Source organism: Pristiophorus japonicus, chromosome 8 (assembly GCF_044704955.1).
Source record: "Pristiophorus japonicus isolate sPriJap1 chromosome 8, sPriJap1.hap1, whole genome shotgun sequence".
Lineage (NCBI taxonomy): Eukaryota > Metazoa > Chordata > Chondrichthyes > Pristiophoridae > Pristiophorus > Pristiophorus japonicus.
In genome coordinates, this window is record NC_091984.1 from 111,733,101 (window position 1) to 112,021,458 (window position 288,358).

The 288,358-nt window shown below is 44.7% G+C and overlaps 1 protein-coding gene across 1 annotated transcript; it reads right to left on the reverse strand.

Annotated features, from left to right (window-relative positions):
* Window positions 1-316: 316 nt before the first annotated feature.
* On the reverse strand, window positions 317-144,374 carry crb1 (crumbs cell polarity complex component 1). Its single transcript, XM_070888256.1, has 12 exons — window positions 144,284-144,374; window positions 140,401-140,985; window positions 131,494-131,689; window positions 127,177-127,316; window positions 124,443-124,625; window positions 92,169-93,125; window positions 84,679-85,229; window positions 77,638-77,803; window positions 44,768-45,674; window positions 33,218-33,343; window positions 27,007-27,133; window positions 317-867 (listed from the first exon to the last, which is right to left on the reverse strand). The coding sequence occupies exons 1-12, from the start codon at window positions 144,372-144,374 to the stop codon at window positions 646-648; spliced, it is 4,251 nt and encodes a 1,416-aa protein (XP_070744357.1). The 3' UTR covers window positions 317-645.
* Between the last annotated feature and the right edge of the window lie 143,984 nt (window positions 144,375-288,358).

Consider the following 288,358-nt stretch of genomic DNA (forward strand, 5'->3'; position numbering starts at 1 on the left):
TGAAAAGGGAGAATTAAAAGGGAGCAATTTTTTTTAATGGTACTTTTGGTGTGTCCAGGCAAGGACTTGGCAAATCAACAAGCATTTCCTTGTGGCACGTTGAATTGAATGGCATCCTCGGCCTGTGCATACAGCACTGATATATCACCATACCGTAGAAACAAGTTGCCAAGCTTCAGGGTTCATTCATATAAGTCTCTCCACCTGCGGTGGGTGCATCATGTTCCACATCTCCAACCGCGATCCCTCTTTCTCCTGCCGGCTTGGGCTGTACGCCCCGTGTGTTGCTCTTTTATTCAGGGTCACAACGGAGGCAGTGAGGACTAGAAAGAAAATGAGCAACAACGCCACGGTGACCAACCCAATATACAGCAGAATCTCTGAGGTCCAGGTTCCCACATCCTGCCGACAAGAGTCAAAACGGTTAAACAGTTTAAGGATAACCCACGTAAGGAGAGCTTTGAAGCTGCCATGGTTTAAAGAAAACACACACACACACACACACACTTTGAGTTGCATAGCTTCGTGTCGTTTCTCTTCCTCCTAACTTGTTGAGCAACACGGGGAATACCTGGGATCTGTTGACTTCTCCTACTCCTTCCACCATAACACACCAAGTCTTGTGCGTCCCACAGCCTGAACATATCAGATAAGGCGCTCTTCTGGCGGTAGTTTAAGGGTATTGTTCATTTCCAGCCGAGATCCAGTCTGCTCCTGATTGCTTGGGCTGTAGTTCCCTTCAGTCTGACGTTTCTCACGCAGTTTTAGAATTAGAAAAGTCAGAATGATAGCAAGAACTATCACCCCACCAATGACACAGGGAGCCACAATGGCTGCTATGTTTACTGTGTTAGGTGGCGGATTTGTCTGTGAAAATAATTCACATTTTTATTATTAGAAAGCCTCACACAAATGGGACATACTTTAATCTAGCCAAGTGCCTAGGAATCAAAACCCAACTTGATTCATTTTTTCCAGTATGTTTATTTTTACGCAGCAAGTTATGATGATCTGGAATACACTGCCTGAAAGGGTGGTGGAATAGTACCTTTCAGAAGGGAATGGGATATATACTTGAAAAGGAAAACTTGCAGGGCTGTGGGGAAAGAGCAGGGGAGTGGGATTAATTGGATAGTTCTTTCAAAGAGCCGGTGCAGGCACGACGTCCCGAATAGTCGCCTTCTATGCTGTCTGTTGCTATGACTACAATGGCACCAGGTCATGTGTTTCCATTGCCCTCAATTACATGTATACTTTTTTAAACTTACATCTTTTATAAATACGTACAACTTCCCTGGTGTTTAAAATAAAAATTCTCTTTTACATTCTCATTTCTACTGCCTTCCTGTTGTTTCCTTATATGAGAAAGTGGTGAGATGGTGGTCTAATATGGACTTGCCCATTGTCCACTTTCAGCGCAACATCTACTGCATACCATATGATCCATGCAGCAATATGGCCTTTCCCTTGAGATTGGGGCCACTCCACTAACCACATGGTGGTCTGATTGAGAACTACCAAAACTCTTTATTTGACGTGGGGGTTAGCTGAGATGAAAGACCAACGGAGGTTAGAATTTGAGCCCAAGTCACCAGCAATGGAGTCCACTATTATTTCACGAGAACTACTGGACGACTGCAACTTCAACTTTTATATTTACATTGCACTAGTTTCACTGCCTTATTTGTATGCGTCTGACCCAGGCTTCCAGGGTTATGTAAGATTGATCACACAATGGACTAGTTCTAGATTAAAGCCTAATGCAATATTTCATGCATAATGAATTATTACTTTCTGTATGTAATTCAATACTTGTTATGAAAACCATGCCCTTCTATATCAGAAACATTTCCACAACAAAAGCACGAAAGGTTTTGAAACTGCAGTTGGGTTCTCTCAAGTGGCACTTCTACATGGGTGCATTACCAGGATAATGCATATAATTGCACTAATTTGTCTTCATTTTAATTGAAAAGGATTCTTAATAGCTGCAGCGTTGATCATGGTATTAATCTAACAGTATCCTATTAGTGATAATTAGAAGATCAATTGAGATTTCAAATATAAACCTGTATGGTGTTACCGAAGCAGTTTTTACTAAATCCTTTGTGAATTGTACCTCAAAAGCTGAGTTGGACTGAAACCATAGTCTATATTAACATTAGGTCAAGTTAAATCTATCAACTTACAGATGATGTGCTATCAGCAAGTGTTGATTGTGTAGGATCTGTTACATTCACCTCTGTAAAGGAACCAACACTAACATGAAGACGTTGCTGAAATGTTGAAAATTTATAACTTGTTACAAATCTACCAAGTGCTAAACACAAATCACCAACTTTTCTCTGTCAAAATGACTGACTGCAGCCTGAGTACGTGGAATGTATTTTCATTGCAGTCTTTTTTTTATCAAGGTGAGGGATTACCCAGTAAATAATTTAAAGTGCTTCTGAGTCAGTGAAGGGTTGCTAACCCCTTCAGTGAACTTTGCCTGTGTTGCAGATACCTGTGTTTACAATGAAAGTGTGTGAATCAGAGTGGACAACACTGGGCTACTGTGACCATATTTTATAAACTGAATCCAGGGATACACAGGGTGGGAGGGAGCACAGCAAAGTAGCCAGGACGCATTTCAAGAAAACCGGCATGACGACTTTGTTGCTTCTGCTGGTGGAATACGCATAGAAACAATGGCATTTTCACTTCACACCAAATCCTGAATCTTGCATTTATTCTGGCAATAGTGCTGTACCATCCATACTCGTCCCCGACTATCCTAACTTTTAATTTCTCAATATTACATCTGTTGCAAACAGACTGAGATTCTCCATATAAGGTGTGAAACACCCTTTGTCTCAGAAGGTTTCAAAATCCTCTTCCTGGTGGGAGAATTTAGAGCTTGCCTTATTTAGTAAAATCGAACACGATGCATCATACTAATCTAAGGTAAAGTAAATCCACTCACCCACCAGCTTTGACCGCGCCCTCGGCTTTGCCAGTGTATTTTAAACATCGGTCACTATTGGCCGAAACACAAAGTCAGCTGACTCAATCCCCCAGAGTGCAGTGCGGCCTGAGCTATCGATGGGGCCTTTTCACCGCCGCGCTGCATTATGGGAAGACGAGGCCCTCATCATCGCCTCCGTTCAGCTGGCTCCCGGAATCCGTTCCTGAACTCAAACCGGGCACAAACAGGACGAGAAACTCCTGAAGTTTTTGTACATTCGTGTTTAATTCCAGTCTACCCAAAAATAAAGTTAAAATCCCACTCCTGCCGACCAGCAGACCAATGGCTGTTTTCGGGGACGAGTTTCCTGAACCGGGGTCGGTGGTTGCCTGGCGACACAATGCCTAATCCGGGGATTGTCCCTGGAAAACGGGGACGTATGGTCAGCCGAGTCTACTGCCCCCGCCCTCTAGTCAGGCAAGGCTGCCTTCTCTGCATTTGTTCCAAACCTGCACACAGAGCTCTCTTCATTGGTCCCCAGCTGCTGGTGAAATTCTAATATTAAAGAAAAGCCAACGCAGCCAGCAACTCTTTACTAATATTAAAAACTTGAAGGTGGTCTAGTGAACTAAGTGGTGTCTTTTCAAATTTCACTTATAATGCTGGCCTGACATCAGTTACAAATGCAGCCAATAGGAAAGGCAAATAGTTTCAAAATACCTCCAATTGGTGTTAAACCTGGTGCAAAATGCTGAACTGTTACAATTCATGTTATTTTGTAGAAGTACAAGTATAGCTGCCCTACAATAGGGACTCTGAAGACTGCAGAGGCTGAGATGCAGAGCAAAAGTGTTAGTTATCTGCAGCAAAGTAACTAATAATGATAGGCAAATCAAGGTTACGTCTAATGCAAAATTGCTTAGTGCAGACAGACATAGCTTAAACATGGGTGTTAAGATGACCAATCCAGGTTGAACCTCCCTTTATCAAACTCCCTTATCCTGAACCACCCCTCATCCAGAACCATTCCTGACCACCAGGTGGCACAGGCGCAGAATTCCTACATGAACAAATTGAAGTCCTTCCTCGCTGCCAACTCCCGCAATTGCTAGCCTGACCCCGCGATCCACTGTCCCCCCCACCCCCCATGATCTCTCTGCCGCACTCCCAGCCCCAAGCCAGCCAGCCCCGATATCCCTTTGCTCAGTACCTGCACCATCCAATGTAACGTGACCACCCTGCGTCCGGAAAAATCCCTTATCCAGATCAGGCCAAGTCCCGAGGGTTCCGGATAGGGGTGGTTTAACCTGTATCAAAATCTAATCCTAGAAAGCCAGTTCTACAGAACCCAGCCTTCGTAAGCTTGTCAAGGAATATCATCTTCATGGGAAAGTGTCTGGCAAGCCTGTTTTGTTTGTTTGATCGCGTTTGATTGAAAACACACGATGCAATAAGGTAAACCAAGACAAAATATGTCACTGCATTGGTTACATATCATAATGTTGTAGCAGAATGATGCATCACTCTTCTGGCTCTTGTCTTTTCCAAACATTTTTTTCTTAAAGACAGTATGCCTTAAAATTAATCGGCCCTCACTGCAGAACTGTTATTGAAAGATTGATCGTATTCTCGATTTCCTGAAAGAGCGCCCATGAGCGTCAGTTATTGATGCTCAAGAAGGAGTTTGTGTTGGCATTTGTCACTGAAGGATTAGCTGCTGGGTGATGCAACCTGAGGTTACCCTCAGTCACTCTGAGGTATTTGTGTATCTTTATTATATTTGAAGGTGCAGTATTCAGTCAGTCTGATTATCACATGATTAGTCAATAGCTTCATTCTTCTTGTATCTTGCAACTACTAGGATGGTAGAAGGCAGACTAGATGGACTCTGGTGTTTTTTTGTCTAGCAGTTCCTATGTTCCACTCAGCATGGGTCTGATTAAGTGTGTTTCAAAGATTATTTTTAGCAATTGCACCATTCCTTTTTGAAAGCTGAAACATGGTTTATTTTGGGACTTAACAGGGCAAAGAGCTGCCCTGCCAAGATACTTATTAATGGCAGAATGATTAATAAATGGATTCAGTGCAGTGCAACAGGTTTGGATTTTTTTTCCTCCAACAAAGTTTGTTTTAAGAGAGAAAAGTTGAATAACCCTGGCCTGCCTTTATGCCCAACCCTACACAGGTGCTGAGCAAGTGCAGACAGCTGCATCCGCATAGTCATTGGCTGCTCCAGATTTCTTCATAGTACATTGTACCAGGGATGATGCAAGCAACACATCACCATGTATTTTGCTGCAACTGAATTGACATCATTGTCGGAATGCCTGTTAGATAGTGTGCTACCCTAATACTCATTGAAAATTAAATCCTACCTTCAAGTATTCTAAGCCTGCAAAGTAAATGTTTCTTTTTTTAAATGTATCACTTATTTGGCCGTGGATTATACAGTGAAATAACTTTTTAAATCCTGGTTAAAGTGGATGACATTGGACAGGGAAATAGTTTTTCTTGATTTGCTTAATCATAAAGCAACTCTACTTTTTTTTATTTTGCCTGTTAAGAGTTGTCCACATATGACTTGGGTGGGTGTTACACAACATTATGAATGAATGATTAATTTCCTTTAAACTTTCAGAAAATCTTCCTATTGCCTCTCCTTTTTGTTTGGCTTTCTTTGATGTGCTGTTACTGTTTTAAATCTCAGTTACAGGTTAAACAAGGGCCTGTTTCATGCACTTTTAGTACATTTGTGACAAAACCATCTTGTGGTGACCAATCTCCCTCCTGTCAATGGGAGATCAGTAAGTGGCACAGATCCTTGGGCTCAATTTTCCCCAAAGCTGTTTTTTGGTGTATTTGAAGAGTTACGGCCGTTTTTTGGGGGCCCAACTACGCTAAAACAAAATCATCCAAGTTTCCCAGTTTGAATTGTTCATTTTGGCGCCACCTAGCCTGTCCTTTAGCCTAAGATCGGGGCCAAAAAGATCGGGTTGCCAGGGTAACCAAGGACACACAGCTGGACTGAGGCTGGAAAGTGAAACATACAACAGCCAGCTCACAGCAACCTGCGCGTTACACATTGCAGCAACTTACCACCATTAAATTATTAAAGTGTTTATGACAAAAGTCTATCTCCCCCTCCCCCCAGATGCTGGTCCCCGCTACTATCCCAGGCCGAAGGGCCTCCTCCCTCCTGGTACCTGTTACTATCCCAGGCCGAAGGGCCTCCTCCCTCCCGGTACCTGTTACTATCCCAGGCCAAAGGGCCTCCTCTCTCCCAATACCCACTACTATCCCAGGCCAAAGGGCCTCCCGATGCCAGTAGCCGCTCCTCACTCTGGCTGAAAGGCTTCTCTCCCCACCCCTCTCTCCCCTCTCTGCTGCAGCTGTCCGGGCCCTGGAAGTGCACCTGCTGCGCTGATTTCCTTACCTGCACCGATTTTCTTAACTGTCCAGAAGGTTTTTCCACAGCGGTCACATACGCCATCTTAAGAAAAATTGGAGTAAATCGGAGCTGGCCAAACTTGCTTAAATGGCCAGAATTGGTGCGGATGGCAGGTTTCGCTCCCAATGAGGTAAAAAAAAACCGAACTTAAAAAAATCATAATTAACTGAATTACACTGGCGCACAATCTTTGGGAAACTTGGATTTTTAAAAATTTAGGCCAAAAAAAGCAAATAACTGAGGTAAATTGAGCCCATAGTCGTTACATTTCCTGAAAGTTTCAGTGGGTGCATGGAGATGCCTAAAAACTGTGTTGATGTTTTATAGAGGATATATATTAGAGACTGATGGTTTGTAGAAAGTCCTCATGCCTTGTGAGTTATGTTGCTGCAAATGAGTGATTTACTTTCAATAAACCACCAGTTTCCAATGTGCATGATATTCTTCTAATAAGTTAGCATTATTTTATATATTTTAATTCTTGGGTTAATCAGTTTGCATGTTGATTGCACTCTTATTTTGATGAGGGTTGATATATTAAGTATACAAGGCAGTTTTAAAGATAATTATATTGGGCCTCAAATTGTGGTTGGAGGCTTCCCGCAAGCCGATGCCTCCAACCTGCAAAAAAATCTACGTATTTACCCGATTGTCCAGGAGGTTTGCACACTTGTGCTCCTGAGCCTCTACACATAGGCCTGTGTAGAGGCCCACGTATCCCAGGGACACATGCGGCTCGCAAGCACCACTGGGATCATTGGGCCGTCCCAACCAATGAAAGAAGGGGGAATCCCCATTCATACTCATGGGGATTCCATATGTAGAGACTCCTCATAAGTATGACTAGGAATACCCCCAAAAATACAAGTACACTTAAAATATATTTTATTAAAACATCACATATTTAAAATTAATCAAAATAGTATTTAATTAAATATTTACAACAAACATTTAATTTTTTGAAAAAGAAGTTTACATATTTTAAAGGATCTAAAAATAAATTTATCTTATTTCACAGGTTTTTAACTGTATAAATTATTGAAAAAAATGTATTTTTCTGTCCTTTAAAAGTTTTACGCTGGTAAAGGTAGGCCTTCTTTTACCAGGCATAAGAATTTCATGGGCATTCATTGGGCAAATAGCCCAACTCTCCGCCCGCGGAGTCAAAAAGATTCTTGACAGATCGCAAATTCCGGATTTTAGTGCATGTGCTTCGCTTGCCTAAACCCGGAACTTGCATGGCCCCTACAGGCGCGTACACACCTCGGACCCACCCGTAGGGGCAGCAAAATATGGCCCAAATTATACTAAAACAGGTAGGCTATTCAAAAAGTTGTGCTAAAGTAGTATATTAAGGTAAGGTAAGTTAAGATATGAAAAGCGTTTATACGTTGTATTTAACTAGTAAAGAGAAAAAGGCCATAGAGGACATAACATAAGTACAGTAACTCGGAGAAGGATTATAGCCCTGAACACAGGAATGGCATGGTCCGAAGCCACTCTTGTGAAGTGTGCAACATGCATGGTGGAGTCTACCTGGATTTGGAATAGTACGGGTGAAAGACATGTGTAGCTCTAGCTGAAAAATGCTGAGCTCAAAGGCTGGCTTTTTACAGTCTGCAGCACAGGACATACTATATGGAGTGAGGTGTTAACCATCTAGACAAGTGAGATTATTCATAAGATAGTTATGGGGTATTCCAATTCATGGGAGAAGCAGCCTATTTAGCAGAGGTGACTAGCAATTGTGAATTATGTAGTCCTTCCTGGATTCCATGGTAGGGAAAGTTCTGCAGCAACTGGAAAAAAGAACTGGAATAGGAAAGAAAACAACTGGAAGTCACATAGCAATCAGTGTCCGAGGAAAAAGTAGCATGGAGGTCTTAAGGGTGAGTTTGAGGAGTAAGGTACTACATTTAATAGAGACCTCACGGATAACAATCTCGGAAATACTGCTGAATCCATGGCCTGAGTGAAAAAGATTCGATGTGTGAACGTGTAGCTTAAATTGAACAAATACTTTGGATCTGTCTTCACTAAGGAAGACACGAATAACCCTCCGGAAATATTAGGAGACCGAGGGTCTAGCGAGAAGGAGGAACTGAGGGAACTGAGAGAAATCCTTATTAGTCAGGAAATGGTGTGAGGGAAATTGATGGGATTGAAGGCCGATAAATCCCCAGGGCCTGATAGTCTGCATCCCAGAGTATTAAGGAAGTGGCCCTAGAAGTAGTAGATGCATTGGTGATCATTTTCCAACATTCCATTGGCTCTGGAGCAGTTCCTATGGATTGGAAGGTAGGTAATGTAACCCCACCTTTTTAAAAAAGGAGGGAGAGAGAAAACGGAATTATAAACAGGTTAGCCTGACATTGGTAGTGGGGAAAATACTGCAATCAATTATTAAAGATGTAATAGCAGCGTATTTTGAAAGCAGTGACAAGATCGGTCCAAGTCAGCATGGATTTATGAAAGGGAAATCATGCTTGACAAATCTTCTAGAATTTTTTGAGGATGTAACTAGTAGAGTGGATAAGGGAGAACCAGTGGATGTGGTGTATTTGGACTTTCAAAAGGCTTTTGACGAGGTCCCACACAAAAGATTAATGTGCAAATTAAGGCACATGATATTGGGAGTAATGTATTGATGTGGATAGAGAACTGGTTGGCAGATTGGAAGCAAAGAGTGGGAATAAACGGACCCTTTTCAGAATGGCAGGCAGTGACTAGTGGGGTACCGCAAGGTTCAGTGCTGGGACCCCAGCTATTTACAATATATATTAATGATTTAGATGAAGGAATTGAATGTAATATCTCCAAGTTTGCGATGACACTAAGCTGGATGGCAGTGTGAGCTGTGAGCTAAGAGGTTGCAGGGTGACTTGGACAGGTTAGGTGAGTGGGCAAATGCATAACAGATGCAGTATAATGTGAATAAATGTGAGGTTATCCACTTTGGTGGCAAAAACAGGAAGGCGGATTATTATCTGAATGGTGACAGATTAGTAAAATGGGAGGTGCAACAAGACCTGGGTGTCATGGTACATCAGTCATTGAAAGTAGGCACGCAGGTACAGCAGGCAGTAAAGAAAGCAAATGGCATGTTGGCCTTTATAGCGAGAGGATTTGAGTATAGGAGCAGGGAGGTTTTACTGCAGTTCTACAGGGCCTTGGTGAGCCCACACCTTGAGTATTGTGTGCAGTTTTGTTCTCCTAATCTGAGGAAGGACATTCTTGCTATTGAGGGAGTGCAGCAAAGGTTCACCAGACTGATTTCCGGGATGGCAGGACTGACATATGAAGAAAGACTGGATCGACTAGCCTTATATTCACTGGAATTTAGAAGAATGAGAGGGGATCTCATAGAAGCATATAAAATTTTGACGGGATTGGACAGGTTAGATGCAGGATGAATGTTCCCAATGTTGGGGAAGTCCAGAACCGGGTGTCACAGTCTAAGGATAAGGGGTAAGCCACCTAGGACTGAGACGAGGAGAAACCTTTTCACCCAGAGAATTTTGAAACTTTGGAATTCTCTATCACAGAAAGTTGTTGATGCCAGTTCGTTGGATATATTCAAAAGGGAGTTAGATGTGGCCCTTTTGGCTAAAGGGATTAAGGGGTATGGAGAGAAGGCAGGAGTGGGGTACTGAAATTGCTTAATCAGCCATGATCATATTGAATGGTGGTGCAGGCTCAAAGGGCCGAATGGCCTGCCCCTGCACCTATTTTCTATGTTTCTATATTAAAATGTGGTGTAGAAGGGAGGGTTTCAGAAACCTAGGGCATTGGGACACATTCTGGGGTCAGAGACGCCTATTCAAAGGGGACTGCATTCACTTGAATCGGACTGCTTTAATGTCCTTGCAGGAAGGGTACATTGGGCAGTTGGGGTGGGGGAGGGGGAGGGAGTTCAATTAGTATAGGGGGAGGGATTAACTGAGCAAATAAAAATGACTCAAAGTGAATGCTAGAATTAGAAAAGAAACAGAAGCCAGATGTTGTGGTACAGGAGAGAGGAGGAGTACATAGTGATACAAGAAGATAATGAGAAAATAACCACAAGGGGAAGTAATGAATTGCTGGGCTACCTAGTGATGAATTTATAAAGATATAAACTGCTCAAAAGAGATAGAAAAGATGAATTGGCGGGAGCTATGGGTTTTTATGTGAAAGATTGAGAAATCTAGATTGGGTTCATAAAAATTGAAATTATTATGCATAAATGCAGGTGACATAAAAGGAAAATATTAACTAATAGGATCTGTTATAACCCACCATACCAAGAAGAGAGACTAGATTGGGACCTTAATACTCAGATACGAGAAGTGTTAACAATCAAATGTAATGGCTGGTGATTTGAATTCTTCAGAGATCTATAATGAGAGTACAAATAGATTTTGGGACATAATACTGATGTGCTACATGTCTCAAATGGTAGGGAGTCCACAAGGGCTGGAATGATACTGGATTTGATACTGGAGGTTACAGTGAGCATCTTCGAAACAGCAATCACAGCATTGTTGAATATAAAGTTAGGCTTGCAACAGAGAAAGGGAAGAGTACATCAGAGAGTCTCAAGTTTCGGGAGTGCGGTGTGAAGGTTGAGGAGAAAACTAGACTGGACACACAAATGGAGGAGCACAGAGGATACTTTCAAAAATACATTACTGAGACTACGAAGCAACCATATCCAAATGGGAACAAAGTGTAGCAGAGGAAGAAAAACTGAAGTGATGTACAGCAGGAAGTAAAATAAACCTTTCCTCATGTATAATTCTACAGGTAGATTTCAGGGCAGAGATCGGAAGGGATGTAGATAAACAAAAGCCATATAAATTGTTTGGCATAACCACAAATCCAATAATGGGAGATATGGACTTGAGCTCAAGATGGAAGGTGAATGGACAGGTTGATTTAACGACTTCACTCAGATGGTGGTGGGTGAGAGGCAGTCTAAGGGTGACAATGGAGGCACATTCAAAAAGGAGTTGTATAGATTTTTGTGAAAGATGCAACTGAGTGATACAAGTGGTCTGCAATTGTATTTTTTGAGCATTGATTCTGGCCAAATATCTCTTCTGATCCTGTACGTTCCCATATTTCTGTGTTTCTGGACACATTTGATGACTATATCTTTAACTGGAACGCAGCACAAAAGACAAGTTCTGATAGCTTATATATTGTATGAGCAACCAGAAAATGTAAATCATTGCCCCAGAGATGCCTGTATGGTAAAACTACCTTTAACATTTGAATTGGCATGGTTACACATTCGGATTGGGAATTGGCATAGTTATGCATTCGGTTGTTTCACAACTATGTGCAAACAATGCAGTGGCACCTAAGATTAAATCAATTCTGGATCATTTAGTCTGTGATGAAGTCATCTTTTTACAACCCTGGAAGAATTAATTTCAATTGCTTTATGAGAAAAAGGGTAAATGTACAGATCTGACATGTTTTCAAATGTATCCGAATCACCTTTTCCCATAGGAAATCCCACTTGCAATTATCATAGTACTTCATATTTTCTATCATTTATCCCAGGTTGATTATTATAATTTTTACATTTTCCTGAGTGGCATTGGTATTTTAAACATGAAGTCAGTATATCTTTTTTACCTCAGTTATTAACTGGTAAGTTTATGTTTTAGTAGAAACTCTTCAGAAATAATAGTAATTTGATTTTTCTGGAACACTGAAGACAACAGTGGATGTTTCCTGTTTATTCAAAAACTATGACCACTGATCGCTTCCTTTCTGTATTCTTTACGTTTAGTCTCCTTGACTCGTATATCATACACCAATAAAACTACATCCATTAACAGTAAAAGCATCACCTCCGTCCAAACTTTAGACGTACTATGCATTTCAGTCATAAAAACTGTCCTTGTTCCCAACCGTACCTCGATGATCCATTATATATTTAGATTTGACAGACTTCAGATATCATTATCCAATCTAAAAATAGCAACACATTAGGTCTGAGCTAGTTTTATCCAGCACGGTCTGAAAAGGTGCATTCCTACATCTGCACCTTCCTTTACTTTGAGCAAGCACAGGTTTACCTTGTGTGAGCACAGATCCTCCCTTTAGTAACAGTACTGTAAGCGATAACCAGCCAAAGCACAGGAGCAGTCGTTTTTCCATTCTAACACAGCATTGCTCTACAACTTGAAAAGCAATTCCAAAATTTCAGCCGATATTCCTGAAGGGATCGGTCTTGGGAATTTAAGAGTCTTTTTAATTCAAATTAAAAAGATGTTGAAACTGGTTGCAAAGAAGTCCCTTTTTTCCATGTAGTTAGACGGACTTCCTGCTTTGCTGGTAGTTTCTGCCTGTCCCTTTGAAAACTAACAATTTCTATTAGACGCCGTGCGATACCTGCCTCTAGTTTCAGGTTACAGCCACACCTGAACCCTGCAGCTAATACCTTAACCTATGGTGTCATCTATGGTTAGGCCCCCATTGCTGTCTTTGGCTGGCCTTAAAAAGCAATTTTAAATTTTTATCCAAAAAATCTACTTGAGTTTTTTTTCCAGAACAAATAGCAGTGTTGTTATATATTAAAAGTCCTCTCTGAATATATGTTATTCAGTTATTATATGTCAAGGTGACAATAAACTGATTCTGAACAAAAACTCATTGTTATCTCTCAGTGGATTTTTCAAGCCACAGGATAAGTACCCTAAGATGTCTCTGTAGCACTGTAATTCCATAAAGACGTCGCTAAATATACAATTGTTATGTGTAGACAAACACATCCGAACTCCCTGCCAGTAGTTCCCAAAAAGCGGTAGCAAAGTATAGTTGAAGAGAGATTAATCGAATAAGTTTAGGTCAAATATTCAAACTTTCCCCCCCCAATTTTGTCCAGCTAGGTTAGAGAAATTAGAAATGTTCATCATTTGTAATTGTGTGAATGCCATTATGATTGTACGTATGCTGAAAATCACAATTTTTTTTTGACAAACTTGTTGCCAATCATACACTTTTCCAGATCATTTGTAATTCTGCTTTTCCAAACATTAATTCAGATCTGCAGGGAGACAAATTTTTATTTCAATGATAAAACAGAGAATTGGTAAAACATTATAAATGTATTAACAATATAAGTAGAGATAATGTTTAAAAAGTTTGAAAATAATATATGTACACTTTGACAAAAGTTCTCTTGTACACTCATACTGTCTACACGCACATACAGGCTTTATGGATGGTCCCAAATTAATCCTAAAATAAACCACAGCTGTGGGTCTGCAGGTTTGGAGTTGGTATATCGGTTGATATTGCAACCAATTTTTCCTGATTGAAGATTTATTCGAGATGCAGTTTCACAGACACATATGCATATGAGATTGGATTCTGCATTCGCAGTAGCGTGTGATATATTTTTTTCTTATCTATTTTTTGAAGTTATTTTATTTTCTCTCTCAGAACTCATGCCACTTTCCCCGTTCCTGCAGCAACTTGTTCCCAGGTCCCCTGGTCATGCCTCTCTCAATCTGGCCACCGGGGGTGGGGTATAAAAGTAGATCAGGGCAACAACCCCAATTTTTCTCACATTTTAAAAGCAGTTATGATCAGTCATCATCATAAGCAGTCCCGCGGAGTCGAGGAAGACTTGCTTCCACCCTAAAAATGAGTCCTTAGGTGACTGAACAATACGAGAACCACAGTCCCTGTCACAGGTGGGACAGATAGTCGTTGAGGGAAAGGGTGGGTGGGATGATCAGTAACATAAAACCAAATGAATGTGGTCCGATCTTAACCAAATGCAAACCAGAATCCTACATTTCTATAGCGCTTCTCATGTCAGAGTGGCTCAGTGATAGCAACAGAGGAACGATCAGGATATTGGGACTGAGCCGATCAGGAGTGGGGATGGGGGCGACAAGAGATAGCCGGCAGCAGCCCTTGGTTTTAATGTGGAGCTAGGAGGAGCATTGCTGCTCCTCCCAGTTCCACATTTAGGTAAGTATGTCTTAAACACTTACGTATTTGGGCGGCGGCCTGCAACAGTCCCTTTAAGGGTGTCCGGTTTGGCCGCATGTAGACCAGGTTTTCCTGAACACAGCTGGCCCAGTGCATTCAGGAAAAACAGGTGGCCAAACTGGCAGCATTCAGGGCAACCCAATTTTGTACAGGGGGCCTCAAACACAAGTTAGGCCCCTTATTTGCATATGGAAAGAGCATAATTCCTGTTTCAGGTGCAGGCCCTGGACATCTATTTTTTGCCTCTACCAATATGGCAGGCAGCGCATTTCTGGCTCATAATGAGCACGTATTTCCTGACCCCAGTATTGGAAGTTTAGATGCCCATTTAACGCCTGAAAAACAGGCGCGGCTCCATCGAGTTTCTAGACCGTTGACCCTGGAGGTGATAAAGACACACGAATGAGGGAAGTGAGGGAAGTCTTCATTGGGGGCGGAGGTAGAGGTGAGAAGGCAATGTTGTGGAGGTGGAAATAGGTGGTTTTGGTGATGGATAGATATGGAATTTGAAGTCAAACAGAACACCAAGGTTGCACAGTGCCAGATCAGCCTGAGAAGGCAGCAAGGGAGGGGATGGAGTTGAGAACTATGGTGTAGAGTTTTAGGTGGGTGCAGAGCAGAATGGCCAATGCTAAGTTGGAGAAATTTCTGGCTGATCCAGTATTTGATGTTGGACACGCAGCCAGAGACAGCAGTGGCCATGGAGTTAAGGCTGGTGTTGGAAAGCTAGAGCTAAGAAACAAATATATTATCACACTGTACACCAGTCACCATTATAATTGTTCTCTAGCTAGTTAAGAATAGCACACTCTCTCAATATGAAGTAGTACATACAACAGAAAATATTTCACAGAGTCATACAGTACAGGAGGCCCTTCAGCCCACCATGGCTATGCCGGCTCTTCGAAAGAACTATCCAATTAGTCCTACTTTCCTGTTTATACAAAAGTATTTAAAATGTCCAGGAAAGGAAAGACCTTGAAAGAAATTTTCTTTCTATAAAAAGTCTACTCCAAAATGCTTCCAAATCAAAATTTTCTGGTCATGGGGAGCAGGCATGACCTAGAGCTGCTTAGAAAATAAAGCCATACATAATGAACAGTAACCTCACATCTACAATTGCCATTACATCATTGGTCAGATCCAAAACCTTTTGACTTTTTATACATTGCCAGTGAACATACCACAATCACTCACCTCGTTATCCTCCCTAGAAAAATAACACAGCTTCTTTTTTTAAAACCATTAAAACATCAAATAATTCACAGTGCACCCATATCAACCGCAATTTGCTTTTGATAATTCTCTAATTCTTCACAGAAAGACTGCCTGTAGAATACAGCACTTCAATGTCTGAACCTAGTCTACCCTGCTGATCCTTATCAGTAGCTACCTGTGCACCTCCTTACAATGGTGCTTTTCTTGTCTCTGCAGATTTGGAGCCTGCTTTTACATTTGATGAATCATACCAGTATCACTGTAATCTCTAGCGGACAAAACTCAAATACTTCAGCCACAGTGACTCTCTGTTTAACCCCCCAAAGTACATTCCTCTTCCGTTGTTAGCCAATGCCTTTCATCCTACGTACTTCTGGCAACTCCTTCCTTTCTTTCTCTCCCTTTCATCTCCGTTCTTATTACACGTTCTTTTCATTGCAATGTCCTGCTGTTCCCTGCCCGATCCCTTCGCTTGTGTTGATGCTGCTTTATCCTCGGTTGCACTTTGCTGCTGTTGATCTTTCAGCAGGCTATTTTACTCCTTTCAATGTGACTGTAACATTCGCTGCACGCGCCTGACAAATGCACAATTTTTATTTACTTCCTTTTTTTGTTAAAGTAAGAAGCTGGGAAATCTCCATGTTCCCAGGCCTATACAATGCCACGCATCAACCAACTGTTTGGAGGTACACAACTGCAGCACCAGTTGAGAGCTTTTCCCCCACATCTAGAATGAGGTCGAGGTAACTTTTTCTTTGACAGAATGGCTGAAATTAGGAACTCACCATGAGCAAGTGCAGGAATGAACCTGCATCCTACCATATCATGGTGCTGGAAATTCGTGTTCCAATATACTATTACTGGGGATAGACTATATCTCTATACCCATCTTTTGGAGAAGTCAAAATATGGTCTGGTGGTTCAAAAAGATCCCATGGCACTATTTCATAGAAACAAATTAAATAGGTGCAGGAGTAGGCTATTCAGCCCTTCAAGCCTGCACCACCATTCAATAAGATCATGTCTGATCATTCATCTCAGTACCCCTTTCCTGCTTTTTCTCCATACCCCTTGATCCCTTTAGCCGTAAGGGCCACATCTAACTCCCTCTTGAATATATCCAATGAACTGGCATCAACAACTCTCTGCGGTAGGGAATTCTACAGGTTAACAACTCTCTGAGTGAAGAAGTTTCTCCTCATCTCAGTCCGAAATGGCTTACCCCTTATCCTTAGACTGTGTCCCCTGGTTCTGGACTTCCCCAACATCGAAAACATTCTTCCCGCATCTAACCTGTCCAATCCCGTCAGAATTTTATATGTTTCTATGAGATCCTCTCTCATCCTTCTAAACTCCAGTGAATAAAGGTCCAGTCGATCCAGTCTCTCCTCATATGTCAGTCGTGCCATCCTGGGAATCTGGTGAACCTTCGCTACACTCCCTCAATAGCAAGAACGTCCTTCTTCAGATTAGGAGACCAAAACTGAACACAATATTCCAGGTGAGGCCTCACCAAGGCCCTGTACAACTGCAGTAAGAACTCCCTGCTCCTATACTGAAAACCTCTAGCTATGAAGACCAATATACCATTTGCCTTCTTCATCACCTGCTGTACCTGCATGCCAACTTTCAATGACTGATGAACCATGACACCCAGGTCTCGTTGCACCTCCCCTTTTCCTAGTCTGCCGCCATTCAAATAATATTCTGCCTTCGTGTTTTTGTCACCAAAGTGGATAACCTCACATTTATCCACATTATACTGCATCTGCCATGCATTTGCCCACTCACCTAACCTGCCCAAGTCACCCTGCAGCCTCTTACCGTCCTCCTCACAGCTCACACCGCCAGCCAGTTTAGTGCCATCTGCAAACTTGGAGATATTACACTCAATTTCTTCCTCTAAATCATTAATGTATATTGTAAATAGCTGGGGTCCCAGCACTGAGCCCTCCGACATCCCAATAGTCACTGCCTGCCATTCTGAAAAGGACCCGTTTATCCCGACTCTCTGCTTCCTGTCTGCCAACCAGTTCTCTATCCACGTCAGTACATTATCCCGAATACCATGTGCTTTAATTTTGCACACCAATCTCTTGTGTGGGACCTTGTCAAAATCCTTTTGAAAGTCCAAATACACCATATCCACTGATTCTCCCTTGTCCATTCTACGAGTTACATCTTCAAAAAAATTCCAGATGATTTGTCAAGCATGATTTCCCTTTTATAAATCCATGTTGACCGATCCTGTCACTGCTTTCCAAATGCGCTGCTATTTCATCTTTAATAATTGATTCCAACATTTTCCCCACCACTGATGTCAGGCTAACTGGTCTATAATTACCGTTTTCTCTCTCCCTCCTTTTTAAAAAAGTGGTGTTACATTAGCTACCCTCCAGTCCATAGGAACTGATCCCGAATCGATAGACTGTTGGAAAATGATCACCAATGCATCCACTATTTCTAGGGCCACTTCCTAAAGTACTCTGGGATGCAGACTATCAGGCCCCGGGGATTTATCGGCCTTCAATCCCATCAATTTCCTTAAAACAATTTCCCACCTAATAAGGATATCCTTCAGTTCCTCCTTCTCACTAGACCCACTGTCCCCTAGTATTTCCGGAAGGTTATTTGTGTCTTCCTTCATGAAGACAGAACCAACGTATTTGTTCAACTGGTCTGCCATTTCTTTGCTCCCCATTATAAATTCACTTGAATCTGACTGCAAGGGACCTACGTTTGTCTTCACTAATCTTTTTCTCTTCACATATCTATAGAAGCTTTTGCAGTCAGTTTTTATATTCCCAGGAAGCTTCCTCTCATACTCTATTTTCCCCCTCCTAATTAAACCCTTTGTCCTCCTCTGCTGAATTCTAAATTTCTTCCAGTTCTCAGGTTTGCTGCTTTTTCTGGCCAATTTATATGCCTCTTCCTTGGATTTAACACTATCCTTAATTTCCCTTGTTAGCCACAGTTGAGCCACCTTCCCCGTTTTATTTTTACTCCAGACAGGGATATACAATTGTTGGAGTTCATCCATGTGATCTTTACATTTTTGCCATTGCCTATCCACCGCCAACCCTCTAAGTATCATTTGCCAGTCTATTCTAGCCAATTCACGTCTCATACCATCGAAGTTACCTTTCCTTCAGTTCAGGGCCCTAGTCTTTGAAGTAACTGTATCACTCTCCATCTTAATAAGGAATTCTACCATATTATGGTCACTCTTCCCCAAGGGGCCTCGCACAACAAGGTTGCTAATAGTCCTTTCACATTACACATCACCCAGTCTAGGCTGGCCAGCCCTCTAGTTGGTTCCTCGACATATTGGTCCAGAAAACCATCCCTAATACACTCCAGGAAATCCTCCTCCATCGTATTGCTACCAGTAAGGGCCATATCTAACTCCCTTTTGAATATATCTAACGAACTGGCCTCAACAACTTTCTGTGGTAGAGAATTCCACAGGTTCACAATTCTCTGCGTGAAGCAGTTTCTCCTCATCTCGGTCCTAAATGGCTTACCCCTTATCCTTAGACTGTGACCCCCTAGTTCTGGACTTCCCCAACATCAGGAACATTCTTCCTGCATCTAACCTGTCCAATCCCATCAGAATTTTATAAGTTTCTACGAGATCCCCTCTCATTCTTCTAAATTCCATTAAGCCTAGTTGATCCAGTCTTTCTTCATATGTCAATCCTGCCATTACCGGGAATCAGTCTGGTGAACCTTCGCTGCACTCCCTCAATAGCAAGAATGTCCTTCTTTAGATTAGGAGACCAAAACCAAACACAATATTTAAGGTGTGGCCTCACCAAGGTCCTGTACAACTGCAGTAAGACCTCCCTGCTCCTATACTCAAATCCTCTCGCTATGAAGGCCAACATGCCATTTGCCTTCTTCACCGCCTGCTGTACCTGCATGCCAACTTTCAAGGACTGATGTGCCATGACACCCAGGTTTCGTTGCACCTCCCCTTTTCCTAATCTGTCACCATTCAGATAATATTCTGCCTTTGTGTTTTTGCCACCAAAGTGGATAATCTCACATTTATCTACATTATACTGCATCTGCCATGCATTTGCTTACTCACCTAACCTGTCCAAGTCACCCTGCAGCCTCTTAGCATCCTCCTCACGGTTCACACTGCCATCCAGCTTAGTGTCATCTGCAAACTTGGAGATATTACATTCAATTCCTTCATTTAAATCATTAATGTATATTGGAAATAGCTGGGGTCCCAACACTGAACCTTGCGATACCCCACTAGTCACTGCCTGCAATTCTGAAAAGGACCCATTTATTCCTACTCTTTGCTTCCTGTCTGCCAACCAGTTTTCTATCCACGTCAATACATTACCCCCAATACCATGTGCTTTAATTTTGCACACCAATGTCTTGTGTGGGACTTTGTCAAAAGCCTTTTGAAAGTCCAAATACACTACATCCACTGGTTCTCCCTTGTCCACTCTACTAGTTACATCCTTAAAAAATTCTAGAAGATTTGTCAAGCAAGATTTCCCTTTCATAAATCCATGCTGACTTGAACCGATTCTGTCACTGCTTTCTAAATGTGCTGCTATTACATCTTTAATTATTGATTCCAACATTTTCCCCACTACCGATGTCAGGCTAACCGGTCTATAATTCCCTGTTTTCTCTCTCCCTCCTTTTTAAAAAAGTGGTGTTACATTAGCTACCCTCCAATACATAGGAACTGATCCAGAGTCTATAGAATGTTAGAAAATGATCACCAATGCATCCACTATTTCTAGGGCCACTTCCTTAAGTACTCTGGGATGCAGACTATCAAGCCCTGGGGATTTCAAAGAAGAGCAGGGGAGTTCTTCCTGATATCCTGACCAATATTTATCCCTCAACCAACATCACTAAAACAGCTTATCTGGTCATTCTCTCATCACTGTTTCTCTCATGAAAGGTGCTATATATAACTGCATATTATTTTCTATAACTAAGATGTATTGTGTGTGAGGTTACAGCTGCAGAACCTCACAGAATTTTTAAAAAGCACACTTCAATGTTACTCTTAATTACTGGAGGAAAGGAATCATAGTGAACAGCGGCTACCATAGTTCACACACTTCAAACATGATGACTACCTCAGTAAAGGTTTAACAATTGTTATCTGATCACCGCCTTTGATTTTTTAGGGGTGATAATCTTCACTGAATACAGTCAACATATTGTGAGCTTACACTGTACTTTGGCAAACTAGATAACAAGATATTGTGACAGTCTCAACCAGGCATTCCATACTGAAAACACTGGCCTAACGATAATTTTATTGAGGTAAGAAAGAAGAATTCTATGGAACAACCAAATTTAAACAGCATTTAATTTTCATGTCAAAGCTGACAGCAATTCCTAGCCTGAAAACTGCCTAACATTTTTTTTCCGTCAAATAGTTCTTTTTATACAATATGAGCCTTACAGAAAATGGACTTGTCCTTTGCTAAACTTAACAAACTCATGCGTGTCAGGGATTACTGGACTAACACTGCAGCAGAGGCGAGTAAAACGCAATGGAACTAGTATAGGCCTCTGGTCTTGCTCTAATGTGAGAGTGTCGAATGGTCTCGGGGTTGAAAAGTGCACAATAAAGGTGAGTTAATTAGTTTTGCCTTGTTTTAAATACATTTGCAGGAATGCTCAACCAAACCATGTGCGCTTACTGGAAGCTTTTGTGTGTTAAGGTACTCTAAGGAAGAATGCACAACATATTCAGTGCCTGTCTGGTGATATTGCTACTTCTCAAATGTGCATCACTGCATGCTGTTTGCTCTAGGCTATTGGGATTGCTTAGCGGTATAATGTGTCACTTTTACACTGGTTAACCCATATCTCTGGAATGCTAACCATCCAGCTTGTTGCAACTCATGAGGCCCTAAAGAAATGGGTATTAATTTGTGGCCACTCTCCCTGTAAACTGTGCATTCACTTGCATCATGATTTGCTCGTGGTCACAGGTCATGTGGATGTTGGCAAGTGGAATCCCTTTGTGTTGAATACCATGTGATATTCCACACGCGTTCAACATGAGTTTACTCAATGTTATCTTGTAGCTTAGGAATGCCAAATCTTTTGAAAAAATTTATCGACCTCTCCTGCTGCTGCTGCTTTATACTGGTGCTAATTTTAATATATTCACCAGTGATATCATCACTTTCCCTGTTAATGATAGCAAGGTACCAATGTTGTTGTTTGATTGAAGCTTTGGTTCCAGGATATAGAACAATTAATCTACAACTTCCTTGATAAAGCAGAGCCTCTTCACATTTTGCTCCTCAGTGAGGTTGTGGTAGCTCTGTTGCCAGTGGTAGACATTCTGCCTGGGATAGCACTGTACCCTGGTGGCCCTCTAATAGCTATGGACTTTCCTGGTCATCATCACCTTCCTGCTCTTGAACACGTCCAGTAAAGTCAGGCTCACTGATGCACCCTTGCTATATCTGAACTGAAACACTTGAGTCTCTCTTTACAATGATCTCCTCCACTGCTCCATGCTGTTGACCACCCCACTGCTTTAACATCTCTTTATTGTGGTTGTTATTAATGTGTTAAAAGTTGAAAGGCAAGCATGAATAATTTTATTTCATCACCTTTAATTGATATTGGTATGGAATCACAGAAATTTAGAACAAAAATAGGCCTTTTGGTAGTGCCTGTACCAATGCTAGTTTCCTACAGGAGCCATCTGTTCTAATCCCATTTCACTGTCCTTTTCTTGTACCCTAAAGAATCAGAAATAATAACCTGAGTTAAAGTGGTTAGGTCCAGGAAGGAATTTTGGAAGTGTGGGCAAAAATGCACTGATGCCTCATTAATACGAACACATTAACACAAATGTAGCATGTGCACAGAGTAACTTCACTCCCTTTGTACGTTTTTTTTATATATACACATTTACCATTAAACAAAGCACAATGAACAGAGAGGCGGAGATACAGCAATGATGGTTATGTTTATTAAGTCTTCATATGACAGCAGTACAGAGAAAGGCAGAACAACATCATGAACAGTAGGAATCAAGGGAGCTGTTTGACTTCTGGAGTTATGTCAAATGATAATATGGTTTAGTCAAGAAAACACAGACAGAGAAACAAAGTGATGAGACATAGAATGTTAGAAATGGTTGGTGAAGTTAGTAGTAAACAATAAATGGTAAACCACAAGGAAATCAAGTAAATGTGCATTCCTACTTTCTAGATTTGATGACTATTAAGGAATTTTATAGTGTCAAGTTGCTGAAAATACACGAAGTAAATCTGTGTACAAACTGTGGGAAAGGACCAAACACAACTTGAATGAGCCAGGTATTCCCATGTATAATTTGTTTCAATAAACTAGTGATGATACTTTATTCTGTGTGCATTTCATACTTCTCCTTGGTCTATGTTTTCTGACCAAGGCAGCTCCATTACATACGGAAACATAAGAAAATAAGAGATAGGAGCAGGAGTAAGCCATACAGCCCCTCGAGTCTGCTTTACCATTCAAGAAGATCACATTTTATTTATATTGCCTTATTATTATTGTTCATCATTAGTCAAAAATATAACTTATAAAACAGGGAAAAAAATACTTGTAACACATGCATAGAAAAAATAAACAATGAACAGAACAGTTATAAACGTGAAATATAAATATTTGTAGAGGTAGTGATTAAAATAACCAGTGTGCTTAGACTTTTTATTAATGTTGGAATCTTTTTCAAAAACAAAGCAGCAATAAAGATGAGCACTTAATTTACAAGAGTTGTAAACCACTTATTGATCAGTCTTCACTCACTGCTGAAGTGGAAATCATTAATTTTTTGGGTCAATTAAACAGACATTTTAGATAGTTTGGTGCTTTTTTGCAACCAAAGGAATGCAAGTCCGTATTAGTACTCGATTGCTGTAAGGACTCCTATAGTTAATAGGAGTGAGATACTTATGGCGCACTTAGCCAACAACTGTAGCATCTTTGCTCTGACTGATGCTGCAATTATAGTGTAAATGCAGCCTGAATCTGGTATCCGCGCTCAACCTGGAGCCATAACAAAGTGGAGTAGGACTCCCTCGAGGCGATAGTTTCAATCCACTTCATCTCGGAGTCAGTTTAAAACTTCCGATTTACACATCACAAGTTGTGATAAACCGAAACTATATCGCATCGATGCTCAGTTTGTACTGTGAATGCACTCTGAAGCAAAATCTCGTCAGCCTGCTTTTAGAATCAAATGTAACCTCTTACAAACTTTCCTGAAAGCATTAAAATGTTCTGCAGCTCTTAATATTGTGGTGCAGTGGAACCTGGTTAAAATCAATTCTTACTTACCAAAGTACATCTTAAGGGAGAGATTTCACTCTAAAACAGTGGAAATCATTGTACAAATACTTAAGCAAGGGGGGCCTAATTTTCACATCATGCCACTGATGCAGGTGTCGTTTTTGGCATCGAGTATTTCTGTAATTCATGCAGTTGTAATTTGAAATTTTCTACCTGAGTCAGCAGAAATGTCAACACTTCTGCAAACAAATGTTTTTTTTAAAACATTTGAAGCTGGAACAGTCCGAGGTGCTCCAAGTCTGGTATTGCGGCAGATGCACCACCCAGTGAATTTGCTTGTACATTGCTCTGTACCTTGATGAGAATTACCCGTCACTAGTCGGAAGCAGCTCCACTATCGTGGACAGATTTGTGCTAGAGCCTCTGCAGGTGAGCACTGGGCCTTCATTTTCTAACACCCATTGTAGCCAGTTAGGGCATCTGATTTGCTCATATTTGCTATTGTGAAGAGGGGTGTTCATATTCACAGTCATATACACAGAGACCGAAATTAATGGCCTTGCCGCCCATTGCTGCCGACTACCGCCCTCTGCCACCGACATTCCTCTTGTCGAACTGCCCAGTGCCACTTCAGTCGTGGCCTGGAGCGGGCGGAAGAGGAGAGCCGCCGGGAAGCGCCCGCCGACGTCAGCGGACGGCCAATGCGCGTAAGTACAATCCCGCCCGCCGAGATGCCATATTCATGCGGGCGGGAGTGGGCTGGAGTCGGCAGCAGGACGGCAGTGGACTGCCAAGTGCAGGTAGCTCTGTCCTCAACGGTAAGTGTGAAGGTGCTGTAAAAAAAGTTAGTGACGTTTATTTAAATGATTTCTTTACAGGTACTTACCTGGATGGGGTCCCCTGAAGGTCATCAGATGTTTTTGTTTGTTTTTGATGCTTTTTATTTTTAGTTCTCCGACCCTCCGTGGGCCCAACTCCATCCTCGGTGGCACTTGGGCAACAAGTGCCTTTGCCGCCGAGATTGAGAGCTCCCACAGGCGTACGTTGCAGATTTGCCACCCGCCGACCTTCGATGGATCTTGGTGATGAAAACCCCACCCAAAGAACCGTCAGGGACCTCATCGGCCATCGGCGGTCCTTTGGGCGGCACTTGGGCAGGCGGGGGCCTTCATCAAATTCAGGCTCACAGTGATTGAATTAATAAGCAATGGGAAGCAGTTTGATTTTAAATGTGTATTTGATTTGATCTGAGGTGAGTGAGACTTCACTCTATATCACCTGAGCTTATGCCATGACTTTATTTCAAGTATTATTCCAATGTATAACAAGAAGTTTCTTTTCTTTTCCTTGGCAGTTTGTGAATGGACTGAAATGTTTGGTGTGATAATGCAGCAGTGCCTAATTTCATGTTATTTTCTTTTTTTTCCCCAATTAGTTTCTCTGTTGTCGGATACCACCCTTAACCAAAAGCACAGATCATAGAATGATACATCACAGAAGGAGACCATTTGTCTCTTCATGCCTGTGCCGGCTCTTTGAAAGAGCTCTCCAATTATTTCCACACCCCTGCCCTTTCCCCATAGCCCTGCACAGGTGGGTGACCTGCTTTGGGTAACCAGCAATGCTGTTCTAAAACCCAGGTCCTACACGTGTGACAGAACAGCCTGGTTTCCCCTCCCTCTGTAAAGAAGCAATTGCACTCCACTTTGTACTTTTCCATAGCCCTGTCACAAACGTTACAACAGGTCACAAACGTGGTGGCATTGGGAGATCATTCCATGACGTTTGAGCAGGTTATACAACCACACTGCCTTCTGTACACTTAAGATTCAATTGTTATTTTTTAAATTAAACATCAGGAAAGAATGAACAGGCTGGGGCTCTTTTTTCTATAAAAGAACAGACCGTGAGGTGATCTAATAGAAGTCTTTAAATTGTGACGATGTTAGATAGGGCAAACGTAGAAAAGATGTTTCCACTTGTGGGGGGGCCAACACTAGTGGTCATAAACATAAGATAGCCAGTAATAAATCCAATAAGAAATTCAGGATAAACGTCTTTACTCAGAAAGTGGTGAGAATGTGGAACGCACTACCACAGGAAGTAGTTGAGGTGAATAGCCTAGATGCATTTAAGGGGAAGATACATAAGCAACTGAGGGAGCAAGGAATCGAAGGATCTGCCGATAGGGTGTGATAAAGTATACCTTTATAGAAAAGCATTCAAATCTTTGAAAATAACACAAAAGCCACTTGCGTTGTACTCCACATTTCTTAGGCCTGCAAAATCCAATTAGTTTTGAGCGAAATTCTGCACCATCAGATTTTTAAAATCTGTTGCTTATAAATGGAACTTTATATATCTTCCCGCCAAAAATTATTCTTTGGACTCATGATCACAGAATACTAGTCCCAGGAATATACTGAGGTGTTTAACTGTGATATTGTAGAGTAAATTTACATTTTTAAAAGAGAGCTGTCATATATCATTGTAACAAGATCATTTATAATTTTTAGCTGAAAGAAAATTGCAGAACCCGGTAATTAAATCTGCTAAACACCAAAATGAGGTGAAAATAGTTGATCATCCCCAATGCTCTGTACTTCACTCTGGGGAAACCAAGGATTTTGAACTAGCTACACTATTTATTTTTATTTAATCTGCACTGGAAACCAAAATATAATGAAATAATCATGATATTTTTTTATTCCCAAAATACAGTAAAATAAGCAATCTTTTAGTTATGTGTGTTAAATTCTATTTTAAAATATCTCTTGCTAAATGTTTACAGAAAATAATTTCCCCAATAATCTGTGTTAAAAGTTATATATCTTGAAAGCCAAAAAGGGTTTTGAGTATTCGCAGGGTTAATAAAAACTCTGTCCATAAGCTGTTTCCAAGCAGTATGAAGTATCATAAACAATAGAGGCATACTGTAATTGTACCGTCCTTTTTAGACAACCTGATTTATTGATTTGGTTATGCAAGGGCTTCAACCCCACTCAATTGCTGGTTCATCATCCATTCGTAGTACGAAGTAGGAGAGAAGCTGAAAAAGATGCTGCCAGAGTAATAAAGAGATGAAAAAGGAGAGATCGCTTACATCAAACTCACAGCGGTCACCGGCAAAGCTCATGTCGCAGATGCAGTGGAACTTATTGGGCAGGTTTTGGCAGAAACCTCCGTTGAGACAAGGACCCGATTCACATTCATCAATGTCAACTTCGCATCTGCAGGATGGTCAGAAGGAGACTTCATATAAAAACATTTCAGGAGGATTTGTTTTATTCTGATGTTGAAGGAATATTGCCCATCAGGGTTTTATTCAGGCACCAACCTAAGCCAAAACAAATCCTAAAGAAGGTGATCGGCGACTGTGCTGCAATCGGCAGGAATCTGCAAGCCTGACCATCCTAAATTTCTGCTTGATTAAGTTTCTGTTTGCCAATTTGATTATTAAGAGCTATATAGATTAGCACTGAATGCATAAGAGTAGCCAATCAGATAAATATAGTTGCTTCTTTACGGAATTAACTCGTCGGATATTACTTAAAGATCTAGCACCTTTCTATTCATTGTTCACTCCTGCTATTCCAGTAAATCTCTCAAACCACTGTCCACTGCTGTATTATGGAGTGTTACAAATTTGCGTCTTTGATATTCTTTAGGGTGCAGCCGTGTTAGTCACTCCTATACATGATCTGAGTGTCTTATGTTTCGGGGTGTGCCCGTACTGTCCAATATCTAACTGTATAATTACATAGCAATATTATTCCCTTGGATATTCATGTCTTTCACTTTTGCTCCATGAACGCACTCTTTTCAAAGGTCGACTGAGCGAACATTTGGTAAGACAAGGCCAGGTAAGAATCATTAAGCTGCTTTATCCAGCAAGTGAATTTACAGAGCAAGTTATCATCAGACTCACTTCAATAAGTACAATTTGTCTTCTAGAAATAATATAAATAACAAACATATTATGCTTCCCCACATCATGGGTCATCTTGCTTGACTTAAACAAAATAATATCTAGCCACCCTCCTGCAGCTTAACCTTCAGAGTCCGATGAAAGTTTGTTCCTGCAGCCTTCTCATTAAAAACCCGACTGCCAGTGAGTGCTTCTGACTCTGCTTTTTTCTCTGTGTTCACAACCTGAGGGAAGGGTTCTATGGTAGACAATTCCTGCTGATGGACAGGATCCTCCAAATACAAGGAGTGTAAGCTGTTTATTGATTATTGAGAAGGGCCATCAAATTGCTTATTGTTTACAGTCTCTTGAGAAACAATATTAACAACTAGCCCATTAGCTTGTTGATATCTTTCATCTCAAATGTTTTTTTTATAAAAAGCTCATATGGATACAATTTGCTTTAAAACCCCAACATTTAAATGTAATTCATTTCCAAATCCTTTCTGTAGAAAATTGGTTGGAAGTCCAGAAATATGACATTGAGATTGTCTAGTATTGTATCCCTTCTGTGGTGGAACATAGCAACGATTGCAAAACATGACGTGAATCCAAACTTTCATCCTGACAATGTTTGCCATCGCCTCCTGCATAGCATATTGAAAAAGCTGCTTCCATCACTTGCTATTATTTAAAATGAGCATGTGCTAAATTCAAAATGACAAGTAAGGACAGAATAAAAACTTTGGATCAAATGTCTCATTCCATATTTAAAAAAAAAAATTAATCTGCGAGATCCGAAGATTCCAGAGTTTCTTCTGATAAAGGTTATTGGAGGATAGTTTGGAAAAAGGGATGGAGCAAGTGCATGAAACACAAAAGGATAGTATGCAGATACAGCAAGTAATCAGGAAGGCCAATGGAATGTTGGCCTTTATTGCAAAAGGGGATGGAGTATAAAAGCAGAGAAGTCCTGCTACAACTGTACAGGGTACTGGTGAGACCACACCTGGAGTACTGCGTACAGTTTTGGTCTCCGTATTTAAGGAGGGATATATTTGCATTGGAGGCTGTTCAGAGAAGGTTCACTAGATTGATTCCGGAGATGAGGGGGTTGTCTTATGAAGAAAGGTTGGGCAGGTTGGGCCTGTATTCATTGGAGTTTAGAAGAATGAGAGGTGATCTTATTGAAACATATGGGTTGGATTTTCGGCTTTGATGTTTTTGGGGCGGTAATGGCGGCAGGGCAGTAAAGTTTGCGCCCGGGAATAGTTTGTGCCTCAGTAAGTAATATTGGGCCCTGAGTCAGGGGCCACAGCTCTAAGCACCTCTCCTGGGCGCTAGTATGGGAAACTCACAAACTCACAAGCTAAAGAGTCCTCGAGAGGTGCCTGGCATTGGGGGGGGGAACTAAAAACTGCACACCGGCGCAGCTCTTCCGGGCGGTGCAGCTCCGCGCTGCTACAAAACCGGACATGAGGATCGCTGCGGGGCACTGGAGGCTGACCGCCCGGTCAGAACACCTCACCACCGCCACTGCGGGGCAAAAAACGGAGCGGAGAGGAGCTGAAAATGAGGAAGCTTGACAGGGAAGATGCTGAGAGGATGTTTCCCTTCCTGGAGGAATCTAAAACTAGGGGCCATAGTTTCAGAATAAGCGGTTGCCTATTTAAGACGGAGATGAGGAGGAATTTCTTCTCTGAGTGTCGTGAATCTTTGGAATTCTCTACCCCAGAGAACTGTGGAGGCTGGGTCATTGAATATATTCAAGGGTGAGATAGACAGATTCCTGAACTTTGGGAGAGTCAAGTGTTATGGGGAACAGGCAAGAAAGTGGAATTGTGGCCAAGATCAGATTAGCCATGATCTTATTGAATGGCTCGAGGGGCCGTATGGCCTACTCCTGCTCCTATTTCTTATGTTCTTATGATATGAGTATGTGCACATTATCATATTCCTTTTTATATCTATTTTAGCTTTGATTTCAAAGGAATATTGTTACCTGTAAAATTATTAGGAAATAGGCAAATGCTTTTCCATCTATTTATGAACACTCAACATGTGATACATACATTAATGAATTTATTGCTGAGATCCTCTCGGCTTTTTGTCTCCCCAGATGGCAGTGACCTCCCTGTAATTGTTTTGCTCAGATTTTATTTAGCTGCCTTTGTGTCTACCACTGTTCCTTGCTGAATGGCTGTGCTGGTGAGCTATATCCAGGTTCTTGCCTGCACTGATCCCGATCATAGAATCATAGAAGTTTACAGCACGGATGGAGGCTATTTTGACCCATTGTGTCCGCACCGGCCAACAAGAGGCTATCCAGCCTAATCCCACTTTTCAGCTATAGGTCCATAGTCCTGCAGGTTACGGCACTTCAAGTGCACATCCAAGTATTTTTTGAGGGCTAGAATTTCCCTAACCTGTTTTTCCGGTGCCCTCACCCGAGGTGCGTCATTTTTGTCCACCTCCAAGCGCGCCGAAAAAAGATGTCAGTATTCTGGCTGCTCCCCAGCCTCTCTTCGGTCGTGGCGCAGCGTAGCCCAATGGATTGGGGGCGGAGCCAGGTCCCGGCGCTGAAAACAGTGCCGGGACCTCTGCACATGCGCGCTAGAGTCTGCAGTAGCTCCTGGCAGGCTGTTTCTGCAAACGCGCACTGCAGGCTGTGTGGGAGGGACCCGAAGCACGCCGAATCTGTGAGTACGCACTGCAGGCTGTGTGGGAGGGACCCGAAGCACGCCGAATCTGTGAGTACGCACTGCAGGCTGTGTGGGAGGGACCCGAAGCACGCCGAATCTGTGAGTACGCACTGCAGGCTGTGTGGGAGGGGCCTGTAGCACGCCGTCCCTAGCCCTGGCCAAATGGGCTCCCTCATCGGCGGCCTGCTGCGTTCCCTAAGCTGGGACTTCTATTTTTTATTTGTTATTTACTGATTGATTTTGGTGCTTTAGATGCAAGGTTCCTTTTATTTTTTTTATTATTTTTTGATTGCTTATTACTTTGGTCTTGGTGCTTTAGGGGCAGGGTTCCTTCTATTTTATTTGTTAATTAATTGCTTATTACTTTTTGTGCTTTGTTTGGTGCTTGGTGGTGCTTTAAAGGTAGTTACTTGTGCCGATTCCTTAACTGTAAGTAAGGTCTTTCTGTGCGGACAAAAGTGGACACATACGCTGCCCTAAGTTAGTTTAGGACAACTTTTTTCTGGCCAAATTAGCATAAATGGTGTAAGTGGCTGGGAATGCCCCCTTTTGAAAAAAATACTGACCTAACAAAATACCTAACTCACTTACACCATTGCAAATTAAATGGCCATATTTGCAACTAAGATACACCAGAAAAATCAAGTTACACCAAAAAAAAACAGTGATTCTCATGGGGAAATTTCGGCCCTAAATGTGGTGAGGGTTTCTGACTCTACCACCCTTTCAGGCAGTGTGTTCCAAGCCCCCACAACCCTCTGCGTGAAGAAATTTCCACTCAAATCCCCTCTAAACCTTCTACCAATTACTTTAAATTTATGCCTCCTGGTTGTTCACCCCTCTGTTAAGGGAAAAAGGCTCTTTCGATCCACTATATCTAGGTCCCTCATAATTTTATACACCTCAGCCTCCCCTCAGCCTCCTCTGTTCCAAGGAAAACAAACCCAGCCTATCCAATCTGTCCTCATAGCTAAGATTCTCCACTCCCGGCAACATCCTTGTAAATCTCCTCTGCACTCTCTCCAACGCAATCACGTCCTTCCTGTAATGCAGTGACCAGAACTGCACGCAGTACTCCAGCTGTGACCTAACCAATGTTTTATACAGTTCAAGCATAACCCATCTGCTCTTATATTCTATGCTTCGGCTAATAAAGGCAAGCATTCCATATGCCTACTTAACCACCTTAGCCACCTGGCCTGCTACCTTCAGGGATCTGTGGCCATGCACTCCCAGGTCCCTTTGTTCCTCTACACTTCTCAATGTCCTACCATTTAATGTGTATTCCCTTTCCTTGTTGGCGCTTCTCAAATGCATTACCTCACATTTCTCTGGATTAAATTCCATTTGCCATGTTCTGCCCACCTGACCAGTTGACTGATATCTTCCTGCAGTCCGCAGCTTTCTTCTTCATTATCAACCATTTTAGTATCATCTGCAAACTTCTTAATCATATCCCTACATTCAAGTCTAGATCATTGATGTATATCACAAAAAGCAAGGGACCTAGTACTGAGCCCTGTGGAACCCCATTGGAAACATCATTCCAGTCGCAAAATCACCCATCAACCATTACCCTTTGCTTCCTGCCTCTGAGCCAATTTTGGATCCAACTTGTCACTTTGCCCTGGATCCCATGGGCTTTTACGTTTGTGACCAGTCTGCCATGTGGGATCTTATTGAAAGCTTTGTTAAAATCCATATATACTACATTATGCGCGCTGCCCTCATCGACCCTCCTGGTTACCTCCTCGAAAAATTCAATCAAGTTAGTCAGACACGACCTTCCCTTAACAAATCTGTGCTGACTGTCCCTGATTAACCCTTGTCATTCTAAATGTAGATTTATCCTGTCCTTCAGGATTTTTTCCAATAATTTCCCCACAACTGAGGTTAGGCTGACTGGCATGTAATTACTCAGTCTATCCCTTTCTCCCTTTTTAAACAAAGGTACCACATTAGCAGTCCTCCAGTCCTCTGGCACCACACCTGAAGCCAAGGAGGATTGGAAAATGATGGTCAAAGCCTCTGCTATTTACTCTTTTGCTTCGCTTAACAGCCTCGAATACATTTCATCTGGGCCTGGGGACTTATCCACTTTCAAAGCTGCTAAACTCTTAATACCTCCTCTCTCAGTATGCTTATTTCATCAAATATTTCACACTCCTCCTCCTCGATAACAGTGTCTGCATCACCCCTCTCTTTTGTGAAAACAGATGCAAAGTATTCATTAAGAACCATACCCACATCTTCCGCCTCCACACACAGATTACCCTCATGGTCTCTAAAGGGCCCTACTCTTTCTTTAGTTATCCTCTTGCTCTTAATATATTTATAAAACATCTTTGGGTTTTCCTTGATTTTAGTTGCCAAGAATTTTTCAGGCTCTCTCTTTGCTTTCCTCATATCCCTTTTGATCTCACCCCTAGACTTTCTATACTCCGAGAGATTTTGCAGTATTTAGCTCTTGGTATCAGTCATAAGCTTCCCTTTTTTTCTTTATCCTACCTTGTATGTCCCTAGATGATGTGGTTGCTAGGAGCTCGGTGCAATAAGAGCAGCCTGGGAGTCTTGATCTTTGAATGCTTTTTTTCTTCTTCACAAATTTGCCTCTCAGAAAGTGATTCATCTCTGAATGTCTCTTCCCCATTAGTGCTGATTGGCCCAGAATATGTGTGAGCATGTCCAATTTGTGTTTCACTTACCGGCTTCCAGTGAATCCTACAGGGCAGAGACACCTTGTATTCTGCCCATCGGTACAATTTCCCCCATTATAACAGGTCCAATTTTTCTTCTCACCAATGCAGAATCGAACAGATAATCTAGGATATCTATGACAAAAGAAAATTTGATTGCATTAATTCCATCTTAATTACCGATTATGATTATACCTGTACTATCGAAACATTTTGGTGCAGTCACATATTAAGTGTTTTATCTCTTTTATTCCATGTGTTTATCTTCACAGAGGCCAGGAATGTTGGTTTTGGAGAATTCAACATTCTTTTCTCTATCTTTGCAGCAGTAAGCAGCATTAAGCATCCTGAAGTTAGGTACAATACTCGCAGCAGAAAACGTCACATTGGTAACCATGCAGCACTTGCATATGACGGGGGAACATAGCACTCTCACATTTGATTCATGCCAGTTGTACAAGAGATGGATATTGGTTTATTGACTCTTGTATCTATTTGGATTATTTAATGCACGACAGCTCCTCCATTCCCTTTTATATTTTCAAATACCAGCTCCTCAAATCACCAACATAGCTCTGCCATAATAGGGATACATTTGTCCAACTTGCAAGTCATTAAACCTTCCCATCTTCCTGTGCATTGCTTCAAATTCATCCATCCGATTTTCGGATGAGACATTGAACCGAGGCCCCGTCTGCTCTCTCAGGTGGATGTAAAAGATCCCATGGCACTATTTCGAAGAAGAGCAGGGGAGTTATCCCCGGTGTCCTGGCCAATATTTATCCCTCACTCAACATAACAAAACAGATTATCTGGTCATTATCACATTGCTGTTTGTGGGTGCTTGCTGTGCGCAAATTGGCTGCCACGTTTCCCACCTTACAATAGTGACTATGCTCCAAAAGTACTTAATTGGCTGTAATGCACTTTGAGACGTCTGGTGGTCGTGAAAGATGCTTTAGAAATGCAAGACCTTCTATTGCAAGAGGACTGCTGCTCCAATCTCCATTTCTCGTGCTCTTTGGGAAATAAATAAAATCACTTTTCTGCTTTGTATATCTGTCCTCCGTTAACTTACAAACCATTTAAAGTCAAGGGACGTAAGGTAAAGGACTGGAACCTTATCTATATTTTTCACCCAGTTTTAATATTGACTGTTCTCCAATCAAATACAACATGGGCTATATGACATGCCGAATGGCCTCCTTCTATGCTGTATGATTCTATGATATGCAGGGTAAAACACTCTTTGCTATGTTCGATAATGTGCTTTAACCTCCAATAAAATTACAGAACCTCTGTACTGTACCCTTGCAAGATTTCTATTTTTCAAGACAGAGTAAAACTGCCAATTTATGTGAAGCTGGTTTAGAATGAGGCCACTTTTGCACAATGGACTTAAGCCCGTCAGAGGCTGGGTTGAGACTGCTGAAATTCATTTTACATAGGACCTTTAACAGCTATAAAACAAAAAGAGAAGGCCGTTGTTCCATCTGTTTGGGTTAGATTTGAATCCAATGCTTGAAAGTGAAAGGTGGTTTGGTAATTCACTGTGCCACCCAGTGCTAAGATATGCTTGTATGCATAGCTTAAAAAATAGCGTAAGATTTATTTTCTTAAAATGGATTCTGCATTTCAAAAGATTTGAAAGATTAAGTTGATTTCATGTAGAGCATTTTCTGAGAAGTACTTTGATGCAATGTACCTGACCAGACTTTATTAAAAAGAACTTTTCACCGGTCACAAGGTTTTACTGACTAAGCGTTACTGAAGCTACTTTATAAACCATCTCCATCGCATGAATTATTAAACTGTAGTACAGGAAATACATTACAAATTCAATTTTAAAAAGAACTCAGAACTTGTTAAACATTACAGGAGAGTTTATTATTGGTGGAAAAGTTTTGACAATCTCTCGAATAAACTAACAAATGTTTAGCTAAAGCCAAGTCAATGATGTTGGTGAACTTTCTGTGGTTTGGGATGAAAAGATAGTGAAGATGTAAACTCAATGCAATTGGCCAAATGTTATAGATATGTCATGTTGCTTTCAACACCAAGTTGTGAGAATGCTTGTGAGGGGGGAACAAAAGAGTCTTTTTCATTATAAAAGAGAGAGAATTGTCAAAAGTGATGAAATATCACATGGGTTTGGAAATGGAAACTGTAGACGCGCACAGCAGCTGGTTATGTAAGGACACTCCATTAACTCATAAAGAATGTTGATCTGGCGGGGGTGGCGTTCAGGGCACTGCCCAAGCATGGACCCTTAAGGTTGTCCGCACATCCACCAAGAGGCCTCTTCTCACTCGGTGCACTAGCCTCCAATGATGCCCCAACGTTGCTTCTGCTAGGTCATGGTCATGGGGATTCCCATGGAGTCCCCTGCCCCCGGCCATGCCCCAGCCCTGCTTCTGCTCCCTCCCTCTTTGATTCACTGGCCTTGTAAGAGGCGGCTGAAGGCAGATTGGGAATTCAATTGAAGGCTGACATTTGGCGTATCTTGGTTCCCGACATTGGTTTTCTGACTCTACCACAACACATTCCCGGCAGTGCTATGGTAGAGGTGCGTCAGAAAGCCACAGAATTTCAATCCCACTGTGTTAAAATGCTGTAATTATAGTCAGTCATTAGCAGTTGTTCAGGTAGGAATGTGTTGTACAACTACAGGTATTAGATGTGTGAATCTAATCTGTTAAAACATAGCCCATTATTTCCTGGGGTTGATGTAGGCATGTGACAACCGGTTTAGCAGCTACCTTGCTATTTGTGCATGATTTGCAATCTTGATAAAGTTGGCAGCTAAGAGATTTTACGTCAAAGGAATTAAAGGTGTAAAGCACAAGAATCTATCAATGATCAGCTGGCAGAAGTGATCAATATATGCTGGGATGCAGTGAACTCTTTTGAGTACAGGGGGGCTCTTGTATTCCATGCCTCTTCCTGAAAGAGGTTATAGGGTTCAAACTAGGCAGCTAGGCAGATAGAAATGAGCAGGTTACTTGCCCGCTCGGCATTTTCCCACTGATATTAAGCTGCAGGGTTTTGCACGCGAATGAGGCACCCACCTAAAGCAGGTGAGAGCCTCGTGAACTTGCAGATCAGGGTCCTATTCTGTCTGCAGGACCCCAATGGCATTTCAAGCGGGGCCTGAGTGGAGAAGCCACTGTGGTTTTCTCACCATAGTGAAGCAGAGGACAAAGGACAAAAATGCCCTCCAGGTAAGTCACAAATGTTCATTGTGGGGCCAAGAGGGGCAGAAGCACTCCTCCAGGCCCCACAAGGAAAGTCGCAGCTTCCCTTTTCCCAGATTCCTGCTTTTCCTCCCACGAGACTCTCCTGCAACCCCCTACTCTGCCTCTTACCTGGAAGCAAGCTGAGTGCGGTCCAATCTTCCCTTGCCAACAGCCGCTCTGTGCCCTCTTCACCCCTCTTTCGGGTGGGAAATTGACCGGCAAAATTTAAATGAGACCCCGTGGTAAAAATCACCGTGGCCTCCTGCTGAATCTGTTGGGCAAGAAATTAACTCACTGGGATTGTTTACCTGCTCTGAGTTAAAATCCACCCCATATTCTATTACTGAGGGATAATTAAAGGTTTACCTGCTCTATACCAAAAAAAAGCAGTAAGGAAAGCTGAAAGCAGTATTTGCTGTACTATTTTGCTTCATCTAAAGGACATCTGATGCTTGAAAAGGGTAAATCAACAATAAACATGACCTAATATTGGGAGGGGAGTGGGACTAGCTGGATTGCTCTTCAAGGGAGCCGGCGCTTACTTGATGGGCTGAATGGCCTCCTTCTGTGCTGTACTAGAGTATGGGCCTTACACTAAATATTCGTAAGATAAAGGTCCTCTACTAACCTGTCCCGCCACACAGTACTGCCCCCGATTATCAAGATCCATGACAAGGCCTTGGACAATGTGATCCATTTTCCATATCTCGGGAGCCTACTGTCAACAAGGGCAGACGTCGATGATGAAGTCCAACACCGCCTTCAGAGTGCCAGTGCAGCCTTTTGTCACCTGAGAAAAAGAACGTTTGAAGACCAGGACCTTAAACCCGGCACCAAGCTCATGGTCTACAGAGCAGTAGTGATTCCCGTCCTCCTATATGCTTCAGAGACATGGACTATAATACAGCAGGCACCTCAAAGCACTGGCGAAGTACCACCAACGCTGCCTCCGCAAAATCCTGCAAATCCATTGGCAGGATAGTTGCACCAATGTCCATGTTCTCGCTCAGGCCAACATCCCCAGCATCGAAGCATTGACCATGCTCAATCAGCTCCGATGGACAGGCCACATCATCCGCATGCCCGATACGAGACTCCCAAAACAAGTGCTCTACTCAGAGCTCCGACACGGTAAGCGAGCCCCAGGTTTGCAGAGGAAACGTTTCAAGGACACCCTCAAAGCCTCCTTGAAAAAGTGCAACATCCCCACCGACACCTGGGAATCCCTGGCCCAAGACTGCTCAAAGTGGAGGAGAAGCATCCGGAAAGGCACCGAACACCTCGAGTCTCTTTGCCCGGAGCAAGCGGAAACCAAGTGCAAACAGCACCCCAAGCACCCCACCCACCCCTTCAACCACCATCTGCCCCACCTGTGACAGAGACTGTAGGTCCCGCTTTGGACTCATCAGTCACCTGAGAACTCATATTGGTCTGGAAGCAAGTCATCCTCGACTCCGGGGGACTGCCTAAGAAGAAGGATTCTATGATTTTTGTAAATCGTCTAAATTTGTTTTTGAAAAAGTGAATCTAGCGTTTGATATTTTCCACTGTCCAGTTTGATGACCGATGCAATGGGAGACCAACATAAGTTCCACCGTTCGGTATTACTGCCCCTTAGGATCATTATTAGCTTTGGGCTTTGATAACTCAGTATGACACAACGTGAAAGACACAGGTTTCAAGTTGTGGTCTAGTTATGGAAACTATTGCCAGGCTGTTAACACAAGAAAACAGTTTTAGAAAAAAGGCCTGAATCGTAATACAGGTATTGATGAAATATCTGAGACCAAACTAATTGGAGACTAATCTACTGCAAAAGAATAGCAGAATTCTGAATAGCATCCTATAACAATGTTACAGTATAATTATTTTTTCTCTCCCCGGCCTTACTAATAATTCAAAATCAATTTTTTTTAAATGCGAGTTAAAAACAAGAGGTAATTTTCTAAAACAGATCACAAATATTTCCTGTACATATCAGTGAAAATTCTTTTGAGTTTTTTTTAAACGAGTCAAATCTGTAATATTTTTATAGCAACAATTAAGATTATTTAATGATTTCCTATCTAATCGATTATCAACAGCCAGTCAACTTATTACCAAATAAAGAATTAGAACCAAACAGTTAAAGAGCAGCGTTTTGAAATATGGTTGCAGCCCAAATGACCATTTCTTGATGCATGAAAGGAGTCGCTGTCCTGAAACAGGCAGAATTGCTGCCAAGGACACAGTGAGGTCGGACTGTGTGGATCCCAATTATTTTCACGTTCTCTTTTACTCTGAGTAAAAGAGAATTGACTGCAGATATCAGTGCGAGATCTTTCGGTATCTGTTCAACAGAAAGCCCATTATTTACTTGGCCCAGCTCCAAGAGCAATTTTCCTGCTCAGGAGAAGGCAAGTATGAGCATGACACCCTCCCACCAGTTAAACCATAAATATCTTGAGAGCACAGGGTGGGGCGGGGGCGGCTGTGTGGGTGTGGAGTGGGGGGGGAGGGGCGTGTTGGCGCTTCTGCTCTTTCTAAACAATTACATCAACTCTGGGCAGGTTCAAAAAGTTGTTAAGCCTGGTTTGATGCTCATCCAAAAGTCTGCTGCCCGTATACTGACGCATCGAGTTCAGTTCACCCATCACTCCTGTGCTCACTGACCTACATTGGCTCCTGGTCCACCAACAGCACGATTTTTTAATTCTTACCCATGTTATCAAATCCCTCCATTGCCTAGCCACTCCCTATCTCTGTAATCTCCTCCAGCCGTATGGCAGGTTGAGATCTCTGCGTTCATCCGGCTCTGGCATATTGTGCATTCCCTACCTCCTTCGTCCCACCATTGGTGGCCGTGCCATCAGCAGCCTAGGTCCTAAGCTTTGGAATTCCCTCCCTAAATTTCTCCGCCTCACCACCTCTATCTCTTCCTATAAGATAGAAACATAGAAAATAGGTGCAGGAGTAGGCCATTCGGCCCTTTGAGCCTGCACCACCATAAGATCATGGCTGATCATTCACCTCCTGCTTTCTCTCCTTACCCCTTGATCCCTTTGGCCGTAAGGGTCATATCTAACTCCCTCTTGAATATATCCAATGAACTGGCATCAAGAACTCTCTGCGGTAGGGAATTCCACAGGTTAACAACTCTCTGAATGAAGAAGTTTCTCCTCACCTGACTCCTAAATGGCCTACCCCTTATCCTTAGACTGTGTCCCCTGGTTCTTGACTTCCCCAACATCGGGAACATTCTTCCTGTATCTAACCTGTCCCGTCAGAATTTTATATGTTTTATGAGATCCCCTCTAAACTCCAGTGAATACAGACCCAGTCAATCCAGTCTCTCCTCATATGTCAGTCCTGCCATCCCGGGAATCAGTCTGGTGAACCTTTGCTGCACTCCCTCAATAGCAAGAATGTCCTTCCTCAGATTAGGAGACCAAAACTGAACACAATATTCCAGGTGAGGCCTCACCAAGGTCCTGTACAACTGCAGTTAGACCACCCTGCTCCTATACTCAAATCTCTTGCTATGAAGGCCAATATACCATTTGCCTACTTCACCACCTGCTGTACCTGCATGCCAACTTTCAATGACTGATGTACCATGACACCTAGGTCTCGTTGCACCTCCCATTTTCCTAATCTGCCGCCATTCAGATAATATTCTGCCTTCGTGTTTTTGCCCCCAAAGTGGATAACCTCACATTTATCCACAATATACTGCATCTGCCATGCAGTTGCCCACTCACCTAACCTGTCCAAGTCACCCTGCAGCCTCTCAGCATCCTCCTCACAGCTCACACCGCAACCCAGTTTAGTGTCATCTGCAAACTTGGAGATATTACACTCAATTCCTTCATCTAAAATCATTAATGTATATTGTAAATAGCTGGGGTCCCAGCACTGAGCCCTGCGGCATCCCACTAGTCACTGCCTGCAATTCTGAAAAGGACCCGTTTATCCCAACTCTCTGCTTCCTGTCTGCCAACCAGTTCTCTATCCACATCAGTACATTACCCCCAATACCATGTGCTTTAATTTTGCACACCAACCTCCTGTGTGGGACCTTGTCAAAAGCCTTTTGAAAGTCCAAATACACTGGTTCTCCCTTGTCCACTCTACTAGTTACATCCTCAAAAAATTCTAGACGATTTGTCAAGCATGATTTCCCTTTTATAAATCCATGCTGACTTGGACCGATCCTGTCATGCTTTCCAAATGCGCTGCTATTTCATCCTTAATAATTGATTCCAACATTTTCCCCACTACGGATATCAGGCTAACCGGTCTATAATTCCCTGTTTGCTCTCTCCCTCCTTTTTTAAAAAGTGGGGTTACATTAACTACCCACCAGCCCATAGGAACTGATCCAGAGTCGATAGACTGTTGGAAAATTATCACCAATGCATCCTTAAAAGATGCTCCTTAAGACCTTCCTCTTTAACTAAGCTTTTGATTACCTGTCCAAATAAGTCCTTCTTTGTCTGATTACACTGGTGTGAAGCACCTTGGGATGTTTTACTATGTTAAAGGCGCGATATAAATGCAAGTTGTTGATGCTGCACTGAAGTTATATTCCATGTAGTATCAAATCACAACAGTATGAAACTCTCTCTTCCCAGGAGTCTCACATCACTGGACTCCAGAATCTGGTTAGTGTCTCGGGCATTGCTAGATTTGCAGTATAATCTCCTTCAATTCTATTTCTGTGCTCTTATTTTCTAGCTCAAATGTCTTCAGTGCACATTGTCCTGCTGTTTGCCAAAAATAAGCCATCTACTTAACACAATTTCAGATTACCACATATTGCCAATATTATTTCAATATTATCTTGAGAGTACTTTGCTAATTAATAAGAAGATAAGAACATAAGAATTAGGAACAGGAGTAGGCCATCTAGCCCCTCGAGCCTGCTCCGCCATTCAATAAGATCATGGCTGATCTGGCCGTGGACTCAGCTCCACTTACCCGCCCTCTCCCCGTAACCCTTAATTCCCTTATTGGTTAAAAATCTATCTATCTGTGACTTGAATACATTCAATGAGCTAGCCTCAACTGCTTCCTTGGGCAGAGAATTCCACAGATTCACAACCCTCTGGGATAAGAAATTCCATCTTAACTCGGTTTTAAATTGTCTACCCCGTATTTTGAGACTGTGCCCCCTAGTTCGAGCCTCCCCTACCAGTGGAAACAACCTCTCTGCCTCTATCTTGTCTATCCCTTTCATTATTTTAAATGTTTATATAAGATCACCCCTCATCCTTCTGAACTCCAACGAGTAAAGACCCAGTCTACTCAATCTATCATCATAAGGTAACCCCCTCATCTCCGGAATCAGCCTAGTGAATCGTCTCTGTACCCCCTCCAAAGCCAGTATATCCTTCCTTAAGTAAGGTGACCAAAACTGCTCGCAGTACTCCAGGTGCGGCCTTACCAATACCCTATACAGTTGCAGCAGGACCTCCCTGCTTTTGTACTCCATCCCTCTCGCAATGAAGGCCAACATTCCATTCGCCTTCCTGATTACCTGCTGCACCTACAAACTAACTTTTTGGGATTCATGCACAAGGACCCCCAGGTCCCTCTGCATCTCAGCATGTTGTAATTTCTCCCCATTCAAATAATATTCCCTTTTACTGTTTTTTTTCCCAAGGTGGATGACCTCACACTTGTATTCCATCTGTCAAACCTTCGCCCTTTCGCTTAACCTATCTAAATCTCTTTGCAGCCTCTCTGTGTCCTATACGCAACCCGCTTTCCCAATAATCTTTGTGTCATCTGCAAATTTTGTTACACTACACTCTGTCCCCTCTTCCAGGTCATCTATGTACCGTATATACTCGCGTATCCTGCGATCTCGCGTATCATGCGACCCCTAAATTTTCGTCCCCAAAACATGATTTTACCATATATCTCATGTATCATGCGAGTCACTTTTTTGAGATCGAATACAGACCTTAACATGAAACATCGAGTGGATTCTGCTGTGAAAGCTGTTCGCGAATCGAACACCGATACAGCAATCGTTCCAGCTGGCTTGACTAGCGTCGTTCAGCCACAGCCTCTACTGTGTTTGGGAGTTGTGGGTGGCGGAGGTCGGGTCGCCGGGGGGGTGGGGGGGGGGGGTGAAGAGGAGGTCGGGTTGGGTCACCGGGGGGAAGCGGAGGTCGGGTTGCCGGGTGGGGGGGGAGTTGGGGGAGCGGAGATCGGGTCGCCGGGGGGGTGGGGGGGGGTGAAGAGGAGGTCGGGTTGGGTCACCGGGGGGAAGCGGAGGTCGGGTTGCCGGGTGGGGGGGGGAGTTGGGGGAGCGGAGGTCGGGTCGCCGGGGGGGTGGGGGGGGGGTGAAGAGGAGGTCGGGTTGGGTCACCGGGGGGAAGCGGAGGTCGGGTTGCCGGGTGGGGGGGGAGTTGGGGGAGCGGAGGTTGGGTCGCCGGGGTAGGGAGAGCGGGGGTCAGGTCGGATACAGTCCGGTCTCTTTCCTCCCCCCCCCCCGACCTTCGCGACTCTCTCTCCCCCCCCGACCTCCGCGACTCTCTCTCATCCCCCCCCGATACAGTACAAGCGACAATAGAGGCTGCAATCCAGCCCAGGAGATACCTGCCGAGATTCAGCGTGGATACGGTCTGCTTAACAGACTAACAGCCTAATCTTGGCCAGCACTTCACACCCGCAAATTTTGTATCTCGCGTATCATGCGACCCCCAAATTTAGGTTACAATTTAGGTCTTCAAAAGTCGCATGATACGCGAGTATATACGGTATATTGTAAACAGTTGTGGTCCCAGCACCGATCCCTGTGGCACACCACTAACCATCGATTTCCAACCCGAAAAGGACCCATTTATCCCGACTCTCTGCTTTCTGTTCGCCAGCCAATTCTCTATCCATGCTAATACATTTCCTCTGACTCCACGTACCTCTATCTTCTGCAGTAACATTTTGTGAGGCACCTTATCGAATGCCTTTTGGAAATCTAAATACACCAAATCCATCAGCACACCTCTATCCACCATGCTCATTATATCCTCAAAGAATTCTAGTAAATTAGTTAAACATGATTTCCCCTTCATGAATCCATGCTGCGTCTGCTTGACTGCACTATTCCTATCTAGATGTCCCGCAATTAAGATGTAACACTTATCTTTTGTATAAAGCATGCTAAAACAATGGTACAGTTATGGATAAAACTTGAAATATCATCATCACTATCAGTAGTCCTTGCCTGAAGCAAAGTGGGTGGAAGCACTGTGCGTGCTTAATGTCTTTTGTTTTACCCCACTAGTTTGCAGTGGATCATCCCTGCAATCAGCCAGTAGTACTGCACAGGTACAATTGTGCGCATAGACTCAAACATCTTGCAAGAAGGACAAGAGTCAGAGTGAGTACAGTGCCTTGGTGAATCCTGAAATTGATATCTGGGATTAATCATCAATTAGAGAACAAATATAGCAATTTGAGACGAAACTAGATAGTCATGAACACAACAAAAGTTTATGTATTGGTTACTTATAGTATTGCATTTGACTTGGTATATAACTGTGCTGCAAAGTAAGAACATAAGAACATAAGAATTAGGAACAGGAGTAGGCCATCTAGCCCCTCGAACCTGCTCCGCCATTCAACAAGATCATGGCTGATCTGGCCGTGGACTCAGCTCCACATACCCGGCGGCTCCCCATAACCCTTAATTCCCTTATTGGTTAAAAATCTATCTATCTGTGATTTGAATACATTCAATGAGCTAGCCTCAACTGTTTCCTTGGGCAGAGAATTCCACAGATTCACAACCCTCTATGAGAAGAAATTCCTTCTCAACTCGGTTTTAAGTTGGCTCCCCCGTATTTTGAGGCTTGCCTCCTAGTTCTAGTCTCCCCGACCAGTGGAAACAATCTCTCTGCCTCTATCTTGTCTATCCCTTTCATTATTTTAAATGTTTCTATAAGATCACCCCTCATCCTTCTGAACTCCAATGAGTAAAGACCCAGTCTACTCAATCTATCATCATAAGGTAACCCCCTCATCTCCGGAATCAGCCTCGTGAATCGTCTCTGTACCCCCTCCAAAGCCAGTATATCCTTCCTTAAGTAAGATGACCAAAACTGCACGCAGTACTCCAGGTGCGGCCTCACCAATACCCTGTACAGTTGCAGCAGGACCTCCCTGCTTTTGTACTCCATCCCTCTCGCAATGAAGGCCAACATTCCATTCACCTTCCTGATTACCTGCTGCACCTGCAAACTAACTTTTTGGGATTCACGCACTAGGACCCCCAGGTAAGAGCAGGTTAACTTCACCAGTTTTAATTCTATGTTTATAATTCATTTCTACTTACTCACAAAATCTTCCAGTGAAGTTATAAGGACAACGACATGAGTAACTGTCTATGGCATCAATGCATGTAGCTCCATTTGCACACTTGTGCTTTCGACAGTTGTCTATGTTCACTTCGCAATTAGTGCCCATGAAGCCAGGTTTACATATACATTTGTATGCTGAGACTTTGTCAGTGCAGTTGCCATGAATGCAAGGACTTGACTGACACTCATTGATGTTGACTTCACAATTCAGGCCTGTCCAGCCTGAAGGACAACTACATTGATAGTAACTAACCATGTCCTCACAGTTCGCATTGTTTTTACAGGGATTGGATGCACACATGTTCTTCATCGGGCAGCCCAGTAAAATGGAATTGGAGGATGTTTTGATAAATTGATCTCGTTGAGGCTTGATAATGTGCATGTTGTCATTTGCAAAGTATGGTAAAGAGATGCCACCAAGTTTCAATGTGTTCAGGCATCCTGCGAGGCTGGCTCCTTTTTCAGGACCTCCACTCCCTAGATAAATGTCTGTTCCTTCCAACAGAAAGTTCAGGTTCCCACTAGCAACGGCACTGGTCACAGTCTCTTCTTTCTTGTCTATCTCCATCTGCCACCTGGAATACTGAAGTAAGGGATCTATCATGTAAAAAGTGATGTCATGCCAGAGACCATCGCTTATTGCTGTTGAGCTGAGTACGCTCAGGTTGGCCAGGCTGTTTCCACTTTGTAGCATAAATATCAAATGGCACTTCTGGATACCAACTGTGATAAAGTCTTGCTCCTTTTCAGCATGGAGTATGACAGCATTCGAGTCCCTCGTTCGAAAGCTAAATGTAATGTTGGTGAGCTCTCGCTTGATCTTGCCATTTCCTCTGAAAGTCAGGTCACTTTTCGTTCCTTTAAAAGTTGCATTAATGAGGCCTGTATTTAAAACAAGAGGAAGCAATGTGAATGTCTCACCTTTGTTTCAAACTCTGCATGATCAAGACTTGAATCCACGTGTGTTGCAGGTCAGTGATAACATTGATAACAGCCAAGAATCAAATCAAATTGTTTCAAAAAGTGAAGACTTTCATTAATTTGGTTTAAATTTTATCAAGTATAATAATTAGTACTTCTGATTTTCACACTGCAATTCATTTTGTAAATCCCAGAATTGGAGGAGGCATTTTTGTCATTCTAATAAGCAACTGGTAAAGACTGAACCTAACTCGTGAGGAATATGCATATATCAAAATATGTGCGTGCAGGAGTATTCAATGCTCAGAAAAGTCATTTAGACTAATGGTAACATGAATAGATTAAACTATTTCACTAACCAATGATATAATGTGGAAACGATAGCCCCGATTTTAACTCGGACTGGGAGTATAACAGTCGGGGTCTGAGGTGGGCGACAAAGTGTCCCGATCTTGGCAGCATGAGGCTCGGGTGATTTTAATGCCCGGTTCTCAACTGCATGGAACCCGTCAATCTCCTTCTCGAAACCAATGGGAATCGGCGGGTGGGAACGGAATGTCGGGAAGCTGGAGGCTGCTACCAGGGAGAATGGTCCCCGGCACTCGGCTAAATCATCGGGAGGCGATTAGAACATAAGAATTAGGAGCAGAAATAGGCCATTCGGCCCCTCGAACCTGCTCCACCATTCAATGAGATCATGGCTGATCTACCTCAACTCCACTTTCTTGCACTATCCCCACATCTCTTGATTCCCTTAATATCCAAAAATCTATCGATCTCTGTCCTGAATATACTCAAAGACTCAGCCTGCACAGCCTTCTGGGATAGAGAATTCCAAAGATTCACCACCCTCTGAGTGAAGAAGTTTCTCCTCACCTCAGTCCCTTATTCTGAGACTGTGACCCCTGGTTCTAGATTCCTCAGCCAGAGGAAATATCCTCCCTGCATCTACCCTGTCTAGCCCTGTAAGAATTTTGTATGTTTCAATGGGTTAGAATTTCCTAACAGCCCGCCAGCGCCCGACTGCCACCCAAAAGACCGTTAAGATTTCCGAACCTCCGAACCTCAAAGAAGGCAGCGCGCTCCACAGTGCGGGAAGAGAAGGCCTCCCCACCGGAATCGCAGGCACTTCCAGGACCACCAGGTAAATTCATGAAAATTCTCCGATCGGAGGCATTTGTTCGAAAGAAGCCTCCGACCGGAATTTCAGGGAATTTTCCCCAAAAAAATCACAAAGAAAAATCACAAAAACATTCTCAAGACCCTTTTAACCTAAATCACCATAACAGAATTTTAAAATAATGAGTTAAAAAACCAATTACTAACCTTTTTCTTGTCGAGCTACTCACCTACCACCCAGCGTTCTCGTGGGCGTTTTTTTTATACTCAATTATGGGTCACCGCTGAGCCAAATATCGTGCCAGGGCGATCTGAGGACAGTGCACGCCGGCAGTCCATTCCCCAGCGATACCTTGAAACCGCCGGTGTAACTCAGGTAGGGAATTTCTCTGTCACCTGGTTATAGCCCACAATGGCCAATACCGCCCAGAAACTGGGCGGTAAGCCAATGGAAATTCTCGCCCAATGAGATCACCTCTCATTCTTCTAAACTCTAGAGAATATAGACCGAGTCTACTCAATCTCTCCTCGTAGGACAATCCCCCCATCCCAGCAATCAGTCTGGTGAACCTTCATTGCACTTGCTCAATGGCAAGTATATCCTTCCTTAGGTAAGGAGACCAAAACTGTACACAATACATAGAAACATAGAAACATAGAAAATAGGTGCAGGAGTAGGCCATTCAGCTCTTCGAGCCTGCACAGCCATTCAATGAGTTCATGGCTGAACATGCAACCTCAGTACCCCATTCCTGCTTTCTCGCCATACCCTCCAGGTGCCGTCTCAGCAGGGCTCTATATAATTGTAGTAAGGTGTTTTTACTCTTGTACTCAAATCCTGTTTTCTTAACTGTTTGCTGTACCTGCATGTTAACTTTCACTGATTCATGTACAAGAACACCCAGGTCCCTCTGAACACCTCAATTTCCCAATCTATCACTATTTAAAAAATATTCTGTTTTTCTATTGTCCCTACCAAATTGGATAACTTCACATTTCTCCACATTATATTCCATTTGCCATGTTTTTGCCCACTCACTTAGCCTGTCTATATCCCCCTGAAGTTTCTTTGCATCCTCCTCACAACTTACATTCCCACCTAACTTTGTATCATCAGCAAACTTGGATATATTACATTTGGTCCCCTCATCTAAATCATTGATATAGATTGTGAATAGCTGGGGCCCAAGCACCGATCCTTGCGGTACCCACTAGTTACAGCCTGCCAACCAGAAAATGATCCATTTATTTCTACCCTCTGTTTTCTGTCCATTAACCAATCCTCAATCCATGCTAGTATATTACCCCTAATCCCATGAGCCCTACTTTTGTTCCATAACCTTTTGTGTGGCACTTTATCGAATGCCTTCTGAAAATCCAAATACACCACATCCACTAGTCCCCCTTTATCTATTCTACTAGTTCCAACCTCAAACAACTCTAACAGATTTGTCAAACATGATTTCCCTTTCATAAATCCGTGTTGTCTCTGCCCAATGCTATTATTATTTTCTAAGTGCCCTGTTACCACGTCCTTAATAATAGATTCTAGCATTTTCCCTACTAGCGATGTCAGGCTAACTGGTCTGTAGTTCCCCATTTTCTCTCTATCTCCTTTCTAAATAATGGGGTTACATTAGCTACCTTCTAATCTGTGGGAACCATTCTAGAATCTATGAAATTTTGGAAGATGACAACCAATACATCCGCTATCTCTATAGCCACCTCTTCAAAACCTTAGGATGGAGGCCATCAGTTCCAATGGAATTTATCGGCTTTCATTCCTATTAATTTCTCCAGTATTTTTTTTTACTAATACTAACTTCTTTCCGTTCCTCATTCTCGCTAGATCCTTGGTACTCCACTATTTCCGGGAGATTTTTCGTGTCTTCTTCCGTGAAGACAGACACAAAGTAATTGCTTAATTTCTCTACCATTTCCTTATTCCCCATTATAATTTCTCCTGTCTCAGCCTGTAGGGGACCCACATTTACTTTTGCTAATAAGGGCTTGGGAAAACCCCGTGGGGGAGTGGGGGAACCGCGGGGGGCCAAACTTTCCTTGTGGACCCAGAGGAATGCGCTGGCCCCACTTTTTCTGACTTTCCTTGTGTGGCGGCACATTCCTCTGGGTCCCACAAGGAAAGTCAAAAGAAGTAAAACTACTTATTTCTTTGGGCTTCTTTTGGCCACAGCTCTTATCCCCACTAGGTTTCCCACACACAGGCCACTGGTTAAAATAACAGTTGGGCCCCGAACCCAACCTGCATATTTAAAGAAGTACCCAGCCAGCTTCTGACAGGTATCCATCTCGCCTGCTCAGGAGAGCAGGTGAAAATCGGCACCCGATGGGAAGAGAGCAAGACCTCAGCTGATGAGTCTCACAGGCAATTTTAACTGCCTGCCCGCCTTTCTGGTTTTCTTCTGCCAGGTGGGCAGAGATAAATTGCCCCTTAAGTTGCAGTTTAATCCAATACAGGTATCTGTATTTTGTATCATTAGAACAGTAAAAAAAAAAAATTCCTCCCTGACTAAACTAATTGGACTCGGGCCGAACTGTTCTTTTACCCAGTGGCCTGCGTGCAGGAAACCTAGCGGGAATTTTTTGAATATTAAACTAGACAGCCTCCTGTAGCATTGCATGGGGAACGAAGATCAAGTGTGGTCCTCCAGTGCAATGGGTTTAGAGGCCACGAGATGATTGAATCAGAGCATGCAAGTGTAATTCAGCCTCCATTATAAAGTCCTTGCATTTATATTTGACTTATGAACTCCTATGGTTACATTTATAATGGAAATTTGTCACGCTGTAATGATATCCTCCCAGCAGTGGAGTGCTGTAATGTGTGTACCTGCGACTTTGCTCACAGGTTTGTAGAGCTGTTGTATTTGAAGGGGCTGCTCCTCAAATTCTGGTTGCACTTCAGTCCCACATTCCTGATCTTTGGGCACCCTGTGTGGAGGGGAGTGGGCAGGTCGGAAGGCCTCCTCGTAGGACTGCTCCTGGGCATGTCCAAGGTGGCATCAACCAGTCCAGGCAGCGGGTGGTTGAGGGAGTCGTTCAGCCCGACTGCCTGCCTCTCTTCCATGGTTACATTCGGGCCAGGATGTCCCAGGAGATGGAGCATGCGGTGTCCACCGGTATGCTTGCGGCCTTCCGCGAGAGGTGGGCACCGGAGGGACTGGAGTGCATCATCACTCCCCGGCAACTAAATTTTAAATTGAGCATTTAAAGTTTAATTTCTTTAATTTTCTGGTTTTAGTGGCCCTTTAACAGGGGGAAACTTGATTTATAGGTTCACAAAAATTGTCGTGGAGCACTTGATTTTATGGAGCCAAGTTTCGGCCTGAGTTGCTCCTGTTTTTTTGGAACAACTGGTTTAGAATGGAGTATCTTAGAAATTGCAATTCTCGGCATTTAGTCTGCTCCAGTTCTAGTCAGTTAGAACAGTTTCAGTTTGAAACAGGATTTTTTGTTCCAAAAGGGGGCATGTCCGGCCACTTACGCCCGTTTTGAAAGTTTAGGCAGTGAAAACTTACTCCAAACTAACTTAGAATGGAGTAAGTGTAGATTTTGGTACGCTCAGAAAAACCTTGCCTACACTTAGAAGATCAGGTGTAGGTTATAAATCAGGCATAGTGGGTGGAGGGGTGGGGGGGGGGGGGGGAGGGAAGTTTACAAACATTAAACACTTCAGTTTTACAAATAAAGAGCCATCATCAATAATAAATGATAAATACATCAATAAATCAACCAATAAATCAATCAAAAAAAATTAATAAAAAATAAAAAAAATTAGAAAATCAATAAATAAAAAATGTTCTACTCACCGACTGCAGCACCAGGAGCCCTCCAACAGCGTGTTGGGATGGGGCCCCACCAGTGTGTCTCTCTCTGTCTCTGTCAGTGTCTCTCTCTCTCTCTGTCTGTCAGTGTCTATGTGTTTCTGACAGCGAGAGGGGGGAGGAGGAGGGGGGAGGAGGAGGAGGAGGAGGAGGAGGAGGGGGGAGAGGAGAGGGAAGGAGGGAGGAGAGGGGGAGAGGGAGGGAGGGAGGAAGGGGGAGAGGAGATGGAGGAGGCTGAACGGGCCCGGCCGACGTGAAGAAGCCGGGCCCAAGACTTCGGGCGGGACCCGCCCCCAGCAAGATGCCGTGTGGATGGGCCACGCCGTAGCGCCTGTGCAGAGGTCCCGGCACTGATTTCAGTGCAGGGACCTGACTCCGCCCCCCCACAGCTCGTGCTGCGCCCCGCCGAGCTCCAAAGGACCCGCAGGGAGCCGAAGAATCTGCAGCTATTTTTTAGGCGCACTTTCGGGCGCGAAAAACAGGTGTCCAGGTCGGGGCTGCGCCGTTCTAGGCGCGGCCCAAAACTTGGGCCCAAAGTTTCTACTCAAATAGTTGTAGAGCTGTTGAGTTGGGAGTGGCTTAGCTAGTCATGTGATGTTCACAAGACTCAATAAATCCCCAGCCAGTTGGGTTCAGGGGATTCACGATGAGACAGGTGGTTGTGAGCCTGGTGGATGAACTGGTAATGTGTTGTATGATTGTTAAATCTTTGCTAATAAACCAACTAGTTCTTAACAGCAATGTGCTGCTATGAATTCTTAAGCAAAGAACCCATGAAGCAAATATATTATAAGTCCCACTACTGGAAAGAAGCTATAACTACAGCCTGACAAGTTTACAGAGGCGTTTGCCATTATAAGTGTGGACATGGGAATATATTGGAAAAAGTTGATGGGAAGTCTATGCAGATGTAAGTTTTTCAATATATAGGCTGATATGAACATTTTGTGAATATTGAGTTGGTCAAGTCTGCAGGATTTCATGTAACGTTTCAAGAGACTCTGACCAACTTCCAGAATCCTTAATATTTACAACATCTCCTGCAGCAAGGGATTTTCGGCTCAAAGCAGTTTTTACAGGTCATGTGACAATTACTGCCATGTGACATGCTGTGGATTCATGTTTTGAAAGCACACCATACATGGTTATTTGTTCAATGAACCCGGTTCTTTACAAGCAACATGTATTTGGTACTAACTGTTCAGAAAAAAAAGCCAGGATTCTGTAATTTACAAGAACTTATAACTGATCCGTAAAATATTCCTTCAACATTTAGGGGCCAAAATTGCCTTCCCTCTTTAAGGCCCATTACCGCTCCTTAGAGGCGGTAATGGGGCGGTGAGGCCTTTCCGATCAAGGGCCAGGCGGATCTTCCGACCTATCCGAAATTGCCTCCGAACCGGGGGCGGCGGAAATGGTGCCCCGTGTTCCCGCCTCATTGGACACATACTGACCCTGTACCATCCCGCGGTGACCCCTCTCTGACCCGCGAGGGAAATTGTGCCCCAGACAGATTTTCCAAGCGGGAAGCTGTCAGTGGCTGGGCGGTGCGTCCGCTCTTAAAGGGGAGGGCACACCGCCGCAACCGCCATTTTATTTTAATTGTTGGCTAACTCTGCAGTTGGTCTGACAATGGTGGGCACTGGTTCAGCTGAAGCACTCGCTGGTGGCCCAGTGAGCACCACTAAAGTGGCTGCAGAGCTCACAGTGACATTCCCCTTTAACTGAAGGGGATGGACATTACTACGCGTCAGCACGACGTCCACATCGCTAATGTGCTTTGTGCGGCACTGATGACACTGCCCCAATAATTTTTTTTAAAAAAGAGTGCAATTTCAATCGATTCTCCGCCCCATCGATTCGAGCGGAGAATCATCACTTCATTCAAATTATCTGCCCAAAATGGGACGGAAGTCAATTTCGGTCCCTTAGTCTTCAGCACTAATTGGTGCAAAAATATTTAATATGGGGATAATCTTGTTATCATTTAAGATTAACATTGATGATCCATCCTTGTTTTTTGTTGTTTTTTAAATTCATTCATTTTGAATAAATGCAAGGCCAGCATTTATTGCCCATCTGTAATTGCCCTTTAGAAGTTGGTGGTGAGTCGCCTTCTTAAACCGCTACAGCCTGTATGTTGCAGGTACTCCCACAGTGCTGTTAGGAAGAGAGTTCCAGGACTTTGACCCAGCAATGGTGAAGGAACAGCGTTATATTTCCAAGTCAGGGTGGTGTGTGACTTGGAGGGGAATGTGGAGGTGTTGGTGTTCCCATGAGCCTGCTGCTCTGTCTTTCTAGGTGGTAGAGGTCGCGGGTATGGGAGGTGCTGCTGAAGAAGCCTTGATGAGTTGCCGCAGTGCATTTTGTAAATGGTACACACTGCAGCCACGGTACGCCAGTGATGGAGGGAGTGAATGTTTAAGGTGGTGGATGGGGTGCCAATCAAGCGGGCTGCTTTGTACTGGATGGTGTTGAGCTTCTTGAGTGTTGTTGGAGCTGCGCTCATCCAGGCAAGTGGAGAGTATTCCATCAAACTCCTGACTTGTGCCTTGTAGATGGGGCACCAATATGCAGTGAGCCGATTATTGACTTCTGGCATATGTTAGCGATTTGAAGTTAATGTTCGGCCCTAATGCATTTAATTTTGGAACAGTCTAAAGTTGCACTTTTATGGAACCAACAAGCAACTATTTTCATGATTGTATACAGGACTGCAAGTTTCCAACAACCCAACTGTAATTATTTTGAAAGAGGTTTCCAACAATTAAGCGACTGATAATACTTCACCTATTGCTGGCAAGGAAAGCCAACCCACAAAATCAATTAAGTATCTCGGTTTCAGAGCAGTGGAGTAATTTGGCATTCTTTATTGGAATGTTTGTGCCAGTGGCAAGGAGGGAATAAGTGTTGTAAAATTACATCCATGTACCCGATGCACAACATGCTGCATTTTGCAGTGAGGACATTTGCCGGGTCTTCCATGCCACACCAATGAACAAGGCAAGTCTCATTAACATCTCTGAATAATATGCAAATCGGTTCCACGCCGGATTTCTCTGGTTTTGCACTGCCTTCTCCCCATAGCATAGCTCCCCTATATAAGATAGGTGCATGACTGATTAAGCAGACATGGCCTTGAGAAGTAAGCTTCTTACAAAGTGTTAGAGTTTTCAATGTGGCTGTAAAGATTCATTATTTTTGTTTCGTTTGTATTTGCCTTTGTGGATTGATTCCCGTACTGTTAATTATCACTTACAGCTGTCTTAAAGCTACTATTTTACTTGCAGTGAGTAAAGTTCTAAAGGTGGGAATTTCTTTGTAGTTTCTAATAGTGTTCCAGGATTTGGAGGAGGAAGATGAATTTATGAGGGGACAAGAAAGATAGATGCAATTAAACCTCTGGTATTATGCACACATCTGTTCTTACCCTAGAACCTGAATGTGCAGATCCAGATAGACATACATGAGCATCTCAGAGAAAACCTGTTTTTGCTGCCTGTTCTTCACTATTGCCATGGCTTTGACGTTCACTTGCAGAGAGAATTGGCAACAAGGATGGCTCTTATCATTGTTCAATATTGTGTTAAACCTTTACGCAACTGGATCCTTCCAAATCACCATCAGGAACATATGTCTAATCAGCCAGGCTGCTGTCTATAGATTCATTAAGCAAATGACACATGTCATGTTTCCAAGTGGACCAATCTTTCTTTCCCTGGCAGCGGCCTCCAACCACCCAACATTCAGCTCGACGGGGCAACGAACTTTTACCAGGTGGCATCATTTAATCCTAGATAGCATCCAGGCACCATATTCCAACCCAATGACCTATACAAAGATTATGGGCTTCCATTCCATTCATGTCCAGGCAGTGTTGGGTCAAGCAAGTCAATGGATATCCTGGATGCACCAATGATGACTTTGTATTTGTGCCTATCATGCCTGGATTAATTGAAGGTGCAGGGAGACTGGAAAGGTGGGTGCTTGAAGACCAGAGCTCCCTTCTTCAACATTGATTAATGGCATCTCTTCCTCCACCCACCCCCGCCCCAACTCAAGAAATCCCAGAACAACAACTGAATGGAAATAAAAGGAGGCACATGCCTAAAGCTGACTTGGTGTTGAACACAGCACTGGTATGCTGAAGCAAAGTTTCAATTTCATGGATGGATCATCGGGTTCTGCTGTATACTCCAGCAAAGATGTCATAAATCATTACCACCTGCTAAATGTTGCACAGCTTCATTGTAGAAAAAGGAGTAAGCATCCAAGACAAACCACTGCCATAGAAGTACAATGAAGAGGAAGAAGTGGAGGAAAATGACTTGAAATCAGGAAACATGGTGCACCAATCAAAGGTGGGTTGGCTAATCTTTGCCCTCTTCCCGATGCCTCGAAACCTTTTCTGCATTTGCTACAAAGTGCTGCGTACCTGGGAGAATGCATTCAATCTGTCCACCACCTCCATCAAGACAACTTGCACTTCATAGAATCATAGAAATTTACAGCACTGGAAGGAGGTCATTTTGGCCCATCATGTCCATGCCGGCCAACAAAGAGCTCTCCAGCCTAATCCCACTTTCCAACTCTAGGTCCATAACCCTGCAGGTTATGGCACTTCAAGTGCACATCCAAGTACTTTTGAAATGTGGTGAGGGTTTCTGCCGCTACCACCCTTTCAGGTAGTGAGTTCCAAACCCCCACAACCCTTTGCGTGAAGAAATTACCGCTCAAATCCCCTCTAAACCTTCTACCAATTATTTTAAATTTATGCCCCCTGGTTGTTGATCCCTCTGTTAAAGGAAATAGGCCCTTTTGATCCACTATATCTAGGCCTCATAATTTTATACACCTCAATGAGGTCTCCCCTCAGCCTCCTCTGTTCCAAGGAAAACAAATCCAATCTGTCCTCATAGCTAAGATTCTCCACTCTCAGCAACATCCTCGTAACTCTCCTCTGTACCCTCTCCAGTGCAATCACGTCCTTCCTGTAATGCGGTGACCAGAACTGCACGCAGTACTCCAGCTGTGGCCTAACCAGTGTTTTATGCAGTTCAAGCATAACCCCCCCTGCTCTTGTATTCTATGCCTTGGCTAATAAAGGCAAGTGTTCCGTATGCCTTCTTAACCACCTTAGCCACCTGGCCTGCTACCTTCAGGGATCTGTGGACATGCACTCCCAGGTCCCTTTGTTCCTCTACACTTCTCAATGTCCGACCATTTAATGTGTATTCCCTTTCCTTGTTAGCGCTCCTCAAATTCATTACCTCACATTTCTCTGGATTAAATTCCATTTGCCATGTTCTGCCCACCTGACCAGTTGATTGATAGCTTCCTGCAGTCCGCAGCTTTCTTCTTCATTATCAACCACACACCCGATCTTAGTATCATCTGCAAACTTCTCAATCATACTCCCTATATTCAAGTCTAGATCATTGATGTATATCACAAAAAGCAAGGGACCTAGTACTGAGCCCTGTGGAACCTCACTGGAAACATTCTTCCAGTCACAAAAACACCCATGAACCATTATGCTTTGCTTCCTGCATCTGTGCCAATTTTTGATCTAACTTGCCACTTTGCCCTGGATCCCATGAGCTTTTGCATTCGTGACCAGTCTGTCATGTGGGACCTTATCAACAGCTTTGCTAAAATCCATATACACTACATCATATGCTTTGCCCTTATCGATCCTCCTGGTACCTCCTCGAAAAATTCAATCAAGTTAGTCAGACATGACCTTTCCTTAACAAATCTGTGCTGACTATCCTTGATTAATCCGTGTTTTTCTAAATGAAGATTTATCCTGTCCTTCAGGATTATTTCCAATAATTTTCCCACCACCGAGATTAGGCTGACTGGCCTGTAATTACTCAGTCTATCCCTTTCTCCCTTCTTAAACAAAGGTACCACATTAACATTCCTCCAGTCCTCTGGCACCACACCTGAAGCTAGAGAGGATTGGAAAATGATGGTCAAAGCCTCTGCTATTTCCTCTTTTGCTTCGCTTAACAGCCTGGGATACATTTCATCTGGGCCTGGGGATTTAGCCACTTTCAAAGCTGCTAAACCCCTCAATACTCACTCACTATATTTATTTCATCCAGAATTTCACACTCCTCCTCCTCGATAGTAGTGTCTGCATCGCCCCTCTCTTTTGTAAAAACAGATGCAAAGTATTCATTAAGAACCATACCCACATCTCCCGCCTCCACACAGAGATTACCCTCACGGTCTCTAATAGGCCCTACCCTTTCTTTAGTTATCCTCTTGATCTTAATTATATTGATAAAACATCTTTGGATTTTGCTTGATTTTACTTGCCAAAAATTTTTCGTGCTCTCTCTTTGCTTTCCTAATATCCTTTTTAATTTCACCTCTTTTTAATACTCCTCTAGAGATTCTGCAGTATTTAACCCTCGGTATCAGTCATAAGCCTCCCTTTTTTTCTTTATCCTACCCCGTATGTCCCTCAACATCCAGGGGGCTCCAGATTTGTTAGTCCCACCCTTTTTCTTTAAGGGACCATACTTGCTCTAAACCCTCCAGATCTCCTCCTTGAATGCTTCCCACTGCTCTGACACTGATTTACCTTCAAGTAATTGTTTCCAGTCCACTATGGCCAAATCACCTCTCAGTTTAGCAAAGTTGGCTTTTCCCCAATTTAGAACTTTTATTTCTGGTCTATCCTTGTCCTTTTCCATAACTACCTTAAATCTAACTGAATTATGGTCACTAGCACTGTCATGTATCTCACATTAATGTATATAACTGTATCTTACCAAGCTATACATGAATGTAACTGGATATGACCTGTAACAATAAACATACCTTACCACCAGGGGTGCACTTGCAGGAGACACTCCATACCTGTCCCACTGGGGTATATAAAGGGAGGTCTCAGGCAAGTGCAGCACTGGAGAGCTGGAATTAAAGGTGCAGGTCCTGAGTGACCTTGACTTCAGCATGTGTCTCGTGTAAGTCAGTACATTAGAGTCAGGACTTAACAAGCACCTAAATGCTCTCCCACTAATACTCCTTCCACCTGCCCAGCTTCATTCCCTTAAACCAAATCCAGAACTGCCCCCTCCTGTATTGGGCTTGCTACATACTGGCTAAAAAAGTTCTCTTGATTGCATTTTAGGAATTCTGTACCTTCTATACCCTTCACACTAATTTTGTCCCAATTAATATTAGGATAGTTGAAATCCCCTACTATTACTGACCTATAGTTTTTGCACTTCTCAGAAATTTGCCCACATATCTGCTCTTCTATCTCCCTCTCACTGTTTGGGGGGGTCTATAGTACACGCCCAGCAGTGTGATCGCCCCTTTTTTGTTTTTCAGTTTGACCCATATGGCCTCGTTTGATGATCCCTCTAACATATCATCCCTCCTCACAGCTGTAATAGTTTCTTTAATCAATCTGGTGACCCCCCCCCACCCCCGCTCCATTTTTATACCCCCTCTCTATCCCGTCTGAAGATCCTGTAAACAGCAATGTTGAGCTGCCATATCTGCCTCTCTTTTAGCCATGTTTCTGTAATAGCTATAATATCATACTGCCAAGTGTCTACCTGTGCTCTCAGCTCATCTGCCTTATTCGTTATACTCCTTGTATTGAAGTATATATCATTAATTACAGCCAGACCTCCTTGTTGACTACTTTCTAGCCCTTGTTTCCTCTGTTTTTCAAATTAACTTTCTACATTTTTACTTTCCAATTTCAGCTTTACTCCCCTCCCTACTGAATCTAGTCTCAGGTTCCCATCCCCCTGCCAAGCTAGTTTAAACCCTTCCCAATAGCACTAGCAAACCCCCCCTGCGAGGATATTGATCCCAGTTCTGTTGGGGTGCAACTCTCCGGCTTGTACAGGTCCCACCTTCCTCAGAAGCAGTTCCAATGCCTTAGGAATCTAAAGCCCTCCCTCCTGCACTTCTTCATTTGCAGAAGGGTGTCCTTCTCCACAATCTTTTCACATTTTCCATTGCTTTTCTTCTTCATTTACCCTCACTTTTCTCTGCTATTTTTTCTGCCTTTTTCATTCTCTCTTTCCTCCCATGGCTTTTTTCTGGTGTTTCACTCCATCTCTCTTCTATTGCTATCTGTTTCCTTTCTATTTATTTCATTCACTGCCATCGCTTTCTGTCTCTCTTCTGATTCTTCATCTCCACTGCTTTCCATTCTGAGGGTAACACTGCCATTTTCGCCCTCAATTGGGAGTAACCCAATTATGCTGCATATTATTCTGATGTTGTCCGACGTTACCAACTCAATCTTTCATAAATCTTCCTCAAATTCTCCAAGGAGACCACACGTTGAGGAAATGCTGGGGAAATTTTATATCTTCCAGTTTCCGCTTTTGCCCCAAAAATCCATGACTTTTCCGGTAGACTCCAACTGTAAGTTTGTCAAGAGTCCACCAGAACAGCTACTAGCTCAGCTGCAACTCGGAATCACCATGTCCTGACCTCAAGAAAGAGTTTCCTACCTGGCCTTGTGGGGAAGGAGCCTCAACTTCCCCTGACAAGGCCATCAATGATTCCTAAATCAGGAGATCCTACTCTAGGCCCAAGCCATGTGACCGACACACGTGCAGTTGGCCTCACCTTAATGGGGAGGAAGTGGGCCCACCTGGGGTTCCGGGCTGGGGTCAGGGCCTAATGCTCTGAATATCAGCGAACCAGAAATCTTTGGGGGAATTTGAGCTGGTGCCAGTGTAACAGAAACACATGGAGAATCCAGATTATTCTTCTGGGCATGGAAGCCAGCCATTCCTGGCATTTTTGCAGTCTTTGGTGGGGGAGGGCACAAGATATTCCCCCAAGCCATTAAAGACCTGTTTCTATAGGTTCCTTTCTAGAACTTTTGAACTTTGGTAGAGTCAGTGGTGGAGTTCCAAGGCGAGGGAAATCTCAGCGTAAACACTGTGACAACAAGAGCAGGTCAACGGCTGGGTATTCTGCAGCGAGTGTCTCACCTCCTGACTCTCCAAAGCCTTTCCACCATCTGCAAGGCACAAGTCAGGAGTGTGATGGAATGCTCTCCACTTGCCTGGATGAGTGCAGCTCCAATAGTACTCAGGAGGCTCAACACCATCCAGGACAAAGCAGCCCACTTGATTGACACTCCACCCATCACCTTCAACATTCACTCCCTCCACCACCGACACACCGTATCTGCAGCAACTCGTCAAGGCTTCTTCAACAGCACCTCCCAAACCCGTGATCTCTACCACCTGGAAGGACAAAGGCAGCAGCCATAAGGGAACACCATCACCTGTAAATTCCCCTCCAAGTTACACACCATCCTGACTTGGAAATATATATGGCCGTTCTTTCATCGTCGCTGGGTCAAAATCCTGGAACTCTGTCCCAACAGCACTGTGGGAGTACTTTCACCACAAAGATGGCAGTGGTTCAAGATGGTGGCTCACCACCACTTTCTCGAGGGCAATTAGGGATGGACAATAAATGGTGGCCCACATGCCAGGAAAGTTTTTTTTAAATATATGAATTTGGGCATTTAGGCAAGTGGGTGGGAAAACATACAGAAACATTGGGCCCAAGTTTCGGGCCGCGCCGCAACCTGGACGCCCGTTTTTCACGCTCGAAAGTGCGCCTAAAAAATACTTAACGATTCTCCGGCTCCCTGCAGGTCCTCTGGAGCTGGGCGAGGCGCAGCACGAGTTGTGGGGGGCGGAGCCAGGTCTCAACACTGAAAACAGTGCCGGGACCTCTGCACAGGCACGCTACAGTGGGCGCGCATGTGCAGTAGCTCCAGGTGCCCAAAATTGTGTGGGAGGGGCCCGAAGTACGCAGCCCCTAGCTCTGCTCGAATGGCCTCACTGGGGCGGCGTGGATCAGGCTGCACCTCCCACGTCCTCCCTTCAGCTGGCTCTCAACCCCACCCCCCCACCACAGCTCCCGACCCGACAACCACCCCAGGACCCGACCCCCGCTCCGCCCCCCGGACCCGACCCGTGCTCCCCCACCCCGGGACCCGACCCGTCTCGACTCCCGCTCCCCCGCCCCGGACTCGACCCGACTCCCGCTCTGCTCCCCCCCCCCCGGACTCGACCCGATCCCCCCCTCCCCAGGACCCGACCCACCCCACCCTCCTCGACCCGACCCACCCCACCCCCTTCCAGGACCCGACCAACGGCACCCACCCAGGACCCGACCCACACCCGGACCCGACCCCCGCTTCCCAACCCCCCACCAACCCGTCTAGACCCCCGCACACCCCCTCCCCCCGGACTCGACCCGACCCAATTCGACCCCCGCTCCCCCCCCAGGACTCGACCCGTGCTCCCCCGCCCCGGACTCGACCCAACCCCTCCTCCCCAGGACCCGACGCCACCCCCCTCAGGACCCGACCCGACCCGACCCCCGGCAACCTACCTTTAACTCCGGTGCTGGGGGCGGGCCCCGCCCGAAGTCTTGGGCATGGCCGGGCCCGTTCAGCCTCCCTCTCCTCTCCTCTCCCCCTCCCTCCCTTCTCCCCTCTCCTCTCCCCCTCCCTCTCTTCTCCCCTCTCCTCTCCCCCTCCCTTCTCCCCTCTCCTCTTCCTCTCTTCCTCCCTTCTCCCCTCTCCTCTCTCTCTCCCTCCCTTCTCCTCTCCCCCTCCCTTCTCCCCTCTCCTCTTTCCCTCCCTTCTCCCCTCTCCCCCTCCCTCTCCTCTCCTCTCCTCATCCCTTCTCCCCTCTCGTCCTCTCCTCTCCCCCTCCCACTCCTCTCCCCCTCCCTCTCCCCTCCCCCTCCCTCTCCCTCTCCCCTCCCCTTCCTCTCCCTCTCCCTTCTCCCCTCCCTCCATCCTCCTCCCACTCCCTTCTCCTCCCCTCTCTTCTCCCTCCCCTTCCCCCCTCCTCCCCTCTTCTCTCCCCCCTCCCCTCCCCTACTCCCCTCCCCCTCCTCCCCTCTTCTCCCCCACTCCCCTCCCCCACTCCCCTCCCCCCTCCTCCCCTCTTCTCCCCCACTCCCCTCCCCCCACTCTTCTCCCCCCCTTCCCCTCCCTTCTCCCCCTCCCCCTTCTCCCCCCCTCTTCCCCTCCCTTCTCCCCCCCCCCTCCGCTGTCAGAAACACAGGCACTAACAGACAGTGTGAGAGAGACACACACAGACAGACAGAGAGATAGAGACACTGACAGAGACACATGGCAGGGAGAGGGGGGGGGGGGGGGTGTGGGGGGGCTGTCCCAGCACGCTGTTGGAGGGCTCCCAGTGCTGCAGTTGGTAAGTAGAAAATGTTTTATTTATTTATTTTTAATTTTTATTAATTTTTTTTTGATTGATTTATTAGTTGATTTATTGATGTATTTATCATTTATTATTGATGATGGCTCTTTATTTGTAAAACTGAAGTGTTTAATGTTTGTGAACTTCCCTTTAAACCCCCCCCCCCCCCATTTCCCTACGCCTGATTTGTAACCTACGTCTGATTTTCTAAGTGTAGGCAATGTTTTTCTGAGCGTCCAAAAATCTACACTTATTCCATTCTAAGTTAGTTTGGAGTAAGTTTTCACTGCCTAAACTTTCAAAATGGGCGTAAGTGGCCGGACATGCCCCCTTTTGGAAAAAAAATCTGTTCCAAACTGAAACTGTTCTAACTGACTAGAACTGGAGCAAACTAAATGCCGAGAATTGCAATTTCTAAGATACTCCATTCTAAACCAGTTGCTCCAAAAAAACAGGAGCAACTCAGGCCGAAACTTGGCCCCATTGAATGTTGTAAAGCCTTCCCATAGCTATACTTACACTTGCCATCTTGTGAGAGTTCTCAAAACAATTGTTAAAAATCTACATTCTAACATTGTATCGATAATTTCAGTGGAAATCAGTTGGCCATTTTGGCCCAACAATCAAGCTCTGTACTTTGGTACAAAAATGCGATGAAATCTGATGCCTGGGAACAATGGATCATTTACTAAATCAGATAAAAGGTGCTTTCAGTTAGAGGCATCTGATGCTCAGGACAATCTTGATAAATATTATGGGGTTAAGGAGCATAGAAGGATAGACTAAATGATCGGAAGAGTGAGTGAACTGTATCATAGCAGTCTTTCAAGAGCATTGAGTGAATAGAAGAACCCAAGGGTTAATAAATATTAAATAAATTAATCGGTCAGCCACTGGGACTTTTATCTTTGTGAAAGGGAGGGAGATTCAATTTAAGTAGCTTATAGATTATTGGTGTTTCTGAGAAATTTGTTCTCTAGCTGTTTAAATTATTGACAGAAACCAATAGATTAGCTATTCAGAAAAGGAGAAAACCCTGTTCTCATGTTTCCTCCTTCATGCAACCTTGATGAAGCAAAACTCTTTCCCTGAAACATGTTTTCGACTTAACCCAGCAGGAGCTTTAGAATATCAAATACTCATTTACTTGGGCTAAAATGTAATATGCTAATCGCTAATAATTCACAAATACTATTCTGAAGTATTCAAGCACATTTTAATTCTAGTATGAACAGAAACTCACCTGGACTCACATGAAAAATGTTTCTTCATGGCAGTGTACATATATTTAAAATACATTGAGGCATGTCTGGATAACAGCGAAGAAACCCAACTTGCACTACTCTGATCAACAAACACTTTAAGGATCATGGTTTTGGCAAATTTACTATAGATCATCAGTATCTAATTATACGACTAATTAGCTAGTGGCAAAGTGGAAAAGGCCATTTTACATGATAGCACAACAGAAGGAACAAGGGTTTTGCCGCTAATCCAAGGCAGCATAATGCTGTATGTGTGCAGTGCATATGAAGGACAAAAGAAAGCTCTTATGTCAACACTTCAGGAGCCAAGCACTGAGTGTCCTTAAGTGTGAAAAATAGTGATTTCTAAATGTAAGCTCTGAATTTTTAAACCTTTGTTGTTTCGAATGAAAATGTTGTGCTGTATCATTATGAAAAACCATATTTGACCAATTAGACCAATATGGGAACAAGCTTTCCCATGCCCATAAAGCCCCTGCTTCAGCTTTCCATTTTGAACCTGAGTTCTTTATATTTTGGTGTGATCAAATACAACAGGATACCTGACTCTTTAACATAAGAAAAGGGCATAACATTAAAATGTAGAAAGCATTCTGAATAGGAGTGCATTAGGGCTTTATAAATGGACCCAGTTATTTGCACTGTGTTTCTGGCTGATTGTTCCCCTTGGAGGATAAGCCACACCGAGAAGTTTCTCTGGAGTGTGTAATTGGAACTGCTCAGCCCAGGTTCTAAGTGACTTTGCAAAGTGTAATTCGAGCTCTTCTGACTTCAGAACTCCCCAGCAAGCAGTCCCAGAGAGGACTGAGCTCCACAAAACCAGCAAAAGCATCGCAAATCTCTAACCATAGCCCAAGTGCATGCCTCCACCAGCCGAAGTACATGACCTTACCCCACCATCCCCCCACCCACCCCGCCATAGATGGGGTATTGTGTGTGGGTCACGGAATGTTAACAGGTTTATCGGGTATGAAGCGAATAGTGAGAGTGTCGTAACTTCTGGATTTCATCCACTCCAACGATGTCCCTAGTAACACACGCACCGAGCTTTCTGAAAAATCGGGTGTGTTATGTATGTAAATTTTATAATACTGTAAGACTTGCCACCAGGGGGCGCACCTGTTGGAGATCCAAGGGTCACCTGCACACCTCGTGTAAGCAAATATAAAAGGTTGTATGCCATGCTGCTTCGGCACTCTGGAGTTTGATTAAAGAGACTAAGGTCACACTAGTTCGAGCTGACAGCATACAGTCTTGTGGAGTTATTCTGAACATAACAATTGGTGACGAGTAACAGATCACAAACTTTCACGCGGTTATGGCTGCCGTTAGTATTCTTGAGAGATTTGTTGAAGGTGATGATTGGGAAGCCTTCATCGAGAGTATTGACCAGTACTTCGTGGCCAACGAGCTGGATACAGACAGTAACACGGTCAAGCGCAGGGCGATTCTCCTCACCGTTTGTGGGTCCACGATATATGGCCTCATCAAAAATCTGCAAGCACCGATGAAACCAATGGACAAGACATATGCAAAGCTGTGCACCTGGTTCGGGAACACCTCAAGCCGAAGGAGAGCATCTTAATGGCCAGGTATCACTTTTATACGTACCATCGCTCCGAGAGTCAGGACGTGGTGAGCTATGTCACCGACCTAAGATGCCTTGTGGGACAGTGTGAATTTGCTAGATTTTTGGGGGAAATGTTGTGGGACTTTTTGTGCTTGGAATCGGCCACGAGGTCATTCTTCACAAACTGCTGTCTGTCGAATCTCTAGATCTGAGCAAGGCCATCACTGTCATGTATCCTAAAATGGTTACTGTTTGTACTATTACAAGGTGTGCCACCAGTGAGACTTGTAGGTTACCTGTACAGGTGTGCCTGGCCTAGTATAAAAGGCAGGCCACTAGGTGTGACCCTCACTCTGGAGTTATCAATAAAGGACTAAGGTCACTAGAGTTCAAATAGAACACTTTGCCTCATGGAGTCATTATCAGAGCATCTAAAGACGTAATAATTGGCGACGAGATTACGGATTTTCACACAAAAATGGCTACCCTTGGTACATTGCAGCAGTTCGCCGATGGTGATGATTGGGACGCCTTCGTGGAGAGGCTCAACCATTTCTTCACAGCAAACGACCTGGCAGGCAATGATCTGGCCACACTGGCTGATAAGCGCAGAGCTATCCTGCTAACCAGTTGTGGGCCCATTGTCAGGGACTTGCTGGCACCAGCGAAGACAACGACCAAGACGTATGAGGAGCTTGTAACGCTGATCCAAGAACAACTCAAGCCCAAAGAAAGCATCCTCACAGCCCGACACCGGTTTTACACTCACCGATGGCCCGAAGGCCAGGAAATTGTGAAATATGCTGCAGGCCTCAGGAGGCTGGCAGCACCGTGATTCTGGAGACCACCTCACCGAAGTGCTGCGGGATACCTTTGTCATTGGAATTGGCCACGAGGGCCTTCTTCTGTCTGCGGATACCACAGTCACGCTGCAGAAGGCCATCTCCGTGAGCCAGGCATTCATGACCTCAACCTACGGTTCTAGGCAGATGACTCTTCCTCAGGACTCAAACCCGGCAAGTACTGTGCACAGAGTGGCGCCTTTTAGAGGCTGGACTGTAGAATGTGAACCTTCTCAGGGAAGTGAGAACAGGCCCTCAAGTCCCTCAACTCAGAGTCCGCCGAGGGGGGGGGGTTAACCGAGTAGCTCCATGCTAGCGTTGCGGAGGGAATCACAGGGCTCATCAGTGCCGCTTTAAAGACTATGTGTGGAAAGGCTGCAGCACAAAAGGCCACCTCCAGCGAATGTGTAAAAGAAATATGACTCACTGTGTTGATGAAGAGTCTGCAGGTGGCCACAAATCCAGCGGGGACTATGCAAAGATAGTCAGAGAGATAGCTCAGACCCATGATGAGGTATATGGCAGTTTACCTGCACGATCGAGTGTTCTCCGTTGAGGATAGAAGTCGAGATAAATGGCTTTCCAGTCTTCATGGAAGTGGACATGGGGGCGAGCCAGTCAGTAATGAATCAAGAAGCCTTTGAGAGGCTATGGGACAATCAAACTGAACAACCCGAGTTGATCCCGGTTCAGACAAAGCTGCATAACGACACCTATGAACTTATCCCAGTCGTTGGTAGTGCGGATGTAAAGATACTCTATGATGGCGCAGTGCACAAGTTACCTCTGTGGATTGTTGCAGGTGATGGACCAATGCTACTTGGAAGAAGGTGGATGGAGAAGATCCATTGGAGCTGGGAAGATTTCATCTCTCCAGCGATCGACGTCCTCTGTGTTCAGAGGCAAAGCAAGCCCTCACCTGAGGGTGGACCCGGCACCAGAGAGCAGACCAGCACGGCACCCGAAGCACAGACCGCTCAGCACGACTGCGTGGAGATTATCCAGCTGAGACGACCCGAACGCACCTTCCAGGCTCCAGTGGCAGGACTCCGGAGGAAGAAAATCGGATCCAGAGGTGACCTCCCAGCTTCGGTGGCAGAACCCAGGGAGAAGAGGATCACCGCAGTTGACATCGTGGAGGGAGGAAAAATGGCGCCCAAACCACGAGGTGATGTGCTAAAGAAAAAGATGGTGGCGGCCAGACCACGAGGTGCAGCGCTAATGGAGCAACACGTGTCACCAAACGGAGAAGAGGATTGGGGTAAAGATAGCAAGGCTCTCTTAAAGGAGGCCTGCAACCCACCACTTAAAGGGACAGTTCCACATTCTCAATCAATGTAAGAGCAACTGTGATTCAGATGTAAAATGTGTAATTAATGATCGGAATTGTGTACATGTAATAAGCAAAGAAAAGTCGTGCGATCGCGATCGGAACTACAGGTTACTTACCATGAATAGTGAAAAGTTGTGCGATGTAGGATTTCAACTGCATTCAGTCAATGCAGCGGGCAGACACCCATCGAGAGCACACAGGTCCAGCGAGCTACCCAATGTAGTAGCCTACATCTCCGGGACCAGAATCATGCACCATAAAGTGTGGCCACGAGCAGCCAATAAATACAAGCTGCAGAGCAAGCGATCTCAGGAGGGCAACGGCACCGGTATCGATACCCTGCCCATGATCGGCTCCACCTCTCAGGCACACGATGGCACCAACTGTCACTAGCCTGAAAGAGCAAACTGTGCCAAGGCACAGCCCCCAGACCCTATCGCCACCAAGGCCATACCCGGGAACAAAGGGTCACCCACAACAGTTCTCCCAAATGGGCCCGGGACCAGCCAGGATCCCAAACCAAATAACGCCCAGGCAAGCAAGTCAGCAGTTCCCGTGAGAGCAGGCAACTTGAGCCAACCGGGCCCCTACTGCCAGCACTGGGCACCGCACCATCACCAGACTACCATCCAGCAGTCCTGGCACTAGTTTGTCCTCACCAAGAATATTCCAAGCATGCACCACTACTGCAACACTGTGAATGCAAATAGTTTTTTTTTTTCTTTGGACATGAATGTAATGAGCCAACGGCACTATCTGTATGTGGGGGGAGGGGGGGGGGGGGGAGGAGAGAATGGAGTGGTCATGGACACACAAACAGAAACAACCAGCACAATACTGTCAAAGAAACACCACCCATTCACCCAAGTTGGAAACGACCCACCTAGGGTCAACCAGATAGAGCTAAGCCCAGAGCACAGTCAATGCAGAGGCGATTTGCACGAAAGGCTTGGGGGAGAGTGATGTCATGTATCCTACATGGCTACTGTTTGTACTACTACAAGGTGTGCCACCAGAGGGCACTGCAGTGGGAGACTTGTAGGTTACCTGTACAAGTGTGCCTGGCCTTGTATAAAAGGCAGGCCACCAGGTGTGATCCTCACTCTGGAGTTATCTATAAAGGACTAAGTTCACTACAGTTCAAGTACAACACATTGCTTCGTGGACTCATTATCAGAGCATCTAAAGACATAATAATCACGATAGCCCAGGCTTTCATATCCACGAACGATAACACTAAGCAGATATTTTCTCAGCATCGAAGCTCAGCAGCAAGTACTGTGCATAAAATAACACCTTCAGCAGGCAGAACTGTACATGGCAGGGCCTACACGCCTGCAGAGGCCAGACCTAGGATGACTCAGATTCTGCTGTGTGGCGTGAATGCGAATCTATTAACACCATGTTGGCATTGCGGGAGTAATCATAGAGCCCCTCAATGACAATTCAAGCACTACGTGTGCAAAGGATGTGGAACAATGGGGCACCTCCAGCGAATGTGCAGACATGCTGCGACTCACCACGTGGCATAGTCGGCAGAAGATGACTGATCCGGTGCGGATCACGCTGAACGATTAAGAGAGGCAACTCAACCTGAGGCTGAAGAGGAAGTGTATGGGGTACACACCTTCACCACCAAAAGCCCTGCAATAATGTTGAAAATCAAATTAAACGGCATTCCAGTTTCCATGGAATTGGACACGGGGGGTGAGTCAGTCAATTATGAGCCACAATGCTTTTGAGAAACTGTGGGGCAACAAGGCACAAAGGCCAAAATTAAGCCCGATTCATACAAAGCTGCGCACTTACACCAAAGAGCTCATACAAGTCATTGACAGTGCGACAGTGAAGGTATCGTACAATGGAGCTGTGCATGATTTATCACTATGAACCAGGCAATGGCCCAACGCTGTTTGGCAGAAGCTGGCTAGGAAAGATCCGATGGAACTGCAACGAAATCAAAACACTGTCTTCGGTGGATGACTCCTCGTGCGCTCAAGTGCTAAACAAATTTCCGTCGCTATTTGAGCCAGGCATCGGCAACTTCACAGGCGCCAAAGTGCAGATCCATCTAGTCCCTGATGCATGGCCCGTTCGTCACAAGACCCGAGCGGTTCCATATATGATGCGAGAGAAAGGCGAGATCCAACTGGACAGATTTCAACGAGAGGGAATTATATCGCCAGTCAAGTGCAACAAGTGGGCCAGTCCAATTGTTTCGGTGTTGAAAAGTGATGGCACGGTCAGACTCAGCGGAGACTACAAAGTAACGATCAACCGAGTCTCGTTACAGGACCAGTACCCACACCCAAAGCGGAGGACCTATTCGCAACGTTAACAGGGGGGTAGTCATTCACCAAGCTGGATCTAACCTCTGCTTACATGACGCAGGAGCTAGCTGAATCTTCGAAAAGATTGACGTACATCAACACGCACAAAGGACTGTTCATATACCACAGGTGCCCTTTTGGAGTTCGCTCGGCTGCTGACATCTTCCAGAAGAACATGGAGAGTCTGCTGAAATCGGTTCCGCGCACCGTGGTGTTTCAAGACGACATCCTAATCGCTGGTCGTGACACCACCGAACACTTGCACAACCTGGAAGAGGTTCTAAAGCGCCTGGACAGAGTGGGACTCAGGCTGAAACGCTCCATGTGTTTTCCTGGCGCCAGAGGTCGAATTTTTGGGGAGAAATATTGAGGCAGATGGCATCAGACCCACGGACTCTAAGACAGAGGCACCCAGGCCACAGAATGTGATGGAGCAGTTCGTTCCTGGGACTCCTCAACTATGTTGGTAACTTTCTACCCGGGTTGAGCACTTTGCTGGAACCTTTGCATTTATTGCTACGTAAGGGTGATGACTGGGTTTGGGGTAAATCTTAAGAGACAGCCTTCGATAAGGCCAGAAACCTGCTATGTTCTAACAAGTTACTTGTATTGTATGACCCGTGTAAACATTTAGTACTAAGCTTGTGATGCATCTTCATATGGGGTCGGTTGTGTGTTACAGCAAGCCAATGTGTCAGACAAACTGCAACTGGTTACATATGCGTCCAGAAGTTTATCTAAGGCTGAAAGAGCCTACAGTATGGTTGAGAAAGAAGCATTAGCATGCGTATACGGGGCTAAGAAAATGCACCAATAGCTATTTGGACTCCGGTTCGAGCTCGAAACCGACCACAAACCGCTCATTTAGCTGTTTTCAGAAAGCAAAGGTATTAACACCAATGCTTCGTCCCGCATCCAAAGATGGGCACTAACGGTTCTATGAGCACTATGTAATCCGCCACAGACCAGGCACTGAGAACTTTGCTGATGCCCTCAGTCGGCTACTATTGCCCACCACCGGGGTGGAAATAGCACAACCCGCAGACTTGCTTCTTGTAATGGCTGTTTTTGAGAGCGAGGGGTCATCTGTCACAGCTCACCAGTCAGGACCTGGACTAGCCAGGACTCTGTGCTATCACTAATAAAAAATTGCATCCTAAGTGGGAGCTGGTCGGCTGTTCCTGGGAAAATGCAAGGCGAAATTAAGCCATTTTACCAACGCAAGGATGAAATATCTATTCAATCGGATTGTCTCCTATGGGGGAATCGCGTGGTTTTGCAAAAAAAAGGCAGGGAAACGTTTATACGCGAACTACACAGTACCCACCCAGGCATAGTCATGATGAAGGCTATTGCCAGGTCGCACGTTTGGTGGCCTGGCATTGACTCGGAATTGGAGTCATGCGTACACCAATGTAACACTTGCTCACAGTTGAGCAATGCACCTAGGGAGGCCCCACTAAGTCTGTGGTCATGGCCCTCCAAACCGTGGTCCAGGGTCCATGTAGATTTTGCTGGCCCCTTTCTAGGAAAGATGTTCCTAGTAGCAGTGGACGCCTACTCTAAATGGATTGAATGTGTAATAATGTCATCATGTACATCCACTGCCACCATTGAAAGTCTCTGGGCCATGTTCGCCACCATGGTTTGCCCGACATCCTCGTTAGTGACAATGGACCATGTTTCACCAGCTTGGAATTCAATGAGTTCATGATCCACAATGGCATCAAACAAGTCAGGTCTGCCCCGTTTAAGCCTGCATCCAACGATCAAGCGGAACGGGCAGTCCAAATTATCAAGCAGAGCTTGAAATGTGTGAAGGACGGTTTCCTGCAGACCCAGTTATCCCGGGCTCTGCTCAGCCACCGGACGCGACCCCATACGCTTACCAGGGTTCCCCCGTCAGAATTGTTAATGAAGAGAGCACTCAAAACCAGGCTCTCCTTAGTCCACCCGGATCTCAGTGATCATGTAGAAACCCGGCGTCACCGGCATAACATGTGCCACGATCGTGCGGCTGTATCATGTGACAAAGAGGTTAATGACCCTGTATTTATTCCTAATTACGGTCATGGTCCCTAATGGGTTGCTGGTACCGTTTTCGCCAAGGAGGGGACTAGAGTGTTTGTTGTCAAACTTCTGAATGGACAAACGTGCAGAAAGCATTTGGATCAGACCAAACTGCGATTCACTGACAACCAAGAACAATTTGAAGAGGACATCACCATCATTGATCCACCAACACACACCCAACCAGCAATTAACCTCGCTGTCAATTACGAGGATGAACCCACCATGCCCGACAGTCCGATCAGACCAGCCATGCTGCAGTGCAACAATGATCTGACCAACTCACCCATGCCAGGACTTCAACTCAGGTGATCAACCCGGGAACGAAGAGCCTCTGATCGCCTCAACTTGTAAATAACTTGTATCTAAAACTTTGGGGGCGGGGAGTGATGTTATGTATGTAAACTTTATAATAGTGTAAGACTTGCCACCAGGGGACACAAGGTGTGCAGGGTCCTGCACTCCTCGTGCAAGCAAGTATAAAAATTTGTCTGCTATGCTGCTTCGGCACTCTGGAGTTTGATTAAACAGACTAAGGTCACACCAGTTTGAGCTTACAGCATACAGTCTTGTGGAGTTATTCTGAACATAACAGTGTGTGGGTATAAAGGGGGTTGGAAGAACCTGATACGTCTTCACTGAGTTCCCTCTCTCCCCTCCTATTCCCCCTTCCGCCTCCCCATCTCTCTCTCTCCATCTCTCTTCCACCCGTCTCTCTCTCTCCCCCCCATGTCTCTCTCTCTCTCCCCCCACGCCCCACGTCACTCTCGCTGCCCTCATCTCTCTCTCTATCCCCCGGTCTCTCTCTCTCTCTCATCTCTCTCTTTCTCCATCTCTCTCTCTCCATCTTCCTCCCACCCCATCTCTCCCTCTCTCTCTCTCACACCCCATCTCTCTCTCTCTCTCTCCCCCACCATCTCTCTCTCTCCCCCCACTATCTCTCTCTCTCTCTCTCTCCCCACCACCATCTCTCTCTCTCTCTCTCTCTCCTCCCCACCACCATCTCTCTCTCTCTCTCTCTCCCCCACCATCTCTCTCTCTACCCCCCACCATCTCTCTCTCTCTCTCTCTCCCCTCCACCATCTCTCTCTCTCTCTCTCTCTCCCCCCACCATCTCTCTCTCTCTCTCTCCCCCCCACCATCTCTCGCTCTCTCTCTCCCCCCCATCATCTCTCTCTCTCTCCCCCCCACCATCTCTCTCCCCCCCCACCATCTCTCTCTTTCTCTCCTCATCTCTGTCTCTTCTCACCTGCTGCCTCTCTCTCCCCCACCCCCGCCCGCCGCCTCTCTCTCTCTCTCCCCCAAACGCCTGCCGTCTCTCTCCTCCCCCCCCCCCCATCACCCACCTGGCGCCTCTCTCTCTCTCTCTCCCCCACTACCTCCGATGTTTTCTCTCCCACAGAAGGCCTCAATAATGCAAAGGCTGGAAGCAAATCCAGTGGCAGCAGACTCCATGCAGACTAGTCGGGGCCTCACTTTCGGTTCCAGTTCCGGGGCGTCTGTGCGTGCATGAGAGGCGTCGAGTGCGGAGTCCAGAGGACGCAAGCGCAGAAAAAACACAGTGCAAATAGTCACCGTGTTTATAAATCCGACAATATTTGATAAAAGAATGTCAGATGGCACCATTTATTCTCATGCAAATTTTGAGAGACTGGAAATAATAATAATATCATGCTCCCAAAATCTCTGGGCCTTGCAGCAGGAGTTGTGCCAGGTAAGTGGGGTGGGGGCTGAAATTTGGGGTGAGACCCGATTCTACCAAGTCTTTGGCCTTTTGTCCCATTAATAAAAATTCCAGATGATGGGGAATGGGTTGTTCTGGCAGGCATACCGAATGGAGAATTGCAGAGGGGAGGGAGTCCCATGCCAGTTTCCTAAGTGCAACAGAGAAATTGTTACCATTTGCCTTTTTCCTGTGTTCCATATCTGGGTCTGGCGTAGATCCCTTCTCGGGTTCAGTGCGATCAGCCGCTCACATAAGCGGTCGAACATCCCAGTTTTATCGGAGTTGATTCTACTGATTTGGTGACGAGGCATTGGGAAGTAACACTAGAACCCCCTTGCAAATCTAGATCGTCATGTCCATTGTCATTTGTACATGCATTTCCTCAATATCTCCAATGGTGGACTGAGCTATCCATGGATGAAGCAAAGTTTGGTTCAATTTATAAGCTGTTTTTATTCCACAGTAAGGTGAAAAGTATAGAGCAACAGCTACTATCAGAGCCGCTTAATTCAATTGGTGCGACTCGCACCTGCTTGATGATGCAAAACACAAAACAACCCACGAAGCTATCCCATTTCGGTATGTCATCTTACTTAAGTTGAACAGAATAACTTTTCTACTCTACAGTCCTCGAACAGAACCGTTTCCCAACACAGCCTCTTGCTACTCGATTCCCTGTGCAGCCTTGTTTACAAAAACAGACTGAAATTGTGATGTCTTTGTTGTTATTTTTAAAAACCTCCCTCATAGGGGTTTCCAATACCATGATGTGAGGTGTCTTTCTGAATACCCAGAGAAGTTCATGAATTGACTATTGTTCAGCCTCTTGGAGAACGCACATTCCTTTTGAAATCTCCAGCTTTAAACCATCTCAATTTCTAAATCCTTTCTTTGGAAAAAATGGTCCAAAAAAATCAGAAATATGCCAGGCTAGAGTGTCCCCTTTTCCCCACCCTACTGAGGAGCAAGGTGCCACTCCGATATTCCTGGCCTCTCACAAGGACAAGGACAGCTCCCAGGGAATGCTGTAAATGATGTGGGTAGACACCACCTTTATGCAAATGATCTCTCACCCTGAAATCTGGGATGAGGAATGAATTTCAGGCACAACACGTTTCAGCAGATGATCTGCTCGAACACAATCAGCACATTATTCTTAACAAAAAATTTTTAACCTAAAAGACAAGAGAGCAAGATGTACGATGAATACAATTGTTTGTTCTCATTGCCGTCGACCATTCTTGTATAAATATATAATTTCTAAACCATGACTTTAATCAGAACTCTAAGCAATTTTTGCTTTTGCCACACCAATGTCAAGGGGCTAGAATTTCCATTGCATCGCCACCCGGTTTCTCGGCAGTATTGGTTGTTTTGGGCGAGAACCGGGTCGGTGAAAATTTCCACAGCTGAGTTTTGCCGGTGGTTTCGAAGTACCGCTGGGGAGTGGACTGCCAGCGTGCACCGTCCATGGACCGCCTTTGCCCGATTTTTGGCTCAGCAGTGACCCGTAGGTAAGTTGGAAAAAAAAGCGCCCACAAGAAGCGGTGGGAGCTGGGCGGTAGGTAAGTAGCCCTGCAAAAAATGGTAAGTAAATGTGTTTTTACTAATTATTTTAAAATTCTGTTGCAGTGATTTAAGTGAAAAGGGTCCTGACAATGTTTTTCTGATTTTTATTTTAGAAACATAGAAACATAGAAAATAGGTGCAGGAGTCGGCCATTCAGCCCTTCTAGCCTGCACCGCCATTCAATGAGTTCATGGCTGAACATGAAACTTCAGTACCCCCTTCCTGCTTTCTCGCCATAACCCTTGATCCCCCGAGTAGTAAGGACTTCATCTAACTCCCTTTTGAATATATTTAGTGAATTGGCCTCAACTACTTTCTGTGGTAGAGAATTCCACAGGTTCACCACTCTCTGGGTGAAGAAGTTTCTCCTCATCTCGGTCCTAAATGGCTTACCCCTTATCCTCAGACTGTGACCCCTGGTTCTGGACTTCCCCAACATTGGGAACATTCTTTCTGCATCTAACCTGTCTAAACCCGTCAGAATTTTAAACGTTTCTATGAGGTCCCCTCTCATTCTTCTGAACTCCAGTGAATACAAGCCCAATTGATCCAATCTTTCTTGATAGGTCAGTCCCGCCATCCCGGGAATCAGTCTGGTGAACCTTCGCTGCACTCCCTCAATAGCAAGAATGTCCTTCCTCAAGTTAGGAGACCAAAACTGTACACAATACTCCAGGTGTGGCCTCACCAAGGCCCTGTACAACTGTAGCAACACCTCCCTGCCCCTGTATTCAAATCCCCTCGCTATGAAGGCCAACATGCCATTTGCTTTCTTAACCGCCTGCTGTACCTGCATGCCAACCTTCAATGACTGATGTACCATGACACCCAGGTCTCGTTGCACCTTCCCTTTTCCTAATCTGTCACCATTCAGATAATAGTCTGTCTCTCTGTTTTTACCACCAAAGTGGATAACCTCACATTTATCCACATTATACTTCATCTGCCATGCATTTGCCCACTCACCTAACCTATCCAAGTCACTCTGCAGCCTAATAGCATCCTCCTCGCAGCTCACACTGCCACCCAACTTAGTATCATCCGCAAATTTGGAGATACTGCATTTAATCCCCTCGTCTAAATCATTAATGTACAATGTAAACAGCTGGGGCCCCAGCACAGAACCTTGCGGCACTCCACTAGTCACTGCCTGCCATTCTGAAAAGTACCCGTTTACTCCTACTCTTTGCTTCCTGTCTGACAACCAGTTCTCAATCCACGTCAGCACACTACCCCCAATCCCATGTGCTTTAACTTTGCACATTAATCTCTTGTGTGGGACCTTGTCGAAAGCCTTCTGAAAGTCCAAATATACCACATCAACTGGTTCTCCTTTGTCCACTTTACTGGAAACATCCTCAAAAAATTCCAGAAGATTTGTCAAGCATGATTTCCCTTTCACAAATCCATGCTGACTTGGACCTATCATGTCACCATTTTCCAGATGCACTGCTATGACATCCTTAATAATTGATTCCATCATTTTACCCACTACTGAGGTCAGGCTGACCGGTCTATAATTCCCTGTTTTCTCTCTCCCTCCTTTTTTAAAAAGTGGGGTTACATTGGCTACCCTCCACTCCATAGGAACTGATCCAGAGTCAATGGAATGTTGGAAAATGACTGTCAATGCATCCGCTATTTCCAAGGCCACCTCCTTAAGTACTCTAGGATGCAGGCCATCAGGCCCTGGGGATTTATCTGCCTTCAATCCCATCAATTTCCCCAACACAATTTCCCGACTAATAAAGATTTCCCTCAGTTCCTCTTCCTTACTAGACCCTCTGACCCCTTTTATATCCGGAAGGTTGTTTGTATCCTCCTTAGTGAATACCGAACCAAAGTACTTGTTCAATTGATCCGCCATTTCTTTGTTCCCCGTTATGACTTCCCCTGATTCTGACTGCAGGGGACCTACGTTTGTCTTCACCAACCTTTTTCTCTTTACATACCTATAGAAACTTTTGCAATCCGCCTTAATGTTCCCTGCAAGCTTCTTCTCGTACTCCATTTTCCCTGTCCTAATCAAACCCTTTGTCCTCCTCTGCTGAGTTCTAAATTTCTCCCAGTCCCCAGGTTCGCTGCTATTTCTGGCCAATTTGTATGCCACTTCCTTGGCTTTAATACTATCCCTGATTTCCCTAGATAGCCACGGTTGAGCCACCTTCCCCTTTTTATTTTTACGCCAGACAGGAATGTACAATTGTTGTACTTCATCCATGCGGTCTCTAAATGTCTGCCATTGCCCATCCACAGTCAACCCCCTAAGTATCATTCGCCAATCTATCCTAGCCAATTCTCGCCTCATACCTTCAAAGTTACCCTTCTTTAAGTTCTGGACCATGGTCTCTGAATTTACTGTTTCATTCTCCATCCTAATGCAGAATTCCACCATATTATGGTCACTCTTCCCCAAGGGGCCTCGCACAATGAGATTGCTAATTAATCCTCTCTCATTACACAACACCCAGTCTAAGATGGCCTCCCCCCTAGTTGGTTCCTCAACATATTGGTCTAGAAAACCATCCCTTATGCACTCCAGGAAATCCTCCTCCACCGTATTGCTTCCAGTTTGGCTAGCCCAATCTATGTGCATATTAAAGTCACCCATTATAACTGCTACACCTTTATTGCATGCACCCCTAATTTCCTGTTTGATGCCCTCCCCAACATCCCTATTACTGTTTTGAAAAAATATTTTGTGTGTTTTTCTCCTCCTAGGCCCAACCTGCAGCCTTGGTGTAAATTTTAGTAATTATAACCCTTTTTTTTAAAAAAAAGAATCGCCCAATCGGCCCAAGATTTCATTTTCCGCCAGGAATCGGGGTATAAGATCCATTTTTTTTCGCTGGGCGGATTTAAATTTATTTATTTTTTTATATATAAAGGAATTTTTCGCCAGCGGAGAATCATAGCGGTATTTTGGGTGGCAATCCGGTGATGTCGGATTTTTGGAAATTCTAGCCCATTGTCTTTCCAAGGACATACAAAAGTGCTTAAAAACGGTCCACTTACAATCAAATCCGTCACTGAGTAGATGACATTCTGAGTCTAGTGGACATGGGTTGAGCTGGCACCACTTGACTTGGTTACAAGTTTTTCCTGAAGTATGTGGAGGACACGTGCATACAAAGTCATCCCAGATGGAGGAACAGGTTCCACCATTCAGACATGCGTTTAACTAGATAAATTTAAAGAAAGCAGAGGCTAAGTATTATAGAATGGAAAACTATGTTTGACAGATTACATTTTAGACACTGAATCTAACAGTTCAAAAAACATATGCTGTATTTTATACCACATGTAATGTCTAGCCTTCCGCAAAATTATTTTGGTGCTTATCATAGAATCATAGCAATTTACAGCAAGGAAGGAGGCCATTTCAGGCCATCGTGTCCACGCCGGCTGACCAAGAGCTATCCAGCCTAATCCCACTTTCCAGCTCTTGGTCCACGGCACTTTAAGTGCACATCGAAGTATTTTTTAAATGTGGTGAGGGTTTCTGCCTCTACCACCCTTTCAGGCAGTGAGTTCCAGACTCCAACCACCCTCTGGGTGAAGAAACTTCCTGTCATATCTCCTCTAAACCTCCCCCAATTACTTTAAATCTATGCCCCCTGGTTGTTGACCCCTCTGCCAAGAGAAAGAGGTTCCTCCTATCCACTCTATCCATGTCCTTCATAATTTTATACACCTCAATCAGGTCTCCCCTCAGCCTCCTCTGTTCCAAAGAAAACAGACCCAGCATCTCCAATCTTTCCTCATAGCCAAAATTCTCCAGTCCAGGCAATGTTCTTATAAGTCTCCTCTGCACCCTTTCCAGTTTAATCACATCTTTCCTGTAATGTGGTGACCAGAACTGCACACAGTACTCCAACTGCGGCTTAACCAGTGTTTTATATAGTTCAAGCATAACCTCCTTGATCTTGTATTCAAGGAATTGATGTCACCATAAGGAGCAGGTGGCCCTGTAGGAGTTTCATAGGGAAATCATTGAAAGCACTGAGCACAATAATTGGTATTTAATATTTACATTAACTTTTAGCATTTAATTAGCTAATGTGTGATGCAAACTAATATATGAGCCATTGATAATCCATATCCCACTGATAAAATTAACCCTAACTCCTGGTCAGCCCAGTTGTAAGATATGAATTGCATTCTACTGCTACACATCATATACCCTCTATTTGGATATCTAGGGATAACATAAGGTAAGCAAAGTAATAACTATAAGGAGCATGTGATCTGAGCAAAGGTCTACAACTAATTGCATACACAGCCTGAAAGCTAACAACACAGCAGTGACTGCTACTCATCCATAATTAATTGTCTCTCTTATTACCATTTCATCCCCATTGCATCAGCTGGAATACTGTTCCACGATTACCTTCTGTAACCGCTGAGGGAGCTTAATCATGTGTAGTTACAGGAATTCAACCAGCATCATCTTGTGGCAACAACAAAAGCAGCAACTCGCCTGGGAATGCTGCCATTCCTTGAGGACGTCACAGGGTATATTATGTTGAAACTTACAAAGATTCCCCTCATTTCAATGGAAATGGAGGGGTCAGCATGGCATCAGCAATTTCACTCCAGCAAGTCCACCATGCAACAAAAATGCAAACTACAAAGATGTTCAAATGCAACAATTCTCAATGATGTTTGAATTTTTTCATCGATGTTTCTCCCCTCCCTTCCTTTCCTGAAGTCTTGACCCCTTGCTGATATTGTGGAGAAGTGTAGGCTACCCTCCACTACTTCACCCATTTGGATAGTATTCATGTGTGATCCTAAAAAGTGACAGTTAGAAATAGATATTCCACCATTGAAGACGAAACAGACAAACTGATCCTGTCCTAACCTGAAGCCCACGCACATGCACTTCTAGGTGGTGGTGGGGAGAGGGGGTTACTGGATAGCGATCAGCTGGAATACTGTTCCACGATTAGAGATAGTAAGGGGAAAAAGTTACTGGTGGGCGTAGTTTATAGGCCCCCAAATAATAACTTCACGGTGGGGCGGACAATAATCAAGGGAATAATAGAGGCATGTGAAAAAGGAACTGCAGTAATCATGGGGGATTTTAACCTATATATCGATTGGTCAAATCAAATCGCACAGGGTAGCCTGGAGGAGGAATTCATAGAATGCATACGGGATTGTTTCTTAGAACAGTATGTTACAGAACCTACAAGGGAGCAAGCTATCTTAGATCTGGTCCTGTGTAATGAGACAGGAATAATAAACGATCTCCTAGTAAAAGATCCTCTCGGAATGAGTGATCACAGTACGGTTGAATTTGTAATACAGATTGAGGGTGAGGAAGTAGTGTCTCAAACGAGCGTACTATGCTTAAACAAAGGGGACTAGAGTGGGATGTGGGCAGAGTTAGCTAAAGTAGACTGGGAACACAGACTAAACGGTGGCATAATTGAGGAACAGTGGAGGACTTTTAAGGAGCTCTTTCATAGTGCTCAACAAAAATATATTCCAGTGAAAAAAAAAGGGCGGTAAGAGAAGGGATAACCAGCCGTAGATAACCAAGGAAATAAAGGAGAGTATCAAATTAAAAACCAATGTGTATAAGGTGGCCAAGGTTAGTGAGAAACTAGCAGATTGGGAAAATTTTAAACGACAGCAAAGAATGACTAAGAAAGCAATAAAGAAAGGAAAGATAGATTACGAAAGTAAACTTGCGCAAAACATAAAAACAGATAGTAAAAGCTTTTACCGATATATAAAACGGAAGAGAGTGACTAAAGTAAATGTTGGTCCCTTAGAAGATGAGAAGGGGGATTTAATAATGGGAAATGTGGAAATGGCTGAGACCTTAAACAATTATTTTGCTTCGGTCTTCACAGTGGAAGACACAAAAACCATGCCAAAAATTGCTGGTCACGGGAATTTGGGAAGGGAGGACCTTGAGACAATCACTATCACTAGGGAAGTAGTGCTGGACAGGCTAATGGGACTCAAGGTAGACAAGTCCCCTGGTCCTGATGAAATGCATCCCAGGGTATTAAAAGAGATGGCGGAAGTTATAGCAGATGCATTAGTTATAATCTACTAAAATTCTCTGGACTCTGGGGAGGTACCAGCAGATTGGAAAGCAGCTAATGTAACGCCTCTGTTTAAAAAAGGGGGCAGACAAAAGGCAGGTAACTATAGGCCGGTTAATTTAACATCTGTAGTGGGGAAAATGCTTGAAGCTATCATTAAGGAAGAAATAGCGGGACATGTAGATAGGAATAGTGCAATCAAGCAGACGCAACATGGATTCATGAAGGGGAAATCATGTTTAACTAATTTACGGGAATTCTTTAAGGATATAACAAGCATGGTGGATAGAGGTGTACCGATGGATGTGGTGTATTTAGATTTCCAAAAGGCATTCGATAAGGTGCCACACAAAAGGTTACTGCAGAAGATAAAGGTACGCGGAGTCAGAGGAAATGTATTAGCATGGACCGAGAATTGGCTGGCTAACAGAAAGCAGAGTCGGGATAAATGGGTCCTTTTCGGGTTGGAAATCGGTGGTTAGTGGTGTGCCACAGGGATCGGTGCTGGGACCACAACTGTTTACAATATACATAGATGACCTGGAAGAGGGGACAGAGTGTCGTGTAACAAAATTTGCAGATGACACAAAGATTAGTGGGAAAGTGGGTTGTGTAGAGGACACAGAGAGGCTGCAAAGAGTATTAGATAGGTTAAGCGAATGGGCTAAGGTTTGGCAGATGGAATACAATGTCAGATAGAGGCAGAGAGGTTGTTTCCACTGGTCGGGGAGACTAGAACTAGGGGGCACAGCCTCAAAATACGGGGAAGCCAATTTAAAACCGAGTTGAGAAGGAATTTCTTCTCCCAGAGAGTTGTGAATCTGTGGAATTCTCTGCCCAAGGAAGCAGTTGAGGCTAGCTCATTGAATGTATTCAAATCACAGATAGATAGATTTTTAACCAATAAGGGAATTAAGGGTTATGGGGAGCGGACGGGTAAGTGGAGCTGAGTCCACGGCCAGATCAGCCAAGATCTTTTTGAAAGACGGAGCAGGCTCGAGGGGCTAGATGTTCCTAATTCTTATGTTCTTATGTAGGAACAGCAACCCTGCATGATTTATTTCCTCCCTAATTTTGGGCTGTTGAAGGCAGCTCCACAACTGATGCCCTGGCTATGATCACCTCACTCAGGACAGACTGGGAATCTTCCTGGACTTAAGCTTTGCACTGGTTGAACTCGCCGAGTAATCAAGATGTATTTTTAACAAAAAAAATTATTCTTTTTGCACTCCCTTCTCGGTTGAGAGGGTGAGATTATCTTAATAGCATTACTTTATTGAACGGCCATTTGAGCAGTACAGCAAGGGATTCTCCTCCATCCAGTTTTCCTGCTCTTCCCCCACTGAGCCATTGCTGCAGCCAAGACTTGGAAATTGCCGGCTGACGTAGATCAGAGCGTGACTGTCAAGCAAGACTAGGATTTAAACTGAGATTGCTTAATTGAGAGTCGAACACTCTAAGACTCGGCTGTGTCAGTATTTAGCACTTAGTGTCACCACAAGACTTTGTTTTAAATTAAAAGTGAAAAATAATCATCTAGTTTCTGTAATTAGGAAGCGTTTTACAGCCACAATGTGGTAAGATGGAAGCAAATAGGATATTTCCTCAAAGTTTTGTTCTGAAGCTTTTTAAAATGCAACCTACTGATGCTGGATTTTATCATTCAAAAGAATATAAGAAATAGCAGCAGGAGTAGATCACACAGCCCCTCGAGCTTGCTCCACCATTCAATAAGATAATGGCTGATCTTTGATCTCAACTCTACCTTCCCTTGATTCCCATAAGAAACTGAAACTGTCTTCTGAAACAAGATGATGCAAGTACAAGTGGTACGATTATGGTGATGATTGTGTTTATTTTCTGTAAAACTTTTTAAGCATGAGGATAAAGCATGAAACATGTCGACTGATCTTACCATTTTGCTTGTGCTTGAGCAAGTTATCTGACCATTTTTTCAGATCACTCAAGCCAACTGCAGTTCTGAATCAAACTAAACTGTGGTACTGAAGCCAAAATGGTGGTTATGGTGCACAAATGCTTGAAGTAAACAGGGCCGAATGGCCTGTTTCTGTGCTGTAATTTCTATGTCATTGTATGTAAAACAATGTTTTTATCTCATTGGTACCTAAAACAATAATTCCAGTTTACATACGCGAGATAGAATTTCCGATCTGGGGTCATTTTGCTCAGGTGGGCCCCCAACCACAATGGAGGTGCCCCTTGACCCTAGCAGGATCTCTGATCACAGGGTCATTAGCATGCAGGAGGCGGGCTTCTCCACTTCCACGGGGGAGTCTTGTCAAAGGGGGAGTCATGGGGTGAGAAATGTGACTTGTGCCTAAAACATGCGCGGAGTCGGAGGAGCTGCCTGAGGCTTGAGTCAAATTTGGGTCTGATTTAAATGGTATCGGTGAACAGTGAGCGCCAAATGGGAACCCTGCTGTAGCTTCCCAGAAGGAAAAGGGTGGGAAATGAGCCAACTGGCAGGTCAGGTGCAGGGGTGGGGTGAGGGTGGGGGAAAGAGTGGTTGGTAGTAGGAGGTCCAAGGGTGGGCGGAGGGGTTGGTGTAGCCTTGAACAAGTGGCAGTGGCTGGAGCTGTTTTGTGGACAAGGTGGAGCATCTCCTGCTTCTTCTGCGGTCCACTATAAGGACTACTGATCAGGCCGCTCAAAATCTGGTACAACAAGGCGGAGCATGTGCAGCACAAGGTCCACCCTTTTATATCTGAATTCCACGTTTGGGATTCTGCAACCCCGATTTGCATTTTTAAGCATCGGAGTGCCTGTTTCAGGTATGAGTCCTGGACAAGTCTAAGTCACCTGAGCCAATATGGTGCCCAGCACATCTCCAGTCCAGATTGGGGGCTACAGATGTGAAATCCGGTAACCCTATTTTATGAGGGAAAAACGACCAACCGAAAGTTGAACTTCTTCCTCCGTGACGTGGCAGCCTTTGGGGTCTGCTGCTGTGTTGGGATCCCAGCAACCTCTGTGCCCTTGGAGATAGTGTAATATAGAGCTCCCCTAGGGAACTACTGCTCCACCTAGTGGACTACTGTGGTACAGCAACTACTACTGATGTATATAATAAAAGGATCATGTGACAAGTGTGGTCAGGAGTTGCATCACTTTGTAACTGGGGGCTGGGGGTCGGTGGAGTGCATACACGGGCAGGTTTTCTCCCAACACATGCCCAGATCCACCAACAATATTGGTGGAGAAAGGGGGATGGGTGGAAAATCTACTATTAGTGCAGTGGCACATCATAGTCAAACTGGAGCTAGATGTCCAGAAAATTTGCTGAACTGAGGATGATGTATGGAGCCTGGAGACTTCATCGTGACAGGGAAAAACAAGGAAAGTAACTTTTAGAAAAATATATATTTTTTTAAACAACAGTCACAATAAAATGTCAGGCTCTTCCGCAAAAGCAATTATTCCCTTTGTATTACTTGCAGTGAGAGAAGTTATGTTTGGAAGCCTATTGTTTAATAATGTTTTTAATGATATTACAGGCAGTTCAGAACATCTTAGTAGAGAATCTTTACAAGGTTTCTTAATGATAAGGTTAAAGACCTACACAATTCCATGGATGATAATTACATCAAGCATTAAAGGTCAAAAGACAGCCACATGCTATTCAATGGCTATTTCTGACTTTAGATTAAAATCGGATTCATGACATGTAGGTGACATGCTCAGAAAGTTATGGGAACAGAAATATGTTTTAATGGGGAACACATTTCTCCATTTATAATCACTCCACTTCCCCTCTTTATTTTAATATGTGTCTCTCTCGTACCTTTTGGAGAAGGGAGTGGTCTGAATGGTGGACTCCTTCAGTGTCACTTCATGACAACTACCTGTTTTGCATGTGAGATTATGGCAATCCGCTGATTTCTCGTTACAATCGGTTGTCCTCGTATTGTATAGGAACGTGAATAGATGAAGGATTCGGTAAATGAAGATGTGTGCTGAAAACAGTATACCGTACCTTACATACATTGTCACCAATGCAGCCACTTGTTACATTCACAAGTGTTCTGTTACTGTAGGAAGCCTCCGAGACACCAATGGGATAAAACTCCAGTCTTTTGTTGTTGATTTTTAAGTCCTGGATACATCCTTTAAAGTATCTTCCATCTTGAGCTGGTTCCAGCTGATCTGGTAGGCCTCCGATATATGCCATGTCACCAGCTTGAACTCTGATTGGATGAATATGAATGTGGCCTACCACCTGTCCCGACTGAACAAGTTCCATGTTGTTTTTTTTGATCTTCACAGTTATTAAATGAAAACCACTGTCAGTAGTGTAGTGACCACTTGTGAGAGTTTTGGATAAGTGAGATTGAACAACAATTCTACCAGTGTCCAACCCTATCTGAAGATACTGAGCACTGCTGTTCTTCAGGACGAATAACAAACCATTTGGTTTGCGTGAGCGAACAAACATTGATATGTTCACCTCTTCCCCTGGATCATCATCAATGGTAAACAAAGCGTAGCCTCTGGAATCTTCATGGCCAAATCTGCCTGGAATTACTTCTGTTAAAAGACAAGGAAAGTAGATTAACAATCTTGTAAAAAATATGTCTTATTTATAAAGCAATTAAAAATTATTGAAACATCCCAAAATATTGAAGAGATCTTTAGCTCATATAAAATCATTATTAATTTACCTGACTATTGTAACTGGCTTTGTAGAAATGGACCTCTAAACTGTTCTTGAAAAGCACTCAATGATTCTCACAAACTGGAAGTGAAGGTTTTGAAAGTCTATCAAATGATCCCACTTAACTATCTCCATACTACCTTGATAATTCAGTACTTGTATCAAGAAAGTTGGTCCCACCACCACCAACATGCTCCCTCCCCCTCCCTCACCCCCGAGACACGTTCTCACATTGGGGGCATTTTCTTACAGAATAGAAATAACCAGATTTTCAGAAATAAAAGCCCAGGAAGCATTTGGTTGGTCAAGGCTCAATGGCAAAAAAAACGTGGTGGGAATATCTCAGGCGAGAAATGAGGGCAGGCTTACTCAGCACTGGTCTACTTCAGAGCAAAAGAATTGGGGAAAGTAGTCTCTAACCAAGCTTGGGTTTGACACTACATGGGCTGGGAATTTCCTTAGAGCTGCTTGCGCTCTGCTGTCTTAACTTCGCTGGAAGCGCAGCGGAAAACCTGGTGGGGGTTTTAACTGGGAGTGGATATTGGGTGGGTGCAGGGGTCATCGAACCCACCCAATGTCATCAGTTTGAGGCCTGGACTATTTTAACTCCCGGCCCTCATTTGCAATCTGCCATCCAGCTGCCCATCCAAAATGGGCGCAAAGGAACAGTTGGCCGGCTTTGGGCGGATCACAATTGCGGGGGGAGGGGGGGAGGGAGGAGCCCAGGACATCAGAGATCCAGACTTCCTTTGTGGAGCCCTCTGTTCATCCTGGCACCACTAAGATACATTTCTGACTTACCTTAAAGGATCACCTTCGTCATCCCAGTGGAGTATCCACAACAGGTTTCCTACTCAGTAGGCCCTTAAAATGCCACCGGGGCCTGAATGACACTTCTGTTCACTGTGCATATCAATGATTTGGATGTAGGTCGTGAGGGAGTGGTGTCAACATTTGCAGGTTATACCAAAATAAGTGGTAAAGTTAATTTTTTTAGAAGACCAAAGGAAATTTAAAGGGATATTGATAAGATGGGCGAATGAGCTAAGAAATGGCAGATGGAATTTAATGTAAGTATGAGATGATGCAATTGGTTCATGCAGCAGTAATTATACACTGAATGGAAGTAGGTTTGTGCAGTGAAAGCACTGAGGGACTGGGGATATAGGTTCACAGAACATTATCAGGTTGATAATGATGTAAAGAAGCTAATAGAATTCTAGGTTTCATCTCAAGAGATTTAGAATATAAAAGCCAAGAGCTAATGATGAGCCTTTATAAAACCTTAATAAGACCTCAGTTCGAGTACTGTGTGCAGTATTGGGCTGTACTATTGGAAGGATATTGAAACTTTAATGAGGGTACAATGCAGATTCACTAGGACGCTGCCTGGAATGAGGAAATACAAATAAAAAGGCTTGAAAAATGTGATCTTTTTTGGTTAGAACACAGATTACGGGGCGATTATAATAGAAGTGTTTGAAGGATGGGACTGGGTGGATCGAAGCAGACTGTTTCCAGTAGTCGAGGGGGGTCAAGAACCAAGGACCATAGATACAAGATTAGCAGCGAGCAGGAGAAACTTTTTCACACAGAGAGTTGTGAGGCCTGGAATTCACTTCCAGGGTTAGTGGGTGAGGCAGACACTGACAACATTAAAGATTAGATTGGATAGGTGAACAAAGAAAAAGGGATTAAAAGGAAATGGGAACAGGGTGGGTAAACGTAATAAGAACTATTTGTTTGCGTAGAGGGTAACTATCGACATGAACTGGTTGGGTCGAATGGCCTGTGTCTATGTAGTAACTTCTATGTAGGGCGATGGTGGCTCTGGGGAGTGCAGCGAGAGCCAAGTCCATGGCTCAGCTGCACGGGGGGGGAGGAAAAAGAATGAAAGAGCTATAGTGGTAGGGCATTCAATAGTCAGGGGTGCAGGCAGGTGTTTCTGCGGCCGCAGACCTGGCTCCAGGATGGTATGTTGCCTCCCTGGTGCCAGGGTCAAGGATGTCACTGAGCGGCTGCAGGGCATTCTGGGGGGAGAGGGTGAACAGCCAGAGGTCGTGGTCCACATCAGTACAAATGACATAGATAGGAAGAGGGATGAAGTCCTGCAGGCAGAGTTTAGTTAGCTAGGAGAGAGATTAAAAAGCAGGACCTCAAAGGTAGTAATCTCCGGATTAGTTCCAGTAACACAAACTAGTGAGTACAGAAATAGGAGGATAGAGCAGATAAATGCGTGGCTGGAGAGATGGTGCAGGCGTGAGGGCTTTAGTTTCCTGAGGCATTGAGACCGCCGTTGGGGGAGGTGGGACCTGTACAAGCCGGACGGGTTGCACCTCAACAGAGCCGGGACCAATATCATCGCAGGGGGTTGGGGGTGGGGGGGGGGGGTTGCTCGTGCTGTTGGGGAGGGTTTAAACTAGCTTGGCAGGGGATGGGGACCTGAGAATAGATTCAGCATAGAGAGGGAAGAAAAGCTGGAATTAGAAAGCAAAAATAAAGAAAGTGAGTTTGAAGGAGAGGAAACAAGCAGGAAAAAAGGGTAAAAAAAACAAATTTAAAGCCACTTTGTCTAAATGCACGTAGCATTTGCAACAAAATAGATAAGTTGATGGCACATATTGAGTCAAGTGGGTATGATCTGATAGCCATTACAGAGACGTGGTTGCAAAGTGACCAGGACTTGGAATTAAATATTCAGGGGTATTTGACAATCCAGTAGATCAGACAGGAAGGAAAAGGAGGTGGGGTAGCTCTATTGATAAAGGATGGAATTACTGCAATAGTGAGAAACAATATTGGCTCAAATGATAAGGATGTTGAAACAGTTTGGGTGGCGATAAGGAAAGATAAGGGGAAAAAGTCACTGCTGGGTGTAGTCTATAGGTCCCCTAACAGTAGCAACTCTGTTGGTCAGAACATAAACCAGGAAATAGTGGGGGTGTGAGAAAGGGAACAGCAATAATCATGGGTGATTTTAACCTCGATATTGATTGGACAAATCAAATTGGTCAGGGTAGCCTTGAGGAGGAGTTCATAGGGTTCATAAGGGACGGGTTCCTTGAGCAGTATGTAACGGAACCAATCAGGGGGCAGGCTATCTTAGATCTGGTCCTGTGTAATGAGACAGGATTAATCAACAATCTCCTCGTAAAGGATCCCCTTGGAATGAGTGATCATAGCATGATTGAATTTCAAATTCAGATAGAGGGTGAGAAAGTTGGATCTCTAACCAGTGTACGAAGCTTAAATAAAGGAGACTATGAAGGTATGAGGGCAGAGTTGGCTAAATTGGACTGGGAAAATAGATTAAAGTGTAGGATGGTTAAGGAACAGTGGTGTACATTTAAGGAGACATTTCACAACTCTCAAGAAAAATATATTCCAGTGAGGAGGAAAGGGTGTAAGAGAATAGATAGCCATCCATGGCTAACTAAAGAAATAAAGTACGGTATTCAATTAAAAACAAGGGCATACAAAGTGGCCAAAACTAGCGGGAGGACAGAAGACTGGGAAGCCTTTAAAAGCCAGCAAAAAATGATTAAAACAATGATTAGGAAAGGGAAGATAGACTATGAAAGTAAACCAGCACAAAATATAAAAATAGATAGCAAGAGTTTCTATAGGTATATAAAAAGGAAAAGAGTGGCTAAAGTAAATGTTGGTCCCTTAGAGGACGAGACCGGGGAATTTGTAATGGGGAACATGGAGATGGCAGAAACTCTGAACAAATATTTTGTATCAGTCTTTACGGTAGAGGACACTAACAATTTTCCAACAGTGGATAGTCAAGGGGCTATGGAGGGGAGGAACTTAACACAATCACAATCACTAAGGAGGTGGTACTCAGTAAGATAATGGGACTAAAAGCAGATAAATCCCCTGGACCTGATGGCTTGCATCCTATGGTTTTAAGTGAAGTAGCGGCAGGGATTGTGGATGCATTGGTTGTAATTTACCAAAATTCCCTGGATTCTGGGGAGGTCCCAGCAGATTGGAAAACTGCAAATGTAATGCCCCTATTTAAAAAAGGAGGCAGTCAAAAAGCTGGAAACTATAGACCAGTTAGCCTAACATCTGTGGTTGGGAAAATGTTGGAGTCCATTATTAAAGAAGCAATAGCAGGACATTTGGAAAAGCAAAATTCAGTCAGGCAGAGTCAGCATGGATTTATGAAGTGGAAGTCATTTTTGACAAATGTGCTGGAATTATTTGAGGATGTAACAAACAGGGTGGATAAAGGGGAACCAGTGGATGTGGTGTATTTGGACTTCCAGAAGACATTTGATAAGGTGCCACATAAAAGGTTACTGCACAAGATAAAAATTCACAGGGTTGGGGGTAATATATTAGCATGGATAGAGGATTGGCGAACTAACTGAAAAATGACAGTCGAGATACCAGCGGATTGGAAAGCAGCTAATGTAATGCCTCTGTTTGAAAAAGGGGGCAGACAAAAGGCAGGTAACTCTAGGCTGGTTAGTTTAACATCTGTAGTGGGGAAAATGCTTGAAACTATCATTAAGGAAGAAATAGCGGGACATCTAGATATGAATAGTGCAATCAAGCAGACGCAGCATGGATTCATGAAGGGGAAATCATGTTTAACTAATTTACTGGAATTCTTTGAGGATATAACGAGCATGGTGGATAGAGGTGTACCGATGGATGTGGTGTATTTCGATTTTCAAAAGGCATTCGATAAGGTGCCACACAAAAGATTACTGCAGAAGATAAAGGTACACGGAGTCAGTGGAAATGTATTAGCATGGATAGAGAATTAGCTGGCTAACAGAAAGCAGAGAGTCGGGATAAATGGGTCCTTTTCGGGTTGGAAATCGGTGGTTAGTGGTGTGCCACAGGGATCAGTGCTGGGACCACAACTGTTTACAATATACATAGATGACCTGGAAGAGGGGACAGAGTGTAGTGTAACAAAATTTGCAGATGACACAAAGATTAGTGGGAAAGCGGGTTGTGTAGAGGACACAGAGAGGCTGCACAGAGATTTAAATAGGTTAAGCGAATGGGCTAAGATTTGGTAGATGGAATACAATGTCGGAAAGTGTGAGGTCATCCACCTTGGGAAAAAAAAAACAGTAAAAGGGAATATTATTTAAATGGGGAGAAATTACAACATGCTGCGGTGCAGAGGGACCTGGGGGTTCTTGTGCATGAATCCCAAAAAGTTAGTTTGCAGGTGCAGCAGGAAATCAGGAAGGCGAATGGAATGTTGGCCTTCATTGCGAGAGGGATGGAGTACAAAAGCAGGGAGGTCCTGCTGCAACTGTACAGGGTATTGGTGAGACCGCACCTGGAGTACTGCGTGCAGTTTTAGTTACCTTACTTAAGGAAGGATATACTAGCTTTGGAGTGGGTACAGAGACGATTCACTAGGCTGATTCCAGAGATGAGGGGGTTACCTTATGATGATAGATTGAGTAGACTGGGTCTTTACTCGTTGGAGTTCAGAAGGATGAGGGGTGATCTTATAGAAACATTTAAAATAATGAAAGGGATAGACAAGATAGAGGCAGAGAGGTTGTTTCCACTGGTTGGGGAGACTAGAACTAGGGGGCACAGCCTCAAAATATGGGGGAGCCAATTTAAAACCGAGCTGAGAAGGAATTTCTTCTCCCAGAGGGTTGTGAATCTGTGGAATTCTCTGCCCAAGGAAGCAGTTGAGGCTAGCTCATTGAATGTATTCAAGTCACAGATAGATAGATTTTTAACCAATAAGGGAGTTAAGGGTTATGGGCAGCGGGCGGGTAAGTGGAGCTGAGTCCACGACCAGATCAGCCATGATCTTGTTGAATGGCGGAGCAGGCTCGAGGGGCTAGATGGCCTACTCCTGTTCCTAATTCTTATGTTCTTATGTTCAATCAGCAGTCTGTTTTTCAGTCTGCCTGAATACCCTTTTCCATTGAAGTAAATTGGAATGAATATCAGGTGGGGTGGGAGACGGGCGGCTGATTCACTCTCGCTCGTTTTGCTCTACAGCCCAAGATCAATTTATATCCCAGAGTCCGGCTGCAAACTGCACACGTTTTATGTGACTCTCAGTAAAACCAGATGCCAAAATTAAAATACAGATGTGAAAAACTGCTGGAGAATGGATGAAATTTACAAAAGCAAATGTAATTACTGTAAAGATGGTAAAGGGAGGGTTTTATCACTCAAAATTAAAAATTTAGTTGGAATTCATTCAGATGCTTTTGCTAATTATAAATTTGAATAATTTCTGGTTATGACTTTGTGAGACAATTTATTGCTGGTATTACTTATTTTTATAATAGTTTTATCATTAATCTAAAATGATCAAAGAAATATTAAAATATTTTATGTTGAAATGAGTGTTTATGTAGCCTTATGATCTATTTTGGTAATTACTCAACATAAAACTATCCATGGATTTAAAGTAATTGATAGAAGGATTAGAGGGGAGTTTTGGAGAACTTTTTTCACCCGGAGGTGGTCGAGGTCTGGAACTCTCTGCCTGAAAGGATGGTTGAGGCAGAAACCCTCATCGCATTTAAAAAGTACTTGGATGTGCACTTGAAATGACGTAAACTACAAGGCTACGGACTTAGAGCTGGAAAGTGGGATTTGACTGGCTAGCTCTTTTTTGGACGGCACAGACACGATGGGCCGAATGGCCTCATTCTGTGCTGTAAATTTCTATGATTCTATGATATACAATTAAATCCCAGTACTTAAATAACAGTAAGTAACATATGCAGTGAAGATACTTCACATCAAAGCAAATAGAAAGGAGTAATTTCAAACCTTGAAATATTATTTGGGCTATTTACCTTCCGAACAGTTAAATCCAATGTATGGTCTGAAACATTCACATTTGTAATTTAGCCACAAATCAATGCATTGACCCTTGCTCTGGCATGGGTTCCTCTGGCACCATTCACTCTTGCTGCACCCTGGCTTGACATTCAGTGTTGAATTAACTGAAAGATTTTCAACGTCAATGATTTGCGAATCCACCTCCACATCCTGGAGGCAACCAATAAAATAAGGCTGAGGCTGGATGACCTTGGTGGCGTCTTGAAAATCTCTGTACTCATCTCCCGTGCCCGCAAAAAAGGTGTTTGCAAATGCAGAAGCGAGTTGACCGCTCTCCAGCCCAACAAACTTTTGGATCACACATTCTTCTGGACATGAATTGTCCAGGAGTTTGACAGAAAAGTCATTGCCTAATGTCACTTCCACAGTATGCCAGTCACCATCACTTACATTCTTAAAAATGCCAAGACCTGCAACCAGCTGATTATTCATTTGCAGAGATGCAGATAAATGCCCATTGAGCACTTCCAGTTTCATAAATGTATCTTTGTTCCCTCTATGAAATATAATTGCACTGGACAGTACAGTTCTGCACCTTAGGAATACACGGTAAAGAAGTTTATCCATTGACTCCTCATGTTTCCTGACACTTGCTGTTTTAATACGAAGATATCCACTGAGTGCAAAGGAAAAGGTTGTTGATATTTGACAGTTCAAACCCATGTAACCATTAGCACAGAGGCAATGGTACCTATGTTGTGCATCCTTTAGGTAAGGGATACATGCAGCTCTGTGCTGGCACTCATGATTCTCACAGCCAGTCAGAATGTCTGTACAGTTTTTGCCTCCATAAAAAACTTCATTTCTTGCTGGGCAGTGACAGATGTAACTCTCCGCTGTATTCTGACACGTTCCACCATTTTGACAAGGGTTTGTGTCACACTCGTTAACATCCATCTCACAGCGTGAACCTTGAAAAGAAAGCACATGCTTTATTTTTTTCTATTAATCTGTAATATATTGAAAATTTTGTACATCGTCTGCACTTCCTGCAAATATCACATTTACTTCTTGTCACACGTTAGTTGTCATGCTTCAACGCAATGCCACTCATAAGCATATCCTCTGGCTCACCAATACTATTGTCTCATCTATATTAAACACGCAGGGGCCGAACTTGCCCTCTGCCCCTTCCGTTTTTTTAAGTATCCTGTCCGCTCCAATGCATGGGGCGGACAATCCGGAGAAATTCAGCTCTCTGTTTTTTTTTGGGAGCGGGGTGGATGTGGGTTCATCAGCTGGGCGGAAGTGTGGACGGGTCGGAAGGGCCGTCGCTCCGAGTCATCAGCGCCGCGGACGTGCCGATGTGTCACAAGGTCCCTCCCCTTCAGTTAAAGGGAAGGGCTGCTGCGAACTCTGCAGCCACTTTAGTGGAAAACACTGGGCCACAAGGGAGGGTTTTGGCCGAGCCAGCGGCCTGGCACCCAAGAGGGGATGCCAGGCTACTTGTTGGTGGCTCTCATAGGGCCCAAGTTTAGGCATCTGGTGAAAATGGCGCACCTCCGAGACTTACGTGACCTGCCTGGGCTTGAAGGTGCGCCGGAATATTCTGCAGCAATTCTCCGGTCCTCCTGGACCATGGCATGGAGTGGCGTGGCACAGCGTAGTCTCCCTGGGGAGGAGACTGTCTGCAGGGGGCGGGACTAGGGATCATGCCTTCTTCTCAGAGCCGGCAGCGTTGCGCAGGCGAGCTGGAGCATGCACATCTGCGCAATGGCTCGGAAGAGCGTGGGTACCAGGGGTGGAGTGGGGTGGGGGAGCAGGGCGTGGATACCGGGGTGGGGGGGGCGAGGGGGGGGAAGAGCGTGGGTACCGGGGAGGGGGGATGGGGAGAGGGGAGATGGGGAGAGGGGAGGGAGGAGGGGGGATGGGGAGAGGGGAGGGGGGAGACGGGGAGAGGGGAGATGGGGATGGGGGATGGGGAGGGGGATGGGGATGGGGGGGAGGGGAGGGGGAAGGGGGATGGGGGATGGGGAGGGGGGATGGGGAGGGGAGGGGGGGAGTAGAGGGGGAGGGGATGGGGGAGGGGGGATGGGGGAGGGGGGGCGGATGGGAGAGGGGAGAGGGGATGGGGAGGGAGATGTGGGGGAGGAGGGATGGGAGGGAGATGTGGGGGAGGAGGGATGGGGGGAGGGGAGTGGAGGGGAGGGGACGGGAGGGGAGATGGGGGGGGAGGGGAGGGGGATGGCAGGGGAGGGGAGCGTGGATGGGGGAGGGGAGGGATGGGAGGGATGGGGGGGATGGGGTGGGGAGGGGAGGGGGATGGGAGGGGGATGGCAGGGGGGAGGGGAGGGGGATGAGGGGGGAGGTGAGAGGGTGATAAGGGGGAGGGGAGGGGGGATGGGAGGGGGTAGGGGGAGGGGAGGGGGGATGGGAGGGGGTAGGGGAGAGGGGAGGGGGGATGAGGGGGGTGGGGGGGAGGGGAGGGGGATTGGGGAGGCGAGAGGGGATGGGGATGGGGGAGGGGAGGGGGCAGAGTGAAGGAGGGGAGGGCAGAGTGGAGGGGGGATGGGGGTTAGGGAGGATGTGGGGAGAGGAGGGGGGGATGGGACGGGAGGCGAGGGGAGGGGAGGGGGGATGGGGAATGGGGGGGAGGGGAGTAGGGGAATGGGGGGGAAGGGAGGGGAGGGGGGGATGGGGGAGGGGGATGGGGATGGGGGGGAGTGGATGGGGGAGGGGAGGGGGGATGGGGGGCGAGGGGAGGGGAGGGGGATGGCAAGGGATGGCAAGGGATGGAGGAAGGAGCGTGGCAAGGGATAGAGGAGCGTGGGTTGGGGGGCACTCAATGATCGAAGGGCCGGAGGAGAGAGCAGGGTTGCCTCCTTCCAGCCTCTCCCCCACACCCCCCACAAACACCCACCCCCCCACACACACACCCATCCTCCCACACACACCCACCGCCCCCCCCACACACACACACACACCCCTCCCATCCCCCCACACACACACACACTCACCCCCCCCACACACATATAACCCCTCCCCCCCCCACACACACACCCTCCCCCCCCCACACACACACCCTTCCCCCCCCCCCACACACACACCCCCCACCCCTCCCACACCCTCCCCCACTCCCACACATACACACACACACAGACACACACCACACACACACACACCCCCGCACCCCTCACTGTCAGATACAGAGAGAGAGAGAGACACTACAGAGAGACACACTGACAGAGACATCTTCCCTTCACATAAAGGTAGGACTTCTATTTTTTATTGATTGATTACTTATTACTTTGGTCTTGGTGCTTTAGGTGCAGGGTTCCTTCTATTTTTTATTAATTAATTGCTTATTACTTTTTGTGCTTTGTTTAGTGCTTGGTGCTTTAAATGTACTGCTTTTTTTAGTGCTTAGTGCTTTAAATGTACTTTGCTTCTTTAATATTGTTGTGAAGGTGTTTATGGAAAATCCTCTAACTTCTCTTACCCCCCGCTGTTGTGATGTTGATGTGCCCTTTGTGTTTAATGCTTCCCACCCGCTGTCTCTGGCTGTGCCTGCACTAAACTTAACTCTAGGTAAGGTTTTTCAGAACTTACAAAAGTGGATACTTACTCCATCCTAAGTTAGTTTGTAGTAAGTTTTCACTGCCGAAACTTGCAAAACAGGCCTGAGTGGCTGGACACACCCCCTTTTGAAAAAAAAGTACCTTACCTAAAGCCAACCTAAACTAACTCACTAGAACGGGAGCAAACTAATATCCAAGAATTGCAATTTCTAACCTACTCCAAACTAAACTAATTGCTCCAAAAAACTAGGAGCAACTCCACCCGAAACTTGGGCCCATAGAAAGGGGCAATTTCGGCCCTGCACACTTAACAATTAGAAGGCTCAGTATATGCACTTTTCATGACAACTATACAGACTGTATCAATTTTTCCTTGCGAACAGTTCCTTTTTTAGAATTTTACAATCTTTCTATGTAGGCAGTATATAATATTGCAGTAAGAATGATTCCTCTGCAGTGAGAAAAATAGGCTGTTCACTTTATTTAAAGAATAAATTTAGTAGAAAAGGCAAGATATTCTACAAATACAAAACAATTGGAGTATTATTCATTCATTGTAGTCCAAATATCAACATTCTATCTTCAAATGAACTAAAGTGCTAATTAGTTTTAATTTTAAATATATTTTCTGCAATACATGCCTTCAGTTTTGTAAAATCCACTATGGTTTGTCCCATCAAATGACAACATGAAACTGACAAAATATGCATCTGAAGTGTCAGATGTTTCACCCTTCTGTAATTACAGGTCCTTGGCCTGTGTATTCCTCCTGATTGGCAGGAATGGGTTATATTGTGATAAATCTGTCCAGTTACTATAATGCCCCATTCCCCGCACCCCCCACCCCACCCATTTTGTCTTGCAGTTCAGGCTTTGTAAATACTGATTCTCTATCCCAGGGATTAAAAATGATCTTGTTTATCAGTAACACTGCACCCTGGGATTTGTGTTGTATTTTTGGTATTATGCCAGTAAATTCATAAGATGGTGAAATATCAAACACCAGACCCACTTTGGATTTAATCCAATTTATTTACAAAAGGATATTTTTTTCCTCTCGCCTTACTTCCAACAGATTTCAGAGCTCTCGGAGGGATGTAGGGCTGGAAGAGATTGCTGAGATAGGGTAAGGTGAAGCCATGGAGGGATTTGAAATTCAAAGTTTTGTCCTGTGTGTGTGCGCGTGCGTCCGAAAAAGATGGTCATTGTCCGGCACTTGTGTGGTGCAACTGTTACCTGCCACTTATCAGTTCAAGCCTGAATGTTGTCCAGGGCTTGTTATATGCAGGCAGGAACTGTTTTATTATCTGAGGGGTTGCGAATGGAACTAAACACTGTGCAGTCCTCACTTTTGACATAATGGAGTGATGGTCATTGATGAAGCAACTGAAGATGGTTGGGTCTAGGACACTACCCCGAGGAACTCCTGCAGCAATGTCCTGGCACTAAAATAACTGGCCCTTCCTCCACAGAACCACAAGCACCTGGAACACAACCACAACTATCATCCTTTGTGTTAGATATGACTCCAGCCAGTGGAGAGCTTTACCACTGATTCCCATAGACTTCAATTTTACTAGGGCTCCTTGATGCCACACTCGGTTAAATGCTATCTTGATATCAAGGGATGTCACTCTCACCTCACCTCTAGAATTCATATGTTTTGCCCATGTTTGGACCAAGGCTGTTATGAGGTTTGGAGCCGAGTGGTCCTGGCGGAACTCAAACTATGCAATGGTGAGCAGGCTATTGATGAGTACGTGCCGCTTAATAGCACTGTCGATGACACCTTGCTTTGCCGATGATTGAGAGTGTGCTGATGGGGTGATAATTGCATGATTGGATTTGTCCTTTTTGTGGACGGACATACCTGGGCAATTTTCCACTTTGTTGGGTAGATGCCACTGTTGTAGCTGTACTGGAACAGCTTGGCTAGAGGCGCAGCTAGTTCTGAAGCACAAGTCTTCAGCACAACAGCCGGGATGTTGACGAGGCCCTTAGCCTTCATTTTATCCAGTGCGCTCAGCCATTTCTTGATATCAGGTGGAGTGAATCGAATGGGCTGAAGACTGGCTTATTTGATGGTGGAGACCTGAGGAGGAGATTGAGATGAATCATCCACTCAACAGTTCTGGCTGAAGATTGTTGCAAACGCTTCAGCCTTGTCTTTTGCACTCACATGCTGGGCTCCGTTATCATTGAGGATGGGGATGTTCATGGAGCCTGCTTTTCCCATTAATTTTCTAATTGTCCACCAGCATTCCCGACTGGAGGTGGCCGGACTGCAGAGCTTTGATCTGATCCGTTGAGTTGTGGGATTGGTTAGCTATCTATGGCATGCTGCTTCTGCATAAATGTAGTCCTGTGTTGCAGCTTCCCCAGGTTGGCACCTCATTTTTAGGTACACCTGGTGCTGTACACCAGTACACCTCTTCTACATTCCTCATTGAACCAGGATTGGTCCCATGACTTGATGGTAATGATAGAGTGAGGGATATGCTGAGCCATGAGGTTACAGATTGTGTGGCATACAATTCTTCTGCTGATGATGACCTCAAGCAGGAAATAATTACACGGTCTTTTTCAAATAAAGTTGTCGGCTGCTTAGCCAGGAATCTGATTCTTGGTGATGTAGCACTGGCAGTTCAGCCTTACTTTGAAAATCAACATCAGAAAGTGAGAGCTGCGGCCTTTAATGTACTTGGGAAGCTGATCAGATTTGGGACTGTGGAAATGAACCGCTCACTTCTGGAGCACATCAAGTCCACCTTGATCAGCTTGCCGCTGCATCTCCACGATGAGATCAAAGAAGTCATCAAAGTCTGCAAATCCATGCTGAATTTCTATGGTCCAGTAATGGAGTCAGAAAACATATCCAAGATGTTTCATGAGCTTTGGTCCTGGCGAGTCAAATAACTAGGGCTGTAGAGAGGACTTTAAATGAATTAGTGGGGGGGAAGAGGGTTCAGGTGAGCAAAAATTTTAAACGCCAAAGAATAAGGAGAAGGCAAGATATGATAGCACTGGAGGAAATGAAAACTCGAGCGTGACAGGAAGGGACAGAATGTATAAACATAAAGGTCAATCAGAAAGTAGGGTCAAAGCATTAAAAAAAACAAATTTAAAGCTCTTTATCTGAATGCACGCAGCATTCGTAACAAAATAGATGAGTTGATGGTAGAAATAGATACAAATGGGTATGATCTGATAGCCATTACAGAAACATGGTCAAAAGGTGATCAAGGCTGGGAACTAAATATTATGGGGTATTTGACAATTCGGAAGGATAGACAGAAAGGAAAAGGAGGTGGGGTAGCACTGTTAATAACAGATGAGATCAGTGCGTTAGTGAGAAACGATATTGGCTCAGATGTTGAATAAGTTTGCGTGGAGATAAGGAATAATAAGGGGAAAAAGTTGCTGGTGAGCATAGTCTATAGGTCCGCTTAACAGTAGCTACACTGTTGGATGGAGTATAAATCAAGAAATAATGGAGGCTTGTAAAAAAGGAACGGCAATAATCATGGGCGATTTTAACCTTCATATTGATTGGACAAAGCAAATTGGCCAGGGTAGCCTTGAGGAAGAGTTCATAGAGTGTATTCGGGATAGTTTCCTTGAACAGTACATTGCGGAACCAACCAGGGAGCAGGCTATCTTACATCTGGTACTGTGTAATGAGAAAGGATTAATAAATGATCTCGTAGTATAGGATCCTCTAGGAGTGAGTGACCATAACATAGTTGAATTTCAAATTAAGTTGGAGGGTGAGAAAGTTGGATCACAAGCCAGTGTCCTAAGCTTAAATAAAGGAGACTACAAAGGTATGAAGGCAGAGTTGGCTAAAGTGGACTGGGAAAATAGATTAAAGTATGGGATGGTTGATGGGCAGTGGCAGACATTTAAGGAGATATTTCATAACTGGCAACAAAAATATATCCCAATGAGAAAGAAAGACTGTAATAGAAGGGATAACCATCTGTAGCTAACTAATGAAATAAGGGATGGTATCAATTTGAAAATAAGGGCATACAATATGGCCAAGACTGGTGGAAGGCCAGAGGATTGGGAAACTTTTAAAAGCCAGCAAAGAACGACTAAAAAAATGATAAGGAGAGGGAAGATAGATTATGAAAGTAAACTAGCACGAAATATAAAAACAGATAGTAAGAATTTCTATAGGTATATAAAAAGGAAAAGAGTGGCTAAAGTAAATGTTGATCCCCTAGAGGATGAGACTGGGGAATTAATAATGGGGAACAGGGAAATGGCAGAGACGTTGAACAAATATTTTGTCTCGATCTTCACGGTAGAAGACATTAAAAACATCCCACTAGTGGATAATCAAGGGGCTATAGGGAGGGAGGAACTTAATACAATCACTATCACTAAAGAAGTAGTACTCGGTAAAATAATGGGACTAAAGGCAGACAAGTCCCTGGACCTAATAGCTTGCATCCTAGGGTCTTAAAAGAAGTGGCTGCAGAGATAGTGGATGCACTGGTTGTAATCTACCAAAATTCCCTGGATTCTGGGGCAGTCCCAGCAGATTGGAAAACTGCAAATGTACCGCCCCTATTTAAAAAAGGAGGCAGACAGAAAGCAGGAAACTATAGGCCAGTTAGCCTAACATCGGTCGTTGGGAAAATGCTGGAGTCCATTATTAAGGAAGCAGCAGCAGGACATTTGGAAAAGCATAATTCAATCAAGCAGAGCCAACGTGGTTTTATGAAAGGGAAATCATGTTTGACAAATTTGCCGGAGTTCTTTGAGGATGTAACGAGCAGAGTGAATAGGGGGAACCAGTGGATGAGGTGTATTTGGATTTCTAGAGGGCATTTGATAAGGTGCCACATAAAAGGATACTGCACAAGATAAAAGTTCACAGGGTTGGGGTAATATATTAGTATGGATAGAGAATTGGCCATCTAACAGAAAACAGAAAGTTGGGATAAACGGGTCACTTTCCAGTTGGCAAACAGTAACTCGTGGGGTGCCGCAGGCATCGGTGCTGGGGCCTCAACTATTTACAATCTATATTAATGACTTGGATGAAGGGACCGAGTGTAATGTAGCGTTGTTTACTGACGATACAAAGGGTGGGAAAACAAATTGTGAGGAGACCACACAAAATCTGCAAAGGGATATAGACACGCTAAGTGAGTGGGCTAAAATTTAGCAAATGGAGTATAATGTGGGAAAATGTGAGGTTATCTACTTTGGCAGAAAAAAATAGTAAAGCAAATTATAATTTAAATGGAGAAAAATTGCAAAATGCTGCAGTACAGAGGGACCTGGGGGTCCTTGTGCATGAAACACAAGAAGTTAGCATGTAGGAACAGCAAGTAATCAGGAAGGCAAATGGAATGTTGGTCTTTATTGCAAGGAGGATGGAGTATAAAAGCAGAGAAGTCCTGCTACAACTGTACAGGGTATTGGTGAGGCCACACCTGGAGGACTGCGTACAGTTTTAGTCTCCGTATTTAAGGAAGGATATACTTGCATTGGAGACTGTTCAGAGAAGGCTCACTAGGTTGATTCCGGAGATGAGGGGGTTGACTTATGAAGATAGCTTGAGTAGGTTGGGCCTACATTCATTGGAGTTCAGAAGAATGAGAGGTGATCTTATCGAAACATATAAGATAATGAGGGGGCTCGACAAAGTAGATGCAGAGAGGATATTTCCACTCATAGGGGAAACTAAAACTAGGGGGCATAGTCTCAGGATAAGAGGCCGCCCATTTAAAACTGAGATGAGGAGGAATTTCTTCTCTCAGAGGGTTGTAAATCTGTGGAATTCTCTGTCCCTAGAGAGCTGTGGAGGCTGGATTATTGAATATATTTAAGGCGGAGATAAACAGATTTTTGAGCGATAAAGGAATAAAGGTTTATGGGGACTGGGTTAGGGAAGTGGAGCTGAGTTAATGATCAGATCAGCCATGATCTTATTAAATGGCGGAGCAGTCTCGAGGGGCCAAGTGGCCTACTCCTGTTCCTATTTCTTATGTTCCCATGGTGGATCTGTAGTGATTGCTTAAATTGTCATCAGTGGAATACTGAACCAGGAAGGTTTTTACAACCGTTGTGTCTCCAACCAACAACACCTTGAACAGATCGTTGTTTGCCATGATTTGGGTCTGACTCACTTCAGCTGTGTTGTCTGAGCTCAGCATGAAAACACCCCAATAGAAATATCATTTTCCTTGAGCAATACAAATAAAAACCTCACCCCAAACAGTACCTTTAGGTCAGAAATGTTATTTAGCAATTGCTATTTGTGAAGTTTTGCCTGGCTCGTGTGGCGTGGGTTGTCATGATGTAATCAGGATATTGTCGTTCCACCGGAAAGGGCGAATAATTGCAACTCCCATGCTGCATCTCTCTTGTACACTGAAATTGTCAACTGTAGCTCTAATTGACCATCCCAGTTCATCAACTGAAGGTCTGGGAACATACCCAAAACTCAAGCCCCAGGACCCAGAGAAAGGCAGGCCTACGGAACGGAAATTTCTGGGTGGTATTTCAACCAAACGATGGCTAACTTTCTGGGAACTTTTTCAGAATTATATCCTTTCTAATTACATAGAATGTACAGCACAGAAACAAACCACATGGCCTGACTGGCCCATGCTCATGCTTGTGCTTCACACAAGCCTCCTCCCACAACCTCTTCATCTAACCCCATCAGCATAACCTTCCATTCCTTTCACCCTCATGTGTTGGTCTACCTTCCTCTCAAATGCATCTGTGCAATTCACCTCAACTGCTCCTTGAGGTAGCGAGTTCCACAATTCTAACCACTCTCTGGGTAATGACATTTCTCCTGAATTCCCTATTGGATTTATTAGTGACTATCTTATATATTTATGGCCCCTACTTTTGGTCTCCCCCACAAAGTAATTATCGTGCAAATGTAGTTTAACTTTTACATTTGCGTATGGGGAGGTGCCAGAAAACAACATTGCCTCTGGCAGGACATGATAAAAAATTGTTTGAGCAATTTGTTATTTTTGTGGTACTTGCTACATTGCGAATGTTCGATTTTGAAAACAAATTGAGAGATTTGATTTTTTGGGGGGTTGGGGGAAATTGATGGATGTTGATTCATAACTTGATTGGTTCACATTCAGTCAACAAGCTATGAGAGTCAAACATCCTGATTAACTTAACAGTTTGTGGTTATTTGAGCCAGTCATGAGTTTTGGCCTGACAACATGTAACACACGCTAAATGCAAGAATTTTCATTATATGCATTGACATCTACACAATGATTTAGGATATCAACAGAGCTATGGTGTTGTTTCTTTAAATTCTAATACATCATAGATTTTAATACTCTCCTTGAAATGATTATCCTGTATGTATGTGGAAAACCAGTTATATACATAACATATTCACTGTACAAATGTGATATTCTTAAACAAATAGAAATATTGTTGAATAAACGTGATTAAATTACTGACATTTTCAGGGAAATCAGCATATAAGAAATTAATTGTTTTATACCCTCCACATTAAAGGGACAGCTGCTCAGTGGATTATGGAGATTAGTCTATTATTGGTTACAGTGTATGAAAGACAAATATCTAGGTAACTGCTGGTTATGAAAGTGCAACTTAACATAGCTGTTTTGAAAAAATAATTGAAGCTAATCTCAAGAAAAATAATTCCAATTCAATAAAACGGCAAAGTAATTCACTTGAGTGATTTGCTAAATTTATAAAGCTGGTAACCATTTTTGAAACTCAAGCTAAGCAGCCAGCTATGATTATGATGCCTTTGCATCCGAATAGTATCTACTAAAGCTAAAAGATGATTTTTCAGAAAATGTAAATGATATCCTATTTCTTTAGCACACTACATTGACATTTTAATAGCTACATGATTAACCTACAATAGGCATGTATAATGATCCATAAGAACATAAGAAATAGGAGCAGGAATAGGCCATTTAGCCCCTCGAGCCTGCTCCGCCATTCAATAAGATCATGGCTGATCTGATCATGGACTCAGCTCCACTTCCCTGCCCGCTCCCCATAACCCTTTACTCCCTTATCCCTCAAAAATATGTCTATCTCTGCCTTAAATATATTCAATGACCCAGTCTCCACAGCTCTCTGGGGCAGAGAATTCCATAGACTTACAACCCTCTGAGAAAAGAAATTTCTCCTCATCTCAGTTTTAAATGGGCACTAAAAAGGTCAGCTTTTTATATGTGGTGGTGTCAGCTTTGATTTTCCCCCTAACTTTTAAAGTATCACCACTGGTCTGCACCCTTATGCTTTTAGTTGAATAGAATATTTTTAGCAAAATTTACCTGTGACGATAATCATAAAAATGAAGGAAGCCGTAAGCAGCATTGCTCCCAGTGTGATTAAAGTACAAGCTCGGCATCAAAATTATTTGAAAACAACAGACAAAAAAATCTTCAGTCCTGTGTCGATTCAACACCCGTCGATCGTAGTTCATTTCTCATTGTTAACTTGTATCCTAACTGCACGCATTGTTCCTTTGTCTGCCATGCCTGCTGACTCAGCTCAGCGCAAAATGTTCTGAAAGCCAAATCAGCAAGCCTTAGCTTAAGAGTCAGTAAATTCCTTTCTTACACAATGGTTTGCGCCATCAGTCTCTGTGACCCACTTAGGCTGCTCCCCTCAACTATAACAGAACTAGCGGCATTAAAAAAATCTGAAATAAATACATTTGACACGGCCACATGATGGTTTGGTATTGTCTCACGTATATTTGTCGTAGAAATGCACTGCAAGAAACCGTCCACAAGATTCTCACTCCTTCAGCCCGATTTCTCTTAAGGCTTGAAGTGTTTATTACTGCAACCAGATTAGGAGATTTAATAAAAGAGTTTTACAAAGCATTTACAGCTCAGAAACAGGCCATGCATGTTCCACACGAGCCTCCTCCCACCCCTCTTCATCTAACCCAATCAACATAACCTTCTATTCCTTTCACCCTCGTGTATTTATCTAGCTTCCCCTTAAATGCATTTATGCAATTCACCTCAACAACTACTCCGTGTGGTAGCGAGCTCCACATTCTAACCACTCTCTGGGTAAAGAAGTTTCTCCTGAATGTCCTATTGGATTTATTAGTGACTATCTTATATTTATGACACCTAGTTCTGGTCTCCTCTGCAGGTGGAAACATCCTCCCTACATCGACCCTATCAAACCCTTTCATAATCTTGAAGACCTCGATCAGGTTACCCCTCAGTCTTTTCTTTTTTCTAGAGCTATGAGCCCCAGCCTGCTGAATCTTCGCTGATAGTTATAACCTCTCAGCTCTGGTATCATTCTAGTAAATCTCCAGTGACTCTAGTTTGACAAGAATATAATGGTTAGTTTTTTTTTTAGAAAATAAATAAATTGTGATAAGCTATCTTTAATCCACATGCTGTGTATGTAGTTGTAATTTTACAATTACACTAACCTGATATTTTTTACTGAGCAATATTACTGCAAACATTGTGAACCATTATTCACACATCTGAGCATTTAATTTCTTCTGGTAGTGCACTGCTTAATGTGTTTGCACATACAAGATTCCTTTGTCCGCTATTTTAGTCCGCTAATCCAGTCATTACCCTATTTTAAATAAATGGGTTAGCAATTGTGTTAAAATAGCACACAAACAAATGTATGCAAACATGTTAAGCAGTGCACTAGTAGCAGAAACCCCTGGGGGGAAAAATACTTTTTGGAGGAAATCACTTTAGAACAAAATGTATTTTTGTTAAAAAGATGATTGTGAGGATGCTGCTGAAACATTGGGAAATGCAGGTTTGAGCACGGCTCTATTGGATTCCTGGTCTTAACTGGGCTGCTGTTTTGGGAGGTGTAATGTATTTGCTTTATGGGTTCTTTGCTTAAGAATTGATAGCAACATAATGCTATTAAGAACTAGCTAGTTTATTGGCAAAAGGTTTAACAATCACACTGCATATTACCAGTTCATCTACCAGGCTCAAAACCACCTGCCTCATCATGGATCACCCGAATCCAACTGGCTGGGGTTTTATTGCGTCTTGTGAACATCATGTGACTGGCTAAGCCACTCCCAACTCAAGAGCTCGACAAACCTGTGACCATACTCACAGGTGCATGCATTATAGGAGGCAACAAGGAAAAAAGCATCTGGCCTCCAGGGAGAGGAAGCAAAGTGAGAGAGTGGTTTCCTGGCTGTTCTCGGGTGACTTTTCTATGCAAATATGAGCCTGGCATGAATTAAATAATTTACACTCTATCATTTCACTCAGTTCAAAATCCATCACAGTGTTATGCAAAATCTTTGTGTAACCAAGATACTGAATAACTTCAGTTTCTCACAATAGCCTGTTTTACATCTAACGGAACCACAAGATGATTATGAAGGAATAAGGCCATTCAGCCCCTCTTAGTTCATTCATCCAGAACAGAACCCTCCATTGCAACAGCTAATTATTTCTTTAATGATTCCAGAATTTTCACCTCTGCCCTTCATTATTCTATCAGAGGTCCATCCCATGTGTTCATCATTCTTTCTACATGATCGTCCTGACATCAGTCCTAAATGTGCCTTTCACTGATTTGAATCTATGCCCCCTTGTAATACGCTTTCATTGTAGGTCAACATACTTTTCTGGATTTCCCTTTTCCATACTCTTTACTATCTTGCATACCTCTATAAGGTTCAGAAGGTAGAGCACATCAGGTGGATCGGCAAACAAAAACCGTCTCTCCATTGGGCCGTGTGGCTCAAGCACTCTGACATGTTCTGACTGTCTAGAGCTTCCAGGCACCTACAGATGCCTGGCCCTGCAGATGTGCAATGCAATCTGTCAGTGTTTGCTTTATCATGCTATGAGAAGCAGATACTTCTCTTTGGCTCCCTCTGCCATTTACAGACAGAATTGCAGTGCGTTGCCAAGTCTGATTAATGCACTGAGCTTGGATGGTTGCTTGGAGTTCCGTGAATTCAATGTTTATGATCAGCTTTGTGCCACGAGTGATTATCATTCTGCATAATAGTTATAAAAATTGCAGTGTGATACTGGGGCTAAAGGGGTTAAATTATGAGGACAGGTTGCATAACTAGGCTTGCATTTATTTGAATATAAAAGATTAAGGGGTGATCTAATTGAGATGTTTAAGAAGAATAAAGGAATATATAGGGTAGATAGAGAGAAACTATTACCGCTGGTGAGGGAGTCCAGAACAAGAGAGTGTAACTTTAAAATTAGAACTAGGCTGTTAAGGGGTGATGTCAGGAAGCACTCCTTCCCACAAAGGATAGTGGAAATCTAAAACTCTTTCCTCCAAAAAAGCTGAGAGGCTGGGGGGTCAATTCAAAATTGAGATGGATAGGTGTCTGTTAGGCAAGGGTATTAATGGTTGTCGAACCAAGGAACCAAGGAGTTAAGATACAGATCAGCCATGATCTATTTGAATGGCGGAACAGGCTTGAGAAGCTGAACGGCCGACTCCTGTTCCTATATTTTTCAACTGGAAAAATTAAGGAGCATTTGTGCAAAAAAAAGAGAATACAAATATTAGCTGTATTGTTTCACTGTTGCTACAGCCCTACAAAAGAAGACTGGGTGCACTCCTTTTCATAATGTGATGGGATTTTCATCACATGGTGTGCTCGAAGAACAGGCCATTTTGTTTTCTTTTGACTATCCAAGATGAGAATCATCCTTCTCATTTGATATTTCTCTGAGGGCTAGAAATTCCATCGTGCCCCAATTGGGGCGTTACATTTTGAAAATTTGAAAAAGTAGTGGTAGGCGCTAATCATTCTCTCCTCCAGCGATATTCAGTTTTAATGCTCCAAGAGGGAAGTGGAGCGTTAAATCAAGCGCTAACCACTTCTCTTAGGGCACTAAAGTCTGATAGTGAGGGCGATAGCGGCAGAGCGTTGAATAATTTTGAGCGCATTGGTAACGGCATCAGAGACTGCTTCCCTCACTTAAAGGGACGGGCCAATGCTGCACGAGCCAGTTGTCGGCAGTTGTGTTTTGCAAGGCGACCTGGGTGACTTCCATTACAGACCTAAACACATTCACACAATGGAGGGCTTGGACATCTTGCCCCAGTGACACGTGAAAAACTTTGTGGATGCACCACTAGTACAAATAATAAAGGTTGCCCGAGCTGAAAACCATTCCCTTTAATTACTGTTACCCAAGCGGCCAGCTGAGGTCACAACACCTCCTCTTGCTGGCATTGAAGGCATGAGACGATACAGCAGGGGGGGCGAGAGTAAATTTTACACCTGGGCGATAACGGGGTGCTGCGCACTTTATGACGTCACGATCTGCGAGGCGCTAGAGGCCCTGGCGCTCGGAGTTAGCACCAGTGCTAAACCGGCACTGAAGTTCAGCGGCGTCACTGCATTCGCCGCGCCCGGTCGTTAACCCCTTAACGCCCTGTTAGCACCCCTCCTCAGGCAGTTACGGGAGGCATTAACCTATCGAATTTCTAGCTCTGAGACCTCCCAAGTTTCCCTTTGTACTCAATGCGACCCTGAGTTGCCCATTGTGACCCCATATTAAATAGCACAACTCCCTCTCGCCTATCTATACACTGTAATTCTTCAGTATCCTCTGTTATATTCTCTGGACCTGTTTCTCATGGGTAATCTGAGAGCAGGATTGAGGGGAACTTGAAGTTACACTGGGAGGAATAGGGTTTGGAAAGACCTCAGACAGGAGGTATCAGAGGGATTAGAAGAATGAGGATTATTAAGTCATACCAGGTCATGAAGTACAGACAAGAAAGACCATTTGACTCATCTAACTCAACCTATGATAACCCTATCACAGCATCTAACTCTGTTGAATGGCTCCAGAACATCTGCCTCCACTACACTGCCCAAGAGGTCATTCTAGGTATTGATCACCCACTGAAAGAAGAAGATTTTCCTGACATCAGTCCTGACATTGCCTGTACCTATACCACATTGTCCTATAGTTATGGTTTATCTTAGTGCGCAGAATTAACCTTTTCTTAATATCTTGCATACCTCTAAGGTTTCTCTCATGTATGTCCCTTCAAGGGTGAATAGTTTTTATACTCTTTCCTCATAATTAAGCCTCATAATTAAGTCCTCCGGCACGAGTGACTAGTGTGATGGCACTTCTTTCAGCATTTGAATTAAGTTTTGTAAATCAACATTTTCTTCGGACGCATGCCTTCAGACGGCCACCAGGCCAATCTTTGAAAACCTGAGACCCCTTCAAGTGTTTCAGTACCAATGGCTTATGTTCCTTCAATATGTGTGAAAGACTGTTGGGTATACCCACTGAGGTTCACATCTCACTGCACTTTCAGGGTTGTTACTAATTTTTGAGTGGTCAGCTTTTTGGTGGCTGTCAACCTTTTTCTGAAGTTGTTGGTCTGCTTTTGCCTATTTTTTGGGAAGGCACGTAGGCTTGGCAGTCCTGCTTGAACTGTTCTGATGTGCTGACTATGTACATGCTACAATCCACACAACTCGTTTCCCATTAGAGTTAGAGCACAACTCACAGTACCTTCCACTAAACTTTCAGCATTGGACTTGTTATACATGTAAACTTGTATTTTCTCTGTATAGCCACCAAAGGGCTCATCCCCTGGAGTCTCAAGGGATCCCATAATCCCTTGGGAGCACAGGTATTTAAGGAGGCCTCACAGGTTGGAGAGGCACTCTAGAGACCTGCAATAAAAGACTACGGTCACACTTTACGTTGAGCTCACAATGTTCAATCTGACTTTTTCTCCACACATAACAACTGGCGACGAGACACAGATAGCAAACCCAAAGATGCAGAGAACAGTGGGCATCCTGGAGAAATTCTCAGAGGGAGATGATTGGGATACCTTTGTGGAGCGACTCGACCAATACTTCGTAGCCAATGAGCTGGATGGAGAAGAGATCGCTGCCAAACGAAGGGCGATCCTCCTCACCGTCTGTGGGGCACCAACGTATGGCCTCATGAAAAATCTGCTTACTCCAGCGAAACCCAAGGAGAAATCATACGATGATTTGTGCATACTGGTCCGGGAGCATTTGAACCCAAAGGAAAGCGTTCTGATGGTGAGGTACCAGTTCTACACCTACAAAAGGTCTGAAGGCCAGGAAGTGGCAAGTTATGTCACTGAGCTAAGATGCCTTGAAGGACATTGTGAATTTGAAGGACATTTGGAGCAGATGCTCAGACACTTTTTCGTACTTGGCATTGGCCACGAAACCATACTTCGCAAACTTTTGACTGTAGAGACCCCAACCTTGAGTAAGGCCATAGCGATAGCCCAGGCGTTCATTGCCACCAGTGACAATACTAAACAAATCTCTCAGCACACAAGTGCTGCTACAAGTACTGTGAACAAAGTGATGTTGTTTACAAATTGCAACATACAGGGCAGGTCACTCATGCCTGCAGCTGCATGTCCGCAGATATCTCAGAGCCCACCATCAAGGGTGATGAATGCGAGGCCATTAACACCTTGTTGGTGCTGCGGGGGTGATCGTTGTTTCCATTCATGCCGTTTCAAAGGGTAGGTTTGCAAGGGCTGTGGAACAATGGGACACCTCCAACGTATGTGCAGGCGAACTGCAAATCCTGTTAATCCTGCAAACCACCATGTTGCAGAGGAGGACAGATCCATGGCAGATCACGACAAACCAGAGCCTCAGACCAGGAAGCAGAGATACATGGGGTGCACACATTCACCAAAGTGTCCCCCAATAATGCTAAATGTTGAACTAAATGGACCCGGTGTCAATAGAGCTGGACACGGGCACGAGCCAGTCCATCATGGACAAAAAGACTTTCGAAAGATTGTGGTGCAGCAAGGCCTCAAGGCCAGTCTTAACTCCAATTCGCACGAAACTAAGAACTTATACAAAGGAAATGATTCCCGTAATCTGCAGTGCTACTGTAAAGGCCTCCTACGATGGAGCGGTGCACAAGCTACCACTCTGGGTGGTACCAGGCAATGTTCCCACGCTGCTCGGTAGGAGTTGGCTGGGAAAGATATGCTGGAACTGGGACGACGTCCGAGCGCTATCACCCGCTGACAACACTTCGTGTGTCCAGATCTTAAACAAGTTCCTTTCGCTGTTCGAACCAGACATTGGGAAATTTGAAGGAGCAAAAGTGCAGATCCACCTAATTCCCGGGGCGCGACCCATCCATCACATGGCGAGAGCAGTACCGTACATGATGAAAGAAAGGGTAGAGATCGAGCTCGACCGGCTGCAAAGAGAGGGCATCATTTCACTGATCGAGTTAAGCGAATGGGACAGTCCTATTGTCCCAGTCCTCAAAGGAGGCGGCACTGTCAGAATCTGTGGCGATTACAAAGTAACTATCAATCTTTTCTCCCTGCAGGACCAATACCCACTGCCAAAGACCGACGACCTCTTTGCAACGCTGGTGGGAAGAAAGACGTTCACGAAGCTGGATTTGACTTCAGCCTACATGATGCAGGATCTGGAGGAATCATCGAAGGGCCTCACCTGCATCAACAGACACAAAGGTCTTTTCATTTATAACAGATGCCCGTTTAGAATCGATCAGCGGCGGCGATATTCCAGAGAAACATGGAAAGCTTACTGAAGTCGGTCCCGCGCACCGTGGTCTTCCAGGACGACATCTTGGTTACAGGTCGGGACACAGTCGAGCATCTGCAGAACCTGGGAGGAGGTTCTTAGTTGACTCAACTGCGTGGGGCTCAGGTTAAAACACTCAAAATGCATTTTCCTGGTGCCTGAAGTGGAGTTCCTGGGGAGGATCGTGGCGGACAGCATCAGGCCCACTGATTCGAAGATTGAGGCAATCTAGAACGCACGGAGGTCACAGAACGTGACGGAGCTGCGGTCGTTTCTAGGACTCCTGAACTACTTTGGTAGCTTCTTACCGGGTCTTAGCACACTGGTAGAATCACCGCACGTCTTACTGCGTAAAGGGGACGAATGAGCATGGGGCAAAAGCCAAGAAAATGCCTTTGTAAAAGCTAGAAAATTGTTATACTCAAACAAATTGCTTGTGTTGTATGATCCATGTAAGCGTTTGGTATTCGCATGTGATGTGTCGTCATATGGCGTCGGGTGTATATTGCAACAAGCTAATGATTTTGGAAAATTGCAACCGGTTGCTTATGCATCCAGGAGTCTGTCTAAGGCTGAGAGAGCCTACAGCATGATTGAAAAAGAAGCGTTAGCGTGTGTCTATGGGGTAAAGAAAATGCATTAATATCTGTTTGGGCTAAAATTCGAATTGGAAACTGACCATAAATCACTAATATCCCTGTTTTCCGAGAATATGGGGATAAATACTAATGCATCAGCCCGCATCCAGAGATGGGAACTCACATTGTCCGCATACAACTACGCCATCCGCCATAGAAAACTGCGGCCGATGCTCTCAGTAGGTCACCATTGCCCACCACGGTGATGGAAATGGCGCAGCCCGCAGATTTAGTCATGGTTATGGTATCATGTATTTAACTATCTTGCAATGACATAATCATGTAACTGTAACTCATGTACACTGTACCTGTACTCTAGAAATGCACACCCTGACCACAGGGGGTGAACTTGCGGGAGACACTCCTCACCTGGGTTTCCAGGTATAAAAGGGGAGGTCCCACCCAGGGTCAAGACTCTTTGGTCCTGGCAATAAAGGTGAAGGTCACAGAGTGATCGTGTCTGATATATCTATGCTTCGTGCGAGTTTGTAATAAGGTGCAGGGACACTACATTTGGCGACGAGAAACGGGAATCAACGAACCACGAGGATGGCCACCGATGGCTCAGAGGAACGTTACTGTGTGCGTGAGGACTGGGACGACTTCGTGGAAAGACTCCAGCAGAGCTTTGTCACAAAGGATTGGCTGGAAGAGACACCGGCTGACAAGCAGAGGGCGCATCTACTGACCAGCTGCGGATCACAGACGTATGCACTGATGAAAGACCTGCTCGCACCACTAAAGCCGGCGGACAAGTCCTTTGAAGAGCTCAGCCAGCTGATCAGTGAGCATCTCAAGCCAGTGAGTAGCGTACACTTGGCCCGGCACCGGTTCTACTCTCACCGGCGTCGGGGGAGACAAAACGTCTCGGACTTCGTGGCGGAACTGCAGCGCTTGGCCAGTCTCTAAGTTCTCCGATGCCTACAGGGGAGAGATGTTAAGGGACTTTTTCCATCGAGGGCATTAACCATACCGGCATTTTCAGGAAGCTCATAAAGACTGAGGACTTGACTTTAGAAGGGGCAGTGTTGATAGCTCAGACCTTTATGGCAGGGGAAGAGGAGGCCATGCTAATTTACGCACGCAGCCCTGGTCCAAACGTGGCGATGGACCAGGGAGTTAACATGGTGAACGCAGCTCGGGACCCTGTAGGCAGGCAAGGGCATTTCAAAACCGCCCAGGCAGCAACAAGCTCTAGGGTGGGCCCGCAACAAGGGCAATGTAAAAGGGATCGGCAATTCACGCCATCTCGAGGAACAATGCATCCCGCGATGGGACCATTAACACCCACCTTCAGAGTGCTTAGAAACAGCCAAATGGGCAATCAGAGAGGAATGCCTGGTAATAGTCCTTTTGTTAATAGCAATCTCAATCTCAGCTCATGCTGGAGGTGCGGGGGTAGATACACTGCGAAAAGCTGCAGGTTCCAGCAATATATCTATAGGATTTATAATGTCAGTGGACACTTGGCCAGGATGTGCAAAAAAGCAGTAGCGAGGCTAATCTGTGAGACAGATGAACCAGACAAGGGGTCTGCAATGCAGGATGAGGCCTGAGAAAAAGCCATAGATGCTGAAGTTTAGCGGGTTCATGTGGCTGACGTCCACAGCTCATACACTGAAACGCCACCCATGCTGATGAAAGTCTTACTGAATGGCATCCCGGTGCACATGGAGCTGGATACCAGAGCTAGCCAGTCACTCGTGAGCGCCCAACAATTTGAGAGACGATGGCCACACAGAGCTAGCAGGCCCAAACTGGAACGCATTGAGATGCAGCTACGGACGTACACCCAAGAGATCATCCCAGTGCTGGGCAGTGCAAACTTGGTGGTAACACATAATGGATTACAGAACCGGCTGCCACTCTGGATCATTCTGGGAAATAGCCCTGCGCTTTTGGGGAGGAGTTGGCTAGCTGAGATGAATTGGAAATGGGGGGATGTGCACGCCATTTCATCCGTGGAGCGAAGTTCATGCTCACAGGTCCTGCAAAAATTCGGGTCACTGTTTCAACCTGGTGTCGGAATGTTCAAGGGCACTAAAGTAGTGATACGCATCACTCCGGACGCCAGACCAGTGCACCACAAAGCCAGAGCGGTGCCGTACGTGATGCGTGAGAAAATTGAATGTGAACTGGACAGGCTACTCAGAGAGGCATAATTTCGCCCGTTGAATTCAGCGACTGAGCAAGTCCCATCATTCCTGTCCTCAAAGCAGATGGCTCGGTCAGGATTTGTGGTGACTACAAAGCCACCATCAACCGAATATCGCTGCAAGACCAATACCTGCTTCCGAGAGCGGAGGACCTTTTTGCCACGCTGGCAGGTGGCAATCTGTTCACGAAGCTGGACCTCACTTCGGCCTACATGACTCAGGAACTGGCTGAAGAATCCAAGCTTCTGACAACCATCACGACACACAAGGGATTATTTGTCTACAACAGGTGCCCATTTGGCATTCGTTCGGCGGCAGCCATCTTTCAGAGAAACATGGAAAGCTTGCTCAAATCCATTCCTGGAACGGTCGTATTCCAAGACGACATTCTCATAACGGGTCGAGACACCGAAGGACACCTCCACAACCTGGAGGAGGTGCTACACCGATTGGATCGGGTAGGCTTGCGGCTGAAAAAAGCCAAGTGCGTGTTTTTGGCCCCAGAGGTCGAGTTTTTGGACAGGAGGGTTACTGCAGACGGGATCCGGCCCACTGAATCAAAAACGGAGGCGATCCGCCGGGTGCCCAGGCCCGGCAACACGTCGGAGTTGCGATCATTCCTGGGACTTTTGAACTATTTTGAGAACTTTCTGCCGAACTTAAGCACATTGTTGGAGCCGTTACACATGCTCCTCCGTAAAGGTTGTGAATGGTTTTTGGAGGACTGTCAGGAATGGGCTTTCAATAAGGCGAGGAACCTGCTGCATTCCAAAAAACTGTTGACTTTGTATGACCCCTGTAAAAATTGGTCTTAACATGCGATGCGTCATCCTACGGGGTTAGGTGTGTGTTGCAGCAGGGTAATGATGACGGCCGACTCCAACCGGTGGCTTACGCCTCCAGGTCGCTCTCCCCACAGAGCGTGGATACTGCATGGTCGAGAAGGAAGCACTCGCGTGTGTGTACGGTGTGAAAAAGATGCACCAGTACCTTTTTGGTAGACAGTTCGAGCTAGAGACGGACCACAAGCCATTAACATTCTTGTTGTCCGACAGCAAGGCTGTCAACGCCAATGCGTCAGCTCGCATACAGCGCTGGGCCCTCACGCTGGCTGCGTATGACTACACCATACGGCACCGGCCAGGCACCAAAAATTGCGCTGATGCGCTCAGCAGGCTCCCATTGTCCACCACCGAGGGGGCGTTGGAGCAGAGCGCCGAGATGGTCTTGGCCATTGAGGCTGTTGACACTGTGGGCTCCCCCATCACAGCCCACCAGATCAAACCCTGGACCAACAGAGATCCCCTCCTATCCATGATAAAGAAATGTGTCCTGACTGGGGATTGGGCGCCCGCACACAGGGCGTGCCCCGAGGAAGTCAGACCGTTTCAGAGACGGATGGATGAGCTCTCTATCCAAGCCGACTGCCTGCTATGGGGCAGCCGGGTAGTCATGCCCCAGAAAGGAAGTTCATCAGTGAACTCCACAGCAAGCACCCTGGCATCGTGTTAATGAAGGCCATTGCCCGGTCACATGTATGGTGGCCGGGGATTGACTCAGACCTGGAACACTGGGTTCGCAGGTGCATGACGTGTGCCCAGCTGGGCAATGCCCCCAGGGAGGCCCCACTCAGCCCGTGGCCCTGGCCCACCAGACCATGGTCACGTATTCACGTAGACTATGTGGGCTCATTCATGGGGAAAATATTCCTGATCGTTGTCGATGCATACTCGAAGTGGATCGAGTGCATCATATTGAACTCATGCACGACATCCATTACCGTGGAGAGTCTGCGTACGGTTTTCGCGACCCATGGCATGCAGGACATCCTGGTCAGCGAAAATGGCCCGTGTTTCACCAGCCATGAATTCCAGGAGTTTATGTCGGGCAATGGTATCAAGCACGTCCGGACAGCGCTGTTCAAGCCGGCTTCCAATGGCCAGGCGGAGCGGGCGGTCCAAGTCATAAAACAGGGCATGCTACGCATCCAAGGACCCTCCCTTCAGTACCGCCTATCGCACCTTCTGCTGGCCTCCAGGTCCCGCCTGCACTCGCTCACGGGAGTCCCGCCAGTGGAAATCCTCATAAGAACATAAGAATTAGGAACAGGAGTAGGCCATCTAGCCCCTCGAGCCTGCTCCGCCATTCAACAAGATCATGGCTGATCTGGCCGTGGACTCAGCTCCACTTACCCACCCGCTCCCTATAACCCTTAATTCCCTTATTGGTTAAAAATCTATCTATCTGTGATTTGAATACATTCAATGAGCTAGCCTTGGGCAGAGAATTCCACAGCTTCACAACCCTCTGGTCGAAGAAATTCCTTCTCAACTCGGTTTTAAATTGGCTCCCCCGTATTTTGAGGCTGTGCCCCCTAGTTCTAGTCTCCCCGACCAGTGGAAACAACCTCACTGCCTCTATCTTGTCTATCCCTTTCATTATTTTAAATGTTTCTATAAGATCACCCCTCATCCTTCTGAACTCCAACGAGTAAAGACCCAGTCTACTCAATCTATCATCATAAGGTAACCCCCTCATCTCCGGAATCAGCCTAGTGAATCGTCTCTGTACCCCCTCCAAAGCTAGTATATCCTTCCTTAAGTAAGGTGACCAAAACTGCACGCAGTACTCCAGGTGCGGCCTCACCAATACCCTGTACAGTTGCAGCAGGACCTCCCTGCTTTTGTACTCCATCCCTCTCGGAATGAAGGCCAACATTCCATTTGCCTTCCTGATTACCTGCTGCACCTGCAAACTAACTTTTTGGGATTCATGCACAAGGACCCCCAGGTCCCTCTGCACCGCAGCATGTTGTAATTTCTCCCCATTCAAATAATATTCCCTTTTACTGTTTTTTTTTCCCAAGGTGGATGGCCTCACATTTTCCGACATTGTATTCCATCTGCCAAACCTTAGCCCATTCGCTTAACCTATCTAAATCTCTTTGCAGCCTCTCTGTGTCCGCTATACAACCCGCTTTCCCACTAATCTTTGTGTCATCTGCAAATTTTGTTACACGACACTCTGTCCCCTCTTCCAGATCATCTATGTATATTGTAAACAGTTGTGGTCCCAGCACCGATCCCTGTGGCACACCACTAACCACCGATTTCCAACCCGAAAAGGACCCATTTATTCCGACTCTCTGCTTTTTGTTAGCCAGCCAATTCTCGATCCATGCTAATACATTTCCTCTGACTCCGCGTACCTTTATCTTCTGCAGTAACCTTTTGTGTGGCACCTTATCGAATGCCTTTTGGAAATCTAAATACACCACATCCATCGGTATATCTCTATCCACCATGCTCATTATATCCTCAAAGAATTCCAGTAAATTAGATAAACATGATTTCCCCTTCATGAATTCATGTTGCGTCTGCTTGATTGCACTATTCCTATCTGGATGTCCCGCTATTTCTTCCTTAATGATAGCTTCAAGCATGTTCCCCACTACAGATGTTAAACTAACCGGCCTATAGTTACCTGCCTTTTGTCTGACCCCTTCTTGAAACAGAGGCGTTACATTAGCTGCTTTCCAATCCACTGGTACATCCCCAGAATCCAGAGAATTTTGGTAGATTATAACGAATGCATCTGCTATAACTTCCGCCATCTCTTTTAATACCCTGGGATGCATTTCATCAGGACCATGGGACTTGTCTACCTTGAGTCCCATTAGCCTGTCCAACACTACCTCCCTCGTGATGAGATTGTATCAAGGTCCTCCCTTCTCAAATTCCCGTGACCAGCAATTTTTGGCATGGTTTTTGTGTCTTCCATTGTGAAGACCGAAGCAAAATAATTGTTTACGGTCTCAGCCATTTCCACATTTCCCATTACTAAATCCCCCTTCTCATCTTCTAAAGGACCAACATTTACTTTAGTCACTCTTTTCTGTTTTATATATCGGTAAAAGCTTTTACTATCTTTTTTTATGTTTTGCGCAAGTTTACTTTTGTAAACTATCTTTCCTTTCTTTATTGCTTTCTTAGTCATTCTTTGCTGTCGTTTAAAATTTTCCCAATCTTCTAGTTTCCCACTAACCTTGGCCACCTTATACGCATTGGTTTTTAATTTGATACTCTCCTTTATTTCCTTGGTTATCCACGGCTGGTTATCCCTTCTCTTACTGCCCTTCTTTTTCACTGGAACATATTTTTGTTGAGCACTATGAAAGAGCTCCTTAAAAGTCCTCCACTGTTCCTCAATTGTGCCACCATTTAGTCTGTGTTCCCAGTCTACTTTAGCTGACTCTGCCCTCATCCCACTGTAGTCCCCCTTCTTTTAGCATAGTATGCTCATTTGAGACACTACTTCCTCACCCTCAATCTGTATTACAAATTCAACCATACTGTGATCACTCATTCCGAGAGGATCTTTTACTAGGAGATCGTTTATTATTCCTGTCTCATTACACAGGACCAGATCTAAAAGATAGCTTGCTCCCTTGTAGGTTCTGTAACATACTGTTCTAAGAAACAATCCCGTATGCATTCTATGAATTCCTCCTTCAGGCTGCCCTGTGTGATTTGATTTGACCAATCGATATGTAGGTTAAAATCCCCCATGATTACTGCCATTCCTTTTTCACGTGCCTCTATTATTCCCTTGATAATTGTCCGCCCCACCGTGAAGTTATTATTTGGGGGCCTATAAACTATGCCCACCAGTGACTTTTTCCCCTTACTATCTCTAATCTCCACCCACAATGATTCAACATTTTGTTCATTAGAGCCAATATCGTCTCTCACAACTGCCCTGATATCATCCTTTATTAACAGAGCTACCCTACCTCCTTTCCCTTCTTGTCTATCCTTCCGAATTGTCAGATACTCCTGTATGTTTAATTCCCAGTCTTGGCCACCCTGCAACCACGTTTCTGTAATGGCCACCAAATCATACCCATTTGTAATGATTTGTGCCGTCAACTCATTTACTTTATTTCGTTTGCTGCGTGCGTTTAGGTAAAGTGTTTTAATACTAGTTTTTAAACCATGATTTTTAGTTTTGACCCCTCCTGCAGCCCCTTTATATTCATACATATTGTCCCTTCCTATCACCTTGTGGTTTACACTTACCCCAGTGCTACTCTGCTCTGTTGCCTCCTGCCTTTTGCATTCTTTCTTGGGTCCTGTTCATCTGCGCTCTCATCCACTCTAACTAGCTCAGAGCCCTCTCCTGGGTTCCGAATACTCCTCGCATTGAGGCACCGAGCTTTCAGGCTTGCCTTTTTATTACACTTTGACCCTTTAGACTTTTGCTGTACATTGGCCCATGAAACGCACGCTCAAGACGCGGCTGTCCCTCATTCACCCAGCCCTGGCAGACATTGTTGAGGGCAAGCGCCAGTCCCAAACCGAGCTCCATGATCGCAACTCAAGGGGGAGGTGTATAGAAATAAATGAACTGGTATTTGTTCTTAACCATGCTTTTGGACCCAAGTGGCTTGAGGGCACCGTAATTGGCAAAGTAGGAAATAGAGTCATGGTGGTCCGACTAAACAATGGGCAGATATGCCGCAAACACTTCGAGCAAGAAAAGGTTCAGCATAGACACGGAGGAAGCTGAAGAAGAGCATGAATGGCACCCACACCACTGCCAGCGGACGAGCAACAAAGACAGTCCTCAGCATGCACAGTCCCTGCAGCCTGCCCAGACAGGCCGGAATCACCTCAAGTGACAGAGACGCGTGCTGAGACTCAGCCACCAGAGCCACAACTGCGGCGCTCCACGAGAGAGCGTCGACCATCTGACAGACTTAACCTCTGAAACAAAAAGACTTAAGGGGGGAGATGATGTCATGTATTTAACCATCTTGCAATGACATAGTCATGTAACTGTAACTCATGTACACTGTACCTGTACCCTAGAAATGCACACCCTGACCACAGGGGGTGAATTTGCGGGAGACACTCCTCACCTGGGTTTCCAGGTATAAAAGGGGAGGTCCCATCCAGGGTCAAGACTCCTTGGTCCTGGCAATAAAGGTGAAGGTCACCGAGTGACGGTGTCTGATATATCTATGAGTTTGTAGTAAGGTGCAGGGACACTACATATGGAAGCATTTGAGAGTGAGCAATCACCCGTCACTGCCCGGCAGATCAAAACCTGGACAAGCCAGGACCCCTTATTGTACCTAATCAAAAATTGTGTGCTTCATGGGAGCTGGTCCAGTGTCCCAGTGGAAATGCAGGAAGAGATAAAGTCGTTCCAGCGGCGCAAAGATGAAATGTCTATACAGGCAGACTGCCTTCTGTGGGGCAATTGAGTAGTGGTCCCCAAGAAGGGCAGAGACACCTTCATCAGTGACCTCCACAGTACCCACCCAGGCATCATGATGATGAAAGCGATAGCCAGATCCCACGTGTGGTGGCCCGGTATCGATGCGGACTTGGAGTCCTGTGTGCACAGATGTAATACATGCTCACAGTTAAGCAATGCATCCAGGGAGGCATGCTAAGTTTATGGTCTTGGCCCTCCAAACCGTGGTCTAGGGTACATTCGACTATGCAGGCTAGTTCTTGGGTAAAATGTTCCTTGTGGTTGTAGATGCGTCCTCCAAATGGATTGAATGTGAGATAATGTCGGCTAGCACGTCCGCTGCCACTACTGAAAGCCTGCGGACCATGTTTGCTACATAAGGCCTACCCGATGTCCTAGTGAGCGACAACGGGCCATGTTTTACCAGTGCTGAGTTCAAAGAATTCATGACCCGCAACGGGATCAAACATGTCACATCTGCCCCATTTAAACCAGCATCCAATGGTCAGGCAGAAAGAGCAGTGCAAACCATCTAACAGGACTCGAAGAGGGTAATGGAAGGCTCACTGCAGACTCGTCTAACCCGAGTCCTGTTTAGCTACCGCACGAGACCCCATTCGCTCACTGGGATCCCACCTGCTGAACTGCTCATGAAAAGAGCACTTAAGTTCACCCTGATCTACATGAACAGGAAGAGAACAGACGGCTTCAACAAAGTACATACCATGATAGCGCAAATGTGTCACGCGAGATTGAAATCAATGATCCTGTATTTGTATTGAATTACAAGTGGCTTCCCGGCACTGTCATGGTGTCAAAGTGGGGAGCAGGGTGTTTCGGATCAAACTTTGAAATGGATTTATTCACTGGAAACACTTGGACAAATCAAACTCAGATTCACTGAGCAACCTACTTTGGACCTTACCTTCTTTGACCCCCCCCAACATACACACCAGTGGCAACCAGCACCGCGGTTGGCCACGAAGCAGAACCCATCATCCACAGCAGCCCAGCAGGACCCACCACACCAGGTAGCCCAGCAAGGCCAGTTGCACAGCAGCCCAGCGAGGGCCCAACAGATGATTCACCAATTCCAGCATTCACACCGCGACGATCAACCAGGGCAAGAAGGGCCCCAGATCGACTCACCTTGTAAATAGTTACATTGTTTACTTTTGCGGGGGGGAGGATGGGAAGGGGGGGGGGGAGTGAGAGTTGTTATATATGTAAACTTGTATATACTCTGTACTGCCACCAGAGGGCTCATCTCCTGGAGTCCCAAGGGATCCCATTATCCCTTGGGAGCACAGGTATTTAAGGACACCTCATAGGTTGGAGTGGCACTCTGGAGACCTGCAATATAAGACTAAGGTCACACTTTACTTTGAGCTCACAGTGTTCAGTCTGACTCTTTCTCCATACATAACAGGACTTTTTTCTAAAGTTGAAATTAAGAACTATCAGTGCTTGAGACCGCAAAAGCATCCAGTATTTCTACTGAAGTGACACTCTTTGCATTGGCACCTTTTAAAGTTAGCTCTCTACAGTTTCTTTGACAATAGAAGTATATTATTACCTTTCAAACAACTTGATATATAGCTTGTTTTTAATTGATTGAGAACCTCCTTAATATAGTTATTATTTTAAACAAATAAATTAAGTCACGATCTTCAAGCATTGCTTTGTATTACTGGGCCATTTTAGGAGAGACCTTAGCAATTGTTGTCAAGTATAATTATTGTCTTCAAATAAATCACATGATCCATTCCACGTGTCCCGCAAATGCATCACATTGGATCAAAGCCTTCTATTTTCCAAACACTTCCTGGAGCTAAATTCTCACAACTGATGCAAAGGTTTTAACAGCAGTGATTGTCATCTGCACCAGTCAGTCTTGGCCTGTGTTTTCCAGCTAATTCTCTGTCGGTTAGTAACTGTTAACTAATTCACTGACGTAAGTGTGGGTGTGGTGTGCTGTCCTTGAGGGCAGATCAATAGCCCAGTGCATATGCCCTTCTAAACTTCCACCTGTAGATAACATTGAGAAAGGTCAAAAGTCAGCAAACCTGTTGCACTTGAATCCTAGAATTAAGCTAATTGCCTGCAATATTTATTTATTTATATTAATAAAGGCCGAAGACAATCAATTTAGAAATGTCTTTCGATTCATTTGATTACCTTTTTTCACTATTTGAGATATTTTAATCACATAATTCCAGGAGTGAATAGTGGTTACATCTTACTATGCAAGTTAAATAGTGTCTGAATTGAAGTGGTGCCTAATACTTGCAGTAGTTTTATCTTGGATTGTTTGCTGCTGCTCAGCATGTGTTGAGGACTTTATCAATTTGGAGAAAAGTAACTTTTCCTGCATCACCTGCCCTGACCTGCTTTTGTGGGAGAGCATTGGAGAAAGGGGGAGTTCTCAATAGATTTTTCTATTGATAAAAATGTTTTGGGCTATTTCCAGTGAGATAAATGGGCTCTTGTTCCCGCCATGATATTGGCATGCTGATCAGAACACATCCTAAAAAAGGCAAGGCTCTTATAGAATATATTTAACATTGTACTGATTTAAAGCCACTGAATCAGCTTGATATATATGGATATAGTGAGTCTCTGATGGTTAATGATCTAAGCTATGACATTGAAGTTTATTCCCTCTTCACTGGGCAACTAGGTTTAGATAGAGTAAATAAAGAGAAGTTGTTTCCAGTGGCTGAAGGGTCCCTATTTAAGGCGCAGATTTAAGGTGATTGGCTGTAGGACCAAAGGCGACTCGAGGAAAAACTTTTTTACACAGTAAGTGGTTAGGATCTGGAATGCACTGCCTGATAGAGTGGTGGGAGCAGATTCAATAGTAACCTTCAAAAGGGAATTGGATAAAAACTTGAAGGAGAAAAAATTGCAAGGATATAGCGAAAGAGCGGGGGAGTGGGATTAACTGGATTGTTCTTCAAAAGAGCCGGCGCAGACTCGATGGGCCGAATGGCCTCGTTCTGTGCCATTCTATGATTCTATAACTCCTACAAACATAAGTATACCAATTTTTTTTGTAAATGTATTTGGTTCACATTTTAGGATCCAGTTTCTACATAACTAATTCTACACTTTTTTTTTAAAACCATAATTCTAATCTGACCAGTGGTATAACTTTGGAGTGTTTCACCATTTGAATGTTAGTTATCATAAGGTAGGTAAGCAGATTAGTTACTGTGCCTGCATGTAAGAAAGGCCAATATGGTTAGCCTCACCTTGGCTGTGGGATTTAGGTTTGCTACTGTGCCATCTGTTACAGCTTTTGGCTGTAAATGCCATTGCAAAATTGAAAGGCTAGATTTTGGCTGACTTTGCAACCGGGTTTTTGCCGCGATTTGACCCTCCACGGTGAAAACCCGGTCAGCGGGCTCCTCGGCCCCCTCTTTGTGGCGGCGCTTTCACGTACCACCGGGGAGAGGAACGCCAATGTGAAACGACGTGCAACGCCGCGGATTGCGTTGCCGTCATACTTTTGGCTCCGCCGTGACCCGTATGCCACGCCCAGAATACCGACAGGGTCAAACCTGTCGGTATAGCCCTTCGAGTAGTGGTAAGTATGAAGACCTGCAAAAAGGTAAGTAAAAGATTTTATTTTAAAAATTATTTTACAGCGATTTATTAGGCAAGTGTTTTTTGAATGTTTTGTGAATGTTTGTTTTTCTGTTTTTTGGCCTAGGCCTAAAGTTGCTGAAACTCGCGCTTTGTTCCACGAGTCCGTGTAATGCCGATTTTACTGGTATGCCAGTAAAGGCTGAAAGTTAGGCCTGAAAATGGTAGCGCAGCGAAAACGGTTGCAATTACCTTTTTCACTGAAAACCGAAAATCTAGCCCAAAGAGTTGTACGAATGTCCATTGATTTTAATATCGGAGACAGGCTGCAGCAGCAGCATTTTATAAAACAGAGAGCATCAATGCAATGTGCAATTAATAAACAGAAAACACTATGCAAAACCAACATGAGAACACTATTTTTCAGGGAACAAAATGTAAAGTACAATTTTGTAACCACGTAATGCAGGCTTACCTGTAAATCCGTGCTGACAGTTACAGATGTAGCCAGCAGCATGCTCGTAGCTGAACACTGCAGGCAGTTCTGAGGTGTTTTCATACATGTTCTTCCAGGAGAGTTCAACGCATTCCCCTTCATGGAGACAAGGATTACTGAAGCATTCACTGACATCAATTTCACACTGTGTCCCCGTGAAACCTGTATGAATCAAAAATTGCATATAGTTTTATAATGCTATTCCCCGATGAACTAGCCAGCACAACAGGGTGAGTGAATATTCTACCGTCTGAGAGACCTGGAGTGAGACTTGGCCTAAGGGGAGGAGGCAAACAGCTTAACTGAATTCTAATTTTTTTTGAGCTCCTGATCCTTGAATTACAGAAATTAGAAAATGAAACAGAGAAAGGAATTTCACCATTGCTTTATCTTTTTCACCTTCCATTTTTATTATCTTTTCTTTCATTTCTTACTTTTCTTTTTCAGGTGTTTTTTTTTTATTGCTCATCCTCTTTCGTTCATTCATTTACTTTCCCTTTATCTCCATCCTATCGATTTCTTGCTCTTTTCTTTGCTGCCCCTTTCTTTTGGTTCTCCCTCTCTCTCTTTTCTCGTGTCTGCCTCTTCCTTCTCATCTTTATTTGCTGCTGTATAATCATTAATTCCCACCCGCCTTCACCCCCATTTCAGAACCTCTTAATCAGATATTTCATTCTGCTCCAAGATACTGCAAGGTGCAGTATCACAATCTGATAGAAAGCCCTGCATCAGAGGAAGGTGGATATAAAGAGCAAGTAATGCCCAGGAATGTGTTCTGCTGTCACTGGCAGTTTTGGTCCACAGAAGTCGCTTTTTGATTTTGGAGTTGAAAAACCTCTTTGCAGAGATTTTTTTTTAAAAACGCGGCGGCATCACATTTGCCATGTTTCGTACCTCACCTGACAGTGTGATGCTAAAAAGTGCGATGGTTGTAATGTAAAATAAATATTCAACTCAAAAGCATAATTCTGTTAAATGTTGGTTTGTAAATGCTCCGTCTCACCTGCTCTTTGACAGACTGTGAGCAGAGGGAAAAGTGCCAAGCATACTCGCTGATCTTTTGATTTGGAAAAAATATATTAGTTGATATTATAGGAACACATGCAGCAGCAGCTCTGAAGGTAGGCAAGAGCTCACAGTACCACTAAACCACCATCGCAGTCCAATATTAATGATGGTGGAGCTGACAAAGCAGTTTAATAAGACCATTCAATTATGCTATTATTTGCAGCATTCAAATAACCCTTTAAAATTACTACTTTTATGTGCTTATTTAGCTTTACATGTGAAGCTGCTTCTTTTAAAGACAATAGCTTTGCCAAAAATTGAATTTCCAGCTTAATCCTCCTACGTAACCCAATATCCTGAGAACTATGTCACAGATTGGTACTCTGAGTTCTTCAAAATCACAGATGATATTCTTTGTCTCTCGTCCATTTAAAAAAAAATGTCCATGGAATTATTTCATTTTTTTTCTCTAATATTTTTATTTTGAGATTGCTTTACTAGTGACTAAGGACTTCACAGTATATCAGTTGTGATGTAGGACTGTGCAAGATTCTGAGGTAATTTAAATGGTGAATTATGAATCTTCAATTATTTTAGTGGAAATTAAGTGCACAGTGACATAATGAAGATTGCACAAAACTCCTGAAAAGAAACAAGACTGCATATATTCCTAGGATGGGGAGATTGTCCTAGGAGGAGAGATTGAGGAGGAGAGATTGAGCAGACTAGCCCTATGTTCTCTAGAGTTTAGAAGAATAAGAGGTGATCTCATTGAAACATACAAAATTCATACAGGGCTAGACAGGGTAGATGCAGGGAGGATGTTTCCTCTGGCTGGGAAGTCTAGAACCCAGGGTCACAGTCTCAGAATAATTGGTCGGCCATTTAGAACTGAGATGAGGAGAACCTTCTTCACTCTGAGGGTGGGGAATCTTTGGAATTTTCTAACCCAGAGGGCTGTGAAGGCTCAGTCTTTGAGAATATTCAAGACAGAGATCGATAGATTTTTGAATATTAAGGGAATCAAGGGATATGGGGATAGTGCAGGAAATTGGAGTTGAGGTAGAAGATCAGCCATGATATTGAATGGCGGAGCAGGCTCGAAGGACTGAATGGCCTACTCCTGCTCCTAATTGTTATGTTCTTCTATCATGTTAGTGCAATAGCTGTCAGTGTGACATAAGGCACATTAAATTGCCTCATCCTAAACAAGTGTCACAGAGACTAATTGTGTCGCCCTGACCACCTCTCATCAACTAATGCAGCACAGACCAGGGATCAAACTGTCCTGGTCTGTATGGCTGAGCTACTCACTGGGGGAACAGTAGGTAGACATAATACAGGTGTCACTACCTTGTATAGGTCATGCACACTCGGCTTGCCAATCTCCTCTGATAACATTGCACATATACAGATAGGTACATGCTGTGTCCTGTATGCTTGTGCATGATTAGAAAAGCCTGGTCCGCATCAGTGAAGCAGACGGCACACATTATTTGTAAATCAGCACAGATGTAGGACATCCAAGGCATAAGTCATAATGCATTTTCTGAACATGCAAAATTGTACAGCTATAATTTCCCCAAATCAGGTGTATATATACATTTATAATACATATGTAGCAAGTGTTTTTGGTTTCGATAAAATAGTGTTGATATTGTTAATTATGTAGCATCAGAAGTTTCACATTTAAACAATCACAAACCTGGCCAACAGTGGCAAGTGTAATTTCCAACATTGTCCTGACAGGTGGCGCTGTTGAGGCAGGGATGTGAAAGACAACCTGGGATGTCGATGTCACAGTGTAAACCCGTGAATCGGATGTTCGCACAGTCACAGCTATATCTGCAATAAGCAAATAAAAATTAATCTGCTTTAGAATATTACAAAGTATCAGTACCCATTGAGAACAGAGTTTAAAACCACCTGACCAGTAGTGTTGTTGACAGAATTAATAGTTATTATTTATATATTTGTTTTGGTTTAATAAATGCAGTGACCAAGGACTGCAACGTTTCTAATGTTTTCACTTTTCTCATTAATTCTTCAATTATTCTTCTCCGTTTCGGATTTAAAACCCATTAGAATTCTGTAACCATGATAGTGACATCAAATACATTTCCACCATTTACACACCAGAATCACTTGAGGAATTGTGTATACTTTATTAACCAAATTAAGCAATTAAGCTTGACTTTGTATCTAAAGCAATAAAATTTTTATGTAAAAAATAAATAGATGTAGAATAGTCAGAAAATGTACTAATTCCATAGTCCTAGTCGCCCAATGCAGTAATCCAATTATCTTTAACCCTAGATAAAATGGGCAAGGTTTTAAAAAGTTTTGTAATTAATAACAACTGATTGAAGACAGCCACAAGATAACTAAAAATACAGTCATTTATTGGCTTATTAATTATTCCCAAGGGATCCATTCAAATAACTTTGCCTTTTAAACTGAGGTAAATGGCTCTGACGGTCAGTCAGCCCTTGCATGCTTTGTTCTCTTTCAGGAGCTTATCGCATCAAACAGGCTCCTCTTGAAAGGTGGCAAATATACAGCATCCCGATAGGCCACTATCTTCATGGAGAAGATGTTTTCAAACCTTCTTCCATCTGGTCACAAGCTCGTGATGTAACGGTGCAAATCAAATTGAGACATCACTGTGCCACTTGCAGTTGATGTGAAGTCTGTGATGAATGGCTTTTATCTGTCTCCAATATAAAAAAACTGTTTGACAAACACTTTCTTATTAAAAAAAAATAGTGCCACTTTAAAGGCATACATTAAACATTACATGATTGACACTTGGAGTTCATGTTTGCAACTGTTCATCTTGAAATTTTCTTAAAATGTAAAATCTTCAAAGAACCAAGACTTTTACATTTTTGTAAGTCAACAAAGTTATGGTTAACATTATAGCCTCTTCACTGCACTTCAAGATGCATAAGATAGTTGCTGCTTGATTTTATAAAAGACTATTTTCCAACCATGCATCAAACTCAAAGCGATTTTGACTTTGTTAGATTTGGCAATTAATAATCTTGGCTCAGATTTTGTGGTAATAATAAAGGTGAGGCTATCAGTGCTCACAGTTATTGAGGCTAAAATTCCGGCCTTGCCGGGTATGTATGGACCCCGGGAGGCCCCGCAAAAGCTGGTTTTTGGTGCGCAATGCGCATGTGCCGAAAGCCGGCTTTTCCGATCTGTCAAGTTTTGGCTTGACAGGTCGAATGCATCCCCACATCCAGGACATTTGCCAGGGCGAGATTGGGCTATTTGCCCAACTCTTGCCCAGCGAATGTCCTTTAAACTCTTGCACCTGGTAAAAGCAGGTGCATAGCCTACATTTACCAGCGTAAGAGTTTTAAAACATTTAAAATTAAAATTTAAATACACATTTTTATGTTTACCTGTCTATGAAGGTACGTTTATTTTAAACCCTATTAAAACACAAAACAAAAATAAAAAAAAAAATGTTTTCTAAAACATTTAATTAATTTTAGTTTGAAATAATTTTAATTATGTGTGGTGTTTTAAAAACATTTTATGTTGTGTTTAATGTGTTTTTTTTCTCATTGCTATCAATGAGAATACTGTACCTGATTGGTTGTCCAGTTACACGTGACTCCTCCTTCTTTTTGCAAACCTTGCGGACAGGGGCGTGCTCCAAAGCACAGAAAGAGAAGGCCTCTCACTGCAATCACAGACACCTCCTGTACCACCAGGTACTTTCATTAAAAATTCTCGGTTTGGAGGCGTTCATAAGAACATAAGAACATAAGAATTAGGAACAGGAGTAGGCTATCTAGCCCCTCGAGCCTGCTCCGCCATTCAACAAGATCATGGCTGATCTGGCCGTGGACTCAGTTCCACTTACCCACCCGCTCCCCGTAACTCTTAATTACCTTATTGGTTAAAAATCTATCTATCTGTGATTTGAATACATTCAATGAGCTAGCCTCAACTGCTTCCTTGGGCAGAGAATTCCACAGATTCACAACCCTCCGGGAGAAGAAATTCCTTCTCAACTCGGTTTTAAATTGGCTCCCCCGTATTTTGAGGCTGTGCCCCCTAGTTCTAGTCTCCCCGACCAGTGGAAACAACCTCTCCACCTCTATCTTGTCTATCCCTTTCATTATTTTAAATGTTTCTATAAGATCACCCCTCATCCTTCTGAACTCCAACAAGTAAAGACCCAGTCTACTCAATCTATCATCATAAGGTAACCCCCTCATCTCCGGAATCAGCCTAGTAAATCGTCTCTGTAACACCTCCAAAGCCAGTATGTCCTTCCTGAAGTAAGGTGACCAAAACTGCACGCAGTACTCCAGGTGCGGCCTCACTAATACCCTATACAGTTGCAGCAGGACCTCCCTGCTTTTGTACTCCATTCCTCTCGCAATGAAGGCCAACATTCCATTTGCCTTCCTGATTACCTGCTGCACCTGCAAACTAACTTTTTGGGATTCATGCACAAGGACCCCCAGGTCCCTCTGCACCGCAGCATGTTGTAATTTCTCCCCATTCAGATAATATTCCCTTTTACTGTTTTTTTTCCCCCAAGGTGGATGACCTCACATTTTCCAATATTGTATTGCATCTGCCAAACCTTAGCCCATTCGCTTAACCTATCTAAATCTCTTTGCAGCCTCTCTATGTCATCGACACAACCCGCTTTCCCACTAATCTTTGTGTCATCTGCAAATTTTGTTACACTACACTCTATCCCCTCTTCCAGGTCATCTATGTATATTGTAAACAGTTGTGGTCCCAGCACCGATCCCTGTGGCACACCACTAACCACCGATTTCCAACCCGAAAAGGACCCATTTATCCCGACTCTCTGCTTTCTGTTCGCCAGCCAATTCTCTATCCATGCTAATACATTTCCTCTGACTCCGCGTACCTTTATCTTCTGCAGTAACCTTTTGTGTGGCACCTTATCGAATGCCTTTTGGAAATCTAAATACACCACATCCATCGGTACACCTCTATCCACCATGCTCGTTATATCCTCAAAGAATTCCACTAAATTAGTTAAACATGATTTCCCCTTCATGAATCCATGTTGCGTCTGCTTGATTGCACTATACCTATCTAGATGTCCCTCTATTTCTTCCTTAATGATAGCTTCAATCATTTTCCCCACTACAGATGTTAAACTAACCGGCCTATATTTATCTGCTTTTTGTCTGCCCCCTTTTTTAAACAGAGGCGTTACATTAGCTGCTTACCAATCCGCTGGTACCTCCCCAGAGTCCACAGAATTTTGGTAGATTATAACGAATGCATCTGCTATAACTTCCGCCATCTCTTTTAATACCCTAGGATGCATTTCATCAGGACCAGGGGACTTGTCTACCTTGAGTCCCATTAGCCTCGTCGGAAGGAAGTCTCTGACCCAAATTTCAGGCTCAATAAAGTGTTAATCGGACAGCAACTACCAATGACTGCACGTGCAGTTAAACGTGGAAATCAGGAAGTTGCTGTCTGAGTTGCCCTGCTCTTCCAGAAACTTCATTATGCCAGTATCCTGCCAAGGGACTCATACAAATACAGTACATGGAACGGCATGAAGTTGGGGTACTTGCTTCATAGATACCCAGTAAAGTCGGCAATAATCTTTGAAATCTTTTTCTTTGTGTCTCTTCTATCTCTCTCACTCTTAATCCAACTTTCTTTCCCTCTCTTTATTTCGCTTTCTATACGTGATTTGGCACTAAATTAATATTCTAACTTGCACTTCCTGGTTTAGACTCTGCGTGCCTCAGTCAGAATTCTTCAATCTGATTGGTTGAAGAGACACACAGTTGCTTGACTTGTTCATACAGGTCCCAGATTCCCTGTAGAGGGCGCCGTGCCAAAATAGCTCTCCAATTACCGCAAATTCCAGTGCAAAAACCCACAGAAATTCTGTGGGGTAGTGTAAGTGTAATGAATGGCTGCCGCTGTTCATTTGCTGCTGACCACAAAATCCGGGCCAATGGATATTTAATGTTGCCGTTATTATACAACTTACCCATTTTCTTCATCTATACATTGCCCTCCATTCTGACATGGCTGACTAGTACATTCATCGAGGTTTATTTCACAGTCGGTGCCCTTGAACCCTGGTGCACATATGCAAGTGTAGCTGGCAAAGTGGTCTTGACAGGTTGCCCCATTCAGACACGGTTGTGACAAGCACTCGTTGATTTCCAGTTCACAATTATTTCCTGCAACATTCAATCCGATAAATTGATACATTATAAAATTGATGCACAAAAGTCAACAATTGAACATCCATTTTCATTCAAAAAAAGAATTAATACACCCCAGTGATCTGGAAACTACAATATCAATAGACCACCCTAGAGATATGGTTTGATTCACATTTTCTCTTCCACTAGTGAGCTTTTCCATTTCTCTAAGAAAGGAAGGGAAACTGCAGGAGGATGGAGGAAGTCATTCTTCCATCAATCAAGTATGCCTCTTAGCAGGTGTGATGAGCTGTAGCATTGATTGTCTTTATTGAGAACATCGATACAATGTGCGACAAAAATATGACAATAGAAAGTCAATGGAAATTACGATCCATTAATTAGGTCAATGGAAGAGATATATAGTGGGCAGCTAATCCGATAGCGCTTATTTTACACCATCACCCAAAGTCCAAATTGCTCCCAATCAGCTGATCAATACTATTGAAGATTGGCAGGAGAGAGTGTCAGAGACTGGGGTGAAATTCAGAAAAATAGCAGCATCGTGTAAGGATAATATAGCCTACTTCTGATAATTCTATGTGTCTTTTGCACATCGAAAATGACTTAAGCAATGTAAATAACACAGTAAAATGGGAATTTCAAAATTGGTTGAACAAGTAATTTGCATGAAGCACGTTTAAATGAAGAGCTTCTTTGCGTTCATTGTTCTATCCAGTAATACTCAGCGATAGATGAGGTACAACTATGGAAATAGCTGCATTTTACATTTGTGCTTAGTTAACAATTGTTACAATATTTTCACTCTAAGTGAAAAAACTTTTGTAAGATCATTTAAAACAAAAAAAAAATCAGTGCTGGGATCATTGATGTAAGCGTATCCAATAAACACCATGTGCCCTCTGAGGCTTTGATCCTAATACATCTGGTTTGCTTTTAGTCCCCATATTATCTTCACTTCTTGCATGTTGTATAATTAAACTTTAAGTTTGTTGGGCCGGATTTTCGAGAGGTTTGCAACCAGGTTTTTGCCTTGGTTTGATCCTCCGCGACGAAAACCCGGCCGCAAAGCCCGGGGGGGATCCTCGGGTGCCTGTTTGCGGCGGTGCTTCCAAGTACCGCCGGGGAGAGGAGCGCTGACATGCAACAACTCGGATTGTGTTTGCATCCGGTTTTGGCTTTTTCCCGACCCGTGCACCATGCCCAGAATACCGCCAAGTCAAACCTGTCAGTGCAGCCCTGCCAGCAATGGTAAGTACGAAAACCTGCAAAAATGATAAGTTAAAGTTTTTATTTTTGTAATGTTTTTGCAACAATTAGATAGTTAAAGGTCTTGTAAATGTTTTTGGAATGCTTTTCCCCCCCTCCCAAGGCCTCCCGGTCCTGGATTAAAGTTGCCAATACTCGCGTTTTGCGCCGTGAATGCTTGTGCAATGCCCCCCTTACCGAAGGCGCATATGTAAAGGCCGAAAGTTTGGCTTAAAAACGGTAGCACTGCGAAAATGGTAAGTTTCACGTATCGCTACAGTTTTCGCCAAAAAAAGCCGAAAGCGGAAAATCCGGCCCTAATCTTTTTTGATCCTGGACAGGTGTTACTGAAGTATTGCATGGGCTTTGTTCAGTTTTTGTGCAGGTATTTGGAATAAAGTCTTATAAGTCCTACAGGCCAAATTGTATATTCTCTACAACAACTTACATTTATATAGTGCCTGTAACATACTAAAAATGTAGGATTTTAGTATGTTTGTCAATTCTAATAAATTCTTCCAGTACATTTTCTCACTTTTTTCATTGTTGTATTTATTGGTAAGACATTGCAGGATAAATTAAGTGATCCTACGCTCCCAGTGGGGAAACAATGAAAATAGTGCGGGTTACAAATAGGACGACAAGGGTGTAGCCACAATTCTCCGACTCATGGCTGTAAAGTCCTGACCCTGCAGTACAGACTTACACGAGGCACATGCTGAAGTCAAGGTCACTCTGGACCTGCACTTTTATTTCACAGCTCTCGAGTGCCACACTTGCCTGAGACCTGCCTTTATATACCTGTGTGGAACAGGTGTGCAGTGTCTCCTGCAAGTGCACCCCTGGTGGTAAAGTATGCTTGTGGTTACAGGTCATATCTAGTTACAGTCATGTATAGCATGGTAAGATACAGTTATATACAGTAGTGTGAGTTACATGACATCATCCTCCTCCAAGGTCTTATTGTCTTTATAGATTCAGGTCTCTCAGGTGGTCTACGCTCTCGCGTGGAGCATCTTAATTGTGGTTCAGTTGTTTGCCTTGGTGCCTGTTTTTCTTTTGGTGTGATTGCAGGTATCTTGCCTGGGCTGTCTGTTGAGACTGCCCTTTCCTCAGGTTGTTCCCTCTGTCTGTCCACCAGGTGTGGCATGAGTTCCACATTGTAGTCTGCCTCTGGTTCTGCAGTGTTGTTGGTGAATCTACTTTTTACTTGGTCTACATGCCTCCGGCAGGTTTAGCCATTGTCCATTTGTACAACCAGTAGCCTGTTTCCTTCCTTGCCTGTTACTGTCCCTGCAAGCCATTTGGGACCCCTGCCATAGTTTAGCACAAACACTTTGTCCCCTATCCCATTCCACCTCCCCCTCGAATTTCGGTCATGGTACTCAGTGAGCTTCTGGCGCTTTGCCTCAACAATTTCATGCATGTCTGGGGGGATTAGCGAGAGCCTAGTCTTTAAGGTCCGTTTCATCAATAGTTGTGCGGGGGGGAACCCCAGTCAATGAATGCGGACGTGATCTGTATGCCAGCAGCAGTCACGACAGGCGGCTCTGAAGCATGGGACCTTGGATTTTTAGCATGCCTTGTTTAACGACTTGCACTGCTCGCTCCGCCTGGCCATTGGAGGCCGGCTTGAACGACGCTGTCTTAACGTGATTTATGCCATGGTCAACTATAACATCTTGAAATATGCGCTGGTGAAGCATGGACCATTATCACTGACCAATATGTCAGGAATTCCGTGCGTTGCAAACATGATTCTAAGGCTCTCCACAGTGGTGGGGGTGGTGCTCGAGTTTAAAATGGTGCACTCGATCCACTAAGAAAATGCATCGACGACTACAAGGAACATTTTGCCCATGAATGGGCCTGCATCATCTACATGCACCCGCGACCACGTTTTGGTGGGCCAGTGCCAGGAGCTTGGGGGGCCTCCCTGGGGGCATTACTGAGTTGGGCACAAATGGTGCACCGCCGGACGCAGAGCTCCAAGTCCGCGTCAATGCCAGGCCACCAGACGTGGGATCTAGCTATGGCCTTCATAAGGTCGATCCCCGGGTACTCGCGGTGGAGCTCCCGGAAAAACGCCTCTCTGCCTCGCAAGGGCATAACTACTCGGCTGCCCCACATCAGGCAGTCTGTCTGTTGTGATAATTCATGCATGCGCCTATGGAAAGGTTTGATCTCCTCGGGGCAGGCATCGCGAGCCTCTGCCCAGTCACAAGTTAAAACACATCCTTTGACAAAGGATAACATGGGGTCACTGGTCATCCAGGCTCTGATTTGGCGAGCCGTCATGGGCAAACCTGTGGATTCAAAGGCCATCTCACAGTCCTGTTCATCGGACCCTTCCGTGGTCTCCAGGGGTTGCCTGCTAAGCGCGTCGGCACAGTTGTCTGTGCCTTATTGTGTAGTCGTAAGATGCCAGCATGAGTGCCCACCGCTGAATGCGTGCCGAGGCATTGGCGTTTATTGCCTTGCGCTCAGATAGCAGGGACGTGAGGGGTTTGTGGTCTGTTTCTAACGCGAACTTAGCCCCAAAAAGGTATTGGTGCATCTTTTTGACACCATACACGCACGCGAGCGCCTCCTTCTCAACCATACCGTACCCGTGCTCCGCCCGCGAAAGTGACCTGGAGGCATAAGCAATGGATTGTAATTTACCTGCATCATTGACATGATGTAAAACGCATCCGACCCTGTACGCTGACGCATCACATGTAAGAACTAGCTTTTTACCTGGGTCAAAAAAGGCTAAAACACTCTTGGAACATAGAAGGTTGCGTGCCTTATTGAAGGCGCGTTCTTGGGCGTCCCCCCAAAACCAATCGCACCCCTTTCTGAGTAGCACGTGGAGAGGCTCCAGCAGTGTGCTGAAGTCCTGCATAAAGTTCCCAAAGTAATTGAGTAGCCCGAGAAAGGTGCGCAGTTCCGAGACATTCCGGGTGTTGGGTGTCAGACGAATTGCTTCGGTTTTGGATTCTGTTGGGCGGATTCCATCAGCGGCAATCCTTCTGCCCAAAAATTCAACCTCGGGCGCAAGAAACAGACACTTGGATTTCTTAACTCTCAGGCCTACCCGATCCAATCGACTTAGTACTTCCTCCAAATTGCGGAGATGGGAGTCGGTGACCCTGCCCGTGGTGAGTATGTCATCTTGAAACACAACCGTCCATGTGATGGACTTGAGCAGACTCTCCATGTTGCGCTGGAGTATAGCAGCTGCCGACGTGATGCCGAATGGGCATTGACTGTACATAAAAAGGCTTCGATGTGTGTTGATGGTGGTGAGTAGCTTAGACTCTTCGGTTAGTTCTTGAGTCATATACGCAGATGTGAGATCTAGTTTCAAGAAAAGTTTTCCTCCAGCCAATGTGACAAATAGGTCCTCCGCTCTGGGCAGCGGGTATTGGTCCTGTAGGGAGACTCTGTTTATGGTAGACTTGTAATCCTCACAGATTCGTACGGATCCATCAAGCTTCATGACGGGGACGATGGGATTTGCCCAGTCGCTAAATTCCACGGGTGAGATAATGCCTTCCCACAGAAGCGGTCCAGTTCGTGTTCAATCTTTTCCCTCATCACATAAGGCACAGCTCTAGCCTTGTGATGGACCAGTCTGGCATCCTGTGTGATGTAGATTTACCCTTTGAAGGTGCCCACACCTGGCTGAAAGAGATGTTCAAAACGACTTAGAACTGGTGAGCAGGAGGTCCGTTCCTCTGACGACATGGCGTGAACATCATCCCATTTCCAATTTAGTTTTGCCAGCCAGCTTCTCCCCAACAGTGCTGGGAGATTTTCAGGGACAATCCACAGGGGAAGTCGGTTCACCATCCCTTTGTGTGTGACTGAGAGCATGGTGCTGCCAAGGACTGGGATGATTTCTTTGGTATAAGTTCCTTAGTTTGGTGTCAATCCTTGTGAGTTTTGGTCTGTTGCTTTTGTGCGGCCACAGCTGTTCAAATTGTTGGACGCTCATGAGAGATTGACGAGCTCCCGTATCCAGCTCCATGTTGACGGGTATCCCGTTGAGTAGGACCCTCATCATTATTGGAGGCGTCTTGTTCTAAGAACAGCGGACATTGATCGTGTTGACCCGCTATATCCCGGTGTCCCGGGCACTGTCCCCACCATCTTCTGGTCCGCTTTCCGACCCTTCCAATTCGTATACCAGCTGAGCTGCTGTTTTTCTGCACATGCGAGCCAGATGCCCTGTATAGTTGCAGTTTCTGCAAACAGCATGCTGAAATCGACATCCCCTTGTTGAGTGCCTTCCCCCACATCTCCAGCAAAGACCGCTTCCATTGTTTCCGAAGGATAAGCTGCGTCTGGCTGATCTCTCTTAAGCTTCTCTCAGTCTGTAGTTGATTGCTCGCATTGTGGGTTGATGAGGTGTGCATGGCCATTCATGTGGCCCTTGATGGCTTCTGGCGCCACTACCTGTTGTTGAGGGCCTGCTCTCCTGCCTTTGTCTGTGTGTGGGGGTAGCAGCTCGTTTCACGCTGTGAACCCCTTGTTCCGATGTTTCGTTAGTTGTTGTACCCGCAGTGTAGATCAGCCTCGTTTCTTCTTCTCCTGCCAAGAATGTCTGTGCAACCAGTGCTGCTGCCTCTAGGGTCAAGTTCTTGGTCTCTATGAGCTTTTGGAATATGCCTGTGTGGCCTATTCCTTCAGTAAAAAAGTCTCTCAGTTCTTCTCTCCTTAGTTCATCGGAGAACTCACATAAACTAGCCAGCCTCCGAAGTTCTGCCACAAAGTCGGGTATGCTCTGGCCCACACAGCGTCTGTAGTTGTAGAACCTGTGTCTGGCCATGTGTAGGCTGCTCGCTGGCTTCAGGTGGTCTCTCACCAGTGTGCTCAACTCCTCAAACAACTTGTTTGCTGGTTTCTCGGGTGCCAAAGGTCCTTCATTAAGGCGGATGTTTTCGAGCCACAGCTGGTCAAGAGATGGGCTCTTCTCTTGTCTGCCTTATCATCGCCCAACCAGTCTTTGGTTACAAAGCTTTGCTGGAGCCTTTCTAAAAAGTCCTCCCAATTGTCTTAGCATTGTATTTCTCATCTGAGCCGTTGGTAGCCATTCTGTGGATTCTGTGATCCCGTAATTCGTTGCCACTGTCAAGTCCTGACCCTGCAGTACAGACTTACACGAGGCACATGCTGAAGACAAGGTCACTCTGGGCCTGCACTTTTATTTCACAGCTCTCGAGTGCCACACTTGCCTGAGATCTGCCTTTATATACCTGTGTGGAACAGGTATGCAGTGTCTCCTGCAAGTGCACCCCTGGTGGGTAAAGTATGCTTGTGGTTACAGGTCATATCTAGTTACAGTCATGTATGGCATGGTAAGATACAGTTATATACAGTAGTGTGAGATACATGACAATGGCCCTTTCGAGCGTGGCTCCTGGTCGAGAGTGCTGGATGACTGAAATCATCCACTGACATCATATAAACAACAGCACAAAGGTAATGATGTATGCTGCTGCAATGTTCAACAACAGGTTGTGGCCATCATGCATTACTGAATGAGCCTAAATGTAGCAGTGGTGTGGTTTCTGCTGATCCATTATTCCTTCTTATTTTCAAAATGTATAGTGTTAAATTTTGTATTGTATTTTATCTTTCTTTCTAGCTAAGAATCTTTGACCTTGAGTTCCTAAATGTGAAAAGCAGAATGATGATGATCATCATAGGCGGTCCCTCGAACAAGGATGACTTGCTTCCACACCAAAAGGACAAGTTCACAGAGGTTTCAATGAATGACCAGATATTGCAGTCCTGAACTCCAATCGAAGGGATGGAAGATGCCTGTGCGTGGATTTTTTTTAACGTGTGGTGACCGTTGCACATCAGCTAGCTCATGGGCATGACAGAACCTTTATCCAGTTAACCAGGACGACTGGAGACCTGCTCTGCTGCACAGACCTAGTGCGCACACATATCACAGTGTGGGCTGGCCCATGCTGCCCCTGAGCCCTAGGCTCTTCTGGGCCCTGTACCCTCATTCGCCGCACCTCCGCCATGATCTCTCACCGCTCCTCCGTCACAAAACACTCGCTGCACCTCCGCCATGATCACCCACAGAATCTCAGCCACGATCCCTCATCGCTCCTTTGTCTCGATCACTCGCCGCACTTCTGTCACGACCTTCCCACTCCTTTGCTGTACCTAGGCTCCGCCGAAAGTCCTGCCCATGCTCCAAACGGCGACCTGAGCCCTAATGACGTCATCTGGTTGCCCACTTCGAAATCGTCACACGTTTGTAGCAGCTCGCGCTGGAAGTTGTAGTGGTGTGTCGCTCCAGCTCTTCTTTGGTCCGACCTGCGGAAATGTTCCAGGCTGGCCCCGACCTGCGAGAGAACACCTCCGAGGGTCGGGCCATAAAAGAGAATGATGAGCACTGCACACAGCTACCCATTTGAATTATGCAAGAGATGTCATCAAAGTTCTGAATGACATAGAGTTCAAAACAAAGGCAGTGTTTAACTAGCACAATCCCGAACTATCTTGTCTTTCAGAACTTGAGTGACTAAACTTGGCAATCCTCTTTAAAAATTGATTCCCACAACATTTTAAAACTGTGGACCAATAAAAATGGACATAGCTGGAGCAAATGTACAGAATTTTATATATACAGCTTAGTAATGGTATAGATGCTGGAATGGATGCTATTTTTTTTATTTGTTCATGGGATATGGACATCACTGGTAAGGTCAGCATTTATTGCCCATCCCTACTTGCCCTTGAGAAGGTGGTGTTGAGCCATCTTCTTGAACTGCTGCAGTGATACTGCTTTGTATCAGTTTGGTACAACTCAGAGGGCAGTTAAGAGTTAACCACATTGCTGTGGCTCTGGAGTCACAGATAGGCCAGATCGGGTCAGGACACCAGATTTCCTTCTCTAAAGGATGTTAGTGAACTAAGTGGGTTTTTACGACAATTGGGTAGTTTCATGGTCACTATTACTGATACCAGCTTTTTATTCCAGATTTATTTATTAACTGAATGTAAATTCCCCAGCTGCCATGGTGGAATTTGAACTCACGTCTCTGGATCTTTAGTCCAGGCCTCTGGATTACTAGTCCAGGAAACAAACCACAATGCTACTATACCCCATCTGGAATGCATTGCCTAAAAGGGTGGTGGAAGTAATCACAGGAGAAGTTATCTGTTCCTAAAGCACTGTTGAAAAGGGAATGGATAAATACTTAAGACAGAAAATGGGGAAGAGCAGAGGAGTGGGGCTAATTGGATAGCTCTACCAAAGAGCCGGCACGAGCATGATGGGCCGAATGGCCTCCTCTGCACTGTATGATTCTACTGCCTTTTTGAAAAAAATATAAAAAGAAAATCTTCAACTTAAAAGGCAAAAACTGAAAATGAATGCTTTTGTTTCTGATTGAAATTTTTGGACTGATAATTGCAGAATTCCTTGCAGAAAGTTTGCCAAACAACAGTCAGACTGCCATTTTTACCTGTAAAACCACGTGGACAGATACAGACATACTTGTCAATTTCATTCATGCATCTAGCTTCGTTCCTGCAGGGTTCTGAGGCACATTCATCCACTTCGATCTCGCACCGTCTGCCCTGATAGCCAGGCACACAGAAACATGAAAACCCATCCACTTTATCCTTGCATACAGCCCCGTTTTGACATGGGTTCAATGTGCATTCGTTCACATTGGTTTCACAGTCAGTGCCAGTGTAACCTGGTGGGCAAACACAGCTGTAGCCGGTGACATCATCTGAACAGATGCCGCCATTAGTGCAGGAGATGTTGGCACATTTGTTGATGTAAGTTTTGCAAGTGGTGCCAATGTAACCAGGGGGACAGTCACAAGAGAAGTTAGCTGTTCCTAAAGCACTGCTGCATGTCGCATTGTGCCAACAGGGATCTGAGGCGCAAACATCATATAGTTCCTCACAGTTCTTCCCCGTAAATGCTACAGGCGTCTCTGGACAATGACAAACATAGTCTTCGTTGTGTTGCTCACAGGTCGCATTGTTTTTGCAGGGGCTGGAGAGGCACTTGTGAAGATTTGCAGCACAACATGAACCTAAGGAGATAACAAAAAAAGATCAAGTTAGACTCCAAATATGATCAAAAGTTAAGGTAAAGCAAGCAAGTCAATGGTTTACAACCCCAATCAGAAATGTTTTAATTCATTTAAAATCATGCACATTTTTAGAATTTAAACTCTCATTAAGATAGTTGGTTTGTACAATGGCACTCTTGTACCATTTTGTCTTTATTACTAATGAACCTCGTGGTGTAAGTTGGATGATGTGATATTTTGGATTGGGGTGTTCTATTATTCTTGCCTCTGAGTTAGAAGGACATAAGCATATAGTGTAGGCAGGTAATTCAGCAGTACGAGGGGGTTGGAGGCACTGTTCATTTGTCTGCTCCTTGCATAGATATAAAATATCCCACAGAATTTTTTTTAAAGAAAAGCAGGGATTTCCCCGTGAATCCTAAGAGATCAAGTACCCTATCTGGCAGAAACAATGGGAGTAATTTTAACCTGACCCATCTGTCAAAAAAAGGACAAGATCAGGTACAATGCTGATTTTTACACCCCGCTTGATTGTACTCTCCAATGACATCAAAAGAGAGCAAAATTGGGCGGGATTTAAAACCAGCATTCCATCAGCGTAGGTTTCTCGCGCAGCGAGTTCGGTTGAAATTATCCCCATTGTTGCTATAATGGGAGATTTTAATTTTCACATAGACTAGGAGAAGCAAAATAGCTCAAGCAGTAAAGGTATTGGGCTCGATTTTGCTGCAGAAATAATGGTGAGGATAACAGTGGTCATCGTTATTCATGCGTAATATCAGAAAGCAACTTCTGGTGAATGCGCATGCAGAGTTAAACATGGAAATCAGGAGGATGCTGTCTGAGATGGCTTGCTCCTCCAGAAGCTGCACGATAATGACACCTCGCTGTCTGACTCACCATTGAAATACACTGAATGTGTAAAGTTGCTACACTTACCTCATAGATACAAACTAAATAAGTCAGAAAAAGTTAGGGCTTTCCCATTCCAGTATAATTGCCCTTTTTAACAGCGTGATAAGTCTTAATTATTGCCACACAACCTCTCCTGACACTGAAAATTAACTTTTACAATCCTTCAGATTTTAATTGTTGTTGGAATTTTTTTTAAATACAAAAATGTAAATAGATTTTTTTTGTCTCTTTTATCTTTGTTAATATAGTCTTTCTTTCCTTCTCTTCATTTCATTTTCTGTACCTGATTTTACGTAAAATTCAATATTCTAACTGACACTTACTGGTTCAGACTGCGCTGCTCATTAACGATTCTTCAATCTAATTGGTTAGGGAGGTACACAGATGTTCACACAGCTTTCAGATGCCCAGTAGGCTCTGCTTTTTGGAACAATACAAAACCAGTACATACACCTAAAAGGCAAAGGCTCCATTTGTGTTGTTAAGCAAACATGGTCAACAAATAAGGTAAGAGGCAGGATCAAGTCAAAATAAAAGGCATGCACAAATGCAAGGACAAGTGGAAATTCAACAGACTGGGAGATCAATAAAAAGCAACAAAGGGATAGAGAGAAAGTACTAAGAGGTGCAAAAAGGAAATATGAAAAAAAACTTGCAAGTGATATTAAAGATAATAGTAACAGAATTTTTTAAGACTGAGATCGATAGATTTTTGTTAGGTAAAGGGTATGGATTAAAGGCGGGTAAATGGAATTGAGGTATAGTTCAGCAATGATCTAATATAATGGCGGGACAGGCTCGAGGGGCTGAATGGCTTACTCATGTTCCTAAAATGCTTAGAGGACTTTTCCACTTGCTATATTGTAACAGGAAAGAACTTCAACTTTTTAGTGTTTATATACTGTATGTTTTTAATTGCCTACCCTATTTTCCTCATCAGATCCACGGCACTTCATATCATTATTCCTTTAAGGGGGATATGGAGCAAAATTGGGTAAACAGAGTTGAGGACAGATCAGCCATGATCTAACTGAATGGTTGTACAGACTCAAGGGGCTGAATGGCCTACTCCATGGATTGAGAACTGTTTGGCAGACAGGAAGCAAAGAGTAGGAGTAAATGAGTACTTTTCAGAATGGCAGGCAGTGACTAGTGGGGTACCGCAAGGTTCTGTGCTGGGGCCCCAGCTGTTTACATTGTACATTAATGATTTGGACGAGGGGATTAAATGTAGTATCTCCAAATTTGCGGATGACACTAAGTTGGGTGGCAGTGTGAGCTGCGAGGAGGATGCTATGAGGCTGCAGAGTGACTTGGATAGGTTAGGTGAATGGGCAAATGCATGGCAGATGAAGTATAATGTGGATAAATGTGAGGTTATCCACTTTGGTGGTAAAAACAGAGAGACAGACTATTATCTGAATGGTGACAGATTAGGAAATGGAGAGGTACAACGAGACCTGGGTGTCATGGTACATCAGTCATTGGAGGTTGGCATGCAGGTACAGCAGGCAGTTAAGAAAGCAAATGGCATGTTGGCCTTCATAGCGAGGGGAGTTGAGTACAGGGGCAGGGAGGTGTTGCTACAGTTGTACAGGGCCTTGGTGAGGCCACACCTGGAGTATTGTGTACAGTTTTGGTCTCCTAACTTGAGGAAGGACATTCTTGCTATTGAGGGAGTGCAGCGAAGGTTCACCAGACTGATTCCCGGGATGGCGGGACTGACATATCAAGAAAGACTGGATCAACTGGGCTTGTATTCACTGGAGTTCAGAAGAATGAGAGGGGATCTCATAGAAACGTTTAAAATTCTGATGGGTTTAGACATGTTAGATGCAGGAAGAATGTTCCCAATGTTGGGGAAGTCCAGAACCAGGGGTCACATTCAAAGGATAAGGGGTAAGCCATTTAGGACCGAGATGAGGAGAAACTTCTTCACCCAGAGAGTGGTGAACCTGTGGAATTCTCTACCACCGAAAGTTGTTGAGGCCAATTCACTAAATATATTCAAAAAGGAGTTAGATGTAGTCCTTTTTACTAGGGGGATCAAGGGGTATGGCGAGAAAGCAGGAATGGGGTACTGAAGTTGCATGTTTAGCCATGAACTCATTGAATGGCGGTGCAGGCTCAAAGGGCCGAATGGCCTACTCCTGCACCTATTTTCTATGTTTCTATGTTGCTATGTTCTTTCAACTAATCCACCAAAACATGAAAATTGTTGTCTGCAAGATCTTGCTGTGCTCAATTTTGCTGCTGGATTTGCCAAGAAAACAGTGACTACACTTTAAAAGTAATTCATTGGCTGTAAAGCGCTTTTGGATGTCTGTCTCCGCCCCTGCCTCAGCTGATCTGCTGCTGAAATCCTCATCTATGCCTTTGTTACCTACAAACCTGACTATTCCAATATTCTTCTGGCCGGCCTCACACTTTGCACCCTCCATAAACTTGAGTTCATCCAAAACTCTGCTGTCCATGGCCTAACTTGCACTAAGTCCCATTCACCCACGACCCCTGTGCTTGCTGCCCTGCATTGACAATGTTACAATGTTAGTGTGCTGATTTGCATGGGAATGAACACAGCTATTAGCATATCTGTTATTTGTAGATTCTGGAGGAAATCACAGAAACCATTCCAGACAAGAACATTTATACCTTAGACATTCTACTAGGATCAATCCTTGGAATACCATCTGTATATATAAGGCAAGACTCTATCCTCTAGTCATATCCACAGCCCTTATATGTTGAGACTAAAGTTCCCGAATGAGGCCATAACAGGATTAGGCACACTCCGGTAGCCAGGCTTGGGAACAACTTCCAGGACAATGACAGATTGGTTAGTGACTGTGAAGCTAACTGCTGTGTTAGAGTTTAATGTGTCAAGCAAATACAGGAAATCTCGGTCACATCTCATAGCCTTCAGAGCACATTTGTATCAGGCAGATCACTGACGCAACAATGATCAAGACCAAACAATGGATCAATTATTTCTTGGAATGTGGCCAGCAGCATACAAGAGGCCTTCAATTCCCCCGTGTGACAGGGGTCTCTAGATTGCAGGGTATGTTTGACTGAACTCAAATGACCGTATGTGCCAATATCCCCATTGCTGCTCTATTCCTGAACAGAAATGCCTACTATCCCATGAATGTGCAATTGGTCTATAGCCAATGGAACAGAATTATACATACAAATGCTTGATATCCTGGCAGTTTCCATAATTCATTTAATCTTACAGCAGTGTATAGTGCCAGCGTTATTTTGAAGAGCCTTAAGATGACAGAGATGGCTGCTGGGGACCATGAATATACACTGCAGCCATAGCTGGTGACACCATTGCCTAACCCGGGCAAAACTTGAGTGGTACATGCAGCACAAACTTCCACAGTCAAGCACACCAGAGAAAGATGAGTCCTACCAAGAGGCAGTTGATTGTCCTATACAATAAACAGCTCAATCACCAGGGTCTAATCAAAGAAGCATTTTGTTAAGTGTCTTGTAGCTTCAATGCACAACAGTTATCTCCACATTTACCTAATGTCCTTGCTAAATAAGAGGTCATCTTCTTGGTACCAAAAGAACTGTCAGCCAACATTCCAATATCAAACCCAACTTGTATTAACTTGTACAGTGTGGGGCAGGGGTCACTGCTTAGTGTAAGTGTGTGATGTGTACCTTCTACTCTGTACCCATGTGTTCCTTCTAAGTGGTCCTCCAGGGGCAAGTGAGGTGGTTGGTGGCTGGATCTCAGCATCTCCATCTAGGGATTAAAATAATCCTTGTTCTGGGTCAGTGGGAGTCCGTACAACCGCATGGACCAGGTATTGCTGCGGTAACTGTCTTGGCTTGCATGCTATCTGACATGTGGAGGCATTTGTGTGGAGTGGCTGGATAGTACAGGTATGACATTGCCCTGATAGACTTCATCATCACCCTGGGCAACTCTTGCTGTTACCCTGCTGCTGGGCACTCTCAGCATGTTGAGAGATCTGTGTCTGAGCCAACCACTGGGCAGTCCTACGTTGTTTGGTTCCCGAATATGCTGAATCCAGACAAGACATCAGGACCCAAAATCTCCACTCAAAGCATTTGTTATTGAAATAAAACTGTAATTAGGATCCCTGGTCTGGCAGTTTCCATTGCAGAGGGTCCTGGAATGGCCATGTTCTCCATGGTGGTCTGCAGCTTGGTCATTGGAGGATCTAGGTTGTGCACGACTCCACAGATAATCACAAATACTTTGGAACACTTGGCATACTACCAAATGATCCACAAAATGCTGCTTCTTTTTGTGTCTTCTTGCTGTTCCCTTTGGGGAGCAGTGTGAAGTAGTGGAAGGATTAAGAGAATGACTGGCCACGTTAACACTCATATAATCATCTTTATACCAGCCAATAGGGTGGTCAGTCTGATTCAGGGGGAGGGTTTTATGGGCTTCCATGGGGGAGGGGGCGGAAACACGCCCACACACAGTGGACATGAGTATCCCGCTGGATGTCAACCCAGGATTCACTCCGACTCCACTCGCCAGGACTGTCTGGAGTCAGGTTCTCTCCTCATAATTTAACCCTTGGAGTCCAGGCATCATTCTGGTAAATCTACACTGCACTCCTTCCAAGGCCAATGTATCTTGCCTAAGGTGTGGTGCCCAGAACTGCCCACAGTACACCAGGTGTGGTCTAACCAAAGCTTTGTATAGCTGCAGCATAACTTCTACCCCCTTGTATTCTAGTCCTCTATGTATAAAGGCCAGCACTCCATTAGCCTTTTTGATTATTTTCTGTACATGTTCATGACATTTTAATGATCTATGCACCTGAACCCCAAATCTCTTTGGACCTTGTTATGTATGATGTCTGTAACACTGAATGTACCTTTACACTGTATACACCTTACCTGTACACCAGAGGGCACTGCTGCTGGAAACCTAAGGGTTACCTGCACACTGCAGATAACCCCGTATAAAAGGAAGCTCACAGCTTGATGTCCTCACTTGAGGAGCTGCAAATAAAGGACTACAGTCTACATAGTTTAAGTATCATACCCTGCCTCGTGGAGTCATTAGCAAAGACGCCTACATACACAATAACTGGCGACGAGGTCACGAACTACACGCACAACATGTCGAATCTCAGCAACTGTCAACAATTCACCGATGGGGAAGATTGGGTCGCCTTCGTGGAAAGGTTAGAACACTTCTTCATAGTCAACGACCTGGATGGGGACACACCGGCTACACTGCTGAACAAGCGCAGGGCCATCCTGCTTAGTAGTTATGGACCCACTATCCATTGTCTTGTCAGGGACTTGCTAGCCCCAATGAAGACAACAAAGAGCTATGGGGAACTTGTAACCTTATTACAGGAGCAACTAAAACCCAAAGAAAGCATCCTCACAACCAGGCACTGGTTCTACGCTCACCGGCGACCCGAAGGCCAAGAAATTGCTAAGTATGTTGCAGATTTAAGAAGATTGGCTGCACCGTGTGAGTTTGGCAACCACCTTAACGAAGCACTAAGGGACATATTTGTTATCGGAATCGGCCACGAGGGCCTCCTCCACAAACTGCTCTCTGCGGACATCACAGTCACCCTGCAGAAGGCAATTAAAGTGAGCCAGGCCTACGTGATTTCGGTCGGCGACTCCAAACGAATGATGACCCACACTCAGGACTCTAAATTGACGAGTGCAGTGAACCGAATGGTGACTTCTAAGGGCAGAAATGCTGCCCCGAGTCCCGCAACCCTGAGTCTGCCACATGGGGCCATCGGCTAGCCCCGTGCTGGCACTGTGGAGGAAACCACAGGGCCCACCAGTGCCGTTACAAAGACTATACCTGCAAAGGCTGCAACGCGAAAGGTCACCTTCAAAGAATGCGCAGAAAAAGCTTTACTCACTGCGTCTCTGAAGAGTTGGCTGATCACTGGGGCTCCGACACAGATGAAGACGAAGCTGCTCAACCCCTGGAAGAAGAGTATGGAATTTATACCTGCTCCACCAAAAGTTCTCTGTGGACGATGGAAGTAGACATCGACGGGGTCCCAGTTTCTATGGAGATCGACACAGGGGCGAGCCAGTCTCTGATGAGCCAAACAACCTTTGAAAAAATTTGGATAAATCCCACCAATCGACCAAAACTGCATCCTGTCTAAACGAAGCTGCTCACCTACACCAAAGGTAAAATCCCAGTTGTTGGCAGTGTGGATGTCCAGGTCTCCCAGGACGGAGTGTTGAACAAACTCCCCCTGTGGATCGTAGCCGGCGATGGTCCCACGCTGCTGGGATGGAATTTGATGAACTCGGTCCAAGTCGGTCGAAGTGGCAACGGCCTCCGGGCTCCAGCAATCAACAGCAAACATCCAGCAATCGACATCAAACATGGATCCATCGCTGCATCTAGAGATCCCACCGTCCAGTTCGACTGCGCGGCGACGACGCCACAACATCGCGGCAAAATCTCCAGGACCGAAAGCCCAAACTCCACCTTCTGGGCTGGGACAGGACTCCAAAAGGCGAACATCATTGAAAGAAGTGGATTCCTGACATCCATGGCCAAACCGGAGGAAGAAAAGACCACCACAGCCTACCTGGAGGAGAGCCAGAAGATGGTGGTTGCACCACAAGGAGAAGAACCCGCAATCAAAATGGCCGCAGCCAGACCACGAGGGGCAGCATTGGAGGAGCGACATGTGGCACCGAGCAGTCAATCAGATTGGAAGGCTCCCTTAAAGGAGACCGGCAACCAAAAAAATTTAAAGGGACAGTTTCAACTTAATGATGACAAGGACTTGAAAGCTAAAAATGCAGTAAAAGGGTGCAAATATGATAATGTTACCATGAATGTGATGCTGGTGTCACTAATGTGACAAATTAAATGAATGCTTGTGTAAGTAAGGTTAAGAACAAGCTTGTTATGTTTGATGATTATGACAGAGAGTTTGAAATGTAACCATGTCTGGTGAGACCATGACACCAAAAAGTGATGCAAATGCTGTAATTTATAATGTAAAGGCAGTCAATAATGTAAGCTCGACTATGGGTGATCAGAGCCAAGGTGTCATGTATACAGGTAGGACACTGCTAAAAGACACTGGGTTCTACAGGGACCATGCTAATGCTAGTGGAATCCCCCTGTGGGAGACCCCCAGGTCCAGCTGGCTACCTGACCATGTAGCCTGGACCTTTGGAACAAATGTGATGCCCCAGGAAGGGCTCACACCCAGTGGGAGCAGATCCACTACAGGGACAGTGGTCAATGGGCAGCAAAGCCACCACCACTGGCAACCTGCTCCAGACCAGCCCCACACCCCCTGGCCACCAGGACCAACATGAGGAGCGAGAGGCCAATACCCTCCAGCTTCCCTGGCAATCCCTGGGATGACCAGACTCTCATTCCAATTGGAGGACAAGGAGCCCACTTAGTCCTGTGGCCCTGCCCACCACCACACAATTACCCACATCACAGAGTATGCATCCTACCCACTGCCGCAATGGCTACCCCCCCCAAGGGATCCCACAACATGGTCTGGGGGGGGGGGGGGGGAAATGTATGAGGCCAGCCTCAAGCACAGGGATCACACCTGGCACCCACACAACCCTTACCATAACCTCCCATAGCCCACTACTGATCACCTCCCCAGGTCATGACAATAAGGACATGAAAAATGCTTAGGGGGAATTGTTGTTATGTATGCATGCTTGTATTGTTGTATGATGTCTGTAACACTGAATGTACCTTTACCCTGTACATACCTTACCTGTGCACCAGAGGGTGCTGCTGCTGGAGATCTAAGGGTTACCTGCACACTGCAGATAACCCAGTATAAAAGGAAGCTCACAGCTTGGTGTCCTCACTCGAGGAGCTGCAAATAAAGGACTACAGTCCACACAGTTTAAGTACCATACCCTGCCTCGTGGAGTCTTTACCAAAGGTGCCTACGTACACAATAGCCTCTATTATTTTTAGCTTTTCATCATTTAGAAAGTACCCTGTTCTCTCCTTTTTAGGTCCAAAGTGGATGACCTCACATTTGTCTACAGTGAAATCCATTTGCTACAGTTTTGTCCATTCACTTAATCTGTCAATATCCCTTTGTAATTTTATACTTTCATCTACACTGTCTACAATGCCGCCTATCTTTATGTCATCCACAAATTTGGATATATGGCTTTCTATGCTATCATCTAAGTCATCAATAAATACTGTGAATATTTGAGGCCCCAACACAGATCCCTGCGGGACACCACAAGTCACATCCTGCCCATTATCCCTACTGCCTGTCTCCTGCCACTCAGCCAATTTCCTAACTAGGTCAGTAATTTGCCTTCATGTCCATGGGCTTCTACCTTAGTTAACAGTCTCTTATGTGGGACTTTATCAAATGCCTTCTGGAAGTCCATATAAATAACATCCATAGACAGTCCCCTGTCCACTACTTTAGTCACCTCCTCAAAAAATTCAAACAAGTTTGTCAGGCAGTACCGACCCTTCATAAAACCATCCTGGCTCTCTCTGATCAACTGAAAATGTTTGAGGTGTTCAGTTATCCTATCCTTAAATATAGATGCTCGTAATTTCCTGACAACAGATGATAGGCTAACTGGTCTATAATTCCCTGGTTTCCCTCTCCCACCATTCTTAAATAGTGGAGTGACATGCATAATTTTCCAATGTAAAGAAATGGTTCCTGAATGGAGAGAACTTTGGAAGATTATAGTTCAAGCATCTGCAATGTTCTCACTTACTTCCTTTAAAACCCTGGGATGGAAACCATCTGGTCCTGGGGATTTGTCACTCTTTAGTGCCATTATTTTCTTCATTATGGTTGCTGTCTCTTGTTATGTGCATCCTTCACTTGCAAGTCAATATAAAAGGAACATATACTGGAAAGAGGAATGCAAGTAATAAATGTATGCCACCCAATTGCCCAGCCCAGCAGCCTGTGAACATGCAAGATTCTGATTCTTGAGGTGGCAACATACCTGGTACTTGGTCCTTGCCATGTTCAATGGGCCACATGATCAACACATTGCTATGGTAACATTACACAGTGATCAGGAACATCACGTGGATCCCTGCCCATTTAGAGGGATGAACAGCTGGATGAAATGCTGGCACAATGCAGTGCATTATCCCTCTGCATTATTTCCACATGCACGCTGACGACACCCAGCTCTATCTCTCCACCACTTCTCTCGACCCCTCCATGGTCTCTAAATTGTCAGACTGCTTGTCTGACATCCAGTACTGGATGAGCAGAAATTTTTTCCAATTAAATATTGACAAGACCAAAGCCATTGTCTTTGGTCCCCACCACAAATTGCGTTCCCTAGCCACCAACTCCATCCCTCTCCCTAGCATCTATCTGAAGCTAAACCAAACTGTTTGCAACCTAAGCATCATATTTGACCCTGAAATGAGCTTCTGGCCACATATCAGCGGCATAACTAAAATCGCCTATATCCACCTCCGTAACATTGTCTGCCACTGCTCTTGCCTGAGGCTGTTCTGCTGCTGAAACTCTCATCCATACCTTTGTTACCTCTAGACTTGACTACTCCAAAGCACTCCTGGCTGGCCTCTCACATTTTACACTATGTAAACTTGAGGTCATCCAAAACTTGGCAGCCCATATTCTAACTTGTACCAAGTACAGATCACCCATCACCCCTGTGCTCGCTGACCTACATTGGCTTCCAGTTAAGCAACGCCTCGATTTCAAAATTCTCATCCTTGTTTACAAATTCCTCCATGGCCTCGCCCTGCCTATCTCTGTAATCTCTTTCAGCCTCACAACCCCACGAGATGTCTATACTCCTCAAATTCTGCCCTCTTGAGCATCCCTAATTATAACTGCTCAACCATCGGTAGCCGTGCCATCAACTGCTTGGGCCCCAAGCTCTGGAACTCCCTCCCTACCTCTCTTTCCTCCTTTAAGACGCTCCTTAAAACCTACTTCTTTAACCAAGCTTTTGGTCATCTGCCGTAATTTCTTCTTATGTGGCTCGCTGTCAAATATATCTATTTTGTCTTAAACACTGCTGTGAAGCACCTTGGGACATTTTACTACATTAAAGGTGCTATATAAATAAAAGTTGTTGTTGTGTAGTATCACATTTAGAACGAAGTGCAGTTAAGATATATTATAGGCAATATTGTAAGTTGAAAACATTTTAACAGATTTAATTGGCAGTCCCTCAAACGTCTTACTCATTTTACCTCAGATTTTGGCCATAGGTGAGACAGCATTTACTCAGTCAGTCACCTCCATCCATGCTGCTCTTCAGGTTGCCACCCTTCCCTGAAGGTCATTCTGCAACAGCACATCCAAGATATTGTCATCAAATGGTGTGGTCTCAACCCTTGTCCGCCTCAAAAGTTCCCCCTCACCACCCCGACAGTTGCAGATTAGCTTTAAGGATGAGCAGCAAACCCTTTAGCAACTCCTGGCTCCAGAGAGGCTGCTCCTGGCGCTGCGGGGCTCCCAGCACATTCTGTGCTGAGTGCTGGAAGTGCTGAATGCTTGTTATAATGAGATGAACTTGCATTATTGTGCAAAGTCAACAGAAAGCACCACAGACGTGCACAATGCCCAAAAAGCAGCAGTCCTGGCACTGTTGAGTCAGGACCACATTATCCACCCCTGGTAATCTTTCTCTGTATTCATCAGTGGCATTTACTGTAACATTATTTGGGAATGAAAGATTATGAGTAGTCTTAATTAATCAATAAAGATCATTAGAATGGTATTCAATTTGTGGAAAACATTCAATTCAAAGTTTGTTTTTGCATGTGGATTAAAAATATAATTTGTGCCAGAACCCAGATATTAGAGTATCAAACATTAAACAGAAGTTAGGTAGAAGCCAAGTTCCCATTTGAATCTTACTCTGAATGGAATAATTAAAGCATTGCTACAAATAAGAGTTTTAAATAAACTTTAAACATATTAAATTCACCAAGCACATTCAGTAAAAACTACATTAGGGACTGATTTGAAAGAAATATGTAATCCAGTCTGTGAAAAATAACACCGATTTTCACTGAGCTGATGAAATGATTTAAAAAAAATGAACTTCTGATTAGAACTGAAGACTGAAGCGCTCTGTGAATTACATTTAACTTGCGTTGGAGATTGAAATTTCCCTTGAAACGCAAAAATAATGAGCTGGACGGGTGCCAGCTCACAGCCGGGCCCGCGTGAAGGGACTATGCCCCTTGTGTTGTGGTGGGAGGTTCAGCATGAATACTGTTCATGCTCTGCCTGTGCGGACATTCTGCTTTCTTTCGTTTCGCTCACAAAATTTAATGTAATTCAGTTATACAATTTCATATAATCCCTGCTACAGTCTTAGTTGCAGGTCTGCGTTCAAGTTGCTGCATTTGTTATTCTGAATTTGATTAATCCTCTTATTGTATTAGCGAAAGGAAGAAAATCCTGTTTGCTTGTCGGGTGAATTTTTTTCAGATGGATTATTTTGTGTTGAATTAAATAAAACGAATCTGACATGTTAGATAATCCTGAAAAAAAACAATTGAATGCTGGATTTGGGACTTTGTCAAATTATTCTTGACGACATTCTAGCATGGGGAAATCATTAGTAGGTGCTCAAATCATTTTCAAGTGTCACTTAAATAGCGGGGAACCAAGGGACTAATGAGAGTGAGGAACTTAAAGTAATTAAGATCAGCCGAGAAAAAGTACTTGAAAAACTAATGGGACTAAAAGCCGACAAATTCCCTGGACCTGATGACCTACATCCTAGGGTTCTAAAACAGGTGGCTACATTGGTTGTGGGCTTCCAAAATTCACTGGATTCTAGAACGGTCCCAGTGGATTGGAAGGTAGCAAATGTAACCCTGTTGTTCAAGAAAGGAAGGAGAGAGAAAATGGTGAACTACAGGCCAGTTATCCTGATATCAGTTATTGGGAAAATACTGGAATCCATTATTAAGGAAGTGGTAACAGGGCACCTAGAAAATCATAATATGATTAGGTAGAGTCAACACGGTTTTATGAAAGGGAAATAGTGTTTAACAAATTTATTTGAGTTTTTTCAGGATGTATCCAGCAAGGTAGATAAAGGGAGAACCAGTGGATGTAGTACATTTGGATTTCCAAAAGGCATTCGATAAGGTGCCACAAAAAAGGTTGCTAGCAAGATAAGGGCTCATGGTGTTGTGGGTAATATATTGACATGGATAAAGGATGGTTAACAGACAGAAAACAGAGAATAGGGATAAATGGGTCATTTTCAGGTTGGCAAGCTGTAAATAGTGCGGTGCCGCAAGGATCAGTGCTGGGGCCTCAACTATTTACGATCTATATTAATGGCTCAGATGAAGGGACTGAGTATAATCCATCTAAATTTGCTGACGATACAAAGTTGGTGGAAAACTAAGTTGTGAGGAGGACACAGAGCCTGCAAAGGGATATAGAAATGTTAAGTGAGTGGGCAATAAGTTGGCAGATGAAATATAATGGCCCAGAAATTCTGGCCTCCCCAGGTCCGTACTGAGTGTGTACAGACCCGGGAAGGCATCGGAAAAGCCAGTTTTCAGCGCACAATGCGCAAGCACTGAAAACCGGCTTTTCCAATCTGTCAAGCTCCAGTTTGTCAGATCGTCTGCATCTCGGGAGCGAGGACATTTGCAAGGGCAAGATTGCAGTATTTACCCATATCCTGCCCAGCAAATAGCCTGAAAACTTTTGCGCCTGATAAAAGCAGGTGAGTAGCTTACTTTTACAGGCGTAAGAGTTTTAAAAGACACAAAAACATTAAAAATAACATTTTAAAAATACATTTTATTGTTAAAAACCCTGTAAGTTTATTTTAAACGATAATTTAAAAAACTTTTTTTTTTTTAATTCAGAATTTTTTTTTCTTTAAGACATTTATTAACTTTAATTTCAATTAATTTTAATTATGTGGTGTGTTTTTATTTTTTATTATGTATGTTTAGTCTTTCTCATTAATAGCAATGAGATCTTGTGGACACAGAGTTCTAATTGCTATTAATGAGAAAGCTGTGGAATACTGTAGTTGATTGGTTGTACAGTTACACGCGACTGCACCTTCTGCGTGGGAACCTGGAGGATGGGAGCATGCTTCACAGCACGGGAAGTGAAGGCCTCCCCACCTGAATCCCACGCTCCTCCGGGACCACCAGGTTAATTCGTAAAAATTCCCCGGTCGGAGGCGTTCGTCCGAAAGAAGCCTCCGACCGGAATTTCAGGGCCAATTTGGGGAAATGTGAGGTTATTCACTTTGGTAGGAACAGAAAAACAGAATCTTTTTTAAATGATGAGAAACTATTAAATGTTGGTGCTGAGAGAGATTTATGTGTCCTCGTACAGAAAACACAGAATGTTAGCATGCAGCAAGAAATTAGGAAGGAAAATGACATGTTGGACATTATTGTCAAAGGGTTAGAGTACAAGAGTGAGAAAGTCTTGCTACAATTGTACAAGGCTTTGGTGAGACCACACCTGGAGTACTGTACACAGTTTTAGTCTCCTTATCTGAGGAAGAATATATTGCGTTAGAGGCAGTGCAATGAAAGTTCATTAGATTGATTCCTGGGATGAGAGGGTTGTCCTATAATGAGAGATTGTGCAGAATGGGCCTATACTTGCTAGAATTTAGAAGAATGAGAGGTGATCTCATTGAAACATACAAGATTCTGAGGGGAATTGACAGGGTCGATGCTGAGAGGTTGTTTCCTCTGGCTGGACAGTGTCGAACTAGGGAGGCATCGTCTCAGAATAAGGGGTCGGCCTTTTAAAACTGAGATGAGAAAGAATTTCTTCACTCAGAGGGTTGTGACTCTTTGGAATTTTCTACTCAAAAGGATTATGGATGCTGAGTCATTGAGTAGATTTTAGGGGAATCAAGGGATATGGGGATCGGGCGGGAAAGTGGAGTTGAGGTCGAAGATCAGCCATGATATTATCGAATGGCGGAGCAGGTTTGAGGGGCCTTATGGCCTACTCCTGCTCTTTTTTTTTTAATGGTCTTATATTCTTCCATAATGGAATAATTTGTTGGCTTTCTTTAATAACCTGGAGAATGTCAACTGAGATAACTATCCATCCACTGTCATTTAAAAAAATCCTCATTATTTAACTTAAAAAGTGAGCAGGATGAACGAGATGCTTCTCTGAGCATTAAAAATGAACAAAAATTGTCCCCTGCCCAAAACGGGGCGTACGCACACTGTTTCTGTGGTCTTACCGCCACGGTGGTTGAGGTGGCCTCTTGAGCGAAATTCCGCTCTTTGGTTTTTTTTCTCTCGGATCTGGAAGTTGCTCAATGGGGGTGGATATGCGGCGGTGACACCACTAGAGGGGCAGATGTTGGGGGTGGTGTGGAGTGGCCGCCGCGATGATGTCATCACAGCGCCGTGTCACCATGGCTCCCCCCCTTCACTTAAAGGGGAGAGCCTGTGCAATCTTTAAACTTCAGTCCACTGGGCCACCAGCGAGGGTGTCGGCTGGGCCAGTGGCCTGGCACCCAAGAGGGGGTGCCAGGCTGCCTGTTGGCAGTCCAGCCGAATTCGGGGGTATAATTGTCGGGTCGACATGGCAGTCGGTCGACAAAAAAAAAACATGGCAGCTGTAGATCCTCCCCTTTAATGGGAGCCGCGCCGCCATTGCAGAAGGCCGCAGCCTCAGGGGACCATCGTGAAAAAGCTCGTTTTGGCACTGCCGGGCGGGCCGAAGATTTTCACGACAGAATTCCGCCGTCGGGGGTGGGGGGGGTGGTAGATCGGCACTGCAAGCTCCCACAAACAGCAGTGTGATAATGATCAGATAGTCTGTTTTAGTGATGTTGGATGAGGGATAAATGTTGGCTACATCACCAGGGAGAACTTTTGTGCTGTTATTTGAAAAATGCCACGGGATCTTTTACGTCCACCTGCGTGGGCAAACAGGGCCTCGGCTTAAGGTTTCATCCAAAAGGCGGCACCTCAGACCGTAAAGCACTCCCTCAGTACTGCACTGAAATGTCAACTCAGTCGCTACTCAAGTCTCTGGAGTGGGACTTGAACCCACGACCTTCTAACTCAGAGGCAAGAGTGCTACCACTGATGCACAGCTAACACCTTACACTATAACTGCAATATGCTACATTTATAGTGTGAATACACCATTCGTATGCCTGGGAGTCAGAGGATAATCTATCCAAGGTCAGTTACTTTCTAATGCTCTGCCAGCCTCTTGCAACAATTGTGAAGGCAATTTGAATGGTAGCTATACTTATCCAGACATCCATAACTTTGCAGTCCCTAAATGTTTAATATAATCATGAATTTTATTCATAAATGGTTATGAAAATTACATTATTAATAAAATAGCTAGCAGATAGAAGCTTTAGAACAGCAAGATATGTGCAACATGTATAGGTCTGGATTTGAAGGACTGGATCAGAAGATAATACAGCCCGGCCTGATTAGGCTCCGCTATGTTCTTGTTTATACATGCAAGTAAGAAAAAAAAATAATGACTGAATATGTTTATTCTTATTTAAGTGAAACTATTAATTCGGTTTTACACCAGATACTTTCAAATTTGTTGTTATATATCTTGACTCAGTCAGGCCAATTGCTGTTCTGAGCCCACCATTCAGCACAGGCTCAGCCACCAGGGAGGAGGAAGAATAAAGAGGATGTGCCTCCTCCCCCATTATTTTATTCGGCATACATTACAGCTCTTCCGTCTGTTCCAAATCTTGGATTTGGCATTGATGAGTTCCCTCCATCTCTGCCTCTAAGGTACATCAACAAACACCTTGGACAACTAATTACTATAGAATCCGAACTGGGGAACACTACAAAGCTAACCTGGTTAGTTGTTTCCAGGATTCCACTAATAACAGAATGGAAATTGCAGGTTCCATTTTTGTAATCACTTGGACTTTTGACTACTATTCTCTAAGCTTCCCTACATCTTCCGAAATGAGTTGGTGTTATTTATTAAGATCAATTCCACATAAAACGACATGAATAAGATGCAGATAGCAGCATTTATCCGTTTGATATTTTGTCATATTTGTCAGTTGATATTTCTTGTTGCTGCTGTTCATTTTGTTTAAGAATGCTCTGATTTTCCTTCTCCTGGATTTCAGCCCATTCATCACTTTCTGAATTTTTTCTGTTTTCCCCTTTCATTAACTAAAATCTATTTTTCTTTAACTATTGTTTGATTTTAAAGTTTTTTTTTCATCTTAAAAGGAAATGGGCAACAGGGGAAAGGTGTCATGCATAAGTAAAATAGAGAGAAGAGAGGTCACAGGCGTAAAGTATGACAGAGGTTATGTGAAGATAAGATGGAACAAAAACAACTGAGCAATTGGACAGAAAGAACGGGTGTAAATAAAAACGGGCAATATAAAAAGAGACAGCAAGAAAAAGCTGAAACGGATGAGATAAAAGACAGAAAGAACCAGATGATATATTATGTCCTCTATGCCACTATGACTACAATTTCCTCCAGCATAATAAATGATATATTGGTCGTCAAACACAGTAACAATGATAGAAATAATGGTGCGCCACCCATCTGAACACCACAGAACTTAGATTCCCTTAACAGATGTCTTTGGATGATTAATATGGACCAGGGAGCTTCTAAAACGATATCACTAAAGTGACATTTCTACGACATAACTCAGCTGACACCATGAAGTAGTTGGTGTAGTGCTGGCATGATAAGCAGAAGGTACGGTAGCATAGTGGTTATATTACTGGGCTAATAATCCAGAGGCCTGGACTAATGATCCAGAGACACAAGTTCAAATCACAACTGAGTTTTTTCACCTTGAAAATGCCAAAAAATAATTGAAAAAAGACAATAAACAAGTCATTGATCTAACTGATATAATAGTTATACTGCATATTCACAGTAGAAAGTCTTTCATTTAACTTCTTGAGTAGACAAAATAATATCTTATGCTAAGCTAGTGGTTTCTAGGTAATTTTTCCAAACGCAGTCCTTTTCTTTCTTAATCTTTTCCAACGACACAGGTTAGCTTGGTCTACTTTATCTTTTCGTGTGAAGTTTCCAATCAGTTCAACTATCCTCTGATAACTCAACTCAATAAATAGATCCACCCACTTAAATACCCTTTCACTAGTTGCTGTGGTTTGTATGAATCTCTTTGTAATGACAGTTGGATTTAAAATAATTTGCTGTCATCTATTTGTCTGAATAGGTCATATTGTGTGTTTGCTTAAACCTAACTTGATGCCTTCCCTCAGCCTTACAGCTTGAAAGCCAGATTGAACTAAATTTGGTACAGCAACCTCCACTGTGGTTTCAAACATTTGTTTTAAATGCTTATGTAGACCGACTTGATAAAAAAGACATCCACTAACTAAAACTAGACAATAATACATCACTTTTGGAACCGGATTCAAGAAGGATCATGGATAGGCTAAGTGGTCATTTTTAATCATTGACATTTCTTATGTTAACTCATATTGGGTTAATTCACAGAAGCCAGTTACCAGAAACACATCCATTAACCAGAATGAAACCATATATGCTGCACAATGTGTTTACCTTATTTAATTTAAATTTGACTTTTATCATGCATTTTAGACTAGATTACATAATTCACAATACTGAGTCACATAATTCAAGTTCAACTATGGATTTGTATGCTGCTTCAGCAGAAAAAATTGCAAGGCTATAAACAAAGTAAATGCCAAATTGATCAGGAAGGGCCTTAAAATGACTTCACCATAAATTTACCCATTGAACATGAAGTTGCATAAAATAAACTCTGTAGCCTGTATTGCTCTAATGATAGACTTTTAGCTCAACCTCAGTGTTTAGGGTCACTCACTCTGTAAGTGTGTCAATTGCACACCCTGATTCTCAATTTTTGTGCCAACTGAAAGATCCCATTTATATTACAAAAAGAAATCAATGGAAACTGTTGAACAATATGATCTGTTTCACATTGTGCTGAATTTGCACTGTTCACACTTTCTGGAAGAGGAAATGAAATTCAGACATCAGTCACCAGTGTTGAACTAAACATGGTTGTAAAGAAACTTATGCTTATTAGGACTAATTTAGACTGCATTTCAGTTGTCATAATAACTGATAGCCAAATACTACTTTAAGTACTGTGTAGTGTCAGCTCATCTTAAATATTCTTGGCTTTTGCACCAATTGTGTTGCACTTTCCCATGGGAAGCAATGTGTGATTTCTTAGCAGTTGCAGAGCTGCATGATAGGCTCAAGCAATTCACACACTGCTTAAAATATACAAAAAAACAATCTTCTGTACTGAAAAACATTTCCTAGGGATGTACTTGAATACAGCTTGCGGAGAGAATGAGGAAAACAATGAATCCTATGAATTTAAATTGCTCGTCTGAAAGGCATAGGTTGAAATGACTGTCATTAGATTCCATTAATTTTGCTGTATAAAATAAGCCTTGATGCATTCTTTCTGCACTTTAATGCTTTTTTGCAATATTCTTGAAGTTCGTCTGAAGCTACTCACATGAAATGTGAAAAATGTAGATTTTACGAATATATATGAAAAGTAAATATCCAGAGAGTAGTAATAGTGAGGACTGGTGTGAGTGTTAATTAAAGTCAAGCCCATGAAGATATTCTACAAATAATGCACATGTTTAACGATTACAAACAGGTTTTTAGGATCCACATGATTAAAACAGTATTTTAATGTCTTCTCAGAAGGAACATCTCTTTGCTCAATGTAATGCAAATATTAAAAGCAAGAATTTATGTAGCATTAAAGGATAATTTTAATTAATTAGCAAAGGTGATAGTTATATGGTGGAAGCTTATTCATTACATATATTTAATCAGTGTGTAAAATAATTCAAAACATTTACATGACCATGTTGATCAGCTGACACCTATTACTTTAATTGTGTAACTCCACTTTAACCTGTAACTCAAAACAATTACCCTGAAGAAAATTGACCGTAGAATTAAATCAATTCAGAAGAACTGCTACATTTCAAATTACTGTCCTGCCTAAAATACTGGAAGCTGGTTTGACATTAGACAAAGTAATCTTTTGGAAGAGGAGCTTTTCCAATTTGGCTTACATTTCAAAAATTGGAAGGTAGTTTTAAAATATATTAACCTACATAAAAATCACGTACCATCCGTCTGTTTCAAAGGTAGTAAGACCCAAATGAAAAGATTTCGACAATCTTAACCCATTTGAAACGGACACAAAACAAAAACCTAAAATCTTCTCCATAATTCATGAATGGCATTGCAAGCACACAGGGAAAAAAACAACAGATTATTAAACAGTGACTGATTTGAATTTATTGTATTATTCTTTCATGCTTTCATATTTATGGAAACCCATTATTTATTTTTAAAAGGTAATGTGATGTAGATTTTATATTTAAAGAAATGTAAACAAAGTTGTGTGCATTTATAGTCTATAACCATGTGTGACCATAACATTTAAATATCAAGTTCCCAATTACAGAAGTGCAAGAAATGAACTGTTCTTGAGACATAATTTACTTTTGACTAGGGACTTGGCAAGCTCTCAGTGTTACAAATTGCAGCCAATATATCCCTTTAAAAATACAGTTAGTGCTCTGCTGAACTGATATTAATACTTGAATTGAATTTACTCTTCACTTTGGTATTCTGTTCACAGGGATACCCTGAAATTCATAATGTGTTGAGCATAAGCCTGCCGACAACCCAGTTATTTTTTTCCCCATTAACTTTTATAGCAGGCAGATGCTTGATGTAAATTTTTAAAAAAAAATCAGAAACTGTTTTTGTATAACATTCATATCATAAGCCATTCAACTGAGAATATTTTACCACAGAGTACATAAGAACATAAGAATTAGGAACAGGAGTAGGCCATCTAGCCCCTCGAGCCTGCTCCGCCATTCAACAAGATCATGGCTGATCTGGCCATGGACTCAGCTCCACTTACCCGCCCGCTCCCCATAACCCTTAATTCCCTTATTGGTTAAAAATCTATCTATCTGTGATTTGAATACATTCAATGAGCTAGCCTCAACTGCTTCCTTGGGCAGAGAATTCCACAGATTCACAACCCTCTGGGAGAAGAAATTCCTTCTCAACTCGGTTTTAAATTGGCTCCCCGCATTTTGAGGCTATGCCCCCTAGTTCTAGTCTCCCCGACCAGTGGAAATAACCTCTCTGCCCCTATCTTGTCTATCCCTTTCATTATTTTAAATGTTTCTATAAGATTACCCCTCATCCTTCTGAACTCCAACGAGTAAAGACCCAGTCTACTCAATCTACCATCATAAGGTAACCCCCTCATCTCCGGAATCAGCCTAGTGAATCGTTTCTGTACCCACTCCAAAGCTAGTATATCCTTCCTGAAGTAAGGTGAGCAAAACTGCACGGAGTACTCCAGGTGCGGCCTCACCAATACCCTGTACAGTTGCAGCAGGATCTCCCTGCTTTTGTACTCCATCCCTCTCGCAATGAAGGCCAACAGTCCATTCGCCTTCCTGATTACCTGCTGCACCTGCAAACTAACTTTTTGGGATTCATGCACAAGGACCCCCAGGTCCCTCTGCACCGCAGCATGTTGTAATTTCTCCCCATTCAAATAATATTCCCTTTTACTGTTTTTTTTTGCAAGGTGGATGACCTCACATTTTCTGACATTGTATTCCATCTGCCAAACCTTAGCTCATTCGCTTAACCTATCTAAATCTCTTTGCAGCCTCTCTGTGTCCTCTACACAACTCGCTTTCCCACTAATCTTTGTGTCATCTGCAAATTTTGTTACACTACACTCTGTCTCCTCTTCCAGGTCATCTATGTATATTGTAAACAGTTGTGGTCTCAGCACCGATCCCTGTGGCACACCACTAACCACCGATTTCCAATCCGAAAAGGACCCATTTATCCCGACTCTCTGCTTTCTGTTAGCCAGCCAATTCTCGATCCATGCTAATACATTTCCTCTGACTCCGCGTACCTTTATCTTCTGCAGTAACCTTTTGTGTGGCACCTTATTGAATGCCTTTTAGAAATCTAAATACACCACATCCATCGGTACACCTCTATCCACCATGCTCGTTATATCCTCAAAGAATTCCACTAAATTAGTTAAACATGATTTCCCCTTCATGAATCCATGTTGCGTCTGCTTGATTGCACTATTCCTATCTAGATGTCCTGCTATTTCTTCCTTAATGATAGCTTCAAGCATTTTCCCCACTACAGATATTAAACTAACCAGCCTATAGTTACCTGCCTTTTGTCTGCCCCCTTTTTTAAACAGAGGTGTTACATTAGCTGCTTTCCAATCCACTGGTTCCTCCCCAGAGTCCAGAGAATTTTGGTAGATTATAACCAATGCATCCGCTATAGCTTCCACCATCTCTTTTAATTCCCTGGGATGCATTTCATCAGGACCAGGGAACTTGTCTACCTTGAGTCCCATTAGCCTGTCCAGCACTACCCCCTAGTGATGGTGATTATCTGAAGGTCCTCCCTTCCCACATTCCCATGACCAGCAATTCTTGGCATGGTTTTTGTGACTTCCACTGTGAAGACCGAAGCAAAATAATTGTTTAAGGTCTCAGCCAGTAAATATATTATGAGCTGTGCTCTTCATGTTAATATTCCATTGAGAAAAATTCAGCAAAGATTGAAATTGTTGACACTGATCTTGTCTACAATAAGTCTAATTTCACTCCCTCCCCATTCATATTGATAAAATGTGGAGGATAATATTACAATTGTCATCCTCCATAACATGCATTATCACATGGCCCATGTGCAAAGATTGCAGTTGATAATGAGCTACAAGCAGTGTTTTTTTATTCTTGATGTTCTTTGCTAGATGAGCTATTACGTGAGCAAATGTTTTCTGCAGTACTGGCTGCTGAAAATTTATCAACAATTGAAAAAAGAAAGTTGATTGATCTTGTCACCTACTACATATATATATATATATATATTACTGCCTAGTCCAATGGAAATCGGCTCTTATTCGCTACATGAAGTTGCATCTGTTTTTGTTGCATTAGCAAAGTAACAAATATAACCCCGCTATTCAAGAAAGGAGGGCGAGAGAAAACAGGTAACTACAGGAACAACACAAGAACACAAGAAATAGGAGCAGGAGTAAGCCATTTGACCCCTCGAGCCTGCTCCACCATTTAATAAGATCATGGCTGATCTGATCATGGACTCAGTTCCACTTCCCTGCCCGTTCCCCATAACCCTTTACTCCCTTGTCGCTCAAAAATCTGTCTATCACCGCCTTAAATATATTCAATGACCAAGCCTCAACAGCTCTCTGGGGCAGAGAATTCCACACATTTACAACCCTCTAAGAGAAGAAATTCCTCCTCATCTCAGTTTTAAATGGGCGGCCCCTTATTCTGAGACTATGTCCCCTAGTTTTAGTTTCCCCTATGAGTGGAAATATCCTCTCCGCATCCACCTTGTTGAGGCCCCTCATTATCTTATATGTTTCGATAAGATCACCTCTCATTCTTTTGAACTCCAATGAGTATAGACCCAACCTACTCAACTTATCTTCATAAGTTAACCCCCGCATCTCCAGAATCAACCTAGTAAACCTTCTCGGAACAGCCTCCAATGTAAGTGTTTCCTTCCAAAACTGCATGTAGTACTCCAGGTGTGGCCTCACCAATACCTGCACAGTTGAAGCAGGACTTCTCTGCTTTTATGCTCCATCCCCTTTGCAATAAAGGCCAACATTCCTTTTGCCTTCCTGATTACTTGCTATACCTGTATACTAACTTTTTATGTTCGTGCTCAAGGACCCCCAAGTCCCTCTGTACTGAAGCACTTTGCAATTTTTCTCCATTTAAATTCTAATCTGCTTTTCAATTTTTTCTGCCAAAGTGGATAACCTCACAGTTTCCTACATCATACTCCATCTGCCAAATTTTTGCCACTCACTTAGCCAGTCTATATCCATTTGCTTTCTCACCCATCTTTGTATCATCAGCAAACTTGGCTACATTACAAGGGTAGCCTAACATCAATTGTCATGAAAATCCTCGAATCCATCATTAATGAAATGGTAACAGGGTACTTAGAAAATCATAATATGATTAGCCAGTGTCAATATAATATTATGAAAGATAAATTGTATTTGACAAATTTCTTAGAATTTTTGAGGGTGTAACTAGCAGGGTAGGGAAAGGGAAACTAGTGGCTGTAGTACAGGTTGAACCTCTCTTATCCAGTACTCCTTTAACCGGCAACTTCCCTTGTCCGGCATCATGTGTTGCCTGCCCGGTGCCAGGGTTAAGGACATCTCCTCAGGACTGGAGAGGAACTTGGAGTGGGTACCAATGACATAGATATGACAGACAAGATGGTTCTGCTAAGGGATTATGAGCAGTTAAGCGCCAAATTAAAAAGCAGAACCACAAAAGTTATAATCTCTGGATTACGACCCGAGCCACAAGCAAATTTACATAGGTTAAATAAGATCAGACAGCTAAATTCGTGGCTCAAAGGCTGGTGTGGGAGAAATGGGTTTTGGTTGCTGGGGCACTGGCACCAGTACTGGGGTAAGAGGGAGCTGTTCCGTTGGGATTGACTCCACTTGGAACGCGCTGGGGTTAGGGTCCTGGCGAACCGAATAACTAGAGCTGCAGAGAGAGCTTTAAACTAATTAGTGGGGGAGGGAGGGGGGGTGGGAGGGTTCAGGTGAGCAGAAACCTAAAAGCTCAAAGAACAAGGTGAAGGCAATAGAGCAGGGTAGCATTGGGGAAACGAAAACCAGAGCGTGACAGGAAGAATCTATAAACATAGAAGTGTATCAGAAACTGGGGCCATAGCAGGAGAAAATGGTAAGAAAACACATTTAAAAGCTCTTTATCTGAATGCATGCAGCATTTGTAACAATTGGATGAGCTGTCAGCACAAATAGTTACAAATAAGTATGGTCTGATAGCCATAACAGAGACGTGGTTGCAAGGTGACCAAGATTGGGAACTAAACATTCAGGGGTAATTGACTATTCGGAAGGATAGAGAAAAAGGAAATGGAGGTGGGGTAGCTCTGTTGATAAAGGATGGAATCACTGCAATAGTGAGAAACAATATTGGCTCAAATGATCAGGATGTTGAAACAGTTTGGGTGGAGATAAGGAATAATAAGGGGAAAAAGTCACTGGTGGGCATGGTCTATAGGCCCCCGAACAGTAGCAACTCTGTTGGTCGGAGTATAAACCAAGAAAAAGTGGGGGCTTGTAAAAAGGGAACAGCAATAATCATTGGTGATTTTAACCTCCATATTGATTGGACAAATCAAATTGGTCAGGGTAGACTTGAGGAAGAGTTCATAGAGTGCATAAGGGATGGGATCCTTGAGCAGTATGTAACAGAACCAACTAAAGGGCAGGCTATCTTAGATCTGGTCCTGTGTAATCATAGAATCATAGAAATTTACAGCATGGAAGGAGGCCATTTCGGCCCATCGTGTCCGTGCAGCCAACCAAGAGCTATCCAGCTTAATCCCATTTTCCAGCTCTTGGTCTGTAGCCCTGTAAGTTATGATGCTTTAAGTGCACATCCAAGTATCTTTGAAATGTGGTGAGGGTTCCTGCCTCTACCACCCTTTCAAGCTGTGAGTTTCAGACCCCTACCATCCTCTGGGTGAAGAAATTTCCCCTCATAGCTCCACTAAACCTCTCCCCAATTACTTTAAATCTATGTCCCCTGGTTGTTAACCCCTCAGCCAAGGGAAACAGGTCCTTCCTAGCCACTCTATCCAGGCCCCTCATAATTTTATACACCTCAATCAGGTCTCCCTTTAGCTTCCTCTGTTCCAAAGAAAACAGACCCAGCATCTCCAATCTTTCCTCATAGAATCAGAAGGGGAGATCCTGACTGACCAACCCGTTAGAGGAAATTATGATCAACAATCAAAGGACCTACAAAGCGGTGTACCAAGATTTCCAAAAAGGCATTTGCCAAAGTTCTACACAAAAGGCATTAAGAGGAAGCTAGCTAAGTACATGAGGGAGAACGGAATAGAAAGTTATGCTGATAGGGTTAGATGAAGTAAGGTGTGAGGAGGCTCGTGTGGAGCTTAAACACCGGCAGAGACCAGTTGGGCCGGATGGTCTGTTTCTGTGCTGTAAATTCTATGTAATGTAGTCTCTGGGTTGTGGGGGATTCAAGTAAAAACTTAGGAATGGATAAGAAATTGGCTGATAGGGAGAAAATGATAGGTGTAGTTAGAAGATTCAAATCAATTTCGCTCGGGGTGGGGGCGGGGCGGGGGGGGGGGGGGGCTCACGGGGGAGGTGGTGGAAAGAAGGAGAACTGTGTAGAATGCCTCGGCTTGCTGTTAGAATTTACAGTGACTTGGATCCGGAAGCTCTATTGAAATTGGTCCAATTTACAGATACCATACAAGGTGGGGCAGTGAAATTGGAGGAGGCAGCTCAGGAATCTCAGAACAAAATATGTATGTGACTAGAATGCTGGTACATGAAATTTAATGCAGACAACTGTAAAGGACGGAAAAAATGAGTGAAACATATACTCTGTGAATGAGACAGGATTAATAAACAATCTCCTAGTAAAGGATCCCCTTGGAATGAGTGATCATAGCATAGTTGAATTTCAAATTCAGATGGAGGGTGAGAAAGTTGGATCTCAAACCAGCGTACAGGTTGGACCTTCCTTATCCAGGACTCCCTTATCTGGCACCACCCCTCGTCCGGCATGACTTTGGTGGCCAGGGGCGCATATGCAGAACGTGGCCAACCTCCACCCTGACTTTGGGGGCCCTCCGACACTCAGCTTGCCAGGGTGCTGCCGACATTTGGCCCGCCGGGGGCCGCTGACACTTCGGGCCCGTCTGGAGCACCGACCTCCACACCCCCTCCCTGACCTCCAGCCGCCTCCCCCCCGGCCCCTCCTCGGGCTGACCTCCCTTTATCTGACAAAATCCCTTATTCAGCACAGGCCAGGTCTTGAGGGTGCCAGATAAGGGTGGTTCGACCTGTACTAAGCTTAAATAAAGTGGACTAGAAAGGTATGAGGGCGGAGTTGGCTAAAGTGGACTGGGAAAATAGATTAAAGTGTAAGACGGTTGATGAACAGTGGTGTACATTTAAGGAGATATTTCATAATTCTCAAAAAATATATTCCAGTGAGGAGGAAAGGGTGTATAAAAAAAGATAGCCATCCGTGGCTAACTAAAGAAATAAAGGATGGCCTCCAATTAAAAATAAGGGCATACAAAGTGGCCAAAACCAGAGGGAGGACAGAAGATTGGGAAGCTTTTAAAAGCCAGCAAAGAATGACTAAAAAAATGATTAAGAAAGGGAAGATAGACTATGAAAGTAAACTAGCACAAAATATAAAAACAGATAGCAAGAGTTTCTACAGATATATAAAAAGGAAAAAAGAGTGGCTAAAGTAAATGTTGGTCCCTTAGAGGACGAGACCGGGGAATTAGTGATGGAGAACATGGAGATGGCAGAAACTCTGAACAAATATTTTGTATCAGTCTTTACGGTAAAGGACACTAACAATGTTCCAACAGTGGATAGTCTAGGGCCTATAGGGGGGAGGAACTTAACACAATCACAACCACTAAGGAGGTGGTACTCCTTAGATAATGGGACTAAGGGTGGATAAATCCCGTGGACCTGATGGCTTGCATCCTAGGGTCTTAAAAGAAGTGGCTGCAGAGATACTGGTTGCATTGGTTGTAATCTACCAAAATTCCCTGGATTCTGGGGCGGTCCCAGCGGATTGGAAAACTGCAAATGTAACGCCCCTATTAATAAAGGAGGAAGACAAAAAGCAGGAAGCTATAGACCGGTTAACCTAACATCTGTGGTTGGGAAAATGTTGGAGTCCATTATTAAAGAAGAAGTAGCAGGACATTTGGAAAAGCATAATTCAGTCAAGCAGAGTCAGCGTGGTTTTATGAAGGGGAAATCATGTTTGACAAATTGAGAGTTTGTTTTCCATGAGTGATTCTCATTGTTTTAAGCATTAGTTCAGAGAGCCTGCAATACTTCAGCCGAATTTATCCTCTCAACTACACGGTCAGTGTAGCAAATTTAAGGCACTTTTCAATTTTATCTCCTGTGAGAAATATTTCGATGTTCAATAGTTTTAATTTAACCCGTAATATCACTATAGACATTTTCTGCTTATGTCACTCTGTTTTCTTATTATTTTTAAAAATTTGTTTAAAAACTGATATTGACGATTAGGCATGAGGGGGACTACCTTCACCACATGGACTACAGCGGTTCAAGAAAGTGGCTCACCACCACCTTCTCAAGGGCAACTAGGGATGGGCAATAAATACAAGCCTTGCCAGAGATGCCCACATCCCAGGAATGAACGTTAAAAATAGTCAATAAGATGAGCTTCGTGGAAAGGAATGCTGAAAATGCGATGAGAACAGAAAACAGAGTGACATAAGCAGAAAATGTCTATAGTGATATTACGGGTTAAATTAAAACCATTGAACATTGAAATATTTCTCACAGGAGATAAAATTGAAAAGTGCCTTAAATTTTCTACACTGACCGTGGCTACCCAGAGCTTTCTATCTGTTGGGGTAAGTGTACAGTGCAGAAGGCTTATTCATTCCGGGATGTGGGCATCGCTGGCAAGACCAGCATTTATTGCCCATCCCTAATTGAACTTGAGAAGCTGATGGTGAGCTGCCTTCTTGAACTGCTACAGTCCTTGTGGTGAAGGTACTCCCACAGTGCTGTTAGGGAGGGAGTGGCAAGATTTTGACCCTGTGACAATGAAGAAACGGCGATATATTTCCAAGTCGGGATGGTGTGTGACTTGGAGGGGAACTTGCAGGTGATGGAACTCCCATGCACCTGCTGCCCTTGTCCTTCTAGGTGGTAGAGGTCATGGGTTTGGGAGGTGTTGCTGAAGAAGTCGTGGTGAGTTGCTGTGGTGCATCTTATAGATGGTATGCACTGCAGCCACGGTACGTCGCTGGTGGAGGGAGTGAATATTAAAGGTGGTGGATGGGGTGCCAATCAAGCGGGCTGCTTTGTCCTGGATGGTGTCCAGCTTCTTGAGTGTTGTTGGAGTTGCACTCATCCAGGCAAGTGGAGAATATTCCATCACACTCCTGACTTGTGCCTTGTAGATGGTGGAAAGTCTTTGGGGAGTCAGGAAGTGAGACACTCGCGGCAGAATGCCCAGCATCAGACCTGCTCTTGTTGCCACAGTATTTATGTGGCTGGTCCAGTTAAGTTTCTGGTTAATGGTGACCCCCCAGGATGTTGATGGTGGGGGATTCAGCAATAGTAATGCCATTGAATGTCAAGGGGAGGTGGTTAGACTCTCTCTTGTTGGAGATAGTCATTGCCTGGCTCTTGTGTGGCGTGAATGTTAATAGCCACTTATCAACCCAAACCTGAATGTTGTCCAGGTCTTGCTGCATGCGGGCATGGACTGCTCCATTATCTGAGGAGTTGCAAATGGCACTGAACACTGTGCAGTCATCAGCGAACATCCCCATTTCTGATCTTATGATGGAGGAATGGTCATTGATGAAGCAGCTGAAGATGGCGGGGCCTAGGACACTGCCCTGAGGAACTCCTGCAGCGATGTCCTAGGACTGTGAGATTGACCTCCAACAACCACAGCCATCTTCTTTTGTGCTATATATGACTCCAGCTAGTGTAGAGTTTTACCCAATTCACATTGACTTCAGTTTTATTAGGGCTCCTTGATGCCACACTTGGTCAAATGTTGCCTTGATGTCAAGGGTAGTCATTCTCACTTCACCTCTGGAATTCAGCTCTTTTGTCCATGTTTGGTTCAAGGCTGTAATGAGGTCTGGAGCTGAGTGGTCTTGATGGAACCCAAACTGAGCATCGGTGAGCAGGTTATTGGTGAGTAAGTGCTGCTTGATAGCACTGTTGACGACACCGCCCATCAGTTTGCTGATGATTAAGAGTAGATTGATTGGGTGGTAATTGGCCGGATTGCATTTATCTTGCTCTTTGTGGACAAGACATACTTGGGCAGTTTTCAACATTGTTGGGTAGATGCCAGTGTTGTAGTGTACTGGAACAGCTTGGCTAGTGGCGTGGCTAGTTGTGGAGCACAAATCTTCAGCACGACAGCTGGGATGTTGTCAAGGCCCTTAGCCTTTGCTGTATTCAGTGTTTCTTGACATCACATGGAGTGAATTGAATTGGCTGAAGACTGGCTTTTGTGATGGTGGGGACCACAGAAGGAGGCTGATATGGATCATCCACTCGGCCCTTCTGGCTGAAGATGGTTGCAAACATTTCAGCCTTGTCTTTTGTACTTGCGTGTTTGCTTATGTTTGCTGTAGTGCAATTTTCCCTAATGTGGTTTGAGTAACTTAATTCTTATTACAGTTTGAGTAATTGGTACAAGAAACAATTGACAAGACGAAGCTTTCAACTGGTCACTTTTTCAGTTCCTTTCCTGATGTGTCTTGTAGGACATTTTTACCATGGGGAGAGCACCCCTTCAAAACATTTGGGTCATGGTTGCGATTTTCTATGTATCCATATCGACATCATGGTAGAACTGCAAAACCTGCACCTAATCACTCTTCTACCAATACCAGTGCATCATCGATCAACAAAGAACTCCAAATATTGCGGTTATGGGGAAAGGGCTCAGTTGGTAGCAGTCTCATCTCCGAGTCAGAAGGTTATGGGTTCAAGTTCCACTGCAACAATTTGAGCACAAATTCTAGGTGGACTCTCCTACACAGTACTAAGGAAGTGCTGCACTGTCAGAGATGCCATATTTTGGTTGAGATGTTATGCCTAGGCCCCATCTGCTCTGGATGCAAAAGATCCCATGGTACTATTTCTAAGAAGAGCATAGATTCTCCTCTGTGTCCTGGCTGGCATCACTAAAACAGATGATCTGGTCATTATCTCAATGCCATTTGTCAGCAGCAGTAGAATTGTATTCATCATCATCATAGGCAGTTCCTCCACTCTTCAAATGAGTCCTTAGGTGGTTGAACAGTCCAATACGAGAACCGCAGTCCCTGTCACAGGTGGGACAGATAGTCGCTGAGGGAAAGTGTGGATGGGACAGGTTTGCCGCATGCTTTTTCCACTGCCTGCGGTTGGTTTCTGCATGCTCTCGGCGATGAGACTCGAGGTGCTCAGCGCCCTCCCGGATGCACTTCCTCCACTTAGGGCAGTCTTTGGCCAGGGACTCCCAGGTATCAACGGGAATGTTGCACTTTATCAGGGAGACTTTGAGGGTGTCCTTGTAACGTTTCCCCTGCCCATCTTTGGCTCGTTTGCTGTGATGGAGTTCCGAGTAAAGCGCTTGCTTTGGGAGTCTCGTATCTGGCATGCGAACAATGTGGCCTGCCCAGCGGAGCTGATCAAGTGTGGTCAGTGCTTCAATGCTGGGGATGTTAGCCTGAATGAGGACACTGATGTTGGTGCATCTGTCCTCCCGGGTTTGGAGGATCTTGTGGAGACATTCTGTAACACTATGCTTGGCATATCCCTCACTCTACCATTACCATCAAACCAGGTGATCACCTTAGTTCATTGCAGCATGCCAGGAGCAGCACCAGGCATATCTAAAAATGAGGTGCCAACCTGGTGAAGCTACAACACATGACTATATGTATGCTAACAGCAGAAACAGCATGCTATAGACAGAGTTAAGCGATCCCACAACCAATGGATCAGATCAAAAGTCTGCAGTCCTGCCACATCCAGTCATGAATGGTGGTGGACCATTAAACAACTAACAGGAGGAGGAGACTCCATGAATATCCCCATCCTCAATGATGGAGGGGCTCAGCATGTGAGTGCAAAAGACAAGGCTGAAGCATTTGCAACCATCTTCAGACAGAAGTGTCAAGTGGATAATCCATCTCGACCTCCTCCTGAGGTCCCTATCATAGATGCCAGTCTTCAGCTAATTTGATTCACTCCACATAATATCAAGAAACGGCTGAGCACACTGGATGCAGCAAAGGTTATGGGCCCCAACAACATTGCGGCTGTAGTGCTGAAGACTTGTGCTCCAGAACAGTTACAAAACTGGCATCTACCCGACAAAATGGAAAAGTGCCCAGGTATGTCCTGTCCACAAAAAGCAGGACAAATCCAAACCGGCCAATTGCCACCCCATCAACCTACTCTCAGTCATCAGCAAAGTGATGGAAGGTGTTGTTGACAGTGCTATCAAACGGCACTTACTCACCAATAACCTGCTCACCGATGCTCAGTTCGGTCCCTCCAGGGTCACTCGGCTCCAGACATTATAGACTTGGTGCAGACATGGACGAAAGAGCTGAATTCCAGTGGTGAGATGAGATTGACTGCCCTTGACATCAAGGAAGCATGTTTTTATTAAACTGAGTGTGGCACCAAGGAACCCTAGTAAAATTGAAGTCAATGGAGATCAAGGAAAAAATTCTTCATTGGCTGTAGTCATACCTAGCACAAGATGGCTGTGGTTGTTGGAGGCCAATCATCTCAGCCCCAGGACATTGCTGCAGGAGTCCTCAGGGAAGTGTCATAGGTCTACCATCTTCAGCCTCTTCATCAATGGTCTTCCCTCCATCATAAGGTCAGACGTCGGGATGTTCGCTAATGATTGCACAATGTTTAGTTCCATTCACAACTCCCCAGATAATGAACCAGTCCACGTCCACATGCAGCAAGCCCTGGACGACATTCAGGCTTGGGCTGATAAGTGGCAAGTAACATTCACGCCTCACAAGTGCCAGGCAATGACGATCTCCAACAAGAGAGAGTCCAACAACCACCCATTGATAATCAACAGCATTGCCATCACCGAATCCCTCACCATCAACATCCTGGGGGTCACTACTGACCAGAAACTTAACTGAATCAGCCACATAAATACAGTGCTACAAGAGGAGGTCAGAGGCTGGAATTCTGCAATGAGTGACTCACCTCCTGATTCCCCAAAGTCTTTCCACCACCTATAAGCCACAAGTCAGGAGTGTGATGGAATACTCTCCACTTGGTTGGATGAGTGCAGCTCCAACAACACTCAAGAACCTTGACACCATCCAGGACAAAGCAGCCAGCTTGATCGGCACCCCATCCACCACATTACACATTCACTCTCTCTACCACCGGCGTACCATGGCTGCAGTGTGTACCATCTACAAGATGCACTGCAGCAACTCGCCAAGGCTTCTTTGACAGCACCTCCCAAACCTGTGACCTCTACCAGCTAGAAGGACAAGGGCAGCAGGCACATGGTAACACCATCACCTCCAAGTTCCCTTCCAAGTCACACACCATCCTGACTTGGAAGTATATTGCCGTTCCTTCAACATCATTGGATCAAAATCCTGGAACTCCCTCCCTAACAGCACTGTGCAAATACCTTCACCACATGGACTGCGACACCTGCTCAAAGGCAATTGTGGATGGGTAATAAATGCTAGCCTTGCCAGCGATGCCCACATCCAGTGAATGAATAAAAATTTAAAAAATTGGCTGTGGCCTTTCCTATGTTACAACACTTCAAAAGTACTTCATTAGCTGTAAAGTGCTTCTGGACTCCCTGAGTTTGTGAAGCGTGCTATATAAATGCAAGTTCTTTCAATGCATCACACTTTCATAGCACTGGCAAAGTCACCTTGACTGAATGGCCTCCTCCTGTGCCGTAAAATTTTATTGTACATACCAACAGATCTGTACTAAAGCCATATATCAACACTAACATTCTGAAATGGTTCTCCAGAATATGCAAAGTAAGTTTGAACTGTCACACCACAAGCAGCACATGCATGTGCCTTCATGCACAGACAAGCGCAGCCTTCATTTGCATACTGATCACAAGCTTCTATTGTGTCCATTCCCAACATGCACTCAGTTACCACCGCCAACATTGTGTCACCAATTTATTCTTTTAACTAACGTTGCTGTAACAACACCATATTTTCTTAAACAAGAAAACTACAGAACTAATTTAGTCTTATTAGCAACGCATAAGCAGACTGCGTAATACAGCTTTGGGTATGCTTTTAAATTGATCCATTACAAGCATTACCACGACAACCAAATACCTCAGTTATTAAAACTGAATTGTTGAATCAATGTAGAGCTAATTGCAGATCTAACAAACTGGTTTCATTACATTGCATTAGAGTGCTGCTGTTTGTAAATATTCAATGCTGCAAAGTAATTAATGTTCTATGTCATTACCTTTCATTATTTCTATTTTATAATACACCGTATTATAGGAAGGACGTGATTGCACTAGAGAGGGTGCAGAGGAGATTTACTAGGATGCTGCCTGGAATGGAGAATCTTAGTTATGAGGACAGATTGGATAGGCTGAGAGGAGACCTCATTGAGGTATACAAAATATTGAGGTGCTTGGACATAGTAGATAGTAAGGGCCTATTTCCATTGGTGGAGGGGTCTATAATGAGGGGGCATAGTTTTAAGGTGGTTGGTGCAAGGGTTAGAGGGGATTTGAGGGGGGCTTCTTTACGCAGAGGGAAGTGAGGATCTGGAACTCGTTGCCTGGAAGAGTGGTGAAAACAGGAACCCTCACCACTTTTAAGAGATGGTTAAATGGGCATTTAAAGTGCAGTAACCTGCAGGGTTACGGACCTAGAGCTGGTAATTGGGATTAGACTGGATGACCTTTTGTTGGACGGTGCAGATATAATGGTAAGTACTGCAGGGAATAGAATCCGGCCAGCATGATCTCCTGGACTAGTGTCGATTGCTTGGATGTGTCGGAGAGGAATTTTCCCATATTTTTTCTCCCTAAATTGGCCTGGGTTTTTATCTGGTTTTTGCCTCTCCCAGGAGATCACATGTCTACAGTTGGGGTGGAGTGTAGAATGTTTCAGTATAAGGGGTGTCGCAGTTGTGTGAGGCAGGCTTGTTGGGCTGGGTGCTCTTTGCCTTTCCGTCATTGTTCATAGGTTTATATGTAACCTTTAGGGCTGCTGACCAAGGGTCGTGCGGCTTTGTTGGCCGGCGTGGACACGATGGGCCAAAATGGCCTTCTTCTGCACTGTAAATTTCTATGTTTCTATAATATTTATCATTAAAACTCTACAGAAAATAATTTTTCAAATGCTATGCAACATAAACAATGCATATTTTAAAAGCAACGAAGGTCCTCTAGTAATGAAAGGATTAAACAAATGTGAAGCTGTCAGCATTTTCACATGGACTCCGTTGATGGAAATCCTGAACTAAAAGACTGGCACAATTTCAAAGCTCATACTTTTAAAAAGTAAACACAAATTGATGTAATAAATCAGTAACTATATACTCTCCCTGTACATCATCATGCTGCTTCTGAATCACGTGAATCAAATGATATTAAGTATAATGCACCTAAGGAGATAATACTTTTTCAACTACTGCACTAGTTTTCTGGTCCACATGAGCTGCATTTTGAGCATGAAATCAGACAAGTTTTAACTTTCCCTGGCATCTTTCAGAGGACTGAAGATGTACGACACTTCCTAAGGAAATTTGTGATTGATAGGAAAAGTACAACAAAGCACCACAGCTTCCCATATTTAAATACACATTTGTGCTGATATCTGCTTTTCTTGCATTTAATTGAGGTAAAAACTTCTGTTATACATTTTGCTGAGATGAAAAGCGTAAAAGTGTTAAGCATGTGTTGTACAAAAGATTATAGCTCAGACTTCAATGGATGGATAAGGGACATCAAAGGGAAATCTTGGGTATAACAGCAGGAAACATTCTGAAGAATTCCTACTGATCTAACATCACCAAAATGGCAGAACAAATTGGAACAGATTAATAGAAATTAAGCATGTAATGGCTGGTATGAGGCATGACCATGAAACCAGAGCACAAACATCACAATCGTGGTTGCAGATTCCTAGCGCCAGTTCTTACAATATCAGATTGACACAAATTTCAAAAATATTCAGTTATGTCAGATTCTATTATATTCTTGGTGTGTCGCTGAGAATGCTTCCACTTATATGAAGTTCTCTGGAGACCTTTGCTGTGTTGAGAGGACAGAAAAGTATCAGTCAAGAAGTACTTTATCACATGTATTGAGACACGTGAGACTAGGGCCCAGAATTTGCAGTTGGGATGATGACGAATTGGTAGCGTTCGCCGTCATTCCGCCTTTGAAAGTGACCGCAAGTTCGAGATTTGGTTCATGTGTATGTGGAAATCCTGAAGTTGTGATCCGTCATTGACAGTTCCGAGGCAGGCTGCACTGTGCCCACTGCCCTCACCACCCCCCCTCCCCAAGCTGATAATCTGTGTTATCAGCCAAATCAGGGAAATTAATGAAAACTTCGGCTCTTCCGCAGTAAGTACGATTTTAAATTCCCCACCACAAGTTAGACCCAAAGGGATTAGGTGTAACTAGGGTTTTAATGTTATTACTGCTAAAAAAATGTTAACGGTCTGGAAAACTAATTTCAATTTTGTGCAGTTTGAAACCTGTCCATTTTAATTAAAAAAATTAATAGATGTTTTTAAAGTTTGTCAATCTTTATTTCAGGCTTGCCTTTTCTCCATGCGAGAGCCCCAATCTTTGTTTTTCTCTCTCTTACATTTTTTTAAAAGTTCAAATTTTAAGAGCTTACACACTTCCTTGCTCGCTTTCTGTGAGAATTCTGCATTTTGATTGGCTGCTTAGACAGTCTGTTGATGTCACAGCAGCTCATGCAAGGGGTTCCCCATTAACTTCCGTTGATGTGAACTGAATGTCAGAAAACTTGAAGTTCTCGACATGCGGTTCGCGAGATCCTTGTGCAATGCTTCAGGCTGCTGACTGCAATTTCTGGATCGATCTATTGTTAAGTAAAATCTCTGATTTATCGTTTTCAAGTTTGAGTACCTAAAAGCACCTTGTTGGCACAACACATTGCCAGGGTTGTCCACCCTCCAGGATTGCCCTGGAGTTTTCAAGGATTAAAGATTCATCTCCTGGATACTGCCTTGAGTAACCCAAGAGAAAATTTATAGGTGTATTCAAAAATTGCCAATTTTTGTTCATTAGTTATAAAAATATTAGAGATGGGAAGAAAGGCTGTTGAACTGGGCAAGGTGGGAAGGACATGTGATGAAACTGCCAGGAATATCTTCAACTAGAATTGGCAACCCTACACGTTGCATTAATGAGATGTGTCACGTGTAGCAAGGCCACACTTTCTGCAGTGCACTCCCCCATAGGTTGAACTGCTGATCTCAACCAGGCTGTCTGGAAGAGATAACAGGTGGAGGGTGGTGCTTCCCTGGGGGCGGTGGGGTGAAGAGTGGGAGGGCAGTGGTGATGCGGCAGGGTGGAGTATGAAGAATCTAAGGGTAAGTCGACCTGTGCTATTTAATGCTTATCTTAGTGGCTGGATCAAATGTAACACTGAAAGAGGCCGCTTAGAGGAATAATAATGTGAATGAATTGTAGGGTTCCTGATGAGGAAAATAGAGAGGCAATTGAAATCATAAATTATAGAAATACCATAAAAGGTTGACATTGTTTCCTATTACAATAGAACAATTTGAAAAGTCCTCTGGGTGTTTAAAGTTAATTCACTGCATACAAAGTGTTGATTTAGTGTCCAGGAACACAAAGCACCTTTGCACATTTCAAAATGGGTGCTCAAGATTCAAAATGTTTTAATGGAAAAATTTAGTCTGAAATGATATAAAACATGTCCGTAAGGTATAAGAACAGCTTTTATTTGCTCTGTACAGTGGGCTTTTACAAATTGGGTGTGTAAATTTACAGAATGCAATTAATTTTAAAACATCTTTTTCCAGAAAGCTTTGGTTCGGAATGTAATAAACTGGTCAAGTGCTGATACAGTCAGTCTTGCTTAGGTTAAGCACTGAGGTATTGCAGACTTCTGTGAATTATGTACCTTTTTTTAAGGACAAAGTTGCAGGCACAAAAAAAGATTTATTTAATGCTTTAAGTGACACATTTCATTGCATATAAATGTTTACTACTTTGTTGTGATATGTTAATCTGTTGATCCAGTAAAAATTACAAAGCGTGCTTGATCAATGCAATTGTTATCTTAGAGCATTGCTAGTTCACAAGTAGTATGCACAAATAAGCTTCAAAGTCTATTGGTCTCTATTAGTTTTCACAAAGGTTGGGATACATGTTAACCAACCACAGGACATATTGAACAGATTAAAGCAAGTAGTTGTTATGTGTCTTCTGCTAATCTATAAACCACTAAGTCAAATTTTAGGGGACTTTTTCTTTTTACTGAAGACATCTTGTTTATTTCCAAAAAAGTTTTTGAGTTTATTCCTGAAAAGGCTTTTGAACATACTGTGAGCTTTGTGCTGATGAATTGTTGCCAATAGAATCATTGACCAAACTACAACTATCAAGCTGCATTTCAAAGTTTTAATTATCTTTTCAAAGACTGAGTTTTCAAAGTCAAAAATTTAATACCAATTCACATAACATTTTCAATTGAAACAGGATGTTTAAAATGCTGGATAAAAGGCGATCGATTTACTTTGGATCAAATATCTTTGTTTAGTGAAGAGGGAATATGAAATTAATATTTACATCCATTATTCTGGACAATAACATTATTCTAGACAGCTGTGTTAAACTAAATGACAGTTTAACGTAGAGTTTATTTATATAGTTTCAGACATTCTTTATCTAAACAGTTTTAGAAACATCCCTGGTTTGTAGAAGTGAATAGGAACAGGAAATGCTAGAAATGCACAACAGATTCATCAGCATCTGAAAAGAAAAAAGTCAAAACACTGTTCTAAGAAATATGAAATGTTTATTTTCCTTTTCAGATGCAAGTAGCTATGCTGTGGCTTGCCGGTAACTTCAGTTTTTTGAATTTCAAATTCCAGTTTGCATTTTTTTCTTTAAAATTGTGTATGTATATAATTTGAGTTACAGCTCGTATATTAGTTGCAATGTTTAATTCATGACATGATTATAACCCACACGACATGCCAGGGAGTTCATTTAAACTGCCAATTTGAATAAGTTGTGTTCTGATATATGACTCCCACTATTTTGATGAAATCTTGGTCTAAACTAGTTTAGAAATTCAATATACAAAGTCAGTCTTTCTGCACCTCAGACAAAACTTCTCATTTGTTAATTTTCTATTTGCGCCTTTCCCTAAAGGCACAGTACAATTCATAGGTAATACATCGCATTCGTTGATTTATGTGCACACCATCAGTTTAGTGTTTTTTTCCCTTTTGATTTATTTTTTGTGCCCCTATGCTCCAATACAAAATCTCCTGTAGCAACATAATGCTTTGGGTCGTTTGCATTGAAATTACTTGATGATAAAGGTGAAAATTGGGAAGGGGAGGGAAACATGAACATTTTTCTTCTGAAGCAGTTGTCAATTTTTGCTTTGTGGGAAACTGTTCATAACTCATTGACTTTCCTAGACATTTGATAGAATTTTAATTTGATCAAAGGTGACTTTAGAATAGAATACTTCTATTCTGAAACATTTACTTTTTGTAAGATTTTCCTTACTATAATTTATTGGTTCTTAGAGTAATTCTGCAAAATTGATATGGCAGTTTTCATAAGTTTATTTAAATACAAAGTTCCAATAAGATAATGCCAAAACCTGGCAAAAAAATTAAAAATTATGGGAATAACTACTAAGTTAGTGAGCATTTGAAAGAAAGAGATGGGTTAATGTTTCAGATGGATCCTTTCATCAGAATGTTTTGGCTCTTAAGGTTAACTTATCTTCCCTTTTCAGACACTGATCGAACAATTGGCAATTCCACTATTGATAATTTCCAGCATTAGTTTTTTTTCTTTTTTAGCATTCTTCCTTTCAGTGTCTGAAATTTGTGTTGTTGAAATCCAAGCAAACAAGTATTTAAAATGAGAATTATGAGCAGAAACATTTAAATACACAAATTCTTGGTACAGTTAAAACACTTTAATCTATAATATTATATAACTACTTGGATATGTAACTGACTTCAAGATATGGTGAATAAATTAAAAATATTTTGCTAAGTTTTGTGCTTTAATAAAAATTACCAAAAATTGGGTTGAATTCTCAAGATGCATTTTAAGCAGATTGGGTCTTTCTATAAAGAATACAGATTGACTTGTACAAATACCAAGCATATGCCAGCAATGAGTTTTGATTGTCCTCCTGTTGTAACATTCAAATTTGAGCTTGGCATCTCACATACTCTGCACCTCGCACTCGCTCATTACTATTGAGGGACGAGAGATAGCATCTTATTTATAAATCCTAAGATTGATCCTGGGATTGGACATAGAAGGAAATGTAAGTGAAAAATTGGTGTGGGAGATGCAGACAGCAAAGGCAAGTCCTGAAAATAAGCGAAAAATAAGCAAATGTAACAACGCAGTTGAGTCGAAACTGATGAAGGGACAGCAGAAGGTATGTTGCTCGGGAAATAAGGAGGAGGAGCAGACAATAATAAAAGAAATCAAAGAAGCAAGGTGAAACAGAAGTCAGAAAGGAATATTTGAAAAATAATGAGTGAAAATGTACTAAAAACGAAAAGTAAGAAAGGGATAAAAAATAAAACGGGAAATAAAAATTTTCCATCAGAAAGGAAAAAGTGAGAATTTCTTCAGAGCTTCTCCCTTTCCCCTGCTTGAACTTTGGCAGATGTTCACAGAGACACTGTTGGTTTCTGATGTCAGCTGTGGCTCAATGGGTCGCACTCCTCTGAGTCAGAAGGTTGTGGGCTCAAGTCCCACTCCAGAGTCTTGAGCACAAAACCTAGGATGACACTCCAGTGCAGGGATGAGATGTTAAATCCTGGCCCTAGATGTACAAGATCCCATGGCACTATTTCGAAAAAGAGCAGGGGAGTGCCCCCTGGAGTCCTGGCCAATATTTATCCCTCAACCAACATCACTAAAACAGATTATCTGGTTACTGTCACATCTTGTGCAGCCTTGCCTCATTCCCTACATTGCAACAGCGACTGCACTTCAAAAAGTATTCCACTGGCTGTAAAGTACTTTGGGACGTTCTGAGATTATGAAAGGTGCTGTAGAAATGCAAGACTGAAGTTGGTAACAAAGTTGCGACGTCGGAGTGGGAATAACCCCGATAAAATTTCCATACCTGGTGTGATTTTGTTTTTCTTTCCAAAACCATATTTCTTAAATGTAGTAAAGACTTTTCCAGCGCTTAGTAAATTGACTCTGCAATAGCTGCTAGTACTTTAAGCACTTTGGTAAATAAATGAATAGAAATTATGTTAAACTTAATCAGGGGAAATATGTCAATTTCTGGCCATGTGTTTAACCGTATTATTGCATATGTCGCGAGAAATTATATCCGTCTGGCTCTGAAGAATCAAACTATTGGACAAGTATTGCACTGGACTCGGGAACCAGGATCTGGGAGATAGTCAAATACTTCATCAGGTACTAACTCATTAAATCTAGAGCACAGAAATATGTTACGCCTAACATTAGTTTATGTCATTATTAGAACATTGGTGCACGGGAGGGAGGCTTCTTTTGAAGAACTATTCAATTTGAAATGAACTTCTTTAAATACAGGATGCAAACCAAACAGACCTCTTTCAATATCTCTGCTCGCATTGTACAAACTTCCCCGCCAACGAACATCGCAGTCTTTTTCTCCTTTAGCAATAAATATAATTGGCACAAGAAATATTTTTTTACACTGTCCGTGGTCTCAAGCGCCTGAAGGCCAATTGGCAGCGAGTTCAGGCGACCAGATCACATTGTGATGTAAATGAACCAAACTAACGGTCCACCAAGTTCTGCCATCATCTGTTACCTATTTAGTTTTAGACAATTAGTCTATCCGGGGTAGAAAAAAAGCTGTTACTGGATTTCCATTTGGAAACCGACTATTTGATCTGCACAGCATAAGGTGACCCAGATTACACAAAACACTGTAAGCACAAGCTACGCTAAATCCGCCTGTCTAATAGCAGCTGGCTTGTAAACTCTTGCCAATTGATATTCAGATTAATTTGGCTGAATTCAAACTCCTCTTGGCCGAGCTGTGGCCAGAATAAAATGTTTTAACCTGCACAGACTTTACCTACACAAACGGGGTTTTTAAAAACATCCAATGGGATTCAGAACACAAAACCATTTCGCAATTGTCCACACGTAAAGTGTCCCAAAAACAAGTCCCTCCGATCTTTTGTTGTCTCCTGCTTATCCATTCAGCCAGACTCGGGCAAGTTTCCAATCCGTCCTGGCTGAGATCTCAAATCCAATCTTAACTACACGCAAAATCACTTCATGAGCATCGCCTTCACAGTATATCCGAGGTTAAATTGTTCAGTATTCTAGTCAATCAATGCAATTGATCCGGTGTAATTGAAATAACGTTTTAATCGTTTCAAATTAAATGATGCTGCGAACTAATGTTTAACAGTTAGACCTAAATTAACATTTCAAGACTCAGATTTGTTCAGATGTCCACATGCTGAGTATGAGAAATACAGTAGTAAATATTACAGCAGGGGAACTTACTTTGGGCAATGATGAACAGCAGCAAATGCAGGGGACGGACGGGCTTTGTACCCACTCTTGAAGTGTTACAGAAAGCCATGATTTGGAAAGGAAACCATCCTGTAGCTTTGGTCGATGTGCAAGGTTTTACCGCTCTGGGTGATCGCCACACCTCCGGCGCTGTAACGCACCCAAGGCACAGGACTTGCTGAATGACATCTGCACGCAGCTCTTCCAGGGGCTGATGCTGTGGCGCTGTCACTCCACAGACGGCAGTCACTACCTCCTCGGAGTTACTGCAAGGGCTTGGGCGATTTTCCAAACCTGCGACAGATCTGAATGTTCATCGGACTGGAGTTCGCTCAAGCTTGCGATTTCGTTCCAGAGTCTCTGCACTATTAAAATATGACCTGGAAAGCATCCCCCTGTTTCTACATGGTGCAATATAAATATGACGAGATAGAAAACGGATCATTTAGCATACAACTTGTTGCTATGATCCCCATAAACAGGAACCTTGTATGTTTATACCAACTTATTGGTGACCCTTAAACCCCAAAAGAGACGCTGATCTGATGATCGTGCAAATTTTGTTTAAAACTATTATATATTGGAAGCTCCGCGTTATTGACATTTAGGTACATGAATATTATATAATTACAAGTTGTTGTTGGGTACAATGCCTGTTGAAATTGAAACATTATTGCCTAAAGGCGATTGAATAATGATGTTTAGTAGATGGAGAACTCCCGACAAATTAACTGTAAATATGCTCTAATTACCTCAGGGAAATTTAATCTATGATGCAATGGGATGCAAATGTGATAGATAATCTAGACCTCACCGCCACCACCAGAAAAATGGGATGCCTCACGATATTAGAACCAAATATAAGACAATGTTACAAAATCAATTATAGTCAAATATGTATCGATACAGATTCTAAAAAATATTCCTTTCAAACAATGACAACTAAATATCCACAATGGCAGTGTGTGTGTTAGTGACAATATATTAAGGCCGATTTTACAAATGTATGCTCCCAATATGGATTGTGCATATGGAAAATTGGCCCTAAAATTGAAAGCATTTGAACAGAAGTGAATAACTTTTCAGTTGTAGTATAGCTGCTTCTTTATACTTTTGCCAAATGTTTGGCAACTATAATCCAAAGTGAGTTAACAAGATGGAAAGTTCTTTTTACAGTATAGAGATAATATTTTAGAAAAAATGTTTTAATGTTGCAGGTGTTACAGCAACAAAATATAAATAGCACGTGTGGAGAAATATCAATATGAGTCTGCTGAATATTGCAACACAATTCATTGTTACTGTTCTCATATTTAACTAAGTGTCTAAATGGATATGTGTTAACAATTATTTTCTCACCAAAATGTATTTCATATCTGCTATACTTAATTTCCATTGAATCTAATTGATCTCCTGTGGCTTTCCACAAGTCTGTCTCTGTGGATGTGCTCCTTCAAGCTCCAACATGACTGTTCTTGCATGACAAGATAGTACCTAGTATTAGACTTGAACTGGGGGATGGCTCAGAAATTATCTGCCCTGAACTCTTTTAGGGCAAGACATTCTGGACTATTTTGTTTACAAGAGCAGTGAAACGATAAGAGCTGGTGAAGCCAGAGAGTTCCCCCAAGTTAGGATGGAGATTTTTGGCACTAAAAAAATGGTCTGATTGGCTCTCCATTATCACATGACCCGATTGCTGATTGGTACCCCTGAGGATAAGCCACACCCAGAAGTTTCTCTGGAATGTATAATTGGAACCCCTCAGCCCAAGTTCTGAGTGACTTTGCAAAGTGTAATTCGAGCCATTCTAACTTCAGACCCAGAGAGGATAGAGCTCCCCAACCCAGTTGCTGACCCCTTCCCAGCCCAAGTTCCTGACCCCTATCCCAGCCCAAGTTCCTGGCCCCTTCCAGCCCAACTTCATGCTTCCCCCAGCTGAAGTTCCTGACACCCTCAGTCCAAGTTCCTGACCCCATCCCAGCCCAAATTCCTGATCTTACCCACCAACCCCCCGCCCTGCCATAGATGGGGCATTATGTGTGGGTCACGGATTGTTAACAGGTTTATTGGGTATGAAGTAAATAGTGACAGTGCCGTGACTTCCAGATTTCATCCACTCCAATGATATCCCTTGTAACACACGCACCGAGCTTTCCGAAAAATCGGGTGTGGGTGTAAAGGGGGTAGGATTGGAAGAACATGATCTATCTTCCCTGAGTTCCCTCTCTCCCCTCCAATCCCCTCTCCCGCTTCCACTCTCCCACAGTCTCTGTCTCTCTCCCACCAGTCTCTGACTCTCTCTCTCCCAGTCTGTGTCTCTCTCCCCCTGTCTCTGTCTCTCTCTCTCCCCTCCCCCCCCCGTGTGTGTCTCTCCCCCCACCTTGTGTCTCTCTCTCTCCCTCCAGTGTCTCTTCCTCTCCCCACCGTGTCTCTCCCTTCCTCCCGTGTCTCCCCCCCACCCCCCCCGTGTCTCTCCCTCCTCCCGTGTCTCTGCCTTCGCCCCCCATCCTTTTCAGAATGGCAGGCAGTGACTAGTGGAGTGCCGCAGGGCTCAGTGCTGGGATCCCAGCTCTTTATAATATATATTAATGATTTAGATGATGAAATTGAGTGTAATATCTCCAAGTTTGCAGATGACACTTAACTAGGTGGCGGTGTGAGCTGTGAGGAGAACGCTAAGAGGCTGCAGGGTGACTTGGACAGGTTAGGCGAGTAGGCAAATACATGGCAGATTATCCACTTTGGGGGCAAAAACACAAAGGCAAAATATTATCTGAATGGCAGCAGATTAGGAAAAGGGGAGGTGCAACAAGATCGGGGTGTCATGGTTCATCAGTCATTGAAAGTTGGCATGCAGGTACAGCAGGCGGTGAAGAAGCAAATGGTATGTTATCCTTCATAGCAAGGAGATTTGAGTATAGGAGCAGTCTTACTGCAGTTGTACAGGGCCTTGGTGAGGCCCCACCTGGGATATTGTGTTCAGTTTTGGTCTCCTAATCTGAGGAAGGACATTCTTGCTATTAAGGGATTGCAACGCAGGTTCACCAGACTGATTCCAGGGATGGCTGGACTGACATATGAGGAGAGACTGGATCAAATGGGCCTGTATTCACTGGAGTTTAGAAGGATGAGAGGGGATCTCGTAGAAACGTATTAGATTCTGACGGGACTGGACAGGTTAGATGCGGGAAGAATGTTTTCGATGTTGGGGAAGTCCAGAACCAGGGGACACATTCTTAGGATAAGGGGCAGGCCATTTAGGACTGAGATGAGGAGAAACTTCTTCACTCAGAGAGTTGTTAACCTGTGGAATTCCCTGCCTCAGAGAGTTGTATATTGGATATATATTGGAGTTGTATATATCCAGTTCATTGGATATATTCAAGCGGGAGTTAGATATGGCCCTTACGGCTAAAGGGATCAAGGGTTATGGAGAGAAAGCAGGAAAGGGGTACTGAAGGAATGATCAGCCATAATCTTATTGAATGGTGGTGCAGGTTCGAAGGGCCGAATGGCCTACTCCTGTATCTATTTGCTATGTTTCTATGTTTCTATGACTCTCCCTCCCCCCGTGTCTCTCTCTCTCCCCCCGTGTTTCTCTCTCTCCACCCCTTGACTCTCTATATCTCTCCCCTTGTGTGTCTCTGTCACCCCCCCACCCCGTGTCTCTCCCACTCCCGCCCTGTGCCTCTCTCTCTCCCCCGTGTGTGTCTCTCTCCCCACCCCCCCAGTGTCCCTCTCTCTTCCACCCCCCTCCCCCCGTGGCTCTTTCTTCCCCCTGTGTCTCTCTCTCCCCCCATTGTGTCTTTCTCTTAACCCCCCGTCTCTCTCTCTCTCTCTCTCAACCCCCCCACCCCGTATCGCTCTCGCTCTCACCCGCACCCCCGTGTCTTTCTCTCCCACCCCGCATTGGTTCTCTTTCCCCGCCCCCTGTGGTCCTATCTCTCCCCCCCATGTCTCTTTCTCTACCCCCGTGTCTCTCTCTCTCTCCCTCCTGCCCCTTCTCCCCGTGTAGTTCTCTCTGTCTCCCCCTCTCCCTCCCACCCCCGCCCCCCCCCCCCCATTGGTGTGTCGCTCTCTCTTCTTCCCCGTGTCTCTCTCTCTCTACCCCCCCACCGTGTCTGTCTCTCTCTTCTCGGCCCAGTCTGCCACCCGCCCGTCTCCCACTACCTCCAATGTTTTCTCTCCCACAGAAGGCAGCGGAAATGTTCCAAATAATGCAAAAGCTGAAAGCAAATCCAGCTCCAGGCTCCATCGGCAGAAAATGTTTCAGTGGCGGACTCCACGCGGACTCGTGATTTGGCTCCCACTTCCAACTTCCGGTTTCGTCCTATGTCGCACTGCGCATGCACGACCTGAATCGAGGGTACATGCTCAAAAAGTGGGCGGAGTCCAACGTGCTCATGCGCAGAAGGACACACAAAAAGTTAGTACAAATGGTCACTCTCCCAAGTTATGGCTGAGTCCAACCCAGGTTTCAATTTTCCCCCTCTTTCTTATTCACTCATACACTGGGATAAACCAATGACACAAACTGCATGCACTCTTAATATTATACAATGTGAGCGCTTTGAAAGGTGTTGCATGGAGGAAGCATTTTAACACTAAGGACTTCTCTGTCATTGCAAGCCTGGAATAGCAATCTGCAAGAGGGTCAGGCCAGGACAAGATTGCATCTCAGAGCAAATTCCACCCCTCTCACCAATCTTTGAAAGCAGAAGACTCCAATTTGTGAGCTTGAGGAGATAACACTGGGTGGCTCACAGGCCATAGAAAGGAAGAACATGTAATGGTACCAGAAGAGGACTGAGACCCTGCTGGTTGCCTTCAATTATGGCCTGCAGTTTGGGAAATGCAGCAAAGCAAGGACATTGGGCAGCATGCCACACTCCTGTTGTTAGTCAATAGAAAAGAAGACAAAGTAGCTGGCTAGACTGACCAAAGAATCAGTCAGTCGTTTCATACACGATGGGCTGCACATTGGCTGACAGTGCAAATGATTCCTAAGCTAGGTGGAAGGAGCCAGTGGTAAAAATAAGTTCTGTGCCCTGGTAGCCTTTCCTGCTACTGTGCTAGTAGTGCCAATTCTATCATGTAAAGTGTGCTTGCAGCATGTGATACAACTCTATCACAGTTAATTTTAACCTATGCAGATACTATTCCTCAGACAAGTCCAGTTAAGTCTGATGCTGCCTGTATATATTGCTTGGAGGGTGGCAACAGATGGACAATGTTCTTACCTGGTGCAGCCTCATTTGCCTGGGATCCTTAAATTCCTCCGTTTTCAATTTTCCATTATGACCATGTTATGAATGGTTGGGGTAGTTGAGACTCATTTATTCATTTGTATTAATATGCACCTGAGAGAGAACACACAAAAACAAATTAGAGAAAGGATTAATTTAAAGGGGGGGAACCCTGAAAGGACTTGACTATCACTCATGTAAAGAGGGGAGGTCTGTATTTAAAACATATCCTGTATTTAGATGTAAAAGATCTCATTATGCTATTTGAACAAGAGCAGGGGAGTTCTCTCCATTTCCTGGCCAGCAGTTATCCCTCAACCAACATCAGTGAAAATAAACAGATTATCCATTCATTTATTTCATTGCTGCTTGTGGGATTTTACTGTGTGCAAGTTGGCTTCCATGTTTCCCTACATTACAACAGTGACTGCAGTTCTAAAGTACTCCATCAGCTGCGAAGCAGTTTGAAACATAGAAACATAGAAAGTAGGTGCAGGAGTAGGCTATTCGGCCCTTCGAGCTTGCACCACCATTCAATATGATCATGGCTGATCATGCAACTTCAGTACCCCATTCCTGCTTTCTCTCCATACTCCTTGATCCCTTTAGCCATAAGGGCCACATCTAACTCCCTTTTGAATATATCTAACAAACTGGCCTCAACAACTTTCTGTGGTCGAGAATTCCACAGGTTCACAATTCTCTGAGTGAAGACGTTTCTCCTCATCTCAGTCCTAAATGGCTTACCCATTATCCTTAGACTGTGATCCCTGGTTCTGGACTTCCCCAACATCAGGAACATTCTTCCTGCATCGAACCTGTCCAATCCCGTCAGAATTGTATATGTTTCTATGAGATCCCCTCTCATTCTTCTAAATTCCAGTGAATATATGCCTAGTCAATCCAATCTTTCTTCATATGTCAGTCCTGCCATCCCGGGAATCAGTCTGGTGAACCTTTGCTGCACTCCATCTATAGCAAGAATGTCCTTCCTCAGATTAGGAGATGAAAACTGCACACAATATTCAAGGTGTGGTCTCACCAAGGCCCTGTACAACTGCAGTAAGACCTCCCTGCTCCTATACGCAAATCCTCTCACTTTGAAGGCCAGCATGACATTTGCCTTCTTTAATGCCTGCTGTACCTGCATGCCAACTTTCAATGACTGATGTACCATGACACTTGTTGCACCTCCCCTTTTACTAATCTGTCACCATTCAGATAACTTCCAGTTTTTGCAACCAAAGTGGATAAACTCACACTTATCCATATTATACTGCATCTGTCATGCATTTGCCCATTCACCTAACCTGTCCAAGTCCCCCTGCAGCCTCCTAGCATCCTCCTCGCAGCTCGCACTGCCACCCAGCTTAGTGTTATTTGAAAACTTGGAGATATTACGTTCAATTCCTTCGTCTAAATCATTAATGTATATTGTAAATAGCTGGGCTCCCAGCACTGAACCCTACGGTACCCCACTAGTCACTTCCTGCCATTCTGAAAAGGACCCATTTATTCCCACTCTTTGCTTCCTGTCTGCCAACCAGTTCTCTATCCATGTCAATACATTACCCCCAATACCATTTGCCTTCATTTTGCACACTAATCTCTTGTGTGGGACCTTAACAAAAGCCTTTTGAAAGTCCAAATACACCACATCCACTGGTTCTCCCTTATCCACTCGACTAGTTACATCCTCAAAAAATTCTAGAAGATTTGTCAAGCATGATTTCCCCTTTCATAAATCCATGCTGACTTGGACCGATCCTGTTACTGCTTTCCAAATGTGCTGCTATTACATCTTTAATAATTGATTCCAACATTTTCCCCACTACTGATGTCAGGCTAACCAGTCTATAATTCCCTGTTTTCTCTCTCCCTCCTTTTTTAAAAAGTGGGGTTACATTAGCTACCCTCCAATCCATAGGAAATGATCCAGAGTCTATAGAATGTTGGAAAATGACTACCAATGAATCCACTATTTCTAGGGCCACTTCCTTAAGTACTCTGGGATGCAGACGATCAGGCCCTGGGGATTTATTGGCCTTCAGTCCCTTCAATTTCCCTAACAGCGTTTCCTGACTAATAAGGATTTCCCTCAGTTCCTCATTCTCGCTAGACCCTCGGCACCCTAGTATTTTCGGGAGTTTATTCGTGTCTTCCTTAGTGAAGACAGAACCAAAGTATTTGTTCAATTGATCTGCCATTTCCTTGTTCCCTATTATGAATTCTCCTGATTCTGATTGTAAGGGACCTGCATTAGTCTTCACTAATCTTTTTCTCTTCACATATCTATAGAAGCTTTTGTAGTCAGTTTTTATGTTCACTGCAAGCTTACTCTCATACCCTATTTTCCCCCTTCTAATTAAACCCTTAGTCCTCCTCTGCTGAATTCTAAATTTCTCCCAGTCCTCAGGTTTGCTGCTTTCTCTGGCCAATTTATATGCCTCTTCCTTGGATTTAACACTTTCCCTAATTTCCCTTGTTAGCCACGGTTGAGCCACCTTCCCTTTTTTATTCTTACGCCACACAGGAATGTACAATTGTTGTAGTTCATCCATGTGATATTTAAATGTCTGCCATTGCCTATCCACCGTCAACCCTTTAAGTATCATTCTCTAGTCTATCCTAGCCAATTCACGGCTCATACCGTCGAAGTTTTCTTTCTTTAAATTCAGGACCCTAGTCTCTGAATTAACTGTGTCACTCTCCATCTTAATGAAGAATTCTACCATATTATGGTCACTCTTCCCCAAGGGGCCCCACACCACCAGTTTGAGATGTCCTCAGGACACGAATAGTGCTGTATAAATGCAAATTATTTCTTTTTTCTACTTTTTATCTTTTATTTTAAACAACACTTTAATATCAATAAGCCCTGTTTCAGAAATGTTGGTGAAGAAGAAAAGCTGTCAGTTTCATATATTGGGTTGCTGATTTCTTGTATAAAAATCCATCCTACAGCCAATGGTTCAGTCCTTTTGTTCCATTCTTACAAATAGGTTTGCATTAGATCAACCTCTTTCTGGATTGTATTCTCATTTGTATTAATTTTGTTCGGAGCATTATGGGGGTAAAACTCAACTTCGGCGGGGGTGCAGAATGGGTGGTAGCAGGTTGTCCGCCTCGTATACAACCCGTTTGATGTTCCTTTCCATTGACGTTGAGAGGTAAGAGAACCTGTAGCTTGCTGACCTTCTTTTGGTCCTTGCTGCCATCCTGCTCATCCAGGTTACCTGCTTCCGCCAGTGCTGCCATTGCACCTCTAAAGCAGCAGCATGTTTGATATCCGCCAGCTGCACCACATCTCAGCCACTCATAGCTATTTTCTGACTCATATGTTTCTTCCCCCAATCTGGCAAACATCCAGGGCCCCATTTGTAGTCTAACTCCTGCCTCTTTCCCTTCCATCTTTGCATAGCAGAGGTTAGAATGAGAAGCAAGAACCATGGGACATATGCCTTGTGCTTACCCGAGGGGTACAGAGACTAATTCTGGAACTCGCACGTTAACAGCACCATTTCACAATTTTGCACCACACGGACTTCAGCGGTTCAAGAAAGGTGCTCACCACCACCTTCTCGAGGGCAATTAGGGATGGGCAATAAATGGTGGCCTTGCCAATGACACCCATAGCCTGTGAATGAATTTTTTTAAATTGTAGAATTCCCAATAGCCGCTCTGCCAAACCACTCGGTAATGTACCAACTGATATACTGATTATTTAGGCAGGGAGCTAAGGTGCTAAGGAACAATATTTCTTTAAGATTTTAAATAATTGCAAAATCTTACAGCCATTCTACACATCACTGTGCATTTTTATTGTTTAAATATGTTGATGGTACAGGTATTAGTGATTAATGTTTAGTTGGAGACTACAGTCTGCCATTCAAATTGAATTTTGTTACATTACGTGTCAAAATCATCCTACCTGCAGCCATGCATACTTTTTTGGTATCACTAGTAATTTCATGTTATTACTGCTGAACCATTAGAATACTATTTCACACTTTTGCACACATTAATTTGCTGCTGACAGTAAGACAACCAATGGAGCATGAGTAATAACACAAATTACACATCTTAGAAATGAGCCACTTTACCTTTGATTTATTTTGTGCAGACGCAAAATGACTTTCCAAACTGTACTAAGGGAAAAGCCATCCTTCAGAGAGCAAGAGCTTCAGAAAGGAAGGAAGAAATTATGAGCTCAGTAAGTAATTTAGCTACAAGTAAGTGTCAAAATACTTGCTAAAATTTCTCAAGAAATGGACATTATCTCAAAAACCAAGAGATATGCAGGGGATAGCTGAAAACAACTGAATGACGTGAAGAGTGGGAAGGATTACAGTGGCCTGTAATTAAAATAAAAGCACGGTGTGCCATCAAAGAAAATCCCTATCTCCTGCAGAAAGAAAAGTGGCTATGGTTTTCTTCCTCAGAAGAGAAGTTGTCGCTAAGTCCAGACTAAGCCACGTTATTTATTTATTTATTTTTATTCGTTCATGGGATGTGAGGATCGCTGGATCTGTACTCACCCAGGCGCGTGGAGAGTATTCTGTCACACTTCTGCCTTGTGCCTTGTAGATGGTGGAAAGGCTTAGGGGAGTCAGGAGGTGATACACTCGTCGCAGAATACACAGCCTCGGATCTATTCTTGTTGCCACAGTATTTATGTGGGTGGTCCAGTTAAGTTTCTGGTCAATGGTAACCCCCAGGATGTTGATGGTGGGGGATTTGGCAATGGTAATGCCATTGAATGTCATGGGGCAATGTTTAGACTCACGCTTGTTGGAGATGGTCATTGCCTGGCATTTGTGTGCGCGATTCTTAATTGCCACTTATCAGCCCAAGCCTGAATGTCATCCAGGTCTTGCTGCATGCGAGCATGAACTGCTTTATTATCTGAGGAGTTGCGAATAGCACCGAACACTGTGCAGTGATCTGCGAATATCCTTATGATGAGGGAAGGTCATTGATGAAGCAGCTGAAGATGGTTGAGCCGAAGACACTGCCCTGAGTAACTCCTGCAGCGATGTCCTTGGGCTGTGAGGATTGACCTCCAACGACCACAACCATCTTCCTTTGTGCTAGCTATGATTCCAGCCAGTGGAGTGTTTCCCCCTGATTCCCATTCACTTCAGTTTTACTTGGGCTCCTAGATGCCACACTGGGTCAAATGCTGCCTTAATGTCAAGGGCAGTCATTCTCATCTTAGCTCTGGAATTCAGTACTTTTGTCCATGTTTGGACCAAGGCTGTAATGATGTCTGGAGCTGAGAGATCCTGGCGGAACCCAAATTGAGCAACGGTGAGCAGGTTATTGGTAAGTGCCGCTTGACTGCACTGTCAATGACACATTGAGAGTAAACTGATGGGGGTTAATTGGACGGATTGTATTTGTCCTGCTTTTTGTGGACAGGACATACCTCGGCACTTTTCCACATTGTCAGATAGATGCCACTGTTGTAGCTGTACTGAAACAGCTTGGTTAGAGGTGCAGATAGTTCTGGAACACAAGTCTTCAGCGCAACAGCTGGGATGTTGTTGGGGCCCATAGCCTTTGCTGTATCCAGTGCGCTCAGCCATTTCTTGATATCACGCGGAGTGAATCAAATTGGCTAAAGACTGGCTTCTGTGATGGTGGGGACATCAGGAAGAGGCTGATTATGGATCATCCACTCGGCACTTCTGGCTGAAGAAGGTTGCAAAGGCTTTAGCCTTATCTTTTGCACTCATGTGCTTGGCTCTGCCATCTTTGAGGATGGGGATATTCATGGATCCTCCTCCTCCCGTTAGTTGTTTAATGGTCCACCACCATTCACAACTGGATATGACAGGACTGCAGAGCTTTGATCTGATCCATTGATTGTGGGATCACTTAACCCTGTCTAATCATGCTGCTTCTGCTTTTTAGCATGCAAATAGTCCGATGTTGCAGCTTCCCCAGGTTGGCACCTTATTTTTAGGCATGCCTGGTTCTGCTCCTGGCATGCTCTACTATACTCTTCCTTGATCCAAGGTTCGTACCCTAGCTTGATGGTAATGGTAGAGTGAGGGATATGGCAGGTTACAGATTGTGGTGGAATACAATTCTGCTGCTGCTGATGATCCACAGCGCCTCATGGATGCCCAGTTTTGAGCTACTAGATCTGTTCTGAATCTATCCCATTTAGTACGGTGGTAGTGCCACACAACACAATGAAGGTTGTCCTCACTGTGAAGATGGAACTTTATCTCCACAATGACAGGTAGATTGGTGAGGATAAGGTCAAGTAGATTTTATCCTCGTGTTGGTTTTCTCACCACCTGCTGCAGGCCCAGTCTGGCAGCTATGTCCTTCAGGGCTCGGCCATCTTGGTCAGTAGTGGTGCTCCCAAGCCACTCTTGGTGATGGATATTGAAGTCCCCCAACCAGAGTACATTCTGTGCCCTTGCTACTTTCAGTGCTTCTCCCAAGTGGTGTTCAACATGGAAGAGTACTGATTCATCAGCTGAGGGAGGGCAGTCGGTGGTAACCAGCAAGTGGTTTCCTTGCCCATGCATGACCTGAAGTTAGGAGATTTCATGGGGTCGGGAGTCAATGTTGAGGACTCCCAGGGCCACTCCCTACCAATTGTATGCTACTGTGCCACCAACTCTGGTGGGTTTATCCTGTTGGTGGGACAGGACATACCCAGTGATGATGATGGAAGAGCCTGGGACACTGGCTGAAAGGTATGATTCTGTAAGTATGACTATATCAGGCTGTTGCTTGATTAGTCTGTGGGACAGCGCTCCCAATTTGGGCACAAGTCCTCAAATGTCAGTGACGAGGACTTTGCAGGGTTGACTGGGCTGGTTAGAAACTACGGCCCCAAGTTTCCACATGATTTGCTCCTGATTTTTAGGAGCAACTGGTGTAGAACGGAGTATCTTAGAAATCGGAATTCTCGTCATTTAGTTTGCTCCAGTTCTAGTCAGTTAGAACAGTTTCACTTTGGAACAGAATTTTGGTCGGGGGGAGGAAGGTCAGGTCGGGTCCGGTCCGGGGGCGGGGGGGGGGAGCGGGTGTCAGGTCCGGTCGTGGGCGGGGCGGGGGGAGAGCGGGTGTCGGGTCCGGTCCGGGGGCGGGGGTGGGTGGGGGGAGTGGGTGTCGGGTCCGGTCCAGGGGCGGGGGGGCGGGGGAGCGGGAGTCGGGTCGGGTCGGGAGGAAGCAGGAGCTGGCCGTGGGAGGAGCCTTATTCACGCAGCCCCAGTGAGGCCATTCAGCCAGGGCTAGGGGCTGCGTGCTTCGGGCCCCTCCCACACAGTTTCGGGCACCTGGAGCTACTGCACTTGCGCGCCCACTGTAGCGCGCATGTGCAGAGGTCCCGGCACTGTTTTTAGCGCAGGGACCTGGCTCCGCCCCCTACAACTCCTGCTGCGCTGCGCCGAGGGCCAGAGGACCTGCAGGGAGGTGGAGAATACAGAGGGTTTTTTTAGGCGCACTTTGTGGCGCGAAAAACCAGCGTCCAGGTCGGGACTGCGCCGTTCTAGGCGCGGCTCGAAACTTGGACCCATAGAAACATAGAAAATAAGTGCAGGAGTAGGCCATTCGACCCTTCGCGCCTGCACTACCATTCAATAAGGTCATGGCTGAATATTCACCTCAGTACCCCTGTCCTGCTTTCTCTGCATACCCCTTGATCCCTTTAGCCATAAAGGCCATATATAACTCCCTCTTGAATATATCCAACGAACTAGCATCAGCAACTCTCTGCGGTAGGGAATTCCACAGGTTAACAACCTCTGAGTGAGAAGTTTCTCCTCCTCTCAGTCCTAAATGGCTTACCTCTTATCGTTAGACTGTGTCCCCTGTTTCTGGAATTCCCCAACATCGGGAACATTCTTCCTGCATCTAACCTGTCCAGTCCCGTCAGAATTTTATACATTTCTATGAGATCCACTCTCATCCTTCTAAACTCTAGTGAATAAAGGCCCAGTCGATCCAGTCTCTCCTCATATGTCAGTCTAGCCATCCCGGGAATCAGTCTGGTGAACCTTCGCTGCACTCCCTCAATAGCAAGAACGTCCTTCCTCAGATTAGGAGACCAAAACTGAACACAATATTCCAGGTGAGGTCTCACCAAGGCTCTGTACATCTGCAGTAAGACCTCCCTGCTCCTATACTCAAATCCCCTAGCTATGAAGGCCAACATACCATTTGCCTTCTTCACCTCCTGCTGTACCTGCATGCCAACTTTCAATGACTGATGTACCATGACACCTAGATCTCGTTGCACCTCCCCTTTTCCTAATCTGCCGCCATTCAGATAATATTCTGCCTTTGTGTTTTTGCCACCAAAGTGGATAACTCACATTTATCCACATTGTACTGCATCTGCCATGCATTTGCCCACTCACCTGAGTTACCCTGCAGCCTCTTAGTGTCCTCCTTACAGCTCACACCGCCACCCAGTTTAGTGTCATCTGCAAACTTGGAGATATTACACTCAATTCCTTCATCCAAATCATTAATGTATATTGTAAATAGCTGGGGTCCTAGCATTGAGCCATGTGGCACCCCACTGGTCACTGCCTGCCATTCTGCCATTTATCCCGACTCTCTGCTTCCTGTCTGCCAACCAGTTCTCTATCCACGTCAGTACATTACCCCCAATACCATGTGCTTTAATTTTGCACACCAATCTCTTGTGTGGGACCTTGTCAAAAGCCTTTTGAAAGTCCAAATACACCACCTCCACTGGTTCTCCCTTGTCCACTCTAAAAAATCCTCAAAAAATTCCAGAAGATTTGTCAAGCATGATTTCCTTTTCATAAATCCATGTTGACTTGGACCAATCCTGTCACTGCTTTCCAAATGCACTGTTATTTCATCTTTAATAATTGATTCCAACATTTTCCCCACTACTGATGTCAGGCTAACTGGTCTATAATTACCCATTTTCTCTCTCCCTCATTTTTTAAAAAGTGGTGTTACATTAGCTACCCTCCAGTCCATAGGAACTGATCCAGAGTCGAAAGACTGTTGGAAAATGATCACCAATGCATCCACTATTTCTATGGCCACTTCCTTAAGTACTCTGGGATGCAGACTATCAGGCCTTGGGGATTTATTGGCCTTCAATCCCATCAATTTCCCTAATACAATTTCCCGCCTAATAAGGATTTCCTTCAGTTCCTCCTTCTCACTAGACCTTCGGTCCCCTAGTATTTCCGGAAGGTTATTTATGTCTTCTTTCGTGAAGACAGAACCAAAGTATTTGTTCAACTGATCTGCCATTTCTTTGTTCCCCATTGTAAATTCACCTGAATCTGACTGCAAGGGACCTACGTTGTGCCGTTGTCATGTCTGAAACCGGCGCTGAGGTCGATGCTTGGTGATGGTGTCCGGTTTTATTCTTATTATTGTTTTTCGTAGCAGTAAGGATGGCAGATTTCCTTCCTTAAAGGGAATTAGTGAACCAGATGGGTTTTTACAATAATCTGATAGTTTCATGGTCGCCATTATTGATACTAGCTTTTGTTCAGATTTATATTATTAACTGAATTTAAATTCCTCAGCTGCCGTGTGGGATTTGAATTCACTTCTCTGAATTATTAGTCCAGACCTCTGGATTACTAAACCATTAACAGAACCACTATGCTACTGTTCCCAAAATGTATAGCATACATTATATTATGTTGTTTACTGTATTAAAATTCTATCACATATAATTGAGAAAAATGACATGGATGCTAATAACTTAACAAAATATATAAAATAAGTGTATGTCCATTTTAATCAGTGTACCATAAAATGTTGTAAGTAAGAAAAAAATTCAATCATCTTTTTTAATAATGATGCAACGTCCAATGAAATATATTCATTAATCATACTTTCCTGTTTACACAGATGATTGATCCATCTCCCAAACTGTGGTAAATTTTCTGCAAGAACGTATGTTCGTGTTTTACTATTTTTAGGTAAGCTATTCCCATTCTTCAATCTGCTGAGTTTCATATCTTTTGCAGCCACGGCGATAGGTCAGCAGCTTGCTCCCAGACCTCTGCGAATCCCTGTCTTTGGCCAACTGATTGGAGGTGTGAGATACTTGTCAGGTTGGATTATCCAATCTGATTACATTTTTTGACCTCTGCTCTACAAATTGCAAAAGGCAGATTGTGCTTGACCAAACTTAGAGAATTACTTCAAGACATAACAGAAGGGATAGATAAAGGAAAAACAATGGATGAAGTCTGTCCAGATTCTCAAAAAAATATTCAATTCAACTTCTGATATTGGTAATGGCACATGAAATGAAGGGGATTGTGGCTGTGTGGATAGAGAGATGATTAGAGGGCAGAAAGCCAAGAATGTTTCTCAAACTCGAAAGATGTGGTGCATAATGTTCCTCAGGCCTGCACTTTACTATGACGCAAACATATTTAGTTTAGGAATTGAAGGAACAATATCCAAAGGTGTTGATGGCACCAAGTTGAGGAGTATGGCAAACTGTAATGAGGACTCAAAGATTGCAGGAGGAAATAGATAGGTTACAATGATGAGCAAATATGTGGCAGATGCAGTTCAGTGTGGAGAACTGTAAAGTAGCACACAAAAGCAAAAAATTAATGTTGACCTTGTTCCAGACCTTAATTAGGTTGCGGTCATAGTACTGAGGATAGTTTTGGGCAGGATGGATGGAAAAAGTGCAGTGTGGATTCTTTAACAGGGATGATGTATCAAGAGGAACTTGAGAAGTTAGGGGCCTGAATTTGATGAAGGCCTCCATCCGCCCAAGTGCTGCCCAGATGGCCGCTGAGGACCCTGATGGTTCTTTGGGCGGGGTTTTCATCACCCTGGTCCCTTGAAGGTCGGTGGACGGCAAACCTGCAACGTACGCTGCCAATCTGGGCAGCAGCCAGTGGGTGCTGTCATTTTCGGCGGCAAAGGCACTTGAGGATGGAATCGGGCCCACGGAAGGTCGATTAACTAAAAATATATTCACTAAAAACCTATAAAGAAATAATTTAAATAAACTTGATTAACCTTTTTTACAGCATCTTCACACTAACCATTGAGGTCAGAGCTACCTGCACTCAACGGTCCACCGCCGTCCTGCCGGCGACTACAGCCGACTCTCGCCTGCATGAATGTGGCATCTCGGCGGGCGGGAGTGTATTTACGTGCATCGGTCATCCGCTGACATCGGCGGGTGCTTCCTGGCAGCTCTCCCCTCCAGAGCGACAAATTGCTTATTGATTTCTTTTCAAGTTGACAGGAATATTTTCCAGATTGCATTCTCTGCCATGATTTCAGTTGTCACTGTTTTGGAAGGCTTTGTTGCTTCCCGTTGTGACTGAAACTTAAATTAAATCAACCAGCAGGATCGCTACATATCAAAAAACTTTATAACTACAGCAATCCATCAAAATGAAACCTGATTCCTCAGAGTTCTTTTAATCCTTTTATTAATTTTCTACAACAAGAACTAGAGCTGAGAAGGTTGGAGGTTAATAGGAAATTAACATGTCAGATACACTAAAGTGACCATCAGATAATTCAGAGCTGTTCCTAAAACTGTAGTTTTTTTCAAGAATGTATCATATGACAGTGATGGGGATAACAGGAACACCAATGAACTAGACAAGCAAGGCAGTTATTAAATATTTAATATGCATCCAATCGTGTTGATTTCAATGGATAGTGTTAATAGTTGCTGAAAAGCCTTTTGCAATTAAACTTGGCTGTGTATGTTTTGCGTTTTATTAAATGATTTGTAAATAAAATAATTATTCTGAGTCTACAAAAAATATTTAATCTGGTGACATAGAAACATAGAAAAATAGAAAATAGGTGCAGGAGTAGGCCATTCGGCCCTTCGAGCCTGCACCACCATTCCATGAGTTCATGGCTGAACATGCAACTTCAGTACCCCATTCCTGCTTTCTCGCCATACCCCTTGATACCCCTAGTAGTAAGGGCTACATCTAACTCCTTTTTGAATATATTTAGTGAATTGGCCTCAACAACTTTCTGTGGTAGAGAATTCCACAGGTTCACCACTCTCTGGGTGAAGAAGTTTCTCCGCATCTCGGTCCTAAATGGCTTACCCCTTATCCTTAGACTGTGACCCCTGGTTCTGGACTTCCTCAACATTGAGAATATTCTTCCTGCATCTAACATGTCTAAACCCGTCAGAATTTTAAACGTTTCTATGAGATCCCCTCTCATTCTTCTGAACTCCAGTGAATACAAGCCCAGTTGATCCAATCTTTCTTGATATGTCAGTCCCGCCATCCCGGGAATCAGTCTGGTGAACCTTCGCTGCACTCCCTCAATAGCAAGAATGTCCTTCCTCAAGTTAGGAGACCAAAACTGTACACAATACTCCAGGTGTGGCCTCACCAAGGCCCTATACAACTGTAGTAACACCTCCCTGCCCCTGTACTCAAATCCCCTTGCTATGAAGGCCAACATGCCACTTGCTTTCTTAACCGCCTGCTGTACCTGCATGCCAACCTTCAATGATTGATGTAGCATGACACCCAGGTCTCGTTGCACCTCCCCTTTATCTAATCTGTCACCATTCAGATAATAGTCTGTCTCTCTGTTTTTACCACCAAAGTGGATAACCTCACATTTATCCACATTATACTTCATCTGCCATGCATTTGCTCACTCACCTAACCTATCCAAGTCACTCTGCAGCCTCATAGCATCCTCCTCACAGCTCACACTGCCACCCAACTTAATATCATCTGCAAATTTGGAGATACTACATTTAATCCCCTCGTCTAAATCATTAATGTACAATGTAAACAGCTGGGGCCCCAGCACAGAACCTTGTAGTATCCCACTAGTCACTGCCTGCCATTCTGAAAAGTACCCATTTACTCCTACTCTTTGCTTCCTGTCTGCCAATCAGTTCTCAATCCATGTCAGCACACTACCCCCAATCCCATGTGCTTTAACTTTCCACATTAATCTCTTATGTGGGACCTTGTCGAAAGCTTTCTGAAAGTCCAAATACACCACATCAACTGGTTCCGCCTTGTTCTACTGGAAACATCCTCAAAAAATTCCAGAAGATTTGTCAAGCAGGATTTCCCTTTCACAAATCCATGCTGACTTGGACCTATCATGTCACCTCTTTCCAAATGTGCTGCTTTGGCATCCTTAATAATTGATTCCATCATTTTACCCACTACCGATGTCAGGCTGACCGGTCTATAATTCCCTGTTTACTCTCTCCCTCCTTTTTTAAAAAGTGGGGTTACATTGGCTACCCTCCACTCGATAGGAACTGATCCAGAGTCTATGGAATGTTGGAAAATGACTGTCAATGCATCCGCTATTTCCAAGGCCACCTCCTTCAGTACTCTGGGATGCAATCCATCAGGCCCTGGGGATTCATCGGCCTTCAATCCCATCAATTTCCCCAACACAATTTCCCGACTGATAACGATTTCCCTCAGTTCCTCCTTCTTACTAGACCCTCTGACCCCTTTTATATCCGGAAGGTTATTTGTGTCCTCCTCAGTGAATACCGAACCAAAGTACTTGTTCAATTGGTCTGCCATTTCTTTGTTCCCAGTTATGACTTCCCCTGATTCTGACTGCAGGGGACCTACATTTGTCTTTACTAACCTTTTTCTCTTTACATATCTATAGAAGCTTTTGCAGTCCGTCTTAATGTTCCCTGCAAGCTTCCTCTCGTACTCCATTTTCCCTGCCCTAATCAAACCCTTTGTCCTCCTCTGCTGAGTTCTAAATTTCTCCCAGTCCCCGGGTTCACTGCTATTTCTGGCCAATTTGTATGCCATTTCCTTGGCTTTAATACTATCCCTGATTTCCCTTGATAGCCACGGTTGAGCCACCTTCCCTTTTTTATTTTTACGCCAGACAGGGATGTACAATTGTTGTAGTTCATCCATGCGGTCTCTAAATGTCTGCCATTGCCCATCCACTGTCAACCCCTTAAGTATCATTCGGCAATCTATCCTAGCTAATTCACGCCTCATACCTTCGAAGTTACCCTTCTTTAAGTTCTTGACCATGGTCTCTGAATTAACTGTTGCATTCTCCATCCTAATGTAGAATTCCACCATATTATGGTCATTCTTCCCCAAGGGGCCTCGCATAACGAGATTGCTAATTAATCCTCTCTCATTACACAACACCCAGTCTAAGATGGCCTCCCCGGTAGTTGGTTCCTCAACATATTGGTCTAGAAAACCATCCCTTATGCACTCCAGGAAATCCTCCTCCGCCGTATTAACATAGAAACATAGAAAATAGGTGCAGGAGCAGGCCATTCAGCCCTTCTAGCCTGCACCGCCATTCAATGAGTTCATGGCTGAACATGAAACTTCAGGACCCCCTTCCTGCTTTCTCGCCATAACCCTTGATCCCCCGAGTAGTAAGGACTTCATCTAACTCCCTTTTGAATATATTTAGTGAATTGGCCTCAACTACTTTCTGTGGTAGAGAATTCCACAGGTTCACCACTCTCTGGGTGAAGAAGTTTCTCCTCATCTCGGTCCTAAATGACTTACCCCTTATCCTCAGACTGTGACCCCTGGTTCTGGACTTCCTCAACATTGGGAACATTCTTCCTGCATCTAACCTGTCTAAACCTGTCAGAATTTTAAACGTTTCTATGAGGTCCCCTCTCATTCTTCTGAACTCCAGTGAATACAAGCCCAGTTGATCCAGTCTTTCTTGATAGGTCAGTCCCGCCATCCCGGGAATCAGTCTGGTGAATCTTCGCTGCACTCCCTCAATAGCAAGAATGTCCTTCCTCAAGTTAGGAGACCAAAACTGTACACAATACTCCAGGTGTGGTCTCACCAAGGCCCTGTACAACTGTGGCACTGTTTATCATTCTGCCACCCAATTAAGTCAATTGGGCTAGAATTTCCTATCAGCCTGCCAGCACTTAATTGCCACCCAAAAGATCGCTAAGACTGGGAAGATTATTGCCGGCGAAAACAGCACCCCCAAAAATTAATAAATCCGCAAGTGAAAAACATGCAAGCACCCCCATTCTGGGCAAAAAAGTGTAATTTACACTCGATTGGGTGGTTCCTAAACAAAATGGGCAATAAATAAAAATATCAATAAAAATTTACCACGAGGCTGTGGGTTGGGCCTAACAGCAGAAAGACAATAAAAATAATTTTTCCAGAAACATCACCTAACAAATCAAAAAAACTTTCCCAAGACATTTTTAAACTAAATCACCACAGTAGATTTTTAAAAATTATTAGTAGAAAAACCAATTACTAACCTTTTTCTTGCAGAGCTACTCACCTACTGCCCGGCTCTGCTGATCCTTGTGTGCGTTTTCTTTTTATACTCACCTAAGGGTCACCGGTCAGCCAAATATCACGCCAGGACGATCTCAGGATGGTGCACGCCGGCAGTCCGCTCCCCAACGGTACCTCGAAACCGCCGGCGTAATTCAAGTAGAGAATTTCTCACTCATCTGATTACCGGGCCGTAAGCCATAGCAAATTCTATCACATAATCTAGTGCCATGAAATTAAAAACGCATTCTATTGTCGCAACTAGAACTAATGTTTTTTCTTAAATGTAACATAGATATTGAGACGCATTTACAAAACTGATTCACACTTAGCCATTTCAGACAGAAATCATAATGATATGTTGATTCTGATTCACATCACAGTCCACGTGTATTAATTTACTCTTATTCTTTCAAAGGGCTTCAGGTGAGTGGAGGATGCCGCGATATGTGGGGTAAGTGTTGACAGAGCTACATGTTGCTGTAACTCCTATAAAATCCCAGGTCTCTAAATCTGATAGCAGTGCTGGCCCTGGAGATGTGAATATGGAGAGTATGATATCACGCCGACTTAACGTCACACTCTGCAAACTTGGATCTTAGCACTGAGTTTAGTGCTGGGTCCTAAGCTCGCTCTAAAAAGCAAGCATGCAGTAGACTGACAGAGATGCTTAAAGGGACACACACATTTTTCAGGTAGGTTTGCATTTAAGCTTTTGGACTGCATTTTATTATATTTTCTAGTGGCTTGGTGCAATACATGTTAAAAGTTTTTTTAATTTGTGGGGAGTGCTGCTGGATGCTTGCAAGACATCAGATGGTAAAGCAAGGCCTCTGAGAAGATAAATAAGGTGCTGGAAATACTCAGCAGATCAGACAGCATCCATGGAGAGGTGCTTGCGAGAAGGGGGATAATGTATTAGCATTTTGTATCCTTTCAGCCCCATCACTGGCCAAGGGCTCGGCCATGCTCCTCCCAAGAATGGCAAGCACCGTTTCCTCCAAGGGGGTGAAGTGACGGTAGGAATGGAAGGTGTGCCTCGTGTTTGGTACAGATTGTTGGTAGGTGAGTGATGGGGGTCAGAGGGTGGGGAGTTGAGCATTGAGAGGTGTGTGAGGCTGGTGGTACAATGGTAGGAGACAGCTTTTGAAGATGCAATCACTGACCTTGACCACTTGTTTGAGATCATGAAGCTTCTTTGGGTACTGGAGCCAGGTTGTGGGGATGACACTGCTAGCAGTGATGGCATCAGTGATCTGGTCCCACATACTTCTTCCTGGAGGGCCTCCTGGCCCCTGTGATTAGAGGACCCCCTGCACAAAGCTGGAGTGCTGCATGCAATACTCTGGGTGCCCCTTCCCTGGCTTGTTGAACCATTTGTGTTAGTGCTGAAGCACTTTTACCATTTTTTAGATGTGGATGGTAATTCGGCTTTAAGAGCTGAAGACTCCCATTTGGAAAAGTTTTTTAATGTTATTTTTTTTCAGAATGTAGGGCTAAAAATTACCTATTTTTACATGATTTTAATTTTTTTCATTTTAGAAGGCAGTTCCCCTTTCAGAGACCGAACTGCTTTCTGAAATGACAGACTTGTTTTAAGAGAATGTTCTTCTTGTTGCAATAACGCTATGGCCATGCTACATTGGGCCTCTTGCTGGGAGTAACGCCATGAAAATGGCCTTGCATGGTGAGTTTAGTGTTGGGCTAATTAGCAACCAGCGGCAATATCCCGGTCTTGCCAGTGCCATCAATTTTGGCGGCCATAACTCCAGCCTGCGGTGGCACCGCCAGGTTTTTAGCGATCTCGAATTTCCAGGCCCTTATCTCACTCTATTGTTATTCAATCACTCACTATCCATTCTCATAGATTTAAATTATTGCCATATAGGATGATACACTTCAAATTTTCACCTCTGTAAGTTAATTTTTTTGAACCTTCTGAATTTTACTCAACATTTTCTTGGTTCAGAAGGACTGCTTCTTAAGCTCTGACATTTTGTTTAAACTTCCAAAGCCTTCTGCTAACCTGTGATTTTTTATAGACTTCATTTCACAAAGTATGATGCCTGTTCCACCTATTTCATTATACAACAAATCAAGGAAATACATTTTATCACATGATCTCATGTTCAGGTGTCAGCCACTATAAACAGACACATGTTCGGGATTTATAATGAATGGCAAAGACCAGACTGCTTCTTGATGCTAATTCTTCTTTTCTCAGCCTTAAATTACAATAAGGGCACTTGTAGCTGTTCCTTATCTATCCAGACAGTGTGAGCACACTCATGCTGGTGGCCTTGACAACCTGGCACGCAGCCACTAATGAAATTCAGACACCCAAACCAACCAAGATATTAAGCTGGACCTAGTAAAATTGAACAGTCAATATATTCTCAATATGAATGAGCTAAAATCTAAACTCTCAAACAATTACACTACAAAGTGATTTTGTATGGTTAAAGGAAAACTATGAATAACAATTTTGGATATTTGATCGTGCTATGGCAAGTCTATTTACCATACTGTAATGGGTGCTTAGTATGATTACTATAGTATATTTAGGTATTGTATCATATCTGTAGTTGTTTTCTGCTGTCTGAATCACTGTTACTGGAATTTCATTTCTACAGTCTGATGTTGCACTGTGACAGCTCTCATTTCGTAGACTTCCACTGTCCTGATTCCTTCCCGCCTATTTCACTTGTTGGTAGCACTGATGTAAATATCTTGTAGGAAAAATGGTATTTTAAATCACACTGTTGAATTCTGGGTAATCCTTAAATTATGGGAAACTGACCCAATTAGCTGATTTCTATTAGTGGCTGGGTGTCAGGTCAACTCTGGCTGTCAAAGACACCAGCATGAGTGGCATCACACTCATGTTTGAACTGGAAGAATACTAAATCAAAATACCTGAAAGAAATGCAGAGATAACTGCATTAAGATGTTATTGGTCTATTCAAACACAAGTGAAGGTAGGAGATGCACTATGCAATATTTCAAAGAAAAGAAAGGGACTTCACCCCGGTGTCCCAGCCAATATTTATCCCTCAACCAACATTGCCAAGATTATCTGGTTATTATCATGTTGCTGTTTGTGGGAACTTGTTATGTGCAAATTGGCTGCCGCGATTCCTACATTACAACAGTGACTACACTCCAAAAGTACGTAATTGGATGTAAAGCACTTTGGGACATCCTGAGGTCATGAAAGGTGCTATATAAATGCAAGTTCTTTCATTCTTTCTCTCTCTCTCTCTTTCTCCTTCTTTCTCTCCTTTTCTTTCTCTCTTTTACTTTCTTTCTCTCCTTCTTTTTCATTCTGTCCTGTCTTGATTAATTAGTTTTCTTGCAAATAAAGTTAGACATCCTGTTACTAGTATGTAGAATGTGTGTGGATCAATGAAAACCTTACACACTGTAACTGTGTATATGACCTTCTGGGTATGAAAGAATACATAAGAACATAAGAAATAGGAGCAGGAGTAGGCCATATGGTCCCTCGGGCCTGCTCCGCCATTTAATATAATCATGGCTGATCCAATCATGGACTCAGGTCCACTTCCCTGCCCGCTCCCCATAACCCCTTATTCCCTTATCGTTTAAGAAACTGTCTATTTCTGTCTTAACTTTATTCAATATCCCAGCTTCCACAGCTCTCTGAGGCAGCAAATTCCACACATTTACAACCCTCTGAGAGAAGAAATTTCTCCTCATCTTAATTTTAAATGGGCGGCCCCTTATTCTAAGATTATGCCCTCGAGTTCTAGTATCCCCTATCAGTGGAAACATCCACTCTGCATCCACCTTGTTTAGCCCCCTCATAATCTTATACGTTTCGATAAGATCACCGCTCATTCTCCTGAATTCCAATGAGTAGAGGCCCAACCTACTCAACCTTTCCTCATAAGTCAACCCCCTCACCTCGGGAATCAACCTAGTGAATCTTCTCTGAACTGCCTCCAAAGCAAATATGGAAACCAAAACTGCACGCAATAGTCCAGGTGTAGCCTCAGCAATACCCTGTATAACTGTAGCAAGACTTCCCTGCTTTTATACTCAATCCCCTTTGTAATAAAGGCTAAGATTCCATTGGCCTTCCTGATCACTTGCTGCATCTGCATACTAACCTTTTGTGTTTCATGCACAAGTACACCCAGATCCCGCTGTACTGCGGCACTTTGCAATCTTTCTCCATTTAAATAATAACTTGCTGTTTGATTTTTTTCTGCCAAAGTGTATGACCCCACATGTTCCAACATTATAGCCCATCTGCCAAATTTTTGCCCACTCACTTCGCCTGTCTATGTCCTTTTGCAGATTTTTTGTATCCTGACATATTGCTTTTCCTCCCATTTTTGTATCATCAACAAACTTGGCTATGTTGCACTCAGTCCCTTCTTCTAAGTCGTTAATATAGATTGTAAATAGTTGGGGTCCCAGCACTGATCCCTGCGGCACCCCACTAGTTACTGATTGCCAACCCGAGAATGGGCCATTCATCTCGACTCTTCTGGGCTAGCTGGCTAAGGCCGAAAAAAAAATGGGCCTTGTTCTAGCAATGTGGGACTTCTTAGCCTTGTTGATCGCTGGTACAAGGCCCATTTTTGTGGGGGGGGTGGTGATTTTCCACTCGGCCTTATCCCAACGATGTGGAATGGGCGATGTGGTTTTTCGGTGATCTCACAATCGCCGAACTAAAACGGAAGTAAAAAAAAAACCTTCCCTCGCAACGGCCTTGTGCACATGTGTGATTTTTTTTGGCAGGTTTTTTTTAACCGTGTTTTGGGAGGTCAGGGGTCATCACACATGCTCAGAAGGCAGAAGGCAGAGGGAGGGGCCGGAGAGAGAGAGAGAGAGAGAGAATAGTGGAGTGACAGAAGTGCACGGAGTTTAAAAATAAATAGAGTTTACAGTTTTCTAGAGTTTTTTGATATTTTTGTTTGATTTTCTTGTTGATTATTGTTTGTTTGTTTTTTATTGTTCATTGTTGTCATTAAATAAAATTTAAACTTGAATTATTACTATTATAATCAATTAATATGTAGGTAATGGCAGATGCAGAAAGGAAAAGAGCGAAGGCTTTAAGCGATGAGGCCAATGAGGCCCTGCTGAATGTAGTTCAATCGCGCTGGCATGATTTGACACGGGGTGTACACGGCAAGCCGCCATCATATGTATATCGTAAAATCTGTGTGGAGATTGCTGCGGAGATGTCCTCGGCGTCTAATGAATGTAAGGGATCGGACCAGTGCCGTAAATGTTGAAATAGTTTGGTGGCTTCAACGAGAGTATGTTGCATTTTATATTTTACTGCTTATATATTTTATTTTATATTTTATATTTTAATGATGCTAATTTTCATTAGAACAATGAATATTCTGCATTTCATGGAATTCTTTAATGCAACTTGGACATTCTATTGTATTAAATACCAACCCTTGGCAGAAATTGTTTGTCATTCTACAATGTGTAACGTGTTACGTGAAGCAGCACCATTTAACTTTTTAAACTATTTAAAGTGTTGATACATATGAGTCCAGTAGCTTATGCTATGCCATCCTCTTTTGTCGTTTGCAGAAGAAGATGTCATGTATGTAACCACAATGCAACACCACTGTGTTACTGTATACACTCAACCTAGATGCACACCATGACAAGGGGTGAACTTGTGGGAGATACTCCTTACCTGATCACACAGGTATAAAAAGGGAGGTCCCACACAGGGTCATCGTTTTTGGAGTCCTGTGAATAAAGAATTAAGGTCACAGAGTGACCTTGTCCCCAGAATGTGCCTCGTGTGGTTTCATACTGTAGAGTAAGGACTTTACATTGGCGATGAGAAACGGGAATTCACGACCCATGAGAATGGCCACCGGTAGCACAGAGGAAAGGTAATGTATTGGGGAAGAATGGGATGATTTTGGAGAGAGGAATTCAGCAAAGACTCGTTATGAAAGAATGAATGGGGGATGCAGCAGCTGACAAGTGAAGGGTTCATCTTTTGACCAGCCGCGGACCAAAGACTTACGCGCTCATGAAGGACTTACTAGCACCCGAAAAGCCGGCGGACAAAACCTTTGAAGAACTTAGCAAATTGATCGGGGAGCACCTCAAACTGACGAGTAGCATACATATGGCCCGACACAGATTCTACACCCACCAACGTCGTGAAGGACAGAGCATACCGGACTTCGTAGCGGACCTCCAGCGTTGGGCCAGCCTCTGTAAGTTCAAAGACGCTTGCAGCGGGGAGATGCTAAGGGACTTCTTTATCAAGGGCATCGGTCATGCGGGAATTTTTTGCAAATTAATTGAGACCAAGAATTTGATCTTGGAAGCGGCGGCATTGATAGCTCAAACTTTCATGGCGGGGGAGGAAGAAACTAAAATAATATACGTGCGCAATTCTGCCTCTAACGCGGCAATGGATCAGGGAGTCAACATCATCAATGCGACTCAGAGCCCCGCAGGCAGGCAGGGGCAGTCCGACGCTCCCCAGGCAGCAATAGACCCCAGAGTAGGACTTCAACAGAGACAATGGCAGGTTGAACGGACATTCACGCCATCACAGTGGACAATGCGGCCCGGGATGGGGCCATTGACACCCACCAATAGGGTACTTAAGAGCAGTCAAAGGGACAGTAAGCACGGAATGCCTGGCCATAGTCCCTTTGTTCCCAACAATGGAAACTTTAACTCATGCTGGAGGTGTGGGGGAAAACACTCAGCTAGATCTTGCAGATTTCAACAGTTTGCCTGCAGGAACTGCAATCTCAGTGGCCACTTAGCTTGAATGTGCAGGAAGTCTGCAACCAGACTAATATATGAGGCGGATGGACCAGAAGAGGGTTCTTTGAGGCAGGATGACTTTTGGGGCAAATCGATGGATGCTGAGGTTCAGCGGGTCCATGTGGCGAATATTCACAGTTCATACACCAAAACGCCACCAATGATGATGAGGGTTTTATTAAACAGTATCCCAGTACACATGGAGCTGGACACTGGGGCCAGCCAGTCACTCATGAGCGTTCAGCAATTTGAGAAGTTATGGCCACTTAAAGCCAGTCGACCCAAATTAGCACGTATTGAGACACAATTACAGACCTACACTAAGGAAATCATTCCGGTGCTAGGCAGTGCAAAGTTGGCTGTCACACACAATGGGTTAGTGAATCGGCTACCACTTTGGATTGTCCCGGGCAATGGTCCCGCACTGTTTCTGGAGGAGCTGGTTGGCCGAGATGAACTGGAAATGGGGGGATGTTCATGCAATGTCATCTGTGGAGCGAAGTTCATGCTCACAAGTCCTACAACAATTCGATTCACTATTCCAACCTGGCGTCGGGCCTTTTAAAGGCACTAAAGTAGTGATACACATCACCCCAGACGCCAGGCCAGTGCACCACAAAGCCAGAGCGGTGCCGTATGTGATGCGGAAAAAGATTGAGAGCGAATTGGACCGGCTGTTGAGAGAGGGCATCATCTCGTCTGTTGAATTCAGGGACTGGGCGAGCCCCATCGTTCCCGTCCTAAAAGCGGATGGCTCTGTCAGGATCTGTGGCGACTACAAGGCTACCATCAATCAGGTGTCCCTATAAGATCAATACCCGCTCCTGAGAGTGGAGGACCTCTTCGCCATGCTGGCAGGCGGCAAATTGTTCACCAAGTTGGACCTCACTTCAGCCTATATGACTCAGGAACTGGCTGATGAATCTAAACTACTGACCACCATCACCACGCACAAGGGACTGTTCGTTTATAACAGGTGCCCGTTTTGCATTCGATCAGCGGCCGTGATTTTTCAACGAAACATGGAAAGCCTGCTTAAATCCATTCCTGGAACGATCGTGTTCCAGGGCGACATCCTCATCACGGGTCGAGACACCGAGGAACACCTCCACAACCTGGAGGAGGTGCTATGCCGACTGGACCAGGTAGACCTGCGACTCAAGAAGTCTAAATGTGTGTTCTTAGCTCCTGAGGTTGAGTTTCTGGGCAGGAGGGTTGCTGCAGATGGGATTCGGCCCACTGAATCCAAAACAGAGGCGATTTGACGAGCACCCAGGCCCTGCAACCCATCGGAGTTGCGTTCATTCCTGGGACTGTTGAACTATTTCGGGAACTTTCTGCCGAATTTGAGCACATTGTTGGAGCCGCTACACATGCTCCTGCGTAAGGGTTGCGATTGGTTGTGGGGGGGACTGTCAGAAACGGGCTTTTGATCGGGTGCAAAACCTACTTTGTTCAAACAAGTTGTTGGCCCTGTACGACCCCTGTAAAAAATTGGTTCTGACATGTGATGCATCATCCTATGGGGTTGGGTGCATGTTGCAGCAGGGCAACGCTGAGGGTTAACTACAACCTGTGGCTTATGCCTCCAGGTCGCTCTCTCAAGCAGAACGGGGATATGGGATGGTCGAGAAGGAAGCGCTTGCATGTGTCGATGGTGTAAATAAAATGCATCAGTACCTCTTTGGTAGGAAGTTTGATTTAGAGACGGACCACAAGCCATTAACATCCCTGTTGTCAAACAGCAAGGCTATCAATGCCAACCCATCAGCTTGCATACAGCGATGGACTCTCACGCTGGCTGCTTATGACTACTCCATCTGGCACCGGCCCGGCACTGAAAATTGCGCTGATGCACTCAACAGGCTTCCACTAGCCACCACTGAGGGGGCAACGGAGCAAAGCACCGAGATGGTCATGGCTGTCGATGCCTTTGACAGCGCAGGCTCCCCCATCACAGCCCGCCAGATCAAAATCTGGACAAACAGAGATCCCCTCCTATCCCTGATTAAGAAATGTGTCCTGACTGAGGATTGGGCGCCCGCACACGGAGCATGCCCTGAGGAGGTCAGACGATTCCACAGACGGATGGGTGAGCTCTCCATCCAAGCCGACTGCCTACTATGGGGCAGCTAGATAGTTATGTCCCAGAAGGGCAGGGAGGCATTCATCAGGGAACTCCACAGCGAGCATCCAGGCATTGTGCTGATGAAGGCCATTGCCCAGTCACACGTTTGGTGGCCTGGAATTGATTCAGACCTGGAATACTGTGTTCGCAGGTGCACGATGTGTGCCCAGCTGGGTAATGCCCCAGGGAGGCCCCGCTCAGCCGGTGGCCCTGACCCACCAGGCCATGGTCACGCATTCATGTTGACTACGCGGACCTGTTCATGGGTAAGATGTTCCTTATTGTGGTAGATGCGTACTCGAAATGGATCGAGTGCATCATTCTGAATTCATGCACATCATCCACCACCGTGGAAAGCCTATGTACGATCTTTGCAACCCATGGTTTGCCGGACATCCTAGTTAGTAATAATGGCCCATGTTTCACAAGCTACGAATTCCGAGAATTTATTTCGGGCAATGGCATCAACCACGTCAGGACTGCGCCGTTCAAGCCGGCCTCCAATGGCCAGGCGGAACGTGCTGTCCAAATCATTAAGCAAGGTATGCTCAGGATTCAAGGATCCTCCCTACAATACCGCCTATCGTGTTTCCTGCTGGCCTATAGATCCCGACTGCACTCGCTCACGGGGGTCCCGCCCGCAGAGCTACTCATGAAACGGACACTCAAAACTCGGTTGTCCCTCATTCACCCAGTCCTGACCGACATAGTTGAGGGCAAGCGCAAGTCACAAAACGAGTAACATAACCGTAATTTGAGGGGGAGATGTATAGACATAAATGATCCTGTATTCGTCCTCAATCACGCCAAAAGGGCCCAAATGGCTTAAGGGCACTGTAATTGACAAAGAAGGGAATAGGGTCATCGTGGAAAAAATAAACAATGGTCAGATATGCCGTAAGCATCTGGACCAAGTTAAAAGAAAGGTTCAGCATGGACACGGAGGAACCTGAAGAAGACCATGAGATGGAGCTCACAATACCGCCAGTGAACAAGCAACAAGAGCAATCAGAAGAATGCACAGTCCCTGCGGTCAGCCCAGACAGGCCGGAATCACCACAGGTGACAGACACTCACGTCAGTGTCCAACAACCAGAGCCCCAACTGCGGCGCTCCACGAGGGAGCGTAGACCACCTGAAAGACTAAACCTATGATCCCAATAAGACTTTGGGGGAAAGGTGATGTCATGTATATAACCACAATGCAACATCTCTGGATTACTGTATACACTCAGCCTAGATGCACACCGTGACCACAAGGGGTGAACGTGTGGGAGACACTCCTTACCTGATCACACAAGTATAAAAAGGGAGGTCCCACGCAGGGTGATTGTCTTTGGAGTCCTGTGAATAAAGAGTTAAGGTCACAGAGTGACCTTGTCCCCAGAATGTGCCTCATGTGGTTTCATACTGTAGGGTAAGGACTTTACAGAAGATGTTTATCAATAAATCCGGCAAAGGTGGATGGGGGGCTGCATTGCTCAGCTGCAGCCCTTGACATCCATCGAGGAGTGTGCACTCGCACTGATTGGCCGTGAAAGCCGTGTCGTCACCACCCGTGGTCTGGCTGAACCCAGCCTTGTGTCTCGTGAGTAATTTTTAATTTGTCGCACTGCATTAAAAACAGTACTAAAAACTTAAGTATGTTACTGATCTAATGTCCTGCAAATAAAATGAAAAATGCTATACTTGTAATGTGCTTATGATGTACTAAGGATGTCATGTCAGTTCGTGCATGCATAAGAAGCATGGCATATGAACTACGGATTGCAGCAGTTACAGCTTTCCGGGATAGGTGATATTTAACGTCTCTTGGTAATGTTGAACATTATGTTCTAATGAGATATGTAAAAATGTCCACATGCGTGTTTTTAAGGTGATCCTGACACACTGGTACTGGTGCAGTCAGCACCAGGAACATCAACAACTACAGAGGGTGATGTGCCTGATGAGCCTATTCCTGAAATGTATGTAGAGAAGCTGGAACAGGAGCTGGATCGGGAGGATGAGGAGGAGCTGGAGCTCCAGCACGAGGAGGCCATCGATGTGTGGGGGTGATCCTGCGATCATCTCAATTGAGAGCGATGAGGCACCGGGACCAAGTGGTGAGCAGGTGGTGACGCCAAGGCGCAACATTTTGCACACGCCGACCCCACGGAGGTTGGGTCAGCGAGGTGAGCAACCGCCTACCTCAGACGGGCAGACAGAGTGCTTGATCTCCCTGTGCAGGGAGATGGTCGCGATAGGTCGCGACCTTATCCAGGGGTTCGATGGGTTCTCCATGAACTGGAGTCAGTTCTCAACAACCTGGAGCCAGTTCTCAACAACCTGGAGCCAGTTCAACACGAACTTCTCCAACTGGTCTTCCGTGCAAATGGAGATACCACTGGAGACCTTAGAGGCGATTCGTGAACAGACCGCCGCAACGAATGCCCTTCGGTATGCGTTGCTGGCTGGACACGGCGCTGCACCCTAAGGTGTCATGTTGGCTCGGGGTGAGACCCCTAGCACTCAAGTGAGTACAGAGGACACAGTTCCTATAAAGAGGATGTGGAGCCTCAGGCTTCTGCATCCACTCCATCACCTCCACTGCGGCAGGAAGTCTTGCTGTCCCACGTTCATGTCGGTCTGGGTAGCCCAAAACGGGTGGGTGGAGTAAAAACACGGGGTAGGAAAGGACCTGGAGGAAAATGTGGTCGCAGGTAGGGAGTGGGGGGTTATTTTTCAATTAAATTGTTAAATTGTTAATATTTTTACAAGTTTGCTATTTTGTTCATGGTTATTTGAGGTTGGGGGGGAAGGGTGGGTTGGGGGAGGGAGAGGAGAGTATTGTTAAAATTAATGTTGAATAATTCGTTGTGTTAATTAAAAAAAATTATTGACCCTAACCCTAACCCTAAATGAACAATTGTTGTGCCTTCTCTCAGTTACATTAAGCATAACATATTTACAGTTGTTCAGCATTATTTGTTCAGTTTTTTTAATAGCATCACTTTACTTAAGCTAAGCATTAATGCAGATGCCAGACCAGTGCAGGCAAGGCAAAAATGAAACTCTACGCAAATGCAACTTTTGATTAACCGTAACTGTAAATGCAAATGTGAATATCCACAATGTAAGTTCATGCAAAGCGTTCATAGATGAGCTGCTGACACAACAGTTTAGCACCCGCGTAACTGCCACTGGGTGCTGGTCTTCGGGAGGGGGGTGGTGGTACCGGTACGAGATCGCCAGGCTGATTGCCCTCCCCTAGGTCCTTGCCAGCCTCTTCTTCCGCATCTTCCTCCTCTTCATCCTTGCCGGCTGGCGCTTCCGTCTCCCCTCCTTCTGGAGGTAGACCTGCAGCCCGATCTGGCATTACTTGTCCTCTCCTTAGAGCTAGGTTATGCAGCATGCAACACACCACAATAAACTCAGCGACCTGGTCAGGGTGGTACTGTAGGCTGCCACCAGAATGATCCAGGTATCTGAAACGCTGCTTTAAGACTCCAATTGTCTTTTCAACGATGTTGCGTGTTGCTATGTGACTTTCATTGTAACGCTTCTCTGCTTCAGTAATGGGATTACACAGAGGGGTCATCAGCCAGCTGGCAAGTCCATATCCCTTATGCCCAAGCATCCAACTGTGACCTTCTGGCTGATTGACAAACAGGTCAGGGATGTGTGCATCATGGATGCTGCCAGGAAATGTAGCATTTACTGTCATGAATATTTGGTTGTGGTCGACAACAAGCTGCACATTTAGGGAGTGGAACCCCTTTCTGTTACGAAACACCTCCGCGTTCTTTAAGGGGGTTTTCAGGCCAATGTGTGTGCAGCCTTTGGTCCCTGTACCTTGGGGAAGTGTGCTATTCTCGAGCAACCCAAAGCCCTCCCGGTCTGTGCCTCCCTGGTCATAGGGAAGCTTATAAAGCCCATCCTGCGAGTGTAAAGGGCGTCCATCATGCCGAATGCAGCAGTATGTGGTGTGCTGAGATATATGGTAGATGTCGCCAGCTGAAGCCTGAAAAGATCCCGATGCGTAGAAGGCTAGGGCAGCAGTAACCTTCACCTCAATGGACAGTGCGGTTCTGATGGTGCTGGAAGGCTGCAGATCACCCTTGACGAGCTGGTAAATCTCATCGATGACCTCCATCAGAATCGCAGCCTCCTAAGACACGTGTTTTCAGACAAGTTGAGGTAAGATTGCTTTTCCAAGTACCTTCTTTGGCTGTACGCTCGCCTTCTCTGTCTCCTCTGTCTTTGTCTACACGTTACTCTGCCACCTCTTCGATTGATCCTTTCAGAAACCAACATGTGAGCAGTTACAAGTAATGGCAGAGAAAACATAGGCTACATCACTATCAATAATTACTTTCACTAAATTAAACTAATCTCTCGACTCTCTACTCTCTCTACTCTCTCTACACTGTATACCAGTCAGTCTAATAAGCCCCAAAAATTCACTATCTATAAAAGCACTTTTCACAAAAAAATGCCTATACAATAGCTACTATCAATATATATATCATAATATAATATTCTGAGTTGATCTATCTATAAATAACTATCTAAATAACTCACAACTATTTAACTTGTTTTGTTCTGTTGCCTCCACCCTTCCTCCGATCTTCAAAATGGTGTCCGTAGTGCTCATTTCCTTCTGTAAAGCCTCAGAAAAGCAACTACTTCTCAGCGATGTTTTCAGCCTTCCATCAGCCCAGCAAAGTGCCGACTATGTGCCGAAAGTTGGGATGGGCCTTGTGTGGGCGATCAGTTTGGCAATCATTTCGGCGAAGTGAGCCCAACTTGGGGCCTATTTTTCCAGCGATATTTTGGGCCAAGTTTCCACTTTTTGGTGAAAATGGGCGATAGAGGTCCGTTCTGGGTGATAGATGGGCTTTAGATGAGCGATGTGAAAGTCTAGCCCTCTGTTTTCTGCTAGTGAGCCAATCCTCTATCCATGTTAATATATTACCCCCAACCCCGTGAACTTTTATCTTGTGCAGTCACCTTTCATGTGGCACCTTGTCAAATGCCTTCTGGAAGTCCAAATACACCACATCCACTGGTTCCCCTTTATCAACGCTGTTCGTAACATCCTCAAAGAATTCCAGCAAATTTGTCAAACATAACTTCCCCTGCATAAATCCATGCTGACTCTGCCTGACCGAATTTTACTTTTCCAAATATCCTGCTACTGCTTCTTTAATATTGGACTCCAACATTTTCCCAAGCACAGATAATTGTCAAAGCAATCCTTCAGTCAGCCAAATTGTTAATAAAAAGTAACTAAATGTGAAAAAGTTGCAAAAATAGATTTTTTTCAGAGGACCAGTCTAAGTTTCTGGTTTGAATCCTATGTGCAAGTAAAATTTTGAGATTGCTGTGCAATTTCCACCCCACTTCCTTTGAATTTTTTTCCAACTATCCTTGCAATTCGAGCAGAGCAGATGAACTGAATTGTTTGGTAGGCGGCATGTCCCGATGTGGGCGTGGATCAGAGTAAACCAGAGAACTGGAAAACTATCAGTAATGGCCAGCTGAAATCTGATGAAACACCACTTTTGTAACCTGACATTTCCCTTTTCATTGGAACCAGAGCCTTTGCTCATTGAGAAGTATATTGCAAATGCCCAATTGTTTTATTACATAAGAACATAAGAACATAAGAATTAGGAACAGGAGTAGGCCATCTAGCCTCTCGAGCCTGCTCCGCCATTCAACAAGATCATGGCTGATCTGGCCGTGGACTCAGCTCCACTTACCTGCCCGCTCCCCATAACCCTTAATTCCCTTATTGGTTAAAAATCTATCTATCTGTGAATTGAATACATTCAATGAGCTAGCCTCAACTGCTTCCTTGGGCAGAGAATTCCACAGATTCACAACCCTCTGGAAGAAGAAATTCCTTCTCAACTCGGTTTTAAATTGGCTCCCCCGTATTTTGAGGCTGTGCCCCCTAGTTCTAGTCTCCCCGACCAGTGGAAACAACCTCTCCGCCTCTATCTTGTCTATCCCTTTCATTATTTTAAATGTTTCTATAAGATCACCCCTCATCCTTCTGAACTCCAACGAGTAAAGACCCAGTCTACTCAATCTATCATCATAAAGTAACCCCTCATCTCCGGAATCAGCCGAGTGAATCATCTCTGTACCCCCTCCAAAGATAGTATATCCTTCCTTAAGTAAGGTGACCAAAACTGCATGCAGTACTCCAGGTGCGGCCTCACCAATACCCTGTACAGTTGCAGCAGGACCTCCCTGCTTTTGTACTCCAGCCCTCTCGCAATGAAGGCCAACATTCCATTCGCCTTCCTGATTACCTGCTGCACCTGCAAACTAACTTTTTGGGATTCATGCACAAGGACTCCCAGGTCCCTCTGCACCACAGCATGTTGTAATTTCTCCCCATTCAAATAATATTCCCTTTTACTGTTTTTTTTTCCAAGGTGGATGACCTCGCATTTTCCGACATTGTATTCCATCTGCCAAACCTTAGCCCATTCGCTTAACCTATCTAAATCTCTTTGCAGCCTCTCTGTGTCCTCTACACAACTCGCTTTCCCACTAATCTTTGTGTCATCTGCAAATTTTGTTACACTACACTCTGTCCCCTCTTCCAGGCCATCTATGTATATTGCAAACAGTTTTGGTCCCAGCACTGATCCCTGTGGCACACCACTAACCACCGATTTCCAACCCGAAAAGGACCCATTTATCCCGACTCTCTGCTTTCTGTTAGCCAGCCAATTCTCGATCCATGCTAATACATTTCCCCTGACTCCGCGTACCTTTATCTTCTGTAGTAACCTTTTGTGTGGCACCTTATCGAATGCCTTTTGGAAATCTAAATACACCACATCCATCGGTACACCTCTATCCACCATGCTCGTTATATCCTCAAAGAATTCCAGTAAATTAGTTAAACATTATTTCCCCTTCATGAATCCATGTTGCGTCTGCTTGATTGCACTATTCCTATCTAGATGTCCCGCTATTTCTTCCTTAATGATAGCTTCAAGCATTTTCCCCACTACAGATGTTAAACTAACCAGCATATAGTTACCTGCCTTTTGTCTGCTGCAGGGTAGGACGAAAAAACCCTCATTTTACCCAGAAGGAAAAGAGCTGTGGGATCGGTCTGTGCTGTGAATTGAAACCGAGACGGTTTGACATTGGCAGAGCAGTGATTGGACGGGGGAGGACACCGGAGGGCCAATGGTGGGACAGAGTCAGCCCGAAGCATGGGGCTCTCAACCAATGGAAGAGCACTTGGTCGAAAACTGTGGGACTGAGTCAGAGCCATTATCGGACTATTGTCTTCCCCATGTTTACACTATGGAAGGAAATTATGCAGACCTTCAGAAAACTAGGGAACCCAAAACAAACCAAGGGCTTACACAATGGCTACAGGAGGCCAACCCAATTAACACCTACTCAAACTTTGAGTAGGTTAGAAAAACTGAATTGGAGGAAAATTATGCAGACCTTTAGAAACCAGGGAACCCAAAACAACCCAAGGGCCGACACAATGGCTACAGGAGGCCAACGCAATCAACACCCACTCAAACCTTGAGTAGGTTAACATCAGTGGAAAAAACCCGCAATAATCTAAAACTGCTGCATTTTTCAAAATCACAAAGCCCACCAATGGGAAGAATCGATTTCAGCAGGAGAGGCGGACTGGATAATCTGGCTATAAAAAGGGGTTTCTGACATAGTGGGGGTGCTTCCCTGCCCTCGTGATCCAACAACCAGCAAGCCTCTTGACACTGAAGGAAAACCAGTGTCCGAAGACACCGAAGATAGAAGATAGACAAACCACCAGACTGCAGAATACCCAGTAGTGAGTATAACCTCTGGTCCCCGGAACTCCCAACTCAGTTAGGCCAGGAAAGGTGGGAGGATGGGCATTGTACTGCTAAACTTGTGTAAAGATTTTTGTTGTGTCCGTTTAGTGGGATTTAGGGGGATTGTTTTGTTGGTGTATTGGTGTTTGTTGAGATACACCTTGTCAAATAAATTGGAAGCCTACGTTCCTCTTGGAATCATCTTGTCTCAGTTCTATTGTATTACATCTCCTGATCGTGAGTCTTATGTCAGAACAGTGTAAGAGAAGCTAGGAGCACATCAAACGCTCAACTGTGTGCCACAGGCTAGGGAAGAAGGGGTTAGGAGTGTTTGACACTCACAGGTGCCTCACAGGCTAGGCATAAGCTGTGGGGACGCACGAGTCTCAAAACCCCCTTCATAAGCTGTGGATACAGTCTCTCCAGGGGTGCTCTTGCAGCACTCAGGGTACCTCACAGGCCAGGCATAAGCTGTGAGGGCAGAAGCCCAGAGAGAGACACCCAAGGCACAACAACACTCGCTGAGAACCCCTTACAGAACATGGTGACCGCCGCAGGACATAAGCAAACAGGAGATGTTAATATAACAGATGAGGTGATAAGAGAGGAAACTAAAATGGAGGAGAGAATTTCCTCATACATTTTTGGCAAGGTGAACCTCACCAAACCTTGGGTACAAGCCCTCACTCGGGCAGAGCGCCCAGTGGATGCTGCTGCTCAGTGGACAGCAGGGAAGGACCACAACCACAGGGTGGAAAAGGCCATCTGGCCTATCTGCTTCACCCGCCAAGTCCAAAACCTCGACCAGCGGGTGAAGGACTTGGAACAGAGTCTTCAGAAATCAGAGGAGATCTCTGCTATCCGGGCTGCGGTTGGGGACAACCTGCTGGCCGAATTAGCTGTGGAGCAGCAAGGGAACCGGCAGTTGGAGGAGACCTTCCGAAATAGCCGGGACTATCTTCAGTGTCAGGTCACTGAGGCCAAGGGTAGTGAGGGGTCCCTCCAGGAACAGAACTCTCGGTACACCCAGAAAATTTGGGAATGAGAGAATAAATTAAAAGACGTACAGGCAGCCTATAAAGTGGCCAGTAGCAGTGAGTTTGCAGATCACGGTCCCTGCCAGGAGAGGATTAAAACCCTCACCCACGCTCTATCCCAGGCAAAGGGGATGGTCGCCCTGATAGGACTTGGAGGGTCCACAGGGAACAAAGGAGAGTATTGGGGGGTAGAGGACAATCCAAAGACAAGAGACGTCTGACCACCTCCTGAGGCACCGGTGGTTTGTCCGGTGGGGTACCAGGAGGAGTGGGGCGCACAGGTAGTAGCATACCCAGGGCTGGGGGCAGGACCAATGTGTCCCGCTCGGCAGCAGGGATGTGAGGCTCCCGCCGAGGGTCAGTTAAGGGCTGGATCAGGTGACCAGGCACTGTCTGCTGCACCGGGTATGGCGGGACAGCCGGAGGTAGAGAGACCAGTGCAGAAAGATCCTGAACCAGAGCGGATGTGCCTGGTCAGGCAGCGCAAGTACGGTCCTCCATAGGGAGTGGTCAAGGTCAGGGAGCGCTGGAGAGCGACTTTATTATTCCCCATGGAGTTCAATCACTCAGGGCCATGGTGGTCCATTTGTCCAAACTCACTCGCAGCGGGGACCCGTCTATCCACTTCATGGAGGTGATGCAGGCAGGGGAAATTAATGGGTGCGACGAGGAAGAGACAGCCAAGCTGCTGCTCTTCTCTGGACAGCAAATTGTACCAGGTCCTACCGGCAGAATGCCGGAGGGGGCAGCGCACATTTACTGAGGTCCAGAGGACCGTCCTTGAGGCTATAGGCTTTGATGATGGCAGTCCTTTCGAACGGATCGAAAGGACAAGGCAGCTCGCAGGGGAAACCCCGCAGGCGTTTGCGGACAGGCTGTGGGTGGTATACCACGCAGCCTGTGGGGAGCTCCTCGACCGGGCGAATCTTTCCGCGGTACAGACTGGCCGCTGGCTGAGGATGCTGGTGGCAAACTGCTTGCCCCGGCTCAAGGCCAGGGCAGAACTGTGGTTCGATTCCCGGGACCCCAACCTCACCGAGGAAGCAGTGGTCAGGCAACTGGCACTGGTCCAACAGAATGGAGGAGGGGAGGAGGTAAAAACCTCCAAAGGTCGGGTAAATGAAGTAAAACTCAACTCGATTCCCAAAAGGGAATGGCACCAGGAGGGTGGCCGCTCAATTGATAAGGAGGGAGTGTGCTACGGGTGCGGGAAAGCTGGGCATTTTAAAAGGGATTGCAGGAGCCCAGTAAAGAGATATGGGGGGAGAAGTTCTTTAGGAGCCGCCCAGAGTGGGGGAAGTGGAGGGAGCTCCTCACCATCCCTTGACGAGACAGTAGCTGCAGTGAGGACAGCGCTGGAGGGGACCGGGAAGGTAGCCACGGCAACAGGCAGGGAAGCACCACCAACCCTGCCAGTACAGAGGCTGTGACTAGCCCAGACCCAGCCTGCATACCTGTGCCCACTAGAATACGACCCCTGGGGATGACCCTGGGTCAAGATGGAGGTTGAGGGTGTATTGGGTACTAACCTTTTGGACACTGGTGCTTCCAGCACGATAGTCCATTCGGAGGACCCCGCAACCTCATCTCTATCAAACGGGGTGCCGTATCAACTAGTTGGGTTCACAGGAAATGAGAAGGCTGGGTTTTTCTCAGTCCCGCTCGCAGTTCGTTTAGGAGCACTCCAAACACAATGGAAGTGCGTCCTGATGAACTGGGAGCAGGTGAGAAAAGGGATCTTGGGACTGATTTTATCATCGCTCGCCAGATCCTAGTAGACGTGAGGAATCACTGTCTATGGGGCACAGTGGGCACGGGAGCAGAGGGAGAAGTCATGGTTATTGATAAGAAACAGGGAAAAGGGACTCTGTGTACAATGAAGCCAAAAGTGGGTTACGACCTGGAGGTTCTGGTCGGTAACACCCCGGCCGAGTACCGGGCCTATGTGCAAGCAAATCTTGCAGCATTTGCCACCCATAAACATGATTGTGGGAGAGTCACAGGAATGGAGGTTAGAATAGATGGGGATCCCATGTCCCGCCCGCAAAAGCAGTATGGCTTTCCCCGAGAGGCAGAAGCAGACTTGGAGACAGCTTTAAGCTCGCTTGTCGAGCAGGGTGTTTTGAGACCCATAGCCACCCATGTCAACTCCCCGCTTTGGCCGGTTAGGAAACCGGACAATTCTTGGAGGGCTACGGTGAATTATAGGGTGCTCAATAAAACATCCCAGCTTGTGCTCCCACAGTAGCGGCGGTTGCAGATCTGAAAGGGGAAATCCCTGCATCCGCAACCACGTTCACAGTGTTGGACATATCCAACGGGTTCTGGTCTATCCCTGTATGGAGGGAAGACCAGTACAAGTTTGCCTTCACCTTCCAGGAACAGCAGTATACATGGAGCTGCCTCCCACAGTGTTTTCACAATAGTCCCAGTATCTTTCACCAATGCATGGCGAACTGCATAAAAGGCTTCAGCCAACCACACCAGCTGGTCCAGTATGTGGACGACCTGTTGTTGTTCACAGACAGCAGTGAGGAACATGGTCCACTGCTGGCTGAACTGCTGGTCTTACTGAAGAAAGGGGGTTTTAAAGTTAACCCCAAGAAAGCCCAGATAGGTCTAGGAGAGGTAAAATTCCTGGGCCTGACGATAAGGGCAGGAGAAAGGGCCATTGATGAGGCTAGAAGAAAGGCAGTGCAGGAACTCCCTGTCCCTAGGGATGTGTCGGGGGGTAAGGTCTTTCCTGGGAATCACTGGCTACTGTAGGGACTTCATCGAGGACGATGCAGCCACTGCTGCCCCTCTGCTCAGACTCCTCCATAAGGGGGTCGAGTGGGAATGGGACGAGGGCTGTGAGGCAGCATTTGTCCATCTTAAGAGAGACCTGCAGGTAGCATCAGCCCTAGGGGCAATTGATGGGGGGGGGGGGGGGAGGAATTCTTCCTGGAGGTGGCAGCCAGTGGTGACAGCTTAAGTGCAGTGTTGCTCCAGGAGTGAAACGGTCAGCTGAGACCAGTGGTGTACTCCTCCAGGGTCCTCACGGAGGTAGAAAAGGGATACTCCAATTGTGAGAGGCATTTGCTTGCCACGCACTGGGCAGTAAAGAGAGCTCAGATCTTTACCGGAATATCCCCCATGACACTCCTCACACATCATACCCCGACGCAGATGCTGTTGGACGGGAGGATTAAGGACGGGACAGTGAGCAGTGCTCGAATCACTCGCTGGACCCTCCTCCTCTCCCAAATGACTTTAAAGGTCAAGGGCCTCTGCGAGCCCAGGCTCGCAGCAAATTTAATCTATCCAGGGCAGCCGCATAGATGCTCTGTGGAGGGGGTATGGGACATCAACTTTGGATTTCGGGCAGGGATACACCCCACAGGCCACGAGATCTACGTTGATGGCTCCAGTTCAGTGTCCACGGGTACAAGACTCACGGGCTGCGGAGCTTGGGATCCCAAGGCAGGGATTGCCTTGGCTCTTAAACTCCCATGCACCCTGAGCACTCAGCAGGCGGAACTCTCGGCGGTGATGTTTGTGGTCACACACCCCAAGGAATTCCCTACCCCATACACGATTTGCTCGGACAGCATGTTCACTTGCAATTCGTGTACAGAGTATCTGGTAATTTAGTAACGCCGGGGGTACACCTCTGCGGATGGGAAGCCCCTTGTGACCAAACCCCTGCTAGAAAAGATCGTGGCTGCAGTGGGAGAAACCGGGGATGTATATATCCATAAGGTAAAGACCCACTCCAAAACTGAGCCACGGGGGGAAGGTAACCAGCAGGCAGACCTGCTGGCAAGGGAAGGTGCTCGTACAGGTCGCCCATGGGACCCATACAAGGCAGGCAGGATAGCAGCAGCAAGAAGCAAGCCAGGGACACAAGGGAGTGTAGGGGCGGCTGCGGCCCCGGACCTTAAAGTAGTCCAGATGCAGGATCCGGTCCTGAAGGCTGCCTTGGCTGCTATCAAAAAGGAGGAAAAGGTGGAGGACCCATACAGTGCTGCAGATATTGCTGTACGGGAAGGCATGTTGTTTAAAGGGGACAAATGGGTAGTGCCGCCACAACACTAGAGGGAATTCCTTCAGCTGGCCCATGAGGGTCCAGGTGCGGGACACCCTGGGCCGGAATCTACCTGGCAACGGGTAGAAAAGGCAGGGTGGTGGCCAGGCCTCCGGGAAGACGTCCGCAACTTCTGTGTGGGCTGTCTGGTTTGTGCTGCAAACAACCCAGACCCTCAGAAAAGGAAGGTGTCTATGGGACACGTCAGGCGGGTAGAGGGACCATGGCAGTCGATCCAGATCGACTACATCGGACCCCTACCGGCCGCCCAGGCAGGTTATAAATACTGCCTCGTCCTGGTGGATGTGTTTTCCAAGTGGGTGGAAGCCTTCCCTTGCCGAACAGCTACCGCAATGGGGACTGCAAAAATCCTGGTGAGGGAGGTGTTCTCTCGGTGGGGTCTACCTCAAATCATGGAGTCCGACCGGGGAAGCCACTTCACCGGCCAGGTGATGCAGGCCACCCTAAAGGTGCTGGGGATAAGAGTCAAATGGCATGTCGCCGACAACCCTCAGTCCTCAGGCCCCGTAGAACGCCTGAACCGGACCCTAAAGGAAAGGCTGCGCAAGGAGACGGGAGACTCACCGAACAAGTGGGTGGAGGTCTTACCGTTGGTCCTCATGGGAATCCGGGCCAGTCAGTCAAAGAGCACAGGGTACTCACCCCATGAGCTGATGACGGGCCGGATCATGAGAACACCAGTGCATGTGTTGGCGCCGGTTCTCTCCGAAGGGCAGCTTCGAGAGGAATCTCAGATCCGTCAGGAATCTGTTTGAACAGCCTCAACAGATTCACTGGCAGGCGGCCAACAACATGGGTAAATAGCACCGTGCCAATCGGCTGCTGCTGGAACCCCGCAGTCACCATGATTGGGAGGTGGGCGACCAGGTGATGGTGAGAAGCTTTGCCCGGGTCGGGGTATTTGAACCACTGTATCTGGAACCATACAGCATGTTCGACAAGGCTAGCCCTGTGGTCTATGCGGTTCGATTGCCTCGCCGGGTGACGTGGTATCACATTAATCAGTGTAAATTGTTTGATCCCAAAAGAGGTAAAAAAAAAGAGGGGACGAGCAAGGGAAGGAAATCAGGCACTGGGGGAAGAACAGGCCCCGGTGGATTTGGAGGCTCCAGAGAAGGCAGCGGGCCCCGAAGCTCTACAGCCAAGGCTGGTTCACTGCTCCTGTAAGGCTATCCCACCACTGGGTAGAGGTTCCCAGCCCACTAACAGAAGTAGGGAGAAAGGCTCTACCATTAGCAAGGTCCGAGGGGAAGCTGAACCTCCCGTGGTGGGTCAGCTGGGGCTAGCCCAAGAGGTGGAGGAGATAGCATTGCAGCCCATAACGTGGGACTCTGCACTGACAGTAAGGAGGAGTGACAGAGTGCCACAGCCCAGGGCGCAGTGGTCCCCTGTTTACTTAGCTCCCCGCCCCAGAATGAGAAGGCGAAAGACAACAGGGAGGGTGCTCTGTTGCGCTAGCAAGGGTCTCCCACCGATTATCCGGGGCTCGGGAGGGCCTTGGAGGGCAGCACAAGACTCATTAAGGGGGACTATACGAGCCTCTCAGCGGAGGGCATCCTGGTCCCCAGGGTACGGTCAGCTGAGTGGTCGACGACGCCTGTACAGTGACAGGATGTAGCCTGGCCACCCGGGGACGGATGGCGGTGTATATATTTTCCCTTCCTGTTTTGTTACTTTGTGTTGTGTGCATATGTGTTTAGGTAAGGCAGTGACGGTTGAGGACAGCATTTTATGTTCAGAACATGTTAAGTGGGCCGAGCCTGGAGAGGTCTCTCAAGGCAAGGCCATGTTCTTCTTGCCTTTCAGATGTCAATACCTCCCTACTGGACGTTAGTGATGCTGGTATCGCTAAGGATCTGCACCGGGCACCGAGGGGACACCGAGGACTCCCTGGTTTTCGGATGCTCCGGGGGCAGAGCGCCGACAGTGACCACAGGAGAAGGGACTCCGGCGGCGGATGGCCGGGTCACCTACTCCCACGAGGGGAGATGGCCTGCGTGGTTGGGATCGAACTCCACCAAGTACTCCAACCATAAGGACTTTACCTACGGAGAGGCCTCCATCCCCTGCCCGGAGATCACTGTGGCCACTTCCAGAGTGAGAGTGACAGACTTGTATAAACAGTGGGATAGGGCCGAATCAGGCAGGCAGAGGCGTGGCACTTTAAATGACATTTTCACGGGGTTTAACACCGGGGCGTCCTCCATAAACAGTTTGGATAACATGCAGCTGGCCCTCCAGATAAATGGGTTAAAGAATCAGTTGCGCAAAATCCTGGGGGACGAGAATACTGTAGTGGGATCCGCGCTCCACGAAGAGGTGGCAATGACAGTTCACTTAAAGGAGATTATCTCTCAATTGGAGGCACAGGCCAGGGCTGTAAACGCCTTGATTCGGGAGGATAGAAACACCTCCGATCAAGCTGCCCAAAATGAGATGTGCATGCTCTATGGGGCCTGGTTGCTGGGAGAGGGACGGAGTAACCTCGAGGATCTGAGACAGGGACAGGTCCTCTCCTGGATCAGCAACCAGCACTTAGCAGCACTGCACCCTTATGATAATGTTTCCGGTAGTGGTGGACTGTGGAAAGTCAAACCATACTATCATGGGTGTGGTGGTCAGGATGCCTGCGATGGGGGCATCCCCACGACCAGCACCTCTGTACCGAGTGGAGAATGGGAGAGTCATTCATGGAGGGGTGCATGTTCGATTCCAAGAGGTCCCACCTTATGTCACAATGTGGGAGCACACTGTGACAGGTACAGACCTCTCGGGTTGTCGGAGCAGGGGAGCATAGGTAATCCTGTGCCCCCAGCACTTGAACGCTTTTGCAAGGCCACAATGCGGGTTCAGCACTGCTGGGGCAGAGCCTATCAATTGCACAATGGAGGTAATGGCCCCTAACCACATGCCTCCATAGGTAGCATATGTCGGCGGTGGGACATATTGTGTCACCACAAGTGCCCAACGGTATGAACACGGACCGGGAAGGTGGTGTCTAATACCGTACAGCAGTTTTTACTTTAAACCCAGGGCAGAGGTTCAAGTGGCACACACCAGAATCACACCCATCCCTGAACCTTCCACGATTCACCTCACGGTACAAAACAACCTCAGCCACCTACAACAATATGTCGCCCATTTTGGCTATCCCATTGCCCCACTACCTGAGAAACTTAAAGCCCTCCTCCAGGCAGTGGATTTGTCTCAAAAACATTTTTACACCATGGAGCAGAAAACTGAAATTCTACCAGGGGAGATTGCCCAGATTAAACCCCCAGCATGGTGGGATTTGGGGATACGCGCAGACATCCCTGTGTGGATCTGGGTGGGATCGCATGCCTTAGTAATCGGCCAACTCCTGATTGTAGCTTATCTGCTAGTTCCAAGCTGTAAGCTCAGGAGAAAAAAGAAAAAGAAAGCAGTTCCTGAGGCTACTACACAGACAGGAGAGCCATTGCTAAACACTCAAGGCGTGTAAACAAAGCTTGACCGCGACACTTAGGCGGTTTTGTTATTCCCAGGGATGATTGTGTTTTCATACATGGCCCCTGGGGAGTTTGCAAGGCAGGTTTCTTTGTTTTACGGTTCAGACTGAAATGAGACTCAATGTACAATTGCTGCTGTAACCTTAAGTACATATATGTATATTGCTGTCGTATGTTGTAACCTGTTGGATTCTGTGTTTTGCACCGCGTTAAAAGGAATTACGATATATATCGACGGGATCAGTTCAGAGTTAAACTGGGGAAAGTTGGGCAATTTGGCAGACCTAGGGTTTTCTCACCACCTTGAACTTTGACACACTCGAGTGGTGTCTGACTGTGTCAGATGGGGGATTATGTAGGGGAGGACGAAAACCCCCTCATTTTACCCAGAAGGAAAAGGGCTGTGGGATCGGTCTGTGCTGTGAATTGAAACCGAGACGGTTTGACATTGGCAGAGCAGTGATTGGACGGGGGAGGACACCGGAGGGCCAATGGTGGGACAGAGTCAGCCCGAAGCATGGGGCTCTCAAGCCAATGGAAGAGCACTTGCTCGAAAACTGTGGGACTGACCCATAGCCATTATCGGGCTATTGTCTTCCCCATGTTTACACTATGGAAGGAAATTATGCAGACCTTCAGAAAACTAAGGAACCCAAAACAACCCAAGGGCCTACACAATGGCTACAGGAGGATAACGCAATCAACACCCACTCAAACCTTGAGTAGGTTAACATCAGTGGAAAAAACCCGCAATAATCTAAAACTGCTGCATTTTTCAAAATCAAAAAGCTCACCAATGGGAAGAATCAATTTCAGCAGGAGAGGTGGACTGGATAATCTGGCTATAAAAAGGGGTTTCTGACATAGTGTGGGTGGTTCCCTGCTCTCGTGATCCAACAACCAGCAAGCCTCTTGACACTGAAGGAAAACCAGTGTCCGAAGACACCGAAGATAGAAGAAACAAACCACCAGACTGCAGAATATCCAGTAGTGAGTATAACCTCTGGTCCCCGGAACTCCCAACTCAGTTAGGCCAGGAAAGGTGGGAGGATGGGCATTGTACTGCTAAACTTGTGTAAAGATTTTCGTTGTGTCCGTTTAGTGGGATTTAGGGGGATTGTTTTGTTGGTGTATTGCTGTTTGTTGAGATACACCTTGTCAAATAAATTGGAAGCCTAAGTTCCTCTTGGAATCACCTTGTCTCAGTTCTATTGTATTACATCTCCTGATTGTGAGTCTTATATCAGAACAGTGTAAGGGACGCTAGGAGCGCCTCAAACACTCAACTGTGTGTCACAGGCTAGGGAAGAAGGGGTTAGGAGTGTTTGACACTCACAGGTGCCTCACAGGCTAGGCATAAGCTGTGGGGATGCACGAGTCTCAAAACCCCCTTCATAAGCTGTGGACACAGTCTCTCCAGGGGTGCTCTTGCAGCACTCAGGGTACCTCACAGGCCAGGCATAAGCTGTGAGGGCAGAAGCCCAGAGAGAGACACCCAAGGCACAACAACACTCCCTGAGAACCCCTTACACTGCCCCCTTTTTTAAACAGAGGCGTTATATTAGCTGCTTTCCAATCCGATGGTACCTCCCCAAAGTCCAGAGAATTTTGGTAGATTATAACCAATGCATCTGCTATAACTTCCGCCATCTCTTTTAATACCCTGGGATGCATTTCATCAGGACCAGGGGACTTGACTACCTTGAGTCCCATTAGCCTGTCCAGCACTACCCTCTCAGTGATAGTGATTATCTCAAGGTCCTCCCTTCCCACATTCCCGTGACCAGCAATTTTTGGCATGGTTTTTGTGAAGACTGTGAAGACCGAAGCAAAATAATTGTTTAATGTCTCAGCCATTTTCACATTTCCATTATTAAATCCCCCTTCTCACCTTCTAAGGGACCAACATTTACTTTAGTCACTCTTTTCCGTTTTATATATTGGTAAAAGCTTTTACTATCTGTTTTTATGTTTTGCGCAAGTTTACTTTCGTAATCTATCTTTCCTTTCTTTATTGCTTTCTTAGTCATTCTTTGCTGTTGTTTAAAATTTTCCCAAACTTCTAGTTTCCCACTAACCTTGGCCACCTTATACTCATTGGTTTTTAATTTGATTCTCTCCTTTATTTCCTTGGTTATCCACGGCTGGTTATCCCTTCTCTTACCGCCCTTCTTTTTCACTGGAATATATTTTTGTTGCGCACTATGAAAGAGCTCCTTAAAAGTCCTCCACTGTTCCGCAATTGTTCCACCATTTAGTCTGTGTTCCCAGTCTACTTTAGCCAACTCTGCCCTCATCCCACTGTAGTCCTCTTTGTTTAAGCATAGTACGCTCGTTTGAGACACTACTTCCTCACCCTCAATCTGTATTACAAATTCAACCATATTGTGATCACTCATTCCGAGAGGATCTTTTACGAGGAGATCATTTATTATTCCTGTCTCATTACACAGGACCAGATCTAAGATAGCTTGCTCCCTTGTAGGTTCTGTAACATACTGCTCTAAGAAACAATCCCGTATGCATTCTATGAATTCCTCCTTCAGGCTACCCAGTGCGATTTGATTTGACCAATCGATATGTAGGTTAAAATCCCCCATGAATACTGCCGTTCCTTTTTCACATGCCTCCATTATTCCCTTGATTATTGTCCGCCCCACCGTGAAGTTATTATTTGGGGGCCTATAAACTACGCCCACCAGTGACTTTTTCCCCTTACTATCTCTAATCTCCACCCACAATATTTCAGCATTTTGTTCATTAGAGCCAATATCGTCTCTCACAACTGCCCTGATATCATCCTTTATTAACAGAGCTACCCCACCTCATTTCCCTTCTTGCCTATCTTTCCGAATTGTCAGATACCCCTGTATGTTTAATTCCCAGTCTTGGCCACCCTGCAACCACATTTCTGTAATGGCCACCAAATCATACCCATTTGTAATGATTTGTGCCGTCAATTCATTTACTTTATTTCGAATGCTGCGTGCGTTTAGGTAAAGTATTTTAATACTAGTTTTTAAACCATGATTTTTAGTTTTGACCCCTCCTGCAGCCCCTTTATATTCATACATATTGTCCCTTCCTATCACCTTGTGGTTTACACTTACCCCAGTGCTACTCTGCTCTGTTGCCTCCTGCCTTTTGCATTCTTTCTTGGGGTCCTGTTCGTCTGAGCTCTCACCCACTCTAATTAGCTCAGAACCCTATCCTGTGTTCCGAATACTCCTCGCATTGAGGCACCGAGCTTTCAGGCTTGCCTTTTTATTACACTTTGACCCTTTAGAATTTTGCTGTACAGTGGCCCTTTTTGTTTTTTACCTTGGGTTTCTCTGCCCTCCACTTTTACTCATCTCCTTTCTGTCGTTTGTTTCTGTCTCCATTTTATTTCCCTCTGTCTCCCTGCATTGGTTCCCATCCCCCTGCCATATTAGTTTAACTCCTCCCCAACAGCACTAGCAAACACTCCCCCTAGGACATTGGTTCCGGTCCTGCCCAGGTGCAGACCGCCCGGTTTGTACTGGTCCCACCTCCCCCAGAGCCGGTTCCAATGCCCCAGGAATTTGAATCCCTCCCTGCTGCGCCACTGCTCAAGCCACGTATTCATCTGAGCTTTCCTGCGATTCCTACTCTGACTAGCACATGGCACTGGTAGCAATCCCGAGATTACTATTTTTGAGGTCCTACTTTTTAATTTAGCTCCTAGCTCCTTAAATTCATCTCGTAGGACCTCATCCCTTTTTTTACCTATATCATTGGTACCAATGTGCACCACGACAACTGGCTGTTCACCCTCCCTTTTCAGAATGTCCTGCACCCGCTCCGAGACATCCTTGACCCTTGCACCAGGGAGGCAACATACCATCCTGGAGTCTCGATTGCGGCCGCAGAATCGCCTATCTATTCCCCTTACAATTGAATCCCCTATCTCTATCGCTCTCACTCTTTTTCCTGCCCTCCTGTGTAGCAGAGCCAGCCATAGTGCCATGAACTTGGCTGCTGCTGCCCTCCCCTGATGAATCAGCCCTCTCAACTGTACTCAAAGCGGTGTATCTGTTTTGCAGGGGGATGACCGCAGGGGACCCCTGCACTACCTTTCTTGTACTGCTCTTCCTGCTGGTCTTCCATTCCCTATCTAGCTGTGGACCTTTCACCTGCGGTAAGACCAACTCGCTACACGTGCTACTCACGTCATTCTCAGCATCGTGGATGCTCCAGAGTGAATCCACCTTCAGCTCCAATTCCGCAACGCGGTCCGTCAGGAGCTCGAGGCGGACACACTTCTCACACACGTAGTCGTCAGGGACACCGGAAGTGTCCCTGAGTTCCCACATAGTACAGGAGGAGCATATCACATGACCAAGCTCTCCTGCCATGACTTAACCCTTAGATACACTCAATTTGGCGACAACACTGTTAACAGGTTACTTACTGATATAAAAAAAAAGAGAAGTTACTCACCAATCACCAGCCAATCACTTACCCCTTTGGCTGTGACGTCACCTTTTGATTTCTTTCTACTTCTTTTTTGCTTTTTTTCCCGGCTGGAGCTGCACAAGCTGGGCCTTTTGTAGGCCTCACCAACGCCACGAACTCCCGCCTCTGACTGCCGCCGCCTCTCGCTGCTGCTGGGTCTTTTGTAGGCCTCACCAACGCCACGAACTCCCGCCTCTGAGTGCATTGGAAAAATGTGACCTTTTATTTTTTTAGCTAAGTATATTAATTACTTCCTTTAGATCTACTTAACAGCTTCATTAAATAAAACCAGCAAGTGATTACTGGTATCGGGTGCTACCAACAGCCTTTTTATTTTTCGTGACATATGTTCTGCTAAATAGGAATAATATTGTTAGCAGATGTTACCAGATTTGGAGATAAACTGGAGCAGCTGGTGAAATGCCTTAATTTGTCTCGAACATGTCATTTATTTTAACAAATTTCAACAAATTTAATGACTTTGGGAGTGAAATGACCCAGCATAGACAATGCCTGAATTTTTTCCTGCCCGTTTTTAAAGCACAAGTTAAATTTTTGTACGAGATCAGATGCATTGTAACAACTGATGAAAATATGCCTACAATAATGACATAGAAGCGCTTGAAAGAGATAAACAGTCACTCAACTGGTATAAGTAGCAGACTGTGGACCAGTACAGGTATATAATGCTCAAATTTGTATAATAACAGATAGTATAAAACACATGAAGTGAGTTTCCATATAAATGTTTTCTTGGGTCAGTCAGTGTAGGGCTGTGAGTTGAAGCCCCATTCTTGTGCTTCAGTTCTTCAGGCTGGAGGTCTTTTGCAGCAATGAGGAAAGGTTTAATTGTAGGAATTGCACTCCCTCAGCTAAGATAACAAACTGAGGAGCCATCCCTTTGTAATTATCACCAGAGCATTCTGATCCATGTCATTATTTGAAGAAGAGTAGGAAGTTCTCCTGGATTTCTGCTGCAATATTTTGCCTTCAAATAAAAATGTAAACTAATTGGTCATTCATTTCGTTGCCGCATGTGGGAATTTCCTGGGTGGAACTTTCAACTTCAGCGGTGTCGGATTCGTAGCTCATTACACACCCCGCCTGATTTTCCTTTCCATTGAACGCCAGCTTACTGTATGTATCCCATGCTGCTACCACATGATCTCTTCAACTTTGGAAAATAAAAAAGTCACTCTTATCAGACTGCAGTTTAGCCGTCAAACCAACAAATTTGTTGAACATTTGTTAGAAATTATGGATACCTAAAAAGAAATACTGTGTTTAACTGATTGTATGTTTCTGCTCGACAAGTAAAGCGTTAATGCATAACCTATGTTTTACCCGAGAATGCTAAAGTTTTGCTTTCCTAGGAAGACTTGCATCGAGACTGTGTTTTTAAATGAGTTAGATTGGAGAATACATAAAATATTGACATAATCTTTAATTTGGCCAATTATAATGCTAAGATAGAATTTGGAGTTTGTTTAACAAAACTGCTTGCAAAGATAATTAAAAGTTAATTATTATAAAAGACATAGAATAGAAGAAATAGGGAGTTAGAGTCTCCATGATGGTCAGCTGGAGTGAGACAGCTCTAACAAAGGGCCTCACTTTTAATGGCCCAAGGTTGTGCCTGAGAATGCATTGGGAGGACAAGGCAGGATAAGATAATAGAGTCCGGATGGAGGAATTGGCCTTCAAAAATATAAACAAGAAAAGATGTGTGATGGTTGTGAAGACCCCTCCTACAGGGTGGGTCTTCATCGGCAAGTTTAGACAAAGATATCGAAGCCCCATTGGGTATTGAGTTTTATGGGGAACCTCTATAGGCCAAAATGTGTTGTCAATATCCTACTCCAGGCTCACCCCTAAACCACAGTAAAAATAACACCCTGAGGGCTTATTCCCTTCAAATGGTGGAGGGAAGGACCAAAGTTGGGCTGGTCGAACACTCTTTGAGAGTGATCCCATGCTTTACCGAAGAAAGCTCTGGACAAGAGAAAGAAAGGCTGCAAGCCAGAAAACTGCTCACGTGCGCCAGCCGTTTGTCCGATCAGATTGGGTACCAGCCATTTGTCATGGTCGTATGTTTTGCTGTATAACTAGTGTGTTACATTCCATCTTAAGCTCTGACTAAACACAATATACCCACCAGACTGGTTTACAGTTGATCCTGATTATTAAAGTGACCAGAGATAGCCTTACATTGGTTATTTCTAACAAATTACACACATAAACAAACAGTATTTACAGTAATTACAAATGTTATTATTAATATCAAAACAACAAAGACACTTCTGCACTCGCCCTCAACAAAAAACTGATCTGTGAAACAGTTGCTCACTTCTGATGTGGCAAATGTTACCATGGATCCTCTGAATAGCTTCATCCACCTGAAAACCTCAGACTGACTATTCATTTCGCTCCAATTTAGCAAGTATGTACCACAGCCCTTTAAAGATAAACTAGAACAAAGAATATTATAAACTGCATTTCTCTCAGCTACATGAAGTCGTCAGCAATTGACAGTTTTTCCACTTATGTAGGATGTTAGTCCCAAGCACTTTGAGTGATCCATGATTGATGAAAATTAATAATTTGTCCAGCTAAGCATTGGCGATGCAACTGGAAAGAATGACAGCAATGGTTCTGCATTCAATTAACTTTAACGTATCAGTCCCCCATATATTTGACAGGAGCAAACCATAGATGCACATTAATGCCTTCAGCATACCAGATTGTAATATATATTTTTTTCAGCTTGGGAAGAATCAGCTGGCAATACTATAGCTGAAAAATAAACAAAATGATACACATTAGATGAAAATGCTTTATTTTTATCATGCCTGCTTTGAAGAATTAATAATGGAGATGGTAACGGCGGAATTTTTTTTCCGGCACTGTTTGGAGAGATGACCATGTTCCCACTAGTTTACATAATTATACTTTAAAGTCTTTATTTTGCTAATAATTGAGTTTCAGCATTTAAAACACTGATTATGATGTATCATGAAAAATAAATGCACTATCTTGTGCAAAAACAACATTTCAAACTCTTCACGTGTACTCATCATGTGTGTCATGTACGTAACCACAATGTAACACCACTGTATTACTGTATACACTCAATGTAGATGCACACCTTGACCACAAGGGGTGAACTTGTGGGAGACACTCCTTACCTGATCACACAGGTATAAAAAGGGAGGTCCCACACAGAGTCATCGTCTTTGAAGTCCTGTGAATAAAGAGTTAAGGTCACAGAGTGACCTTGTCCCCAGAATGTGCCTCGTGTGGTTTCATGCTGTAGAGTAAGGACTTTACAATGTGCTACCTTATGTTTCCTCAGATATGCCTGAGCCCCAAGAGGACAAAGCCAATTACTTGTGATAGCAAACCTCACAACAGAAAATTTTATTTGAGCATCATTTTGTGCAATGTGCGCACGCAGTTAACCCTGAGAAAGTTTGCTCAAATCTAGTGAATTGCTGCTTAACAAGCAAGAAAACCATCAATGCGAGAGTCTGTACACGTCCCTGAGTTGGGGGGGCAGGGGGGTGGGGGACGGAGGGGAGGAGAGAGGGACACGACAATTTGGGACACATCCCCATTTAAGAGAAGATGGAAATCCTGAGTGGGGTAGGGAGATGGTCTTTTCTGCTGACTTCTCCTACATCCTGGGGGCATTCCTCAGCTAGCCTGAGAATTCTGAGAGCAGACATTTGTCCCACTGTGAGCCTTAAGTGTGACTTAAAGTGAAGAAGACGTAGCAATCAATCATCTTCAACCCAAATTAGGCTTCAGTACAGGGTGCCATTCCGAGTTTCTGGCAACAAAAAGGGACGGGTGCCTCTACAGGTGCAGGACATCCATCCTGAATGTTTATATGACTCCCATCTCCAGGATTTTGGACAGGGTCACCTGCAGAGCAAAGCAGTGGACAGAAGTCCCTCTCTACCTCCCTTGCGCTTGTTCAATAGGGTCTGCGGAAGTTCTCGCCTAGAATGACCAAAGGTGTAAAATCCTGAAAAGAAGATATATCACTAAGTGAGACTGGAAATGTAGGTCAGCAAACTATCCTTTCATCTCTCAGCTTGAATGCAGCTGAGACAGATGGGAATGAAATCTCTTCTCTTTGTAAGGGACTGTAAAAAATCCCTTACGAAGTGAGTTTCACCGTTCTCAGTCCATTTACAGTGGCTGTGGCTCTGAACCCGCAATCTTGCACAGCAGGACCATAAGGAGAGCTGGGAAGCAAAATGGAAAATTCACATTTGTAAGGCAGCATGCAGTCTTTTGAAGCATGGTTGTGGTATATTGTTTGAGCAGAACAGGGGGAGCTTTATGCGCCTCTGGCTGACCTGGGATTACTTGATGCTGGTGTTATGATTCAGGCTACATCTCAATACTTTTTGCTCATGCCCAAAGCAAAAGCCCACTTACATAGGCAAGCTCTGTGAAGTGAAATGTGACTTTATAACTGAGATCATGGGCTTCGTAGGAACCCTGTTACCACTTGGGGTATGCTTTGCATATCATTTAATCTTGATCTCTACAATTGAACCACCACAGTCATAACCCACGTGACTCAGGCTATGAACTACAAATCAAGTTTGCACGATGAAATGGAAACGAGAGCCACAAAGGCAGATTTTGCTAAATTACAATAATTCACTTACAGTATCTGCTTCAAAATAAAAACAAGAAAGAAAGACTTGCATTTATGTAGTGCCTATCATGATTACCGGACGTCTCAAAGTGCTTTACAGCCAATGAAGTACTCTTGGAGCGTAGTTACTGTTGCAATAATGAAAGCTCTTAAAATCTTTACAGTTCTCTTCAGTGACTTTGGACCATACATCCATGAAGTACCCCACAACCCCCCAGCATGAATAGTGGAGCAACAAACTATGAAATCACTGTAGAACCAAGACTCAGCTTAATTATATATTTTTCTTCTCTTTGAAATCATGCTGGTGTAAAAGGCAAATACTGAGATCTGACAAATCCAAATAGATTTCAAAGCCAGAGAGTGGAGGAAGTAGGCTATTGGCAGATGTGATTAAGCTTTTACATTGAAATCTTGTTCTTAGGCAGTCCCTCTGAGTCAAGGATGACTTGCTTCCACACTAATATGAGTTCTCAGGTGACTGATGAGACCAATGTGGGATCTACAGTCTCTGTCATAGGTGAGGCAGGTGGTGGTTGATGGGACGGGTGGGTGGGGTGCTTGGGTTGTCGTGAGCTCCTTCCGCTGTTTGCCCTTGGCTTCTGTGTGCTCCTGGTGAAGAGACTCAAGGTGTTTGGCATCTTCCCAGATGCTTCTTCTCCAATTTGAGCGGTCTTGGGCCAGGGATTCCCAGGTGAGGATGTTGCACCTTTTCAAGAAGGCTTTGAGGGTGTCCTTGAAGCGTTTCCTCTATGTAATTGAATTACGTAGAATTTACACCACACAAAACAGGCCATCTGGCCTAACTAGTCTATGTCGGTGTTTATACTCCACACTAATTACCTCTTCCTACCCTGCCCCGATATCCCTCTATTCTCTTCTCTCTTAAGCTTTTGAACAGCAACATGATTCTGGATAGAAAGTGCATGAATGGTCAGTTGTTTGCCCTCCACTCTTTGTCTGATTAATGACAAGATCAGACAACCTGGCCTCATTAATTCAGATTACATGTCACCAGACAACAATGTACACAAAGGAGTGAGAAAACCACTCGTACACATAGCTAGTCCGTAGACATACATGATTTCTCAAAACATAATTAGGCACATCAGAGAAGAAAAAAAAGTCAGAATGTCATTATTCGAATAGGTTTGGGAAGCCGGACACTAGATATGCATTTGATACCTTCTCCCAAAGGTGTCCCAAAAATGGTGCCAGAAGACATCAAAACTTGTTACAGTATTGACAAGCTAAAAATTGCTAACAATATATAGATAATGTAGAAATTCTTATATTCTAAAACCGGACAGATGGGTCTGTCACAGTGGGCATTGGGGTTCAAAAGTGAAAAGTGTTTAACAGCCCAGCACTGATTCCTCACCTTTTGAAAATAATACAAATTGAATTCCGGATTTCTTAATGTCTCTTTTCTTCCTTAAACTCACTTCTGCGCTCCTTAAAAGCATCAGCTGCATTTGTAAAATAAACCTCTTCAACCAGCCAATAAAAGCAGACTTGAGAGAACAAAGTCATCTCTGCCATGGAGAATCACTATGGAAACTGCTATGCTGGTGGATAATAATCTTGCATTCTGTCCATTTCATTCTGCGTGGGCTGAATTGAAATTAATGTCACAAGCATTTTGAATGCGATCTCAATCATTGTGATTAAATCATAACTTTAAACCCACTGCAGCAAATACAGCATTCTTTTGAGTTCATGTAATCAGTTAGGTCAAGGCTCACAGATGCCTTTTGGCTTGATTGTTATAGGAATGTCTTCCAGGTCCTGCCCATTTTGTAATTTGCACTATAAAGTTGGTGTCCTCAATTTATGGCATGATAAGTGCATACCTACTCTAAACACACTCTGATCCAAATATATACTACTTAAATATACAGATTTTCATCATATATATTTGTAACCCCTATTTACACTGTCAGTATTATATTACATCGTGAAACTGCTGGGAGTCCATAGACAAGGGACAAATACTTAAGGGTGTAATCTGGATCTATGATTAACATTTCCTGTCAATCATGTTTTTTATCGCAAATTAATATTACCAGCTCATTGCATAACACGGAGAGTAGAGCAGTATAATACAATAAAATCTTAATTTTATGCACTTTATCACCTTCTATATTTACAGCACAGGAACAGGCCTTTCGGCCCAACAGGTCCCTGCCAGTATTTATGTTCCACAAGAGCCTCCTCCCATTCCTCTTCATCTAACCCCATTAACATATCCTTCTATTACTTTCTCCCTCATGAGCTTATCGAGCTTCTCTTAGATACATCTATGCCATTCAACTCAACTACTCCTTGTGGTAGCATGTTCCACATTCTAACCACTCTCTTGGTAAAGAAGTTCCTCCTGAATTACTTATTGGATTTATTAGTGACTATCTTATTTTTATGGCCGCTAGTTCTGGTTTCGCCTGATAATAAGAAAGACTTATATTTATATAGCACCTTTCATGACCACCGGACGTCTCAAAGTGATTTATAGCCAATGACGTACTTTTTGAGGTGTAGTACTGTTGTAAAGTAGGAAATGCGGCAGCCAATTTGCATACAGCAAGCTCCCACAAACAGCAATGTGATAATTGTCATGTATCCTACGTGGTAGTACTATTATAAGGTGAGCCACCAGAGGGCACCGCAGTGGGAGACTTGCAGGTTACCTGTACAGGTATGCCTGGCCTAGTATAAAAGGCAGGTCACCATGTGTGATCCTCACTCTGGAGTTATCAATAAAGGACTAAGGTCACTACAGTTCATGTACAACACATTGCCTCGTGGAGTCATTATTAGAGCACCTAAAGACATAACAATAATAACCAGATAATTTGCTTTTTTTGTGCTTTTGGTTGAAGGAAAAATATTGGCCAGGACACTGGGGATAATTCCCCAGCTCTTCATCAAAATAGTGCCATGGGATCTTTAATGTCCACCTGAGAGAGCAGTCAGGGCTTCGGTTTATTACATCTCATCCAAAAGACACCATCTCCGACAGTGCAGCACTCCACTGATTTTTATGCTCAAATCTCTGGAGTGGGACTTGAACCCACAACCTTCTGACCCAGAGGCAAGGATTATGCCAACTGAGCCACTCGCTGATATTCTTAAAGACCAGGTCATTCCTCAGTCTTCTCTTTTCTAGTCTTCAGCCTATTCAATCTTTCCTGATAGGTATAACCTCTCAGTGATATCATTCTAGTAAATCTTTTTTGCACCTTCTCCAGTGTGCCTCAAAGTCCTTTTTATAATATAGATCCCAGAACTATACACAGTATTCCAAGTGTGGTCTAACCAAGGTTTTATACAAATTTAACATAACTTCTCTGCTTTTCAATTCTATCTCTCGAAATAAATCTCAATGCTTTATTTGCTTTAAAAAAAATGGCTTTATTAACATGCATCGCTACTTTTAGTGATTTATGTATCTGTACCCCCAGATCCCTCAGCTCCTATTCCCTATTCAGACACTTATTTTCCAAGGAGTATGTGGCCTCCTTATTCTCCCTCCCAAAAGTTCCTTTGCCAATGAAAAACCCATTCTTTAAATTTCTATTCCCAGGTTCCTTTGTTCTTCAATCTCATTTAGACACTTAGGGGTAGAAATTGGTTATGGCCGTTTTTGAGGCGGTGTTACTGTTATGTATGGAGAAAGAGTCAGACTGAACATTGTGAGTTCAAAGTAAAGTGTGACCTTAATCTTTTATTGCAGGTCTACAGAGTGCCTCTCCAACCTCTCCAACTTCCTTAAATACCTGTGCTCCCAAGGGATTATGGGATCCCTTGGGACTCCAGAGGATGAGCCCTCTGGTGGCTGTACAGAGTAAATACAAGTTTACATATATATCAACACTCCCCCTCCCCCCAGAGTCAATAGTGTAACTATTTACAAAGTGAGTCGATCTGGGGCCCTTCTTGTCCTGGTTGATCATCTCGGTGTGAAAGCTGGTATTGTTGAATCATTTGTTGGGCCCTCGCTGGGCTGCTGTGCAGCTGGCCTTGCTGGGCTGCCTGGTGTGTTAGGCCCTGCTGAGCTACTGTTGATGATGGGTTCTGCTGCGTGGTCAACCGTGGTGCTGGTTGACACTGGTGTGTATGTTGGGGGATCAAAAAAGGTAGGGTCCAAGGTGGGTTGCTCAGGATAGTCCGTGAATCTGAGTTTGATTTTGTCCAAGTGTTTCCGGTGAATGAGTCCATTTGAAAGTTTGACCCGAAACACCCTGCTCCCCTCTTTGGCCACGACAGTGCAGGGAAGCCACTTAGGACCTTGTCCATAATTCAATAAAAATACAGGATCATTGATTTCAATCTCACGTGACACATTTGCGCTATCATGGTATGCACTTTGTTGAAGCAGCCTTCTCTCTACCTGTTCATGTAGATCAGGGTGAACTAACGAGAGTCTTGTCTTAAGTGCTCTTTTCATGAGCAGTTCAGCAGGTGTGATCCCAGTGAGCAAACGGGGTCTCGTGCGGTAGCTAAGCAGGACTCGGGATAGGCGAGTCTGCAGTGAGCCTTCAGCTAGCCTCTTCAAGCCTTGCTTGATAGTTTGCAATGCTCTCTCTGCTTGACCATTGGAGGTTGGTTTAAACAGGGCAGATGTGACATGTTTGATCCCGTTACGGGTCATGAATTCTTTGAACTCAGCACTGGTAAAACATGGCCCGTTGTCGCTCACCAGGACATCGGGTAAGCCATGAGTGGCAAACATGGCCCGCAGGCTTTCAGTAGTGGCAGCGGACATGCTAGCCGACATTATCTCACATTCAATCCACTTGGAATACGCATCTACAACCACAAGGAACATTTTACCCAAGAATGGGCCTGCATAGTCGACGTGTATCCTACACTACGGTTTGCAGGGCCAAGACCATAAACTTAGCGGCGCCTCCCTGGGTACATTGCTTAACTGCGAGCATGTATTACATCTGTGAATGCAGGACTCTAAGTCCGTATCGATACCGGGCCACCACAAGTGGGATCTGGCTATCACTTTCATTATTACGATGCCTGGGTGGGTACTGTGGAGGTCATTGATGAAAGTGTCTCTGCCCTTCTTAGGGACCACTACTCGATTGCCCCACAGAAGGCAGTCTGCTTATATAGACATTTCTTCTTTGCACCACTGGAATGGCTTTATCTCTTCCTGCATTTCCACTCCCATGAAGCACACAGCTTTAGACTAGAGATAATAAGAGGTCCTGGCTTGTCCAGGTTTTGATCTGCCGGGCAGTGACGGGTGATTGTTCACTCTCAAATGCTTCCATAACCATGGCTAGATCTGCGGGCTGCGCCATTTCCACCCCCGTGGTGGGCAATGGTAGCCTACTGAGAGCATCAGCGCAGTTTTCTGTGCCTGGCCTGTGGCGGATAGCATAGTGGTATGCGGACAACATGAGCACCCATCTCTGGATGCGGGCCAATGCGTTGGTATTCATCCCTTTACTCTCAGAAAACAGGGATATAAGTGGCTTATGGTCAGTTCCCAATTTGAATTTTAGTCCAAACAGGTATTGATGCATTTTCTTTACCCCGTGGATACACGTTAACGCTTCTTTCTCAATCATGCCGTAGGCTCTCTCAGCCTTAGACAGACTCCTAGAAGCATAAGCAACCGGTTGCAGTTTCCTGAAATCATTAGCTTGTTGCAATACACACCCAACGCCATATGACGACGCCTCACATGCTAGTACCAAACGCTTACATGGATCATACAACACAAGCAATTTGTTTGAGTATAACAATTTTCTCGCTTTTACAAAGGCATTTTCTTGGCTTTTGCCCCAAACCCATTCGTCCCCTTTTCGTAATAAGGCATACAGTGTTCTGAGACCCAGTAAGAAGTTACCAAAGTAGTTCAGGAGTCCCAGAAACGACCGCAGCTCCATCACGTTCTGTGGCCTCGGTGCGTTCTCGATTGCCTCCATCTTGGCATTGGTGGGCCTGATGCCATCGCCGCAATCCTCCTTCTCAAGAACTCCACTTCAGGCGCCAGGAAAATGCACTTCGAGCATTTTAACCTGAGCCCCACGCGGTTGAATCGACTAAGAACCTCCTCCAGGTTCTGCAGATGCTCGACTGTGTTCCGACCTGTGACCAAGATGTCGTCCTGGAAGACCACGGTGTGGGGGACCGACTTCCGTAAGCTTTCTATGTTTCTCTGGAATATCGCCGCCACTGATCGGATTCCAAATGGGCATCTGTTATAAACTAAAAGACCTTTGTGCGTGTTGATGCAGGTGAGGGCTTTCGATGATTCCTCCAAATCCTGCGTCATGTAGGCTGAAGTCAGATCCAGCTTCATGAACGTCTTTCCTCCCGTCAGCGTTGAAAGGAGGTTGTCGGCCTTTGGTAGTGGGTATTGGTCCTGCAGGGAGAAACCATTGATAATTACTTTGTAATCGCCACAGATTCTGATGGTGCCATCTCCCTTGAGGACTGGGACGGTAGGACTGGCCCACTCGTTGAACTCGATCGGTGAAATGATGCCCTCTCTTTGCAGCCGGTCTAGCTCGATTTCTACCCTTTCTCTCATCATGTTCAGTACTGCTCTCACCTTGTGATGGATGGGTCGCACCCCCACAATTAGGTGGATCTGCACTTTTGCTCCTTGGAATTTCCCGATGTCTGGTTCGAACAGCGAAGGAAATTTGTTTAAGACCTGGGCACACGAAGTGTCATCAGTGGGCGATAGCGCTCGGACGTCGTCCCAGTTCCAGCGTATCTTTCCCAGCCAGCTCCTGCCGAGCAGCGTGGGACCATCGCCCGGTACCACCCAGAATGGTAGCTTGTGCACCGCTCTATCGTAGGAGACCTTTACAGTCGCACTGACGATTGCAGGTATCAGTTCTTTTGTGTAAGTTCTTAGTTATGTGCGAACTGGAGTTAAGACTGGCCTTGAGGCCTTGTTGCACCTCAATCTTTCGAAAGTCTTTTTGCCCATGATGGACTGGCTCACGCCTGTGTCCAGCTCCATTGACACCAGGAGTCCATTTAGTTCAACATTCAGCATTATCGGGGGACAATTCGTAGTTAATGTGTACACCCCATGTACATCTGCCTTCTCCATTTGAGACTCTGGTTAATCGTGATCCTCCGTGGATCTGTCCTCCTCTGCAACATGGTGGTTTGCAGGTTTAACAGGATTTGCAGCTCTCCTGCACACTCATTGGAGGTGTCCCATTGTTCCACAGCTCTTGCAAATATATCCTTTGAATCGGCATGAATGGAAACGATGATCACCCCTGCAGTGCCAACAAGGTGTTAATGGCCTTGCATTCATCACCCTTGATGGTGGACTCTGAGACATCTGTGGACGTGCAGCTGCAGGCATGTGAGACCTGCCCTGAACATCACTTTGTTCACAGTACTTGTAGCAGCACTTGTGTGCTGAGAGATTGGTTCGGATTGTCACTGGTGGCAATGAACGCCTGGGCTATTGCTATGGCCTTACTCAAGGTTGGGGTTTCTGCAGTCAAAAGTTTGCGAAGTATGGTTTCATAGCCAATGCCAAGTACAAAAAGGTCTCTGAGCATGTGCTCCAAATGTCCTTCAAATTCGCAATGTCCTACAAGGCATCTTAGCTCGGTGACATAACTCCCCACTTCCTATCCTTCAGACCTTTTGTAGGTGTAGAACCGGTACCTCGCCATCAGAATGCTTTCCTTCGGGTTCAAATGCTCTCGGACCAGTGTGCACAAATCATCGTACGATTTCTCCGTGGATTTTGCTGGAGTGAGCAGATTCTTTATGAGGCCATACGTTGGTGCCCTACAGACGGTGAGGAGGATTGCCCTTCGTTTGCCAGCGCTCTCTTCCCCATCTAGCTCGTTAGCCACAAAGTATTGGTCGAGTCGCTCCACAAAAGTTTTCCAATCATCTCCCTCCAAGAATTTCTCCAGGATGCCCACTGTTCTCTGCAGCTTTGGGTTCGCTATCTGTATCTCGTCGCCAGTTGTTATGTATGGAGAAAGAGTCAGACTGAACACTGTGAGCTCAAAGTAAAGTGTGACCTTAGTCTTTTATTGCAGGTCTCCAGAGTGCCTCTCCAACCTGTGAGGCCTCCTTAAATACCTGTGCTCCCAAGGGATTATGGGATCCCTTGGGACTCCAGGGGATGAGCCCTCTGGTGGCTGTACAGAGTAAATACAAGTTTACATATATAATAGTTGCCGCCTGAGTGCTGATTTTAGCGCTGAGCGTTAGGTGCAACCTCAAATTGTTAAATTCAGTTTTAACTCCCAAAGATGAGAGAGCAGCGCTAAAAAGTGATGCTGCACACTCAGCCTTGGCCCTAACGGGGCAGAAGCTCATGAGGCCGACTCAATGTTCCTGCCTCCATGCTAGGAAAAAAACCAGGAAGAAAATGGGAAGAAAAAAAAATAACTAAAACTTCTCCGATCCACACACACATTTCCCCACTTTTAAACTAATGAAAACATCCAGAAATAAATAGAGAGAAAAATGTACCTTCCTTTCTCGGAACCCTGCAAAAAAAGATAAGTTAAAGGTTTTTAAAAATTCTTTTGCAGCGATTCAGTGGAAAAGGGTCCTGAGAATGTTTTACGATTTTTTATTTCTTGGAAAAATATTTTTTGTGTTTTCCCCCCTCCCTGGGTCCAACCCGCAGCCTCTGACTAAATTTTGAGTAAGTACCGTCCAATTTGCCCACGCTCGCATTTTCCGCCAAGAATCTGCGTGTAAGACCCATTTTTCCCGCCGTGCAGAATTTTTTCCTTTCTTTGATCAATTTTTCGCCAGCGTTAATTTAATCTTAGTGGTTTTTTGGTCGGCAATCCGGCGGTGGTGGATTTTGTGGAAATTCTAGCCCAAAGACATTTAAGACAGAAAGGGGAGATAATTGATAAACTAATCTATATTAGTACAGCTACCCACCCCTTCTTCCTTCTCTATCGTTTCTGATTATGTTATAACCTGCAATATTTAGTTGCCAGTCTTGTCTTTTATGCAGCCATGTTTCAGTTATTCCTAATACATCTGGTTCTTTGCTATGGATTATTACCTTCAATACCTCAGTTTTATTTTGGATGCTGAGTGCAGGGATTTTAATTTGTCTTTAATTGTTCCTATTACTTTATTTGTAAAAGTCCTTTTATACTTTTGTTTTATACCACTGTTGTTCCCTGACCATTTATGTTGCCCTTGTTCCTTAACTTGGTCTGACCTTTACTCTCATCTCCTATTATAATGGGGAATAAAGAAATGGCAGACCAATTGTACAAATATTTTGGTTCTGTCTTCACTAAAGAAGACACAAATAACCTTCCGGAAATACTAGGGGACTGAGGGTCTAGCGAGAAGGACGATCTGAAAGAAATCCTTATTAGTCAGGAAATTGTGTTAGGGAAATTGATGGGATTGAAGACCGATAAATCCCCAGGGCCTAATAGTCTGCATCCCAGAGTACTTAAGGAAGTGGATGCATTGGTGGTCATTTTCCAACATTTTATAGACTCTGGATCAGTTCCTATGGATTGGAGGGTAGCTAATGTAACCCCACTTTTTAAAAAAGGAGGGAGAGAGAAAACGAGGAATTATAGACTGGTTAGCCTGACATCAGTAGTGGGAAAAATGTTGGAATCAATTATTAAAGATGTAATTGCAACACATTTGGAAAGCAGTGATAGGATCGGTCCAAGTCAGCATGGATTTATGAATTGGAAATCATGCCTGACAAATCTTCTAAAATTTTTTGAGAATGTAACTAGAAGAGTGGACAAGGGAGAGCCAGTGGATGTGGTGTATTTGGACTTTCAAAAGGCTTTTGACAAGGTCCCACACAAGAGATTAGTGTGCAAATTAAAGCACATGGTATTGGGGGTAATGTATTGACGTGGATAGAGAACTGGTTGGCAGACAAGAAGCAAAGAGTAGGAATAAACGGTTCCTTTTCAGAATGGCAGGCAGTGACTAGTGGGGTACCGCAAGGTTCAGTGCTGGGAGCCCAGCTATATACAATATACATTAATGATTTAGACGAAGGAATTGAATGTAATATCTCCAAGTTTGTAGATAACCCTAAGCTGGATGGCAGTGTGAGCTGTGAGGAGGATGCTAAGAGGCTGCAGGGTGACTTGGACAGATTAAGTGGGTGGACAAATGCATGGCAGATGCAGTATAATGTAGATACATGTGAGGTTATCCACTTTGGTGGCAAAAACAGGAAGGCAGAATATTATCTGAATGGTGACAGATTAGGAAAAGGGGAGGTGCAATGAGACCTGGGTGTCATGGTACATCAGTCATTGAAAGTTGGCCAACAGGTACAGCCAGGAAGTAAAGAAGACAAATGGCATGTTGGTCTTCATAGCGAGAGGATTTGACTATAGGAGCAGGGAGTTCTTACTGCAGTTGTACAGGGCCTTGGTGAGGCCACACCTTGAATATTGTGTTCAGTTTTGGTCTCCTAATCTGAGGAAGGACATTGTTGCTATTGAGGGAGTGCAGCGAAGGATCACCAGACTGATTCCCGGGATGGCATGACTGACCTATGAAGAAAGACTGGATCGACTAGGCTTATATTCACTGGAATTTAGAAGAATGAGAGGGGATCTCATGGAGACATATAAATTTCTGACGGGATTGGACAGGTTAGATGCAGGAAGAATGTTCCCGATGTTGGGGAAGTCCAGAACCAGGGGTCATAGTCTAAGGGTAAGGGGTAAGCCATTTAGGACCGAGATGAGGAGAAACTTCTTCACTCAGAGAATTGTGAACCTGTGGAATTCTCTACCGCAGAGAGTTGTTGAGGCCAGTTCGTTAGATATATTCAAAAGGGAGTTAGATGTGGCCCTTACGGCTAAAGCGATCAAAGGTTATGGAGAGAAAGCAGGAATGGAGTACTGAAGTTGCATGATCAGCCATGATCATATTGAATGGTGGTTCAGGCTCGAAGTGCCGAATGGCCTACTCCAGCACTTATTTTCTATGTTTCTATTTCTTTTATTTTCAAACTTCTGGGGGTGGAAATTCGGTAGAGGCTAATTAGGGCACCAATGGTGATGGGCCGGTAAATTTTGCGCAAGGAAATGGTTTGCATCTGCAGCCACAAAATTCACCAGCTCGGCCCTGAGTGTGGAACGGAGTGCTAAGGGAGGTTCAAGACTGTGTACCAAAAAACAATGAGAAAACCTGAATCCTGTTCGCCCAGTTTGTCAAGGTTCAACTGAGCTTCATTTTGGCATTCAACTTTCTGTTCCATGTCAGTTGCCAGGGATTCCAACACTTTGCATATGGGAGTGTAACCTTTGAGCAGGGCTGACACTGCTTCATACCTTGCTGACCATCGAGTAGCAGAAAGCTGTTTGACGACAGACAGCCCTAAAAGCTTTAGTTTTTCATAAAGCAGTCCCAGCGATACATCGATGCAGAACGAAGAGTGTATTTGTACAATGTCAAAAAATCTGACGATCACTGGGCTGAATTCAGCACTGTTTTTCCCCACAAAGTTGAGCGAGTGTGCTGCGCATGGTATAAATCTCGCATATGGGCATTGCTCTTTGATGATTGGACATCAATATATTTCCCACTCATATTTGAAGCATTATCATAAGATTGTCCACAACAATTTTGTATTTCGATCTCGTTCTCATCCAGAAAGGCCAGTATTATTTCTGCTATTTCTTGGCCAGTATGACCGATTATCGGCAAGAACTTTAGGAACCTTTCCTCAGGACCAGTCGGTAAAACATAGCGGACGACAAATGTCAGCGATCTGAGTGTGCGACATCTGTCATTGAATCAACGGATATTGAATAGAACTTCGCTGATTTCAATTCCTGGATAATTGTCTCAATTACTTTGCCACCCATCAGACTAATCAGTTTTTCACAAGTGGTGGAAGACAAGTATGAAGCATGCCCCTTGCCTTTGTTGGCGAACCGCTTGATGTGTTCAGCAAGAAATGCATCGTTGTTTGCGAGAACCTCCAACACACCCAGTTAATTAGCATTACTTGGAAACCCAACGATTTAGTCTCTGCCTCGCAATGAAAGACCTCATTCACAGAGAAATGTTATCACACAGACAGCCCGCTCTAGTACTTGCGCCAGTATTGCCGTTCATTTTCAAACTGGAAGACATATGACAATCCAAACAACCAGTGCCTGCTTGTCTAGTGCACATTACTACCATGGCTTCTCTATGCTGGTGGCTGTTTTCATGAGATGAAATCCTCTCATCTCCATGCTTCCAGTCATTAAACCTATGAGTAAAATTGCTACTTGTTTGTGCTGTGACTGTGCAAGCAAAGCATTATACTCTACTGTTTGAAGGTGAATAACAGAGCCACATTCACTCCACACGTTCCCCGGTCAGCGGGTGCACAGATGTGAAGAAGGCCTTCGGGCAGTATCGTCGACATCCTTCCTTGGCATGAATCGCACCGGAGTTTTGGAAGTCTTTATCACAGTTTCAGCAGTCCTCACTACCTTTTGCAATCCAATGGCTTTGTATGTCTTCTGAGATATTGTTTCCCCACAGCCCAATGTCACTCGTAAGTTGCGCCTCTTTCAGTTCAGTATACGCCAGTCGGTTTTCATCTTCAACTTTTTGGACTTGGAGCTCCAACTTGGCCAACTCCAGGTCCGGTGCCACGAGTGGTTTTGTTTTTGAAGTTGACTGCATAGCGTCTTCTTGGCCTTCAGCTTCATGATCTTGAGTTTTTAGTTGGAAAAAATTATCTAGTTTAAGCAGTTTTGCTACTTCTCGTCTCTTTTGCTCCTTGCGTTGCTGGTGTTCTTTCTTTTTTTTTGCCCCCGATTTGTGTAGAATGCATCTCTAGAAAAAGGGCACCTAGAGTCTGTTTACGTCAAGTCGAGAATAACATGCGCCTGAGCTCTTGTGGCTTCGCTCGACTCTTGCTTCGTCACTTATGTCAATACTGTTTACCCTTACCCTTAATCCGACCCTGTATTGGCCCCACTCTAGGCTTGGGCCCCAGGCGACTGCCCCATCTGCCCCCCCCCCCCACTTAATGGGCCCAAGTTTCCACACGATAAAAAACGGGCGCCCCTCCGAGCTGGGCGCCTGTTTCTCGCGCCTAAAACGGCGCCTAAAAACAAAACACGCTATTCTTGAGCGCCCTGCAGCTCCTTGTCTGCCTGGCGCGGTGCCCGGGGGGGCGGAGCCTACACTCGCGTCGATTTTGTAAGTGGGAGGGGGCGGGTACCATTTAAATTTGTTTTTTCTCTGCCGGCAACGCTGCGCGTGCGCGTTGGAGCGTTCGCGCACATGCAGTGTGAAAGAAACATTGGCACTCGGCCATTTTTGTAGTTCTTTGTAGCTGTTTAATTTTTGAACATTTTTTAATAAAAGCACATTGCCCTTCCATGATCAGCACTGAGGCTTCTTGCAGCAGTGAGAAGGTGCAGGAAGCCTCAGAAAGTTGAGGCAGCCGTTTCCCTCCCCACCCCCGCCCGCCGTCGGGAACGAACGAACGGAACGGCTCCCCCCCCTCCCCCCCCCGCGGGAACGAACGGAACGGCTCCCCCCCTCCCCCCCCGCGGGAATGAACGAAACGGCTCCCCCCCCACAGGAACGAACAGAACGGCTCTCCCCCCCCCCCCGCGGGAACGAACGAAACGGCTCCCCCCCCACAGGAACGAACAGAATGGCTCTCCCCCCCCCCCCCGCGGGAACGAACGATGGCTGAAGCACTTTCACACAGGTAGGAAGATGGTTTATTTAATCTTTTCTTTGCTTATAAATGTTTATTCAGGTTGGATTTATTTGTATAATATTTGTAGAAGTATAAATAAGGATTTATTATAGAATTTAATGACTTCCCTTCCCCCCCCCTCCCCCCCACCTCGTTCTGGACGCTTAATTTGTAACCTGTGCCTGATTTTTTAATGTGTAGAACAGGTTTTTTCAGTTCTACAAAAATCTTCACTTGCTCCATTCTAAGTTAGTTTGGAGTACATTTTCACTGTGGAAACTTTGAAATCAGACGTCAGTGGCCGGACATGCCCCCTTTTGAAGAAAAAATTCTGTTCCAAAGTGGAACTGTTCTACCTGCCTAGAACTGCAGAAAAAAAAATGTGGAGAATTGCGATTTCTAAGATAGTCCGTTCTCCACCAGTTGCTCCTAAAAATCAGGCGCAAATCATGTGGAAACTTGGGCCCAATGTGTCCCTGCTGAGCGACGCAAATACCGCCGCTCGCGGCTCCGAAACCCTTTAGCGCTCCTGTTTGGACCCTTTCCAGGGGCACGAAGCTAACAAGTTCCTATCCCATGGTATTTTCACCAGATCCCTTCCCCCCATCTTACTAGTTTAAAGTCCTATTGCTATAGGATTTTGTTTTGTTTTGTGTAGAATCACTAACTTATGAGATCATAGAGTAGTAAGATACAGGCTACCAGAAATGGACTGCGCAGCTGGGAAAGATAAGGAGAATGTATTGGGAGGGTGGATGGTCCAATCAACAAACCAACAACATTTTTGCACCCTTCTGAGTGATTAACTGCAGAGGTTTGGCATATGCCGAGGAGCAAATCACCCATCACCTTTACGGTTGGGCAAGGTGCATAGCACAGGAAAACCTGGACATGGGGTAAATTATTTTTAAATAGAGAAAGAAAAATATCAAGTAAGAAACCACAGAATATTTTATTGATTTTATTTTAACCAACAAATCAATAATGATGATTAATATTGCTGGAGCATACATCAGACTAAAAAAAAATTACAACACAAGTTAACTGGGAAGCGAGAAATGATATTTAAGGGAAACTTTTACGCCTCTCACTCCAGCAGTGCAGAGGCGTGTCCTACTGGAAACACATTTTGAGAAATGATGTGCAGAGATAATAATGGGTTGCACATGCCTGATGCCTCAACATACACTTCCTGTGGGTCAGGAACCATACTGGTAGCGTGGAAGTGGGAAAAATACTCAAGTTTATATTTTCCAAAAAATGCTCTTCCTTTTGAAGCTGTGGAACTCTAGAAAAGTTGTTATGCTGAATGATCATGTAGACTGCAGTTTGAAGTTTTTAAACTGACTTATTGAATTTACTAAGGGAGGTTAATATAGGAATTCTATAAAAACAAAAAACAGATGCTGCCTGGCCTGCTGAGATTTCCAGCATTTTATGTTTTTATTTTATATATAGGAAGTATGTGCATTGATTAAACATGTTTATAATTTAAAGAATTCAATCTTTCAGCCTCAATAGATTCATATAATGCACAACAAGCTGTTAATGCTTATTTTGGTTTTATTTCATATAAAATGATTAGATACAAAACTAGAATGTTTAACACTGTGCCATCATTTAATTAATTAAAATTATTAGTGAGGCTTTCACAAACTGCCATGAGTCAGAAAATACAATATAGAATTTGTTTATTACAGAAACCTTGAGACCTTAACAAAGCTGAAGAGAGCTCTGCTCTGATTGCCTTGACAACTGTTACTAGGAGAGAATCCTTTGCTGCACAGGTTATGTCATGAACTGTTGTAAGGGGAAAAACACAAAATCCAGCTATGAACAGTGGATCATTGACTATATTCTAACGTTTTCTTAAGAAAAAAATACTGATTTGTTACCATGGTTGTAAATAATTTTTAAAATATTTAGAAAAATAAATGCATAATGAAGAGAAGTTACAGTTTTTTCATTTCAAATATCCATCTGAAATCAAGCAGTTTGTCAATGTATTTTTTGTTGTCAATGTTAGTCTCATTATTAAATTCATTTAAGCTCCGTTGAGATGTTGGATTATTTAGTGTGCAAAGAAAATTTGGATTGATAAATTTACTGAACATGCATAAATGTTAACTGTATTTGCCATTAATTTGTAACTCATGGATTAAAATATTCTGATCTTTGACCCTGCTAACAATGTATTTACTTCTGGACAGTGTTCACAATACTGTTGTGTAAAACATCTGTAGTTTATGTTTGTAGTGAGACTGCAATTTGAATTATAACCAGTAGTTTTATGATTTTAATCTCTTCAATTTTATATTATCACATTTAAAGAAAGCAATGGAGCATTTTGTTTCTTATGTTTTGGTTAAAACATACATTTTGGTTCCTGGTGCTCTTATGTAAATCTACAGTAAGTGAGCCATACAGACCAGGAAAGCCCCTGATTCGATGCTTGAAAGAAAGACTTGCATTTTTACAGCGTCTTTCCCAACCTCAGACCTCCCAAAGCGCTTTACAGCCAATTAAATACTTTTTGGAGTGTAATCACGGTTGTGATGTAGGAAATATGGGAGCTAATTTGCACACAGCAGCAAACAGCAATGTGATAATGACATATGCAGACGACGCTTGCGTTTGCACACACTTGGAGGTCGAACTCCAAACCATCGTCACCACCTTCACCGAAGCGTACGAGAGTATGGCCTTACATTAAACATCCGTAAGACAAAGGTTCTCCACCAACCTGACCCCGCCACACAGTACTGACCCCCGATTAGCGAGATCCATGACGAGGCCTTGGACAACGTGGACCACTTTCCATATCTTGGGAGCCTACTATCAACAAATGCAGATATCGATGATGAAGTCCAACACCACTTTCAGTGTGCCAGTGCAGCCTTCGGTTGCCTGAGCAAGAGAGTGTTTGAAGACCAGGATCTCAAACCCGGCACCTAGTTCATGGTCTACAGAGGAATCGTGATACCCGCCCTCCTATATGCTTCAGAAACATGGACTATGTACAGCAGGCACCTCAAATCACTGGAGTAGTACCACCAATGCTGCCTCCGCAAAATCCTGCAAATCCATTGGCAGGATAGTTGCACCAATGTCAATGTTCTCGCTCAGGCCAACATCCCCAGCATCGAAGCATTGACCACGCTCAATCAGCTCCGATGGACAGGCCGCATCATCCGTGTGCCCGAAACTTGACTCTCAAAACAAGCGCTCTACTCAGGGCTCTGACACGGCAAGCCAAGTGGGCAGAGGAAACGCTTCAAGGACACCCTCAAAGCCTCCTTGAAAAAGTGAAACATTTTCACCGACACCTGGGAATCCCTGGTCCAAGACCGCTCAAAGTGGAGGAGAAGCTTCCGGGACGGAGCCGAACACCTCGAGTCTCTTCGCTGGGAGCATACGGAAGCCAAGTGCAAACAGCGGACGATGTGCACGACAACCCAAGCACCCCACCCACCCGTCCCTTCAACCTCTACTTGCCTTACCGCATTGGTCTCGTCAGTCACCTGAGAACTCATATTAGTGTGGAAGCAAGTCACCCACGACTCCAAGGGACTGCCTAAGAAGAAGAAGATAATGACCAGATAATCTGTTTTAATTATGTTGATTGAGGGAGTGCTACACTGTCGGAGGTGCCGTCTTTCAGATGAGATGTTAAACCGAGGCCCCGTCTGCTCTCTCAGGTGGACGTAAAAGATCCCATGGCTCTATTTCGAAAAAGAGCAGGGGAGTTATCCCCAGTGTCCTGGAAAATATTTATCCCTCAATCAACATAACAAAACACATTAGCTAGTCATTTTCACATTGCTGTTCATGAGAGCTTGCTGTGTGCAAATTGGCAACCATGTTTTCCACATTCCAACAGTGACTGCACTCCAAAAGTACTTCATTGGCTATAAAGCACTTTGAGACATCCGGTGGTCATGAAAGGTGCTATATAAATGCAAGTCTTTCTTTTAGCTGCCCATTGAGTCATGCAAGAAGTGAAACAACAATTATGACACTTGATTGAAGCCTGAATTTTGAAAAAGAAATCCTGAAACTCTGAAATTAAGATATGGGAAATGGAAACTTTTTTTCCTCACAGACTAAAATATAAATAAAATTTGGGACTACAAAATTATATTATTATAGAAACTAAATTTCTGATGAAAATCACAACTAAAACTAAAATGATCTAAAATAATAGTGGACTCCATTCCATGTATGAAACTGCAGCACAGTACTTTACTTTGAATCCTACATTATTTTGAACAGTGTCCTGTGGAAGTCTCACAGTAGTTGAAATGTTCGATATTGTGATGACACTGCTCTCTCATGGCAAGACTTGCTACTACAATTATTTTGTACAATTTCATTAAATATCCATTGAAACAAATATGTTTTCTAACAATGATCTTGTCTTCATTAAAATGCCCTAATTAAACTTTTCTTTCCTATTTCTAAAGCATGTAAAGCATCTTACAAGCAGCAAAAATATCACTTTCATAATGTGCTGCTTGTCTTTTATTAGTTGAAATTGATAACCAAACATTTAGAAATTGTATGTAATATGTGATACTCTAGTTGGCAAGCTTCATGTAACTCGGTTAATGTCTATGTAAAAACTGTGCTCACAGGATTTTTGTCTTGGCGTGTTAAATTTTATACATGAATTTTGGAATTTCTACCCTATGATTTTGGCTGCTTCAATTTGATGTTACTTTGTGTGATTCATAACCAGGAATCAAGGGCAAAAGTGAAGGACAGCGGTAAACAACAAATGGGCTTCTGATTCTTGATCTCACGATTCAGAATCAAAAGTCATCAAATCTAAATATATTAGAATTTAATCCACAGGTGAAATGCATTATGAAACTTCCCTGTCTCTGAGAATGGATCTGTGTTTGGGAGGAGTGCTGACTCCCAATCTGAGCCTCAGCGCACGTCCCCACTGTCTCTTACCTATGTGTGTTCCTGGACAGTCTTCTCTCCACATGATCCTGGAACTTACCACTGACCTGTTACATGTTGGCTGACAAATTGTTACATATTCTGGGATTTAAAAGGTTACAACAAGAACAACTACTTGTATTTATATAGCGCCTTTAATGTAATGAAACATTCCAAGTTGCTTCACAGGAGTATTATGAAATACAAATTTGACACCGAGTCGCATAAGTAGAAATTAGCGCAGGTCAAAGAGGTATGTTTTAAGGAGCATCTTGCAGGAGGAAAGAGAGTCAGAGAGGTGGAGAGGCCTTTGGCAGGGAGTTCCAGAGCTTGGGGCCTAGGCAATGAACATACGAACAATGACGGACAGGTAAAGACCACCTGGTCCATCAAGCCTGTCCCACACAATTGCGATACCTTGTGTATCACAACATATAAACTCCACCTCACCCAAAACCATGTCATCTCCTGGGAGAGGCAAAAAACCAGACAAAAACCCAGGCCAATTTGGGGAAAAAACATCTGGGAAATTCCTCTCCAGCCCATCTAGGCGATCGAAACTAGTCCAGGAGATCACTCTGGTCATTAAATTCCCTGCAGTACCTACCTTCCGTAAGAGGTCATCTCAGCCTCAGCCAGAAATAAATTCAGATTTTGCTTGAAGAAATTCAGTGAGTCTGCATCCACCACATGAAACCGCAGCTTGTTCCAGAGGTCTACTATTCTCTGTGAAAAGAACCATCTCCTGAAATTTAACCTAGCTCTAGCCTTATACAACTTAAATTTGTGCTCCCTTGTCCTTCCTAACCTATTTAATTGAAATAAATGGTCAGCTGGAACACTGTCTATTCTCTTCATTATCTTATAAATCACAATCATATCCCCCTTAAGTTTATGCTGCTCTAAGTAAAGAGTAACCTATCTTGATAACTAAGATGCTTTGAACTTGAAATTAGTATAGTAGCTCTCTTCTGCACCCTTTCCAGAGCCTCAATATCACCTACCATGTGAGGTGATCAAAACAAGTGCGGCCTGACTAAGGTCTTGTACAAGGACAAAACAGTACGCCTCGTCTTATACTCAATTGTCCTATGGATACACCCCAACACCCTATTTGCTGTGTACCTTTAAGGATGTATGCACTAGAATGCCCAAATCTCTTTCTATATCCACCATCTTTAATGCCTTTCCCTGGAGGGTGTATGAATGTTGAGCATTTGCCCTGCCCACATGCATAACACTGCACTTATCTAAGTTATACATCATTTTCCAGTCATGAGCCCAGTCTCCTAACACATTAAGATCTGCCTGAATCAGTCAAGCCTCTTTTACAGTTCTAACACTCGCACAGGTCTTGGTATTGACTGCAAATTTGCAAATTGTGCCGCCAAGTTCCGAATCCAGATCATGAATAAAAATAGTACAAAGCAACGGTCCCAACACTGATCCCTGTGGGACACTACTGGTGACTGGTCTCCAAACAGATCCAAATCCATCTATAACTACTCTTTGCCTGCATCCTGTCAGCCAGTTCTGTATCCAGCTCACTATATTTCCACTAATACCAGAGGCTCCGATCTTACAGAGAAGCCTCTTGTGAAGTACCTTGTCAAAAGCATTTTGGAAATCTAAGTAGACAATGCCTACTATGCTTCCCTCATCCACCAACTTTGCAACTTCTTCAAAAAATACAGTTAGATTTGTGAGACATTATCTCTTTTATTTAAGCCATATTGGGTGTCCCTAATATGTCCATCCCTATCCAAGTATTCATATATTCGTCTTATGGCTTTTTCTATCTTGTGCAGTGTCGGGGTTTCACTGAGGTGGTGACGGGTCGCATGCTGTAGGATAAAGTCGAGAACACTCGAGTCAAAGGCAGAGTCTCGATTCAGAATATCTTCAAAGTGTTCCTTCCAGCGGGCCCTGACTGCCTCGGTGTCCTTAATGAATGTTTCCCCATTCTTGGCCAGCAGTGGGGTGGGGCCTTGGAAGTTTGCACATAGGTGACCTTGACTGCGATGAAGAATCCTCGCACATCATGGCAGCTTAAGAACAACAAGGCTAAGGGAGCGGATGGAATCCCTGCTGTGGCACTAAAATATGGCAGAGGAGCACTGTTGGCGCAAATACATGACCTTATCTCACTCATCTGGAGGGAGGAGAGCATGCCAGGAGATCTTAGAGATGCAGTGAACGTGACCATCTTAAAATAGGGGACAAGTCCGACTGCGGCAACTACAGAGGAATCTCCCTGCTATCAGCCACTAGGAAAGTCATCGCTGCAGTCCTCCTCAACCGTCTTCTCCCCGTGGCCGAGAAGCCCCTCCCGGAGTCGCAGTGCGGATTTCATCCCCTACGGGGCACAACGGAAATCATTTTTGCAGCGCGACACCTGCAGGAAAAATGCAGGAAACAGCGCCAGCCCTTATACATGGCCTTCTTCGACCTTACAAAGGCCTTTAACACTGTCAACCGCGAGGGTCTATGGAGTGTCCTCCTCCGTTTCGGATGCCCCCAAAAGTTCGTCAACATCCTCCGCCTGCTCCACGATGGCATGCAGGCCATGATCCTTACCAATGGATCCATTACAGACCCAATCCACTTCCGAACCGGGGTCAAACAAGATTGTGTCATCGCCCCAACCCTCTTCTCAATCTTCCTCGCTGCCATGCTCCACCTCACAGTCAACAAGGTCCCCACTGGAGTGGAACTAAACTACAGAAGCAATGGGAACCTGTTCAACCTTCGCCATCTCCAGGCCAGGTCCAAGACCACCCAAAACTCTGCTGTCGAGCTTCAGTACGCGAACGACACCTACGTCTGCATACATACAGAGGCTGAACTCCAGGACATAGTCGACGAATTTACGCGTTCGAAAGCATGGGCCTTACGCTAAACATCCGTAAGACAAAGGTCCGCCACCTGCCTGTCCTCGCCGCACAGCACTGCCCCCAGTCATCAAGATCCATGGCGCGGTCCTGAACAACATGGACCATGTCTCAAACCATGAGCCTCTTATCAACAAGAGCAGACATTGATGACGAGCTTCAGCACCGCCTCCAGTGCACCAGTGCAGCCTTCGGCCACCTAAGGAAGAGAGTGTTCAAAGACCAGGCCCTCAAATCTACCACCAAGCTCATGGTCTACAGGGCTGCAGTAATACCCGCCCTCCTGTATGGCTCAGAGACATGGACCATATACAGTAGACACTTCAAGTCGCTGGAGAAATACCACCAACGATGTCTCCACAAGAGCCTACAAAACTCCGAGGAAGACAGACGCACCAACATTAGCGTCCTCGACCAAACCAACATCCCCAACATTGAAGCACTGACCACACTTGATCAGCTCCGCTGGGCAGGCCACATTGTCCGTATGACAGTCACGAGACTCCCAAAGTAAGCGCTCTACTTGGAACTCCTTCACGGCAAATGAGCCAAAGGTGGGCAGAGGAAACGTTACAAGGGCACCCTCAAAGCCTCCCTGAAAAAGTGCAATATCCCCACTGACACCTGTCAGTCCCTGGCCATAGACCGCCCTAAGTGGAGGAAGTGCATCCAGGAGGACGCTAAGCACCTCGAATCTCATCGCCAAGAGCATGCAGAAATCAAGCGCAGGCAGCGGAAAGAGCGTGCGGCAAATTTGTCCCACCCTCCCTTACCCTCAACGACTATCTATCCCACCTGTGAAAGGGACTGTGGTTCTCGTATTGGACTGTTCAGCCACCTAAGGACTCATTTTAAGAGTGGAAGCAAGTTTTCCTCGATTCCGAGGGACTGCCTATGATGATGATTCATATATTGCAGCCCTTATGATTTATTCAAGCATCTTACCTATTACTGATGTTAAACTGATGGGCCTATAGTTACCCGAGTCTGCCTTGTCACCTTTTTTAAAAATGGGGACGACATTAACCTCCTTCCAATCTGTAGGAACCATTCCAGAGTGCAGTGAGCTATTAAAAATATAGGCCAGGCTCGCACAGCACATGTCCCATCTCCCGGAGGACCCTCGGGTGATATCATCTGGCCTGGTTGCTCTATCTATTTTTAAGTTCATAGGGCTAGAATTTCCACAATGAAGGATAGCACCGTTTTTTAGCGTTATTTGCGATTAACGCTGTTTTTTTGTCGCCGAAATAACGCGAAAAAATAAACACATACATTTCCCCAAATGGTTTCTAACTTTTGGCGAAGTATTAAAAAAGCGCTGTTATAAGACCAAATTTTTATTTTTCTGCGATTAAAAAAAACGGTCGTCCTGTGCATGCGGGAGAAAAAAATGTTTTTTGTAAAGTCCTGTCCCCTCAGTACAGATTCACACGAGGCATGTAGTGAAGTCAAGGTCACTCTGGACCTGCACCTTTATTTCACAGCTCTGGAATGCTGCACTTGCCTGAGACCTGTCCTTATATACCTGTCTCTTGCAAGTGCACCCCTGGTGGTAAGGTATGCTGGTGGTTACAGGTCATATCTTATTACAGTCATGTATAGCATGTTAGGATGCAGTTATATATAATAATGTAAGATACATGACATCATCCTCCCCCAAGGTCTTATTGTCTTTATAGATTCAGTCTCTCAGGTGGTCTACGCTCTCGCGTGGAGCGTCTGAGTTGTGGTTCAGTTGTTTGCCTTAGTGTCTGTTTTTCTTTGGGTTTGGTTGCTGGTATCTCGCCTGGGCTGTCTGTTTCCATTGGTGTGATTGTTGTTGACTCGCCTGGGCTGTCTGTTGGGATTGCCCTTTCCTCAGGTTGTTCCCTCTGTCTGTCCACCAGGTGTGGTGCGAGTTCCACATTGAAGTCTGCCTCTGGTTCCGCAGTGTTGTTGGTAAATCTGCTTTTGACTTGGTCTACATGCCTCCGGCAGGTTTTGCCATTGTCCATTTGTACTACCAGTAGCCTGTTTCCTTCCTTGCCCGTTACTGTCCCTGCAAGCCATTTGGGACCCCTGCCATAGTTTAGTACAAACACTTTGTCCCCTATCTCATGCCATCTCCCCCTCGAATTTCTGTCATGGTACTCAGTCAGCTTACGGCGCTTTGCCTCAACGATTTTGTGCATGTCTGAGAGGATTAATGAGAGCCTTGTTTTTAAAGTCCTTTTCATCAACAGTTGCGCGGGGGGGATCCCAGTCAATGAGTGCTGACGAGATCTGTATGCCAGCAGCAGTCACGACAGGCGACCCTGCAGCGTGGGACCTTGGATTTTAAGCATGCCTTGTTTAATGATTTGCACTGCTCTCTCCGCCTGGCCGTTGGAGGCCGACTTGAACGGTGCCGTCTTGATGTGATTTATGCCGTGGTCAATTATAAAGTCTTGGAATTCTGCGCTGGTGAAGCACGGACCATTGTCACTGACCAATATACCAGGGATTCCGTGCAAACATGGTTGCAAGGCTCTCCACAGTGGTGGAGGTTGTGCTCGAGTTTAAAATGGTGCATTCGATCCACTTTGAAAACGCATCTACAACTACGAGGAACATTTTGTCCATGAATGGGCCCGCATAGTCTACGTGCACCCGCGACCACGGTTTGGTAGGCCAGGGCCAGGGGCTTAGTGGAGCCTCCCTGGGGGCATTGCTGAGTTGGGCACAAATGATGCACCTTCGGATGCAGAGCTCCAGATCCGCGTCAATACCAGGCCACCAGACGTGGGATCTGGCTATGGCCTTCATGAGAACGATTCCTGGGTGCTCGCAGTGGAGCTCCCGGACAAATGCCTCTCTGCCTCGCAGAGGCATGACTACTCGGCTGCCCCACATCAGGCAGTCTGCTTGTAGTGATAGCTCATGCATGCGCCTGTGAAAGGGTTTTAATTCCTTGGGGCAGGCATCGCGAGCCCCTGCCCAGTCACCGGTTAGGACATATCATTTTACGAAGGATAACGTGGGGTCGCTGGCCGTCCAGGCTCTGATTTGGCGAGCCGTCATGGGCGAACCTGTGGACTCAAAGGCATTGATTGCCATGACTATCTCACAGTCCTGTTCGTCAGACCCTTCCGTGGTCACCATGGGTAGCCTGCTGAGCACGTCGGCACAGTTGTCTGTGCCTGATGGTATAGTCGTAGGACGCCAGCATGAGTGCCCACCGTTGAATTCGTGCCGAGGCGTTGGCGTTTATTGCCTTGCTCTCGGATAGGAGGGACGTGAGGGGCTTATGGTCGGTTTCTAATGCGAACTTGGTCCCGAAAAGATATTGGTGCATCTTTTTGACACCGTACATGCATGCGAGCGCCTCCTTCTCCACCATTCCGTACCCGCGCTCTGCCCACGAAAGTGACCTGGAGGCATAAGCTATGGGTTGTAATTTCCCCGCACTATTGACATGTTGCAAAACCCACCCAACTCCATATGCTGACGCATCGCATGTGAGAACTAGCTTTTTACCTGGGTCAAAGAAAGTCAAAACACTGTTGGAACACAGAAGGTTGCGTGCCTTATTGAAGGCGCGTTCCTGGACGTCCCCCCAAAACCAATCGCACCCCTTTCTGAGTAGCATGTGGAGAGGCTCCAGCAACGTGCTTAAGTTCTGCATAAAGTTCCCAAAGTAATTGAGTAGCCCGAGAAAGGAGCGCAGTTCTGAGACATTCCAGGGCCTGGGTGCCAGGCGAATTGCTTCTGTTTTGGACTCTGTTGGGCGGATTCCATCAGCGGCAATCCTTCTGCCCAAAAATTCAACCTCGGGTGCGAGAAACAGGCACTTGGATTTCTTGACTCGTAGGCCTACCCGATCCAACCGCTTTAGTACTTCCTCCAAATTACGGAGATGGGAGTCGGTGTCCCTGCCCGTGATAAGTATGCCGTCTTGAAATACAACCGTCCCCAGGATGGACTTGAGCAGACTCTCCATGTTCCGCTGGAATATGGCAGCTGCCGACCTGATGCCGAATGGGCATCGATTGTACATGAAAAGGCCTCGATGTGTGTTGATGGTGGTGAGTAGCTTGGATTCCTCGGTCAATTCTTGCTTCATATACGCAGATGTGAGGTCTAATTTTGAAAAAAGTTTACCTCCAGCCAATGTGGCAAATAAGTCCTCTGCTCTGGGCAGTGGGTACTGGTCCTGTAGGGAGACTCTGTTTATGGTAGATTTGTAGTCCCCACAGATTCGTACGGATCCATCAGGCTTCATAACTGGGACGATGGGACTTGCCCAGTCGCTAAATTCCACAGGTGATATAAAGCCTTCCCGCAGAAGCCTGTCTAGTTCGTGTTCAATCTTTGCCCTCATCACATAGGGTACAGCTCTGGCCTTGTGATGGACTGGTCTAGCATCCTGTGTGATGTAGATTTTGACTTTGGCCCCTTTGAAAGTGCCCACACCTGGCTGAAAGAGATGTTCAAATCGCTTTATAACTGTTGAGCAGGAGGTCCGTTCCTCTAATGACATGGCATGGACATCATCCCATTTCCAGTTTAGTTTTGCCAGCCAGCTTCTCCCCAGTAGTGCTGGGGGGTCTCCGGGGACAATCCATAGGGGAAGTCGGTTCACTGTCCCTTTGTGTGTGACAGAGAGCATGGCGCTGCCGAGGACTGGTACGATTTCTTTGGTATAGGTCCTTAGTTTGGTGTCGACCCTTGTGAGTTTTGATCTGTCTCCTTTATGCGGCCATACTTGTTCAAATTGTTGAGCGCCCATGAGAGATTGACTCGCTTCCGTATCCAGCTCCATGTTGACAGATATCCCGTTGAGTAGAACCCTCATCATTATAGGAGGCGTCCTGTTGTAGGAGCAGCGGCCATTGATCGTGTTGACCCGCTGTACATCGGTGTCCCGGGTACTGTCCCCACCATCTTCTGGTCCGCTTTCCGACCCATCTGATTCGAATACCAGCCGAGCTGCCGTTTTTTTGCACATGCAGGCCAAATGCCCTGTATATTCACAATTTCTGCAAACAGCCTGCTGAAATCAACATCCCCTTGCTGAGTGCCCACCCCCACACCTCCAGCACAGACCTGTTCCATTGTTCAAAGAGTTTCCAAAGAATCAGCTGCGTCTGGCTGATCTCGCTTGAGCTTCTCTCAGTTTGTAGTTGATTTCTCGCATTGTGGGTTGATGAGGTGTGAACAGCCGTTCCTGTGGCCCTTGATGGCTTCTGCCTGCTGTCGAGAGCCTGTTCTCCCGGTTTTGTCTGTGTGTGGGGGTAGCAGCTTGTTTAGTGCTGTGAACTTCTTGTTCCAATATTTCTTTAGTTGTCGTACCTGCATTGTAAATCAACCTCGTTTCTTCTTCCCCGACCAAAAATGTCTATGCAACCAGTGCTGCTGCCTCTAAGGTCAGGTTCTTGGTCTCTATGAGCTTTCGGAATATGCCTGCGTGGCCTATTCCTTCAATGAAAAAGTCTCTCAGCATTTCTCTCCTCAGTTCATTGGAGAACTCACATAAACTAGCCAACCTCCGAAGTTCCACCACGAAGTCGGGTATGCTCTGGCCCACACAGTGTCTGTAGTTGTAGAACCTGTGTCTGGCCATGTGTAGGCTGCTCGCTGGCTTCAGGCAGTCTCTTACCAGTGTGCTCAATTCTTCAAATGACTTGCTTGCTGGTTTCTCGGGTGCCAACAGATCCTTCATTAAAGCGTATGTTTTCGAGCCACAGCTGGTCAAGAGATGGGCTCTTCTCTTGTCTGCCTTATCGTCGCCTAACCAGTCTTTGGGTACAAAGCTTTGCTGGAGCCTTTCTATAAAGTCCTCCCAATTGTCTCCCGCATTGTACTTTTCATCTGATCCGTTGTTCGCCATTCTGTGGATTCTGTAATCCCGTAACCCGTCGCCACTGTAAAGTCCTGTCCCCTCGGTACAGATTCACACGAGGCATGTAGTGAAGTCAAGGTCACTCTGGACCTGCACCTTTATTTCACAGCTCTGGAACGCTGCACTTGCCTGAGACCTGCCCTTATATACCTGTCTCTTGCAAGTGCACCCCTGGTGGTAAGGTATGCTGGTGGTTACAGGTCATATCTTATTACAGTCATGTATAGCATGTTAAAATACAGTTATATATAATAATGTAAGATACATGACATTTTTCATGTGACGCGCATGCGGACTACACTTCCTGGCCTGGAGCAATCTTTACAGGTAATTGAAAGTTACAAGAGAGTTCTCAATACTTACACATAGGTGCTGCAGGATCAAAAATGTGGCTTGAAAGTTTAGCCAGGACTCAAATGAAGCCCTGATAGGTGCAGTGGAGAGAGGATGGGGCCAGATTGGGAAGAAGGGTCCTGGTAAACTGCACCCATCTGCAATGGCTGAAGCTTGGTGACACATTGTGGTGCAGGTTTCCTCGATGAACTCCATCAGGAGGACCTATTCGCAGTGCAGGAAGAGGTAGCATGACCTTTGTGGGACAGCCAGAGTAAGTAATATTTTTAGTTATGCCCTACAATTACTTGAATTCTAAATGTGACCCATCTTGGTATTGCTTGGCTTCTGATTTTCACACATTATAGAGATTGCTTTTTTTCTGCACTGCACTTCGATGTTTTCATGATGAACGATATGCAAGTAAAGGGACATTATACAGATCACTTAATTAAATGCACACAGTATGGCATAAGTGCTTTGATGATTATCTGTTTGTGCCATGACAGCAGAAGGCCCCTCTCTTAAAAATGTCTATTGCCATCTTTGCAGAGAAAGTTGTCCGAGAACCGGCGACAGCAGCGGAAAACTGGTGGGGGTCTGACAAGACTGCTCCCACTCACAGTCCTGTGAAGTCGGATTGCAGGTCTCATTGGTGCATCGCAGATGCTGAGCCTAGGTTCGAGACAGAGGGTAAGTCCTGCAAAATCCACAGTCTGGGTTGGCTCAATGTTAAGTACTGTGTGGGCTACGATTCAGTCTATGCGATGTACTATAGGTCGGCTAGGCCGGTTTATGCGATGTACTATCATTCGTCGTGGTCCTTCAAATGAGCCTGCGGTATGTCGCCCTGCCCCCTCCCCTGCTGCTGACCAGTTATCTGTTCTTTTATACTTTGGAGAAGACCCCGCCAGCTCACCACAAGCGGTAGTGGATGACACCGAACTCAGGCATCCGCAGGAGGAGAACGATGTTTCAATTGATGTTTGTTTTGAGGGGAGTTGGTGTAGGATGATCAGATGGTGGTATTGAATTTGGAGGAGGTCGATGCCATGGAGGTAGAAAGGATTTTAGCCTGCCCTACGCAGGAGGGGACATATGTCAGTTATGCACCATCCAACGTCCCGGGTCCCAGTGGGTTACAGGAACCCACACCCAGGGAAGCAGCAGGCCGTCTGTACAAAGGCGGAAGACGTGAAGAGCGCTCTCCCGAGATGCAGGCTCCACGGGAGGTGGTAGAGCTGATAGGAATGACCAGAGAGAGCGTCCAGCTCACCAAATTGCTCCTTGAAGCCATGGGTGGGATCTTGGCAAGCATAGTAGCACTATCTGCTGATATTAGGGAGGGCATGTCGGGGGTCATAGCAGTAGTATCTGCTGACATCAGGGAGGGCATGTCATGAGGCATAGCAGTATATCTGCTGACATTAGGGAGGGCATGTCTGAGATCATTGCTGCAACTCGGAAAAAACACCTAGGCTGTCAATTGACGGTCTCGAGTGATGCCACTCCAATCCCCAGACCAACCTCACCAGTCAACGTGTAGGTTGATCCACAGGCTGAAGAGTCCGAAGCCGGGCCTGCCGCAGCCAGAAGTTTTCAGAAGCTTCCACTGGCATCTCCTTCGTCTTTCCCCCAACAAGCGGAACGCCGTACCCAAGAAACTAATAAGAAGCTTGGGCTCACCGGGTGTAGGACTAATCCTGCGGTAACAGGCAAGGCTAATGGCAAGGGCAAGAAGGGCGGGCGGCATGGCGGTGTTTAAATAAGGGGGTGCGGAGAGAGGTGGCTGCAGCTGAAGTTTGTTTGCTGCTGTTGTTGTTTTGCTGTTCTTTTGTTCTTCTTTTGCTGTTGTTGTGGTTGGTTGTTTGCATTATTGTTATTTAAGTGATGTTATTTTAAAAGTTTAATATAATACCAAAAGTTTTTATGAAAGTTTATTACAAGTATACAAATGTTTAATAAATTTTAAATTATTTTTTCAACTAAACCAAATTTATGCAGTGTCTCATTCGTAGAATAACAGGGGGAAATAGTCAACATAGTCTGGGCAGTCAAAGATGAAATGTGCCGTTCAGCCTTCATGCAAAGCAGTGACGTATCAGCTGCTCACATAAGGTTCTTGCTATGGTGTATGGTCCACGAGGCCTCCTCCCATGTCCTCCTGGGGGTGGTAGTGGTGGCATGGGTTCCTCGTCTTCTCCTCCTCGTTCTCCTTCTCTCCCCCTCTCTCCTGAGGTGGTTCTGCAATCCCCAGTGGCAAATTCTGATAATGCTGTTGAATAAGCCTTTTTCTATGATTATCCTGGATAGCATAAGCAGTCACCAAATATGGCACAGATAGAATAGGCCCCATTCTTAAAATGTCCTTAAATGCCCTTAAAGGTCCTTAAAAACAAATTAAAAGCTCACTAATCTCTAAATGCAGCCTTCCCTCCAAAACCTTTAATTCAGCTCCGTTTTTCAAGATGGTGCCATTATCGCAGATTTCGATCCGACTCGACCAGGTAAGACAAGCTTTTTCAGTTCAGTATTTATCACTGACCTTAAAAATGTCATTATTGGCCAAATTAACAAAAACGGCAATATCATTATTTTTGACACCTAGTGACGTCATAAAAACGGTTCTGAAAAAAGGCAGTCACTTTTTTTGGCCTAAATTAAAATATCCAAGTTTCCCCAAAGATTGTGCACCAGCGTAACTCAGTTAGTTACGATATTTTAGGTTAGTTTTTTTTTCCGTAAACTGATGTCTGCGCCAGTTTTTCACATTTATGCACGTTTGGCCAACTTACATTTCTCCTACGACGGCGTATGTGACCACTCCTAAAAAATCTTCTGGGCACTTAAAAAAAACCAGCACACGTTAAAAATTGGCACAGAAAGATGCCATTGTTTTTATGCAAAGTTTTGGAGGGAGTCATTGAAAGTTGGCATGCAGGTACAGCAGGCGGTGAAGTAGGCAAATGGTATGTTGGCCTTCATAGCTAGGGGATTTGAGTATAGGAGCAGGGAGGTCTTACTGCAGTCGTACAGGGCCTTAGTGAGGTCTCACCTGGAATATTGTGTTCAGTTTTGGTCTCCTAATCTGAGGAAGGACGCTCTTGCTATTGAGGGAGTGCAGCGAAGGTTCACCAGAGTGATTCCCAGGATGGCAGGACTGACATATGAAACATAGAAACATAGAAAATAGGTGCAGGAGTAGGCCATTCGGCCATTCAATAAGATCATGGCTGATCATTCCCTCAGTACCCCTTTCCTGCTTTCTCTCCATACCCCTTGATTCCCCTAGCTGTAAGGGCCATATCTAACTCCCTCTTGAATATATCCAATGAACTGGCATCAACAACTCTCTGCGGCAGGGAATTCCATAGGTTAACAACTCTCTGAGTGAAGAAGTTTCTCCTCATCTCAGTCCTAAATGGCCTATCCCTTATCCAAAGACTATGTCCCCTGGTTCTGGACTTCCCCAACATCGGGAACATTCTTCCCGCATCTAACCTGTCCAGTCCCGTCAGAATCTTATACGTTTCTATGAGATCCCCTCTCATCCTTCTAAACTCCTGTGAATAAAGGCCCAGTTGATCCAGTCTCTCCTCATATGACAACACGGACTTTAAAGCTAAAGATGCAATTAAAGGGTGCAAGTATGAAAATGTATGCAATGTAACCATTAATTGTGATGCTGGTTTAACTAATTTGACTAATGAGATGAATGCAGGTGTCAGTAAGGTTAAGAACAAGTTTATTATGCTTAGCCACAATGATAAAGATTGTGAAATGCCTAATGTAACCATGTCTGTTGAAACCAGGACACCCAAAAGTGATGCAAATGCTAGAATGTATGATGCAGGCTTGACTGTGTGTGATCAGAGCCAAGGTGTCATGTATACCGGTAGGACACTGCCAAAGGACATTGGGTCCTACAGGGACCATGCTGATGCAATGGAATCCCCCTGTGGGAGACCCCCAGGTCCAGCAGGCTACCTGACCATGTAGCCTGGACCTTTGGAACGAATGTGATGCCCCTTGCAGGACACACAGCCAGTGGGAGCAGACCACAGACAGTGGTCAATGGGCAGCCCAGCCACCACCAATGGCAACCTGCAACAGGTCAGCCCTACAATCCCTGGCCACCAGGGCCAACACCAGGAACATGAGGCCAATACCCTCCAGCTTCCCTGGCAAACCCTGGGATGACTTGACCCTCATAAAGGACTGCAGGTCTGCACAGTTTAAATATTATACCCTGCCTCGTGGAGTCATTACTAAAGGTGCCTACATATACTACACAGACTGTATCAGAAGGCTGCGTTTCTGCAAAGAAGTTGCAACCGAGATCTGTAAGCTAGTAAAAGCAGACCTGCAACCTAGAGGCATCAGAAGACTGCTTTGTCATTTGAAGTGAAGGTTACAGCTGCATTTTCATTTATGTATCTGGATCATTCCAGGCCACAACTGGGGATGTGTGCGCCATTTCTCAACATGCAACACATATCTGCATTCAGCAGGTGACTGCTGCACTATATGCCCGGAGGAATTACTCCATAAAGTTCCCCATGACCGCCCAGACAATGGGTGAAAGGGCTGTGGGCTTCTCCAGGATTGCTGGCTTCCCAAAGGTACAGGGCTGCATTGGTTGTACCCACATCGCCTTGCGAGCACCTTTGGAGGATTCCGAAATGTGCAGGAACAGAAAAGGCTTCCACTCCGTTAATATGCAGCTCGTATGTGATGACATGCATTGCATCATGTCAGTTGATGCAAGATACCCTGGGAGCACCCATAAAGCGTTCATCCTACGTGAGAACATTATATCTGCCATGTTTCAGCAGCAGCCAGAAGGGCAAAGCTGGCTATTGGGAGACAAAAGGTACGGCCTCGCCACCTGGCTCATGACACCCCTAGGCATAACCCGGACGGATGCTGACCGGGTATACAACATGTTGCACATTGCGACGCGCAGCATAATAGGGAGGACCATTGGCATCTTGAAACAGCGTTTCCGATGACTGGACCATTCCAGCGGCTATTTGCAATACTCCCTTGAGATTGCCGGTTAGTTCATTGTTGTGTGCTGCATGCTGCATAACTTGGCCATCATGAGGCAGCAGCAGCTGCTAGCAGAAGACCCACCTGAGGAGAAAGTAGTTGATGATGTGGAGGAAGATGCAGATGACAAGGAGGAGGAGGAGGAGGAAGCCATGCAACTACCTGAACCTGGAGCACAGCGGAGGAGGGCGGGCCGCCGTGCCCCTTTAACGATTGCTCGAGCCTTGCACCAGCAGCTCATCTGTGAACACTTTGCTGCCTGAAGGCTTAGCGGCAACTATTCCAAATGGACCATGTTTACTGTTTGGACCTGTTCCGTAATGTTGTGTAGTGTTAATGGAACAAGTAATGAAAATTATTCTTCTTTACTTCAAATAGTTGTGTTAAAAATGGAACAAATAATGTAAATGATTCAGTTATAATTTAAAATATATTTTATTCAAAAGTTTAACAAACACGTGTTTGTACTTAACTTAACTTTAATAAAAATATTCTTGTATCAAGCTTTAAAGTTTTCAGTTAAGATCACTTAAAAACTTTAAGATCACGTAAAAACTTTTAAACTTGTAAATTTTCATAACTTGCAAAAAACTTTTAATTTGAGAACAGTTACAACAGTAACAACAATAATAACAACAACAACAACAGCAGCAAAGAAAGGCTGCACCCATCTCTCCTCCACCTTATTCTCAGGCCGCTCGCTGCGCTTGGTCTCGTTGACTCTGTCCCTGCCCGCAGGCACAGGCGCATCATTTCTCGCTTAGTACCAAGCTTATTCAAAAAGCAGGGAGAGAGAAAAAAGGGAACTACAGACCGGTTAGCCTGATATCAGTAGTAGGGAAAATGCTGGAGTTTATTATAAAGGATGTGATAACGGCACACTTCGATAATATCAATGGGATTAAACAAAGTCAACATGGATTTATGAAAGGAAAATCATGTTTGACAAACCTACTGGAGTTTTTTGAGGATGTAACTGATAGAATAGATAAGGGAGAACCAGTGGATGTAGTGTATTTGGATTTTAAGAAGGCCTTTGATAAAGTCCCACATAAGAGGTTAGTGTGCAAAATTAAAGCTCATAGGATTGGGGGTAATGTATTGGCATGGACTGAAAATTGGTTAACTGACTGGAAACAGAGAGTAGGAATAAACGGGTTTTTTTTGGGGTGGCAAGCAGTGACTAGTGGGGTACCACAGGAATCAGTGCTTGAGCCCCAGCTATTCACAATATATATAAATGATTTGGATGAGGGAACTAAATGTAATATTTCCAAGTTTGCTGACGACACAAAACTAGGTGGGATTGTGAGTTGTGAGGAGGATGCAAAGACGTCGCAAGGTGATTTAGAGAGGTTGAGTGAGTGGGCTAACACATGGCAGATGCAGTACAAAGTATTATTTAAATGGTGATGGCTTGGAAAGTGTCGATGTACAGAGGGACCTGGGTGTCCTTGTACACCAGTCATTGAAAGCAAACATGCAGGTGCAGCAAGCAGTCAGGAAGGCAAATGGTATGTTGGCCTGCATTGCAAGAGGATTTGAGTACAGGAGCAAGGATGTCTTACTACAGTTACACAGGGCCTTGGTGAGAACGCAGCGGGAGTACTGTGTGCAGTTTTGGTCTCCTTACCTAAGAAAGGATATACTTGCCATAGAGGGAGTGCAGCAAAGGTTCACCAGACTGATTCCTGGGATGCTAGGACTGTCGTATGAGGAGAGATTGGGTCGACTAGGCCTGTATTCACTAGAGTTTAGAAGAATGAGAGGAAATCTCATTGAAACGTATAAAATTCTGACTGGGTTGGATACCTATAATGCTAAATGTAAAATTGAATGGCTTACCTGTAGCCATGGAACTGGACACTGGCGTTAGCCAATCCATCATGATTAAAAAGATGTTTGAGAGACTACGGTGCAACAAGGCATTCAGACCAGCTCTGAGCCCCATCCACACGAAACTGAGAACATACACCACCAAAGAGCTTATCACTGTCCTGGGCAGCGCCATGGTCAAGGTCACCTACAAGGGCACGGTGCACGAACTGCCACTCTGGATTGTCCCAGGCGATGGCCCACACTGCTTGGAAGGAGCTGGCTGGGCAAAATCTGCTGGAACGGGGCTGACATCCGAGCGCTATCACATGTCGATGAGGCCTCATGTACCCAGGTTCTTAAAAATTTCCTTCCCTTTTTGAGCCAGGCATTGGAAACTTTTCCGGGGTGAAGGTGCGGATTCACTTGGTCCCAGAGGCATGACCCATTCATCACAAGGCGCGAGCGGTACCTCACATGATGAGGGAGAGTGGAAATCGAGCTGGACAGGCTGCAACGCGAGGGCATCATCTCTCCAATGGAATTCAGTGAGTGGGTCAGCCCGATTGTTCCAGTAATCAAAAGTGATGGCACGGTCAGGATTTGCGGCGATTATAAAGTAACTATTAATCGTTTCTCGCTACAGGACCAATACCCGCTACCTAAGACGACCTATTTGCGACGCTGGGAGGAGGCAAGACATTCACCAAGCTCAACCTGACTTCGGCCTACAAGATGCAGGAGCTGGAGGAGTCTTCGAAGGGCCACCGGCATCAACACGCACAAGGGACTGTTCATCTACAACAGATGCCTGTTTGGAATTTGGTCGGCTGCAGCGATCTCCCAGAGAAACATGGAGAGCCTACTCAAGTCGGTACCCCACACGGTGGTTTTTCAGGATGACATATTGGTCGCGGGCCGGGACACCGCTGAGCACCTACAAAACCTGGAGGAGGTCCTCCAGCGACTGGATCGCGTAGGGCTGCGGCTGAAGAGGTCGAAATGCATCTTCATGGCAACAGAAGTGGAGTTTTTGGGGAGAAAGATTTTGGCGGACGGCATTTGGTTCACAGACACCAAGAAAGAGGCTATCAGGAACGTGCCCAGACCACAACGTCACGGAGCTGCGGTCGTTCCTGGGACTCCTCAACTATTTTGGTAACTTCCGACCGGGGTTAAGCCCCTACATGTGTTATTGCACAAAGGTGAGAACTGGGTATGGGAAAAAAAAACAAGTAATTGCTTTTGAGAAAGCCAGAAGCATTTTATGCTCCAACAAGCTGCTAGTATTGTATAACACGTTTAAAAGACTTGTGCTAGCATGTGACGCGTTGTCGTATGGAGTTGGGTGTGTATTACAACAAGCTAACGTTGCGGGGAAGTTGCAATCTGTTGCCTATGTTTCCAGGAGCTTGTCGATAGCCGAGAGGGCCTACAGCATGATTGAGAAAGAGGCATTAGCATGTGTGTTCGGGGTAAAGAAAATGCATCAGTACCTGTTTGGCCTCAAATTTGAGCTGGAAACCGATCACAAGCCTCTCACATCCCTGTTCGCTGAAAACATGGGGATAAATACTAATGCATCAGCCCGCATACAAAGGTGGGCACTCGTGCTATCAGCGTATAACTATACCATCTGCCACAGGCCAGGCACCGAGAACTATGCGGATGCTCTGTCGGCTACCATTGCCCACCACAGGGGTGGAAATGGCGCAACCTGCAAACTTGTTGATGGTGGTGCAGCCCGCAGACTTGTTGATGGTCATGGAAGCGTTTGAAAATAATTAATCACCTGTCATGGCCCACCAGATTAGGACTTGGACCAGCCAAGATCCTCTGCTGTCCCGAGTAATAAAAAAAAACAAAAAAAAAAAACAAACTGTGTGCTGCATGGGAGCTGGGCCAGCATCCCCGTTGAAATGCAAGAGCCAATCACGCCGTTCCAGCGGCGATAGGACGAGCTGTCCATTTAGGCAGACCGCGTAGTGCTACCAAAAAAGGGCAGGGAGACGTTCATCTCAGATCTCCACAGTACACACCCGGGTAGAGTATTGATGAAAGCGATAGCCAGATCCCACGTGTGGTGGCCCGGTATCGACTCTGACTTAGAGTCCTGTGTACGGCAATGCAGTGTATGTGCTCAGTTGAGCAACGCACCCAGAGAGGCACTACTAAGTTTTTGTCCTGGCCCTCCAGACCATGGTCGAGGATCCATGTCGACTATGCGGGCCCATATCTCGGTAAAATGTTCCTGGTGGTGGTGGATGCTTTTTCAAAATGGATTGAATGTGAAATAATGTCGGGAAGCACCTCCACCGCCACCATTGAAAGCCTGAGGGCCATGTTTGCCACCCACGGCCTGCCTGACATACTGGTCAGTGACAACGGGCCATGTTTCACCAGTGCCGAATTTAAAGAATTTATGACCCGCAATGGGATCAAACATGTCACCTCGGCCGCGTTCACCCCAACCTGCATGATCAGGTAGAGAGCAGGCAGCAGCAACAAAATGTAAACGATGGTCGCGCCACTGTGTCATGGGAAATTGATCTGAGTGACCCTGTGTACGTGCTAAACTAGGGACATGGTCCAAAGTGGATTGTGGGCACGGTGATAGCTAAAGAACGGAATAAGGTGTTTGTAGTCAAACTAGACTGGACAAATTTGCAGAAAGCACCTGGACCAAACGAGGCTGCAGTTCACAGACTGCCCTGAACAACCCACAGCAGACACCACCTTTTTCGAGCTCACAACACAAACCCAAAGGATCAACGACACCACGCCACACCAGGAAATCGAACCCATCACGCCCAACAGCCCAGCAAGGCCAGGCTCACCGAGCAGCCCTGCAGGGCCAACAACATGCCAGCCCAGCGAGGGCACAGCCAACACACCAGAACAGACATTTGTACCGAGGCGGTCCACCAGGGAAAGAAAGGCTCCCAACCGCTTCACCTTGTAAATAGTTTGCACTTTGACTTTGAGGGGGGAGTGATGTTGTGTATCTGTAAAGCACGCACTCCCATGTTCCGCCACCAGGGAGCTCATCCCCTGAAGTCCCAAGGGATTCCAGCATCCCTTGGGAGCACTGTATATAAGCTGGCCCCTAAGGCCTGTTCCTCACTCTGGAGTGTCTTATTAAAGACTGAGGTCACTGTTACTTTAACCTGTGTGCAGCCGCATCTGTGTTAGGAACAAAATAGGGACGACCCACTGGAAGTTAATAGGAAGTGGGCAAATTTCCGGAGGGGTCACCCCGAATTGGAAGAGAGAGACTTAACACGAGTCCTCTTCTTGGCCTGTTCTGCTTCCTTAAAAGATAATCTGCCAGAAGCAGTCCTCCAACCTGCCGCAGCAGCCGATGTACTCATGAACGAGATCCTAAACCATTTGGGGATCTGAAACTTGAACTTAGTGGCTCTGCTTAATCAGACCAAGCAGCACCCAGAAGAGACCCTTAGAGCCTTCAGTAATCACCTGTACGATATCTATCAATGTACGCAGAATGCTACAGTAGGAAAGAATCAGGAACATTTTAATCGATGTTCCTGATCCAACTCCACCCTTTAGTTCAAACCACCCTGGGAATAGTCATGAGGCCCACGAATCAGTGGACAGATATAGAGATAAATGTTCAAATAGCCTGGGAGATGGTAAAAGACCAGCAAATAAACCAGTGTCAATGGTGGAGGGATCTCGAAACTACCCCTTTAAGGACAGTGCTTTAATTGTAAGAAGGTAGGCCACCTTGCAAAAGACTGCAGCAGACCGAACCATGATGCAACGCATAGATACCTCCCGAGGGACGAATCCAAGCCCTCTGGGACAGATCAAAGATTGGATAAATTGATAACCCTTATACAAACCCAAATTGCCACGGGGAGGATGCAAAATTATTTAGCGGTGCACGTAATCGACAATGCACACTCATTAGAGAGACCTATTCCAGGATCGATCCTACGACAGGGTTCAGCCCCCAAAGATTGGTCGGTAGTGGGGTTCCGACGTGATGGTAGCAGGAGACCAGTAGTTCTTGTCTTAAAAGGGAGCTGACAGCAGTTTATGCTTATTGAATGGTGGTGCAGGCCCGAAGGGCCGGATGGCCTACTCCTGCACCCATTTTCTATGTTTCTATGTTTCTGTTTGTTGGGCCCTCGCTGAGCTGCTGCACAATTGGCCTTGCTGGGCTGCTGGGCATGGTGAGTCCTGCTGGGCTGCTGCGGGTGATAGGTTCTGCTTCGTGGTCAACCGCTGGGTTGGTTGCCACGTGTGTGTGTGTGTGTGTTGGAGGGTCGAAAAAGGTAGAGTCTATTGTGGGTTGTTCTGGATAGTCCGTATATCTGAGTTTGGTTTGGTCCAAGTGTTTCCTGCAGGTGAGTCCATTTGAGAGTTTGACCACAAACACCCTACTCCCCTCTTTGGCCAAAACAGTGCCAGGAAGCCACTTGGGACCTTGTCCATAGTTCAACAAAAATACAGGATCATTTATCTCAATTTCACGTGGCACATTTGCGCGATCATATGTATTCTGTTGAAGCCGCCTGCTCTCTATCTGTTCGTGTAGATCAGGGTGGACCAACGAGAGCCTTGTCTTGAGTGCCCTTTTCATGAGCAGTTCAGCGGGAGGGACCCCAGTGAACGAGGACTCGGGAAAAGTGAGTCTGCAGTGAGCCTTCAGTTACCCTTTTCAAGCTCTGCTTGATTGTTTGAACTGCTCGTTCTGCCTGACCGTTGGATGCTGGTTTAAACGAGGCAGATGTGACATGTTTGATCCCATTGCGAGTCATGAACTTGAACTTGGCATTGGTAAAGCACGGCCCATTGTCACTTACAAGGACATCAGGCAGGCCATGCGTGGCAAACATGTCCCGTAGGCTTTCAATGGTGGCAGAGGACATGCTTGCCGACATTATCACACATTCAATCCATTTGGAGTACGCATCTACAACCACTAAGAACATTTTTCCCAAGAATGGGCCTGCATAGTCGACATGGACCCTGGACCCCGGTTTGGAGGGCCAGGACCATAAACTTAGTGGCGCCTCCCTGGGTGTATTGCTTAACTGTGAACATGTATTACATTTGTGCACGCAGGACTCTAAGTCTGCATTGATACTGGGCCACCACACATGGGGTCTGGCTATCGCTTTCATCATTACGATGCCTGGGTGGGTGCTGTGGAGATCACTAATGAAAGTGTCCCTGCCCTTTTTTGGCACCACTGCCCGATTACCCCATAGGAGGCAGTCTGCCTGTATAGACATTTCATCTTTGTGCTGCTGGTACGGTTTATTTCTTCCTGCATCTCTAACGGGACACTAGACCAACTCTCGTGGAGCACACAGTTTTTTTACTAAGGACAGTAAGGTCCTGGCTTGTCCAGGTTCAAATCTGTCAAGCGGTAACAGGTGATTGCGCACTCTTGATTGCTTCTATTACCATAACTAAATCTGCAGGCTGTGCCATCTCCACTCCTGTGGTGGGCAATGGCAGCCTGTTGAGAGCATTGGTACAGTTTTCTGTGCCTGGCCTGTGACGGATGGCGTCATTGAATACGGACAACGTGAGCGCCCATCTCTGGATGCGGGCCGGTAGTTTTCAAGATTAGCAGGTTTCGCAGCTCGCCTGCACATACGTTGGAGGTGTCCCATTGTTCCACAGCCCTTGCAAACATATCCTTTGAAGTGGTATGAATGGAAACAATAATCACCCCCGCAGCGCCAACAAGGTGTTAATGGCCTTGTATTCACCACCCTGATGGTGCACTCTGAGTCATCTGCGGACATGCAGCTGCAGGCGTGTAGGTCCTGCCCTGTACATTTTGATTAAAAAACTTTACTTTGTTCACAGTACATGCAGCAGCACTCGTCTGCTGAGAAATTTGTTTGGTATTGTCACATGTGGTGATAAACGCCTGGGTTATCGCTATGGCTTTACTCAAGGTTAGGGTCTCCACAGTCAAAAGTTTGCGAAGTATTACTTCATGGCCAATGCCAAGTACAAAGAAGTCCCTGAACATGCGCTCCAAGTATCCTTCAAATTCACAATGTCCTGTAAGGCGCCTTAGCTCGGCGACGTAGCTCACCACTTCCTGGCCTTCAGACCTCTTGTACATGTAGAACCGATACCTCGCCATCAGAACACTTTCCTTCGGGTTTAGATGCTCCCGGACCAGTGTGCACAACTCATCGTACAACTTGTCTGTAAGTTTCGCTGGAGCGAGCAGATTTTTCATGAAGCCATGTGTTTGTGTCCCTCAAACGGTGAGGAGGATTGCCCTTCGTTTGGCAGTGTTTGCTTCTCCTTCCAGCTCGTTGGCCACGAAGTATTGGTCGAGTCGCTCCACAAAGGTTTCCCAATCATTTCCCTCCGAAAATTTCGCCAGGATGCCCACGGTTCTCTTCTTTGTTGCGGTGGGATTCATCATTTGTATCTCGTCGCCAGTTGTTAAGTCTTGAATAAAGAGTCAGACTAGATGCTGCAAGCTCAAAGTAAGGTATGACCGTAGTCCTTTATTACAGATCAGAGTGCCTCTCCAGCCTGTGAGGCCTCCTTATATACAGGTGCTCCCAAGGGATTGTGGTTAGACATGGTATTTACAGGTTTACATACATAACAGAACCTGTGGAAAAAGAGCATCACAGCCTACCTGCAGGAGAGCCAGAAGATGGCAGCCGCATCATGAGGAGCAGAACCTGAAATCAAAATGGCCGTGGCAATACCACAAGGGGCAGTGTTGGAGCGACAGGTGACACCGAGCGGCCAATCGAATTGGGAGGCTTCCTTAAAGGAAACTGGTAAGCAACAGATTTAAAGTGACAGTTTCAACTATTTGAATACAAGGGCTTTAAAGCTAAAGATGCAAATAAAGGGTGCAAGTATGAAAATGTATGCAATGTAATCATGAATTGTGATGCTGGTTTAACTAATGTGACTAATGAGATGAATGCAGGTGTCAGTAAGGTTAAGAACAAGTTTATTATGCTTAACAATTATGATAGGGAATGTGACGTGCCTAATGTAACCATGTCTGTTGAAACCAGGACACCCAAAAGTGATGCAAATGTTAGAATGTACAATGCAGGCTCGACTGTGATCAGAGCCAAGATGTCATGTATACTGGTAGAACACTGCCAAAGGACATTGGGTCCTACAGGGACCATGCTGATGCCAATGGAATCCCCCTTTGAGAGACCCTCAGGTCCAGCAGGCTACCTGACCATGTAGCCTGGACCTTTGGAACGAATGTGATGCCCCTTGCAGGACACCCACACACACAGTGGGAGCAGACCCACTACAGGGACAGTGGTCAATGGGCAGCCCAGCCACCACCCATGGCAACCTGCACCAGATCAGCCCTACAACCCCTGGCCACCAGGGCCAACTCCAGGACCGTGAGGCCAATACCCTCCAGCTTCCTTGGCAAATCCTGGGATGACCTGACCCTCATCCCAATTGGTGGATAAGGAGCCCGCCCAGTCCTGTAGCCCTGTCCACCAGCCCACAACTACCCACATCACAGTGCATATACACCACCCACTGCTGCCGTTGCTACTCCCCGAGGGATCCCACAACAGTGATACCCACATGGTCTGTATGTGAGGGAGGGGAAACTTATGAGGCCAGCCTCAAGCACAGGGGTCACACCTGGCAACCACACAACCCTCACCACAACCTCCCATAGCCTACCACTGATCACCTCTCCTGGTCATGACAATAAGGATATGAAAAATGCTTAGGGGGGAGTGTTGTTGTATATGCATGCCTGTTTACTGTGGATGTCTGTAACACTGTTATGCAACACTGAATGTATCCTTACACTGTACACCAGAGGGTGCTGCTGCTGGAGACCTAAGGGTTACCTGCACACTGCAGGTAACCCAGTATATGAAGGAGCTCACAGCTTGGTGTCCTCACTCGGGGAGCTGCAAATAAAGGACTACAGGTCTACCCAGTTTCAGTATCATACCCTGCCTTGTGGAATCATTTGCTAAAGATATCTACATACATTAGAGTCTGTGAATAAAAGTGTTTATTAATTGATTCTGTGTATGTATAAATATTAAAAGTGTAGATTATACGGGAAGACCCATCTGTGTTGAAACAAAAAGAATCAAAATGAAAGCCCGCACAGATGCCACATGACTTTTGTCCTTTGCCTTAATTGGAAAGACATTTTAGCATAATCTAATCAAGAGGTCGGTGAGCTAGTCCAAACAGCCACATATGTGAAGAGAGCCAATAAGGAACTGCCCTGGAACCAAGGTCCAATCGTGAGGCTTTGAGGAACAATGAACTTTAGGAGTATAAAGGACCCTACAGCAACTTTTCGCTCTCTCTCTTGGGAACACACGGCACGAAATATTCCTTCTAAGACCAGCTGAAACGGCAAGCTGTGTGTTCAAACCAGCCAGCCAAAGGGAAGTAATTGTTTGTTATTATAACCTCATTGTAGCTCTGTTATAAGATAACTGATCACTGTTGATAATGTGCATGTATGTGTCTTTTTAAGTGAACTGATCACTGCTGATAATGTGTATGTGTATGTTTTTAATAAACTGTGCCAATTGTTTTGAAAGAATCGTCTCACTGTCAAATGTAAGCCCAGAGAGATTTAGAAGTCTTGTATTCGGCTCCCCCCCCGAAGCTAAAGGACAGGCTGCGCAGTGCCAAATTCAAAAAATAGAATGGGGAAACTTGCTAGTTATTTTTTTGGAGTAGCCGGGGCAAAAAAAACAGGCGTAACTCTTGCAGTACGCCAGAAAATGGCATTGGAAAAATTGAGCCTAATATGCTTATCTAAGTTAATGTTACTGATAAAACTAGTATTATTAAATTCTAATATTTGAGCATCATGTTCAAGGGTGAATACTGATGCAAAGTACTAATTTAATATTTCCACCATAATCAGTGAGTCATTTGTAACCGGTCCTTGAACACCCTCCAGTGGCCTAATACAGTCTTTGATAATTCTGAGTCTTCATATAACTAAAAAAACTCTTCCCATTACTGCCATGATTGTCCACAATCCTTTTTTCCATTAGCCTTTTTGCTGATCTAATAGCACCCTTAGTTTTCTTTAGTTGTTCTTTGTATTTAACCCTATTTATTTGAGTACTAAATTTCCTTAGTTTATAGAAACATTTCTGCTTACATCTTATTTGTCTTTATACATACCCAGTCAGCCACCTTGACTTTTTCTTACCACATTTCCTTCTTTTGATTTTGGGTACATGTTTGTTTTCCACATTTTTAATCTTATTCTTAAACTTTCCATTTATATTCAACATCGGTCACATCACCAACAAGGAGGTTTAGCCAATTTACCCCTTCCAAATCATCTGCCATTTTGGAGAAGTTTGCTCTTCTGAAATCCGGTACAAGTTGCAGGTTATCAGTACCTTTAGTTCTACTAGCCAATTGGAACCGTATAATGTTGTGATCACTGTTGCCCAAATGTTCCCCCACATGCAACAGAAGGCACAGCCACCAATGGTTGAGCGATTTATAATCAGGGATACTCAAGAGGGTAAAATTTGAGGAGCGCAGGCATCTCGGGTGGTTGTGGCCCTGGAGGAGGTTACAGAGATAGAGAGGCGAGGCTATGGAGGGATTTGAAAATAAGGATGAGAATTTTGAAATCGAGGCGTTGCTTAACCGGAAGCCAATGTAGGTCAGTGAGCACAGGAGTGATGGGGAAGCAGGATTTGGTGCGAGTTAGGACATGGGCAGCCAAGTTTTGGATCAACTTGGGTTTTTGTAGGGTAGAATGTGTTTCTCTATTTATTAGAAAATAAGTACATAGTAACAGGAGTAGGCCATCCAGCCCCTCAAATCTGTTTGGTAAAAGAACTTGTAAGAGCCATTTGGACAGACTGGGAGAGTTGCAGTAGAAACAAGATCCAGAAGGATATACTTGTAACGAAGGTTCACCAGACTGATTCCTGCGATGGGGGGATTACCCTATGAGAAGAGATTGAGTAGACTAGTTTGAGTAGATTGAGTTTAGAAGAATGAGAGGTGGTCTCATTGAAACATACAAAATTATTAAGGGCTTGACAGGGTAGATCCTGGGAGGATATTTCCCCTGGCTGGGGAGTCTAGAACCAAGGGTCACAGTGTCAGAATAAGTGGTCAGCCACTTAGGACTGAGATGAGGAGACATTTCTTCACTCAGAGAGTGATGAATCTTTGGAATTCTCTACCAGGGAGGGCTGTGGAAGCTCAGTTGTTCTGTATATTTAAGACAGAGATTGATAGAATTTTGGATATTAAGGGAATCAAGGAATATGGGGATAGTGCAGGGAAGTGGAATTGAGGTAGAAGATCAGCCATGATCTCATTGAATGGTGGAGCAGGCTTGAGGGGCTAAATGGCCTACTCCTGCTCCTATTTCTTATTATGTGCTATACTATAGAAAGTGCCAGAAAAAGGGCGAGAAATGGAATCTGAATTAAATACAAACACTGGGTAATCACTTAACTTTTTGTAGTAGTGTAAAGCAGGTGATATCATGCTGTCCACCTATTATACACCTCTCCTCATTGAAGTCAATGGATAGGAAAAACAGCAGAGGCGTATAACGGGTGGCCAAGCCCATATTGCCCATTGTGCACTATCACCAAAAGTTAAAATTACCCCAGAGAGAGTGGAAGACGAACAGAAAGCCAATGCGAGGGACACAAAACAATAAAGTGGAAAATAATCAGACATCTACAGGAACAGCAATTAGTTTCCTCCCATTTTTATCAGTGAGCAATACCATGGTATATCAATATTAAATAAAAGCACATTGTGCTCTCTTCATTGTAAAACAAATGTATCTTACTACTCAGCATGAGCATCACAACAGGAAATCCATTACTGAATTATATATTTTTTTTAATTGTTCCTGGGATGTGGGTGCCATTGACAAGGCCAGCTTTTGCCAATCCCTAACTGCCCTTGAGAAGGTGCTGGTGAGCCACCTTCTTGAACCGCTGCAGTCCTTCTGGTGAAGGTACTCTCACAGTGCTGTTAGGGAGGGAGTTCCAGCATTTTGGCCCAGTGACGATGAAATAATGGCGATATATTTCCAAGTCAGAATGTTGTGTAACTTGGAGGGGAATGTGCAGGTGATGGTGTTCCCATGCGCCTGCTGCCCTTGTCCTTCTCAACGATAGAGGTCATGGGTTTAGGAGGTGCTGTCAAAGATGCCTTGGCGAGTTGCTACAGTGCATCTTGTAGATGGTACACACTACAGCCACCATGCGCCGATGGTGGATAAGGAGCGAATCAAGCTTTGACCTGGATGGTATCAAGCTTCTGGAGTGTTGTTGGAGCTGCACTCATCCAGGCAAGTGGTGAGTATTCCATCACACTCCTGACTTGTGCCTTGTAGATAGTGGTAAGGCCTTGGGGAGTCAGGAGGTAAGACACTCGCCACAGAATACCCAGCCTCTAACCTGCTCTTGTATTTATGTGACTGGTCCAGTTAAGTTTCTATTTGCGTCTATTTGTCTATGTGTCTATTTGCGTGCGCATTTTGGCTGCTGCTTCAGACCCGAGCCATTGATTTCTTTTTATAATTCTTTCTCTTGTTTTTTCTCTATTTACCTCCATGGTCAGTATCTAATGTGGTTATGCCTCCTCTCATCTCTCTTCTCTCGTATACTCTGTTCTCCAAAATCACTATGCCAACACTTCATTACTTTACAACCTTCCTGGTCATGTGTCGCCGTCCCAGATTTGACTCCCTTTTGGACAATCCTGCAGCTTCCTTCTGGCCTCTCTTGGCATTCTTCAAAGAGCTCATCGTGGCACTCATCGCTGTCTCCTCACAAGCAGCAACCCCAACTATCCATTCCTAATCTCTCACCGACCTTACCACCCAATTTGCACAGAAGGGCGAACCTTGCAAATCTCCTCCCCATCCAACTCATCCCTCCAAGCAATGATCTTGTGTATGCTGAAAGTAGATCAGCCATCACGGATCCTCTCAAATTCTCCTTACAGAATGTCCATTCACTTGCAAACAAGGTCCTTGCCATCCAGTACCTTATCGTGGATGACTGCATCGACATCATGGCAGTAATGGAAACTTGGCTGAGGTATAATGACACACTAACTTTAATCAAAGCCTCCTCTCCCTGCTATACCTTCCACCACTTGCCCTGCCCAGACTGCTGTGGTGGCGGAATAGCTCTCATCACCAAACCACACCTTGGTCTATCTCCCTACTCATCAGGCACTTTCTCATCTTTTAAACATCTCGCCTTATTAGAAACATAGAAATTTACAGTGCAGAAGGAGGCCATTTCAGTCCATCGTGTCTGCGCCGGCCGACAAAGAGCCACACGGCCCCTGGTCAGCAGTCCTAAAGGTTACATATAAACCTATGAACAATGACGGAAAGGCAAAGAGCACCCAGCCCAACCAGTCCGCCTCACACAACTGCGACACCCCTTATACTGAAATATTCTACACTCCATCCCAACCGGAGCCATGTGATCCCTTGGGAGAGGCAAAAAACAGATAAAAACCCAGGCCAATTTAGGGAGAAAAAAAACTGGGAAAATTCCTCTCCGACCCACCCAGGCAATCGAAACTAGTCCAGGAGATCACCCTGGCCATATTTTATTCCCTGCAGGACTTACCATTATATCTGCGCGTCCAACAAAAGATTGTTATACTCATAATAAAGTAATGTAACGAAGTACTGTGGACATGAGTAAGTGTGACCTTAGCTCCTTTATTCAAACTCCAGAGTGTTGGTACAGCATGGGAGGCCTGCTTATATACAGTGCTCCCAAGGGATGCTGGGATCTCTTGGGACAACAACAGGTATGCCCTCTGGTGGCTGTACGATACAGGTTACCTAGGGTTGCATACATAACATTACTCCCTCCCAAAGTCAACAGTACACTTATTTACAGGGTGAGACTGTCTGGGGCTTTTCGCTCTCTTGTCGATCGTCTCGGTATAAATGCAGGTGTGGGTGAGTTGGTTGGTTCTTCGCTGGGCTGCTGGGCAGCTGGCCTTGCCGGGCTGCTGGGAATGGTGAGTTCAGCTTCGTGGTCGACTGTGATGTGGATTGCCACGTGTGTGTGTTAGAGGGTCGAAGTTGGTGGTGTCCTCTTCGGGTTGCTTGTGGCTGTTTGTGAATCGCAGTCTGGTTTGGTCCAAATGCTTTCTGCAAGTTAGTCCATTAGCAAATTTGACCTGAAACACCCTACTCCTTTCTTTGGCTATGACGGTGCCAGCAAGCCATTTGGGACCATGTCCAACATTGAGTACAAATACAGGGTCATTGACTTCAATATCACGTGACAAGTTTGCGCGATCATGGTACATGCTTTGTTGATGCCGCCTGCCCTCAACGTGATCATGGAGATCAGGGTGGACAAGAGAGAGTCTTGTTTTGAGCGCCCTTTTCATGAGCAGCTTGGATGGGGGAACCCCAGTGAGTGAGTTGGGTCTGGTGCGGTAACTGAGTAGGACTTGGGACAGGCGGGTCTGCAGGGAGCCTTCCGAGACAAGTATCAAGCTATGCTTGATGGTTTGAATTGTCTGTTCTGCCTGGCCGTTGGATGCGGGCTTGAATGGGGCAGATGTGACGTGCTTGATCTCATTGCGGGTCATGAATTCCTTGAATTCAGCACTGATGAAGCACATCAGGCAGGCTGTGCGTGGCGAACACGACGCGTAGGCTTTCGATGGTGTCAGTGGACGTGCTTACAGATATTGTTACACACTCAATCCACTTAGAATCAGCATCCACAACAACCAAAAACATTTTGCCTAGAAACGGGCCTGCAAAGTCAACGTGGATCCTAGACCACAGTTTGGAGGGCCATGACCACAAACTTAGTAGTGCCTCTCTGGGTGCATTACCCAGTTGAGAGCAAGTGTTGCATTAGCGCGCGCATGACTCCAAATCTGAGTCGATGCTGGGCTATCACACATGGGATCTGGCTGGGTGGGTACTGTGTAGGTCGCGTATGAACGTTTCCCTGCCTTTCTTCGGCAAAACCCTGCGATTACCCCATAAAAGACAGTCCGCCTATATGGACATTTCGTCTTTGCACCACTGGAACGGCTTGATATCTTCATGCATCTCCGCTGGGACGCTGGACCAGCTCCCATGGAGGACACAGTTTTTTACAAGGGACAGTAAAGGATCCTGGCTGGTCCAGGTCCTGATCTGGCGGGCCGTAACGGGTGACTTTTCATTTTCAAATGCATCCATCACCAAGAGCAAGTCTGCAGGCTGTGCCATTTCCACCTCGGTGGTGGGCAATGGTAGCCGACTGAGAGCATCAGCGCAGTTCTCTGTGCTTGGTCTGTAGCGGATTACATAATTATAAGCAGACAGCGTGAGCACCCATCTTTGGATGCGGGCAGAGGCATTGGTATTAATCCCTTTGCTCTCTGAGAATAGCGATATGAGCGGCTTATGGTCAGTTTCTAACTCAAACTTGAGACCAAACAGATACTGGTGCATTTTTTTCACCCCGTAAACGCATTCCAGAGCTTCTTTTTCAATCATGCAGTAGGCTCTTTTGGCCTTGGATAAACTCCTGGACGCATAGGTGACCGATTGTAATGTTCCCGATTCGTTACCTTGTTGTAACACACACCTGACCCCGTATGAAGATGCATCGCAAGCTAGCACTAAACGTTTACATGGGTTATACAGGACAAGCAGTTTGTTGGAACATAACAGATTTCTGGTTTTCTCAAAAGCAGCCTCTTGTGATTTCCCCCATACCAAGTCATCTCCCTTGTGTAGCAGCACATGTAGGGGTTCTAGCAAGGTGCTTAACCCGGGTAGGAAATTACCGAAATAGTTGAGTAGTCCCAGGAACAACCGCAGCTCCGTCACGTTCTGTGGTCTCGGCGCATTCTGGATAGCCTCCGTCTTGGCGTCGGTGGGTCTGATGCCATCTGCTGCGATTCTTCTCCCGAAGAAATCGACCTCCGGCGCCAGGAAAACACACTTCGAGCGTTTCAACCTGAGTCCCACGCGATCTAGCCGACTTAGAACCTCTTCCAGGTTCTTCAAGTGTTCGATGGTGTCCCGACCTGTGACCAATATGTCGTCCTGGAAAACCACGGTGCGCAGAACCGACTTTAGCAGGCACTCTATGTTCTTTTGAAAGATTGCCGCAGCCGATCGAATCCCAAACGGGCATCTATTGTAGATGAACAGACCTTTGTGCGTGTTGATGCAGGTGAGGTCTTTCGAAGATTCCGCCAGCTCCTGCGTCATGTAGGCCAAGGACAGATCCAACTTGGTGAACGTCTTTCCTCCAGCCAG

Coding starts and splice junctions, on each gene's coding strand:
- crb1 (XM_070888256.1), bottom strand. CDS start 144,374: ATGGACAGCAGAGTTTTGGATGAACTCAAGTTTATGGAGGGTGCAAAG. Junction 127,317..131,493: donor TGTATAGATGAAGAAAATGG/GTAAGTTGTATA, acceptor TGCTTATTGCAG/ATATAGCTGTGACTGTGCGA. Junction 77,804..84,678: donor TTGGTGACAATGTATGTAAG/GTACGGTATACT, acceptor AAATTTATCTAG/TTAAACGCATGTCTGAATGG.